Source organism: Moschus berezovskii, chromosome 6 (genome assembly GCF_049115385.1).
Source record: "Moschus berezovskii isolate FMDL1 chromosome 6, NW_MosBer_1.0, whole genome shotgun sequence".
In the NCBI taxonomy this organism is placed as follows: Eukaryota; Metazoa; Chordata; class Mammalia; order Artiodactyla; family Moschidae; genus Moschus; species Moschus berezovskii.
In genome coordinates, this window is record NC_142465.1 from 47775680 (window position 1) to 48064037 (window position 288358).

At 37.5% G+C, this 288358-nt stretch overlaps 2 protein-coding genes and 2 pseudogenes across 17 annotated transcripts; 1 reads left to right on the top strand and 3 right to left on the bottom strand.

The window, feature by feature from the left end:
* Window positions 1–8771: 8771 nt before the first annotated feature.
* On the bottom strand, window positions 8772–130406 carry CNOT2 (CCR4-NOT transcription complex subunit 2). Of its 9 annotated transcripts, none has more exons than XM_055396231.2 (16): window positions 130265–130406; window positions 86206–86348; window positions 50815–50937; window positions 40345–40411; window positions 30188–30335; window positions 29254–29436; window positions 26942–27021; window positions 24250–24375; window positions 22348–22472; window positions 21266–21386; window positions 21013–21169; window positions 20043–20104; window positions 19905–19954; window positions 17996–18096; window positions 16130–16274; window positions 8772–9921 (listed from the first exon to the last, which is right to left on the bottom strand). In XM_055396231.2, the coding sequence occupies exons 2-16, from the start codon at window positions 86251–86253 to the stop codon at window positions 9835–9837; spliced, it is 1623 nt and encodes a 540-aa protein (XP_055252206.1). In that variant the 5' UTR covers window positions 86254–86348; window positions 130265–130406; the 3' UTR covers window positions 8772–9834. The 9 variants fall into 9 exon arrangements, with proteins under 9 accessions (XP_055252206.1, XP_055252205.1, XP_055252208.1 ...); XM_055396230.2 differs by having other exon boundaries at window positions 86206–86278; window positions 130265–130341; XM_055396233.2 differs by lacking the exon at window positions 130265–130406 and adding an exon at window positions 112348–112468.
* On the top strand, window positions 130267–232253 carry LOC129536989 (uncharacterized). Of its 8 annotated transcripts, none has more exons than XM_088836990.1 (3): window positions 130267–130574; window positions 130737–130910; window positions 232156–232253. In XM_088836990.1, the coding sequence occupies exons 1-2, from the start codon at window positions 130296–130298 to the stop codon at window positions 130905–130907; spliced, it is 450 nt and encodes a 149-aa protein (XP_088693116.1). In that variant the 5' UTR covers window positions 130267–130295; the 3' UTR covers window positions 130908–130910; window positions 232156–232253. The 8 variants fall into 8 exon arrangements, 7 of the variants coding, with proteins under 7 accessions (XP_088693116.1, XP_088693117.1, XP_088693114.1 ...); XM_088836991.1 differs by having other exon boundaries at window positions 130826–130910; XM_088836988.1 differs by lacking the exon at window positions 232156–232253 and adding an exon at window positions 131725–146059 and having other exon boundaries at window positions 130737–130937.
* Window positions 199491–199794, bottom strand: LOC129536913 (large ribosomal subunit protein eL36 pseudogene; annotated as a pseudogene).
* A 28368-nt stretch (window positions 232254–260621) lies between the features above and the next one.
* Window positions 260622–261177, bottom strand: LOC129536384 (protein S100-A10 pseudogene; annotated as a pseudogene).
* Window positions 261178–288358: the final 27181 nt, after the last annotated feature.

Sequence of the window (288358 nt, forward strand, 5' to 3'; positions counted from 1 at the left end):
CTTCTAGGACACAGAACATTGCTGTTCACTAATGAACAATATCACTACAAAAAGATTTTGGCTCCATTCATTAGACAGAATTAGGATTCCAAAAAGTGATATGCAAGTCAACCCATTTAACATTCAAATATTAAATCATTTAGAGTGAGCTGAAAAAAATTATTTTTAAAAACAGGTATAATTTTCCACTCAATAAAAGGACATAACTTGTTTTATATTTGAAGACTATTAACCATTTGAAGATTATAACCTAAAACATTAAAAATAAAAATGTCTGACTCCCAAGAGGAAAAATATTTAACAGCTCAAATTTTCTCTTAAAACAGACCATTTTTTCATACAACTGTTACATATGGTAATTACATCTTAAAATAAATGTTCAGTATGTAACAGATTTAAAGGTAGCTTGAAAACATTCTGGCTGCCCTAAATCTTTATTTTTATACAAAGGATGAAACTATTTATATCATTCCTGCATGTAATTTTTTCTCATTGAGCTGTATATTTTTTAATAATCATCAATTTCGAAGTTCAATTTAAAAGTCTTTTCATTATAAATGAGTAACCATAGAGCTGGTCCTAAAAATAATCCCGTACACCCGGCCGTTTGTTGACATCATAACACTCTTTGAAATTTGATGCATTTCTTCCAAAATGTTTAAAGAACTCTCAAGTGTTAACCCTAAAATTATTTTCAGTATATACTAGAGAATAGATTGGTCTGGAAGAAAAAACATCACCTGTTAAAAGTTTTAAAAATTAAATTATGTGGTCAAAATGTTACTTAGGCTAAATACAAAAGCATGTTAGCAGAACATTATGTTTCAGGGTATGCTTATGAAAATTCAGAGACTAGCTCTGATGCATAGTAAAAATTTGTTTTGCTTCAGCTAGCATCCTCAGTTGTTGCTTAAAGGAACTACCATGTGGGGCACAGGCTATTTTATCTCACCTTCTTTAACAAAAATGTCAAAATATATTTGTGGTGTGGTAGATGCCTTCTCCGGAGAAGGCAATGGCAAGCCACTCCAGTACTCTTGCCTAGAAAATCCCATGGATGGAGGAGCCTGGTAGGCTGCAGTCCGTGGGGTCGCTATGGGTCGGACATGACTGAGCGACTTCACTTTCACTTTCACACATTGGAGAAGGAAATGGCAACCCACTCCAGTGTTCTTGCCTGGAGAATCCCAGGGATGGGGGAGCCTGGTGGGCTTCCGTCTATGGGGTCACACAGAGTCGGACACGACTGAAGTGACTTAGCAGCAGCAGCAGCAGATGCCTTCTCAGGCCTTAGAAATGAAAACTTAGTTTCACTATAGAGAAGATAAGTAGTTTATTAACTAAAGTACTAAATATTTTGGCAAATGCCAAGTGGTGGCCATAAGCTGTTAAGACTATGCAATAATCTGGGTTTTCGACAGATAGGAAATTATGACAGTGAAAACTACCATTGACTTCTTGGCATTTTCAATAAGTTATTTAAATAACTGGATTAAAAAAAAAAAACTTTTCAGTTGATGGACATAGTTGACAGTGCACCGAACTGTCCTTAGCAGTTTTTACACATAAGTGGCAATCTAATGTCTAGCAAAAATATCCCCAGGAAATAGCTAAGGTTAAAAAAAAAAAAAGAGAAAAAGCATCTTTGCTGTGTTGTACTTGGAAATGGATTTAACTCCCCTCGTATTCTGTTCTAATAAATACTATTGTTAACAATGCAGTGTCTGTAGTAGAACACTGGTTGATGCCTCTGATACACAGTAAGGCATTATCCCGAGATCAACTTGGTTTGAGTTTCACCAGGATCTGAGGATTTTATTCTAGTTAAAACTTATACAGTAGGCACAGAATAGTATGAGTGGTAGTTCACTAACTTCAGAAATGACTTGTGGTACTTAGCTAAATTTTGTATTCTTGGCCTCTCCGTAGATATTCAGAGTATGTAAACATGAGACCTAAAATATATTTTTAATATGTTCCCCAGTTGATTCCTGTGCACATCCAGTTTGAGAATTACCTAACCAGAGGATAACCGGTGAGTTACTGCAGCTGTCTCAATCCAAATTAAGCTTTCTATAATCAAATTTAATGATTAGTTTTCTTTATGAATAAAAAATAGGATTATTGCTTAATCAAGTTTTTGTGATCACCAATGGGACAAACAGGAGATTGTACACTAATACAATGTATGATTACAGGCTGAAATTCACCTCAAAATTTTAACTCTTTTCTCCTTTGAATGCAGAACACAAGCATAAACAAATCTGGGGAATATACATATACACATGATTTACTAGTTCTTGTGCCTGTTTCATGTTCCTGCTCCAAAATTTAAAAAGTTGTCTTTTTTGATTAAATCTTTCCAAAGATATTGCAGTAATTTAAAGTAAACCTTACCTATGACTAAGAGCACGTTTCAGACTAGATCAGTGTTTTCAGTATGTAATTTTTAGCCCTGATGACATCATGTTCTTTGACTTCAGATCAAGAAGAGTATCAACATGAAAAGAGCTGAAGATATCAAGTCCAATGTTTTACTCAGAAAGATATTTGCTTCAACAGCAATTCTGACAGTCATCTAGTTTCTGCTTCAATGTTTCTGTTGATGGAAACCTCACTTCATGAAGCATTTAACACTGTGGGATAGCACCTTAATACAGAGAACAAAAATCTGTCTCAACTTCCACCTGCTGGCTTGAGACTTGCCCTCTTCATTTAACTCCTTATATTTGAAGACAGCGATCATGTCTCCCCATAGTTGTCTGCTGTCTCTCCTCCAAGTGCTGCATCTGATCAACTCAGTTCTTCCCATACATGACATCTTTGAAACTGCTAGGCATTTTGAAATTTGTGATTTCTCTAATTGAACTACTTTTGTTCCTTTGTGAATACAAAATAATAGTACCTTAAAATTGTTGGCAACTAGGTTTGTTGAAATACAGTAATTATCCCACTTAAACACGTTTTCAATAACAGAAACTCAGTCATCCAGTTCAATTCCTTACCTTATACACAGAACACTGTCCAGCCAGTCTCTCCTTGGTTACATCATGTGAAGTTGAATTTAATGCCTTACAAATCAACTCTTTTCAAAATCTCATCTCAGTTACATTTTAATATTGTGCTGAAATCTTTCTTATTGGTTGTAGTTCTGCCCTTCAGTTACACAAATGAAATTTGTCTTTCACTGACAGCTCAAGTTTGATACCTGAAGACAGATTATTGGTTCCAAAGTTTATTCTCTAATGCTAAACATTCCTTCTTCCTGGTGAATTTTTTTTTAATGATATTTTAATATACAATGAGGATACTCAAAAACCTTACCTCTGATGCTATGCTTAGAACAGAACATATTAATCCATGTAAAACCCTTAGTGTGTTGCTTGGTAGCTAGAATGCACGTCACATTTTCTCCTGCCTTCCCTAGTCATGGTAGCTCTTAAAATACACCAAACTTTCCTATCTTGTTCTGAGTGTTGTACTTGTGTTAACGTAGCTGAAGATTAGATTAGTATTTTTGGCAATAAAATAACGATTTACATATGAACAACTTTTAAGCCATGGTACATCCCACTAGCCTTTATTCTTTTAATAGCAACCAAAGTGCAAAACTAATTTTTCTGATGCAATGCACCCTATTTGATGTAATTTTAATATTACTGGGTTAGATTGAGATTCAAATTTTGACTTTTAATGTGTTTATTTGCTTCATCTCCTAGATTTGTCATTTATTCATGGTATGATCTAATTCATTAGTGATACTGTAACACTAGCAGCAAAGAGAGAAACTTGATATGCCATTATCATCTACGTTTTAAAGACATTGACATATGTCTGGCTTATGTCCTTTTCCAGAGACTGTTTTAGAACCAGTTACCAGGTATTCCTGTTATCTTCTTCATTAACTCACAGACAAACCATGGTTAAGAGAACGTTAAAGACGGACATCCCCTTTTTTACACATATACACATTTAGTTTTTCAACAGTTTTTTTTGCAAGATTGATGCTATTAAGCAAATTTAAGTTAAAATAAGTGAGTCCTCCTTTGCAGCCATGCTCAGATGCAAAAGAATGGAAGATCTATGGTTTTGGAATGAAGGAAGGATTATAATAAGGATTAGCTAGAGTGGGAAAAATTTGAAAGTTTTGAGAATTAATTGAAAATGCCTAAAAAGATTCTTTTAAAAATGGAACTACAGCAGAAAAGTTATTTCAAAGCCCACTGTTTAATTTTCAAATTGGAATTATCGATTTATACCAATGAACATGTATTTATCAAGCACCTACTGTGTCCCAAGTTCAGTGGCAAGAAGGAAAAGACCAGACAAATGGAAACTGGAAAAATTTTTATACTGTGAGAATTTAAAATTTCATTTCTTAATTAAAATGTTGTCAGTTCAGTTCAGTTCAGTTCAGTCGCTCAGTCGTGTCCGACTCTCCGCGACCCCATGAATCACAGCACGCCAGGCCTCCCTGTCCATCACCAACTCCCGGAGTTCACTCAAACTCATGTCCACAGAGTCGGTGATGCCATCCAGCCATCTCATTCTCCGTCGTCCCCTTCTCCTCCCGCCCCCAACCTTTCCCAGCATCACAGTCTTTTCCAGTGAGTCAACTCGTCGCATGAGGTGGCCAAAGTATTGCAGTTTCAGCTTTAGCATCAGTCCCTCCAGTGAACATCCAGGATTGATCTCCTCTAGAATGGACTGGTTGGATCTCCTTGCAGTATAAGGGACTCTCAAGAGTCTTCTCCAACACCACAGTTCAAAAGCATCGATTCTTCGGCGGTCAGCCTTCTTCACAGTCCAACTCTCACATCCATACATGACCACGGGAAAAACCATTGCCTTGACTAGACGGACCTTGGTTGGCAAAGTAATGTCTCTGCTTTTTAATATATTATCAAGGTTGGTCATAACTTTCCTTCCAAGGAGCAAGCGTCTTTTAATTTCATGGCTGCAATCAGCATCTGCAGTGATTTTGGAGCCCAAAAAAACAAAGTCTGACACTGTTTCCACTGTTTTTCCATCTATTTCCCATGAAGTGATGGGACCAGATGCCATGATCTTTGTTTTCTGAATGTTGAGCTTCAAGCCAACCTTTTCACTCTCCTCTTTCACTTTCATCAAGAGGCTTTTGAGTTCCTCTTCACTTTCTGCCATAAGGGTAGTGTCATCTGCATATCTGAGGTTATTGATATTTCTCCCGGCAATCTTGATTCCAGCTTGTGCTTCTTCCAGCCCAGCCTTCCTCATGATGTACTCTGCATATAAGTTAAATAAGCAAGGTGACAATATACAACCTTGACGTACACCTTTTCCTATTTGGAACCAGTCTGTTGTTCCATGTCCAGTTCTAACAGTTGCTTCCTGACCTGCATACAGGTTTCTCAAGAGGCAGGTCAGGTGGTCTGGGATTCCCATCTCTTTCAGAATGTTCCACAGTTTATTGTGATCGACACAGTCAAAGGCTTTGGCATAGTCAATAAAGCAGAAATAGATGTTTTTCTGAAACTCTCTTGCTTTCTCCATGATCCAGCGGATGTTGGCAATTTGATCTCTGGTGCCTCTGCCTTTTCTAAAACCTGCTTGAACATCTGGGAGTTCACGGTTTACATACTGCTGAAGCCTGGCTTGGAGAATTTTGAGCATGACTTTACTAGCGTGTGAGATGAGTGCAATTGTGCGGTAGTTTGAGCATTCTTTGGCATTGCCTTTCTTTGGGATTGGAATGAAGACTGACCTCTTCCAGTCCTGTGGCCACTGCTGAGTTTTCCAAATCTGCTGGCATATTGAGTGCAGCACTTTCACAGCATCATCTTTCAAGACTTGAAATAGCTCAACTGGAATTCCATCACCTCCACTAGCTTTGTTCGTAGTGATGCTTTCTAAGGCCCACTTGACTTCACATTCCAAGATGTCTGGCTCTAGGTCAGTGATCACGTTATCATGACTATCTTGGTCGTGAAGATCTTTTTTGTACAGTTCTTCTGTGTATTCCTGCCACCTCTTCTTAATATCTTCTGCTTCTGTTAGGTCCATCCCATTTCTGTCCTTTATCGAGCCCATCTTTGCATGAAATGTTCCCTTGGAATCTCTAATTTTCTTGAAGAGCTCTCTTGTTTTTCCTATTCTGTTGTTTTCCTCTATTTCTTTACATTTATCACTGAGGAAGTCTTTCTTATCTCTCCTTGCTATTCTTTGGAACTCTGCATTCAGATGCTTATATCTTTCCTTTTCTCCTTTGCTTTTTGCCTCTCTTCTTTTCACAGCTATTTGTAAGGCCTCCTCAGCCAGCCATTTCGCTCTTTTGCATTTCTTTTCCATGGGGATGGTCTTGGTCCCTGTCTCCTGTACAGTCACGAACCTCCGTCCAGAGTTCATCAGGCACTGTATCAATCAGATCTAGTCCCTTAAATCTATCTCTCACTTCCACTGTATAATCATAAGGGATTTGATTGAGGTCATATCTGAATGGTCTAGTGGTTTTCCCTACTTTCTTCAATTTCAGTCTGAACTTCGCAATAAGGAGTTCATGATCTGAGCCACAGTCAGCTCCTGGTCTTGTTTTCGCTAACTGTATACAGCTTCTCCATCTTTGGTTGCAAAGAATATAATCAATCTGATTTCGGTGTTGACCATCTGGTGATGTCCATGTGTAGAGTCTTCTCTTGTGCTGTTGGAAGAGGGTGTTTGCTATGACCAGTGCATTCTCTTGACAAAACTCTATTAGCCTTTGCCCTGCTTCATTCCGTGCTCCAAGGCCAAATTTGCCAGTTACTCCAGGTGTTTCTTGACTTCCTACTTTTGCATTCCAGTCCCCTAGAATGAAAAGGACATCTTTTTTGGGTGTTAGTTCTAAAATGTTAGGTCCATGAATCAAGGCAAATTGGAAGTGGTCAAACAGGAGATGGCAAGAGTGAACGTTGACATTCTAGGAATCAGTGAATTAAAATGGACTAGAATGGGTGAATTTAACTCAGACGACCATTATATCTACTACTGTGGGCAGGAATCCCTTAGAAGAAATGGAGTAGCCATCATGGTCAACAAAAGAGTCCGAAATGCAGTACTTGGATGCAATCTTAAAAATGACAGGATGATTTCTGTTCGTTTCCAAGGCAAACCATTCAATATTACAGTAATCCAGGCCTATGCCCCAACGAGTAATGCTGAAGAAGCCGAAGTTAATCGGTTCTATGAAGACCTACAAGACCTTTTAGGACTAAAATGTTGTACCCAGTGAAAATTATCTGTGCAGTGAAAAATCCCTAAAGGTGAAATTTATCATATTACAGTATCACCACAAGCAGCACAGTTGAAAGGACTTTCTTTCGCAACTAAGTAGCTTTTGTTTCAGAAAGCCAATTACAGTATAATCACAAAACTTATTTAACAAATGTACGTGTCACTAGTTATAGAGGCTAAACTTTGGGCAACTGGAAATATTAGGTCAACTTCTGTCCATATGTAACCACAAATTATAAAACCAAGGAATGTAACAGTGTGTCACATTAAAGAGTTTAATATAGTATTTTTAAGATTTCAGACAATTTTAAAATTTGGATTTGAAGTCAATAACATGGTAATTTCTGCTATCAACAAGTTATAAGAAGTTTGTTTACATGGAAGAATTTTTCTCATTTTGATGATTCAAAATAAAAGGAACTCAGAAAACTGGAAAAAATATGCAGTTAAAACTTTGCATATGGCAGTTAAACAAGTGGAGAGCCAACAAACCACTTGAACTATCTTGTTTTTGTGTTTTTCACACAGTCCCAATCGTGATAGTGTTAACACTTGTTATGTTTATACTTGTAAGAATAAAGATCCCATTTTCCTCTACCTGTTTCTTTTGATTATGTAGGAAAAGTTACATTTTACATAGTATATTATTACGAGAAAATGTAATCTGCTTTTAAGAAATTGATTTCTGGATTTAATTCTTATTTATGTCAAGTTAGATATGTGTTCTGTGAATTTTTTTTTTTTTTTGCACACAAGTTAAATTACATAAGTACTATTTTCCTACAGAAGAGATGCTTTGGTTTAAATCTAAAGATTATAAAATCTTGATATTTTGATGTCAGTTTCTCGTATCTCAAAATACAGAAAAAAGTAAATCTTGAGTCATTTTATATTCCTGATATACAAATAAGTTTATATGTTTCATTTTCAAACATGATTTAGTAAATGTCAATAAACTTTCATTCTTCATAGAAAAAAAGCTTAAAAATGAAAATTTTAAAGAATAAAGACTCATTGCTTAAAAAAATTTCCATCTCTAGTTCTGCTTTCATAACTTCAATATTTATCTTTAAATGGAAAAGAATCCATCAACGTGTATGTGAAATAACCAGGCAAGCAAACTGAAGGGAAAGATAATTCCACTCCTCTTTGGCTTAATTTGTACATAATTTCTTCAAGATATAGCTCAAAGTTCTATTAAATTTCTTACACACTTCTCACAAAAGCTGAGTGTTTTGATTGGGTGTCTGGAGTGTTCAGAAGTTTTATTTCTAATGCTGTTATTATTCACTTAAAAAATAGTTTTGTTTAGACTTGGTTAACACTAAGAATGTCCACATTTTTAACCTGCAAATGAAATGGTATATGGTTCCATTAAATGAGCTGTCAAAAGCAAAAAAAAAAAAAAAAAGACTGCATTTTAAATTGTTCAGTCATACCATTCAGTTGTAAAACTTTTTCTTCTCTGTTTTTTCATGTTGAAGAAATAAGTTCACAATTTCAAATCAAAGTCAACACTGCAGTGAGGAGAGCTTTTCTACTTTATTACAAAGAGAAGAAGCCTTTATGTGGTCAGAAAATACAAGATTGATCTTTTTTTTCTCTTCCTATGAAACGCTGCTGTTCAAACAGCCAGAGTGAATTGTCTCAGTTCACTTCTTTAAGTCCCATCACATTCACTTGGGTATGGATGTCCTTGGCTGCTGAAAATCTGGCCCTTTAGTGCACAGGGCGACAAAGTCCCCTGACCAGCAGTTCCAGAATGTCCCATTTTCATATATTGCATCCATGCACACCTCCTAAAAATGAGGTACAGCAGGGCAAACATTTTCCAAAATAGATGTCATATATATAATATATACACATTCGTACATACATACCTTTATTCATGTGATGTCCAAAAATTTAAAAAAAATGTACACATTTATTACAAAATCGTAACAAAGACTGGACAGTGTTTTGCTCATTCTGGAAAGATGAAGCTCAGTAATAACACAACCCTGGAAACCATCCAGAGATTGTGGCAATATCTTTCTTCTAAACAGTCAGATATTCTTGCATTAAGCTTGGCGAAACTGCCTTTCAAAAACAGAAGGGGAAGTAAAATGAAGGAAGCAGACCTTGCTCATCTTTCCAAATGAAATACGAGAAGGATCTTCACATAAAAATGCACAAACATTTGTTATTTTATTACCAATAGTGCTACAATGAACAATGCAAATTTTGTGGTCTAATTCTGTTGAGTCTCTTGTGGGTTTTCTTTTTTACATTTTAGAAACTAAATGGTAAACTTCTGTCAGTGTACTTGCTTGTCTTTACAGACCCAAGTCTGTCTGCTGGCAAAAAAAAAGAAAATAAATGAAAAAAAATTCAGACCCTGCTCGAACTAGAGAAAAACAAATTACAAATTTAGTTGTTGGGCAGCACATAATTAGTAAGGCAGGACCTCAAATGGTGACCCTTTGCGTAAGCCAATTGCCAGATCCTCAAGGAATTAAAACCAGGGTGCCTGAGCCACATCAGTTCTGCAGTTATGTTGAGTATTGTGCTGAGACAGCCATACCCCAAGAAAAGGGAAGTCTTTTTTTAGAAGGCTTGCTGAGCAGGGTTGTAGTTGAAGGTGGATGGCAGGTGAGGCCGTTCTTCTAATTTGTCATATTCCAGATGGAACTCCTATAAAACCAAATTTAAAAATTTAGATGATTTCCTCTTCCTTTGATCTCAGATTTTTGTCAAATATATTTTATTTACTATATGAACAAATAAAATACCTACAAGGTATGCGAATGAAGAGATACACCAACTCTTTTTTTTCCCCAGTAAGTAAAATATAGCTTGAAGAAAAATAATGTGAGTAGTTTTTATCTGATAAATACAAAAATGTAGACTTTCTGTATAAAAATCAGAGACTAGTCATGAGCATCTATTTTATGGCACAGAAATTTTATGCATTTTTTTTGCTCAAAAATAAGTTTGAAGGGAGCAATTACTGTATTGCTACTAAAAAGTATTAAAAATTATAATTTAAAGCTACCTTCAATGAAGTATAAAACTTAAAAATCTTTTTTTTTCATAAAAAAATTTTAGAAATAAAGGATTTCTCAATTTGTCTTATCAAAATTTTTTAAAAAAACAAACATTAAAGTTATTTTAAGCTCATTATCTGGGGAACTCACACCTCGCCAGACTTTTCATTACACAATCCTCAAATCCTGAAAAGATGTAACTGCCACCCCAAAACTGACAGTGCTTTTGCTACAGGCACATCTGAAGATGAACTATATATAGCTCATTTTAATTAAACTTTCAAAACACTACATGAGCTTTAAAATTTAAGAATGATAAAGCAAATTCTTCATACTTCGCGAAGATCAAGAAGAGAGATGAAGACTATAACTTTGTATATTAAAAAACAAAACAAAACACCTTTTTAAACCAAAAGGCCAGACGTTTTAAAATTATTAATTCTACAATCTGAATTCAGGTAGCACAAACCATCTCAGTTAATCCCATTTAAAACATTATGAATCATTACATGTACTACACACTAAAGTCAAGTAATGTCAGTACCATGGCTTAATATATTTTACCTGTTTTATTTCAAATTAATTCCACGAGAGATATTTCCATTATTAAGTGAAAATTTCATTATTACAATGAAAACCTAGGTCATGAGTTATAAAACCAAAGATTTAAAATTTTAGGATATTACAATAAGAATGATAGAAATAGCAGGTATCAGAAGCCTAGTATGTGTGAAAACTAGAGACAGAACTAATTTTGTTCTCATCTTCATAACTGAAAAGTAGACATCACTATCTTCATATTTGTATTGGAGGAAAATGAAGCTCACAAGTAACCTGCCCAAGTCATACAATAACTGGTAGATCAAGGATTAGGATCTAGACCTGAAGGACACCGAAGCCCATGATTTTTCCAGTATAACACATTATTTTTAGCCCAAGATCCAAAACTACTTAATTATACTCCTATCCAGAAATAATGTTGAAAAATTTCAGTCCAGTGACTGTAAGGAAGGCACACTGTGATGACTTTTAAAAAGTTCACTTTAGCGTTAACTAAGGCACAGAGCTTATTCGATTATCAGTAAAACTTTAGCAAACACCAGAATCATCAGCACACTCAACAAACCCTCCCTAACGCTTTGTGTAGGCACCTCTCCCTCTCTCGATACCTTGTCTAGGTTTTAAAAGAATTTATTGCCTGGCTGAGAAGACTCTTGAGAGTCCCTTGGACTGCAAGGATATACAACCAGTCCATTCTAAAGGAGATCAATTCTGGGTGTTCATTGGAAGGACTGATGCTAAAGCTGAAACTGCAATACTCTGGCCACCTCATGCGACGAGTTGACTCACTGGAAAAGACTCTGATGCTGGGAAAGGTTGGGGGCAGGAGGAGAAGGGGACGACAGAGAATGAGATGGCTGGATGGCATCACCGACTCTGTGGACATGAGTTTGAGTGAACTCCGGGAGTTGGTGATGGACAGGGAGGCCTGGCGTGCTGTGATTCATGGGGTCGCGGAGAGTCAGACACAACTGAGCGACTGAACTGAACTGAAAGATAAGTATCTAAATTAGTGGAGAAAGTATCTTCCTGTTGTATCATTCTTTAGAAATTAAAATAGGCTAAATTTAGCTCCAAAATATGTGTAGTTATTGGGTATAAAGTTATTTGTAGCTGACAAATCATATACTCCACTATCTAAGATATAGCAATTAAAATTTTGTTCCATTGTTCTGTCCTCATCATTGTAAACTGGTGAATTACACTGTATTATCAGAATTTAAACTAGAGTAACTTCATCATATTAGAAGATCAGTCTAAACCTAGGGAGTAAATATGATAATTAAAATCTCAAAGACTTTATATATCAGAGATTCAGAAATTAAAGAGATCAAATTTGGTCTCATTTTTTAAATCTTTTTGTCTTCTATGTCTTTTTATTTTTCTTAAAAGACATAAAGACTTAAAAGACTTTTTCTTTGTTCCCTAACTTTACCAATCATATCTTTTTTACATGTTTATCTTACATGTACACACCACACACACACTTTTGTATAATCTGTAGGGGCAACGTGTGTGTCTATTTTGTGTATCACTATCTACTGCCCAGAATACTGAGAATACTAGTGAGTTGCCAGGCTCCCATCAGGGGTATAATTAATGGCTAATGAATAAACGAACATAAATTTTCATTTGTTTTAGGAACAGAACACTTAAAATTTTTAAATATTCAAAGATTAGTTATTCGAAGGTCTATGCATATAATTGCTTTAATGGAAAAAAAGATTTGTAGAAGACAGTTAAATGGTTTAAAGACTAGAAAAAGTTCCAGGCACTAAAAATCACATTTATAGTAGGTTATGATATGATAAAGGATCCTAAACATTAAAAATCCTACTCAGTGTTGGACCCATAAGGTAAAGTCAGCCTGAAAGAATTCTGACACTTTAAGTCTTTATAGTTTGAGAAAGCTATTTTCACCTAAAAATTTTCCATGGATAAAATTATTTTAAAAATCTTACTCATTGAGACTATAACAAATTTTTAAATTAATAGGATAATTAATAATTCCAACTTAATTACATAGGATAGATCACACAGTGTGTCAACAAAATAGATTATCTAAAAAAGAATAAGCAAATATGGTGTCAAATTTTTTTTTGCATGTGTTCTTTTTTTTGGTTACAGTGTCAAAATTTTTATAAAAATACATTATTGACATATAAGAAATTCTTTATATAAATAATGGGGCTGTGTCCTAGAACTCACAGAAAATTTTAGGGGAGAAAGTATACTTCTGATTTAAATAATCTAATTCCTTACTTGAAGTTATAGTTCTTCAGTTCTCTGAAAATATTAAGTGATTTGCAGAAGTGAAAGAGAGAAAGAACCTCATACAAGTACGACTGAAAACCTGATTAGGGTCTCGATCAGGTCAATAATTTTCAATAATACCATGATAACATCAAGCTATTAAATTATAATACTAATTCATATAGAAGGCTTCTTTTCAGTTGATGCTATTAAATTCATGTTCTTTACCTGTGAATAAAACCACAACTTTACAGATGGGGACTTTGACTTGGGACATGGCACATCAATGGATTTTCTGTAGTTTGATGAAGTCTGTTAATAAATATACTATGGGATTCTTAATTCCTAATCCAATTTCTAGAAAAACAGTGAAAACATCCTTAAAAAAAAAAAAACCCAGAAGCCTTTGTGAAAAGTTTATTCTGTGAATATAACATAAAAGTTTTAAGTCCATGAACTTTTTAAATAGAATCAAAAGAAGAGAACTGCATATTAATACTTGATAGAAACCAGTATTTCTGCTTATTTTCATCACTATGAAAATAATTTTGTTGAAGAATATCAGTGCAAGCGGCCAACAAATTACTTTAAGAAAGATTTCTCAAAAATAGTTTAATAATGATATTTCTCAAATTTTATTTTTCAACTTCACAGCTAAAAATTTTAAAGGTAAAAGTTAAGGCAAATGTCCAACTTACATAGATCAGACAAAACTAGGTAAAATTATTACTTTACATATAGACACATACATATATAATTTTCTTTAAAATGGCATTTACCTGAGAAATTGCTTTTGTGGGATTCGGGGACTTATTAATGTTCAAGGTGTTTCTGAATATTTCTCTTTCTGGAAAACTGATTTTTTTTTCATGTAAGTTGATTTCCTCACAGATTTTAAACTAAAATTCAACTAAAATTACACATCTACTGATGTAAGTATCTATTTCTTTTTGCATATGTTTGGAATAATTTATGATCTTGAGCAAAAAGATTCAAATGAATAGAACAAATCTCAGTTATTTACTATTAGAATTTTTCCCTTCCAAAGATACTCCTCCCATAGAACCAGGTTCTCTAACTATGGTGTCAAGGACCAGCACTATCACTGGCATCACTTGGGGATTTGTTAGCAAACCAACTTCTCATGTCCCACCCACAGACCTACTTGAACCAGAAACAAAGCAGGTTGGCCCAGCAACCTGCCAGATGATAAAACAAGGCCTCCAGATATTTCTGAAGCAAGCTAGAACCGCTGACCTAACAACAATCAGAATTTCTCCATTTTTGGATTACAGTAATAATCTATAATAATAACACTGATTAAAAAAACAACTACCACAACTACTCTCCTATATCAAATACCTAATGCATGCCAAGCAGTGCCCTCAGTGTATATGTCTGCCTGTGTAATCTCAATTAATCTACATGATAATCAGAGGCAAAAATCATTTTGATTTAAAAGATAAGGAAGAGAGAGAGAGAGAGAGAGAGAGAGAATTCGCTCAGTCATGTCTGACTCTGTGACCCCCATGGACTGTAGCCTACCAAGCTCCTCCGTCCATGGGATTTTTCAGGCAAGAGTACTGAAGTGGGTTGCCATTTCCTTCTCCAGGGGATCTTCCCGACCCAGGCATCGAACCCAGGTCTCCCACATTGCAGGCAGACGCTTTACCGTCTGAGCCACCAGGGAAAGGAAGCAGGTATGGAAAGGAAACTAGTACAAGGTCAAAGTATAAACAACAGAAACAGGAGTTAAACTCAAATCCTGATACAAGAGTTATGGTTTTCTACTTCACGATATTCATTAAAGAACAGGTAACATACACAATGTCCTGTATACTATTTGTAATTAATTATTTGTATTTAACTAAAAGGTCATGAATCTACCTTTTAAAGTCAAGAGGTGCATATTAGAATTGCTAAAATAACTCAAGTACAGTGTAGAGTGGTATCTAGACTTGGACCGAGAAGCAATGACATTTACCATTAGAGAAATACCCAAAAATAAGAAGAGGAAGAAAAGGTTTAACCTTTTGTATGTGTCATTGTCTTTTTTTTGAGCTCACCTTTTCCATTTTTTTTTTCATGTTTTATATGAAGTCTTTTAGGAATGTAAAATTTTGTAATAATTACCTGGTAGGCATCTTATACTACCTTTTAAAAATGTTTTACTCTTCAGTTTAGTAAAGCTGATAAAAAAAACACTAAAAAATTATCCAATGAACAGTCAAGAAATAGTTTTTTCTGTTTAAATTTAATAAAACCAACAAAACTAACTCTTTAGTTTTTAATCCTTAGATTCTTCAGTGGAAAGAACATTCAGAGAAATCCTGAAGTTATGAAATCAGACACCGTGAACTGTATTTTCTACTAGGTAGGTAGAATAAGTACACACATAAGGAACTAAACACAGATGTGTAATATGCTATAGCACTGATGAAAACTGCATGCAGGACAGAAAGGTGTTTTTGTGAGGAAAAGTTGCAAACCAAAACAACGTTTTCCATTGGCCTCTTCCCCCCAGTTATTTCACATACTAGTCAAAGGAACAATCATGATTAATGCTTGCAATTTTCTTTCTTTATATTTACTTGCAAATAAAAACTCAACCATATCTCCTGCAATGAGTGCAAGTGTTTAAAAAGTCTACGTCTATTTATATACAGGTTTTTGGAAAAAATCTCATATTTGCTTAAAGTAATAATAATATAAGAATACATGACCGGGATTGAAAGAGGGTATCTTTATTTTACAACTGAGCAGACACAAAAATATTTCAAATGTCACCAAGGCTTGTGAAAAAAATCACAAAATTTCTTACCAAGTTCAATCATTTTCCTAAACTACAGGTAAAATGAACTACTTCCAGATACTCTCCCAGAATTTAAAACAAGCCAAGGAGGTGGAGACAATGGACTCAGCAAATATCTGGCACATTATTAGAACGGATGTACTGGTACATATAAACAGATAAAAGAGGACACTTCTTATTAAAATTTAGGTTTATATATTTACACATTTGCACACGGAAAAAAATATACCTTAGCTACTTTCCTCCAGTTAAGACAGTCAAAGAAGTAATATGTTCCCCTCTCATATGTATTGGTTTTCATTGTTGGTTCCATGCCTGGTGCCCTTGTAATCCATACTCGTTCTTCTTTGTGGTATCTCCAATCACGGTTAAAACTTCAATTTTTAAGAGAAAAAGACAATTAATGTTTTCCTGTGGCTCACATCAAACATTTTTTACACCTTTTAAAACACTTTCCAGAAAATAATCAACACTATATGAATACTGATGCTTCTTCACCCTGATTTTATTATTAAATACAAACCTAGTAAAATAAATATAGGAAAAGACTTTTTAAATTTGTCTCAAACCACATTCTTTAATTAATACACACATCTTTATTTAGCTGAAGAAATTTTTTATGCAAACAAAAGATCTTAAAAGCTCTAAGAGCAATGTGATAAAAACTTTGGCAGACCAAATAAAGATCCAGTGTTCCAGAAACTTCACTCCTTTTTCATTTTTAATATTCAATAGAAATTGAGAAATCTATTCAAACAAACAAAAATCTCAACTATTTGTGCTATTTTGTAAGAAACTAAATGCAAAGCCTATTTGAATTAACTAAATTCACATAAAATTTGTAACTAATTTCAAATTTAAAAATATTTAGAAAATTCTTAATGACTGTATTACTTTTATTTTTTATTCAGATCTCATTGATCCTAAATTCTCAATAGCCCAAAGGATATCCATTAATATTCACATAAGAATCAATGACAGTTTACACCACCTGTAAACCAGAGAAGTAACATCCAAAGGAGGTAAATGTACCACAAAAAAATGTCTCTGGTAGAACAAACCTCCATGCAAACAAATTCCTTACTATCAATACAATGAGGAGTTATTTTAGACATATATTTTATATATGTTTATATATTTTTAGACATAAATAAGATATGAGACAGAACTGCCAGTGATGGATGAATGAATGACTGATGAATTTATTTACGTATGGAGTAAATCAAAAGGAACAAGTAACAAATGTTATCTTACAAAAAATGAGGGAAAACATGGAAAAAACCAAATTCTCAACTGAGAAATTAAAAACAATTTATTACCAACACAGTGAATTTTACATTTTAAAAGTATCTGATCCAATGCCATTTATAGAAATGTTAATAATGTTAAATAATATGTTAAATAAAACGTTAATAATATAAAATACCTAACTCTATAAAAAGGTCTCCCAATCATTACGTCATAAGTTTTTGGTAACAATTCACTTTACAGTAAACACAATTAATAGAATAGTCTACTGCTAACAAAATGTTACCAACTGGACATATAAAAAAATGACACAAAATTTTTATTCTTAGAGCATCAGGTAAAAACAGAAATGCTCAGAAAAACAGTATATTCAATGGACCAATTTCTTAATACGAGTTTAAGTTGGCCAATAGGCTTCTGATTATAACTATGGAGTTCATTTTATCAATACTTCAAAATACACAAGAAATATGCACAGTGCCTTGCCCTTGTAATGCTCAATATATATAATAAAGTATGAAATTCACTGTCATTAGCATTAAATGGTTCCACAAGAAGAAAGATGACCCACAGTTATGAACCATATCTTATACTTCATTTATTTATAAAAATCAGATTTACCAAATGCACAAATCAAGCTGATCCTGACTTCTTACAAATTTAGGGTTATTTAAGTTTGAAAATGCTTTTTATGTATACAGCTAAAAGCAAAACAAATTTCTTGATGAATATTTCCATTCTAAAAACAAAGACAAAAACTACAGCCACTGTCATTAAAAAAAAAAATCTTTTAGAATAAACAAGATCTACCATAATACAAAAGTTTTTAAAAATACTTTGAACATACAGCTCTACTGCAGCTAAAAGTTGTAATACGTCTCCTCCGTTCATGTAATAGAGATAGAAAAGAAGGTCTTCTCCGTATCGGCCAAGTTTTATTGCAGCCAGCTGGAAAAGATAAATTATTCTGAAATGTAAAATGAGTTTGAAAATCCTAACATATAACTTATTACACTAAAGTAAAAATGTAAAGATAAAACAGAAACTCCTCTCTGCAGCAGATAACTGCCATTACTTGATTACAGAGGTAAGTTATATAATTTTAAAGGGGAGTTTCATCATTTGAATGACTAAAGTCGTTGAACAATTATTTCTGATAAATCTATTTTATGTATTAACAGGAGGAAAAAGCTAAATAAAACTTCTGAGTAAGCTCTAATGCTGTCTTACTTGAGGGTCTATTAATAATCAATGTGGCAATAATAGTGGAACACTGTGTTCAGAAAAAAAGAAGTTACATTCAAGTCCTAGTTTCATTACTTACTAATATGACCATATCCAAGTTCTGTAATGTCTCTGACCTTTCAATTATAAAACGTAGTCAACGATACCAACAAGGATTACTAAAAATGTAACTGAAATTAAGTGATAATGCGAATGCACTTTGTAGAGTTTGACACATACAAGCCTTAAAATTTAACTGAATTTACAACTGACAGTGATTCACAGAATGGTTATGTACTTTTAGCAAAACACAGATAGATAAGTATAAATATCATAACGGGGTACGTTCTTTATTTTGTTTAAATGGATGACTAAAAGATGGCTACTCTACATGTCACTCCACAGAGGAGAAACAACTGCCTAACAAACTATCAAACACAAGTTCAATAGTCTCAAATTCTCACATTAAAAATAAATATTTTTTTACCTCTTTATCTACACTTGTATTTAAATGTTTAATTAGTTATTGTTACACATTCTTTCAATGTCATTTTTCTCCCCTTTCATATTATCCCCATTCAAGCAACAGTCTTCAATGTGACAAATTATCCTAAAGCATTATTTCTTAAATTGTTACAAGAAAAGGTTCTGGAATGCTCAGGTAATTGGAGCAATAAATGAGTGCTATCATGGAAGTGGCAGCAAATCACATAATCCATAAATAGAAAAAACTAGCTCTATCTCATACTTCTTGTCTTCCATGTACTCAAGTATTAAAAAGACATATTGACAAATACATGTTCCTCTTTACTTGCCTATCTGCAACGTCAACATCCATTTGACTACACAACTGCATGGTACAGATGCAGGACACTTTTTATATATTTATATTATACATATTTATACACATTAACACAAATATATAATTTTTAACAAACTATATGTATCCTTTCATATGACCAAAATCTAGTCACCTAAAGCAGAAGTGTTTTCTTTCTTAGAATAATAATAAAAGATTAAAGCTGTAAACTCTTAATAGTTATCTATAACTAGAAATTTAGGTAATTAAAAATAGAAAATGAACCAAAAAAGTCAAAGATAATAGCTTTAAAATGTATTTTTTTCATTAAAAACATTGTACCTGTAGTATTCATAAAGAAAAATCTTTCTTATTGATACATACATAAAATGAAAATATCAGGAGGAAATTTATCAAATTTTCCATGTTACTTTGTTCCCATCAACTGTGGTTATGGTTACCACCTGTTATTAACAAACAATTATAAAAAAGATTTTATTGGTCCTAACATTGTTTTTAAAATATTTAAAAAATATAACCCAGACCTCATCAAAACACAAGATTATAAACCAAAACAGAAATTAAATTGTTACATATAACAAAGTGGACATACAAAAACATACCCCTGAGACCACTGCTAATTATTTAAAAAATTATGCTGTCAGAATTGAAAAACAGTACCTAAAAACAGATAAATTCATGCTGACTGAGTAGAATAATAAACTACACTCACCTTATCCCTAATGTGAATGTTCGTTAAGTACTCAGATGGAACATGGAAGTCTGGATAATAAAATGAAAAAAGCCTTATTAACTGATTCTCAGTTACAAATACATTTTTAAAGGTCTAAACAAAAATAGATTATCCTACCTATGTCTTGAGGTCGACAAGGTGAAGATGCCCAGGGTGATGCAAATTTGGGGTAGAGATTTCTGAATAGGGAAAAAAAAACATTCTGAAGTCCAAAGTAGAAAAAAAAGATTTCTAATTTTATTTTAGGAATCAGGAAAAACAATGACTTAATACATTAAGATGTGTATCCTCAAACTTTCAATTTCTTTTCTTGATTTTACTATGACTTACACAGCAGGAAACTGAAACAAGGTTAAAAAATATACATCCATATATGCACATCTGTATATATAAATTACTACTTCAACCAGAATGCTTTAAATTCATTAATACTATGTCTTCAAGTAAAATTAGTTTCCCATTTTTATAGCCAGGAAAAAAAGTAAAACATAAGTTCAAAATCAGCAAACATTTACAGAGTATCTATTGTTATATACCTGGCACTAGGTGCTTATATATTAGCAAGTATAACAAAGATCATCAACAACATGAAACTTACTTTCTGATTGAGGATGGTGGATTGGGAGGGAGACAGACAAAAAAACTGAGAAATGAAAAACATGAAGTGGCATGGCAGCACAGACAATCTTACAGACAAACTGAGGTTACCAAAAATGACAAAGTCAAAGGGAAGACTAGAGGTAAGCAGCTGAGGTATCAAGAAGAGTAAAATTTCTGGAGGAGAGAAATTCAAGAAGCTGGGATTTCAGGGTTTAGGAAAGACTATATATGTGTATATCAGTTCAGTTCAGTCGCGTCCGACTCTCCGCGACCCCATGAATCACAGCACGCCAGAGAAACTGACAAATTATAAGAGGAATATTACTACAAAGTGAGAGTGATCCAGCAACTAACATAAGAGGGGATGACCCAGAGTCAGCAGAAACCAGCAACTATGAGTGGCAGATTATGATACAATTTGAACACATACATTAAAAACTGTAGGAAGGTATTATATACAAACATAGAAGAAAAGAAAAAAACTTACTCGGGAGAGTTCAGATTGAGGCCTAATGTTGTTAAGTCACTTCCTAATGCAAGATGTACCATTCCTGGGTCTGTCTCTGCTGCCCTGATAAATGTTAACAGGCCAATCATTCCAAATTGGTCCGTCACCATCCCTTGGGGAATGTTAGTAACCCGACCTGGATAAGAAAAACATAGTCGTTTCTATCTTTTAGGAAAAAGGAAATAAATAAATAAATTCTATAATATCTTTGATATATTCTATAGAGTCTCACCATCAGGTAACACCTGGATCCCTTTTTTCTGCTGGTTATTATTTTGTGTCGTTGTACTTTTATCTCCAGGGAATTTGGGTCCATCTGTACTTGAAGTTGTCTTGCCAGATGTATTCAAATTCTAACATGAAAAAAAAAAATTTAAATGTGACATTAAAATCTGTTAAGTGTAAAAATTTCAAGTTCATACAGTAATACTTTTTTACTCATTTTTTACTATATTTAAGTTGGCAGTAATTACCTGTTTTTCAAGTTCTACATGAAATTTTTTGTCTCCACAACTGTCCCATAGTATACAAATAAACCCTGCATTATACACCTTTGAGTATTTAAAGGACAAGAAATATACGGAAAATATTCATGTTTATCTCAGATCTTTAGTCACAGACCAAAAAATCCATCTATCTTAGAATTGTTTGTTACAGGATACACTTGAAGTTATATTTCTCAATACCTTCATTTAGAGGACAAACTAAACATAGTATATTACCTAAAATAGCACCAAAAAAACCTCCAAGGTAAATCAGAATATATGAATCTTTAAAATTCATGTCTATTTTAATTCTTACCTAATAATCTTTATCAATTATTTTTAACAATATACACTTTCCATCACACACACACACAAAAGCACTATTTTCATTGAAATGTGGAAGAAATAAACACAATTGTTAAGTCAGAAACAGGAAGCTGAGTTGGTTGAATCAACACAGGAATAAAAATGTGTATAAAGATTCTTCAAGGAGAAAACTTACTCAAGAAAAACACAGCTCCTTAGAAGGCTATAATATCAAACTTCATGGGATCCAGCTGACAGGGACTACAATAAAAGTCTACATTAACTCTGAGAAGTTCAACAGAAATTTGCAAACCTATATGAAATAGGAGAAAAATAGGCTATCTTCTAAGTTACAAAGGTTTTCCACAGTTTTCAGAAGTTAGATTACTACAGATATTCAAAATAAATAATTTTCTATTAGTATTTAATATGTCCTTAATATAGACTATAAAACTATTAATATAAGAGAAATCTGAAGGGAAAAAAACTATGTAACTCACATAGATAATTCTCAGTTACTTACAGATTTACTGTCATCGTTACTTGATGTTGGATCTTTATAACTGGAACCAGGTAATGCTGGAAAATCTTCATTGTGTATTGAGAAGTCCTGCGATTGCTCATTTGCTGGTTTTGTTACCATTCCAACTATATAATGAAAATAATCCAGAGAACTGAAATTGATATTTATGAAATTTTGCTACAAATTATAAAAAGTTAACTTTCCTCATGATAATATACCAAAAGGAATTTTTTTTATTATGCTATGAAAACACACTTCAAAAAATTAGTATTCTGGACAACAATGAATAAGTAAATTCTTATATAATTAATAACTAAAATATACAAAATAATACAAGGGAAATAAGTGCTAATCCCATAATTCTAATCTAATGTCACACACAGATGCTGAAGAAACACAATCTGATATTGGTAACAATTATTAAAATTTTTTGTTTAAAAGCTTGCTTTAAATATTTGACTAGTTACTATAAATACCAGTTAATTGTCAAATAGCAAATGAACAGAATAGATTTTAAAGAAAATGTCAGTATTCTACTTGAAAGTGACTTACAGAGTGAGCAAATTGCAATCAATTATAAAACAACTCCATATTATTTCAGATTTTCTTGGACTCCATGTAATAGATGTAAAACATGCAAGAACTGGGAAGTAATCCTCCCACTATACTTGGCATTAGTCAGGCCCTTATTGGAGAACAATATCCAGTTTGGGGCTCCACAAGTCAAGAACGATATGGAGAAACTAGAGATGGTCCAAGGAGAGCAACGGGAATGATTAAAGGGATGAAAAAATGGACCTATGAGGAAAGGTTAAAAACATTAGAGTCTGAACTGAGAATCAAGTAGCTAGGTACTCAACTTCCAGGGCAGATCATTTTTGCTTTTTTGGTAGGGAGGAAGGCTAATTAGGAAACATTTGAAAATGAATAATAAAGTTTTCCCTTCTTCACATATTATTATTTGTATTCATATTTTGAAAGTAACATAAACCCATGTTGGTTGAAAATGGGAAAAACAGGTATCTTAGAACTGATGAAATGATCCCTTTAAGTTCATTATTTTTGCTATTAGTCTTTATCACATTCTACCAAAAGGAAACAATTATGTGCAAAGGATACAAAAAAATATGGTTACATTGCTGTTATATAAGTTCCATGTCTAGTCAACTTAGCCTCTGTTAGCCAAATCTCTCATTTATTAAAGATAGTGAAAAAGGGTATTAGTGGTGACCAAGACTCTACATAAACTATATATACATGACCCATAAGCAGTTTTCAACAGGAGGCGATTTTTTGTTCCCATGAGACATGTGTCAACATCTGTGGTTGTCACAATGGCCGGGGGGTGGGGAGGGAGGCATGCAGAAAGGGTGGGAGTAGGGGTGGGGGTGCTACTGGGCATTGAGTAGGCAAAGGGCAAGAAGGCTAATAAACATTCTGTAACGCACAGGACAGCCTCTCATTTACAAGAAACTATCTATTCATATGTCAGTAGTGTGGAGGTTGAGAAACTGGCTTAGAAAAAGTCATCAGTCATTATTAATTACTAGGAATGTGAGAATGTATTCTTTTAAAAAAAAGTGTGATGAACTGAACAAAGGCAAACCATAGATTATTAAGGTGTACTAAGGCAGAAATGCCAGAAGAAAATAACTTCTGAATACCAATGAAGACTTCCTTTTGGGGTTTCTATACAAATTAAGTTTTCCCATTTAACTCTGTTATCATGGTATTCTGGGAAGAAAAAGCACTTTGTATTTATTGACCCTGACAAAACTACATTACTCTGATTAGAAAATACATAAATACATGTGGTACGCACACATGCATGCAAAAGTGTATGTGTGAGTGTGTTTAACAGAAAATTTTCACTAGCCATCAATAAAATGCTTAATTAATTACCATAAGGAGCTCTTCCAGCCAAGGGGTTTATTAATGGAGTTGGGTTACCACTTCCTTCCCTTCTGTTTCGGTCTGCTAATGCTGGAAAATCTGAAAGGTCCAATCCTGTCACATTTTCACTTCCATCTAAATAAGAAGAAACAAACTAGTTACTGCTCTACAAACATTTTAAAGAGATTATTACTAACTATAATAAAATTTGAAATGACAGTATCTTCTTCCTAAACAATGTACAGCACTGTACTTGGTATACGTAAATGTATAATAAATATTTGTGGATTGATTTCGTGTGAAAGAATTTATGAACAACTCAGCAAAGCAGTATGTACCTACTACATAATAAAAATCCCAAATCCTAGAGACTTAAGATAGATAATAAGGAGTAAGGTGGTACATTATTTCCCCTGGGAAAGATGGTACTCAAGTTCTAGGTTGCTGATTAATAAGAGGGAGACTGTTGTGATAAAACTGCTTTTTTCACTATGTTCAAAAACAGAGGTTGTATCCGGAATGCTTGGAGCTTCATTTATAACACTGGTGTGATAATGACAGTGCCTCCTGCAAATGGTCTGAATCATATTTGAGGCACAAGAAATGAGAACAGAATCCCTAAGGATATTTTAGGTCTATTTGGCCTATTCCATACACAAATGTGTATACATGTGAGTATGTGAGTGTGTATTTTGCAGTTGAGAGTATAAGTAGGGTGGACAATACAGGATACATGTAGAGCTCCCATGTCTGGTGAGTGAATTGTATGAGAATATGACACAAAGCCCAGAAGTTTATATTACCTATTACACAGTAGGCGCTCAATAAATTGAATAAATAAAATATCTGCTCATTTTGAATTTTAAAATATCAGTTCCTTTCCTTTTAAAAACTAAAATTTAATCCAACATTTCTACTTTGCCTATTTTAATCATTACTCTGATCTCTTCTCAATGTGCTAATTATTCTAATATTCTAACAATCTTATATTCTTAATTTTTAAAGAATTTATTTTCTACCTTACTGTTAGTATGCACTATAGTTTTTCTTTGTCTCATCTAGTGTATTATAACCCTTTTCAATTTATTTGCCCCCTCTTTATTTTAATTTTTCTCTAATTTTCATAACTAGAAGGATCTCAGAAAGAAACAACTCAAGATTACTCTGTTCAGAAAAAACAGTTACATTTCAAGTCAGGTGACAATTTAAAATTATGAAGGGTAAAAGATAAAATAATTCAAACCCCTTGCTTTTAAAGAAACTGCAGCGTATGAATTCTGAATTCTAAACAGGCTTTACATAAAAAGGCAACAATACATATCAATAGCTTATATAGTACTTTAAAAAGTAATCTCTCTTCAATTACTTGATTATGAATTCTGACTATAAACTTACAGTAAGCGTTAACTTTTAATACACTTCTTCAGGTCCTCTAAGATGAAGTTTAAAATTGGTAATATATTATTTAAAAATACCTAAAAATAGTATTAACTCACAAATTTTTATTTTTAGGGTAAGACTTAGAAACAACTTTCCTAGTATAAAATATACTTAGTTAAAAATGACTTAAAAAATAATTAAAATTTACGGAAGTGTATAGACCATATTTCAGAATATAAGATGGCACTGTGAGACACATTGTCACTTTATGGTTCATTTAGGAGGGGAAAAAACCTCGCTAATTAAATTACAATATGGACCCTAATTTCAGAGATATTTAAATATGAAAAACGTGCATTTGAGAAACAATGGAATATGGTACTTCATATCAGAACACAAAACTTTAAATGCAAAAAACTGAAATTCTGAAGTGTTACTTGGTCAATCCAGGCTGCTACTAAACATACAATAACGTTGAAAAATTAAAAGCCGATAGCCAGAACTATCATTTCAATTGCTAATCTTCTCAAGCTTCTACATATACCCCGTTTCACTGATCATCCTTTCACCTTCCACTTCCTTTACTGTATTTCTCTCTCAACAATCATACTCATTTTTGCTCCTATGACTATAACAACATTCATTTGCTTTCTCAGGAAAGGCTCTGGAGGCAAGTGTGGAAGAAGGTAAAACCTGAAGCAGAATAGTAACAAAGCCTCCTGTTCTCTTCTGTCTGAAGCCAGCTGATAAAAGAAACCAATAGATTGCAAAAATTCGTTACTGTCAAAATCAGAATTGGCTTTCTATGTACTTAAATTTTGAATTTTACACATAAAACCAGATTAAAAATTTATGAGTTAAATGCAAAAATTAGTATTATTAAAACTATTAAGAAAAAACTGTAAGTGCTCCATATAGTTTTAAAGGTTTCTTCAATCTGGGTCTCTAAAGCCAGAATGCCACAACGCTCAACCTAGTTTAGACTACAGTGAAAGGACTGAGGATAAGAAAAGCTCTTGAAGCAAAAAGATTCTGAGGCACAAATACAGACTCAGTTAACGTTCATGCTTTCTCCAGGTGTTAAGGAAACAAATCTGAGGTTATAGCACTGCTATACCATGCCGAGTGAAAAAACATATTTAACTACCTTTTAACTACTGACTGAATTAAATCCTATTTCCTGTAAAATTATCCCCTAAATTAAGTTCTATCATTTAAACACAAAAATTCCTTTAATTATTTTAAGACTAGTATGTTGAACTGCTTTATATTTCAAGATCTATCATATTTTTATAGGGTACTAGCTCCAGAATAAGCTTACCTGTTCCATTAAAAATGTTACTTGATAAGGAGTTATTCATTCCAAATGCCTGATTCCTGTTCATTCCAAATCCAGACATACTGGGTACATAGAAAATAATTTTAGATATACAGTAAGAACACTAACTTTCAGATGAAGAAAAACAAGTGTTTACTTTTGATCTCCTCATATAAAACAACATGTCTAAAAACAAACACTAATTTTATTTTTGAGTTGAATATTTTTACTTAAAGGTTCCCTAAAATCCTCCCATGAACAACTGAGAACCAAAACGATCAGTTAAAAAACAAAAAGCAAAGAATTTATATAAGGCTTGAGGAAAACAGATTAAGGGTATCATTCTGTGTACTTGGAGAGTCAACTTACTGAATATACTGAAAGAAGTAAGTAACTAAACTCAAAAATAGGTGATTTAGTTTAAGACTATTCTTGAATATTTGTTTTTCTTTCACTACTGGTAAAATGTGCTATTATTACTTTTCATAAAAGATCTTCATTCATACGGTCTGTCTTTTCCCAACTAGAATGGACAGAGTTCATGTCAGACACATCTTTGCATCTCTTTGCCCTTAGCATTCAGGAGGATACAAAAGGCACTCAATAAATGTTTAGTTGACTTGAATTAAATGGTGCTTTTCTTTAACTGAATTCAGTGTTCTAAAACACATCATTCTTATCAAGTGTATCTTTTAGTTATTTCTTTAAAAGAATCTCTCCATAGTGCCCTTAATTCTAAATTAAGGTACTTGGTAAATAGTTATCAAAGCCTCCCTTTTCTACACAAGCCTAAAGATGGGAAAACAAACAAAAAATAAGGCTGAATTTAAAGTGAGGTCAGAACAATTAAACACATCAAAAAGAACTGTTAATGCAAGTTCTACAATGAAAGAATGCATTTTTAACATCAAATAGTCTGATAAAAGACAGTTGTATTAGTGTTATGAGTAAGGTTAAATTGAAGATGACAGGGTTTTTTTTGGCCTAGATTTGGAAAACTAACTATAGCCAAAGCCAAACGATATTTTCATATTATGCAGCTGGTGAAACAATACTCTAGAGAAGAGCAGAAAAGTCAACAGAAAGTTTTGTTTAATAGCATGTTAGAACTGCTGACGATAAAGGTACCCTCAAACATTGAATAAGCAGTAAGAGATGAAAACATTCCATAATACATACATCTTATCAACAGTACTAAGCAGGGCTTCAGAGACCCACACTTCATTGACAATTTATAAGAAAATTTACAAGCAAAGTATTTACAACTAGAATGTGAAAAACCATGGGAAAGCAAAAATTTAAATATACATTCAATGACATACTACAAGAATGCAGAAAGATGTATTAAAGCCCAAAAGTACTACATGATTAGGAAACTGTCAAGGAGATGAGTCGTGAGAACCCTTTACAGAAATAACTTTGGTAAAAATTAAAAGAGCAGCCAAAATTATAAAAGAAATGCTCATATAAGTCTTAAAGTAAGAACTGGAGGTTATGGGATGAACATTAAATTGGAAATGTGCTAATAACCTATTTTTATTCAGAATTTACAAGTACTAAATAAGAGAAAGCAAATTAAATGGGTATCATGATAGCACCTACATCCTTTACCCACTATGCTGCCCATTAAAAAAAAGATCAAACTAAAATATCACTTTCACAGTAAAGAAAGCCCCGTATACAGACATAACGCTCATAGAAATTATCTGAACAGCTTTAAAATCCTAACAAAATATGTAACTTTTTCATATTGTTAACTATTATTTGCATAGCAGTATAACAGTGCAAAAAAAGGAGTGAAAAGCACAAATTCTTCTTTTTGTTTTAAATCCCAGGACATGACACTATTTCAAATACTACAGAGGTAGTCTTCAAAGTCTTTGGTCAGTAAGTCTCCAAAGAACAAAACAAAAATTTGATTGAAAAGGAACTTAACCAAAGGATAAATGAAGCAAGACAATAATAATCATATTTCCAGTGCTATTCATAAATATGGAGCTCTTACCACACAGGTGACCAGCCTCATTTAATAGAGGAAGGACATTTCAACAAAAATTTTGCTGGTTGGCAACCTAACAACAATCCTTTTCTAACAACAGCAACAATAAGCAAACTGATTCTCGAAAGAGTATGTCTTTAAGTTTTGGAGTTTAAATTGCTATGTGTAACAAAAAGAGAAGCTTTGGTCAAAATATATGATGAAACACACTTATGAAACAGAAGCCAAGACTCAAGAACAGAACGTAGAATAGGAAAAGGCAAATTTGAAAATACCCAGAAAGAACAATTATACACAGTATCAATAAATATCTTACCTGTTCACAGTAAAAGGTTGTCGAGAAGGCTGCTGCTTTGGCATACATATTATGCTTGGTGAGCTTCTGTTGGGGCTACCTAACCCTGAACTGCTCATGCTATTTGTCCTGCTAGGAATTCCAATGCCCTGACCAACCTGGGAGTGGTTCATCATATTCCTAGGATTCATAGGCAAAATACCCCTGAAAAAGAAGTCCAGTATACTAAATAAGCTCTCTATAATCACTCATTAAAATTTTCTGTAAATAATCAATTGACCTAACCCTTTCAGATATACGTTCAAATTGCATTGTAAATTTTTATTCATTTAATTCTTTTGTCTGGTCATTTGAAAAAAAAAAAAAGCTTTTTGAAAAGGCAAAGTAAACAAACCAACAAGAAAGGGCAAATTATAGAAGAACATATGGTGATAGCAAAGATGAGAGAACTATTGGTGTGACTATCATAAAATACAAACATATTTCACATATATATTTTGAATAATTTCATTCCAAATGTATGTCATTCTATCTTCTTAATACTAATATGCATCATTTTTGTGATCTGCTTTATTTTATTCTCACTAGAACAATGGATGTGTGGTGAAGGAGCAATAAATAGAATCATCTGAGGAGTGTGATTTGAAATTGCACATTCTCCTTTGAGGAAGAAAGTTTGCTTTTTTGAAAAAAGCTCCCCAGGTGGTGATTAATCCTGGATACCCATCCCAGCTGATAACCAGTATGCTAGCTGCAAGATAAAAAAAGCATCTTACACTATACTTATCAATTTGCAATGAAATTAAATGAGCATAGGGTATCAACTTTCTCTTCCTCAGTGAAAGGCACTGAACCAGAAAATCAAATAAATAGTTACTTTATTAAAAAGTTCAAAAGCTTGCTTACTCTACAAAGATACATTTTGAGAAATATTCTGGTCCATCAATATAAATACCTGCTTGGAGATGGAGGCGTGTGAAGTGACATTGTTGGTACCCCTGTTGTTGGCGTGACGTGGCTCGGTAACTGAGTGCCTTGTGATAAGCTGCGATTTAACTGAGGGGTATTGTTGCTCATCCCCCTCATTGGAAGGCCTAGTGCACCTATTAAAAAAATTCAGAAGAAGGAAATTCATTGCCATCAGGAATGAAATTGCTATCCATCTTCTGGAGTTGGTAATTTAAAACATTTAAAAATGACCTAACGTAAAATAATATGCAAATTTTAAATGGAAATATTCAATTCACTCCAAATGGACTCTAATCTGATTTTAACAAAAATGTTTGTCTGAAATTTAATATTATGAATGTTCATATTGTTTCCATTTTTCTATTTTTCTTCATTGCTTTCATCTATCTTCTTTTCATATTTCTATTTTACAAAAAACTATGTCTGCCAATAACAAATTAGATGACTTGTTTCAATAAAAACATTTTGTACAAATAAGCCTTTAAGAAATTTGCAATCTTGTGTTTTTATGTTTTAAATCATAACTGAGTTACACAGACATTTAATCAACACTTTGCTAAAGTAGTTTAAATTTTTATTTGATCCTTTCTAAATGCATTTATGAAATAGTTTATTTACTACTATTTACACGTACATATTTCTCAACATTACAATTTTTATAAACACAATATGTCAGCAACTGTTAAAAACTCAACCTGATATAGCTATGAGACAAGAATGCATAATATTTCAAAAGACTTCAAAGTACAGTGACCTTCTATTTATCTACCATTTATGGGGCCAGATGTGAGGTTAAATGTGTTCAAACATGTGTACTTTTAAAAAACTATTGAGTTTACCACTCAGAAACAAAACATTAAAATAAAAATCAACCAATTGGGATAAATCGTTTCCTGCCTTGTGTTAATATAAAATGACATCAATTATTATTTTCTGAATAATTCAGAAAAATTATCATAGATATTTAATGTCCTAGATGCTTTCCTCCCCTTTTATCCCTCAAAAGTAAGGATGTTCAGCTATCACTTATGTTGTCATCACACCTGCCTATGAATGCCAATATGCCTCCTTTCCTCTATCCTCATATTTTTTGATGCCTTCTGTTTCTAGTCTGTTGTGGAATGGTGTATCAGTCAACCACACTTATTCTGAACTGGAGATTAAATAAAAATGGCAAGATAGAATGAAAGTTAATGAATTTTAGCACGAAGCATTAGACTCCCTCCCCCTCTTTCTGGTCTAACTTTCAGTTCAGTTCAGTTCAGTCGCTCAGTCGTGTCCGACTCTTTGCGACGTTGGGTTCAAGAATTTCAAAGACCTGAATATTTTGAAACTATAACTTCCAAAAAATTGGAATATACTGTATATGTTCTGAATATTTTCCTTCAAATATCTCTGCAAATTTATCTTCTGGCATAACAGTGTACCACTTTGTAATTTGGGATACCAGTGAATCCCAAAGATTTGGCTGGAATCTGTCAGCTTCAGTACTCAGCTTGTAGCTTAACTGCTTCACAGCTGAATGAAGCCAACAAATCCAATTTAATATAACTACTACATTCTATATATACTTATATTCCATGAAGACCTGAGCTTGATGCCTATTCTTTAAGTCACATACATAAAGGGAACTGAACTGGATTATATGTTGGTTTAGTCATATGTATGTCTGGTCACTACAAGTTTTGTGACCTTGAGAATACCACTAGCTACAGCCACTTCCTCTGAATTTAGGATAAAATAAGGAGGAACAAGGGCTTTCCTGGTAGCTCAGACGGTAAAGCGTCTGCCTACAATGCGGGAGACCCGGGTTTGATCCCTGGGTTGGAAAGATCCCCTGGAGAAGGAAATGGCAACCTACTCCAGTCTTCTCGCCTGGAAAATCCCATGGACCGAGGATCCTGGTAGGCTACAGTCCATGGGTTGCAGAGTCTGACACAACTAAGTGACTTCACTTTCACTTTCAAGGAGGAAAAAGAGATTGAAAACCAGCCTACACAAGATTTCTTCAGAAGTCATAAGTCTTTGCCTTTTCTCAAGCACACTAGCTTTCCTCTAGGCCCTCTATCTAGATGCTTCTCCCATAATGAACCACCAATGTGACACTTTTCACATCACTTTCTAAACAACCATCTATTGAGTGCCTAATGTGTCAAGCACTGTGTGAGCTGCTGGGGATATGGCAGTGAACAAGACAGAAAAAGCTCACATCCTTTTCCCTAAATATGCTGTCCTAAAGTTGGCTATAGCTGCAAATTTCCCACAGGAATGTGTTTCTCACAGTTACTGACCACCAAGAAACATACAATTTTAGAACCTGAAGGAACCTTAGAGGTCACCTAATCCAATGTTCACATTTTACAGATGAGAAACCTGAGCCTCCGATAAGTTAACTGACTTCTCCAAGGTGACTCAAAGACCCAAGATTAGAATTTAGATTTCTTAGCTCCTGGTGTTCTTAATTGGAACCCTATGGGAACCCAATTAAACAGTAAATGAGCACCCTTGTGAGTACTTACTGACTTGTAACACCCTTTATCTATTTTTCTCTTGCTTTCTTTTCCTGAACATGTTTACTTCTCTTCAAACTTTTTCTAAGTCAACGTATCTTCTCTCTCCCCTCCATTTGCTTTCTCATCTTCTCCATATCTGTTAAGTTTTCTTCTCCTCTAGATTTACTTTCCCTTCCTATTTCATTCTCTCTATACCTTCATCATTATAAACAAACATACATGTTCAAAAGAACTGCACCCTTTTGGCTCCTCAGTAAGCTCTTCTAAAGACTCAAGAGATTTGTTTACTTCAACCCTTCATATACTATGCAGTACTAAGAAAATATATAACTTGAGAAATATTGTAGAGACTGAAGATTATCTGACCATTATCAAAATAACTTCTGGAGAAGGAAACAAGAATGGGTAAGATAACTTATTTAATTAATTTTAGATAGGCACACTTAAATTAACCTATAGTGAGGAGAGCAGAGGAAGACAGCATGAAATAAAGAACTCAAAAATTAGCATTTATTTTTTCCTTTAACATTTTGATTTCATGAAAACAGCTAATAAATTCAAATGGTCTGAGCTGCATTTTATTGAGCCAGGTGGGTAGGGGAAGAAAATCAAAAGAAAAGCGAGGAATGCATCAATTTCAAACTGGATCAATAACCCCTGAATACTTAATAACCGAGTTACTTTAAATTCAACTCAATTCTTTAAAACACACAGAATTAATACCACTGACTAGAAACAGATATTTATTTTTAGGAACAAAACACACAGTCATTAAATTTGAGTTGCTTGAGTCAAACTATTAATATTACAATAGAGTAGGGTCAAGGGAGGGAAAATTTTACTTTTACTAGTAAAATTAGAAACATCACAAAAAATCATCTCTGTCCATGAATCTCCAGGCAAGAATATTGGGAGTGGGTAGCCAGTCCCTTCTCCAGGGGATCTTCCCCACCAGGGATCGAACCTGGGTCTCCCGCATTGCAGGCAGATTCTTTATGAACTGAGCCACCAAGGAAGCCCAAAATATTATACTGGAAGACATATAAGCTGAAAGGGGAATAAAATATCCAGCTCATCTAAAAAAAAAAATCTGACATGAAATAACTACAAGTAGAAAATGTTAAATATGTACACATAAGCTTGTGTACTGGAAGGACAGCAGAATTAAATAAAATATATCAAGCACTTAAGAACTATGTAAAGCACTATGCTACTTCATCTCCTTATAAAGTATTATAGAGAAGGTATTTATCCCTTTTTTACACACAAGAAATAAAAGAATGAACTCCTCCCCCCCCCAAAAAAATACCAGTTAAAAAGCAGTTTAAAAAATTATAGAACTGAAGCAAATTTTTCTTTAATCTGACAGAGATAATAAAGTATAACATTGTATTAGAAGAAATACATGAACATATTCTAAGTAGATTCCTATTATTTGGCCGGGTGCTAAACAAAAACCGAACTGAATTCTTTATTGATCATTTTTCAAAAGTTCAAAATATCACCCAAGAAGAAATGTTTCCATGAACTACTTCGATTGCACAAACTGGTTAACAGCATATTCCTTAAACAGTTATGGCATGATATGTCACACTTTATTCAATATTTTGCTAAAAATTAATAACATTAATTACATAAGTAGTAAGAAAAAAGGTAATAGCAACCAAATTCTTGAATACTCATACTTAAATAGAGTCTCCTGAAATCTTTAAAGAGAAGGGAGAAAACTTAATTGATTCAAGAGGTCTTCAAGTATCCCCTTTCCATTCCCAAAGCAACTGGCTCCCTTAACTCACTGTCCTGCCCACACATAAAGGGCAACCATCTTCTTACCTCCTACCTGTCCCCATATCCTCTTACCTCCAACTTGTCCTGCACTTATCCGGTTAATCTTCTCTGTATACTATTTCATTATGCCATTTCCTTCATTAAAATCAAAGAATTTTAGAAAGTCTCCAGAGAGCATCCAATTAAATTACAGATGAAGGTCATTCAACTTAATTTATAGATGAACTAACATTAGGCATTAAGTGACTTGCCCAAGATCACAAACAATGAAGAAAAATACACTGATTCAATTTCTTGTCTCTAATTTCAACTAATCACACTTTCTGTTTCCTTTAGTAGTTGCTAACCTTTGCAACTACTAACTTCTTGGGAAATAGATGGGGAAACAGTCGAAACAGTGTCAGACTTTATTTTTTGGGGGCTCCAAAATCACTGCGGATGCTGATTGCAGCCATGAAATTAAAAGATGCTTACTCCTTGGAAGGAAAGTTATGACCAGCCTAGACAGCATATTAAAAAGCAGAGACATTACTTTGCCAACCAAGGTCCGTCTAGTCAAGGCTATGGTTTTTCCCGTGGTCATGTATGGATGTGAGAGTTGGACTGTGAAGAAAGCTGATCGCCAAAGAATTGATGCTTTTGAACTGTGGTGCTGGAGAAGACTCTTGAGAGTCCCTTGGACTGCAAGGAGATCCAACCAGTCTATTCTATAGGAGATCAATCCTGGGTGTTCATTGGAAGGACTGATGCTAAAGCTGAAACTCCAATACTTTGGCCACCTCATGCGACGAGTTGACTCACTGGAAAAGACTCTGATGCTGGGAGTGATTGGGGGTAGGAGGAGACGGGGACGACAGAGAATGAGGTGGCTGGATGGCATCACCGACTCGATGGACATGAGTTTGAGTGAACTCTGGGAGTTGGTGATGGACAGGGAGGCCTGGTGTGCTGTGGTTCATGGGGTCGCTAAGAGTCGGACACGACTGAGCGACTGAACTGAACTGAACCTTTGCATCATATGGAAAACTTTAATATCTGGGTCCCTGCCCAGAAACTGTGACTTAGTCTGGGTCCAGCAATTCATAGGCGATGGGATTTTTTTAACTCTGTGGGTGTTTCTGGGGGGGGGAGCAGTAAGGGTTGAGAAACACTATTGTATAGTTAAATCCAAACACAGTGTGTTTACTCTTTAAAGTGCTCTGTCAAGACCAAAAACATCCTTCTAGTCTTTATTTTTCCCAGCTTTACTGAGATATAACTGACATAATACTTTTCCAATCAACTGAGTATTTTACTCACCCAATACAAACTCTAGTTTCTAGACACCATATACTTGACTTACACTCTTCTTTATAATTTCCCTAGTCTTCTTCCCAAAATATACCCCCATATTTTTACTCATATCCTTCTCCCCACCTAGAATTCTTTCCCTCCTATTATTCTACAGAGATAAAAGACTATTTATATAAAAAAACCAAAACCCAAACTGCTATGATCAAGGTGTTTACATGCAGTATACGTACAGTGTACTTGGGTGTATACGGAAGGTGCCTCTAACTCAAGACATGAAAGCAGAATGAATTTAGGATCAGAAAATGTTTGCTAGAGATTACTGTACATTAGCTGAATAAAGAAAGAGCCCTAGTCAGGCATTTGGTAGTGGTGCTAGGAGTTGGGGTGGGGTGGAGGGTGATGTAAAAATGTCACAGCAGTTCAATCTGAGAAAACTGCAAGATGTTTGAAAGTGAGGACAAAAGATATATGCCTGGTGGGAGAGTGGGCTTGCTTCTGAGCACTAAAGATACATGAGAGAAGCATGGATGAAGCTAACCTGGCTTCAACATCCTCACCTATGCGAAGCTGCTGTCAGAACCCAGCCACAATTCAGAACAATATTTATTCTGGATCTTCACTGCAGGTGGCACTCTATCTGTGGAATAAACTGTGTCAATTCCCTACAGATATCTTACACTCCTCCTCAACCCAAGTTTGCACAACAGATTAGTGACACGTTTTCACAAAGTAATGCAGGTCTTAAACCTTAGAGATCACCCTTGATCCTTCTCTTCTGTTCATATTCCACATCCCCAAATCGTATCAGCTGTATGTCCAAAATATCCCAAATCTAACCATCTCAGAACATCTCCATCACTAATCCAAGCCACCCTATTTTCTTGCCTGGACTGCTGCAGTAATTGCCCTTTCTTTTTTGCTTATCACTTGGCCCACTTCCACTCAGTCCATTTTCTACACAGCAAGGTGATCTTTTAAAAAGGAAACTGTATCTTAAATTCCCTCCCACTAAGAATAAAATCCAAATTCTTTATCAAACCTTCAAAAGACTCTATGATCTGACATCTGCTACCCATTAACCTTCCACTTTCTTTGTTCATTATACTGGCCCTCTCATTCATCCTTTAACACATGAGGTTCATTCTTACATTGTCATGAATTAAGATATGTTTGCATTCATTGTTATCTGTACCTGAAAAATCTCTTACCCAGATCTTTCCATGGACTTCCACTTCTCAACAGTCTGGTTTGCATTCAAGACTTGTAAACTGTTAATCCCATCCACTCATCCACTAATATGGTAATTTTTATAGTACTTATTACCAGAATATTATTTGTTTACTAAATGTCTGCATGCTTATTCTATGTCTTCCTTCTTTAAAACAAAAGCTCCGTGAAAGAAGGAACTTTGTTATTTGCCACACTCTTCAATCCTGGAATAATTCTTCACTCATGGTATAACACAATAATAAACAACTGCTATCAAAATTTTTTAGTCAGTGGACTCTTGGAGTCTGTGGATTTAACATTTATAGTTTCTACTATGTGTAAATTGCCCTCCAGGGTCATGACATTCAGTAAGTAATATGTGGCACCCAGGTTTCAAAGAAACTCATGTTTGAAAAGTTAAACTTATAAAGTAAGGCAATCCTGGTTCCACTACTATCTTAGGCAAGTCCCTTAACTTTTAATAGGGTTAGTGAATATCTTAAAATAGGGGAGTTAATTTCTGGTTCCTTGTTCATTCCAATCCAGTACACAGCTTCAGGGAGCCCAGGGGTCTTTAAACCCAGACAATGCACCTAAAATATCACACACTAGTATAGAACATCATGTAACTTTAATACAAGATTCCATTCACCAGCTTCTATAGTTACCACTTGATGCACAGCAGTCACACAAACCCTTGAAGGAAATGTTAATTACATATTTATATACAATTATACTATACTAGAACCCATGATCTCACTAGCCCCAAATCCAGCATTTTCTGGGTACTGTTATGTACTACACAATCACTTCCACCCAAATCTGGCAAAATGCACCTTTAAGCAGCTCTGTATCCATTCCAGGAGACACTCCTTCCCTTGTTTAAACTCAGCGAGTCTGAGGTTTGGACCTTCTCCACCTTTTCTACCTCTAATCTCTCTAATCACCAAGAACAAAAACAGACAATAGACCTTCATTTTAATGGCTCAAATTCCTACTGAACTTTGCCCATCTGAATAAACAGTTAATAGTGGTAGTCAGTCCACTTGGGAGGCAAAAGAACTTTGCTGTATCAAGTCCAATGCACAGTTAAAATTAACTGCCATAAGAATAGCATCATCAATCTATTCCTACCTACTTATTCTATCTCCCCATCCTTTATTAAGGTCAGCCCCTCAAGTTTTCTCTTTCTGACTTACTTGTACTACGGAAGCTGTGATCCTCAAGTCCTAAATGGTAGCTGGTGTTCTCTCTGACAAGGTGTATGTTCAAACTACTTTGGCCCTGCTAGGTCTATCTTAACAGAGCCCAGGAATTCAGGCTCTGTTTTATTTTACTTTACTAGTTGTAGCTTCCAGGCCTGTGCAATAGAAAGAAATAACTGTTCCCTGACTCGAGACATTTCAGTTCCAGGTGACCTATGGTTCACTTTTTTATGAGCTAATACCTACAATGTCAGTTAAAAGAATAAGTCATGCATTGAAAACTCTGGTTCTTCATTGCTACAGTAATATAGCCATTTATTATTTTAAACTCTAACAGGAAATATTTGTCATATATGACTTCTTTTTAAATTAATAAGTACCTTAAAATACTTTCCTAATGAAAATAACTTTCCACATTAATCTTTGTAAAACTTTAACTATCAGCACAATCATGTACACAAATTAAGAAGGCAATAAATGTTTATCTTACCAATGAAATAACTATATTCCAAACCTAGTCCAGGCTCTAACTTAGCTCAATTACAATTTCACATTTGCAGGTTAAAAAAATTAGGTCAGATTTTCAAAGTCCATACAGCTGATAATGCTGTAAAATAACTGACACTCTAGTTCATTAAATAATCTTGGCTTCTCAAATTTAACTTTTCCTTTCCATTATCTACTTTCTGCTGTGATAAACTGTGGGCTTTAAAAGGAAAACAACTTAAGTTCCTTGTAGTGATTCTATAGAAATAAAGGGCAACTTTAAAATAACTAGATATTTCCAATATAAGGGTTACCAGAAAAGTGAAAATAGTAGATTTCAAACAAAAACAGTCCAAACAGAACAAAACAGCTAGCTAATAATATTCCCTTAATAATGAGAATGAATATTTGCTGATAAAAAAGCAACATCTTTTTTGTGTAATAAAAGGCTTTGAAAATGTTTTCTACTTAACTAGAGGAAAACTGTTAATACCAGTAAGTGATTAATAATTTTCCTCACTAATTCTGTATTAACAAAAATATGGCTATGAGACAAAAGATGAAGAGAAAAAAATAAGATGGAAATTATATTTTTCTAACAAAATATGCTATTTCCCCCTACTGAATTTCAATATAAAATTGAAGGGTAAAGTGGTATGACAAACTACTCTGATATCTATCAAAATTTGCCTTTTATTGGGAAAGAGTTCAAAATGAAATATATGAGTTTTATTTGAAGTTGGTTAAATGACTTGGTCATCATATTATCTGCTTCAGTTACTCTTATTATTCTGTAATTTTTCATGGCAATTTATATCCCTTTTAACACTCCCCTCCCACTAAAGAGATGAGAAATCAGCAGTCTCTGACATTAGGAGAGATGATATACCTTATTAATATATAAGTTTGAAAAATTAATTTGAAAAATTGGTGAAAATTTTTAATTTAGTTTTAAAAAATTTTTATGACATAATAATAGTTAACATTTATTGAGCGCTTACTATGCGCTAGGCACCGTGCTAAGCACTATAAAAGTTATTACAACACAAAAGAAAATCTTGTATATGGTAAAAGCACTGAACTATGAGTCAAAAACAGAGATTGTATATACCCAGACTGAGCTACAGTAAAGAAGTATTTGCTAAACAAAGAGAGCATTTCACAAACTGCTAGGTATGGGCTTACATTAATAATAAGGCCAAAACACATAAGTAAAACAACCCACTTAACTGGCCAATCAAAAATCCTTTTACTTTCTCTAACTGAAAACAGAGGATGTCTACTTTTGTTTAGCAAATCTTCTCCAATAACTGGCCAGTCAAAAATCCTTTTACTTCCTTCTAATTGAAAACACAGAGGATATCTACTTTTAATTTGTTTAGCAAATCTTCTCCAAAACTACTGCAAAGGAACATACAGATATGAAAGATGCAGAAGTAAATTTTGATCTACCCTATATCCAAATAATTTTGAATTAGAAAGGTCTGAAATAATGAGATTTTGCTAACTAAGTAAAATAAGGAAAACTGAAAATTAAATACCCTTCCTTTTAAATCCAAGAATAAACCCACAAGGGCAGCATTATTCTTTATTTGATAGTTACTTTTTTCTTTAAATAAAGTATCCCAGAATAAATACAAAATTCTTACTTTGTTGCCCGTATAAACTTGCCCCAAACTGAGACAGCTGACCTGATGTAGATGGTGATGCCAGCATCTAGAAACAAATTAATTATATTAGAGCATAAAGAAAGTACACAGAACATTGCATTGACACTTTACATACAACATATCATAGTATGTGAGTCAAATCCACATTTCTTCTCAATCTTCAGAAAAACATAAACATTGCATAGTGAATTCCACGTTAATTAAGAGCATATCACACTGGATGACATCCAACTATGCAAATAAAATCAATTTTTGATCACTATAAAGTGTTTTTTCTCCAAATTACTCTAAATAAACTACGACAGCATCATTACTTTACTTAAAAACAAAAGCAAACTAGGCTAATAAATACATAAAGACAGTACCTCAAGTCAGTCTCTATAAATTTAACTAAAATTACTTGATTCTTAAATAATATATTAAGCTAAGTTCTAAAATCGCTAAGTTCTAAAATCAGTTTATTAAAGTTTATTATTTATTGAAAATGAAACTATCTAAATAGAAAAGCTTTATATTTTATAATAGCTACTGATTTTTATATAGAAATAATGATGTGCATTACGTGGGGAGAAGAATCTAACAGACATACACACACAACCATATACATGGAGACATGGTACAACATCAAAGGACAAACCAAAAATACTTACAAAAATATTTATACGTAGTATATAATGTACATTGTATGTACATGCATGGCATTTGTACACAATGCCCTTCAATCTACTGCATCATCTTTTCCCCCAGAATAAAATTCTTTGAAGACATGTTATTTTCATGGAACATGTCATATTCATTTTCTATTTCCTCATAGAGACTAGCACTGCATGTAGCAGGTGCTATAAAAAAGCCAGATGCTTAAACTAAGTAAATGAAAGTGTGGATGCGTAAGTGTATGTTTGTGTATTCCCTCTGATATTAAGCAACCATCAAAACACCTTAATTAAATAACGTATGAGTCATGTCATCAAAAGGGTTATCATCTAGTGGAAGAACAGAATGAATTAATACAACTGATTATGTTCCAAGGTACAGTGTGGTAAATGCTCTAAAGGAAGTACAAAGCATCACGGGAGGAAATTATTTCTAAAAAAGGGTCGAATACTTTGTAGAGTGTTAACATCTGATGTGGGTACAGATGAGGGGTCTTTCAGGGAAAGAATATGCAGCGAGTGTGATAAAAGCTAGTGACATGATTAGAAAACAAAATACAAGAAACAACAGTGACTGAACAATAGAGTAATTAGAGAAAGGAGATAAGGTCCACCCTATGCACACTGGGGCACAGAAGAATGGGAAATAAAAAGAGTATGATGGGGCCAGACATAAATGGTCTTCTTAAATGCTATGCAAAGATGGCTACTAACTATAGCAATAAAGAGAAAAAATAATTTTTAACACTTTCTTCAGGAGCCACACTGCATGGCATGTAGGATCCTACTTCCTCAAGCAAGGATCAAACACGGGCTCCCTGCTTTGTAAGCCCGGAGTCTTAACCTCTGGCCTGCCAGAGATATCCCAGAAAAAATAATTTAAAGCCAGGAAGTGACATGATCAAACTGTGTGCTTTGGGAAGATAATTCCAATAGCCTAACTGGATGGAATGGTAAGATACTAAGTTAGAACAGAAGTGGGACTAAAAAGGAGTCCGACTGAAATGGTTGAGGTAAAGGGGAAAGGAGGTGGATGGAGACCCATGAGACAGGGAACTATCAGAGGCCACTCTGGTTTTCAGTGAAGAACTGGGTCGACATTGACCACATTAAGAAAGCCAGGAGGAGAAATATTTTAATAGTAGAGGCTTATACAATATACATTTCCTGCTATCTTCATGCTGAAATTCTGAATTGTTTTAATTATTCTGAAATTCAGGGAAGTTTTTATACAACAGTAGTTTTAAACTAATGACACACAGCAGACTCTTCTGGGGTATAGCTAAGTTCACACTAAACACTATATTTAAATACAGCAACACATTTTCTAAAGAAGCATCAAACCTTATAAATATTCCTTCTGAAATCTGAAGGGTAAACAATAAAAACAATTAAACTAAAAGAATATGCATTTTATGCCTGACCAAGTTCTTTTGTTAGGTACAATTATTGTTACTATTACCATATAACCTTAAATATTTTAAGCACATTAAAAGTTTGTTTCCAACTTGCAAGAAAAAGATCAAAGAAAATGTATAATGAAGCTTTATTTGGTGACAGAAGGCCTTAATAATCATGATTTTCTGTTATCATTATAATCTATGTTTATAGATTATAGTAAATCTATGTTTATAGATTATAGTAAAAGAGAATAGTTTCTTCAGGCTCCATATATAAGATGCTGGCCAACATGAACCCATGACTTAGAACGATACATGATGTAAATATTCTAGAATGGACCACTGAAATTTCACTTTTCCCAGAAATGTATATGCTTACTGTGTACATAACTCCAAAGAACGGACATTTTATCTACTTTCTCACAAAGGTTATACATTCACAAGTGAGTCACAGGTATCACTCCTGTCAGCACTGAGAGATAATGTAGAGGAGGAGACACACCATGAAGGTAAAGGAAGAATGGATCCCTGGGCCAAAAATACTGGAGTCAAAGAGCAGCAGGGTGACCCAACTACCAGTGTGACACATTAAATATTATAATTTTCTCTATGTATGAGTACATGAGGAAGGTTAGTAAATGATGCTTTTCAGAAATATGAAAGCAGTTTAATAGTTTACAACCTTACAACCATCCAAGTAACATAAGCATTGATCAGCAGCTGCTGCTGCTGCTGCTGCTAAGTCACTTCAGTCGTGTCCGACTCTGTGTGACCCCATAGACGGAAGCCCACCAGGCTCTCCCGACCCTGGGATTCTCCAGGTAAGAACACTGGAGTGGGTTGCCATCTCCTTCTCCATTGATCAGCTAAACATATATTAAAATGACTTCAAAATGTGTCAAAAATGCAAAAATATAATTTCTTATGAAATCAATCCTATTGGTCCACGTTAGTCGCTTGGTTGTGTCCGACTCTGTGATCCCATGGGCTGTGGCCCACCAGGCTCCTCTGTCAATGGAATTCTCTAGGCAAGAATACCGGAATGGGCAGCCATTTCCTTCTCCAGGGGATCTTTCTGACCCAGGAATTGAACCTGTGCCTCCAGCATTAACAGGCAGATTTTTTGCCACTGAGCAATCACTAGTACCCTAGTTTTATATTCATTTTTGCCTAAGAAGAAAAGTTCATCAAACTAATTCTAGGTAAAATGTCACACAATCAACCAGTAGTTTACTGTGTTCCCAGTCTAAAACCATCATAACAATTATATTCTTCTTCATTTCTCAATCTACAACACACATTTCAGTCAAAAAACAACACTAAAAACCAAGAACAACTAAAGGAAATAGTAATGTAATTCAAGTCATTTCCCTCACTCAACAAAGAGCTCCTTTATCCTTTTGCTCAATATACAGAAAGCCAAGGAAATCAACAAGTTAGAAACTGTGTTCTTAAGTCATTTCCACTGTTACTATATATAATTCTGTAAATCATGACCAAAAAAGTCTAAAATTATTTTGTTTACAAAATGTGTATCTGAAAACTTTATAATAGGCAAATCTGGCTCCTTTGCCTAATGATAGGCAAAACTGCTCCAGCAATCCATAATAACAAAGAAGTGTTAATTATTCTGTCTCCCTCATGCTTCCCTACAGTCACCACCTCTCACAAATATTCCCTCCAATAAATGTACCTTCAGTCACAAAACCTATTTTAAGAAACATTAAAATCAATTTGGTAAAGAAATAATTTTCTCCATAACAAATGACTTCAAAATACAACAAAGTTTTATTAAGTAAAAACTCCATGACCACAAAAGCAATTTAAAAGTGAAATAAATTTTTAAGTGTTCCTTAAAAATCCATTGTACAATAAACTTAAAGGTGTGGTGACAATATAATTCCTAGCATTATCGTTTTTTTCTAGGATAAAAACAGCAAAGATATATGACTGACAATATAATATCTACAAACAGAAAAAGAAACAAAGGTAAAGAAAGTTTTAAATCTAGATAGAATCTTAAAAATATTTTAAAATTAAAAACAATATGGTTAAAAAAATAAGAAACCACTGAAGTCAGAATGAAATCTAGCAAACAAAAAGAAACTATGAGAAAATAATACATTAAAAAGACAGAAAGAATAGGACAAAGGAGGATGTAGGCAGAAAAACAAAACAGTCATTAAGTCATAGGGCCTTGGTAGTTTATGAATCACAAACCAATAACAAATTATGAGTTTACCAGGCATTTCAAGCAATTTTGATTAAAACATTAAGTTTTCAAGAATAACATTTTTTAAAAGTATAATATATGCTGAAATAGTCAATGTAACACATTCCAATCGAACATTTAACACTCAAAATCTTTACTAAAGTAAAAAGTATGGCAATGAACATCTTTATAGTGTGTAAATTTTAGGTCAGAGTCAAAGCACAAATTTATAGAAAGGCATGGTAAAGGCTCTTAATATGCACTGCTAAACTGTTTTCTAAAAAGTTTGTATTGATTATGCTTCCACAGTAAGTTACTTCAATGTTCTCTTTCAGACAATGACTACTCTTCCACTTAAAAGCAAACAAAGAAAAAAATCAAAAATCAACAAAAGACCCTCTCTACCACTATGACAGAATGAAATGGTATTTTCTGACTATGGATTTTTATGATTGTTATTAATGAATAAACATATTGCAATTATTTTTGTAGATATATATCAAAATTTGTTATACCATTTAAGTGTATCATTTTAACTCCCTTTTATAAATAGAACTTTATCTTTAAAATACAGTCTGAAGATTATTTAAATGTCAATGAAATTGAGATTTTAGAACATTCCCTTCAAATGATTTGCTATTAATTCTAATTTCTTTAGAGTCTGATTTATTTACATTTAACTCTATTAGGTTACTGCTGTCATATAAAATTTTGACATATTTACACACATCCAAATTTTCTACTAAAAGTTTTAAAGGTTATTTTGAAAGATTATTAGGTAAACAATCATATCATCTGCAAACAATGTTAACTTTGTTATTTTCAATATCACCTCATTTCCTTCCCTTTCTCTAACAAAGACTCAGTAAGAGCCTACCACCTCCTACACCTTATTGTAAGTTCTAAGAACACAGCAGTAAACTAGAGAGGCAAGGTCCTTGCCTTTGTTAAACGAATTCTACTTCAGGAGACAGGATAACAAATAATTAATAAATATATACATCAGGTAGAGATTGGTGTTATAACTGTTAAAATGCAAGAAAGAAGTTAGAAGGTACAGCAAGAGTAGTACTGATATTATATATAAGACTACTTAGGAAAAGAGTGATCAGAGAGGCTTCTCATGTGAAATATTTCAGCAGGTACATAGATGGAGTGAGAAAAAACTATGTGAAAACTGCAAGCTCCTACCACAGAAACAAATTCAAAGAGCTGGAGAGTCAGCCAGCATGACTCCATATGCAGTGAAATACTAATTATGAAGATGACAACAATAATGGTGATAGACGGTATCCTTATTTTAGACTAGATTTTAACAAACTATCAATTATTAATTGGCCCGAGAGAAATCCTAGTTGCCATAATTGCTATAGGTGAACACAAGTACGAAAGGTAGGAGTTCAAAAGGGTTGCTATTTGTCAAAAGGGGAAGTAGCTTACTCTAACAGGTTTTAAGAGTTACTTTTTTAAAAGTAAGGATGGATAGGTGCTACATTTTATATGTCTTTACAGCACATATTAAAAGAAGGAAAAGAGGGTTCCCACAAGTTTGTGCTTCCAAAATGCTTATGCTTAAGTAAGTTATCAAATGAGTACAACAAAGACTTAGATTAGAAAATGGGAGCAACTTATTACATTTACTACAGATATATTTTTAAAGAAAACCCTAAATTGCTTAGATTATATTGTCCCCAAAGAGTTGTCTATTATGTCTTATATGAATATTTTTTCATTTTCTGTAAGTTCCCCCCGTCAGAACTGCCCAAAGTCTCAGAGCAGCACTAAGATTCAAAAATGGGGTCGCAAAGAGTCGGACACGACTGAGTGATTGAACTGAACTGAAGATTCAAAAAAGGGAAAGGGAAAAATCAAGTTCACATCTGCCTATGATTTACTTAATCTTGTGAAAACATTTAAGTAATGTGTCTGCGATATTTATAAAATTACTTTTATACCTTAAAACCAGGAAACTGAGCATTCTATAAAAGGACACATAACACGTGTTACAGGCATCTCTTGAAATAAAAGATCTTGGAAAAGATGAAGTAGTTCTAAAGAAATATTTAGCAATTTAATCAGCACACAATCTTACAAAGAACAGTTTCCCAAATACTTCTACAATCATGCATATGATGAAGAAACAAGTTTCATGTTCTACAGTTAGGGCAGATAGGAGTCAGTTAGGTTTTGGGGGTCTTTTTGCTTCTGAGATTTTTTTGGATAGTTGGATTAAAGATTCACTCAACTACAGACCAGTTTTCCTTTATCATAAATTACAATTAAAAATTATTTTCTCACCAGGGAGAAAAAAAATTACAAAAATATCCCAGTTATTATGTTCAATTTTTTTCTCTTCAAAAGCCTTATAAAGCACAAAATAATAATTATCTGCAGATGATATATACTACTACTGAAAAAAATTGAAAAGAATTAAATGGGCTGTCATAATTATTCATATCAGCATCCACATTTAATATTTACAATTTGGTCTTCTTTAAGTTTTGCATATAGCTATTTATCCAGTCCTTAAAACCACCCATGAGTCATGTAGGAGTTTATAGATGAGAAAACTCAGACACACAGAGACTGAGTAACTTGCCTAAGGACACAGCTAATAAACCACGTGACGGAGATATAAATTCATAATAAAGCAGAATTTCCAGAGTCCGTAGTCTCAATAAAAAAATAATAAAAGAGTTTTTCCAGGTAGCTGGTTATAAAATAAATACATATACATGCCAACTATTCCATATATCAGTAAAAAGCAATTAGAAAAATGAAAACGGCTACCATAAAACCCTACTTACTAAAGGGCATAAAGAACAGAAATAAAAGAAACACATACTTCTGAAATAAGGTAAATACCAGTATAAATGTGTAACTGTCAAAAACATTTTTGTGAAGGATGTGAAAGATCTTACTTAAAGACGTGAAAATTGCCTATAAAGATACAGCAATTCAACTATGTTGCAGTTCTTCCACAGAATCATAATGATAAACAGAACAAGAGTTTAGGAACAGGCCAAACACATTAGATTTTAGTATATATTAAGGGCGAATTCCAATTAGCCTAAATGAATAGTCTAACTCAGGGGTGAGCAATTTACTGAATGCAGGCCAAATCCAGTATAGTGCTTATATTTGTAGGATGCATAAATTAAGAATGGTTTTCCATGTTTTAAATGGTTATATAAATACCTACATATTATCCTTTATTTAGCCTCTAGGAGAAGGAACTGGCAATCCACTCCAGTATTCTTGCCTGGAGAATCCCATGGACAGAGGAGCCTGGTGGGGTGCTGTTCACAAGGTCGCACAGAGTCGGGCACGACTGAAGCGACTTAGCATGCATGCACACATGCACTGGAGAAGGAAATGGCAACCCACTCCAGTATTCTTGCCTGGAGAATTTCAGGGACAGAGGAGTCTGGTGGGCTGCCATCTATGGGGTTGCACAAAGTTGGACATGACTGAAGCGACTTAGCAGCAGCAGCAGGCCCACAAAGCCTAAAATATTTACTATCTGGCTCTTTATGGAAAAGTCTTCTAACCTGGGACATAAACTATAAAAAAATGTTCTGGGGTAACTGAATACCAGATAGCCCTAGTGGGTATGGGCAGCAAGAAGGGTAATCTGGCACCACAAATTCACACCTCTATCCAAAATACATTTCTAAAGAAGTTATATATGAAGAATCAAGAAGGGTAATCTGGCACCACAAATTCACACCTCTATCCAAAATACATTTCTAAAGAAGTTATATATGAAGAATTAAGCACAAAAGTGCCAGAATAAAGTAGTTGGGAAAAGTCTTCCAGAGGTATGACCTCAAATACAGAAATCATTAAAACCATTAAGTCACATAAAATATATGAGTCAAATGCAATAAAAATGATAAATATTCTTAAATTAAAAAAAAAAACAAAGTGTGACAAATAACACAAGGTTATAATCTTCATATATCGGAAACACTAACAAATAAATAAGACCTATCATTTCAATAGAGAAATAGAAAATGGCATAAAAGCAGTAATCCACAAAGGAAGAAATGAAAATGGCCAATTACACTGAAAAAAAATATCACTGGTGTGTGTGTGTAAATTCAGCAATATTTTAATGCACATTACATTAAAAAAATAAGTTTCTTTTGTCTACTGGCAAAAATTTAAAGGTAATAGGTGGTATTCTTAAGGGTGCTGATGACAGTAAAAACTGGCACAAACTTTCTAGTGAAAAATGTCAATATGGCACAAAGATTCAACTAAATATATTTTTAAATAAAAATATTTGAAGTATAAAATCAAAAAGTTCAGCAGTAAATTACTCCCAACTGGCACCATTACAGGTAATTTTTCCTCTCCCTGGTCCATGCATATTTTATAAAATTTGTGCAGTATCTTTGTATTGTTTTATAATGAAAAGAGATTCAGCAATAGCAGAAATTCGTAAGTAGCCTACAGTATTATTATTTCCATTTTCAGATGAGAAAACTGAGGCTTGAAGAAGTTTTTGCTAATAGGCAAAGCCAAGATCCAAACCCATATCTGTACTGTGTTAGAGTCCAAATTCTTAATCCCTATGTCTTACTACCTTCTTAATTAATTTTTAAAAGTTTTCTTTGAAGCAAATTATTCTGTTATTTCCATGACAAACAACTAATTTGGAATAGTAACCAACACATGTATATGCATGTATATAATAATTCTGACTAAAAAATTTTGACATACAGTATTTCTGTTCCTTAGAAGACAGACATCTCTGTCATTCATTCTCTGCAAATGCTTTAAGAATTTCAGTTAGACAGCTTCTTATCTTCCTGATCAGAATGAATGCTTTTCACCAATAAGCAACAGTGCACCACCATTTTTGCATCAATCTTAACTTATACTGTACAATCACAGTAACACACCACACAAATCAGTTTCTGCAATGATGCTACCAGAAAGACATCCCAAATTATTAACTGTAATATCAAAACTTAACCTTAGAAATGTATGTAAAAAAAATTCAATTATAATTTATATCAAATAGCAAATAGCTAGAAAGGCAGTAAAATAACACAGAATTAATCAGATGACATTATTCTGTGAGCTACTCAATTGCACAAAGAAAACCACCAAACACTGAATTTGAGGAGTCCTAATAATGCATGTAATAGTAGTTGTCAAAATGACACAACTGTCAAATAAACAAAAAGGAATAACATCAAAACAGAAAAACAAAACCAAAGCCCATCAAAATTCTAGCTTAAACCTTGAATAAGCCTATTTGTAAAATTCTAAAAGATATAGGAAGTAATTTACTAATGATTAACTTTAATGAAAAAATGAGGGCATTTGTTATATATCTTAAAATTCTGAAAATGTTTTAAAACATCAGTAAGAATCTCATTAGGTTAATACCTAGAGTAAATTGCTATACAGATAGAGAAATTAGGAATAACAAGTTTATAAAAGTTTGAAAGGGGAGGAAAAAGTTTGGCAAGTTCAAAATACAAGAATGCAACTGGTTTGACTACAGTATACAGTGTATAAAGTAGCTTACCAGAATTTGAAAATAACAATGGAATTTACTTTAAAATACTTTAACTTGCTAATTATGGCTTGGCTGTGTTCTAAATCCTTTCATTTCAAATAAGATTACTGAACTAATAACCTTCCAAAGCATTTAATTCATACTTCTTTAATATACAATCTTCCATGTTGTGAATATATATTTCTACTGAAGCATCCCTACAGCTAACAGAGAAGAGATGTCTTCCTATCTGAGGTCTAGGATTATAACCAGAGTATTACAAAGCAAAGGAAGTTTCACTGAAGCCTGCCATTAAAGCTTTATATCTGTACAAATCGGCTTTCTGCTCTTTATAAAAGTACTGTTTTAATAGGAAAACTTCTTTCACAAATTTTAAAAATCAATGATCTAGAAGTAATATCATGTTTACCTCATGTCTTGAATACTTCCTAGCACAGTATTACCATATCCCAACTTGAGAATCATATGACATTTTGTCTCCAATTAGAATGTTTGAAAGGTCATCATTTTGGTATCCCAAGGGCCTACCACTGTGCCGAAAACAGTCACTCAACCAAAGATGGTACTCTGCTGTTCATATACGGCTTTCCAGGAATCAGAAAGAAACAGACATACACTATGTAAATACAGCTTAACCAGTTAACTTACATCTTTTTCTGACCGATGTGGAAACATAGAAGACTGGCTGTAGTACATGTTTTCGTCATGGTAGTCACTGTCGACCCCCTCTACAAACTTCTTTCTTGAAGCACCAAACATGCTGTTTGTCACCTAAACAAAAATATTACTTTTATCAAGAATAATATTTTGGAAAATGTCAAGCTTTACCTTACTCCTATGTAAAAAACATAAAATGAAGGGAGTATTGCTAAGATAAAGAAACAGGTCAACTAAGGATTAATGGGACAGGTGAGAAACTCGCAACAATGCAGTAGTAAATGTTTATTTGCAGGTCCTGAAAGTAAGAGGAGAAACTTAAAGCTCTGTTGTATGCAAAGACTCCAATTCCTTTAAAAGAAAAAACATCACTATTCTTGAAAAATGGCAACTCAAAATATTTTCCATACAAAGATTTTTTAAAACATGTTTGGGTTTAACTATTCAAAATCTTCACATGCATCTTCAATATTATTCAATATGAATAATTATTATTCAATATGAATAATTATTATTCAATATGAATAATCCTCAAGTATCTGAGGATTCTTATTCATATCTAGGAGTGTCTCTGACATCACTGTATCTACTTTCTAAACTAGTTGTTTTCCAAAGTATATCATCTACACTGACAAGCTAAGTTTATTGAGATAAAGCACTTTTTGAGCCCATGAATAGTATACTGGAAATTTTATCTCAAGTCACAAGCTCTCACTCATGTTAACAGTAGGACAAATTTTTCATTCATCATTCTGGTGTAAATTTATGATCTTCACTAAATAACCTGCTTACTCTTGTGTTTTAAGTCTTTATCACATCAACACTAGTAATTTTGAGCACTCATCACAGTAATTGTTAAATCTGTGCTAATTTTTCCCCCAACATGACCTCTATAAAACTTTCAAAACTGACAGGTTATTTACTTAAGGTCAATGTGTCTATCCCTAGTAGTACACTTTGTAATTCAAAGTCAACTGAAATGTCATGACAGGAGAGGTTTGTAAAGACTTGAGAACACACAGTAACTACATGCTTTCACAAAAAAAATTGGGGGGAAAAATTCATTAAATTTGACATTCATCTGGTACACTGTAAATAGGTGTATTTTTTGCCACTGTAAGTAAGAATAAACAATTTATTTTCTTTCAAAATAAAGACTGTAGTTACTACCATTTACCAGTAGATATGGTAAACTGATAGACTGCAGGCTTTAAAGGCCAAAGGTGATGTGCAAGTCTGTTGAAATCACCCAAATTATTTAATAATCACTTAATATCTCAAGTTCCTTGTTAAATTTGTAGGAAACTGAGATGCTACATATTTGTGTTTTCTCTCCTCTGGCAAACATCCAGGGAGTCTGGGCAAATTTGGTATTGATGGAAGAGAAACATTTTTGTCTTCCTCTGTCTAGGCATTTTACATGTTTAGTTTTGCTTTCAAAAAAGTAAAATCTCTTTGCACAAAATTCAGGTTAGGTTCAGTTCAGTCGCTCAGTCGTATCTGACTCTGCAACCCCATGGACTGCAGCATGCCATCACCAACTCCAGGGTCTTGCTCAAACTCGAGTCCTTCAACTCGGTGATGCCATCCAACCATCTCATCCTCTGTCGTCCCCTTCTCCTCCCGCCTTCAATCCTTCCCAGCATCTGGGTCTTTTCCAATGAGTCAGTTCTTCACATCAGGTGGCCAAAGTACTGGAGCTTCAGCTTCAGCATCAGTCCTTCCAATGAATATTCAGGACTGATTTCTCAAGTGTCTTTTCCAACACCACAGTTCAAAAGCATCAGTTCTTCAGCACTCAGCCATGTTTATGGTCCAACTCTCACATCCATACATAACTACTGGAAAAACCATAGCTTTGACTAGACAGACCTCTGTTGGCAAAGTAATGTCTCTGCTTTTTAATATGCTGTCTAGGTTGGTCAGAGCTTTTCTTCCAAGAAGTAAGCATCTTTTAATTTCTTGGCTGCAGTCACCGTCTGCAGTGATTTTGGAGCCAAATAAAATAAAGTCTTTCACTATTTCCATTGTTTTCCCATCTAGTTTCCATGAAGTGGTGGGACTTGATGCCATGATCTTTGTTTTTTGAATCTTGAGTTTTAAGCCAGCCTTTTCACTCTCCTCTTTTACTTTCATCAAGAGGCTCTTTAGTTCCTCTTCACTTTCTGCCATAAGGGTGGTGTCATCTGCTTATCTGAGGTTATTGATATTTCTCCCAGCAATCTTGATTCCAGCTTGTGCTTCATCCAGCCTGGCATTTCACATGATGTACCCTATATATAAATTAATTAAGCAGGGTGACAATATACACCCTTGACGTACTCCTTTTACAATTTGGAACCAGTCTATTATAGAATGCAGTTTTTTATTCTGTACAATTAATTTCGTAATTCTAAGAGTCTATTAGTTGGTTTTATGATAAATGTTTTATCAGAATTGTCAAAAGAGTTCACTTTGCTCCATTTGAGTTAACTTCTGTATGTAAAACTGATGAGAGATATCCTGGTACTCTCCTGAAACTTTTTTGAATTCTGTAATTCCATGCCATTTTCCTGTGTTTTTTCTTTTTTAGAATTAGAACTCAGTAGTAATTGTGATTTAAAGGGAATTAAATGTATCCTTAAGTTTTTTAAAACAAACCTTTTAAATCTCATGTGTAAAGAGTCTTAATTTGCAGACTATAAAGTGTTTTTTTCCACTGTCACTTTGCCGAAACAAAACTCATTTAAAAAAAAAAAATTCTTTTTCTTTTAGGCGGTTGGTGGATAGGTGGATAGGATTCTAGCCCCTAAAATTACATTCAGAGTTACAGAATAGCTTCATCAGGGAGTCTGCTGCCCAAAGATTAAGTATGTTCTAACAAATTAATAGTTCCTTTAAAAATATCTTTCTATACTTCACACCTAAAGAGATTTATAGCCTAAAAACATACAGCAAAGCAGAAGTAGTCTTCAGACTGTAGTTCATATTTAGCTGAGTAGGTTTTGCTCAGACTTTAAAAGGAAGGAGTAAGGTCAGCTAATTAAGCTATCAGGCCTGTACCCTGAAAATGTTGTTTCGTGTCCTTTCCAAACTAATAAACCCAATCATCTTTATTATTATTTTATCAACTATAATACTAGGAACTATCATTGTTATAATTAGCTCCCATTCACTACTCATCTAAATTGGATCTGAAACCCAGGTTCAGTCCCTTGTCCAGGAACTAAAATCCTGCAAGCCACACAGTATGGCTTTAAAAAAGAAGAAGAGGATTTGGGGGGCAGTTTAAGAGTGACATAATTTGGTATATTTTCTGGAAGTATACATTTAATATGACTGCAGCTAAGCTGTAAGGAATGGACAAGAGGGGACAAGAGTGGAAGCAGGGAAACAGGTTGGTGAGAGACAACAGTGGCTCAGAATACAGCGGTATGGTCGACGTGATGGAGAAGTGGTTAAAGGGTATATTTTGAGAGAGTTCTGACACTAATGAATATAAGAATGGATGGATATGAAAGGGTAAGATATTCACATTACCCCCTGGAAGAGAATAAGTAAAAATCAAAGGAACTTAGAAATCTACTTTTTATCAAGGGGGATATATCAACACTAGGCCAAAATATATTAAAATTACTGGTTATACCATATATATTGAGGTCAACTCAGTAAACAGAAATTTTAAAAACTAATTTAAAAACAAAATCATGCTTCACTCTACATAACATATAAAATTTGTTCACATATTTGGTACATATAATTTTCAGCTTTTTTCAAGCAAACATACAAAGGGTTTACATCCATTTTAAGTGATCACCTTCCTCCCCAACTCTCATACCAGATATTCTAACAAAGGAGAAGCAAAAGTTGAGATTTCACCAAGAAAAATACATGAAATACTATCTCCAAAAGCAATGTTTCTTAAGCTTTTTTGAACACAGATCTAAAACAGGTAACTAAGACATTTTTTATTTGCTTTGAGTCCATAAGCACTAATCAGAATATATATATATATATATGTATATATATATAGACACACATACATACATATATTACATAGGTTAGCATACACTAATTCTATCAGCCTGACACTCCTCCCACTGCAAAAAAAAAGAGAGTTGGCCTCAAAATGTAGTAGAGAGGAATTAAACTGAGAAGCAGAATAGAAGCACTAAGTTGGCTGGATCTTCCCAGTAAATATCTTTATTACTTAATTAGGACTAGCCATGAATTCTAAGGTCTAACATTCCTAACATCTAAATATAATATTTCAAAGCCAAACACAGTAAGTCAAAATAATCACAGAAGAATTCATAAAACCTCAAACTTGAGATAATCTTAACCAACTTCAAACAACATCTTCAAAGACTGGTAAAGTGGCCCCTGATCCAGGTGGGATGAATGGTAATTACAAAAGGGAAGGAATAAGAGAAAAGGCCTGGAGATTTTTAACAGGTCACAGAAACAACACTAGCACAATTTACAAGTGAAATTTTAAAAATAAAATTTAGATAGATAAGAAACAGTAAAAAACAGACCATATCCAAGGCAGGACAGATGATATTTAATCTTGGACAGTTTTCTTTCACCAAGACGTCTGGAAGGAACTTACTCTAAAATCATTTACTGTCTATAATGCTGGAAATGTTGGCTCAGGCATGGAATCCTATTCCCAGGGAATAGAAACACAATCCACGGCAGAGTGGTCCTTTTCCTGATAGCAAACAAATGTAGTTTGATTTTGAAATCTACCTTCCAAGGTTCCAGAAGCATATTTTAAAGTGCTGCTAAGACATTTCTATCTGAGGAGAAGCACATTTTAATCAACTTAATCAGTAATACTTAAAACTGACTTTTAAGTTGTTCTCTCCTTCTTTGTTCTGCATATCATCACGTTCTATCCATTCCTCACATGGTTTTCACATTTTTTGCCATTCTTCCTATCATCTTCTTAGTTTAAGCTCTGGACTAGTTTTTTTAAGGCCCCAGACTGATATCTCTTTACATTTCAATGAATATGCTAAGGGTTTACTCTATGAATTAAGCCAAAAATTGTGCTAATGAACACAAAAACTGAGTAACAGCTCCAAGTCTTGAACAAGCTTACAGTCTAGCTAGGAAAAACACCTGTAAACAAAAAATTGTTCTATGAAAACCTGTATAGGTGCTTTGCAAATAAGGAAATATCTAACTTTAACTGAGGGAAACAGACCGAAAGATCTTATTATAAGTAATATGTGAACATATATTTAAATTTGTTAATTTTTTTTAGTACAAAAAACACAAAGTTTTTTTGTGTGGGGTGGGTGATGCCACAAACTCTGGCATCAGAGACAGCATGGATAAGTGCTCGGAAATGAGAGAAAGCCCAAGAAACAAAAAACTTTTAATGTAGTCAACAAGGAGGATGCCTGGAAGGACAATGATAGGTGGTAAAGAAAAGCAGGTTAAATTCCATTGCTAGGTTAAGAGGGAAAGCATACAGACAGTAAAATCAGGTATAAAAATCTAGGTGAAGACTTCCCTCAACCAATATTTTACTGTGATGTCACATTCATAACCACTACACTGAATTTGTTACTTTCTTAGTCTCATATCTCTTTTTTATTTTTCCCTAAAGGATATAGACCAAAATTCCAGAGATCATGACCTTAACACATAATTTTACTGTAGTAATTATCTCAAAATTCAACACAAACCTTACGCCTCAGCTTAATTTGGTTCCTCTTTGCTTTCTGCCATTCGAGCGGCATCATCTGCATATCTGAGATTGTTGATGTTTCTCCCACCTATCTTGATTTCAGCTTGTAATTCATCCAGCCCAGCATTTCTCATGATGTGCTCAGCATATAGGTTAAACAGGGTGACAGCAGACAGCCCCATTGTATTCCTTTCTCAATCTTGAACCAGTCAGTTGTTACATACAGGGTTCTAACTGTTGCTTCTTGACCTGCACACAGGTTTCTCAGGAGATAGGTAAAATGGTCTAAAAATAGGTAAAATTCCCATCTCTCTAAGAGCTTCCCACTGTTTGTCAGGATCCACACAAAGGCTCTAGCATAATCGATGAAACAGAGATAGATGTTTTTCTGAAATTCCCTTGCTTTCTCTATAATCCAGTGAATGTTGGCAAATTGATCTCTGGTTCCTCTTCCTTTTCTAAACCCAGCTTGGACATCTGGAAGTTCTTGGTTTGCATAATGCTGAAGCCTAGCATGCAAGATTTTACGCATGGCTTTACTAGCATGAGAGATGAGTGCAACTGTCCAATGGTTAGCACATTCTTTGGTACCACTTTTCTAGGGGATTGGGATGAGGACTGACCTTTTCCAATCGTGTGGCCACTGCTGGGTCTTCTGGATTTGCTGACATAATGAAAGAAAAAACCTTGATGGAATCATCCTTTAGGGATCTGAATAGTTCTGCGGGAATTTCATCACACCCGTAGCAATGCTTCTTAAGGCCCTCCAGAATGTCTAACTCTGGGTGACAACCATTAAGATCTTTTTTATACAGGTCTTCTGTGTATTCTTTCCATCTCTTCTTGATCACTTCAGCGTCTATTCTCTACCATTTTTATCCTCTACTGTGCCCATCTTTGGGCGGAATGCTCTCTTGATGTTTCCAAGTTTCCTTAAGAGCTCTCTAGTCTTTCCCCTTTTGTTGTTTTCTTCTATTATTAAGCACTGCTCATTGACGAAGGCCTTTTTGTCTCTTCTGGCTATTTTTTGGAACTCTGTGTTTAATTGGATGTACCTTTCCCTCTCTCCCTTGCTTTTTGCTTCTCTTTGTTCTTCTGCTATTTGTAAAGCCTCCTCAAATAACCACTTTGCCTTCTTGCTTTTCTTTTTCTTTGGGATGGTTCCACCTCTGGACCTTTGCATAAAATGATAACTCTGCTTAGAATGCTCTTTCTCCCATTCTTTAAAACTCTCACACCAAATCAGGACCCTTGGTTTACACAGTCACTGAAAATACTTTATCATAACTATAATTACATAACTTTTATTGGCCACCTACTATATGTCAGGAAATACATTCTAAATGCTTTAAAATGTATTTATATAATCTTCATAGTTTACTTAGTAGTTACTATGTAACATGTATGTAATCCTCATGTATTCACTTATTTAGTCTTCATTTTTAGATGAGAAAATGGAGAACTGCATAAGTTGGGTAATTTGCCCAAGGTCATATATCTGATGTGTCCAAGGTTTTATATCTGATAAGTGCCAAAGAAGGGCCATGAACCCATACAATTTGCTAGAGTCCCTGATTTTAACCATGATAGTACACTGACTCTCAGACATACAACTAATAATTTAATGTGTGTATTCTCCCAAAACTATAAGTTTCAATATGGGAGAAGCAGTAAAGGGCAAAATAGGGTAAGGGACTTCCTTTGCAGTAAACAATGGTAAGTAGAGGGTGCCACATCAAATATGTGTGCAAGTCAAAAAGATCCCTTTAGCAGAAGAATGAGAATTAACTGACTAGAGGTATGAGAAACAAAAGCTAGTCTCCTGATCTTATCTCTTTTAGAGAAAGAGACAATTTTAGAATAAAATTATTCTTAAGAGAACATTACTACACCAATTAAAAAGTAATTACTGTTTCATATTCCAAATTAATATTTTTACTTACTTTCAAAATAAAATGAACATAACTGAATCATTCAAGGAATTAAAATGGTTATCATAAAACTTTATAATTTTATTATAAGCTACTAAAATAGTAGCATTAAACAAGTAGAATACATTTATCAACTAGGTTAAAATAAGAACAAATACCTAAGGTAACATTTTCTTGGGCATTCCATTTCTAAAGTAGCTAGGAGTTTTTACAGTTAACATGCTGATACCTGTGACCCATCACAAAATTAACTAACAATAATTAAAGTATGAAGACTTTTCTATAGCCAACAAATTTTCACCTTTAGCAACAGAGTCTGTACTCACCTTATATTACAAAGGATAAAGAGAGCCAAGTATAGGTAATGAGTGTGAGTAACAAGACTGTTTTTTATTCCTGCTTCCCTAATGGAGACTTTACTAATTCATTCTGATTGCTGAACACAGAATTTGACTTCTAGCCTATTTTGCCCTCCCAATTTCATATTCACTATCAGAAAACATTTCACACACATGCATATACACTGAAGTTCTTTGTTATCTATAAAGTAGGCAGAAAATTAATTTTAAAAAACAGTCAATTGCAATTAACATTTATCTGCCTTTACCAAGATGTAGTAAACCAAACTGAAACCAATCACAAGAAGCTAAGATATTTGAAATCTACTTATCTTCAATACTGGCCTTCAGGAAAAGTTGATAGGTCAAAAGACACTGCCCAAATTCTATGAAACCAGAATACTGTGCACCTATATCAAATATATACTACCACCGAGAAATATTTATAACCCACGGAATTTCTGTTCTAGTGGTATTTTTTGGTAATAGGATTCTGAGCTACCAACCCTACTTCACAACTGTAATAAATAATACTGATTTTCATGCCTAGAAAACACCAAAAAAAAAATTTGAAATGGGATTAAATAAAAGGAGAGAGAGGCACTAACATTGGGGAAAAAAATCTAGCTTCTCAAAGAACAAAGAATTTAATAACTGGAAGTCTTTAGGAAAAAAACAAATGATCTTTCCTTCTATTAAAAAAATAAACTACTCTCAAAGTCCTACTAGCTCTAGAACATTGTGGCTTAATACTATAATATAAATAAATGTATAATGAATAGTTTAATAATCTGCTTAGGATGGATCCAAGAAAAGTGAAGATTTAGATAAATTTTAAATTGATAATTTCTAAAATTATCAACTTAAATTGATAAGAAAATAAAAGCAATTTACTTCACAGTTTCAGTAAATGCAAAAGGCCTGATAAATGAGCGATAAAAGCCTTAATGAATTCTGAAAAGGCAGCACAAGAAACTCTGGATGGAAACGTGATTCAGCAGAAAACCAGAGAATATGAACATATCCACAATCATTATCTTGGAGAGTAGTTAAATATTCTGGCACAAGATTTTTTACAGGGGTTACAGGAATACTTTGTAAGAGGTGCCATCCCCCACAAAACAGGGTAGCTCACATTTCATAGAAAGACAGAGAAGGCATCAAGGGGAGATGAAAATATATCATTCTTCCTAATCCAACACCTGTTACTGAAATCTGGTATCTGAAGCTGCCTTACTGAGATGACATTCCCATGTCTGTTATGTACACCATACCTTAAGATGTGCCCCTCCTCCAAACCTACAAATTCTGTAAAGTATTACCAAAAAGTCTATAAATGCTCCTATCAGTCTGACTTTGATCTAGGGAGGATATGTTGTGCATGCTTCAACTTGAACAAAAATAGATTTTGTGGTTTTCCAAAATCTTAGTCGCTTGTATCAATATGCCTCATACAGATTCAAACTTTAACCATCAACATATAAGCTTTAAAAGATAACTATCATCCTAAAATCAAAACTCTTCAATTACTCAAAAAGTGCTAACAATCATATATTAACTAAAGATCCAACTATAACTGGTATGCCTTACCAGCAATAAGATTTGATAACTCACACAATATGGACTAAAATTAAAATAAGCATTATTTTATCTTTGAATACAACTGGAAGAACATATAACAGTAAGCCTGCTAAGTTCAGAATATAAAACAAATATGAAGGAAAATTTTCAAATGAGGGTGGATATCTTAAAGCAATGTTAAACATGGGGTTGGAGGTAGGGAGCACTAATAAAGGGGAGAGGAAGGGAATTCAAAAGATACTGGACATATGGTCTGCTTTGCTGGGAGATATGGATGTCTATAAGCCTCCTAGTAGATTTAAGAAACCCTGGAACTTGAGATAAACTGTTGAGGATTCTGTATTTCAAGACCCCGCTCTGAGATGCAAAATGCCGAATATCTGGTGCCCCAACCTTTTTAAACCTGACACACTTTCTTTGAAGAAATGTCAGCAATCACAGGCCAAATTAATTCTATTTTTCCAGGGTATAATTTTGCACATCTTAGTATGTGCAAAAGAATTTAGAAATCACGTGAATAAAAATCATGTGGTATAGATATGAGAGAACTAAAGAACAATTTTTGAAGGCTTTCTGAGAAGCAAAAGCCTAAAATGATAATAAAGTGCAGACCCAGGGCTATACTGCCACAGAACTGTTTCTAAAAAGTATGCATTAAGAAAAAAACCTGCATCGTTAGATCATGATTTTAGATACAAGAAAGACAAGTAGAAAATGTCAAAAGTGTTGGCATTTTATACACACACACACATACAAAATTTGGTGAACTTGCTCACCCGAGTGTTGGCTAAACTTTGTACTAAGTGTTGTGCTGTTTCTATATTTATTTTTATTAACTTCAAACCTAGAGATGGGTAGAAAAGTTTCAGTCTTCCTGTCTAGATTTCAAGGAAAAAGATGTTTCAAGTTTCTATTCTTGCAAATTTTTAAAATATATAACTACCTGACTAAAACTTTGGGAAAGGGAAGGACAGCATGTCTACAGCTACCAGAAGGAAAATACAGTGTGCCTTCTTCTGATACCAAGCTAAACATGGCAAAATTTTAACTCTATGGATTTATGCTTTCCTTGACTTCTCTTAGCTTCTTTTCTGAAAACCAGTTATTTTGGTCCTGCAATACTTTGTGGAGAATATGAAGTTTAAAACAATCTTACACCTTTCTTTTGCATTATAATATTTATAATTTATTCCGTTTAAGGTTTTCCCTCTTTCACATCCAATAAGAAAAAATTATTTCTTAGAACACATTAGGATTTTATTTAATAATTTATGAGGTAATTTTATGAAAAATAATTTACAAGAAGCATCATATTTTTAAACTATCAAAATGACTCACTGGTAAAATGGCCCGACATCCACCCTTAAAATACTGATGACAGTACCATTTTTCCCCCAGCCTTTCCCACCACATACTTACCTGTGCAACTTCTTTCAACATTTGCTACTCTGGGGATTGGAAAGCTCAGAGCTGGAGGCTGAAGTGAAGAAGGAAAGGTTGGAGGGTGAGCCATGGCACCAGCCCCACACTAGGAGCTCCCCTGAGATACTACAGCAGGGTTGACACCATAGCTCTGAAGTTCAAACTCCAGCAAACGATAAGAAAGGAGTCCAACCAGAACATGATAAACGATGGGATTCTTCTGCTCTTTGAAAAATAAGGAAATCATGCTATAAAGATCTGAATGTCCAGTTTCAACATTATGACTCCCTGTTTACATCTTCATTATTCCCCAACCCCAGATTCATCTCTCAGACTGATTCAAAGTGTTCATCAAAGCAGAGGGTGGGAGGTGAAGTTCTACAAACTCGTACACAGAAAATGAGGATAGGGCTTACCTGGCCAGCATAAAAAAGTCCAAGACAATATGTTAAAATACTCTGCCTACCTGCCCCTTGAATAGTTTCTTGCTCTCCTAAGCGTTCAACATTTAAGGCTCTCAAACACATTAATATTAACACCATCAACCAGCAAAATGACAGTCGGGCTACTTAGATGTATTTAAATTCCTAAAAGTAGACTAGTGATCTTTTTAAAACCCAGGGATAACTTTTGGTATAAGGATATTCCTTGGAGGAATTTCCTGGCAGTCCAGTGTTTAAGGAGTCTGACTTCCACTGCTGGGGCCCCAATTCTATTTCTAGTTGTAGAACTAAGATTTTACAAGTTGTGCAGAGTGGCAAAAAAAAAAAAACATTCCTGGGAGGAAACTAAGTTCTTAAAAGTGTTCCACTCTGATAAAAGCAAATAAGGACCCTCCTTAACTAATATAACTCTAATCAAACTAGATGATAAAAAATTAGACTTTTAGAGAAATAAATCTATAGGACTTAAATGTGACTTTTATGAGAATATGTATCCTCATAATATAGAAAGTAAACTATCAATTCAAAGGAAACTAGATTCTGATTATTATGACTAATAAAGCTAATAAAAGAGGATGTTCATTTCAATTATTTAAAGATAACATCTATTTAGTAACATAAATATTACTGAAGGTGGCAAATACTATAAAACCGTAAACTAGGGGAAGGAAATGGCAACATACTCCAGTATTTTTGCCTAGAGAACCCCATGGACAAAAGAGCCTGGGGGGTAAAAAAAAAAAACAAAAAAACAACCAAAATTGTAAGCTAAATTCACTGACGTATCAGAATCCCAAATTATTTTATATGAAGCAAATAAAAATGAAAAGTATTCCTTTAGCAAGGGAACACAGGACCTTTGAAATACTTCTAAACAGCTTGCCATATAAATTAATTCAGTAAACATGATTCCGTAAACATCTACTATGCTAAACATTTACATTTATACCCTTATATACTTTATCCATTAGATGCTCAGAACAGAGAACATCATAAATCAAAATGAGTAAAGAAGAAAACACACTTACAGTGCTTCGGTACTACTATAGCCTCCAGGCCTTAGTAAATTTACCCTTCATTACCTCTATCCTCCCACCATTCCTGCCACACTGCCCTAATCCCCTTGATATTCCTCAAACTCAAAGGGCATACTCCTGACTTCAGGTTTCTGTATTTGTATACTCCAGGAAAGCTTTCTTCTTAGTTAATACATGGCTTCGGCTCACTTTACTTCGGATACTGAGCCATCCTAGTGAGGACTTCACTGTCTATTCTATTTCAGATTATACTATCCCTTGCCCTAATCCCTTGGCACCCTCTACCCCTTTTCCTATATGTGTCAACATATAACATAGGATGCATTTTATCTATTTTGTTAAATGCCTTCCTATGCTCTAAAACATTAGTTCCCTGAGAACAGAATTTATTTTTGTCTCTCTGTTCACGTTTGTCTCCGCAGAATCTGGAACAGTGCCTGGCACTGAACAGGCCCACAACATGCACGTATCCTCCTCTTACTCCACACGTGCCGTTACCTGTGTTTTTTGACAGGAACCCATCAATGCGGTGCTTACAGCACATTTGAAAATTTTATGAGGACAACAATTATTTTAAAAAGTAATGGAATTATGTCAAAAATTAATTTTTATGTTTCTGAAACATATAAATAAAACTGTTTTATGCCTTTTTCCACTGAAATTGACAACCACTTCCAAAATACCTAATAGACACCTTCAGTGGTTAGAATGCCATACCATGAGAAGTAAATAAAAACTTCAGGATTTAAAATTATTTTTCTATTTCTTAAACTTTTTCTCAAGTTAGATTGTCTTCTTAAAAAAAGTTGCTTCATGAGTATTTCATATTTATCAGTTTAATACGATGAGACAATACACATCTCTTTTCTAGCAAAAAAAAAAAAAATCCCCCTAGAAGAATTATACTACTCAGAGCCACTGGGTTGCACTGTAGTCCATGGGAATACATACTCCTTAAAGTTAGCTGAACCATTTACTGCTAGAGCAAATCTAACACAGTGGGCCTGGTACAAATATGCGCTAACATGTACTGAGTGTTGCACTTAACACGTATCACCTCACTTAATCATAACAAAACCTCTATTTAAGATGTACTTTTACCTCAAATTGAGGCACAGAAGGGTAGAGTCTACATACTCTCATCAGACTGAAAATATTTCTCTATCACAGTTATTATGAATACCCAGTTCTCAGAATCCCAGTAAGATATGAAAGGCTTATTTTCCAGGAAAACCCAAGTGGACAGACTCCAAATTTTAGAAGTTGGCCAAAGTATAGGTAAGGGTGAGGCACTGGCTTGAAAATTGAGAGATGAAGACCCACATTCTGAACTGAAGGATCCTCAGCTTTCTTCCCTTAACTTCCTTTCAGAACACTGTCAGATGTAAGAATCACCCTGTCCACTGCATCTTGATACTACCTGTGGAAAAACTGAATTGCTACAGAGAAATAAATGTCACACACTAACAAAGTAAGGTCCTTCCCAATGAAAAGGTTAACTCAACTACATGTTAACACACTGTCCACAAACACCGTTATCACTTTACTTTTTTAGAAATAATTTTAGATTCACAAAAGAGCTGTAAAATTAGAACAGAATTCCCATATGCCCCATTTTCCTCCAGTGGTAACATCTTGTTAGGACAAGTATCAAAACTAAGAAATTAGCTGCTGAAACTGCAATACTTTGGCCACCTCATGCGACGAGTTGACTCACTGGAAAAGACTCTGATGCTGGGAAAGGTTGGGGGCAGGAGGAGAAGGGGACGACCGAGAATGAGATAGCTGGATGGCATCACCGACTCTGTGGACATGAGTTTGAGTGAACTCCGGGAGTTGGTGATGAACAGGGAGGCCTGGCGTGCTGTGATTCATGGGGTCGCGGAGAGTTGGACGCGACTGAACTGAACTGAAGTGAACTGAACAACTTCACACAGATTTCACCAGTTTCCCACTAACTTCCTTTTTCTGTACCAGGGCAGACATTATATTTAGTTTTACGCTTCCTTAGTCTTCTGCAACCGTGGACTTTACGTCAGTCTTTCACAACACTGATGTCTGCAGTCACACCAGTGTAGCTAACACTACAGAATGTCCTGCAACTTGGGTAGGTCTGCTGTTTTGTCATGACTAGATTGACGTCATACATTTTTAAAGTCATGTTACCACAAATGTGACATGTCCTCAAGTGCACCATATATGATGGATATATTCCAATAAATGCATGCATTATGATGATAAAATGTCTTATTACAAGTGATACTAACCTTGATCTTGGTTAAAATGGTGTATCTGCCAGTTTTCTCCATTGTAACTCACTATTTGCCTTTTTAAAACAGTAAATATTCTGAAAAAAGTACTTTTACAGCATCCAAATATCTGTCCTTAAATTTTTGGCTAATCTGAGCATTCATCCAAGGATACTGCCTACAGCACCTATTACTGTGATGGTTTAATGACGATTTTCTATTTTCTTCATTTCTTTTACACTGTATTTGTTCATCAAAATGTTTCTATGAGTAGACAAATCATGTTTTAAAGATTTCATTCTCAAGCACAATGAAGTAGCAAAGATGTAACCTAACTGACCCAAAGTGATATAGACAGAAAGTGAAAAATAATGTCTTAAATCCAAGAGTCTTTTAATCTATAAGAATACATTCTTTCAGTTTCATTACACTACTCTTATCCCAGTAGAAAAGAGCACTTTTAAAATGTCATATGCCCCAAGCAGTCTCTATCAGTACTTCCAGCCCTAAATAAGAAAGATCTTTTCTTTTTCCTAAGAAAAAAAAAAATTTCCTATTTTCATTACTATACATCATTATACACATTTCCTATAATACCTTTAATCTACCGAGGCAGGTTAAACAATGAAGAGATAATGAAATATTCTATGTGACAGAATAAGGAATACTAATTAGTAAAATTATTACCTCAGTTGAGGAGATAAATGGTCATTGTATTTACAAGTCTACTGGGCTTCTCTGGTGGCTCAGTGGTAAAGAATTCTCCTGCCAATGCAGGAGATGCAACAGACGTGAGTTTGACCACTGGGTCAGGAAGATCTCGTGGAGTACAAAATGGTAACCACTCCAGTATTCTTGACTGAAAAAATTCCATGGACAGAAGAGCCTGACGGGCTATATTCCATGGAATTGCAAACAGTCGAACAAGAGTGTTAGACTAAGCACAACAACAATATTTACAAGTCTACTAGATTCCAGGGAATCATAAGGGAGGGAACTGATGGGGAAATTGTTCAATTTTTAGATTTAAGTAAAACAGAATCACAGCTCTGATGACTCCACATATGAATTGGAAGTTATTTACTGACTTGTACTGTTTGATGTTTCTTCACAAATGACGCTGAGAACAAGTCTGATATTTCTTTGGATTGCATTTCACATAGTGTCTTACACAATAAAAAGTATTCAAGGCTTGTCTGAACACTAACTTAAAAGCTTATTTTCTTAGTCTCAAGAGTGATTTTTCATCCATCTTCTCAATAAAAATTTTTTAAAGATGAAACCTTTCAAGATTTAGTAGGACTTCTACTTCTAACCAAGATGGAGGAGTAGGGCTCCCCTTCCTCCCATGTCACCTGAAACAACTTTTAAAATGGATTTTAAAAAATGGGTAAAATATATTTACCAATGGTTTTCAGACATAGGACATAAAGTGGTATATAAAACAAGAACCCCTAAGAGAAGAGAAAGAACTGATATGAGCCCTACAACTGCCCCTGCTTACTGAATGGGAGAGTTTCCAAGTTATAATACCAAGTTGCAATACAAGGAGAGGGAGTTGTGGTGAAGGCCAGAAATTTCTGTGAACTAAGAAAGTGTAGATGAGAAGGCAGCTAGAGCACCAAGTAAGAGAGAGCTGCAAAGAGAAAGCATTAGAGAAATCTGGAAAGGGGTCCTCTTTGGTCATCTGCACATATGCATGTATGCAGAGGCTGGGAAAAGAGACAGCACAAATAATCTCTAGGCTCACACACAACTGTTCCCTAAGCCAAAATAGAAAAACATAATTCACAGGGTATCAGATAGAGTACTCAGAAGAATACAGTCTCGGTATGTGGGAACAATTAGCCTAGACTAAAAGGTTGGCTTGAAGCTCAACATTCAGTAAACAAAGATCATGGCATCTGGTCCCGTCACTTCATGGGAAATAGATGGAAAAACAGTGGAAACAGTGTCAGACTTTATTTTTTTGGGCTCCAAAATCACTGCAGATGCTGATTGCAGCCAGGAAATTAAAAGATGCTTACTCCTTGGAAGGAAAGTTATGACCAACCTTGATAATATATTAAAAAGCAGAGACATTACTTTGCCAGCCAAGGTCCATCTAGTCAAGGCTATGGTTTTTCCCGTGGTCATGTATGGATGTGAGAGTTGGACTGTGAAGAAAGCTCATCGCCGAAGAATTGATGCTTTTGAACTGTGGTATTGGAGAAGACTCTTGAGAGTCCCTTGTACCGCAAGGAGATCCAACCAGTCCATTCTAAGGGAGATCGATCCTGGGTGTTCATCGGAAAGACTGATGCTAAAGCTGAAACTCCAATACTTTGGCCACCTCATGCGACGAGTTGACTCACTGGAAAAGACTCTGATGCTGGGAAAGGTTGGGGGTGGGAGGAGAAGGGGACGACCGAGAATGAGATGGCTGGATGGCATCACCGACTCTGTGGACATGGGTTTGAGTGAACTCCGGGAGTTGGTGATGGACAGGGAGGCCTGGCGTGCTGTGATTCATGGGGTTGCGGAGAGTCGGACACGACTGAGCGACTGAACTGAACTGAACTGAAAAGCTGCTACGGTCCTTTGTAACAAAACTTACAATTAAAAGGGGGGGGGGGCGGAGGGGAGAGACAAAGAATGTCTCAAAAGGCTCAAAAAGCTTCTAAGTAACTAAGAAAGCTCAAGAACAGTAACAGAAATACAAGAAATAAAAATGTATAGCACTGAACCCATTAAAAGTTCTAAGAACTGGCATCCAAGCAGAAGTTCCTGGCCATGCAAAAAAATAATAAAATACACAATGGGGAACCAACAAGAGAACAGACCCAGAAATGGTACAGATGACAGAATTAACAATGACATTATAGAGCTGTTATGTTTTGTATGTACAGGGAAGAATAACTGGCATGATGAAGAAAAGACTGGTGAACTTTTAAAACACATAAAAAAACCATCCTAAATACATGGAGAAAAAAAATATTTTAAAAACTGAACAGAGCAACAGTAAGCTGTGGGACTTCAAGTGATTTAATATATGTATAATTGGAGTACCCAAGGTTGAATAGGAACAGAGTAAATATTTACAAAAATAGAATAAAAATCTCAACTGATTCACTTTGCTATACACCTGAAATTAACACAAACTGAAAGTAAATTATACTCCAATAAAAATTCTTAATAAAAATCCCAAATTTGATTCAAAGACTTATAATTCACAAATTTAAAAGGTTCAATGAATCTCAAGCATGAGACATGAAAACTATACCAAGATATATCATATTTAAATGTACAAAACCAAGGAAGAGGAACCAGAGATCAATTTGCCAACATCCACTGGATCATGGAAAAAGCAACAGAGTTCCAGGAAAACATCTATTTCTGCTTCATTGACTATGCCAAAGACTTTGACTGTGTGGATCACAATAAACTGTGGAACATTCTGAAAGAGATGGGAGTACCAGACCACCTGACCTGCCTCTTGAGAAACCTGTATGCAGGTCAGGAAGCAACAGTTAGAACTGGACATGGAACAACAGACTGGTTCCAAATGGGAAAAGGAGTACGTCAAGGCTGTATATTGTAACCCTGCTTATTTAACTTATATGCAGAATACATCATGAGGAACACTGGGTTGGAAGAAGCACAAGCTGGAATCAAGATTGCCGGGAGAAATATCAATAACCTCAGATATGCAGATGACACCACCCTTATGGCAGAAAGTGAAGAGGAATTAAAAAGCCTTTTGATGAAAGTGAAAGAGGAGAGTGAAAAAGTTGACTTGAAGCTCAACATTCAGAAAACGAAATCATGGCGTCTGGTCCCATCACTTCATGGGAAATAGATGGGGAAACAGTGGCAGACTTTATTTTCTTGGGCTCCAAATTCACTGGGGATGCTAATTGCAGCCATGAAATTAAAAGACGCTTCCTCCTTGGAAGGAAAGTTATGACCAACCTAGATAGCATATTAAAAAGCAGAGACATTACTTTGCCAACAAAGGTCCGTCTAGTCAAGGCTATGGTTTTTCTAGTGGTCAGGTATGGATGTGAGTTGCGGACTGTGAAGAAAGCTGATCGCCGAAGAATTGATGTTTTTGAACTGTGGTATTGGAGAAGACTCCTGAGAGTCCCTTGGACTGCAAGGAGATCTAACCAGTCCATTCTAAAGAAGATCAGTCCTGGGTGTTCACTAGAAGGACTCATGCTAAAGCTGAAACTCCAGTACTTTGGCCACCTCATGCGAAGAGTTGACTCATTGGAAAAGACCCTGATGCTGGGAGGGATTGGGGGCAGGAGGAAAAGGGGATGACAGAGGATGAGATGGCTCGATGGCATCACCGACTCGATGGATATGAGTTTGAGTGAACTCCGGGAGTCGGTGATGGACAGAGAAGCCTGGCGTGTGATTCGTGGGGTCGCAAAGAGTCGGACATGACTGAGCGACTGAACTGAACTGAACTGAATGACCAAAAAAATGTTAACAGTAACCAGAGAAAAAGTTACAGTATGCAAAGAGGGCCAAAGATAAAACAGCAGCAGGTTTATTGCAGAAATGGTCTGATTTAGAAAACAGTGGAGCAAAATCTTCAAAGCATTAAAACAAAAATCTGTCAACTTTGAATTCCACATCCATCAAAAACTTTATCAAAAATAATTGTGAAATAAAAATTTTTTTCAGATAAACGAAACCTAAAGGAATTCATCACTATCAGAAATGTATTACAAGGTCTATCCATCAGGATTGACTTTTTTAGGTCAAAGGCTATCCCAATGGAGCTTTTTCTACAGATTCCCATTGCTGGAAAATCCTCATGGTATAAATATGTAGTTTGTTTTACTGTTTGTAGGAAAGAATTATAAGACAAGATGCTACTAAAAGTACGAAGGATCTAGTAGTCAAATTTTTTTATCTTAAGTTATTGGAATATCCCAAAGGTCTACCCTATGATAGGATGTGATTAGAGTGAATACAACTTGATTTTATACTTAGAGGGCATGTGAAATTAAGAACCAGGTAGATCCATCGATTCTGACCCTAAAAGTTGCCCTAAAGTAAACTGCTTAAGAGTCCCTTGCACAGCAAGGAGATCAAATCAGTTAATCCTAAAGGAAATCAACCCTGAATATTCACTGGAAGGACTGATGCTGAAGCTCCAATACTTTGGCCACCTGATGCCAAGAGCTGGCTCACTGGAAAAGACCCTGATTTTGAGAAAGACTGAGGGCAGGAGGAGATGGGGGCAACAGAGGATGAGATGGCTGGATGGTCATCACTGACTCAATGGACATGAGTTTGAGCAAACTGCAGAAGACAGTGAAGGACAGGAAAGCCTGGCATGTTCATGTCACAAACAGCAGGACACAACTTAGCGACTAAACAATAACAAACTGTTTGAAGAAATTAGATCCTAAAAATTACAGGTAAGGAATTTTTGAAGTCATCAGTATGTTAATACTCAAGTGGAGATCAAAGAAGCTCAACTGAAAGAACTGTGAACTGACATGACAACTGTGGGTTAGGTCAGCGTTCTCTTAAAATGCAAACTTTCAAGGATCTAAGGTAAGGTGAAAGGCAGTAGAAGGAATCACAACGTGCAAAATTCTTAAAAACAAAAGTTTAATGACTTTAATTTTGCCTGTGTTACACATAACTTAAAAAGCTTAAAAATTTTTTTAAGTCCTTCAATTAGAAGGAAAATGATAATACTATAAAGAAGTGAAGGAAGGAGGCAAGCAAGGGAAGGAACTGGAAGGAAAAGCAGAGGGAAGTTAAAAACAAAAAGGAAGAGAAGGAACGGTAAGAGAAAGAATATGAAGAAAATGGATCACCAAACATTTTCAATTACTGGTAATAATAAAAAGCAGAAGTAATGCTAACCCCTCCCCACCAAATTACAGTAATTGAAACAACAATTGTTTCTCTTAAGAAGTGAAATTCCCACTGAGACCTAGAGAATGGTAAAGAAATATGCTTCTGGCACTCTAGCAGACTATTAAAAAAAAAAATGCTCCACTCAAAACCAACTAAAAATGCTCCACAAAATACTCAGCCAACAACAAATTATTAAGCATATACCAAGCATTACTCTCAGGTAGGGATACTGTGTGAAGAAAATATTAGTGACATCTAAAACAGAGATTACATTCTGATTTTTAAATGAACTTTGAATGTGGAAGATGGATAAAAGGGAAATTCAGCACCCCAAAACAAAATGCTTACATTTCCAAACAGGAATTTGCTCAAGGTAGAAAGCTATTAAAAGACTTCTCATAAAGCAGGTAACTTAAAACCACTTAGTGAAGAATGCATCAAAAATTCTTGATGGCCCTAAATGTGATGCTGGCAGAAGCAGGTAAAGGAATCTCTTCTAAGAATCTATAACCAAAGCAGCCCAAATTCACATTACCTGTATGGACTACAACTTCAAACCAACATTTTATTTTGAATTGGGCCTGGATTTGGTAGTGCCTTAGGCACTGGCAGAAGCATATCCAAATCTCCTTGGGAAATGTCTTTTCACCCATTCCTCAAAGAAATCCCACAGATTTTTAAGAAACATAAAATGGTAACTTACACAACAAATACAAAGAATCAAGGTACCATAAGTGAGAACCAGCAGAAACAAGAAACATTAAGAGTGCTCTGTATCAACTTTCAACTGCTGGAGTCAAAATCTAAACAAAAAAAATAAATAATGGTAAAAATGTGAATAATGATGATAAATATGCAGGTACAAAAGATATGGACAAGATTAACAAAGTTGGTCTCATGGAAACAGAGCAATATACCTGCCAACTGGTCAATATGCACTTTGTTCGAGTATATAAATAATTGATATCATACTGACCACATTCTCTAGCTACAGTGGAATACATGAGAAATCAGCAATAGGAAGATAATAAGAAAAACCTCGTAAGTTTGGAAAATTAACAACACTTAAGATTAAAGAACAGTAAAACAAGCCCTAAAAGAATAAAAAGAAATAACTTAGTAAAGAGCATAAACTGATGAATATAAAACAAAAAATAAGTAAATGAAGCTAGAAGTTGATTACAAAGTTACAAATCCCTAGTAAGGGTGACAAATTAAGAGGAAAAGGCACACATTAAAAAATCTTAAGAATAAAAAAGGTGTTAAGAGAAAAAATATAAATAAGAAGGTAGCATTATGAGTAATTTCTTAATCCTAATAAAGTGTATCTACAAAAAAAAATCCTGCACCAAATATCTTATTTACTGACAACTTAAAGCTTGGAGGACAAGTAACAAGAGAAAAGAGTTCTACTGTTAACACTTCTATTCAATATTGTATCAGAAATACAAGTGAGTTCTGAAAAGATATACAAGTCATAAAAAATATATACTATCAAAACTGTAACCTACAGATGATATATTTATTTACACAAAAGCTCCCCCCAAAGAAACTAGAGATAAATTATAAGAATAAAATTTCAGTAACATTAACTAATGGATACAATAATCAAGTTTAAAAGTCAAATGTATATCAATATAACAGTGACATCTATAAAACATAATTTTAAAAATATAATTTACCAAAAAAACAACAAAAAGTACTTAAGTATAACCCTGACTAAAGATTTATAAGTCCATTGCTTAAAAAAATTCTTTTGAGAGAAAATTTTTCCCCAAATAAAAATGAAGGTAATAAAATTCCACTTGTAAACACAATACTTTTCTTTTCAATTCTAAATCTATCACTGAAAAAAGGCCAAGAAAGTTAAGACAATAATAAAAACCAAAGCAGAGAGATAGACATGAAGATCTAATGCAAAGCTATAGTAAAAGAAAATGGAATACTGGTGCAGGCAAAGACAAACACATCAAAGGAACCCAATAAAGACATAAGAAACAGATCCATGAATATAATCAAACTGATTTATAGCAAAGTACTGCTGATTAGGAGGAAGGTAGAATAAGATCAATACATGATGTTAATATAACTATCTTTTTGCTAACAAAAGGAATTTGTTCTCTTCATACCATATTAAAAAAAATAAATCTCAGAAGAATATGGAAGACAAAACTAAAAATCTTTAAAAATATGACAATATCTTCATTTACTTAATTTCAATAAGGAAATATGTCTCCAACACAATCTCAATAAATTTGAAAAATTTAAAATTTGACATTATTAAATGTCAGATCAATATAAACACTGTTGATGGGACTCAAAGTTGGTGTAAGCACATCTAAACATATTCCTAGAAGATCTTTTGTGAATCTAATTTTAATAAAATTCAAGACTATGACATGGTTCAGAAAACTTCTCTAACGTCATAAAGCTCCTTCTATTTTTATGCAGTCTCTGAAAGTCCAATGGCACGTCTTGTAAGGTTTTCTTTTATCTCCCTCTCCCACTCTGTTCCTCTCTCCCACTTTTATCTCCTCATTTTCTTTCCTCTGTCTCTGTTCCCTTATGCTCCTCAATTTTGGTTCCACTCCCAGAAATTTCTCAATGGGTCCTAGAAGCGAGCATTAGCGGGTAAGTCTTGAGAGCTCAGAGCTGGGCTACTCAAGTCACTGCAGGCCTCAGTACAGGTCCTTTACACTGATCTAATCAAGCAGGCAAAAACTCCCGAATTTCCAAAGGCCTAATTATACCTACACTTTCAAACAGGTTGTTCACCACTTTGAGGTGCTTCTATGCTCAGGTCCAGATACCCCAATGCTTCTATTTTCTTATGGATAAAAACTGATAATTTAAGTCTTTTGTTAATCTTTCATCTGCTTGTATTTTGAGGTTCATGGAGATACTTCATCTCTAGCTTTTGTTATTCACGGGTTTTGATTTTCTAGCTAGTTGTTCTATTTTTATGTGGGAATTCAGAAAGATAAAAAGCAAAAAAGTAAGTTTCACCCTCAGTGCAATCATCCAGAACCTAAGTAATGTCTGAGACTATATTTTATTTATTATTTTAATTTGAGGCTAATTACTTTACAATATTGTGGTGGTTTTTGCCATACATTCACATGAATCAGCCATGGGTGTGCATGTGTTCCCCATCCTGACCCTCCCTCCCACCTCCCTCCGGGTCATCCCTGTGCACCAGCCCTGAGCACCCTGCCTCATGCACTGAACCTGGACTGGCAGTCTACTTCACTATGATAATATACATGTTTCAATGCTATTCTCTCAGATCATCCTACCCTCACCTTCTCCCACAGAGTCCAACAGTCTGTTCACATCTGTTTCTCTTTTGCTCTTGCATACAGGGTCATCGTTACCACCTTTCTAAACTCCATATATATGCGTTAATGTATTGGTGTTTTTCTTTTTGACTTACTTCACTCTGTATAATAGGCTCCAGTTTCATGCACCTCATTAGAACTGATTCAAATGCATTCTTTTTAATAGCTGAGCAAGATTCCATTGTGTGTATGTTCCACAGCGTTCTTATCCATTCGTCTGCAGATGGACATCTAGATTGCTTCCAAGTCCTGGCTATTGTAAACAGTGTTGTGATGATGTGGGGTACACGTGTCTCTTTCCATTCTGGTTTCCTAGGTGTGTATGCCCAGCAGTGGGATTGCTGGGTCATATGGCAGTTCTATTTCCAGTTTTTAAAGGAATCTCCACACTGTTCTCCATAGTGGCTGTACTAGTTTGCATTCCCACCAACAGTGTAAGAGGGTTCCCTTTTCTCCACACCCTCTCCAGCATTTATTGTTTGTAGACTTTTGGATAGCAGCCATTCTGACTGGCGTGAAATGGTACCTCATTGAGGTTTTGATTTGCATTTCTCTGATTATGAGGGATGTTGAGCATCTTTTGAGATGTGTTTGTTAGCCATCTGTATGTCTTCTTTGGAGAAACATCTGCTTAGTTCTATGGCCAATTTTTTGATTGGGTCATTTATTTTTCTGGAATTGAGCTGCAGGAGTTGCTTGTATATTTTTGAGATTAACTCTTTGACAGTTGCTTCATTTGCTATTATTTTCTCCCATTCTGAAGGCTGTCTTTCACCTTGCTTATAGTTTCCTTCGTTGTGCAAAAGCTTTTAAGTTTAATTAGGTCCCATTTGTTTATTTTTGCTTTTATTTCCATTACTCTGAGAGGTGGGTCCTAGAGAATCCTGCTATGATTTATGTCAGAGAGTGTTTTGCTTATGTTTTCCTCTAGGAGTTCTATAGTTTCTGGTCTTACATTTAGATCTTTAATCCATCTTGAGTTTATTTTTGTGTATGGTGTTAGAAAGTGATCTAGTTTCATTCTTTTACAAGTGGTTAACCAGTTTTCCCAGCACCACTTGTTAAAGAGATTGTCTTTTCTCCATTGAATATTCTTGCCTCCTTTGTCAAAGAGAAGGTGCCCATAGGTGTGTGGATTTATCTCTGGGCTTTCTACCGTGTTCCATTGATCTATGTTTCTGTCTTTGTGCCAGTACCAAACTGTCTTGATGACTGTAGCTTTGTAGCAGAGCCTGAAGTCAGGCAGGTTGATTCCTCCGGTTCCATTCTTCTTTCTCGAGACTGCTTTGGCTATTCGAGGTTTTTTGTAATTCCATACAAACTGTGAAATTATTTGTTCAAATTATCTGAAAAATACCATTGGCAGCTTGATAGGGATTGCATTAAATCCATAGATTGCTTTGGGTAGTATACATATTTTCACTATATTGATTCTTCCAATCCATGCACATGATATATTTCTCCATCTATTTGTGTCATCTTTGATTTCTTTCATCAGTGTTTTACAGTTTTCTATATATTGGTCTTTTGTTTCTTTAGGTAGATTTACTCCTAAGTATTTTATTCTTTTCATTGCAATGGTAAATGGAATTGTTTCCTTAATTTCTCTGTTTTCTCATGGTTAGTGTATAGGAATGCAAGGGATTTCTGTGTGTTAATTTTATATCCTGGAACTTTACTGTATTCATTGATTAGCTCCAGTACTTTTCTGGTGGGGTCTTTAGGGTTTTCTATGTAGAGGATCATGTCATCTGCAAACAGTAAGAGTTTTACTTCTTCTTTTCCAAAATGGATTCCTTTTCTTTTTTTTTGCTCTGATTGCTGTAGCCAAAACTTCTAAAACTATGCTGAACAGCAGGAGTGAGTGGGCATCCTTGTCTTGTTCCTGACTTTAGGGGAAATGCTTTCAGTTTTTTAACATTGAGGACAATGTTTGCTATGGGATTATCATATATGGCTTTTATTCTGTTGAGGTATGTTTCTCCTATGTCTGCTTTCTGGAGGGTTTTTTTTTTTATCATAAATAGATGTTGAATTGTGTCAAAGGCTTTCTCTGCATCTATTGAGATAATCATGTGGTTTTTATCTTTTAATTTGTTAATGTGATGTATCACATTGATTGATTTGCGAATATTGAAGAATCCTTGCATCCCTGGGATACAACCCACTTGGTCATGATGTATGATCTTTTATGTTGTTGGATTCTGTTTGCTAGAATTTTGTTAAGGATTCTATGTTCATCAGTGATACTGGCCTGTAGTTTTCTTTCTTTGTGGCATCTTTGTCTGGTTTTCGTATTAGGATGATAGTGGCCTCATAAAATGAGTTTGGAAGTTTACCTTCCTCTGCAATTTTCTTGAAGAGTTTGAGTAGGATAGGTGTTAGCTCTTCTCTAAATTTTTGGTAGAATTCAGCTGTGAAGCCATCGGGTCCTGAGCTTTTGTTTGTTGGAAGATTTTGGATTATGGTTTCGATTTCTTTGCTTGTGATGGGTCTGTTAAGATCTTCTATTTCTTTATGGTGCAGTTTTGGAAAGTTATACTTTTCTAAGAATTTGTCCATTTCTTCCAAGTTGGACAATATTTTATTGGCATATAGTTGCTGATAGTAGTCTCTTATGATCCTTTTTATTTCTTTGTTGTCTGCTGTGATCTCTTCCTTTTCATTTCTAATTTTATTGATTTGGTTTTTTTCTCCCTTTGTTTCTTGATGAGTCTCGCTAATGGTTTGTCTATTTTATTTATCTTCTTGAATAACCAGCTTTTAGCTTTATTGATTTTTGCTATGGTCTCTTTTGTTTCTTTTGCATTTATTTCTGCCCTAATTTTTGTGATTTCTTTCCTTCTACTCACCCTGGGGTTCTTCATTTCTTCCTTTTCTAGGTGCTTTACGTGTAGAGTTAGGTTAGTTATTTGATTTCTCTTGTGTTTCTTGAGATAGGCTTGTATTGCTATGAACCTTCCCCTTAGTAATGCTCCTTCTGAATCCCATAGTTTTGGGTTGTTGTGTTTTCATTCATTTCTATGCATATTTTGATTTCTTTTTTGATTTCTTCTGTGATTTGTTGGTTATTCAGAAGTGTGTTGTTCAGCCTCCATATGTTGGTAGTTTTAATATTTTTTTTCCTGCAGTTGACATCTACTCTTACCACATTGTGATCAGAAAAGATGTTTGAGATGATTTCAATTTTTTTGAATTTACCGAGGCTTGATTTATGGCCCAGGATGTGATCTATCCTGGAGAAGTTTCTGTGTGCACTTGAGAAAAAGGTGAAATTCACTGTTTTAGGATGAAATGTCCCAAAGACATCAATTAGGTCTAACTGGTCCATTGTATCATTTAAAGTTTGTGTTTCCTTGCTAATTTTCTGTTTAGCTGATCTATCCATAGGGGTGAGTGGGGTATTAAAGTCTCCCACTATTATTGTGTTGCTGTTAATTTCCCCTTTCATATTTCTTAGCATTTGCCTTACATATTGTGGTGCTCAGTCCTATGCTGGGTGCATATATATTTATAATTTCTATATCTTCTTCTTGGACTGATCCTTTGATCATTATGTAGTGTCCTTCTTTCTCTTTTCACGGCTTTTATTTCAAAGTCTATTTTACCTGATGTGAGTATTGCTACTCCTGTTTTCTTTTGGTCTCCATTTGTGTGAAGTATCTTTTTCCAGCCCTTCACTTTCAGTCTGTCTGTGTCCCTAGGTTTGAGGCGGGTGTCCTATAGACAGCATATATGGGGTCTTGTTTTTGTTTCCGTTTAGCCAGTCTTTGTCTTTTGGTTGGGGCATTTGACCCACATACATTTAAGGTAATTATTGATAAGTATGATGCCATTGCCATTTACTTTGTTGTTTTGGGTTCGAATTTATAAACCTTTTCTCTGTTTCCTGCCTAGAGAAGATCCTTTAGCATTTGTCGAAGAGCTGTAGTTTCTGAGGTTTTGCTTGTCTGTAAAGCTTTTGATTTCTCCTTCATATCTGAATGAGATCCTTGCTGGGTACAGTAATCTGGATTGTAGATTTTCTCTTTCATCACTTTAAGTATGTCCTGCCATTCCCTTCTGGACTGAAGAGTTTCTATTGAAAGATCAGCTGTTATCTTTATGGGGATCCCCTTGTGGGTTATTTGTTGTTTTTCCCTTGCTGCTTTTAATATTTGTTCTTTGTGTTTGATCTTCATTAATTTGCTTAATATGTATCTTGGGGTGTTTCACCTTGGGTTTATCCTGTTTGGTACTCTCTGGGTTTCTTGGACTTGGGTGCCTATTTCCTTCCCCATTTTAGGGAAGTTTTCAACTATTATCTCCTAAAGTATTTTCTCATGGCCTTTCTTTTTGTCTTCTTCTTCTGGGATGCCTAAGATTCGAATGTTAGGGCATATAACATTGTCCCAGAGGTCTCTGAGGTTGTCCTCATTTAATTTTTTTTTTTCTTATTTGCTCTCTGCTTCATTTCCACCATTCTATCTTGCACCTCACTTATCCTATCTTCTGCCTCAGTTATTCTACTGTTGGTTCCCTCCAGAGTGCCTTTGTTCTCAGTTATTGCATTATTCATTATTGATTGACTCTTTTATTTCTTCTAGGTCCTTGTTAAACATTTCTTGCATCTTCTCAATCCTTGCTGAGACTATATTTTAAAAAGTAACTTTGCACCAATGTTTTCTTAGGTCAGTCTCTCAAAGCAAAATGAGACCTAATTTCCAAAATATACAAACAGCTCATACAATTCAACAACAAAACAATCCAATCAAAAAATGGGCAAAAGAACTAGACAGATATTTCTCCAAAGAAGACATACAGATACAGATGGGCAATAGGCACATGAAAAGATGCTCAACATCACTAATTATCACAATAAGGTACTGTCTCACTGCAGTCAGAATGGCAAACATTAAAAAGCCTACAAATAAATGATATGGATTCCCTGATGGTTCAGTGGTAAAGAATCTGCCTGCCAATGCAGGAGACACAGGTTCAGTCCTTGATTTGAAAGATCCCATATGTGGCGGAACAACTAAGCCCATGAGCTACAACCATTGAGCTGACATGCTGCAACTGCTGAAGTCCACGGGCCTAGAACCTGTGCTCCACAATGAGAAGCCACCACAGTGAGAAGCCTGCCACTGCAACTGGAGGGCAGCCCCTGTTTGCTGCAGCCTCGCTGAAGACCTAAGAAAAACTGTGCAGCAACAAAGACCTAGCACACCCATAAATGAATAAAATTATGTGTGTGTGTGTGCATGTATTTATATACATATAAAAGAGTCTGCAAACTCTAAAAACAAAAATAATAAATGCTGAAGAGGGTGCAGAGAAAAGGTAACAAACCCTCTCACACTGCTGGTGAAAATATAAACTGGTATACTCACTATGGAAAACACTATAGAGGTTCCTCAAAAAACTAAAACTAGAGTTGCCATATGATCCAGGAATCCTACTCCGGGGCATATATCCAGACAAAACTGTAAAACAAAAAGATACTCGCAACCCCATATTCACAGCAGCACAATTTACAATAGCCAAGACATGGAAACATCTGTCCATCAACAGATAAATGGATAAAGATGGGGTACATACACATAAAGAAACACTAACCAGCCATAATAAAAAGAATGAAATAATACCATTTGTAGCAACACGGATGCAACTAGAGATTATCATACTAAATAAATCAGAAAGAGCAAGACAAACACTACAAGGTATTACTTATACACAGAATCTAAAATATGACACAAATGAACCTATCCATGAAACAGAATCACAGATACAGAGAACAGACTGGTGGTTGCCAAAGGGGAGGGGTTTAGGGGAGGGATGGAAGTTGAGGTTGGAATTGGTAGATGTAAGCTTTTATATACAGAATGGGTAAAGAATAAGATCCTACTGTATAGCACAGAGAACTATATTCAATATTCTATGATAAACCATAATTAAAAAGAATATTTTTAAAAAGAATGTATATATGTATAACTGAATCACTTTGTTGTTCAGCAATAATTAACACAACATTGTAAATCTACTATATTTATACTTCAGTTTAAAAAAAGGAAACTGCTTCTATATTTTCTCTCATTGACAGAAATATCTACATTAATGTTTTAATTTGCTATTTAATCAGGAACACATTCCATATTCATGATTGGGGCAAATCACTTCAATGTAAAATACATTTCTGAAACAGAACACAATTATTTCATATGCAAAAACCTAGAACTAAGTTCCCAAAGGAGCACCACAGTGAACACATGGGGATGCTCCAGGTATTTTAAATCTTCTTGGGAAACAAGGCAGTATCTGTCAGATATCATATGAACTATGTACATTCCTGTTGGCCAAGGGGCCCTGTGAAAAATTTACTAAGATACCACGGGTGCCATAAAACCACGTATCTTAATGAAACTTGCCTTTTGGAAACTAAATTTCACCTCATTTGATGATTTCATAAGATAAGTAAGAGTATCAGAATATACACATTCAAAGAGAACAACACTGTTAGCACTGTTAGCATCATGTAGTAAGCCAATGATGAACTTGGGAATTCATTTAATTTGATGTCTTTGGTTGGCCAGAGGAAGAAGGGGAGCCATAAATGACAAAAGAATGTCAAAAATTTATTTTAAACAAATATTTAGGTCATGGAGTCAAAATAACTTTTGTGGCTGTTAATATGATCATGAAATGAACAAAAGCATTGCATTTTAAATGCAACTTCGAAAGCAATCTCATTTTAGCAGGAATTATGTAACTGCAAATGAATAGAACATAAATAGTCATGCAATTTGAGAGTTTTTTACTCCCCTGCCTTCACCTGTGGCTACAGTTATTCGTTTCCAAGATTTTCAAGAGCAATGAACTGTGAACCAGTTCACTGGCTTCAGGTATTTTATTTATTTTTGAATGAATTCCTTCCTCAGCTCACTCTTGCTAACCTCAACCCAATGTCAAAGAGCAACAATGACTGAAACCTTCATCCTTCTGCTCTATCTTCTATCATCTATTCTAACAATTCTTTGCTGAGTGTATTCATTTTTCAAAAGTTCTTTTTAAGTGTTCTTTATTATATGTAGCTGTAACATTAACATATCAGATTCTAAAATGTTTTGATGCTAGTGCTGTTTTCAATCATATAAGAAGTTATCAAGAAAAGGTTATAAGCTACTAGATGGCTCTAAGACACCATCCACTGTAAGATGCATCCTGATAGCAGAAAGACAAAAATTTCCAATACTGTGTTATAATTTGCAATAAAAGAAATGGAGTACACCACTGCTTATTTACATTTTCACTGCAGTAAATAAAAAGAAAAAAATTAATTTGTATTCAGTATTGTACAATACTCTTGTGTACGGAATGGAAGCTCACCTACCAGATGCATTTGTATATGCACCATCAACTGTTAAATAATTAGGTAACTTGTGTTTTAAATGCTTTCCTTATGCAGAATTGTCAGATATTTGAAATGCTGATCTGAACTGTCAGATAGGTGTTGAGTGTTTTCATAATATCTGGGAAAAGGTGGGCTATAAATTTATTATTTTTTTTCTATTCAAAATAACAGAATATAGGGTACCACTTCCTAAAAAACTGACACACAATAAAGATGCACCTGTATACTGAACTATGTATGTAACAAAAATATAAAAACAAAAAGAATGAAACAAAATTCAAACTAGTAAGTACTTACGGGGAAGGAGGCAAGTTGAAGGATGGGGCATGGAAACATCTACATTAGGTACTATATGCAAGCTGCTGAAATATGTATATATGTTAAAAACAATAACAAATCATATTTGCACCTATATAATTACTAAAAAAATAGACACACTAAATTGTTAACAGTCAAATTACAAACTTTTATGTTCTATAGCTCTGTAATTAAAAAATAATAATAAAACAGAAATAAAATATTTAATGGAAGGGGGAGAGAGGAGGAAACAGTAATATAATCACTGCTATCGTTTGTTCTCTGACATGATATATTTCACAAAGTTAATGTGGTATTTTACATTAAGAGGTATTCTTAAGGGACATACAGACTGGGATGCATTAGATCTAGTTTGTAGATAATATACACTGAACTAGCCAACATATGACATGATCAATAAGCTCAAATTTAAAAAAAGTAATACCCTAAAAATACTGGATATATATATGTAGCATTTCCCTTAGCACACTGTGCAATTTCTGTAACTTCTTTAATTTTATTACAACAATATGCCATTGAACACCTATTACGTAACTGAAACCATTTGATACTGACAGTACCAAAATATCAATAAATATGGCTCCATTTTCAAGAAGCTTAACATACAGAAACACTGTCCAATACAACTTTCTACAATAATGGAAAAGTTCTATATCTGCACTGTTCAATATGGTGGACATTAACAGCATACAACTATTGAGCATTTGCAACATGGCTGACATGACTAAGAATTTAAATTATTTTATTTTATGTACATGAATTTAAATACCACTTATGGAGCTAGTACCTGTGGTATTGGGCAGCATGGGGCTACAGCAAGACAAGGAAAAAATAAACATAATTTCAGTTTGTCACGGTACACACTAAATTAGAAATAGATACAAAGGTTATGAAAGCAAGGGAAAGGAATGCTGAAGGCCATCACTTTGATTGGCTTCTGAAAGTACTGATGGAGGAACCCAAACAAGTAAAGGCATAAATGTAAAAGTGCATTGCAGGGAGATTTAAAAGTAGTTTTATATAACTCATGGAAAAACTCACTATAACAGAGAAGACAATGGAAATAAAGGCATGTGGGATCACAATGTACAAAGATTATATGTAAGGTTTAGGAGCTCATCTTTATTGTATTAGAAAGGGGAATAGGCACTGGTAAGTTAACCTGGTTAATTAGCATGATTAGATCTGTGTTCATAGTTGGAATAAATTAGTGTAAATTAGAGGAAGATAAGAAATTCTAGCTAAAAATTCGAGTTACATTTCCTTAGAAGAAGCTTGACAATTCTTCTAAAAATAAACTGTAAACCATTTATATAATTAAATTGTCCTGTCTGTATAGCAGTCTGTCCATCTAAATAAACTTCAAATACTCTATTCAAACTTTAATAAGAAATAAAATACAAAAAGTAGATAGCAGTAGAAAAATCAATACTTCAACCAACGCCCATTTGAAAGTCACTAAGTTTCAGCACAAAGCTGAGGAAATGCATCTTCCCAAATGAGTTCCTAAGTCTTTAATCAAGTTCACAATGAAATAAGAATTGGCAAAGTATTACCCTTTTTATTAAATTCTGGAACATTAGCTTATTATTATCAGAATGCTTAAATATCACTATAAGACATCAACTGTACTCCAAAAATAAAAGACCTCAAAGATAAATTAAAACAAGTAAGATAAATTAAAACAAGATAAATTAAAATAGGTATAAACATGAATATAAAGAAATCCTACTTTATCCATGAAAAACAACAAATAAAATTCCACAAACATGTAATTTTAAAAAATCCAAATTATTTCATCTCAGCATACATACACAGACTCTAAGTGCTACCAATACAGAAGTAATTGATCTACTATTCCTTTGGATTTCCCATATGTAATCAGTATATCATAATTATCAGACCAGAAATTATATTTCTATACATGTACTTTTCAGAAGAGGCTTTTAAAAATAAAATAATTTTACAATATAAATTTAAACAATTGTTTCCAAGAATATTCCAACATGCATTGACTGTCACTAAGTAAAAAGAAAAGGGAAAATACTTTCAGGCAGAAAAACCCTAACTAAAAATGAATTTTCTGGTAAGCTAAAAAGTCTGGATTATTTATAATAATGTGACTGAAACAGTGTGACTCAACAATTTTTTTTTAGAGCAGAATGAACAGAAACTAGGAAATCTCTTCATGTATAAAATATAATCTGATTTTATTCTTAAGTGTAAAATTTGGAATTCTCTATTAATATGATTTCATAAAGTAAATTAATCACACTGTGTGATGATACAAAACTTCTATACTTACATTTTACAAACTGGATTATACTGAAAAGCCATACAATCTAGAATTATGATATTCTTAAAAAAAAGAAAAACTTAGCATAATCTATCAAAATACAGAACAACCCAAGTAGTGTAACCAATGAAATCTTATATGAGTCAAGGTAGTTGGAAGTGGTTGTGAGGAAGGAGGAGTCACAGCTAGTGTAAGTAATGAATAAAGGCCATGCTGATCAAGTCTATGAGGGCAATTCAGAGCAGAAAAGGTTACAGGGAGAATTGCTTCTACATAGCCAACACTTACTCTGGCTTATTAAATTATAAAAATCTGGCAAGAAACTTCAGACATAAAATTGGGTCAAATTCTAGAAAGGTTAAATATGACTCTATTTTTCATTATGTATAGGACCTAAGTCTTGTGTTCAAAAGCTCTTTGTTATTTCACCATGAATTTTCTCCACTGTTCACTTTTCCAGTCTGAGGGAAGAAAAGACTAACCAGACTAACATTAATGATTAGAAGATAAACGGTTAGTTAACAAAGCTGCTACTATCACACTAGTTGCCTTCACAGCCTGCAGAAAATAACACCTGGTGGTAAGGGGCAGAGGGAGGTTGGACATGTATTTGTGAAAGAAGCCAAAAGCTTATTCCTGCTTGAGTTACAAACTATTGCTTATTCTGAATCACTCCATACTTTGACATTAAATTATTATCAAATTAATAAAACATTCTTTGAGGAAATTAAATTCAAATGTTATAGGTTTTTAAAAAAATCACTATTTAATAGTACTATCTTTAAAATTCACCTTCTTTTAAAAGCTCAGAAAGAAACAGGAATATTACACTATAACTATCCTTTCAGCATCCTTACATATTTAGTAGAGGATGGCTATTATTAACTACCGAAATAAATGAGAGAGCAAGAATCCAGTATTGTAAGGAAAGCAAACTAACGATAATAGATAAGCTACTTCAATACAATTTGAGTGTCTGAGTACCCTGATCTCTATTTCTTTTATACTCTAACCAATTGTGTCTACATCTCTGTGATGCTATAATACCCTGAATATAGTCCAAGACTTCAGGTTTAGTCTTACAGGAAGAATATGTGTAAAGGCAATCAACATTTTATGGAATACTAAGTCTGAATCAAGTCATGAAGTCATAAATTGTGTATTAGATAATCTAAGTTTTGACATATATATATATATATATACACAACAGGAAATTTATGCTCTGACACTAAAAGAACATATACATATTTATTATATAAATATATGTACATTATTTGTAATAATATACATTTATTATAAGCATGGTTTAGTCCGAAAAATGTTCCCAACTATTTCAACTGTCTATATCAACATGCATATTTTAAAAATTATAACCCCAATTTTTCAAACTCAGATGTAGCCAACCTGCTGATTCCAATTAAATACAACATATTAAGCAGTGCATGTAACTATATAACCAATAGAAAAAAAGAAAAAAAAAATTGATCTTACCTGGTAGTTTCTTTTCTCAGATAATGTATGTCCATCAGTCCTCACCATAGAGTCGTGTCCTTTCCTCACAGTACTGGAGGCAATCAAATAGAACTGTCACTCAAGGGTCGTGTCACAGGAAGGACCGCCCACCAGTTCTCCCTCTAGAGTGGAATTATCCAAAAGCCGTCATAATTACTAACATGTAAACATATGAACAGCAGCAAAAATATCCAATATGATACATAGAAAACAAAACCAAAAGTACTTTTAATATTCTAATTGATCTTCCTCTTAACCATCTAGGAAGGGCTGGACTGGCAGACATACTTTGAGATAGAAGTTATTAAATATGAAAACCTTTACCCTTGCAATTAAAACTGTCTGCCAGACCGCACACATAGGAAGAAAGTTATAATGAATAAAAATGGAGTGGACAAATAAATGCAGCCCTGAATTGACATATTTTTTCTTTTAAATAAACATTCCCCTGTTAGTCTCAGAAATGTTAATTCAGATCCAGTCATTTAATTTCAAATTCCTCTCCTACAAATGCTGATTTATATAGCTGCTATTTATTCAGTTTATGAGGTTTATTTCTATGCCATAGGATGTGAATACATCATATAATCTTGGAATTGTAAACAGATGTAATAGTCCATTAAAATTTACCCCAATGAAGAGTAGCAACAAATGTCAACTTTCTGGATGCCTTAGTCCTTCAGTCCTCCAATTTCATGCATGCTCTAACAATTTGCTGTTTTACATTAGGGCAAAAATTAACAGAGCTCATTTCTTAAGCTGGCTAGAGATAAACAAGTCCAAAAATGACTAAGCACTGTAAACCTCAGACACATTTAAAAAAAAATCACTGAGGCAGAGGTACTAATTGCCAGAGATGCTAACTCAAAAATGTAAACTGAATATGAAAGATCAAAAATTCAAAAGCGGTATCTACAAAGAATTTGTAAACAGCTGTTTTCAAAACACAAGTTTTACTTTTACCTAACTTTTAGTAAAATGTTTACTGCTTGCAATGTGGGGCACCTGGGATCGAGCCCTGGACTGGGAAGATCCCCTGGACAAGGAAATGGCAACCCTCTCCAGTACTCTTGCCTGGAAAATTCCATGGATGGAGGAGCCTTATAGGCTACCGTCCATGGGATCGCAAAGAGTAGGACACGACTGAGCGACTTCTTTCACTTTCACTTTACCCTAGGAAAGTAGTAAGTACCATACATACAAAAGTCACAACAGTTGCAAACCACTAAAAATTATAATCAAATTTAGAGCAATTATTTAACATCAGACAAAATTCACTTTGGAAGAGGATAATAAAAACATCTAATTTAAATTCACAAGAAGTATGAATCAATTTTATTAAAACCAATAAACATGCATATACACATACATACGGATTACCCCTAAAAAGCAATCTAGTAAGAAGAATAGAGTATTTTTCAAGGAAAACATTAAAATTAGTATTATTAGGTTTATGTTTTAAAAAGAATTCAAGTAGTAAAAACCTATACTACACCTCCCATTTTATGTTTGGTAACAAGTTAGTGGGTACTTAATTGTGACCATCTTACATTGTAAATGTTTCACTAAAATACTTCAAAGATGCCTGGCTCTATGGCAAAAATGTAACTGTGCATTACCAACTTTATATGTACTACTGGAATTAAACTTCTCTTTTAAAAGTAACAAAGGAGGAAAGTGCTTTAAAGAATAAGTATATTTATTGCTATAAATATAATCCTAGCAAGGAACTGGATTATTCGTAAAGAAAAATGATCTGGTAAATTGGGGGGTCAAGAACACTTTAAGTGACATACATTCAACTTCAATTTAAACATTCATGACAGTCACAAAATGAGAAGAAAAGTATTTATTATGCATCATACATCCCCAAAACAACATGAACCCTGTTTCAATGTATTTTATAATACTAATAGATTAAAATAACACTTGCCTCATTAACATATTCATGACAACTCTGAATTCAGTGAACAGTAAGTGTAAAATTTCAGTTTTTTCTTAGGAAATAAGCATGCTTTCTTTCTTAAATAAGTTTAAAAATAAGTTGATGCACTATATTCCATTTGTACTAGTTTAATAAAAGATACGTCCGAAATCTAAAGGCAGGCAAAACTATCCCATTTTCAACAGCATAACATTATACATATGAAAGATGATTAGGACTTTTTGTACTAAATAATATTATAATTAAAAATAAAAGTTAATATTTAATCTGTACATTCACCAGATAAAAGAAAAATACTAACTTTGGAGTACTATGCTGCTGCTAAGTCACTTCAGTCGTGTCTGACTCTGTGTGACCCCATAGATGGCAGCCCACCAGGCTCCGCTGTCCCTGGGATTCTCCAGGCAAGAATACTGGAGTGGGTTGCCATTTCCTTCTCCAATGTGTGAAAGTGAAAAGTGAAAGTGAAGTTGCTCAGTCATGTCTGACTCGGAGCAACCCCATGGACTGCAGTCTACCAGGCTCCTCTGTCCGCGGGATTTTCTAGGCAAGAGTACTGGAGTGGCTTGCCACTGCCTTCTCCGTTGGATTAGTACAAAAGTAAAACTTGTTTCTTTTGTTTCCCCAGTGTGGGTAATGTTAAGAATTTCATGGCTTAGCGTTTCAAACAACAGCCACTATGGGCACACCTCCAAGAACTGCAGGTTCGGTTCCAGATCACAGCAATAATAAAGCAAGTCATGCAAATTTTTCTGTTCCCCAATGCACATAAGTATTTGTTTACACTTTACTGCAGTCTATTAAGTGTACAACAGCACCATGTCTTAAAAAAAAAACAATGTACATCCCTTAACTTAAAAAAAAAAATTTACTGCTAAAAAATATTAACCATCTCTGCAGCCTCCAGTGAGTCACCATCTTTTTGAAATACTAACATCAAAGATCACTGATCACAGATCACCAAAACAAATATAAAAATAAGAAAGTCTGAAATAATCTGAGAATTCCAAAATGGGATAAAGACATAAAGTGAGTAAATATTGGAAAAACAGCACCAACACTTGTTTGATGCAGGATTACCACAAACCTTCAATTTGTAAAAACATAACAGAATTAAGCACAATAAAACGAAGTGCACTTGTTAGGGGAACCACTGACCGAAACTACTCACTCTGGCCAGACATACAAGTAACCACTTAACAACAACGAGGTTTTGGTAAGGAACACAGAACTAACAAGCTACCACCAACTGGAATGATTTGGGAAAGAGAAAACACCAGTCCACATGTCCCATAAACCTCTCAGAATCCTTCTCCCTGGCTGAGTGACACACGTGCCACCAGGAAGGACCCTGAGTCAGAATGATTGGCCAGAGATAACCCTGAAACTAATCCCATTTCCATAAAAGCCAAGACTGCAAGCCACGTGGCAGAGCAGTCCTCCTGGGTTCCCTAACTATGCAGCTCTTACCTGGACACCCCTTCCCAGTAAAGTCTCTTCCTTTGTCAGCACATGTGTCTCCTCGGACAATTCACTTCTGAATATTAGACAAGAGCCCACTCTTGGGCCCTGGAAGGGGTCCCCCCTCCTGCAACACAATGAGACAATAAGTGTGCCTGAATATGTCCTAACCAATATAGGAATCAATATTCTATACGGAACAATAACAAAGAATCATTATCTTCTTTTAGTAAACAAAGGAAAGAAATGAAGGTACTTCATTTTCTTCTAGGTAAACAGATAACGTCTGTCAAAATTATCTTATATTAAACTAACGTTTGTCACCACTATCTTATATTAAACAAAAATGCTCAATAATAGACTGTGTTGATGCTCATATTAGGAATGGAAGGACAGTGAATAGATAAAAGAAAGTGTGAATAGATATATGAGACAGAGAATATGTGAAAGGAAGTAAATATGAGAAAGAATTTGTACTGTGGGTGCCTAAATTTACTGAAGTTTATGCACTGTTTTCCCAGTAAATTTTAGAAAGTCAAAAAAGACAAATGTTTATAAAACTAAAATGAAGTTTTCTATAAGGCAGTGAGGCCAAGACAGAAAAACAGATTGTATTTACCTTTCTACCTGAAATAACTTAAAAAATTAGGAACAAATGTATCAAACAATGATTTTCAGACACTGAACATCATCTCAGGCCAGAGATCATCCAGAGAAAAAACCAAGTGAAGTAAGCTTTATTGCCTATAGAGTTATGAGGCTGAAACACAGGGAGGGGGTTAGGGGCTGGAACCCAATCTGAGTTCTAAGAGTCTCTACGAGTTAAGGGAAAAAAGAGTTGAGTTAGGGGAACCACCAAAACAGCTAGAATTTCCAGGGCAAATGGAGAGAAGGAAGCTGCAGACAAAGGGCTCCAAAGGTCTAGAGAGAGATTCTCCTCAATGTTTTCGTTAAATCTGTGCATGCATGTGAAAAAGGTTGTTGAGTCTGAAGAAAAAGTCTCTGAAAAGGAGTACAGTAGTCAGAATAAACCCCTCAAACGCATGTTCCCATCAGCCAGTTAAAGGCGTTCAGTTGTGTCCAACTTTTTGTAGCCCCATGGACTGAAGCCTGCCAGCCTCCTCTGTCCATGGAATTCTCCAGGTCAGAAGACTGGAGTGGGTAGCTTATCCCTTTTCCAGAGGATCTTTACACCCAGGGATCAAACCCTAGTCTCCCACATTGCAGGCCGATTCTGAGCTACCAGGGAAGCCCCTCCCACCAACCAGAGTAGACCTTTTAACACAGGGGGTACTGAATAAAGTTCAAAAAATAATGAAACTTCAGTAATGAAACCAAAAGAGCTTTAAACCAAAGAACGTTCTTGACCAGCACTAACACAGCTTAAAACCAAGCCTCAAAAAGATCAAAACAATTCTAAATAACATTATACTCCAAAATAAAGCCCAAAAATACTTAAAATAATATGATACCAGCATTAAATAATGTAAAATTAAATGTTTGGCATCCAGTCAGAAACACTAGCTATGCAAAGAAGCAGGAAATACAATCCACAACAAGGAGAAATATAAAAACGGAAAAAAAAAACCAGTGCTACGATAGACTCAGTGGACATGGCAGTTACCAGGTATTGTAGCTGCATTCTATACACGCAAGCAAATAAAGGAAACTATGAGCAGAACAGAAAGGCACAGCAGCGAACTGCACCATGCTCCTGGTGGCGGCAGTTCCGTGACGCTACACACGTGAAAACACCACAGAATGAGACAAACACGAAAAGGGGAACGCAGGAGGAAAACGCTGAGGTGAGTTACTCTGCATATCTAGTCAGTTATATCGACTCATGGTTTTGATAATTAATGCACTATAGTTATGTAAGATGATATCACTGGAAGAAGACAGGTAATGGGCATCTGTACTATTTTTGCATCTTATGAATTTATGATTATTTCAAAGTCCAAAGATTCTTTAAAGGCTCAAACTGATCATTTCAGAGATAAAAAGTTAGTATCTATAACTAAACATGCATTGGAATTCTTCTGGAGTAAAAAACATCTTAATGAACTTGAAAAGAAAGGCTTAATGAACTTGAAGACACAGCAACAGAAAAAAATCCAAAATTAAACACAGTGAGAAAAGAGGCTGGGGGGAGGGGAGGAACCATGGGACAATGAACTGTGAGTTAATATCAAGTGCGGCAGTGAACTGCTGAGCAATATCACAGAGTCCAAAATTAACGTAACAGTATCCCAGAAAGAGTACAAGAGCAAGAAAGACATTAAAAAAAATGCCAAATTCTTCCTAATTTCATGAGAACTATAAACTCATAGATCCAGTAACTTCAACAACCTCTAAAAGGAGAACCAGAAAACAAGATTATCATTTGAGAGTCAAACTACTGAAAAATAGTAATAAGGAAATCATAAAGCAGCCAGAAGGAGAAAAAAAGAATATACACAGAGAAACAGAGACATAAATGATGGCCAACGTGTCATCAGAAACAAGAGGAAAAAAATTAACTTTTTTTTTTTTTGGATGGGGTAGGGTGAGGCTTGTAAGATCTCAGTTCCCAGATCAGGAGGGACTGAACCCAAGCAATGGCAGTAAAAGCCCAGAATCCTAACCTCTAGGTCACCAGGGAATTCCTCTCAACATTTTTAAACTATACAAAGGAGGAGGAAAATAAAACATTCAACCAATAATTCTAAATCTGTCTAAAATATCTTTCAAAATTGAAAACAAATACAGTCACTATGGAAGCGTTTGGCAGTTTTTGGGTTTTTTTAAAATAAAGTTAAACATACACTTAACATATATATAGCCCAGCAATTGTGCCCCTGGGTATTTATCAAAGTGTACTGAAAATTAATGCTCATGCCAACTTACACATGACTGTTTATACCAAGAAAGGTGTCCTTCAATGTGTGTGTGCTCAGCTGCTCAGTCATGTCCGACTCTTTGCAATCCCATGAACTGCAGCCCGCCAGGCTCCTCTAACCATGGGGATTCTCCAGGCAAGAATACTGGAGTGGGTTGTCATGCCCTCCTCCAGGGGATCTCCCCAACCCAGGGATAGAACCGAGGTCTCCTGCATTGCAGGCAGATTCTTTACCATCTGAATCACAATGGAAGGGATAAATAAAATGGTATATCTATACAACAGAATTATATTTAACAATTTTTAAAAAGCTATTAATTCATGCAACATGGATGAATATTAAAAGCACTTCCTAAGGGAAAGAATTCAGACCAAAAAGGGCATATAGTGTTTCTATTCATATGACATTCTGGAAAGGCAAAACTGTAGAGACAGACAATAGATCAAAGGTTGCCAGGGAACTGGAGAAGGGTGGAGGAGTGACTATTACAGAGGAGACAAAGAGGGAACTTGCATGTCCTGAAATCCATAGAACTTAACAACATAAAGAGTAAAGCTGAATATATGCAAATTTAAAAAATCAACCAGGAGTCTAGAAATACAAAACTGGCAAAAGAGTAACTGTATTACAAATGTTTGGCATATCCACACTGAAGAGGGTATGGAAAATGGTGCTGACCTTAGTAACTTTGGTAGACAGTATTCTGACTGGTAACTGTAGCAGAAAAAAAAGAACTGTATATGAACACTGTGTTCTGGTTGGTAAAGTGATTCCTTACAAGGCTGCAGATTAGTAGTAATGCTGAAACAACTATACATGTCTACTGAAGACAAGCAGTCAGTAAAATCTGGTGGGAGCCAGATTTTCCACTTCAGGGAAGTTACAGGTAAGCAAGGAGGAACAGCTAGAACAAACTATGTAGTACTGGAATAGAGTCAGAGATACCTCTACTGGTACCAGTTTGTTCTCAACTATAAAACACTTTAAATAAGGTAATCATTCAATTATTAGAGATGGATCATTTTACTGGTATGTTGTATGTTGCTTGAAAATAAGTCTGTAAAATGCTACATATATCAAGCTTGATAAAGTAATATTTAAAAGATTTGTAAGCAATGTAAACAAAGATGATTTTCTATATTGTATTAAGTATTTCCAAATAACTAAGTTGAATAAGGATCTCCAATCATTTTAACAGACTGATAACAGATTTTTAAATTTCAAAAATGCAAAGCATGTAATACATATATCACTAGGGTCTACTCATGCAATAACTTCTATCATATTCAAGATACTTAATTCCAGAAAACTAAGTGACCCAATCAAAAAATGGGCCAAAGAACTAAACAGACATTTCTCCAAAGAAGACATAAAGATGGCTAATAAACACATGAAAAAATGCTCAACATCCCTCATCATCAGAGAAATGCAAATCAAAACCACAATGAGATACCATTTCACACCAGTCAGAACGGCTGCTATCCAAAAGTCTACATGCAATAAGTGCTGGAGAGGGTGTGGAGAGAAGGGAACCCTCTTACACTGTTGGTGGGAATGCAAACTAGTACAGCCACTATGGAGAACAGTGTGGAGATTCCTCAGAAAACTGGAAATAGAACTGCCATATGATCCAGCGATCGCACTCCTGGGCATACACACCGAGGAAACCAGAATTGAAAGAGACACATGTACTCCAATGTTCATTGCAGCACTGTTTATAATAGCCAGGACATGGAAGCAACCTAGATGTCCATCTGCAGATGAATGGATAAGAAAGCTTTGGTACATATACACAATGGAGTATTTCTCAGCCATCAAAAAGAATGCATTTGAATCAGTTTTAATGAGGTGGATGAAATTGGAGCCAATTATACAGAGTGAAGTAAGCCAGAAAGAAGAACATCAATACCGTATATTAACGCATATATATGGAATTTAGAAAAATGGTAACCTGAACCCTGTATAAGAGACTGCAAAAGAGACATAGGCATTTAGAACAGTCTTTGGGACTCTGTGGGAGAGGGTGAAGGTGGAATGATTGGAGAGAATGGAATTGTAGCATGTATATTATCATAAGTGACCAGTCCAGGTTCGACGCATAAATTTTCCTCTGTTCAAAAAAAAAAAAAAAAAGATACTTTTAGAATAAAGTTACTGAATATACCAGTAGAAATGATAAACATTCTATGCCTTAACTCAATTAAAAACCCTTAAAATAGATTTAGTCATGCTATCAGCTTAAATTTGACAAGAAGCCAGTAAAAGGGACTATAAACCAAATCTTACATAAGAAAAAAAAAAAGCAGGCTTATTCATCCTACACATTTCCCTAATATGAGGCTAACAAAAGTTAAGCACATAATATTCTCTAAGTAAACGCAAACTGAACCCTAATTTTTATTTCAAAAAAAGATTTCTCAAAACAAGAAATCAGTTAATCATGAGTAAAATTTCTGGAAGTTTCTATTAAGTTCTATATATCATTATCATACAAGAATACTATATCTTGAATAGAACAAGAACCAGACAATCTGAATTCTAGTTAGTATTAGCCTGACCAATCTCCTCTCTGTCTTCAGTTTCCTAGTCTGTAAAATAAAGTGATCAATTTACATTAATTTTTTTTAATGTGTGCAACTCCAATGGTCTGTGTCAAAGCAATCCATTTAAGAAAGTGGACAATTACAGTTGATTTTTTTCCCATATTTTTTTCCTCCCATTTTATTTCTCAGTAGTACGTTATAACACTGCCCAAACATTTTGGAGGTTGGGAATGATATCTAAAAGGTTTTAATTTGGTAGTTATTACCACACTCAACTAAGCTACAATGTGAATTTGGTCAGGTTAAAAGAGTTGAACTTGTTAGGTTTTATTTTCTGATACAGAGAATATTTATATTACAGATAAGCTATTAATTAGAACACATTACCAGATGTAACCAATTTCAATGAAGCTCAACAAAAGCTGAAGTAAATGCACACAGCTGTTATTTTTAAAATCTTAGGTTTCTCAAATTCGAGAATTGTTTCAAAGAAATGTTTCTTGTTAGTAGGTAGGCTGTAGTTACAAAGATTTTATAAACTATTTTCTGACCTAATTTTTGGTTCGATCACATAGATAAGTGTTTTCAAAATTCTGAATTGATGACTTATGTTATATACAAGAAATGTGGGCAGACAAAATAAAAATAAATAAAACTCAGGAATTTGTTTCATACCAAACTTAGTCTGGGAAAATGTCACATTAACTAAAAATAGTTTTTCTGAATGTTTCAATAATACAAGTTTCATGGGTCTATGATTATTTAACACGCAAAGTGAAAAGTCACCAAAGTCAACAACAAAGAAAAACAAAATAAATCATTATTAATAAATAATAATCATTCTTTTAAAATCCTCTTACTTCTGGTTGTCCTAATTTAATGCTTTATAACTTAATTTTGTGTGTCTTCTATTTTCTCCACTGGTACCATTCCTGACACACTATTTCTAACGTATCTGTGTAGTTATGCCACATATATTTCAAGGAGGTTTCTAGTTACCTGACACATGTGCTGTACAGTGCTTAGTCACTCAGTCATGTCCGACTCTTTTGCGACCCCATGGACTGTAGCCCGCCAGGTTCCTCTGTCCATGGGGATTCTCCAGGCAAGAATACTGGACTGGGTTGCCATACCCTCCTCCAGGGGATCTTCGCAAGCCAGGGATGGATAAGTTAAAAAATCAACAGTCTAAAGGCCCAGCATCTCAAGACAGAAAATATCTACTACCAAGTCTTAAAAGTTACAAATAAAATGAAATACAATACAGTCCTCCGTTCCGTTCCGTCGCTCAGTCGTGTCCGACTCTATGTGACCCCGTGGACTGTAGCCCACCAGGCTCCTCCGTCCATGGGATTCTCCAGGCAAGAATACTGGAGTGGGTTACCGTTTCCTTCTACTGAACGTAAATGACAAAAGTTCAATAATTTCTGAACCACAGGCTTTCAAATTAAACACTCCTCATTTGTTTTAGTCTTAAATGAAATTGGGGCCCCAAATTAAAACAATCAGGGGGTCTTCCTCTGCCTGAAACTTACATGTATGTTTAGATAAGTCGTTTAATCTGTGTGCTCAAACAGTGTGAAATAAATTTACAATACAAAAACCTCATTTCAGTAAATAGCTGTTTAATTAGATCAGACTACCAGATGCGTTTAACAATCTGAATGTGTAAATGGCCAAACTATTAGTACTTACTAACTAATTTTCTGTGAAGAACTGAAGCATTGGAAAAGACACTGATGCTGGGAAAGATTGAAGGCAGGAGAAGAAGGGGACGACAGAAGTTAAGGTGGTTGGATGGCATCACTGACTCAATGGACATGAGTTTGAGCAAACTCCGAGAAATAGTGAAGGACAGGGAAGCCAGGCCTGCTGCAGTCTATGGGGTCACAGAGTTGGACACAACTCAACAACTGAACAACAACAATTTTCTGCAAGTTTATAGCTAAAGAAAGTTATCAGAAGTAATGGAATATTTTTGTACCATTCATTGCAGTTAGTTACAAATCCACAAAAGTTTCCAAGGAGGAAGCAGCTACCACCGAAGCAGTCCCTCTAAAATAGGACCAAGTAATATTAGTCTCAGGACCTCTCTCTCTGGTGGTCCAGTAGTTAAGATTCCACACTTCCAATGCAGGGGGCACAGGCTCAATTCCTGGTGGGGGAACTAAAATCCACATGGTACATGCCACACGGTACAGCCAAAAAATTAGAAACAAACAACTTAGTTTCACAATTTACTAGAAAGGACTTACTGGTTTTATTGATTCAACAAGAAAATTTGTTTAAGTTATAATGTGAAAGTCAAACTCTTTAGAATAAATAAGAGCTCCTTTCTTAATACTCTCCCATGCAAAATGGCTGTACATTCAACAAATAATTTTATTTTATACCAGCAACTGAATATAGCAAATGGGACCAGAAATCTGAAAACTGCAACTTTAATACTATTCTCATAATTTTTATAAGGTGTTCATTCTGATAGGGTGATATTAAAAACTAACTAGTTCATATCAACTATTTAGACTTAATTACCAAATTCATAACAATTAAGCTCACCAAATTACCTCATTAAGATGCTGCTCTTAACATAAATCTAGAAAGCCAGTTATATCTGAAACCTCAAAACTAATTTTTTCCAGGTTTCATAAGAATATTAAAACAAAGCTTAAGTAGAAAGCAGAGAAGAATAATCACAGCTTTCCATTTAAATATAACATAGTGAACACTAATAGATATTCTGCCAACTACTCAAAGTTTATTTTTTGTAAAACACAAAGCAGCAGCTACTGGTACACTACTTTTTAATGAAATACAAGGGAATAGCCACAGATGCCCTTCAAGGCACTGGTACATGACTGTCTGGGGCACTAACACAGATAGGAAGAGACAACAGGCCTATTTATACAGGACAGAAACAGGCTGAAGGATTTATACCATTTTTAATCACAAAATGCACATCAGAATCACCGAGGGTTTTTTTGGGTTTTTCCGTTATTGTTGTTTTTTAAGAAATATTGATATACCCTTGCCCCTATCTTTGGAACCTGATCATCAGTTGTTTTTTTTAAGTGCTCCAGATGATTCTAATGTATAGCCAGGGTTAAGACTTTATAGCAGAGTGAAATTCAAAAATGTTTTCACCTCAGTGTAGGTACTAGGCAAAAAGAAACACTATATATATTGAGAGTAATGTATAAGAGCATTTTACATTTCCTATGCATGCCAATGCACCATTTCCTTGCCTCTTACTCTACCTCTGAGAAATAATGGTGGGCCTAAAAGATTAATTTTTAAACTGCTTTTTAAAAGCACAAGATTTCTTTTGTTAAAATACATACAATGCAAGTGCAGAAGCAAATAATCAGAAGTAGATGAAAAATTCCAGTAAAACTTCATTACAAGAAATTTCTAATAAAAAAGTTCTTCTAATATATTCAATCAGTTCAGTTCAGTTCAGCTGCTCAGTCGTGTCTGACTCTTTGCGACCCCATGAAACACAGTACGCCAGGCCTCCCTGTCCATCATCAACTCCAGGAGTTTACCCAAACTCATGTCCATTGAGTCGGTGATGCCATCCAACCATCTCATTCTCTGTCGTCCCCTTCTCCTCCTGCCCTCAATCTTTCCCAGGATCAGGGTCTTTTCAAATGAGTCAACTCTTCGCATCAGGTGGCCAAAGTATTGGAGTTTCAATACTTTAGGTTTAAAAATACATCCATTATCTTAACATTTCTTCCTACAAATGCAATATTAAGTATCATTTGCAAGGCATGAGGTACTGTGCACTTCACCCTCAAAATAATTATATAAGGTAGATATTACTGTCTACCATTTTTACAGATGAGAAAAAACCTCTGACAATAAGAAAATTACACAAGGTCAAGAGGTAGTTAAGTAAGCTGGATAACTGCCATAATTTGAGCTCATGCTCACTTGACGTGAATCCAGTCTTTACATATCTACATATACACACACGAAAATATAAGTGAAAGTGAAAGCTACTCAGTTGTGTCCAACTCTTTGCAATCCCATGGACTATACAGTGTGTGGAATTCTCCAGACCAGAATACTGGAATGTGTAAGCCTTTCCCTTTTCCAGGGGATCTTCCCAACGCAGGGTTCGAACCGAAGTTTCCTGCATTCCAGAGGGATTCTTTATCAGCTGAGCCATAAGGGAAGCCCCAAAGACATAAACGTACACGTATATATCACCTTTTCTTCATGAAACTGTAATTGGTATGATGGATATCTTAGAAATATCATAGATATAACATATATCTATCATACCAATTATGGTTTCAAGAAAAATGAAATCATTTTGGGAAATTCCAGCTGTCAAAAGTTCTACTCAAGTCTCACTATGATTCTAGAAGAAGGAAATCAGCAACAGGGTGACAAGTGACAGACATTAATCAGCTGGAGTTTCAAAGTTCTAGAATCAGGAAATAAAGTATCCACAATATCCTTTCAAACACAGCTTCAGACAACTAAGAGAAAAAACAGGCACTGTGTCACAAAGCACACTGCTAAATTGTTAAGTTTTAAAGCTAGATTACTATTGTCAATCTATGCTTCTGCGTCAACCTGTTTACACAGAAATTAGTAAATTCAATGTACCTTATCTTCATACATTTCTCTAAGGAAGCATCAAAATTCCTTAAGAAGTCCATTTTCTACGCCTTTCTGAATCTCTGCAAATGCTTTCTACCTTTTAAATTGTCTCTCTATAGCAGACACTCCTGGGTGTCTCATTAACAGTCCTCCCTCTGATTGCCATGGTTGTTAGTGTTTCAACCTTACCCACAGGACTTAAGGGGAAATTCTGATTGGTCTAAGCTAATATGATAATACAATGCCCCCTCCCAGGCCCATTCAGTAAATGATTTACGTAAGGGCATTAAAACCAACTCTGGCCAGTGAAATATAAGGAGAAATCTGATCGTAGGGTTTTAGGAAAGGAGAGGGGGACAGCCCCCTTTGTTCCCCTAAAAGTTATTATCAGGCTATCACATTTAGAACTACTTACCATAACCATCTATCAACCATAATGAGAGCTAGCTTGGGGAATTCTCTGGTAATCCAGTAGTTAGGACTCTGCCCTCACTGCCAAGGGACTGGGTTCAATCCCTGATCAGGGAACTAAGATCCCACAAGTTGTGGGTAGTGTGGTCAGAACCAACCAACCGACCCTACAGAGAGCTAGCTTCAAGAGAATCTCACATTTTAATAATGGCAGAACTGAAAGATGAAAAGAATTTTGCTCAGGCATTAGTTCCAACTTGCAAAAGGCCATTATTCCAGATATGGGAGAAAATACACTTTATGCAGTTGAACCAAAATCTTCCTAAAACTTGAGGCTTATCCACACTTAATCCTTTGGTAATTTTTAAATCATTTTATGTAAAGTCTTTCCAATGCATCCACCCTATTTTTCCAGAGCATATACACAAACAGTTTAAACAACAGTTCTTTCTACCTCATTATTTCATTAGCTTATATTATACTTAAGCTAAAAGTTGCATTAACATTAGCATAAAAAACAGCTGATTCTCAGCATATACCTAGCCCAGTAGGGCAAACGGTACATAAGTAAGCTAGAATGGTTCTTTAGCTTTAAGTGTCAGAACACTGTAAACTACAGGAATTGAAAGCAATGGTTTAAGAGCATGTCAGTTAAGTGGAATTTTGTTAAAGACAACTGTCACAAACACATTTCTATACATGACTGATTATGTATTTAACAAAAAATATACTCTTTTTCTATGTGAAGTGGGAGATGGGGGTGGGGAGGCAACTAAGAAATCCTACAAGAAAAATCAAACAAACCTTGGACAAATGTTTCCAGGAGAGAAAATGGAAGTAAACCTAGAGTCAAAGAAGTTTGAGTATGAGTCTCAACTCCAGCCAAGTAGCATTGCAGTATGAGAAGAGAAACTAAAAAAAACTTTTACAACCTTTAGTTGTTCTACTGCTAATGAATTAAAAATGACAAAATCCCACAATTCAAAAAGTTCAGGCAATACAGACAAAATGTATTATTTGCTTAATCTGCATAACAGCCAAATTCATTTTATCATATGTCATATCAAGGCTAACTATAGCAGTGTTCCACTGACAAAAAATATTTGTTTTCTCTTTTAAGAAATATTAGCTAGACAAATTATTTCAAAATTTATCAGAGATTCTGGAACAATTATTCAGTATTAAAACAGCCAAATACTCTTGATATTAATAATCACGTTATTTTCTACTTCCTAGCAAAAATATTTAACAAGCTTTACTAAATCCCAAGACTTCCCTGGTAGCTCAGCTGGTAAAGAATCCACCTGCAATGCAGGAGACCTGGGTTCAATCCCTGTGTTGGGAAGATCTCCTGGAGAAGGGAATGGGTACCCACTTCAGTATTCTGGTCTAGAGAATTCCATGGACAGAGGAGCCTGGCAGGCTACAGTTCAGGGGGTCTCAAAGTAAACGGAGGTTTCAATTAGAAATCCCCGTATGAAGGACTTCATTGTGGTCTAGTAGTTAAGAATCTGCCTGCCAAAGCAGGGGACACAAGTCCAATTCTTGGTTCGGGAGGATCCCACACACTGCAGGGCAACTAGGCCCACATGCTCTAGAGTCTGCACCTCTAAATAAATAAGTCTTTAAAAACAAAAAAGAAAGAAAAGAAGGACCCATAAAAAGCACAGAACTAGAGAATTTATTTCTGGAATAAAAACTCCAACTTGTACAGATCCTGGGGTCAGAAACTATGTTTACAAATCATTCTCCATAGAATTATAAAGCAAACAACAACACAAAGTTACAAATGGCAACAATATCCACATCTTTAACAGTAATATTCACTCATTAAGAAAAGCACTTAATATTTATTAAACACAATTTATGTTCACCTAACAGACTAAATTAAATGTCTTGGCAGACTAACAAGAGCAGGAGTTTTTAATCTGGATTTTAAAAACATTTAGTTTGTTGGAAATTCCCTGGCATTTCAATGGTTAGGACTCAGTGCTTTCACTGCTGAGGCCCAGGCTCCTGTAACTAAGAGCCTACAAGCTGTGCACTACAGCAAAAATAGTAATAATAATAATTAATTTTAAAAATTTTAATGCAGAGTTTGTTGATCAAACACAGTGGGTATGAAATTGGATGGGAAAAAGCTACATCTTTATTCTGCTAATCTCTAATTGATATTTAGCATATCTTTAATTAAAAACATAAGCAATAATCATCAAAAAGACCACAAATAACAAGTGTTGGCAAGAACGTGGAGAAAAGAGAATCCTTATACTCTGTTGGTGGGAATGTAAACTTGACAAGCCACTGTGAAAAACAGTATGGAATTTCCTCAAAAAAACTAAAAAGAGAACTACCAGTGATCCACCAATTTCATTCTTGGGTATTTATCTGAAGAAAATGAAATCACTAATTTGCATTGATACATGCACTTCCATGTTTACAGCAGCATTACTTACAAGAGCCAAAATAAGGAAGCAACAAAAGCATCCATCAACAGATGACTGGATAAAGATGAAGTGGTGTGTGTATATACAACAGAGTACTATTCAGCCATAAAAAAGGATGAAATTTTGCCACTGGCAATAACATGAATGATGAACCTGGAGGGTATTATGCTTACTTAAGTAAGTAAGAGGAAGACAAGTGCTGTATCTTATCACTTATTGTGGAACCTAAAAATAAAGGAATGAATACAGCAATACAGAAAAGGACACAGAGAAGAAACTAGTGGTTGCCATGCAACTCAATGGCAAGAGAGAAGGGAGGAAGAAGAAAGGACAGGGAATTAGAAGGTACAAACTACAAGGATATACTGTACAGCACAGAAAACATAACCATTATTTTAAATTTAAATGAAGTACAATCTATAAAAATTTAGAATCACTATGCTGTATAACTGAAACTATTATAAATCAATTACACCCCAATTTTTTAAAAATGTTAAAAAAAAAAAGGTAAGTAGCAAGCCATAGTGGGATTATCTACAGCTGTGATTTTGTTACCATTAGAAAATACAGATATTTTCAAAACACTTCAGCTGCTTCAAGTTTCAAATTCTCCTTTATGTGCATTACTAGCCTAAAAATTACTCTATACCACTGGACACTATTGATATGCACATCACTAAATTTACTTTTTAAAAGTAAATTTTAACAAAATTGTTTTAAAGTTTTACTTAAAAATCATATTCTAACTGGTGTCCTCATCTGCATGTATATTTAATTTTCACAATTAAAATATTACTTTAAGATTGAAAGGGTCCACATGTGTCAACAGAGAACCAGAGGCATTCATGGCCTAAAAAAGGATATGAACACCTGGGAGAGAATTTCAGAGCAAGAATAAGACTTTGCAGAGGATAACAAAGCAAAGCAATTTAAGAACAAGAAAAAGCCTCAGAGCATATTTAGTTGAAACTACTTGTTTTAGAGATAAAGAAACTGTGGTCTGGTGAAAGCATCCCTGTTCAAGGTCACACACACAAAATTACTGACAGAACCAGAGAAAACAGAATCTACTGTTTTCTGGCTCAGGACTCAAGGCTAAATTAACCTTGATGTGACTTGGCTATAACAAAGCAAGACAGGGCAAAGACAACTCTGCAAATACATGCCAAAAAGAGAAATTATACAGAAAGATGAGCTAGTTTGCAAAAGAAAAGGATGGGTTGTGATGTGAAAGCATATTGAAGATAAATTCTACTATAGGGCATGCCAACACAAACGTTGAAAAAGACAAGTAACAAAACAAAAAGGTAAATCCTCTTTGCACAGAATGCATAGGCATAGTTCAAATACATGAATATTCCAAACATTAAAATATATTGTCTCTCCTACTTTCCCTGAAACATATACTTCTTGGTCGTTTTTCCTACTTTATACAGTGACACAGGCAAAGTGAAATTTTTATTTTCCTCCTTATCTATGATAATAAGTACAACAACAGAAGCACAACAGCAAAAATCAAATAACAGTTAGTATTTGAAACCACAGAAACAACAGCAAGAAGGTAGTTGCTACTACTCAACTCTAGCTAAATGCTACCAAGAAAAGAACTGTCACCTTAGAATTATAGATGGAACACAAGTATCCCTCAAAAAATGAAGGTGAAATACATTTTCAGAGGAAAAAAAAGACAAGATCATGAGACAACTTGTTCTAAGAACAGGATGTTTCTTTGTGCAAAGGTAAATAATGAAGCTTAGAATTTCTTGAATGAAAAACAACAAAAAGAACAAATATATGGCAATGTATAATCGACCAGGAGATGGCAAATTTTTCTGTAAAGGGCCAGCCTGATGATAACAGCAGGTTAAGAAGCAACAGTTAGAACCTGACACGGAACAGCATGCTGGTTCAAAATTAGAAAAGAGTACATCAAGGCTGCATATAGTCAACCTGCTTACTTAACTTATATGCAGAGTACATCACGCAAAATGCTAGGCTGGATGAAGCACAAGCTGGAATCAAGACTGCCAGGAGAATTATCAATAAGGTCAGATATGCAGATTACACCACCCTTATGGCAGAAAGACTTCCCTGGTGGCGAAGATGGTAAAGCATCTGCCTACAATGAGGGAGACCCAGGTTCGATCCTGGGTTGGGAAGATCCCCTGAAGAAGGAAATGGCAACCCACTCCAGTACTCTTGCCTGGAACAATCCTATGGATGGAGGAGCATGTTAGGCTACAGTCCAGGCAGTCACAAAGAGTCAGACAGGACTAAGAGACTTCACTTTCTTTCTTTCACTTATGGCAGAAAGCAAAGAGAAACTAAAGGGCCTCTTGATGAAGGTGAAAGAGGAGTAAAAGCTGGCTTAAAACTCAACATTAAGAAAACAAAGATCATGGCATCCAGTCCCATCACTTCATAGCAAATAGATGGGGAAACAATGGAAACAGTGACAGACTTTATTTTCTTGGACTCCTAAATCACTGCAGATGGTGACTGCAGCCATGAAATTAGAAGGTGCTTGCTCCTTGGAAGAAAAGCTATGACAAACCTAGACAGCATATTTAAAAGCAGAGACACTACTTTGCCAACAAAAGTCCATCTAGTCAAAGCTATGGTTTTTCCAGTAGTCATGTACAGATGAGAGAGTTGGACCATAAACATGGCTGAGGGCTGAAGAATTGATGCTTTAACTGTAGGGTTGGAGAAGACTCTTGAGAGCTCCATGGACTGCAAGGAGATCAAACCAGTCAATCCTAAAGGAAATCAGTCCTGAATATTCACTGGAAGGACTGATGCTGATGCTGAAGCTCCAATACTTTGGCCCCCTAATGCAAAGAACTGACTCATTAGAAAAGACCGTGATGCTGGGAAAGATTGAAGGCAGGAGGAAAAGGGGATGACAGAGGACGAGATGGTTGGATGGCATCACCAACTCAATGGACATGAGTTTGACCAAACTCCAAGAGATGGTGAAGGACAGGGAAGCCTGGTGTGCTGCAGTCCATGGGGTCGCAAAGAGTTGGACAAACCTGAGTGACTGAACAACAGACCAGGAGACAGCAAACTCTTCTATAAAGGGCCACCCTGATGATAAATGTTTTAGGCTTTGCAGGCCAAAAAAATCTGTTGGAAATAACCAATTCTGCACTTGCAACACAAGAGAGCCAACAGACAATACATAAACTAACAGGTGTGGTTGTAACTCAGCAAAATTTTCTTTATAAAAGCAGGCGGCAGGTGTATTTGGCCTATAGTCATAGTCTAACAGGCTTTCCAGCTGGCCTAAGTGGGAAGGAACCTGCCTGCCAGTGCAGGAGACACGAGAGACAGGGTTCAATACCCTGGAGGAGGAAACGGCAACCCACTCCAGTATTCTTGGCTGGAGAATCCCATGGACAGAGGAGCCTTGAGGGCTACAATCCACAGGGTCACAGAGAGTCAGACACAGCTGAAGTGACTTAGCACACACAGTCTAACAATCCCTATTCTTTTCTTCTCAAATTCTTTAAAAAGTGTGATAATTTAAAGCAAAATTTGCATCACTGTCTGAAGGGGTATGTGAACCATGAAGATGGACAACTACAGCATAGATGAGTATAAGGAAAGGGAGCTACATGGTGACAAGATTATAAACTGTAATAAGTGCAATGGGTTGAGTTGTGTACCAATAAAGATATTTTCAGGTTCTAACCCGTGGTATCTCTGAATGTAATTATATTTGGAAATAAAGTCTTCACCAAGGCAGTCAAATTAAAAGAAGATAAGTCTCAGTTTGTGAGGGCCCCAAATCCGATGACTAGTATCTTTTTAAGAAAAAGGAGAGAGACATAGAGATATACAGAAAAGAAAGATAACGAAATGAAAATGAAGGTAAAAACATGAGTGACACAGCTGTAAGTCAAGGAACATCAAGGATTTCTGACAACAACCAGAAGGTAGAAAAGACAATAAAAGATTCTCTCCTAGAGCCTTGAGAAGAAGCATGGATCCACTGCTACCTTGACTTCAGACTTCTAATCTCTAAAACTAAGACACAACATGAAAAGTCTTAAATCTATTGAAAAAATTGAATTCACACTTAAATTCCTCCAGGTTCAGATAGTTTCACCAGTAAATCTTCCAAAGATTTCTAAAGAAAGAATGCCAATCTGATACAATGTCTTTCAGAATAATAGAACAAAACTGATAGGAAATAATACTTCCTATCATTTTTATGACACTACCATTACCTGGATACCAAAACCAAGACAATGGAAGGAAAAAAAAAAAAACCTGTTTAAGACTAATATCCCTCAAAAAAATAGAGTAAAAATTCTCAACAAAATATTAGCAAATCAAATTCAAGAAAATAAAGATAAATGACAAATAGGCCTTATTCTGGGACTATACTTGCTTACCCTTCTCTGTTTCTTGAATAAGATAAAAACACATGAAATAATAACATACTGTTGAGTTTGTAAAATATTTAGCTGTGATATGTATAACAGCACAAAAAGGAAGAAGAGACAGCTGTATAGGAATAAAACTTCTATATCTCACTAGAATTAAACTAGTGTGTCTGAAGTAAATTCTAGTAAGAATACAGTAAGCCTGAGTGCAACTCCTAAGAAAATAATACAAAAGAATATAGTGAAAATAACATTAGAGGATCTAAAATGTTATACTAGAAAAACACCATTTGATGTAAAATTAGAAAGCAGTAGAGGAACAAAACATCAGGCAAGACACGAAAACATACAGAAAACACAGGACAGGGAGGCCTGGCATGCTGTGATTCATGGGGTCGCGGAGAGTCGGACACGACTGAGCGACTGAACTGAACTGAACTGAACATCAGTAACAATATTAAATGTAAACAATTAAAGAATCCAGTCAAAAGGTAGTGTGAGACTGCAAAAATATAAATAACACAATCTAAATGTCCATCAACAGAAGAATAGATAAAGATGTGATGTATGTACTTATATATATATATGGAGTTTTTGTGTGTGTGTATGTATATATACATATACATATACCCTTCAAGATGTACAAGCTGGATTTAGAAAAGGCAGAAGAACCAGAGATCAAATTGCCAACCTTCACTGGATCAGAGAGAAAGCAAGGAATTCCAGAAAAATATCTACTTTTGCTTTATTGATTACTCTAAAGCTTTAGACTATGGGGATCACAACAAACTGTGGAAAATTCTTAAAGAGATGGGAATACCAGACCACCTTTTCTGCCTTCTGAGAAATCTGTATGCAGGTCAAGAAGCAACAGTTAGAACAGCTGGACATGAAACAGGGGACTGGTTCAAAATTGGGAAAGGAGTATGTCAAGGCTGTACACTGTCACCCTCTTATTTAACTTATATGCAGAGTCCGTTCGGTTCCGTTCAGTCGCTCAGTCGTGTCCGACTCTTTGCGACCCCGTGGACTGTAGCCTACCAGGCTTCTCCGTCCATGGGATTCTCCAGGCAAGAATACTGGAGTGGGTTACCATTTCCTTCTCCAGGGGATCTTCCCGACCCAGGGATCGAACCCGGGTCTCCCGCATTGGAGGCAGACGCTTTAACCTCTGAGCCACCAGGGAAGCCCATATGCAGAGTATTTCATGTGAAATGCTAGCTGAATGAAGCACAAGCTGGAATCAAGACTGCTGGGAGAAACAGCAACAGCCTCAGATATGCAGATGACACCACTCCAATGGGTGAAAGCGAACAGGAACTAATGAGCCTCCTGATGAAGGTGAAGGAGGAGAGTGAAAAAGCTGACTTAAAACTCAACACTCAAACACTAAGATCATGGCATCCAATTCCATCATTTCATGGCAAATAGATGGGGAAAAGTGGAAATGGTGGCAGATTTTATTTTCTTGGGCTCCAAAATTACTGTGGATGGTGACTGTGGCCACAAAATAAAAAGATGCTTGCTCCTTGCAAGAAAAGCCATGACAAACATAGATAGCATATTAAAAGGCAGAAATGTCACTTTGCCAACAAAAGCCCATCTGGTCAAAGCTAGACTACTGGTTTTTCCAGCAGTCATGTACAGATGTGAGAGATGAACCATAAAGAAGGCTGAACACGCAAGAATTGATGCCTTTGAATTGTGGTACTGGAGAACTGTTGAGAGTCCCTTGGACTGCAAGATCAAACTAGTCAATCCTAAAGGAAATCAACCCTGAATAGTTATTGGAAGGACTAACACTGAAGCTGAAGCTCCAATACTTTCGCCACCTGATGTGAGAGCTGACTCACTTGGAAACGACCCAAAGATCGTGATGCGGCGAAAGATGGAGGGCGAGAGAAGGGTGATAAAGGATGAGACGGTTGGATGGCATCACCGACTCAACAGAAATGCAGCTGTTGTTCAGTCACTCAGTCATATCCGACTCTTTGGGACCCCAGGGACTGCAGCACACCAGGCTTCCCTGTCCTTCACTATCTCCTGGAGTTTGCTCAAATTCATGTCCACTGAGTGCTCAAATTTGCTCAAATTCATGTACACACACACACACACACCTGAGTCACTTCATTGTACACCTGAAATTAATACAACATTGTAAATCAATTTGATTTCAATTGATACTTTATTGCTAAAAACTGCTAACCACCAGAGGCTTCAGTAAGTCATAATCTTTTGGCAATAGTATCATAAAAGATCATGGATAACAGATCCCATAACAAATACAATAACAATAAAAAAGTATAAAACATTGTAAGAATTATTGAAGTCTGACACAGAGACACAAAGTGAACAAATGTTGGAAAAATTGGCACCAACAGATTTACTTAACACAGAGTTGCAACAAACTTTCAATTTGTAAAACATAAAATATCTTCAAAGCACAATAAAAAAGGTATGTCTGTATTGGTTGTTTCCCCTCAAGATCAAGTGGCTGACGGGGAGCTGTGGGTTTGCTGTTGCTGCTGCCCAGCACCACTAGTTTCCTACTAAATATCGCTAGCCTGGGAAAAGATCAAAATTCAAAACTGTAAATACAGTTTCTACTTGATTGCTTTTGTACCATTGCAAAGTTGAAAACTCAAACTGAACAATCATAAGTTGGAGACTTTCTGTAATAGATTTTATAACAGTTTAGTAAATGAGTTCAGCAAGTTTACAGAGTACAAAATAAATATGCAAAACTCAACTGCATTTCTAATCTGAAAATGAAATTAAGAAAACAATTCCATTTATGAAGCATCAAAGAGAATTAATTACTTGGTAATGAGTTTAACAAAAGAATTACAAGACTTATCTCCTGAAAACTACAAAACACTGTCGAAAAACCTAAAGATCAACTATGTAAATGGAAACTACAGTACACAGATCAGAACAAGTAAGATGGCAATACTCCCCAAACTGATCTACTAACTCAAAACAATCTGGCTTCTTTGAAGAAAATGACAAACTACTTCAAAAATTCACATGGAAATTCAATGGACTCAGACTAATAAAAACTATCTTGAAAAAAGAACAAAGTTGAAGGATTCATTCTTTCAGACTTAAAAATTTCACAATGCAATAGACACACTGGCATAATGATGGATATACCAACAAAGAATAATTTAGTCTAGAAAAACACTCACATTTTACAGTCATTTTGTTTTAGATGGGATGCCAAGATAATTCAATGGGGAAAAGTATAGTCTTTTTCAACAAATAGTGCTGGGAAAACTTAATACTCACATGTAGAAGAATGAAGCTGGACCCATTTACCCAATTTCTTATATCATATACAAAATGTACTCATATGGCCCAGAAACATATGAGCTGAAACTCTGAGAAAACATAGGAATAATCTTCAAGACCTTAAGTTCTCGACATGAAAGAATGAACAAGATAATATGCTGTATTTCATCAAAATTTAAAACTTTTCTGACGAAAATTATACCATTTAACAAGCAAAAATAAAACCCAGAGAATGGGAGAAATATTAGAAAAATTACATACCTAGTAAGGAATCTGTACCTAAAATAAAGAACTGCTACAACTGGTTAAGACAAACTGGTTTAAAACTAATTTAAAAATAGACAAAGGATGTGGATCTGAATAGACATGTTTTCCAAAGAACATACACATATTTGTGGCCAAATATGTACACACACAAAAAAAATTTGATGTCATTAGCCATCAGGATAATTTTTAAGTGAATTATTTAGATCATACACAGGAGGATGAGAACAATAAAAACATAAACAATAACAAGCATTTGCCAGAATTTGTAGAAACTGAAACCCTCACATATTGCTGGTGGAAATATATAATGGTACAGCTGCTTTGGCTAACAGCCTGACAATTCAAGAAGTTAAACACAGAATCATCATTTCACCAAAAAATTCTACTATGTATGCAGCCAAGGGAAACATATATATGTACACAAAAACTTGCACATGTTGTTCACAGCATCATTATTCATAATAGTCAAAAAGCAGAAACAGTCAAAATGTCCATCAACTGATTAACACATAAATAAAAAGGGATATACCCATTCTGTGACATATTCTACAGAAATAAAAGGATTAAGATGCTAATCAATACTTCATCATGTATGATCTTTGAAAACATTATGCCAAGTGAAAGAAGCCAGTCACAAACGATCACGTATTCCATTTATGTGCAATGTATAGGAAAGGAAAATGTATAGAGACAGGAAGGAGATCTGTGGCTGCCTAAGTTGGTGGAGGTGGAGGCTGGAAAGAAACGGGGAGGGCCAGCTAAAGGTTATGAGCTCTTCTGAGGTGAGAAAAATGTTCTAAAATTAATTGTGGCAGTGGTTACAAAGCTATAAGAAAATACTAAAAACCACTGAACTGCACAATCTTAAATGGGTGAGTTAAAACATGGTAGGTGAATTATAACTCTATGAAACTATTTACACTTTAAGACTGCAAATCAGGCATGCATGTTCCAGGCAGTGCAATAATGCAAACAAAAAAAAAAAGAGAAAAGAAAAGAACAAACAAACAACACAGATGGGAAAAATAGAAAAAACAAATCTTCCCTGTCTGCAGAGGACATGGACTGCCTGAGCAAAATATGCTAAATCATCTATAAAAAAGAATTACTATCTAAGTTTTGCAAGGTCAAAAGCATGATCAAAGTATGAACAAAATCCTATTTCTATATAGAAGTGAAAGTGAAGTGAAAGTGTTAGTTGCCCAGTTGTGTCCAACTCTTTGGGACTGTAGCCCACCAGGCTCCTTTGTCCATGGGATTCTCCAGGCAAGAATACTGGAATGGGTAGCCATTTCCTTCTCCAGGGAGTATTCCCAGTAGATAGTATATTATAGCGCCAAATAGTTTCCCCCAAATTAGACATTCAGGTATAAATATAAAATACATAGTTATAAATTTAACAAAAGGTACAAATTCTATATGCTGAAAGCAACAAAACTTTTATGAGATAAATCAAAGACATACTATGTCTAAGGATTAGAAAGCAGTATAATTAAGATGTCAACTCTCTCCTAATTGATCAACAGGTCAATTAAATACAATGCCATCAAAATCCCCAAAGGATTTTTTTAATAAAAGAGAAATAGATTTCCATCAGTCATTAGGAAAATCCAAATAAGAACCACAATGAGTTCAAACACACAAGAAAGGCTATATTCACACAAATAGACAAGTACTGTCGAGGAAATGGAAAAACTGGATCCCTTACACATTGCTGGCAAAATGTAACACCGCTCCAGGTGCTAGAAATACAGTCAAGATACTAAGTAGAAATGAGGCAGGGAGATACCTGCTCTCATAGAATTTTCTTCTAGCTAACAAATAATGAACAGAAATGACTTTAATATTTATTAAATTATTTGGCTGCACCTGGTCTTATAGTTGAGGCATTGCAGGATCTTCAATCTTTGTTGCAGCATTCAGGTTCTTCACTTGCGACATGTGAACTCTTAGTTGCAGCATATGGGATCTAGTTACCGGATCAGGGATGGAACCCAGGCCCCTGGTATTGGGAGGGCAGAGTCTTAGCCACTGGACCATCAGAGAAGTCCCCAGAAATGATTTTTGATACTGACAAATGTTAAGTCAAACAGAGAATATTATAATATTGCAAAAGGTAAACTGGATAAAAGTAATCGGGAATTACCTTTTGAGATTACAACTGATAAGTCATTCAAAGGATGAGCGTGTATGTGTGTACGTATAAAAAAGCTCACCGATTCAATAAGGACTCAAGATTATTTTCTATTTATCATTCGATTAAATAAAATAGCTTTTCTCTCTTTAATAAATACATGTAACCAACCAAGGTATTTTAATCTACAGAAAATGATCACTGTTATCATAAACTGATTCGCTGTTTATGAGAACCCAAAAAGACTGATTTTAATTAGGCTTGATTTTTTTAAACAATGAAGTAAAAAACACACTCCTATCTTCATCGACCCCATGGCGTATAAAGCACTCTGCATTAAGAACCACAAGCCTAAATGAAAATGTTTCTAGTCTACCTGAATGCCTAAAAACCAATGCTAGCTTTTAAGGATCTTAACTCATTTTTGTTCTGTCTTCAAAGACACCATTTAGTATCTGTCCCCCTTTCATCATGTATGCTACTGCTACTGCTGCTAAGTCACTTCAGTTGTGTCCGACTCATAGATGGAAGCCCATCAGGCTCCCCTGTCCCTGGGATGCTCCAGGCAAGAACACTGGAGTGGGTTGCCATTTCCTTCTCCATTCATCATGTATATCCCCACTTAATTTCCACTTTGCACCTGTTCTATTAACTTTTCTTCTACATTACATGTTTTCAGAATGAACATCCTGCTTCATTTTCATCTAATATCTTTTCTCCTATTGATTGTACAAGTTAAAAAGCTATCAATATTTGGTTTAAACAATTACCAAAAAGACAATAAATCGACTAGACTTACTCTGTAAAAACTGCTTTTAAAAAATGTTGACACACTGGCAAACTAAAATTTTGTAGTGAAAGAAAAAAAAAAAACACCAAAGATATCCTTCAAAATTTGGCATCCTTATTCCAAAGTTTCTATATACTATATACAATCAGCACAATTTACTATTATTCCTCTACCATTTTTTCTTCCCAAAGATCAAGCCTAATTTGATACAAGCATAATCACTGTTTATGGTCAAAATATAAGTTTTATTAGCCTTTTAATTATTTTAATAAATTTAAAATTATCTTTGGCCACAAATACACACTACTGATTTAATTTGCTAAAAGCCATATAAATTCCTCAGTTTCAAGACCAAATAAAAATATTACTGCATTCAACAAACATACAGGGGAATTAAACATTAATAATCCACAAAGTGAATTATACCTTAGAAAAGTATCTGATACCTGCTGCTGCTGCTGCTAAGTCACTTCAGTCGTGTCCGACTCTGTGTGACCCCATAGATGGAAGCCCACCAGACTCCCCTGTCCCTGGGATTCTCCAGGCAAGAACACTGGAGTGGGTTGCCATTTCCTTCTCCCATGTGTGAAAGTGAAAAGTGAAAGTGAAGTCACTCAGTTGTGTCCGACCCTTAGCGACCCCACGGACTGCAGCCTACCAGGCTCCTCCATCCATGGGATTTTCTAGGCAATAGTACTGGAGTGGCTTGCCATTGCCTTCTCCAATCTGATACCTAGTAGGCATTAATTAATATTTGCTGAATGAATAAACCGTGTGTGAAAAGCACTTACTACAGAACATGACTAAAAAAATACTAGTTTCCTGACTTCTTATTTCCCAAGAGCATATTACTCTTTGAAAAAATTATCCACAATAAGGAAGAGTTGATCTTATTAGTTCTTCCCCCTTCCTTGTATTTTACTAAGCTTTCCAAGCTGTTAAAAAAAGTTTTACGAATTGTCATTTTTATTACAACTTTAATTTGAAGAAACCTACAATTTTGTAACCTAAAGTAAACTAATCAAGACTTTAATTACTTTCACTATATAAAACTTTTTGCAAGCATAAACATGTGCTTCTTCAAGTCACTAATGAAGACTAATAAAAAATACAAAACTGCAATTCTATGGGTTAGCACAATTGTTAGCAGATAAAAAGCAGGTGTTAGACATCACCACCCAAGAATCATCACTTGAGTCACACTACCATTTTACAAGAGTCTACATACAGTGTTTACATATATCACCCTAAATACTACAGCAATATTCAAGTATAATTACATCCACTTTAGGAAAAAAAGGAAACTGAACTTCAAAAAGGTTAAGTAACTTGCCTATACTTATAGGGTGGGAGAACATTGACAAGGTTCCATGTCAAAGTCATTTAGCTCTAAACCCTGTACGTTTTTCACTATTAAATCACACCTTCACATAATCTATACATAAATTTAAGTCTAGCAATACACACACATCTGGAAGAGATTTTAGCGTCCTCATGATACAAGATGGAGAAGGAAATGGCAACCCACTCCAGTATTCTTGCCTGGAGAATCCCAGGGACGGAGGAGCCTTGTGGGCTGCCGTCTATGGGGTCGCATGGAGTTGGACATGACTGAGCAACTTAGCAGCAGCAGCAACATCATGAAAGAAGAAATGCAGCAAAATTGTGGAGGAAGGGATACTCACTATATTAAATACCCATTCATTCAATCAATGAATTCAGTCAACGTTTTTAGGCCCAGTTAGCACAGCAGAAAACTATCCAAAAGAAATGAGTGATTGATACATGAAACAACACCGAAAAAATCAAAACGTTATGCTGAGCAAAAGATGTCAGACACGAAAAGAATGCATATTGTACAATTCCATTTGTTCAAATCTCTAAAAACAATTCTCATCTACAGGAACAAAAAGCAGATTAGTTGTTTGTGGCTACAAATAAGGACTGCCTGGAATAATGAACTCTGGGTATGATGGGCATGTTTGTATCTGGACTGTGATGATGGTTACACAGGTATATATATTTGTTAAAACTCACTGTGGAAAAAATAAACTTAAATGGATGTGCCCTGTATTACATGTAAACTTCTTTGACAAAGTTGATTTAAAAATACAAATGGCAAGAAAAAACCTGAAATTAAAAAATGTTAGTAGTTCCTACAGATATCAAAATGAATATCTTGCCCTGAGAAGGAGCAAAATCTTAATAGGAGATACATGTATATACATTTTAAATCTTTCTAAAATGTTCAGGCAGCGAATTAACACGCTTTAAAAAAATCTTAGTATAACAAACATTTGACAGAAATTAGTAGTAGAACTAGCATCATTAGCTGCCTGGTCATAACTGTCCTGTCCTCTTACTGCAAGATTTATTTTCAGCCAACTAAAGTTTCCTTACTAAGTTATAGTTTTTCTACAAGGAATTTAAATCACACATGAGCTTTCAAATGTTACATGTTTTTTCATACTCTACTAACTGCATTACATCTTGCTTCCCAATTTAAGAGCTAGTTCTATAGATACAAGGGCTTACTTCCCTGGTGGCTCAGACTTTTAAAGAATCTACCTGCAATACAAGTGACCTGGGTTTGATTCCTGGGTTGGGAAGATCTCCTGGAGAATCCAGTATTCCTGCCTGGAGAATCCCAAAGACAAATGAGCCTGATGGGCGACAGTCCATGGGGTCTCAAAGAGTTAGATACAACCGAGCAACTAATACTTTCACTTATTCACTTTCTATAGATATAACAAACGCTTCTTAAGTAGACATAGCAGCTACTCTTAGCATAATTCTAAGCCAGAGAAATATGAACTTTTGGCATTCCAAAAAGAGATGGTGCTATGACTTTAAACTATGTACTTCAACAATGGTCCATGAAATCAATTCAGTGAGTCAAAGCTAGCATGTTTAAAGACATGATATATAATAGAAAACATCTGAATGCACCTCGCAGTAAGGAAAAATTCTCTGAGATTTGTTGTTCTTTTTTTCTTTCAGTCACATACAGATGCATAAACACTCAACTTGAATCCACACTACGGATACTGGTTTGAGGTGGCAAAAAATGAATGTCTCTAGAAATATGGTAGAGCAAGAATAATAGTGTAATGAAAAAGTAGTAAGCTTTGAAGTAAAAAAACAAACAAAAAAACCCCAAAGTTTTTAATTTTAGTTCTGCTACTCATTAGCTATATGAACTTGGAAAAGTGAACCAGAGATCAAATTGCCAACATCCGCTGGATCATGGAGAAAGCAAGAGTTCCAGAAAAACATCTATTTCTGCTTTATTGACTATGCCAAAGCCTTTGACTGTGTCGATCACAATAAACTGTGGAACATTCTGCAAGAGATGGGAATCCCAGACCACCTGACCTGCCTCTTGAGAAACCTGTATGCAGGTCAGGAAGCAACAGTCAGAACTGGACATGGAACAACAGACTGATTCCAAACAGGAAAAGGAATACGTCAAGGCTGTACATTGTCACCTTGCTTATTTAACTTATATGCAGAGTACATCATGAGGAATGCTGGGCTGGAAGAAGCACAAGCTGGAATCAAGATTGCCGGGAGAAATATCAATAACCTCAGATATGCAGATAACACTACCCTTATGGTAGAAAGTAAAGAGGAACTCAAAAGCCTCTTGATGAAAGTGAAAGAGGAGAGTGAAAAGGTTGGCTTGAAGCTCAACATTCAGAAAACAAAGATCATGGCATCTGGTCCCATCACTTCATGGGAGATAGATGGAAAAACAGTGGAAACAGTGTCAGACTTTATTTTTTGGGCTCCAAAATCACTGCAGATGCTGACTGCAGCCATGAAATTAAAAGACGCTTGCTCCTTGGAAGGAAAGTTATGACCAACCTTGATAGTATATTAAAAAGCAGAGACATTACTTTGCCAACCAAGGTCCGTCTAGTCAAGGCAATGGTTTTTCCCGTGGTCATGTATGGATGTGAGAGTTGGACTGTGAAGAAAGCTGATCACCGAAGAATTGATGCTTTTGAACTGTGGTGCTGAAGAAGACTCTTGAGAGTACCTTGGACTGCAAGGAGATCCAACCAGTCCATTCTAAAGGAGATCAATCCTGGGTTTTCATTGGAAGGACTGATGCTAAAGCTGAAACTGCAATACTTTGGCCACCTCATGTGACGAGTTGACTCACTCCAAAGACTCTGATGCTGGGAAAGGTTGGGGGCGGGAGGAGAAGGGGACAACAGAGAATGAGATGGCTGGATGGCATCACCGACTCTGTGGACATGAGTTTGAGTGAACTCCGGGAGTTGGTGATAGATAGGGAGGCCTGGCGTGCTATGATTCATGGGGTCGTGGAGAGTCGGACACGACTGAGCGACTGAACTGACTGACTGATAGATCCTTTAATCAACTATAAAATGAGACGTATTCAACTAATTTTTTATATATAATAATTGTGAAGAGTACAGATAAGATCATTGTATGAAAAGTAAAAGAACTTTTGATGGCTTTACAAAATCTTCCCTGACTTACCTTTAAATAAGTCATCCATCTACCTTTTCTCCATCGGTCTACCTTTCTCCTTTCCCACCACACCCCAGTCACACACACCTCTTGAAATTCTTCAATTGTCAGACATCAAATCATAAAACATCCTCTCCCAGGGCATTTGCTCCTGTTTTTGTCCCTTCCTGGAACCCCTTTCTCTTGAACATGCACAAGATTGCTCCCCCACTCACATCACCTTCTAGGGGCGGACTTCCATGACCAGGCAATTTAAATATGGATCCCATACATATAGTCCAAATTCCGATACTTTGGCCACCTGATGAGAAGAGCTGACTCATCAGAAAAGACTCTGATGCTGGGAAAGATTGAGGGCAGGAGGAGAAGGAAACAACAGAAGATGAGATAGTTGGATGGCATCACTGACTCAATGGACATGACTCTGAGCAAACTCTGGAAGATGGTGAAGGACAGGGAAGCCTGCTGCAGTCCATGGGGTCACAAAGAGTCAGACAGGACAGAGCGACTGAACAACGTATGTTATAGGCTTTGATATCCATGGATGAATTTGAAAATAATAGGTGGTTTGCTAATGGACGATATGCAAAGTATCATTATATGTTTGCTAACTTTACTTCTGGAAGAAATATCAATAACTTTTATTTGCCATAAGAAATATCAATAACCTCAGATATGTAGATGACACTTTAAGGACAGAAAATGAAGAGCAACTAAAGAGCCTCTTGATGAAGGTGAAAGAGGAAAGTGAAAAAGCTGGCCTAAAACTCAACATTCAAAAAATTAAGATCATGGCATCCGATTTCATCACTTCACAGCAAATAGACAAGGAAAAAGTGGAAACAGTGGCAGATTTTATATTCTTAGGTTCCAAAATGGTGACTGCATCCACAAAGTTAAAAGACACTTGCTCCTTGGAAGGAAAGCTATGACAAACCTAGACAACATATTGAAAAGCAAAAGCATCACTTTGCCAACAAGTCTGTCTAGTCAAAGATATGGTTTTTCCAGTAGTCATGTACAGATGTGAGAGTTGGACCATAAAGAAGGCTGAGAGCCCAAGAACTGATGCTTTTGAACTGTGGTGCTGGAGAAGACTCTTGAGAGTCCCTTGGACTGCAAGGAGATCCAATCAGTCCATCCTAAAGGAACTAAACCCCAAGTATTCACAGGAAGGACTGATGAAGCTCAAATATTTTGGCCATCTGATGAGAAGAGGTGACTCACTGGAAAAGACCCTAATGCTGAGAAAGACTGAAGGCAGGAGAAGAAAAGGGTGACAGAGGATGAGATGGTTTGATAGCATCATCAACTCAATGGACATGAATTTGAGCAAACTCCAGGAGACATGACAGGGAAGCCTGGCATGCTGCAGTCTATGGGGCTGCAAAGAGTCAGAAAAAACACAGTGACTGAACACACAAGTTTGTTTCATATTTGTGCAATAATTATTTACTAAAAATATCTCTTAATCACATTTTGAACAAACATTAGTGGAAAATGTTTATTACATAAATTTTTTAAAAAGAAATCACAAATCAATAAGAATAGCCCAATTTCCCTGTAACAAAAATGGGGAGAGTGATTGTCTCTGGATGGTTTTTCTCTTTTTATATACTTCTCCAGATTTTCTAAAATTTTCACACTCACTTGTGTTACTTTAATAACAGAGAGTAAACACACACACAAAAAAAACTGGAGTGCTTTTTAACACACACACACACACAGTGAGTGGAAACAACAAATAATATTCCCCTTCAATACCTAATCATTTTCCAAATTCATTACTCTGTGATTCACTTTCCTTACTTTGCTACTGCAGCTACTTAGTACTATTCACTTTCCTTATATGGTAATTATTTTAATGCTTCCAAACGCTAAGTACCCAACAGATCTTTAAAATTACTCATACACATTATATAACGCAGAGAATATACAACAGTTTCAAACTACTGCACTGACTTCTTAATGCTCTTAGTTATAAATTACAAATGAATTTCATTTATAGGAAAAACAGCATGATATTCACAAAAATATGTTTGGTTAACAATGATAAGGAGAAAACACACAGGTTACAAAACCTAGGGGAAAAATATCCTAATTCAAAATCTTTCATCCTTAATAAAGACGGAATGATGAGAAAGGTAGACTTCCTGTCATATATACGTACACACAGAAAGTATTTGGAATTCAGCATGCAAAAAATATCCAAGTATTAACTGGCCTACTCTGAAACACAGCAGAATCATTTTTTTTCCCATTCTTCCAACTCTCCAGTCCAATAGTCAAATATTTAATTAAATAAAGGAAAAACCACATGAACACCGAAGTACCACAAGGTAAAAGAATGAATGAATAATTGAACCACACAACTTAAGAAACTAGTTTCATTACAACCACTATTAATCAGGACTTTATACTTTCACATGCTTTATAGTTAGCCAAACATTTTTGCTTTTAACATATCAGTTCTCATCAGCAACATTAGGAGGTAAGTGACTGAAAAGTTGAAGTTATTCAATACTAATCTGTGCAGGCACATAGCTAACAAATTCATGGAACCCAGCTAAAACCCATCTTCTGAATCCAAGTGTAGTCTATTGAAAATAACATTATCCCTCCATTAAAGATGAGCACATACTCAAACCCTTCTCAACTTCTAAAAAGTAAATGATAGCTGCTACGTTAAGTATTTCTTCTGAACTTCCTTCAGATTTCTGACATAGGAACCAACATTGCTAAGAACCTATTGTCAGGTGTTCTGCACTGTACTTAATCAACCTTCTGCTGCTTTTGCTGCTAAGTCGCTTCAGTTGTGTCCAACTCTGTGCGACCCCACAGACAGCAAGCCCACCAGGCTCCCCTGTCCCTGGGATTCTCCAGGCAAGAATACTGGAGTGGGTTGCCATTTCCTTCTCCAATGCATGCATGCTAAGTCACTTCAGTGGTGTCCGACTCTGTGCCCATCAGGTTCCTCTGTCCCTGGGATTCTCTTGGCAAGAATACTGGAGTGGTGTGCCATTTCCTTCTCCATTTAACCTTCTAAATAAGTCTAAAAGAAGATATTTTATTCATTTTAAGGAGATGAAAACTGAAGTACAGAGAAGAAACTTATTATAGATAACCTGACATAATTCAAGTTCTAAGTGATAGACACAGTATGAGTCCTAAGTCAGTGCTCTCCCTGTTAGACTTAGCCCATTTAGCAAAAGAAATTACTAAATACCTATTATGTGCCATACACTGTGCCAAATGCTTCAGACAAAGAAATGCTAAGATGGATCTATGTTACCAAAATATTACACATAACCCTTAACACAATGTCATCTAAACAAATTTACTGGTAGGAAAAACATGTAAGAACAAAACTGCACTCTTCTAGTTTACATTTATGAATTCAATACAAAAAGAGCATAGTGCACTCTATGAAATAAATTGTGACTAATTCTCATTTGCTTCAGAAGCTTATCTTTCACTTGCAACCTCACTTCAAAAAACAAACAAAAAACCCCACAAGAGCCTTTATTTATTATATCAACCTTATGAGGTAAATACAGTTTACCTATCCACATTTTCCCAATAAGAAACCTGAAGTTTAGAGAGGATAAGTCACACAGCTAATTAAAAACATAACTGGTGATTCCAATTCAGGCTGGAGAGTACCAGAGACTTCAACAAAATCACATAAAATTCCAGCACAATATAACTCTCTTTAACAGGAAATAGTTAAAATCAGTTCCATTTTATTCAGTCAAAAACTCAACAACAATTAGGCAACTTGGGCAGCTCCAGGTCATCATGTAGAATAACATACTTCTGCTATGGAAAAAAAAATAAAAAGGGACATAATGCATACTATCAAAGTAGTAATTTGCTCAAATTGCATTCTTAGGGAATCTTTTTTATTTAAAAACAGTTCATTTGGGCTCTTTTTTAAAATGTCAGAATTAATAATGCTAGCAACCTAAAATAAATTCATAATTTATGTACAGTATTTTGAAAAACACACACATCAGCATTGCAAAATAGGTACTGCTAGAAATACCATATAGGTATAAGTTCCTAAGAATGATTATATCACTAATTTAGACTTTTTTGGTATTCTAATTTACTGAAGTAATGTTAAATCTCATGCCTGCAAACAGATTCAAATAACATTCAAACTCTGTTTGCCCTAAAATTTACATAACAAATCCCATTCCATTCATTAACATAAAACTTTTCATTATGGACATTGGTTTATACATATATAACAATTTCTCCGGAAAATAACAAACTACAGAATTTCAAAGTTGTTAATAATTAAAAAAACCCTGCCAATATAAATACAGAATACGTTGTATTTAACAGAGAAAAAAAAATCCTTCAAAAACTTCAGAAATAAACTGAAACATCAAGTTTGTAATCTAATTATAAATCACCTGTGGATTTATAATTTCTAAACTAAAATTTCTCCCTGAAGTAAAAATCTGATTTTCACTCACATTGTTCAAAAAAAACTGGTTAATTATTTCTCATCATGTAAAAAAAAATTCTCTCACACTATGGCAAATTCATTCCTTCAGTCAACTTCTCATGAGATCCCAAGATTCAATCAAGTACTACAGATTACTTTGTCATTCTCTAAATTCAGTCTATCCTTCCAGACTTTTCATATTTGCAGTGCTGATTCCGTATCCCCCTCCCCCACGTAACTGAACCACCAAATCACTCTTCAGAACCCAGTTCAAAAATCACTGACCTAAAACCAACTCTTTCCTATTCTCAGACAAGGTTGTTCTACTCTAGCATGTATCCACAGCATTCATCACAAAACAACTTCAAGAATTAATTTATTGCACCTCTAACAGTTCATGGTACATGGTAATATTTATTGAACTGAACAAGGAAATCTAAGTAAACGTGAAAATCATTACTGATTAGTTTCTAAGAAAAGTCTATCAAAATACTGCAAAGTCAGAATCTCTTAAATGTTTTGATTATCCTACGCAAACACAAAGTTTTAAGTTTGTTATCCTTTATAATTTTCCACTAATACAGAGAGGTACCCCTCATTCCACCAGATCCAGAAAACATTATCATGATCTATTAAATGAAGAGTAATTCCTCCTCTCTATAGTTCTTCATAAAATATAAGCTACTGGGTTTATCAAAACATTTTCAGCAGTTGGAAGACAAAGATTTACGTCTGAATCATCTTTTTTTCCCTTTCAAGTTTGCCCCATTTATGCAGAAAGCACTAACTACTGATGAAATTCCTTGTTTTCATCAAACATGAAAAACTTGACTCCATTTTAGGGTCTTCTTTCTGCATGAAAAACCATTACCCAGATTTTCGCATGGCTGTCTCCTTTTTCACTTTCTGTTCAAAAGCTACCACCAGAGAGGTCTTCCCCTCATTACCCTACTTACTTAAAATAGTCTGCTCCTTCCATCCGTAACCAATTGCTGTAACTGTACCCCCCTTTATCTTCTTCATCATAACTGACATCCTCTGAAACTGTGTTTGTTTACTATGTCTCCCCACCTAAGATGTTAGTTCCATGAAGGCAGAGACTCGTCCTGTTCACCATCATATATACCCAGCACTTCCTGTAATACGTAGAAGAGAATAAACACTCAAATTATTAAAGGGTTTAGTTGAAAATGTCTACTCAAAAACAAATTCTATGAGAGAAGACAAAATCTTGATTTTTTAAAAATATATAATTGTAGGTTGGAAGTGACTCTGCATCAAGCTCAGCGGTTTTCAAACTATGTGTGAACCATCTTACTACAATCAGAGTTCAAATTTTCTGAAGCGTTGGACTATGTATAACTATTCTACACATATGTATCTATTTTAGGATGTGTGACTCATAAACATACAAAACATACAGAACACAAAAGTGCATCAAGTATCAAATTTAAAATCTGGTGACTGTAATCTGCTCTGTCAGGTTAAATAGTTTTGCTACAGACCTCAAAGTTTGGCCTGGCATGTCAATAAATATACGCACAATTGCTCTTAAATGTGCATAGATTAGAAAGGTTCTATGGCTCTGAAATTTTTCTAATGTAAAGCTAGAAATGCTCACTCATAAAATTATAAAAACAATACCCTTAAAGCACTATTTCGTGTACAACTAAATCAAGACAAAGTTCAACACATGATCTCCTCAAAAAATAATTGTGCAATAATAAGTAAACTTGTAAAATGTGGTGTCTGTAATACAGTATTATTACTTACTCTCACTATAACACAGGATTATTAAGTTTTGGTGCTTCTTGAATATGTTTATCATTTTTTAAAATGGGAGCAGCTACTGTGTTCTGCCAAAAAATCACTTGAAACACAAATTTCCTAATACTTCTCTTTCAAATTTCCATATTAAATGATCCTGAATCTTAAGGATGATCAGAAAAAAAACAAAAACAAACCTTCTACTTACACCTACTTGATTTGATAAATCAGGATTTTCCCTATAGAGCAGCATTAAATTAAGTGAGAGAGACATTAGATGCTAGGTTCAATCTAAGGATAAAATGGCCTTCAAAATTCCCAATTACTAATTTTCATGCTAATCAAAACAATCTGCCTGTTCTATCTTTAAGTTAACGTTAAAATTTAACCTTATTAAAAAGTTTAAACTTATTTTAACACTTAACATTAAAATGACACTATTATAGTGGTGTATTATGAAAGTGCTTTGCAGACTACCAAGTATTTTTTCTAACGTACACATTAAGTAGTAAAACAAAGTCAAAAGGAATGAGGTCCTTTGAACAGCATAGTAAACTTAGCGATCATTATTATTTTACCAACCTATCAAGGACTCTTACAAACAGAAAAGTACAAAATTTGTATGAATAGCATCATAATCTATATTGTAAAAAGTTATAAAAACACATTCTTGCCAGATATGACACAAACTAAATGTTCCTCTCCAAACACACTGTATTATTAATACTTGATCAGTCATTACATTTTGTCCAGATGTTGATACAAAATGGTTATGTTTCAACATCCAAAAATATAAATGGAAAATGATATATCAGTATGTTTGGAAATAGGCAAGTCTATTCACTGTTACCTAAACTGCCAGAATACAAATATTTCTATTATTTTATCATTTGTTGGCAAAGTAAATATGTACTGTGTGTGCATTCTCATCTACTTTCACATAAGGAAAGACATTTCAATTCAGTAAAAGCACAGAAAAAATTGGTGTCCCAAGTACTAGAACAAATTCTCTCTCTCTGTATCTTTCACAGCTTTTTGTCAATGAAAAATACATAGGAAAATGAGACATTTCTAAGATCTTAAGTCAAATGTTAACATCTCCAGTAAATGCAATTCTGGAAGTCATTTACTGTTTTGATTTCTATAGCTCAAAAAATGAACACAAAATTGGTGCACAATCTCTCTGAACTGAACTCTTATTCAAACCCTTAAAGGCCAGATATTTCTCAGAACTGGAATTTGTCAGATTTTAGAAAGATAGCATATATATCATATATGACCTAATACCTCACAGGGTGGCCTGGGCAGCACTTGCAATCAAATACATTAATATTTCTACATAAAAATGGAAAATCAGGTTAAGACAGATAGACTATGATTAGGCTACTAATTTCAGTTGGAATTTGCCATCATGTTTGCTTTTTTTAAAAAGTCCGTTTTTAGAGCTTTTTGAAATTTAGACAGCCAATAAAAATACATTAAATCATCTCACCCAGTTTTCATAAGGAGAACGGTATTCAAAAACTAGAGAACTCTTACTTTGTACTAGGCACTGGACCAGGCATTAGGAGTAAAACGGTGGAGAAAGGCGAGGACATAGAATCTAACTTCAAAAAGCCCATATCTAACAGTATCTCATGGTTAAGCAACTGTAAATATATATTATGGGGTAAATACAAAATATCTCCTTCAAGCACTGACCTTAATCATACAATACAGCAAGAAATGTAGACCTAGATACTGCCAGAAACATTTTGCTACTTTTTAAAGTCCTGTTCTTACTCCACACACATTTCTCTTAGAAGCTTGTTATCTAGTTTCCCATAGGTTATTACAAAGCAAAACGGTGAGAAACAATTCAAGGAAGTAAAGGAATACAGGATGCCCCTCTTCCCCATCCCCTTTTCCAATCTTCTTCCAACGTGTGGACTCGGAAAGGCACAATGACAGCACTAAGTGTCAAGTGACAATCTGGCACCAATTCAGTTTATTGCATATTTATTGATAACCAAGTATTACACACATAGAAGGTACTAGAAATGTAAATATAAAAAAGACAAAGCCCTACCTCTCAGATGCTTACAATCCAGTGGAGGTTATTATGGATGGTGGGGATGGACAGTAAATTACAATACAGCATGACACACTCAATAATAGAAATCTGAGGAATAAAAGCAGTACAGCAGAAGGATTTGGGAAATCAGGAAAGATTTCATTAAGAAAGTGACACTATAGGTTCATTAAGAAAGTGGCACTATGTAGTTTTGAAAAAAAAAGTTTATAAAACAACAGAGAAGTGATAGTAAAAACATCACCATTATCCCATTCAAGCCCCACATAAAAACATAAGCATGAAAGCAAAAAAAAAACAAGCATGGGGGAGTCTGTGGGGGGGGGCTGTGAGGGTAGGGGGGATACCTTCAGGGTAAGTGGCAAATATGTTCAAAATATCAAGCTGTATCTAAACAGACTTAGATTCCCCAGTCTAAATATATACAAACCACTAAAGTATATGCAGAAAAAATTGTTTTGTTTTCTTTATTTTGCATCTCATGATTATATAAGCTATGAGGTCTTACCAAAAAACAAAACACTATAAAACATTTTATTAATTCACAGTATAGCATACCCCCAAGAAACAATACCAAAAGATTATCATCTGTATTTCAGAGAACTATCAGAAATAATAAACCACTAGGAATTCTTTTTTCCAGGTCATTTCTAATAGTACAAAGTAAATAAATAAACAAGCCGTATCAGCACCAGCCGTATCAGACTTGTCACGAGAGGAGTTTTAAAAGAGTTTAAAAAAGGATGTCAAACAGAAACAATAAAGCAAAGAAGAAAAAAAAAATATATATATATATGTTAAAGAAAGAAAAGTTCAAAGAAAAAAACCAAGGTAAAAATTATATAACAATTTTATTATAATTATATAATAATTTTTACAACTCTGTTCTATTTGTTTTCAAAAGTAGACTTCCTAAGCAGACACCAATTTTAGTATAGATATTTCAAAAAAATCCAGTAAAATTCACAAGGAAATTCTACTCCTTTAAGCATTAGGGGTAGAAATCTTCCATAGTTAAGGAAGAACAATCACACCTATCATCAACCAGAATGATTCCTTTGTTATCAATATTATGATATCAGTAGAGTGTGTGATTCTATTCCAACATTACAGTGCAACTCAGTTTAACTCTGCCTCTAAAGCTGCCCTAGCTGGTACCTGGGTTTCTTTTGCTTCTTTGTGTCACAACATCTACTAGAAGTTTAAGTAACAAGTAAAATCTTAGTAGTATCTTTTCCTAAGATTGTTATCACTATTTGCATAAGTTGTTCTCAAATGCCTAATAAGCAAGTACATTGAAAGTTTGCTTTTAAATATGTAATTATAATAGAATGAACTTTCTACAGTTAAAAATGTTAAGACAATTAAAAAATACTATTTAACACAGCTTTTAAAGAGCAAAAAAAAAAAAGTTGACTTATTTTTACCAATCTAGTAACGTCTAGTATTATTTCATATGTAAACATGAAGCATACTATTTTCCCACATTATTAGAAAACCTTATGAAGCATATTTGTGAGTGAAAAGGTAAACCTATAATTTCCCAGAGGTTGCAAAAGATTCTGCAAAGGTCTTTCAAAATACAAATACTTTTAATACCAGTATCTACTGAAGAGATTAAAAACCAAAACAACTTGGTTAGAAGCACTTCTAATAAAATCTACTCATAAATCTAAGTATTTAATTACTTCTGAACAAAGAATTTTCAGGTTATAACTAACTGTGAAGTATCTCTCAGAAATCAAAGAGTAAAGTAAATATCTAAAGTTATTAAGTAAAAACATAAGTAACTAGCTCTCTTGGGGAGGAATTTCATTCTGAAGTTTATTTTATCTTGAAGATCAAGTAATTCGAAATGGAAGGGAACATAAATCACTCATGCATTATGCCCTCATTTTTCTGCCACATAAATTTACTTTAAAACTAAAAGTATTACAGAAACTAAAAATCTTTAAAAGGTTGTTATCTGTTGGTTGGTTAAATATATAAGCAATTCTAATTCCCCAAGAGTATCAGATTAGGTTACAGATATCTTTATACAGTAAACTTATAATAAAAGGGTTCTGCCAATAAACGAAATTCACATTATTTTTACTGATGCAGCATTAATCAATATGCCAAAATGTGAGTTTCTCAATTTCTATCTAAAATACAAAGTAATCACAGAAGTCACTGTTCTTCAAGCCCTAAAGCGGGGGAAAATGAGAGAAAAGAACCTTTTAAAAATTAAATGAGGATCTTACAAAGTCAAGAAACATGTGGAGCACAAGTTGTCTTCTTCTTACATGTATCTTGTATTTTTCCTTTAGATTTAATATTACACAAGAACTACAAACTGAAGAGATGTTCAACATGACAAAGTTAACTAAACATCTTGATCCACTAAGGAGTATTTCAGGAAAAGAGATCTGAATGTACACATCAAACTGTCTGAATGCAGCCATTTAGTCATTTCAGACCACTGCGATTCTTAACCAACTCCTTACATCTAGGATAGTTACCTTCCAAAGTTGCAAAAAAGACGTGTTCACTGGTAACACGTTTGAGAAATAACTTGTCAAATAAGTATTTCCAAACAACATAAACACAGTATGTAAACAAATATTTTCAAATTTCTATCCCCTGCCTCTATATTTATTACTTCCACTTAAGTTGTTTTAAGGGGCAAATAAAGCTGCACTTAAGATTCCAGAGGTCTAGAAATTCCTACTATCAAGCATGACAGAAAATTTGTTCAGCTTTGAACTCTAAACTCAAGCAAGGCCTCCCTCGTGACAGATTCTAACTAGGTACTTCCTACCATTTCACCAAGAATCTAAGGGTTGCGATCAATGTATTGAATTATTAGAAAACGACCAGAAGATTAAGAAAGGAGTAGGATTCTCTGACCAAGAGTTTTATGAAACAAAATGTATTGCATTCGGTCTTCTGGATGTTAAAAACTGAAGGCATCTGCTCCGATTCTAAGGGAGTTGATGCTTAGGTTCCTTTCAAGAGGGTGGCACCCGTATGTAAGACTTTTATGGTTGTAATATCGTATCCACAGGGCCGGGAATAAATGCAAATTCTAAGACCTTGGAAATGTTCTCATTAAAAACAGAAACAAAAAAACTCATATTCGCTAAGGAACACAGTTACCAAGAGTTAGAGGCTTTCTCTCCCAAACGGACCAGAGCCTGAACTAAGAACTAAGTTTTAACCCTACTCACTTCTTCCGTGAAACTTTTCAGTTAGACTCAAGACAGCAAAAGGTGGAGAGGCCCCGGCGGAAGTAGAAACCTAGGGCTAACAACTTCACAGACCGAGGCGTTTCGGGTTCCTCCGCCGCCCCAGGACTGTCCGGACTCAGTCACTACCAGACTACGGAAGCTTCACCCTCCGGGTGCGGAAGCAGAGGAAGCATCACAGTTGCACTCCTTCCACCATCCACAGCCTTCGGTACCCCAGGGCCTGGCAGCTCCTTAGACCCGTTAGCCAGTCCAGGGTCCCCCATCTTTCACATATACATACAAAGAAACACACGCAAGTTGCAGATGATGTACGTGTATTGAGAGAATGTGAGATGCCAAAGACCGGGGCAACTGCTGGGAAGGCGGCAGCGCTGTCTAAAGCGGGCCCGGGGTCCTTGGCCACCGCCGCTGTCGCCTTCTCTTCTTCCCCAAGCAGCAGCGCGGCGGAGGCTTCTCCGTGCTGGCGGGAGCCCGGGGGAGAGGAGTCTGGGGGAAGCCCCAGCGCCAGCCGAAGGGACCGGGCCTAGGATCCAGAACTGCCGCTGCAGCTACCCGACTACAGCGACGCTTTACGTCCCGTCCACCACCCTCCCCATACACACCCCCTCCCTCCCTCCACCGCCACCACCCCCCCTTCCCCGCCCGCTCCGCTCTCCCTCTCTCGATTGGAGCCGAGACAAAAGCAACGGGAAGCGGCGGGCCGGGACGCTGCCCGCGGACCCCGGGCGCGACCGGCCCGGCCCCGAGGCATTCCCCCGCCTTGCGAGGGCCCCGAATCCGCCGCTCCCGCCGCGCGCCCCGCTGCTAGACTTCCGAAAATTTGCCAAAAACTCACCGCATGAATTTTCTTGTCCCGCGGATCCAAGATGGCGACGTATCCACCGCGGAGGCTGCTGGGAGCAAGACCTTTACCCTCTGACCCCCGCCGTGACCCCCGCCGTTCCGACTTCCCTCCAGGCGGCGGCGGCGGAAGGTGGGAGCGGCGATTGCGGACCGGACAGAGTTGGGGGTGGGCAGACTACTCGCGCGTTGGAGAGGGGACTCGGAGGGGCGCTTCACCCCCTCGTTTTCCTCCTCACGGCCCCCACCTTCTCTCTCACCGACTCACCGGGAGGCTCGTAGCTACTCCGCAGCCGTTACAGCGAGTAGGAACTCTGCTGCCGCTAGGCTGCCCTGGGTCCAGGTTGCTTCGCGCGGGCCACGGGCCCTAGGTCCGGGGAGGACCGCGGGGTCCAGGGGCGGGGAATGGTGAGGTGGCGTCGGTCCGCCCTCCCGGGGACTCGGAACGTGTTTGTGTTTGTGTTCAGCGCTTCGCTCCCCCTCCCACCTCCGTCGTCTGCCTCGTACCGGCCCTCCCTCCCTCTGCTTCCCTGAAACGCATCGGATCGCTGTCCAGTTTTCTTCCTTCAGACCCCGAAACCTCCGGTGCTTGGGCACGCACTTCCAGGGACCAGCAGCACGTCACCATCACTTTTTGAGAAGTGAGTGATCGGCAGCCGAAACCGTTGGTATTTTAACTCATCACGCTTCCTATTTTATTATTTTTTTAACTTGTTGGGAGGGAGCATATTGGGGGAGGGGGCAGGTTTTTAAAGCTCTATGGAGTGAGCTTTCCTGAATCAGATTTATAGCATTTTCTTACTCTCAACTCCCCAATGCCCACGTAAGCTGGAGTGACTGCCGCCTGGGCTGTCAGCAAGACCATCTGAAATTACGGTGGCTTTTTGGGAAACTTCAGCAGAGTCTCTGCTTCCCAGAAAAATAATTGTTACTCAAAGTAAAATTAGTTTTATTTTCTTTGAAATAATAACTCTCTCTTCGTTTGTATATGCTCAACTCTTCCCTTTTGCTTGATATTTTTGGACCTGAAAAAGAGCATTTGCTTGTATATTATGAATCATATAGTTTCATAAAGTGAAAATTGTTGTTTACTTTCTAGTTGAGTAATAGAATTTACTAATGTAAAGTACCCTTCATTTGGGTAACTAAAGTCTCTACTTCCCTTGTTTTGTTTCGTTTATAAAATCATCTTTCCAAAAACTGACTGTAATCCAATTTAAAATTTATAACTGAAGGGAAAGGGACATTTGTCAGTCAAAAACAGCAGGAAAAATAAGAGTACTGTGAAATTATAGATGACTTCTATGTTCAAAAGGTAACAAGTATTTCGATGAATTAGTAGATACTGTGTGAATTTATTTAAACTCTTAGGTGATGCTGATGTAGCGAGTAGAAAATGTTTTGCCTGGTTGTTTTATTAAACATTCCGCTTCATTGTGTTTTTTTTTACTTCAGGAAAATTCAAGAAGGAGCAAATCTTCTAATGTCCTTCCATCCCTTTTTCCTCCCTTTCCCCCAACAGTTCCTTCCTGCCTCTTCAGCTTTCTCTTCAACTATGTAAGATGGTGTGTTAAAAGATTAAATACCTTTAAGTATATGTGATACACATTAATAGGTATATCTGTGTATTACTGAGCTTTTTAATTTAGCTATTAATAAATTGAAAATCTAACTGATATTTGGAATTGTAAGATAAAATGAGAAAAGTTGGGTGGATATGTGTATGGTAACATCAAGTATCAGTTTGATTTATATAGCAGATGTTGTTTAGTTACTAAGTTGTATCTGACTCTTTTGTGATCCCAGGGACTGTAGCCTGTCAGGCTCCTCTGTCCATGGGATTTCCCAGGCAGGAATACTGGAATGGGTTCCCATTTCCTTCTCCAGGGGATCTTCCTGACTCAGGGATGGAATCCGTATCTCCTGAATGGGCAGGCTGATTCTTTACCACTGAGCCACCAGGGAAGCCCAGTAAAGGGCATGTGTGTGCACATACACATGTGCATAGGACTTTGTTAAAGCCGAAAAATGACCCTTATTTGCATCATCTCGTATTTACTCAAAGCATAAGTTTTAAATTGTATAAACTTTGGGTGAAATTGAAGAAATCACTTACAAAAGGAGACAGGTCTAATTTGAGGTATTTATTACCTTGGATATTTTACTGGCGAAAGATAGAACAACAGACATTTTCATCTTAAATGTGTATGGTTGCAGTGTTAGGGGAAAATACCTTGATACTATTGTTTTCTTGAGAACATATTTGTTTATGATAAATCTGCTTTAAGCCTTGCTGAAGAACAAGTTTAAAATTGTTCTATTAGTGCTGTCCAATCCTTTATATGATAAATTTGTAAAATTTATGTAATACCTACCTTAGGGGTCAGTTCTAGATATTAAATAAGGCAACATTTGCCAAGGGCTTGTATTTATGGCTTTCTAATAAGCACTCTAAGTGGTACATTTTTAACATTGTCCTGTTGCTTTCAAAAGTTTGTCTTTAGTGCTAACGTTGATAAATTCTGCCCATTTGATAGGTTGTGAGGTGTTTGTTTTTTTAAACTATTCACTTTGATAGATTGTCTTTCTTGAAAAACAGCCTATACTGAGTGTGTGTTTTGTGTGTTTTTGAAATGTAAGATTCATCTTATAGAAAAATTTCCGTTTTGGATTGAGAAAAAAAATTCCTTAAGGGAAGAATGCATGTATGCATGCTAAGTTGCTTCAGTCGTGTCCAACTCTTTGATCCCATAGACTGTAGCCCGCCAGTCTCCTTTGTCCGTTGGATTCTCCAGGCAAGAATACTGGAGTGGGTTGCCATGCTCTCCTCTCAGAGATCTTCCCGACCCAGGAACTGAATCTTTGTCGCCCAGGAACTGAATCCATGTCTCCTGTCTTGCCTCCTGCATTGGTAGGTAGACTTTTTACCCCTTGTGCCATCTGGAAAACCCAAGGGAAGAATGACTTTATACATGACCATTAATAGTTGTCTCTCATAGCTCAGTTGGTAAAGAATCTGCTTACAATGCAGGAGATCCTGGTTTGATTCCTGCATTGGGAACATCCACTAGAGAAGGAATAGACTACCCACTCCAGTATTCTTGGGCTTACCTTGTGGTTCAGCTGATAAAGAATATGCCTGCAATGTGGGAGACCTGGGTTTGATCCCTGGGTTGGGAAGATCCCCTGGAGAAGGGAAAGGCTACCCACTTCAGTCTTCTGGCCTGGAGAATTCCATGAATTTTATAGTCCATGGGGTCGCAAAGAGTCGGACACAACTGAGCAACTTTCACTTTCACATTAATAGTTGTAGAAAAGGGAGACCTCACATTGTTTAAAAGGTATAGACATTACTGAAAATCTTACCATGGCAAAAAAATAAGAAAGGTATCTCAAAATTAACATGTGCTGAAACAAAACGTTTAAATCCAAACTTTTCCTGTAGTCTTTCTGATTTCCACAAACAGTACTCCCAACAGTTCACTCGCTTGCTCGGGCGAAAAGGTAGGAATCTTCTGTGATTCCTCTCACTCTACTTATCAGTCACTGTCATCAGCTCTTCCTTGTATTTATTGTGCCTTCAGCCACATCATATCTGATGCTGCCACCCTGTCCACGCCATCATCACTTAGACAACAATATCCAACTGTTTCTGATTCCGTTTTTCCTTGTACTTTTAAACCATTCTCTAGAAACCAGCCAGAGTGACCATTTTAAAAAACTTGACTCAATTACGTTACTCACTTGTTTAAAAGCCTCCAGTGATTTACCTGAAATAGAATAAAGTCCAGTTTCCTTACCATGGCCTTAAAAACTGCATAATCTAATTCTCCAAACTCATCTTATCCTCACCCTCTCATTGCCTCCTTTCTGTTTTTGTCACGTACCAAGCTTTTTCTAGTCTGTAGCAGACAAAGACTGTTGTCCCCTAAAATTTCTCTTTTTTTTAATAGTAATAGACATGGACATACGGGCGTCCAGAATAAAGACTATTTTCTAGCCTCGTGTAGCTGTGTAGTAGTTATGGCCAATAGAGTATAAGGTATATGTGACTCCGTCCAAAACTGTTCTTAAAAGATAGCTGCTGCACACCTTCAGTGCTTTTCTTTCTTTTTATATCCTGCATCCTGGAATATAGATATGACAGCCATTTGGCATATGCAAGCTCCCTTTTCCCGGAGGGATGGCAGGACCTCAGCTGGGTGAAAATGTGGGTCCTTGAGATCTTTGTAAGTAGTGTATCAGCCCTCACTCCTTATGTACAGGTACTAATGTGAGGAAAATGTAAACTTTTATCTTGCAAAAGCCACTATTTCAGTTCAGTCGCTCAGTTGTGTCCAACTCTTGCAACCCCATGGACTGTAGCACGCCAGGCTTCCCTATCCATCACCAGCTCCCCGAGCTTGCTCAGACTCACATCCACCGAGTCAGTGAGGCCAAGGCCATCCAACCATCTCATCTTCTGTTGTCCCCCTCTGACTTCAGTCTTTCCCAGCATTAGGGTCTTTTGTAAAGAGTTAGTTCTTCACATCAGGTGGCCAAAGTATTGGAGTTTCAGCTTCAGCATCAGTCCTTCCAATGAATATTCAGGACTGATTTCCTTTAGGATGGACTGGTTGGATCTCCTTGCAGTCCAAGGGACTCTAAACAGTCTTCTCCAACACCACAGTTCGGAAGCCACTATTGAGGGCATCTTATTCTCAGTTGAACTGATACTCCATCTCAAAACCTGTGCACTTCCAATTTTTTTCTGCCTGAGGTGTGTTTTCTCTGTGTATGGCTAATTCATTCTCACCCATCAGCTTTTAATTCAGGTATCATTTCTGACCAGCATTCCCTAGCCTCTGTATCTAAAGTAGCTCCTTTTCCCATTTTTCTCACACATGGCCCTCTGTTTTCATAACAGCATTTGTAACTGTATCATTATCTTCTTTGTTACTGCTTATCTGTTTCCTTTCACCCTGTTAAAAATGTAAGTTCTGTGGGAGCAGAGACTATTTCTGAATACAGAAATCTCATTGCTTTATTCTCTAAACAGTATGCATTACATAAGTACTGCTGAAGGAATGAGACAGTGAATAAAGGAATCATTGAATGAATAAAACAGATCCTTATCCAAGATTAGGTAGACTTTTTAAAAATAGATGTCGTAAATTTTCCTTCAACAGGTAATGTATAAAATCCAAAGTAGGAAGCAGCTAGGAGAAATAGTCTAAATTAATGGTATAAGCCCTTAATAATAAAGATATATGCCTTTTTTCTGGTATCCATAATAAGGTTGGGCTTCCCAGGTGGCTCAGATGGAAAAGAGTGCCTGCAATGCAGGAGACCTGAGTTCAATCCCTGGGTGGGGAAGATCCCCTGGAGAAGGAAATGGCAACCTACTCCAGTGTTCTTGCCTGGAAAATCCTATGGACAGAGGAACCTGGCAGACTATATATAGTCCATGGGGTTGCAAACAGTCGGATACGACTGAGTGACTAACACTAATAAGGTTATTACAGAAAAAGCTTAGTTGGTGAACCAAACTGGCAAATCAAAAAGTGCTGCAAAATAATAATCTGGGGCAGAAGCTCCCACTACATAGTGGTCTGATTTACTCTGTAACTTACTGGACCTTAGATTCTTCATCTAAAATATATGGAAGAATCTTAAAGCTTTGAATGGTAATATTATAAAAGTTTAATTGTAAGTCCAACTTAGGAGTGACCTGACATGTTAAACATTAATTTGGTCTTCAGGTATTATTTTAACAGGTGATCATGTCTTGATAATATTGGCAAGGGATCAGAGAAGCAGGACTTGTTACACTGCTGAGAGTGTAAATTGTCATATCTCTAGTGTGCAGTTGGGTAATATGTATCAAACGCCTTGAAGGTCTAGTATGCAGTTTGGCAGTATGTATCAAAAGCCTTGAATATATGCATTTGATCCTGCAGTTCCTCTTCTAGAAATGTATCATAGAAAATAAAGATATATGTAATAATTGGATTGCAAGAATATTCATTATTGCATTGTTTATTAGGATATTAGTTAAATTAAGTTCCATGGATGCAACAGAGCAGTATTCAGTCATTGAAAATGATATGGAAGAAATTTTATTGACCTGATATATAAAGTATGAAGGGAAGGTTTTAAAATATCCAATTTTTAAAAAAAAAAAGTTTGTAAGTCTTGCAAAGGCCCAACAGGATATGTGCAAATTATTAATTCAGTCCTTTAGAAGTATCTGTTAATTATTTTTGTTTCATTATTTCTATTTCATAGTTTTTATTAACTTTCATAGAATATATTTTTATACTAATTAAAATTCTACCTTTATCTTTAAAGAAAAAAGTGGATGATTTGGGGAAATAGTATCATACATATACCTAATACACAAACCTGATATCTTATAACCTTTCTTCGTCCCATGCCCCACAACTAATTTCCATTTCTTGTATGGTTTACCTTCTAAATACTTCTAGGATCCTCCCTTAGCTCTCCATTTCTTTAGCCATTCTCTTAATCATTTCATCATCACCTCTCGTCTGAACTTTGAGAGATTTTGTTTAAATTGGTCTTCACTAAGTTTTACCCCTCCTCAGTCTTCCAGACTACCACCAGATTTTACAGTGCACATCTGAGACCCGGCTGCCTAAAATCTTTATAATGATATGCCTTATCCACCGCAAGTTAAAAGTGCAAACTCCTTTCCATGAGGCATAAAGCTCTTCATGTTGTTAACACCTTCCTATATTTGTAGCCTTAGTTATTACTTGTGGGTCTATCCTAATACATGATACTTCATGCTTCGAACCTTGCAGTTTTCCCTCTGCCTTGAGTGACCACTTCCTCCCCTCAAAATATGTTAAACCGGTATAGTCTTCTATGCTGGTTTTAAAAATATGTCCATAAGGGAATTCCCTGGCAATCCAATGGTTAGAACTCTGCACTTGAACTGCTGAGAGCATGAGTTCCATCCCTGATCAGGCAGGGTACTAAGATCCCCAAAGCTGTGTAACGTGACCAAAAAAAAAAATATGTCTGCAAAATATTTGATACTTTATTCTTCAGGATGTGGAACTACTTAATTCACGTCTTTCTAAATGTGAGCTGAATATTGTGAATTTCTTCTTGTAAATAGAATAAGATAGAAGAGACTGTGACTCTGAGACTAGGTCATAAAAGGCGTTGAGTTATTTCTCCTGCATATTCTCGAGTCACTCCAAGGGAAGCCCGCTGCCTTGTCATGGGACATTCAGACAGCCTCTGGAGAAGCCTGTGTGCCTAGAAATAAATTATCCCAGCCGAAAAGAAACCAAAGCCTGTGGACAACTGTGAGTGAACTCAAAAGCTAAGGTGGGCCCCTTTGAGATGACTCCAGCCCTAGTCAGCAGCTTAACTATTACTTCATAAGAGACCTGAACAAGAACCACCTAGCTAAGCCCCTCCTGAATCTGAGATAGTATTTGTTGTTTGAAGCTGCTATGATTTGGATTAATTTGTTATTCAGTAGTAGAACCCATAAAGCTTCCTTTGGGACTTATCTCGTGTGAAAATTTTCTGAACCCACTTTTTTTCTTTACTTCTTATAAAATTGGGTTTTGCCCAACTAGACGATGAACTGCTTACAGGCAAGAACTATATTTGCTTTATCCTTTTTTCCCTTTTTCTAGCACAGTATTGACAAATGTTAAGTCCTCAAAAATATCTCGCCAGAAGGAAGTGTAAAATTCTTTGACCATTTGTAAGGAACTTGAGGTAGAAACCCTGTATTTTTATCATTTTATCTTCCTTTACACAATATAGGAAAGCAGTTAAGCAGGTGCCCCAGAAAGATCTATGTGATAAATAAGGTTAGACCTAAGAATTTTATGCATCAGGTGTTTTTAGTATTAATATGCCCAGCATTGTACTAAAAAGAGTCTCATGAGTAACATGATTTGATTAGAGAAAAATATAACTAGGAGATAGTAATAGCAACAGATAAAGCAAATGCGTATACCACAGGCACTGTTTTAAGCATTTTTCCTGTATTAACTCATGAAATCCTTTATGATTTCTACTTTATGTGCTGCTGCTGCTGCTACTAAGTCTCTTCAGTCGTGTCCGACTCTGTGCAACCCCATAGACGGCAGCCCACCAGGCTCCCCCGTCCCTGGGCTTCTCCAGGCAAGAACACTGGAGTGGGTTACCATTTCCTTCTCCAATGCGTGAAAGTGAAAAGTAAAAGTGAAGTTGCTCAGTCGTGTCCAACTCTTAGCGACCCCATGGACTGCAGCCTACCAGGCTCCTCCGTCCATGGGATTTTCCAGGCAAGAGTACTGGAGTGGGTTGCCATTGCTTTCTCTGACTTGTGCTAGAAATTGCTAAAATCTGTGGTAGAGTATATATAAACTCTGCTAGATCAGTAAGGAGAAGTGAGAACAGACGGGCATGTGAGGGATAGCTTCACCATGTAGCTGCTTGTTTCATGTTCAGCGACATAGTTTGGATAGATGTGGATGAAAGGAAGAGACATTTTCAGTGAGAAAGAACATGACAAAAGGCAGATTGCCACTACAGAGTACCAGTGACTAGATGACTTGAACAAATTTATTTTCCCTGTGAGTCTGTCTCCAAATTTCCCTTTTTTATAAGAACACCAAGCATATTGGGTTAGTACATACCTATATGACCTCATTTAACCTTAATTACTTTTTAAAATAGCCTGTCTCCAAATACAGTGACATTCTGAACTAGCAGAGATAAGTACCTCATAAATATTGGAGGTGGGGACACAATTCAGGCCAACTCAGATGCTGAAATGAGCATGGACCAGAGGCAAGAATTGGCCTAAGATAAGCAGAGGGGTAGTGGAATTTATGTAAATTTGGGAGTATTTTAAATGCCAGGCGGAAGAGTTGATATGGATGGCTTTCAATAAGTCACCAATAGTCAATCCATTCCCAGGTTTTAGCACTAAAAAAAAGTTAAATAGAATCCTTTATAGTATTTGTTCATTTTATCTACTTTTATCACTGCTCTTATCTTACCAAGATGAGATCTTAATCTGTGAATCATCCCAAAACTAATGAGATGTAAGTTTTTACCTATTCAAATCAGTTCTAAAGTAAAAGCTGATTCTTTTGCATGATGTTTCCCTACACTTGCAAAAGAGTCAACAAAATACAGTTGACCCTTGAAATATAATTCAACCCTGAAAAGTTTAAATTTTCTAACATTACCTCTCATTACTTTACAGTGCTTGATAATGTGTAAGTCTGGCATAAACTATTACACATTTGTTCAGTGCATATTAGGAACAGCAGCTTTTGAAGAGTAAGCATTGGTTTCAAAAAGGAACCCTCTGTCCATTATCTGGTTAAACATGAGTAGTTAATTTAGTTCACAAAGACTGCATTGGTAATAATGTCTGAGAACACAATACCAGTTTCATTGAAACAAAATAGTTACAACAAATCTGTGCAGTAAGAGTGACAAATATTTCGGTAATACATGTACCAAAATTAAGTTACCAAGATTTAATAAAAGAAATACATTACTAATGTTCAACTCTGAAATCTTTAAAATATGAAAGGAATAAAGCCGTTAGCTTTCCTTCCCAGTCTGAAAAATTTAGTACAATAAAAATTGTTACTGGATCACAGGTTCAACTTTACATATTTTTAGAAACTACATAGAATCATAAATGCATAAGATCTAAAACAATTTGAAAAAACCCCAGCATACTATACATTAAATGAAGCAATCACCATTATAAAATGAGAGTCATTATGATAAATTTATCATAAGACTGCTGTCTTTCTGGGGAGGGGAACATCTTTTATTATACATATTCTTCTTAAGATCACTTTTTTATGAACTTCCACACAGATTAGGGTTACTGTTTACTTATGGAAGCATTTTTTAATGCTTGAGAATCTTTATTAGACTTCATTTTGTTTAATCTCCTAATGATGAAAACAGTAACTCTTATCAAACACATAACCAAAATATCTTCATCCTGTCACCTGTACATTTCATGAAATATTCACTGCTGGAAAATACTACAATGACAATGCAAATAAAGTAAGAAAGTTTGGACCGTTGCTTAGAGTTTGTCATATAAAGGATTTCTATCGTGATTTTCCAAAGCTTTGCATTATTTTCAGGGCATTTTTTCTGACTTCTGTAAATTTTCTGTATCCTCTGTGAGTTGTTTTCCAGATATGAGCATAAAAGTATGTTTTTAACCAGTTTTGAAAATAATAGAACAAATGCTTCATCTTAATAGGATGTTCTGTTCTGACTTGGTATTCATTTATCATTCATTATTCAAATGTGACTGAATCTCAGTTTTGTACCCCACATTGTTTTATTGTCATTTAGTTCTCAAGAAAGTACATGATGTAGGTATAATAGTATAATTTCTCCCATATTCCTGTATGCCATATGTATGTGGGAGACACCCAGTGTACACTTCCAAACCAATCTTATCTTCAGGTATCTTGTTCTTATATTGAATTTCTCTCTTTTATTATTCATCACGTTTGGAATTTATAGCAGCAATATTAAAGCCACTTAATATTCTCAGCTGAACGTTAAAGATGTTATTACTCTCAAGTGTTTTTATGGGTCGTGCTTGCATGCTCACCACTTCAGTTATTTCTGACTCTTTGTGACCCACTGGACTATAGCCTGCCAGGTTCCTCTGTCTATGGGATTCTCCAGGCATGAATACTGGAGTGGGTTGCTGTGCCCTCCTCCAGGGGATCTTCCCAACCTAGTGAGTGAACCCACGTCTCTTGCATCTCCTGCATTGCAGGAGATTCTTTACCACTGAGCCACTGGGGAAGCCCTCATGGGTCATTATCATCTAAAAAATAGGTGGCCTGAAAATAAAAGCCAAGCAACCAATGAGAAGAATATGAGATCCTTGGAAACCATATAGTGGCTATGACAAACCAATCAGCACAAAAAAGCCTCAAAAAAAAAAAAAAGTAATTAGAGATAAAATAGAAGGTCAGTATTGGCCTGATAATAATTACAGCTACAACTTGGCACCTACTAAATTGCAAGCACCGTAATTACATAATTTGACTCAATCTGCATAAACTGAGATAGCTTGTACTTTACAGATGGGAGATGGGGGCTTTAAGAGTCTTTAAAAGGGAGGCCTTAGATTACACAAATTGTTTCTAATTTAAGAGCCTGTCTCTTTTTTGTTGTTAATAAATGTGATTGTAATATTGTAGATAATATTTTTCTATATCTTTTTCTAGAGTAGGGGCTCAGATATCATAAGATTCTCTAAGGGGTCCTAATGAAAGAAGTCTAAGAACCACTAAAACTCACTGTGAGTTCAGTGCCGTTACTGTGAGGAAGAGAGTAATGCTGAGATAGTTTTGTCTGAGTCATTCAAACAAAGGTGGAGGAGCTAAGTAGATTGTGAAAATTCAGCTAACATTTATTGAATTGCCATTTGCATCAGCTATACAGATTGTATACTTTCTCAATCTTGAATATATAGAAACACCTTGTAAGAGTTGTGTATACCCAGTGAGTGAAATTTGGAGAAGGAAATGGCAATCCATTCCAGTATTCTTGCCAGGAGAATCCCATGGACAGAGGAGCCTGGCAGGCTACAGTCTTTGGGGTTGCAAAAGTCAGACATGACTGAGTGACCAAGCGCAATGTGAGAAATTATTTTTATTACACAGTAGAAAACCTGATTTAGGCCTGTGCTGATCAGTTCAGTTAAGTCGCTCAGTCATGTCCGACTTTTTGAGACCCCATGAACCGTGCACGCCAGGCCTCCCTGTCCATCACCAACTCCCAGAGTCCACCCAAACCATGTCCTTTGAGTCGGTGATGCCAGCCAACCATCTTATCCTTTGTCATCTCCTTCTCCTCCTGCCCTCAGTCTTACCCAGCATCAGGGTCTTTTCAAATCAGTCAGCTCTTCACATCAGGTGGCCAAAGTATTGGAGTTTCAGCTTCAACATCAGTCCTACCAATGAACACCCTGGGCTGATCTCCTTTAGGATGGACTGGTTGCATCTCCTTGTAGTCCAAGGGACTCTCCAACACCACAGTTCAAAAGCATCAGTTCTTTGGCGCTCAGCTTTCTTTATAGTCCAACTCTCACATCCATTCGTGACCACTGGAAAAACCATAGCCTTGACTAGACGGACCTTTGTGGACAAGGTAATGTCTCTGCTTTTTAATATGCTGTCTAGGTTGGTCATAACTTGCCTTCCAAGGAGTGTGCATATTTTAATTTGATGGCTGCATTCACCACCTGCAGTGATTTTGGAACCCAGGAAAATAAAGTCATCCACTGTTTCCACTGTTGCCCCATCTATTTGCCATGAAGTGATGGGAACGGATGCCATGATCTTAATTTTCTGAATGTTGAGCTTTAAGTCAACTTTTTCACTCTCCTCTTTCACTTTCATCAGGAGGCTCTTAAGTTCTTCACTTTCTGCCATAAGGGTGGTGTCATCTGCAAATCTGAGATTATTGACGTTTCTCCCGGCAATCTTGATACCAGCTTGTGCTTCCTCCAGCCCAGCGTTTCTCATGATGTACTCTGCGTATAAGTTAAATAAGCAGGGTGACAATATACAGCCTTGACGTACTCCTTTTCCTATTTGGAACCAGTCTGTTGTTCCATGTCCAGTTCTAACTGTTGCTTCCTGACCTGCATACAGGTTTCTCAAGAGGCAGGTAAGGTGGTCTGGGATTCCCATCTCTTTGAGAATTTTCCAGTTTATTGTGATCCACAGTCAAAGACTTTGGCATAGTCAATAAAGCAGAAGTAGCTGTTTTTCTGGAACTCTTGCTTTTCCGATGATCCAGCAGATATTGGCAATTTGATCTCTGGTTCCTCTGCCTTTTCTAAAACCAGCTTGAACATCTGGAAGTTCACAGTTCACATATTGCTGAAGCCTGGCTTGGAGAACTTTAAGCAGTACATTACTAGCATGTGAGATGAGTGCAACTGTGCGATAATTTGAGCATTCTTTGGCATTGCCTTTCTTTGGGATTGGAATGAAAATTTACCTTTTCCAGTCCTGTGGCCACTGCTGAGTTTTCCAAATTTGCTGGCATATTGAGTAGGGCACTTTCACAGCATCGTCTTTCAGGATTTGAAATAGCTCAACTGTGCTGATAGCTCTTTTTAACTATTTGGAAAAAAATGGAAATTAAGCTAAAATATTTTAAATTAATTGCATTGATTTTAATGTAACAGTATTGTTGAGCTTAAAATCATTGGAAATTCATACAGCACATATTTGGTTTTGGGGGTATACTGGTATTGCTACATGGTAACTCAATTTTCCCAGCCAGTTTTTAAGGCTTTGTTCCAGAAGCAAGCAGTCACAGCTTTTGACCTTTCCCTGGCACATATGCATCATTCATTTGTTCGTTTCTGTTTCTTACTGTATAGCTCAAGGCAATTTAAGTTTTATAACTTGGCTCCAACTTACAAACACAAATGAAAATATGGCATTCAAATCAGGCAAAAGTATTTTATAAATTAATCTTCCCTGTGATCCAAAGTATAGTTATTAATTTTTAAATCATTTTTGAAATTTCAAAACCAAGCATTTTTTATGAGAAATCAAAGATATTTAAGAATATATTAGTGAATTGCCAAGGATTTGAAAAGCAAAGGTTAAGAGCTTAGGGTTTTAGAATAGCTCAGAACTGGAATTATATCCAGCTAAGACACAGGCAAGCTAAGTGACCTTGGGCAAGGTGCTAACCTCATTAAGCCTCAGTTTTGTTATCTAAAAATTGCATTTAGAAATATGCCTTTTCAGAATTAAAACTTAAGAGATGATCTATGTAAATGCTTAGCATAATATATGGAATGAACCAAACATTAAAAAAATAGTAGTTGCTATAATGTGAAATAACCATATAACCTAAGGATGTCAAAGAAAAGCATGATAGTGTAACATCTGAAAGGAAAAATGAAAGAAAAGATTGTAAAAACAGACACATTTGCAGCAACATGGATGCAACTATAGATTCTCATGCTAAGTAAAGTAAGTCAGAAAGAGAAAGACAAATACCTTATGATATCACTTCTCTGTGGAATCTAAAATATGTCACAAGACTTCCCTAGCAGTGATTAAGATCCACATTCTGCTGCAGTCAGTCGCTGGCCAGGGAAGTAAAATCCCACATGCCTCACAGTGCGGCCAAATAAAATATGTCAGAAATGAACCTACCTACAAAACAGCAGTAGACTCACAGATGTAGAGATCAGACTCATGGTTGCTGAGGGGAAGTAGGGGAAGAGAGAGGGATGGACTGGGAGTTTGGAGTTGATAAATGCAAACTATGTCATTCAGAATGGGTAAATAGCAGGGTTCTACTGTATGGCACAGGAAACTGTATCCAATCTCCTGAGATAAACCATAATGGGAAAAAAAAATTTTTTTATGTATATATTGGGTTGGCCAAAAGGTTCATTCACTTTTTTCCATAAGAGAGCTTTAGTAGTGCTTAGGTGTCTTTCACTTCATTTGAAACAATTCTTATTGTGACAGTTGTCATAGCGTGCATTTTAAAAAAAAAACTTAATCAAAATTTTGATGTTTGTGTAGCCATTTTAATATGAAAGATGGAAGAAAAACTTTCTTCATATTATGCTTTATTATTTCAAGAAAGGTATAAACACAGCTGAAGCAGAAGATTTGTGCAGCGTTTGGAGAAGATGCTGTGACTGATCAAATGTCTCAAAAGTGGTTTGCAAAGTTTTGTGCTGGAGATTTCTTGTTAGAGGTTGCTCTGTAGTCAGGTAGAGCAGTTGAAGTTGATAGCATAATCAAATCAAGACATTAATTGAGAACAATCAACATACCACAAGGTTGATAGCTGACATCCTCAAAATATCCAAATCGAGTGCTGAAAATCATTTACACAAGCCTGCTATGTTCATTGCTTTGATGTTTAGGTTCCACATAAATTAAGTGAAAAAAAAATTTATATTTCCACGTGTGATTCTCTACTGAAACATAATGACAACATTCTGGTTTTAAAACGAAGTGGATGATGGAAAGTGGATATTGTACAGTAACGTGGCATGGAAGAGAGATCCTGGGGCAAGTGTAATGAACCACTGCCAACCACACCAAGGACTGGTCTTCACACAAAGAAGGTGATGTTGTGTATGTGGTAGGATTGGAAGGAAGTCCTGTATTATGAGCTCCTTACTTCCCTTTTGGCTCATGGTAAAGCATCTGCCTACAATGCGGGATACCCGAGTTCGATCCCTGGGTTGGGAAGATCTCTTGGAGAAGGCAATGGCAATCCACTCCAGTACTCTTGCCTGGAAAATCCCATGGACGGAGGATCCTGGTAGGCCCCAGTTCATGGGGTTGCAGAGTCAGACACGACTGAATGACTGCACTTTCACTTTCTGGAAAAACAAACAGTTCCAACAAGTACTGTTCCCAATTTGGCCAACCGAAAGTGGCACTTGAAAATTCCAGAATTAGTCAAGAGAAAAAACATAATCTTCCGTCAGGATAACACAAGACCACATGTTTCTTTGATGACCAGGCAAAAACTATTACAGCTTGACTAGAAAGTGTTGATTCATCTGCTGTGTTAACCAGACCTTTGGATTTCCATTTGTTTCAATCTTTACCAAATTCTCTTAATGGAAAAAAAATTTCAATTCCCTGGATAAGAAGCACTATTCTTTGCTTGAAAAGTTTGGAAATTATGAAATTACCTGAAAAATGGCAGAAGGTAGTGGAACAAAGCAGTTAATACAGTGTTCAATAAAGTTCGTGAAAATGAAAAATTTGTCTTTTATGTTTACTTAAAAAATTGAAGGAACTTTTTGGCCCACCTGGTATGTGTATAACTGAGTCACTATGCTGTGCAGCAGAGGTTGGCACAACATTTGTCAATCAAATACTATACTTCAATTTTTTAAAAAAAGGCCACTTGAAAAAAACAGAAACATAAATGTGCTAGCTGGCTGACAAATACTTTCTATTAAGAAATAAAACTCAGGTAAAGTAAGAAAGTGAAACATTCTTAAATGATTGTATTTCATAGTAGCAACTTAGTTACTATGTTTTGTTTTCGTAAGAATATTTTTTAATAGTGGGTTTTTAAAAATAAACCATTAGCTAATCTTTTTCATTTCTTGTGATATTGAATTTATATTCCTCCCCCAGTTACTAACAGAATTTTAAAAGAACCATCACTTTTAAAAAGCATTGTTTACGAGCTCTCTGGTGGCTCTGGTAAAGAATTTTGCCAGTTTAGGAGACATGGGTTCAATTCCTGGTCCAGAAAAATCCTACATGCCATGGAGTAGCTATGCGCTTGGGCCATAACTACTGAGCCTGTGCTTTGGAACCCATGCCTCACAAGAGAAGCTACAGCAATGAAAAACCCTTCCACTGCAATGAAGACTAGTCCCTGCTCTTTGTAACGAGAAAAGCCTGCACAGCAACAAAGACCCAGCACAGCCATAAATAAATAATTTTTTTAAAAAGACATTGTTTACAAGGTAATTACAATTCTCAAATAATTTTACCTTTTTAATGTGGTTTTCAATTGTAAATGAAGTAGAACTTTTAGTCATAGTTCAGGTATTAAGCACGGTATTTCATAAAACACTTGTATTTTGATACGAGTGAAATTAGTTCGTTTTGGCTTCTAGATTTTAAAAGTTGCTACATTTGCTCTAGTTTTGACTGGTGAAGGTGGTCCTGAAGGTATATTATCCTCAGACCGTCTCATCCTTTTAATGACGCAGCCTATATAATTAGGAATGAACTTTTCATAAACATATGTAAGTGGGCACAGGACAGTTAAATGGCGGAACCCAGAAAAACAGTCAATTGATCACTTACAAATTCAGAAGCTACCCCAAGGAGATATTTTATAATGTAGTGCAAAAATAAATCATAAGGTATAACACTTCTAATAATAAGACCTTTTCTGTTAGCCTCATCCCTAAAGCTGGTTTTTCCTGCTAAAAGCCAAGAAAGCTTATTTTAAAAAACAAAATATAAACCTCTTAACTATAGCAGCAGAAGGAAGAGAAAAACTCTATTGTGAATGAAATGATACCAAATATATTACTGTACTTCTTTAAGCTGAAGAACTTGGTTGTATCTCTGTTGTTACTTGTGGAAACAAAAATTACAAAAAGGGAAAGAGGAGGGAGAAGGGATCCAAACCAGGTTCCTCAGACCAGTTCTGTGAGATATTGGTAACTATTCTGTGGGAAAAGATTGCATTGTAAAGTAGACGTAGGAGTTAGTTAAACCAAGTAAAAGAAGTTTTATGACTGCAGTGTTTGTTGAGATTTTTAATATGCAAATTGCTAAGTGCTAAGTCACTTCAGTCGTGTCCGACTCTCTGCGACCCCATAGACGGAAGCCCACCAGGCTCCCCCTTCCCTGGGATTCTCCAGACAAGAACACTGGAGTGGGTTGCCACTTCCTTCTCCAATGTGTGAAAGTGAAAAGTGAAAGTTAAGTCGCTCAGTCGTGTCCGACCCTTAGCGACCCCATGGACTGCAGCCTACCAAGCTGCTCCATCCATGGGATTTTCTAGGCAAGAGTACTGGAGTGGCTTGCCATTGCCTTCTCCGTAATATGCAAATATGTGTTCCTAAATGCTTTGGTCCTTTTTTATTGACAACTTCAGTTAATACCTCACAAAACCATGAACTATCTACATTTAAGGAAATACTGTGCTTGGAAGGTTGAATTTTGAGTTCCTGTAAACAGACTGAGGATTCTCTACTGTCAACTTTGTTGGGATTTGAATGGGCTGTTATAGATGTTTGAACCGAACGTCTATAAGAGGTATTTCTTGTATCCACTTAGACTAAATTTTACCAGTACTTTAAGCAAGGACTGGCAACATTTAAAACCAATGCTGTAGTTAGAGCTGAATATTTTTGTAGACACATAGCATATTGAATGGGAGTTTTCCTATAATTGTCCTATAATTATGCCTCAAAACTGAAGATGAAATGCATGAATTCATCACTTTGTAAGTTAACCTCCCAGTATTAAATGAGTAGGGTCACAAGCAGTCCTGTCACCACCGCCACAGCCACTCCTGTCCACTCTTGGTCAAAAAGAAAAAAAAAAAAAATAGAGGAGACCTGTTAAGAGAAAGCAGTGTTTTTAGATAAGGTATTTCAAATATATAATTGGGGCGGAGGGTGCTCAAAGAGATTCATTTCTGAAGATTGGATTTATAAAAGAAGTGGAGACATTTTCCTCGTTGGATGTTTGCTTGGCCATAGAACTTGCTGATCTCCTGAAGCTGAGGAAAGAGAATTTGAAGGATGATAGACTGAGAGAGGCCAGTACCAGGGGAATAGCCTCCATGGCCACCATTTAGTGTGGCAAGAATAATAGGGTCTCCAGGGATGGTGTGAATACTGGAGAAGGTAAGTGGGCTTGAGCCATTTTGTCAGTATGAGAGCTGACAACAACAAGGAAGCACCGAAGGTAGAGGAATGAAACATCTGGTAAACTGGAACCCCGATTACCACCATCAGGAAAGGAGGTAGTGGTAAACCCCTGAAGACTTACTGAAGATCTAGCTTTTGGATACTGTCAGAGAGAGGTCTCAAAAATCAGTCATTGGAGACTGTGTCCTCAACCAGTCAGGTAAGGAAGCATCTGTCCTTTTCTTTTTCACGTAAGGAAGCATTTACCCTTTTTTCACTCCATTCCCTCTGCCACAGACCACGAGCACTAAGCATGGAAGCGAAGCGGGAGGAAAAGGAGTTGTCTGAGAGCCAGATTGTCCCCCATCTCCAAGTACTAGAGCTTTACCTATCTGGGGATGGCTAGATGGGAGGAGCAGATGGAAAGAGTTTTGAACTGAGTAGAAATCAAAGCTTTCAAGTTGGTGGTTCCTTTTTTTTTTTTAATTTAAGACTGATTCTTTAATTTTAGGTTGTAACTGTTCTAATAAAGTGACTAGAAATCATAACCATTAAAGGAGCCACCATTCTGAGAAATGGAAAGTTCTGCCTTATATTATGGAGGATAGTTATTGAAAGAAAATAAGGATGTTTCTTGACTCTCAACAGTCTGAAACATTCTAGTAAATGAATAAAACATTTTTATGCTTAAATTATCTAGTTTTTTTTTTTTTTTTTGATCAAGCAGCGTGACTTGAGGAATCTTGGTTCCTTGACCAGGAATTGACCGCAGCCACGGCAGTGAAAGTACTGAATCCTGACCACTAGACCACCAGGAAACTCCCTATCTAGTTCCTTTCAAAGTATGGTTTCCATAATTCATCCATTTCTTTTGTGAACTTTATAAAGTTTTGAAATGTAAAACATCTTTGCAAGTATCTTAAGTTTTGCTGAAGATTCTGGGGCCCAGGTGAATTAAGCAACACCCTTTACAGGATAGTGTTTTTACAACTCCTTTTTACATTTGCTAAATCAGAAGAATTGGACATGACTTAGTGACTAAACAATGACAACCCATCACAATGATGAGCAGCTATGCCATTCAATCCTGATAGCCACTCAGTCTAGATTTTAAACAGAAAAGCAGAATTTAAAAGCAAAGCAATATGAACTACTTTCACTTTCACGTTGGCCTTGCTCATGTTCTTAAATGAATTCCACAGAATTTCAGATGTGTCTTTACTTCTAATTTTATCAAATTACAGTTCCACCCAGAAAAGGGCAGAGTAAATCTAAAACTTTAATATGATTTAAGATTTAATCTTCCAGATCAATATTAAATTTCATTGATATTTGGTGGAAAAATATCCAGAATATATCTACTCAAACCTTTTAACCATCTTCCTTATGGTTTAAAGCATGAAGAACAATTGCTATTTGGTTATTTGTATATTAGTGAGAAACTAATACAATACAAATGATTGCTGCACAACTTTGAATCTGGAGACAAACAATTGGATCATTCTCATATGAAGAACAATATGAACGCATGCAAATTCCCAGTGCATTCAACACTGACAAGTATTTACTGTGTGCCAGGCACTGATCCAAACACAGGGAAATAGAGCAGTAAGGAAAGTGTGTAATTCCCTGTTTTCCTGGAAAATATAGATGATAAATGAATATTCAACATAATATTATGCAATTATAAGAATTATGAAGGAAATGAGTCAACATACGGGCTAGATGCTGATTGCAGCCAGGAAATTAAAAGACGCTTACTCCTTGGAAGGAAAGTTATGACCAACCTAGATAGTATATTAAAAAGCAGAGACATTACTTGGCCAACCAAGGTCCGTCTAGTCAAGGCTATGGTTTTTCCAGTGGTCATGTATGGATGTGAGAGTTGGATTGTGAAGAAAGCTGATCGCCGAAGAATTGATGCTTTTGAACTGTGGTGCTGGAGAAGACTCTTGAGAGTCCCTTGGACTGCAAGGAGATCCAGTCCATTCTAAAGGAGATCAATCCTGGCTGTTCATTGGAAGGACTGATGCTAAAGCTGAAACTCCAATACTTTTGGCCACCTCATGCGACGAGTTGACTCACTGGAAAAGAGTCTGATGCTAGGAGGGATTGGGGGTGGGAGGAGACAGGGACGACAGAGAATGAGATGGCTGGTGGCATCACTGACTCGATGGACATGAGTTTGAGTGAACTCCGGGAGTTGGTGATGGACAGGGAGGCCTGGCGTGCTGTGATTCATGGGGTCGCAAGTAGTCAGACATGACTGAGCGACTGAACTGAACTGAACTGAAGGGCTAGAGAATGATGAGGAGATGGGATGCTCTTTTAGATAAGATGGTCAGTTGACTAAGGAGGTAACAGAGCAAGATATCTGCAGGAAATGAAGTTGCATCAAGTTTACTCAATAGACATATGATTTAGATGTCAGGCTATGAGTTTAGTATCCCTTGCGTGTTCACTCAGATCCAACTCTTTGTGACCCCATGGGCTGTAGCCAACCAGGCTCCTCTGTCCATGGGATTTCCCAGGCAAGAATATTGGAGTGGATTGCCATGTCCTACTCCAGGGGATCTTCCCAACCCAGGGATCAAACCCAAGTCTCACATCTGCAATTGTCAGATGGATTCTTTACCACTGTGCCACCTGGGAAGCATGTAGTATTCCTTAGAGACATATGTGTGTGTGTGTATATATATATATATCTTTTTTTTTTTTTAACCAACAACCCTATCCAATAAACACAACTTTTTACAATGAACAGCATTAGGGATTTTCCTGACAGTCCAGTGGTTAAGACTCCCAGCTTCCACTGCAAGGGGCATCGGTTTGATCCTTCCTCAGGGAGTTAAGATCCCACATGCCACACAGTTCAGTTCAGTCGCTCAGTTGTCACCAACTCTTTGAGACCCCATTAGCTGCAGCACACCAGGCCTCCCTGTCCAACACCAACTCTTGGAGCCCACCCAAACTCATGTCCATTGAGTTGGTGATGCCATACAACCATCTCATCCTCTGTCATCCCCTTCTCCTCCTGCCCTCAATCTTACCCAGCATCAGGGTCTTTTCAAATGAGTCAGCTCTTCGCATCAGGTGGCCAAAGTATTGGAGTTTCAGCTTCAACATCAGACCTTCCAGCGAACACCCAGGACTGATCTCGTTTAGGATGGACTGGGTGGATCTTGCAGTCCAAGGGACTCTCAAGAGTCTTCTCCAACACCACAGTTCAAAAGCATCAATTCTTTGGCGCTCAGCTTTCTTTATAGTCCAACTCTCACATCCATAAATGACCACTGGAAAAACCATAGCCTTGACTAGACAGACTTTTTTCGGCAAAGGAATGTCTCTGCTTTTTAATATGCTGTCTAGGTTGGTCATAACTTTCCTTCCAAAGAGTAAGCATCTTTTAATTTCATGGCTGCATTCACCATCTGCAGTGATTTTGGAGCCCCCAAAAATAAAGTCTGACACTGTTTCCATTGTTTCTCCATCTACATGCCACACAGTGAGGCCAAAACAAAAAATACAAAAGGTAGCATATTGCTTTGTACAGTTATATCTTCATAGAAACTAATTTTTGTTTTCGATTCTGTTGCTTCTGGTCTCATTTTGTTATTAATTATTTGAAATTTATTTTTGGCTGCACTGGATCTTCGTTGCTGCACGTAGGCTTTCTCTAGTTGTGGCAAGCTGGCTTCTCATTGCAATGGCTTCTCTTGTTGCAGAGCATGGGCTCTAAAGCTCGTGGGCTTCAGTAGTTGTGGCACACAGGCTAAGTTACCCTGCAGCATGTTGAATCTTCCTGGATCCGGAATCAAACCGGTGTGCCCTGCATTGGCAGACAGACTCTTAACCACTGGACCACCAGGGAAGTCCGTTTCATTTCACTTTAATTCAGCAGATCTTTTTTGCCTGGTTGCTATATTCCAGGCTTTATTCTAGGCTCTTACAGTATGCCAAGTGAGTAAAACACAAAGAGATTCCTGACTATATTGATATTACATTCTAGCAAGGAAAGGCAGACAATAAATATGTAATAATAATATATAAATATAATAAATACTGTGATAGAAGGTGATTTGTAATATAGGAGAAAAGTAGACCAGAGACAGAGAGATACATAAATACTGAGAGGAAGATAGGTTTCATTAGTAAATGGGTCTTGAGCTTAGACCAGATCAAACATCTGAAGAGTTGAGGGAGTTAGCTACGTGCCTGTCAGGGGGAACAGCTCTCATTGACACATATATACATAACATACACACATGACACATACATATGCTTTTGCCTTCAAGGAAGTTACTATCTTCAACATGTAATTTTTAGCTTATAGAGTAGCTATATACAACTACTTAAAAGTGTGCATGTTATCTTTTATTTACTTAAAAGATAGCCACTTTTATAGATATGTTGATTTTTTTGTGATCAGCCACTACCATTTGAAAAAGCACTGAAAAATAGCATGATTAAAAATGTACATAATTTGGGACTTCTCTGGCGATCCAGTAGTTAAGACTCCTTGTTTCCAATGCAGATGATGCAGATTCAATCCCTGGTCAGGGAACTAAGATCCCACATGCTGAGTGGCATGGCAAAAAAAATATGTATATATTTTTATGTACTGGCATGTGTCGGTCACACAGCAATTATATGTTTTTTTTAATTGAAGTATCAACTGTAAGTGTTAGTTGCTCAGTCATGTCTGACTCTTTGCAACCCCATGGAGTATAGCCTGCCAGGCTCCCCTTTCCATGGAATTCTCCAGTCAAGAATAGTGGAGTGGGTTGCCATTCCCTTCCCCAGGGGATCTTCCTGACCCAGGGATCAAACCCAGGTCTCCTGCATTGCAGGCAGATTCTTTACCATCTGAGCCACCAGGGAAGTCTAGCTGATGTACAATATTATGTATGTTTTGGGTATACAACATAATAATTCAATTTTTAAATACATTACAAAATGGTCAATAAGGTTAGTAATCATCTGTCTTCATATAAAGTTATTACAATACTCTTGACCATATTTCCTATGTTATATAGTATATCCCTGTGACTTACTTATGTTATGACTAAGTTTGTACTTCTTAATGCCCTTTGCATATTTTATCCAACCTCCCATCTTCCTTTGCTCTGGCAACTACCTCTGTTCTCTATATCTATCAGTCTGTTTTCATTTTTTAGTTTCTCTATTCATCTGTTTTCTTTTCTAGATTTCACATATAACTGAGATGACATATAACCCAGTATCTGTCTGTCAGACTTGGCTTAATACTGTCTAGATCCATCTGTGTTGTCACTAATGGCAAGATTTCACTCTTTTTTGCGGCTAATATTCCATTGTGTATACATACCAAATATATCCACCTATATATGTACATGTGTGTACATATATACATATACATAAATATATATGGCTTCCCCAGTGGCTCAGTGGTAGAGAATCCACCTGAAATGCAAGAGACACAAGTTCAATCCCCTGGGTCAGAAAGATCCCCTGAAGGCAGGCATTGCAACCCACTCCAGTATTTTTGCCTAGAGAATCCCATGGACAGAGGAGCCTGGTGGGCTGCAGTCCATGGAGTCACAAAGAGTCGGACACGACTGAAGCAACTGAACATGCACACACACGTGAATATGCATGCCACATCATCTTTAGCCATTTATCTCTCAGTGGACACTAAGATTGCTTCTGTATCTTGGCTATAATAAATAACACTGTAATGAACATAGGGGTGCAAATATCTTTTCAAATTACTGTTTTTGTTTTCTTTGTGTAAATACCTAGAAGTCGAATTTCTGGATGGTGTGGTAGTTTTGTTTTTAATTTTTTGAAGAATTTCCATGCTGTTTTCACTAGTGGCTACACTACTGTATTCTTTTTTGTTTAAAGGTAATGATATTCTCAAAGATGTATTAGAAATTCAAAATAATTTAAAATAAATTGGAAAACGTGGTAGATTAATTACTTCATGCTATAAATTGAGTACTTGTAAATTACCAAGCAAAATGATTTGTCAATATGAGTAGTTAGAAAAATGTACCTTTATGAATTCTTTCAATAAAATTAGAACAATTTATAGTCTTTTATTTTGCTTCATTCCGTTTTCCAGTTATCACTTTATTATAAATCTGTTTAAAGTCAACCCTCATCAATTTGCCTCTAATATCTGTTGTTCTGCAGAATTAAACAAAATCTTCTAATCTTTGTGTTTTTAACGCATAACTTTTTAAAAAAGTAACTAGACAATTACAACTAGCCATAGAGAAATAGTAACTAGATTTCTTTTTTATTTTAAAGTTGCTTTCTGTTTTAATTCTGTAAAAACAAAATTACATTTTACCTCCTTGGTTTGTACTTTTGAATCAGTATTGAATAACAGATGATTTTTAAATTTTTATTATTTATTTATTTTTGCCAAACTATGAAGGTTGTGGGAACTTAGTTCCCTGATCAGGGATGGAATGCACACCCTTGTCAGTGTAAGTGCAGAGCCCTAACCACTGGACCGTCAAGGAATTCCCAGCAGTCAATTTTTTATAACTTTTGGTACAGTGTCTTATTGAAAAGGGCACAAATGTTTTATGAACTTAAACATTTTGTACACTTCTTTTACTAATATGAAATAATATGTTTGATTTGCTAAAATTTTTTTAAACTATTTTTCATAAAGTCCTTCCTTTCCAGTCCAGTCTACAGTGTTCCTCTCGCTCTTCGGAACAGATTTTTCTGTACCACTTATTTCACACTTTATACAAGCTGTCTTGTGTCTGTTTTAGCTTCTAGAAATAGACTGTATATTTTCCAAGGACAAAGATTCAGGTCTTATCAGTTAGCATAATGATTTTTCAAAGAGTAACTGTTCCAACTAAAACTTTTTGTTCAATACAAGTATAACTTACGTAACTCAGTTACTATTGTGATATTGTGATTTTTAATCAGAAATATAATTTGGTTTTCATCCTCATTTTGGCATAGATTTTGTGAAACCCATGGACTTTCTTAAGTGATGAGAGAGAAAAAGGTACAATTCATAACAAGATCTAGTCAACCACACCTGAGCTGATGTTAACACTATGACTTTTAGACAGCCTCAAAGAATGGAGGCTTGTTACGAAGGGTATCACCCACATTACTAAAGCACTGAAGTTTTCAGCTCACCACTCAACCTCTAGGGAGAGGAGAGGGGCTGGATGTTGAACCAATCACCAGTGACCAATGATTCAATCAATCAGTAGTTCAGTCGCTCAGTCGTGTCCTACTCTTTGCGACCCCGTGAATCACAGCACGCCAGGCCTCCCTGTCCATCACCAACTCCCGGAGTTCACTCAAACTCATGTCCATCGAGTCGGTGATGCCATCCAGCCATCTCATTCTCTGTCGTCCCCATCTCCTCCCACCCCCCAATCCCTCCTAGCATCAGACTCTTTTTCCAGTGAGTCAACTCATCGCATGAGGTGGCCAAAGTAGTGCCTGTTATAATGAAACTTCCATAAAACTTAAAAGACAGGATTTGAAGAGCTTTCTGGTTGGTAAACATATAGAAGTACTGGGAGGGTGGTACACCAGGAGGGCATGGAAGCCCCATGCTTCTTCCCCCCGTACCTTCCCTGAGTCATATATTATTTTATGACAAACCAGTAATCTATTAAATAAACTTTTTCTGAGTACTGTGAATAATTTTAGCAAATTAATCATGAGGAAGGCTTCTGGGAACCCCTAATTTATAGCCAGTAGGTAACAAACTGGACTTCTGATTGGCCTCTGAAGTAAGGACAGTCTTCTGGGTCTGAGCCCTTACCCTGTGGGATCTGATGTGTCCAGGTAGATAGTGGCGGAATTGAATTGAATTGCAGGATACCCAGCTTGTGTTTGCAGAGAATTGGAGAATTGCTTGGTGTGGGACAAAATTCCACACATTTGGTGAGTAGAATTGTCAGAAATGACATGCGAGTGAAAAATATATGACATACTGTAGTATACAAAGTTATACTCAAATTGGAGACTCTGTGAGTTTCAAAGTATTTTTGTAGTATGCCTCCCTAAGCTAAGGAAGGAGTCGAGTTTTCCACTATTCCTCATTTCTCTGTGGCAGTTGGAATTCTATTATCAAAAATAAATGTGTACCCAAATCTGTAGTTGCCAGCTTTTAGATGTAAAAAGTTGGTCATGAGCAGTGTTAGGGAGAAATAGTTTAGCCCTCAAATGTTTTTGTTTTATATTGACACCAAAATGTTTTTCTTTTATAGCAACACAGCCTGAAGATATAAAAGTTAAGGAAATGGGAGGTCAGAGTTCCATGTTTTCCACCTCTAACCTTCACAGATGTTAAATATAGCAGTGGAAACATTCTTGCCATTAAAATATGAGTAGTATATTTTAAAACAAGCCATGAGAGTCCTGCCATCTGATAGACTTAATCTTTGAATAACTAAGGTGGCATGGTCCCTGGTTCTACCCAGATACACATGTCCTCAACTACTGATGCTAAACTGGATCAAGTATAAGAATCAGTTTTGTCTAAGATGTCCTTGTGGTGGTGGTTCAGTTGGTAAAGAATCAGCCTGGAATGCAGAAGACTGCCTACAATGCAGGAGACCCTGGTTCGATCCCTGAGTTAGAAAGATCACCTAAGAGAGGAGAAGGAAAGGCCAACCCGCCCCAGTATCTTGCCTGGGAGATTCCATGGACAGAGGAGTCTGGCAGGCTTCTGTCTATGCAGTCGCAGAGTCAGACATGACTGAGCGCACACAGAGCAGCAGCAAGATGTCCTTAGGAAAACAAGTTAATCTTTGATGCCTACCCCTACTCACTTTAGATCCTCATCCCTGATGAGTACCTTTTTCCCGAAAGGAGTACTCCAATTCCAGAGTAGATTGGGGAAAGGGAAAGATAGACTCCAATCTTAGAAAAATCGGGTACTGCACAAATTATCAAGGCCTAGGAACCCAACCACTTTTACTCGAAAGTTGGAGAAAGATCAGCCTAATGAAGAGAAAGTGAGGTATGGACATTATGCTTCCTAAGTTTTTCTTGACAAAGGACAACATTGACCTATTAGCTCTGGGCAAAGCTGAAGCTTCACATGAACTTCTAAGTTCACATCTGTAGGTTTAGTGAAGAGATTGAACAATCCACACTGACTTCCAGTTTCCCAGAATTTTTTGATTGCCTATTTCTCCTCACCTTACCTTCCCTCTACCTGTACACATTCTGCATGGAAATTTACTTGTTCTGTATATGATCTTCTCATACACAAAAAGTAGAGTCAAGGGATCTCTATTTTTAAGGGCTATCAAGTAGTTAATCTGATAGAAGAGCCAAGCACAGAACCCTATGGCCCTGCACAGAATGCATGCCCATGAAGCTGGCCCTCTATATCAGTGTGAGTCATACAGTGAAAATCTTTGAAGTCTTCTGTGACAACTGCTGATCCTGTCTTCTGCAAGAGTCCTTAAGAGTACCTGTGCTTGGGACTTCCCTGGCAGTCCAGTGGTTAGATCTCCACACTTCCACTGCAGGAGTTTCAATCCCTGGTCAGGGAACTGAGATCACACATGCCTGGTGGCATGGCAAAAAAAATAAAATAAGTACTTGTGCTTTTTAAGATTTTATTTGGAAAATTATTCGATATCATAATTGTAAAGAGTTGTCGTTAGCATATTTTCTCATATTCCAAATTAAAATGTTTAGTTATGTTAAAAATTCAGAAATCAGTTTGATTAAACCATAGTTTTTTGTTATTTTTCTCAATGGTTATAAATTCGGATTTTCTAAGGAGAAAAGTTATTTTTCAGTTTTGATAAAAATGTGAAAAATTTTTAATAAGCAGTTTTAGGTCTTATTTTCTGTAAGTTGATAGCATCAGCTTAAATTACCATAGTTTCAGTAGAATATTTTTTGGCCTCATTAATCAAAAGTTATACTTTAGTGAAGGAACCCTAGTATTATGCCAAATAACTGCTTCATTAGCTTGATCATCAATAATCACTAGAAAAATAGCTAGGGGGTGGAAAAACACATTTGTCAGACAAGCTTATGACTTTAGAACTTAAAAAGTTCGGCAATTAAATTGCAATGTGCTTAATCAAACTTGCTTAGTTTACATATTCCTATAATGTGGAAAGTGGAATTTGACCAAGAACCTGTCAACCTATTCTATTACAACAGATGTAATACCCTTTCTTTCCTTAAAAAACTATAACAGTTAAGAAAGTCAAATTGACTTGATTTTTTTTAAATTTTGGCTTGAAGTTTTAGGATGGCTACCTGATTAGTGTATGAAATTGATAAATAGGCATTATTAATTCTCACTATGACAGTTCTTTGTAAAAGAAAGTAGTGGCTATATAAATACAGAACTTACATTTCAACCCATCTAACTTGCTGTGTTGAATTTTACAACATACCCTTGGCTTTTAGACATTGCATCAGTGAAGGAAACCTCTTCTTACACTACCCTCTCTAGCAATCTTTGTGCCAGATGGAGATAAAGCAGACCAAAATCCCTGCCTCGTGGAACTGAAACAGTAGAAAGGGTGAGGCAGGCAATAGATGAAAATAACATCAATAATATTTGGCATGTTAGACGTGGTTAAGTACTGCTGCTGCTGCTACTAAGTCGCATCAGTCATGTCCGACTCTGTGCAACCCCATAGACGGCAGCCCAACAGGCTCCCCTGTCCCTGGGATTCTCCAGGCAAGAACACTGGAGTGGGTTGCCATTTCCTTCTCCAATGCACGAAAGTGAAAAGAAAGTGACGGCTCTCAGTCGTGTCCGACTCTTCGCGACCCCATGGACTGCAGCCTACCAGGCTCCTCCGTCCATGGGATTTTCCAGGCAAGAGTACTGGAGTGGGCTGCCATTGCCTTCTCCGGGTTAAGTACTAGGGAGAAAGAAAAAGCCAAGAAGGAATATAGGAAGTAAACAGTAGAGTTAGGGGTAGGAAAGGATTGTAATGCTAAACAGTTTGAAAGGAAGTCCTCTCTGAAAAGGTGACTACAGAGAAACCTAGAGAAAGAATGAATATGAGCCTTTGAATTTTGAATACTGTGGCAAGAGCATCACAGGCAAGTGCATGGGTACTCATCACATCCAGCTCTTTGTGACCCATGGACTGTAGCCTGCCAGGCCCTTCTGTTCATGGAATTTTCCAGGCAAGAATACTGGAGTTGGCATTTTCTACTCCAGAGGATCTTCCTGACCCAAGGATCGAACCCACCCCTATCTCTTGCATCTCCTGTAGCTCCTGCATTGGTAGGCAAATTCGTTACGACTGCGCCACCTGGGAAGCCCCAGAAGGGAACTGCAAATGCAAAGTCCTGATGTGCTCAAGGTTCAGCAAGAAAAACTATAAGACTAGAGAGGAGTGAGCAGGTGGGAGTACAATAGGAGACAAGGTAAGAGAATGAGGTGAGGGCGGACAGAGTCCTTGGCGAAGGGTACATATTTCAATCACTTAGGTCACTGTAAGCTCTTTTGGCAACTTTTACTCTAAGTGAGCTAACAATCCACTAGAGCAGAGGTGTGACACGATCTCTTTTTATTAAGATGTGACAGAAGTGGGACAGGAAGCAGAAGAAAGAAGACCAGTTAGATGTGATAGCAATAGTCCAGATGAAAGAAGATGATGGGTTCGATAAGACTCTGAATACAGAATAAAGAGGTCCCAAATATATTTAGTTTGTCATTGATTGAAGTATGTTTTATAATCATTTGTGTTATACATTTCCGTGGTAAAATACTGTGATCATTTCCCATTTCTTTAAATATTCTCCTACCACATAATACTAGTGGCTTCATGGTATACTTTGGAGATACCATAATTTAGCCATTGTGTAGGTTCGGTTCCGTCGCTCAGTCGTGTCCGACTCTTTGCGACCCCGTGGACTGTAGCCTACCAGGCTTCTCCGTCCATGGGATTCTCCAGGCAAGAATACTGGAGTGGGTTACTGTTTCCTTCTCCAGGGGATCTTCCCGACCCAGGGATCGAACCCAGGTCTCCCGCATTGGAGACAGACGCTTTAACCTCTGAGCCACCATTGTGTAGGTAGAATAATGTATTTAATTCTCTGCTTAAGCACTTTCCAATATTTCTCTATTATAAATACCACTAAAAGGAACATCTACATCATTGTATCTTACTGCATAATTTAGGACTCTCTACTGATTTTAGGAATGACTGCTTAAATTGTGCTAGAAAGACAGAAACTGGAAAAATAGACATATTACTATAAACCAGCAACCTAGATTGGTGTTTTTTCAGACATAACCTTAGAAAGATTGTCTCTATCAGATGCAATTGATCTTAATGTTGATAGAGTTTAAAGGACACCAAAAATATTTGAATATGAAATATTTATAAATTCTTACTCAAGATTGAATAAACAGTTTTGTATTTTAGAATTTGTTTTCTATTTCTGATAACCTTTATTATAACTAGGAAGAGATGACCAATTACAAGAACTGTCGCCATTTTAACATTCTACATGAACTGTGGCCACAAGGATTTCTTGCACCCAAGTATTCACATTCATCTGTTTTTAGGGCACTCTGCCCATTCATGAGATTTATGCCAGTTTCCAAAAGTCAGGTGTGAATCAAGATAGGCAATGTGTATTTTTAAGATATAAATCATCTATTATTTAATCTCTTTGAATTATGTTTTTAGAAGAAACTTTAGCTACTTACTGATTTGAGATAACTTTCAATTAGGCATGTATAAAAGCAAAATATAAGTAAAAATTTAACTTTAATAAGTAATAAATAGAATACTAGACTTCTTTAGCATGGAAAAGTTGAAATTAGAAAAGTTGTTATAACAAATCTGTGAAAAGAGTTTTATGAATATGTTAATATTTGAGGCAAAGAAACTTTATATTTATTTGGTCATGCTGTGTGCAAGGTGCTTTTGCATAATTTGTTTATATAACTCATAATAATCCTGTGAAATAAGAATCATTATCCCTGTTTTGCAGATAAGAAACTGAAAGAAATGACTTAGCTAAGATCACACATAGGAAATACCAAGATCATTTCAAGCCAGTTCTATCTCACTCCTAAACTCATGTTTTCTCAGCTCTGTGTTTTCTACCACACTATGTAAATGGTTGGAATCCAAATAGTAGGGCAAATTTACAAATCTGTGATGCTGAAGATGGTTTTTAGACGTTAAAAAGCAAACAAACAAATTATTGCTTTACTGTTAAAACTCAACTAAATATTCTAAAGTAAGTAATATAAATTAGCTCTCATTATCAGGAGGGCAAAACCAAAGAGCAATTATTTTTTACTGTAAGAGAATACTTACTTAGATACAATATTTAAGAAAAAAAAATCTAATGATATGTTTGCTCAACTGTAGGTCAGTGATTTTCAAACTTACAAAAAAAATGTATAAACTATTTCTTTTCCCCAAACAAAACTATATAAAACAAATGAAAAGGGTTGAAGCAAGGGTGCAAGTGGCAGGTGGTAGCTGCTTGCTCCCTGCCCAGTTTCCACCCCCCATTTCCTCTTGTAACCGCTGATGGAATACTTATAAATCCGAGGATGTCATTTAAAGCCCGTGTTTGGCTGGAACACTTGGTTAATTGGCTTACTTTCCCAATATTTAGCTGATTTATTTTGGTTATCCACTGATAACAATAAAAATCCAGCCATCTCATTCTCTGTTGTCCCCTTCTCCTCCCGTCCCCAACCTTTCCCAACACTGAACTGGACTGAACAATAAAAATGTAACTCAAAAGTGATGGGAAATTTCCTGCAGCAGTGGCTAAAAACATTTTATTTTAAACAGAGTTTCCTTTCTTTCAGTCAGAATCAAATAATTCATCTTTCAAATGTGTTTTGAACACCGACTGAGTGCTTGACACTAAAGCTGGTTTTTACCTTCTGGAAGCTTAGATTCTAGTTGAGAGAGACAGATAACAAAGAAGTTAAAAAAAAATTAATTTGTGCTGCAAAGGACATGTGTATTTTTAATAAAGAATTGTTATGGTCTATTAAACTACTTTATTTTTGTCTTATTGGTAAGAGTTATTTGTACTGGCTTGAATGTGTTCCCCAAAAGTTCATGTGCACCCAGAACCTCAGATTGTGACTTTCGTGGAAATAGAGTCTTTGAAGATATAATTAGTTAAGATGAAATCATATTGGTTTAGAGTGAACCTAATTAGCGTCTTTCTATGAAAAGAGAAAGTGGAGGAGACACAGATACACAGGAAATTCATATGAAGGAGGCAAAATTGAAGTGTTTTATCTATAAGCCAAAACCAACATTTGCCAGCAATCACCGGAAGCTAGAAAAAGCAAGGAAAGATTCTTCCTTAGAATCTTGGGAGAGAGCAAGGCCCTGCCAATACCTTGATTTTGGATTTCTAGATTCCAGAACTATGAGAAAGTAAATTTCTGTTGTCTTAAGAAGCCCAGTATATGTTAGTTTGTTATGGTGGCCCTAGGAAACTAAAATACTATTTTAGATAGAGCAGGTAGGAAGGCTTCTGTTAGTAGCTGTAAAACATTCGTTATTTTCTCCTTCACTCCAAATGTGTTTCCTTTGCAAAAAAAAAAAAAAAATGGTATGAAATAGATGGTATTATCCCTACTTTTCACATACTGCCTAAGGAACCTGGCAGGGTCACACACATGAGTGGTAGGTAGCATCTAGATTCAAACTCAGGTGATCCAACTTCAAGAGCCTAAACTTACCAGATCATACTGGCACTAACTTTCAAGTTTCAAGCACCATGCTTTCACTCTGTCCACAGGCTTCGGAGTTGCCATTTTGTGATACTCCACTTTAATCAACTCTTTTATGTGGAATGTAGCTTCTCTCTTTTGTCTCATACTTTTCATCTTACTCTTTAAAATAACAGTAATAGTGATGACAATCATGATTGCTAACTTCATTGAGCACTAAGTATGCCAGCTCACTTAATCCAAGCTACAACCCCATGAGGTAGATACTATTTTCACAATTTTTTAAAAATATTTGTAAACCAAGATATAACATATATAGTAAAATGCATAGTGCTTAAATAGAGAGTTCCATGAATTTCCTGGTGTCTTGTTTCTTTCTGGAGTCTTCAATTATAGTGACCAGGTCCAACAAAATTGCCAGGTTCTCTGTCTTACTTCCCTGGGCTTTTATTAAATAATTAATATTGATGATTTAATAAACTATTTTTTCTGAAATATTAGTGAGTGAATGTGGTTTGTTAGTTTTTTCCAGATAACTTATTAGTATTATAACTGGCCTTAAACCTAGAAGAATAACTATTATGTACATTCTAAGCAGTCAGGGAGACTTTTTGGAAGGAGAATAGAGAGAAGATTTTGTTTTTTTCTTCAATCAGAATACATAATTTTTTAATGAGTACACTAATTGTGTACCTGTTAGTCTTTCTTCTAAAATGTAAATGCTGCATCTATGATTGGAGTTGAAATACTACAGAAGAAATCTTAGATGCATAAAAAGAAAAGTTAATATGATATAGAAAAATAAGCATTGAAGTCAAAAATTTGAGATTCTATTCTCTGTTCTGCAATTTACTAGCTCACTTAAATCACTGAGTTTTTCTGACTCATCATAAAAACATTTGCCATGCCTGACAGGATTGGTGTGAAGATCAAATATGAAATAAGCTAATGCATATTAAAGTACTTTATAAAATCTCATATATGATAGTTACCATATATATAAGAAAACTTTACAATCACATTTCCATAAAGCATAATGGTTATATATAAAATTGAATATTTGGACCATCTGGTATGTAAGAGGTGATAGGGAAATTGTTTTAGAAGAACTTTTAATTTAATAACCCAAACTGCCAATTGCTTGCTTCAAGTTTGTCAGATCTCTAAATGAATTGATTTTGGAAAACACAGTGATGTATGGGGGCTTCCCAGGTGGCACTGGTGGTAAAGAACCCACCTGCCAATGCAGGAGACGTAAGAGATGCAGGTTCGATCCTTGGGTTGGGAAGATCCCCTAGAGGAGGACATGGCAATCCACTTCAGTATTCTTGCCTGGAGAATCCCATGGAGAGGGGTGCCTGGCAGGCTACATTCCATAAGGTCACAAAGAGTCAGACATGACTGAAGCGACTCACCACGCAGTCACACATGGATGTGAGAGTTGCACCATAAAGAAGGCTGAGCACCAAAGAATTGATGCTTTCAGATTGTAGTGCTAGAGAAGACTCTTGAGAGTCCCTTGGACTGCAAGGAGATTCAACCAGTCAATCCTAAAGGAAATCAGTCCTGAATATTCATTGAAAGGACTGATGCTGAAGCTGAAGCTCCAGTACTTTGACTACCTGATGCGAAGAGTCAACTCTTTGGAAAAGACCCTGATGCTGGGAAAGACTGAAGGCAAAAGGAGAAGGGAGCAGCAGAGAATGAGATGGTTGGATAGCAACACTAACTCAATGGACATGAATTTCCGGGAGATAATGAAAGACAGGGAAGCCTGGCATGCTGTAGTTCACGTGGTTGCATGGAATCGGAATTGACTTGGTAACTGAACAACAACAACAACTATTTGCTTTTTTATTTTCTTAGATCTTGTTTTTATATTTTACCTCTCCCTGGTTCTAAATTTCATTGAATAGCGACACTTTTTTACTTTTAACTCTCCTTAGAATTTCTTGCACGTTACACAGATTTGTCTAGGGATTCTCCTTTAGCAAGAATTATCTAAGTGCCATGTTAAAGTGTGAAGAATTTATTAGAAAAATGTGGACTTTTCTCACTGAAAACCACTTACCAAGTATTCTATAACCAATGAAAGCAAGTTGTGGGGAGGGAGTTGAATAAGAGAGGGTGGGTAGTAATAGCCTGTTTAGCTTTATTTTGGAGTGCCACCTGCTGGTAAATGAAGTCCAGTAGAGTCTGACAAACAAAAATGAGAACTATATTGGAAAATTAGAACAATCAAATTGTTTTAAATAAAGTATATCTACTTATCTGAATCACTGTGGAAAATGCTGATTTGATTTAGTAACTGAATAATTCAATTATTAAAGAGATTTTTCTCAAAGCTTTTTGTGGGGTAATTTCTTTATTTTAAATTCTGAACTCTAATCAGAAAACTGAAAATATATTTTGAAGGTCCATTATGTTAGCTATTAATATTCATTAAATATTTAAGTGTTTAAGTGTCCTGTTTTGCTAGACATGAGCTGTGGTGGTGAAAGGAGCAGATAGAATCTCCCTGCCTTCATGGGACTTAGAGTTCAGAGTAAAGAGAAGTAAAATGACAGATTGCTAAAAGAGGATATGAATAAAACAAATAAAGAGCAGAATGAGAAAGAGAGAGAGAGAATAGTGAGTGGCTAAGGGAAACAACTTAGGATGTGACTTTGAAAGGTGTTTCTGATAAGACCTTTAAGCACTTGTTCTTTGTTATATTCACAGCACTGAACACAATACCTTGTACATAGTCAATGTTCCGTGAACATTTGTTGAATGAAAGGGTAGATGACTCTAGATGATAACCTTGAACAGATTTGAAACATCATTAGCTTTTCTTTTTGTTCTGGTCATATATTCATGGATCAGGTTGGTCTAATAATATAAAAATGTGGTAGAAAGAGAGTGGAGGAATACTGCTGAAAATGTATGTAGCATCCTCTTTTCCCCTTTGAGCTGGGCCAGTTGATAAAATCCAATCCAGGTTCAAAGACTGATGAGAATGATAACTCAGTTCAAGGCTACTTTCACTTTAGTTTACTGCTGAACTACCAAACAAGCAGTGCTAGGGATACAAGAAGTATTATGTGATATTTTTAGAAATTCTTTAAAAAAGGAGTATGTGTGTGTATTCTTTCCCTTCTTCCATCTTGCTTGGAATACAGTTGTGGTGACTGGTGCTCCAAAATTAATAATGGGTCAAGAGTTCAAAGGCTACAGAAATAAACCCGTGCACCTATGGTCAATTAATCTATGACAAAGGAGGCAAGATTACACAATGTAGGAAAGACAGCCTTTTCAACAAATGGTGCTTGGAAAACTGGACAGCTACATGTAAAAAATGAAACTAGATCACTCTTTAACACCATACTCAAAAATAAGCTCAAAATGTTTTAAAGACCTAAATGTGAGACCGGACACTATAAAACTCCTAGAGGAAAACATGTTGAACACTCTCTGATGTAAATCGTAGCAATATCTTTTTTGACCTATTTTCCAGAAAAATGGAAATAAAAACAAAAATAAACAAATGGGATCTACTTAAACTCAAATGCTTTTGCACAGCAAAGGAAACAAGCAAAATGAAAAGACAACCACAGATTCAGTTCAGTTCAGTCGCTCAGTCGTGTCCGACTCTTTGCGACAGATTAGGAGAAAATAATTGCAAATAACTTGACCAAAAAGGGATTAGTCTCCAAAATCTACAAACAGCTCATGAAGTACGACATAATCAAAACAGTCCAATCAAAATATGGGCAGAAGACCTAAATAGACATTTCTCCAAAGAAGACATACAGATGGCCAAGGGGCATGTGAAAAGATGTTCAACATCACTGATTATTAGAGAAATGCAAATCAAAACTACAATAAAATGTCACTTCATATCAGTCAGAATGGCTATCATCAAAAAATCCACAAACAAATTTCTGGAGAGGGCATTTATTTATTTTCTTGGGCTCCAAAATCACTACAGATGGTGACTGAAGCCATGAAATTAGAAGGCACTTGCTGCTTGGAAGGAAAGCTATGACAAACCTCAGTTCAGTTCAGTTCAGTCGCTCAGTCGTGTCCGACTCTTTGCGACCCCATGAATCACAGCACGCCAGGCCTCCCTGTCCATCACTAACTCCCGGAGTTCACTCAAACTCATGTCCATCGAGTCGGTGATGCCATCCAGCCATCTCATTCTCTGTCGTCCCCTTCTCCTCCTGCCCACAATCCTTCCCAGCGTCAGAGTCTTTTCCAATGAGTCAACTCTTCACATGAGGTGGCCAAAGTATTGAAGCTTCAGCTTCAACATCAGTCCTTCCAATGAACACCCAGGACTGATCTCCTTTAGGATGGACTGGTTGGATCTCCTTGCAGTCCAAGGGACTCTCAAGAATCTTCTCCAACACCACAGTTCAAAAGCATCTATTCTTCGGTACCCAGCTTTCTTTATAGTCCAACTCTCACTTCCATACATGACTACTGGAAAAACCATAGCCTTAACTAGATGGACCTTTGTTGGCAAAGTAATAATGTCTATGCTTTTTAATATGCTGTCTAGGTTGGTCATAACTTTTCTTCCAAGGAGTAAGCATCTTTTAATTTCAGGGCTGCAGTCACCATCTGCAGTGATTTTGGAGCCCTCCAAAAATAAAGTCTGTCACTTTCCACTGTTTCCCCATCTATTTCCCATGAAGTGATGGGCCCAGATGCCATGATATTAGTTTTCTGAATGTTGAGCTTTAAGCCAACTTTTTCACTTTCCTCTTTCACTTTCATCAAGAGGCTCTTTAGTTCTTCTAATGACAAACCTAGACAGCTATTAAAAAGCAGAGACATTATTACTTTGCCAACAAAGGTCCATCTAGTCAAGGCTATGTTTTTCCCAGTAGTCATGTGTGGATGTGAGAGATGGACCATAAAGAAAGCTGAGTGCCGAAGAATTGATGCTCTCGAATTGTGGTGCTGGAGAAGACTGGGAGTCCCTTGGACTGCAAGGAGATCAAACCAGTCAGTCCTAAAGGGAATCCTGAATATTCACTAGAAGGACTTATGCTGAAACTCAAATACTTTGGCCACCTAATGCAAAGAGCTAACTCTTTGGAAAAGACCCTGATGCTGGATCATGCAAAATGCTGGGCTGGATGAAGCACAAGCTGGAATCAAGATTGCTGGGAGACAGACAGAGATGCCACAAAAATAGAAAACTACAGGCCAATATCACTGGTGAACATAGACGCAAAAATCCTTAACAAAATTCTAACAAACGGAATCCAACAACATATTAAAAAGATCATGACCAAGTGGGCTTTATCCCAGGGATGCAAGGATTCTTCAATATCCGCAAATCAATGTGATACACCACATTAAAAAATTAAAAGATAAAATACATATGATTATATCAATAGATGCAGAGAAAGCCTTTGACAAAATACAACATCTATTTATGATAAAAACCCTCCAGAAAGCAGGCATAGAAGGAACATACCTCAACATAATAAAAGCCATATATGTTAAACCCACAGCAAACATTATCCTCAATGGTGAAAAACTGAAAGCATTTCCCCTAAAGTCAGGAACAAGACAAGGATGCCCACTCTCATCACTACTATTCAACATAGTTTTGAAGTTTTGCCACAGCAATCAGAGCAGAAAAAGAAATAAAAGGAATCCAGATTGGAAAAGAAGAAGTAAAACTCTCTCTGTTTGCAGATGACATGATCCTCTACATCAGTTCAGTTCAGTTCAGTTCAGTCGCTCAGTCGTGTCCGACTCTCCGCGACCCCATGAATCACAGCACGCCAGGCCTCCCTGTCCATCACCAACCCCCGGAGTACACTCAAATTCATGTCCACAGAGTCGGTGATGCCATCCAGCCATCTCATTCTCCGTCGTCCCCTTCTCCTCCCGCCCCCAACCTTTCCCAGCATCACAGTCTTTTCCAGTGAGTCAACTCGTCGCATGAGGTGGCCAAAGTATTGCAGTTTCAGCTTTAGCATCAGTCCCTCCAATGAACATCCAGGATTGATCTCCTTTAGAATGGACTGGTTGGATCTCCTTGCAGTATAAGGGACTCTCAAGAGTCTTCTCCAACACCACAGTTCAAAAGCATCGATTCTTCGGCGATCAGCCTTCTTCACAGTCCAACTCTCACATCCATACATGACCACGGGAAAAACCATTGCCTTGACTAGACGGACCTTGGTTGGCAAAGTAATGTCTCTGCTTTTTAATATACTATCAAGGTTGGTCATAACTTTCCTTCCAAGGAGCAAGCGTCTTTTAATTTCATGGCTGCAATCAGCATCTGCAGTGATTTTGGAGCCCAAAAAATAAAGTCTGACACTGTTTCCACTGTTTTTCCATCTATCTCCCATGAAGTGATGGGACCAGATGCCATGATCTTTGTTTTCTGAATGTTGAGCTTCAAGCCAACCTTTTCACTCTCCTCTTTCACTTTCATCAAGAGGCTTCTGAGTTCCTCTTCACTTTCTGCCATAAGGGTAGTGTCATCTGCATATCTGAGGTTATTGATATTTCTCCCAGCAATCTTGATTCCAGCTTGTGCTTCTTCCAGCCCAGCATTCCTCATGATGTACTCTGCATATAAGTTAAATAAGCAAGGTGACAATATACAACCTTGACGTACACCTTTTCCTATTTGGAACCAGTCTGTTGTTCCATGTCCAGTTCTAACAGTTGCTTCCTGACCTGCATACAGGTTTCTCAAGAGGCAGGTGAGGTGGTCTGGGATTCCCATCTCTTTCAGAATGTTCCACAGTTTATTGTGATCGACACAGTCAAAGGCTTTGGCATAGTCAATGAAGCAGAAATAGATGTTTTTCTGAAACTCTCTTGCTTTCTCCATGATCCAGCGGATGTTGGCAATTTGATCTCTGGTGCCTCTGCCTTTTCTAAAACCTGCTTGAACATCTGGGAGTTCACGGTTTACATACTGCTGAAGCCTGGCTTGGAGAATTTTGAGCATGACTTTACTAGCGTGTGAAATGAGTGCAATTGTGCGGTAGTTTGAGCATTCTTTGGCATTGCCTTTCTTTGGGATTGGAATGAAGACTGACCTCTTCCAGTCCTGTGGCCACTGCTGAGTTTTCCAAATCTGCTGGCATATTGAGTGCAGCACTTTCACAGCATCATCTTTCAAGACTTGAAATAGCTCAACTGGAATTCCATCACCTCCACTAGCTTTGTTAGTAGTGATGCTCTCTAAGGCCCACTTGACTTCACATTCCAAGATGTCTGGCTCTAGGTCAGTGATCACGTTATCGTGACTATCTTGGTCATGAAGATCTTTTTTGTACAGTTCTTCTGTGTATTCCTGCCACCTCTTCTTAATATCTTCTGCTTCTGTTAGGTCCATACCATTTCTGTCCTTTATCGAGCCCATCCTCTACATAGAAAACCCTAAAGACTCCAGCAGAAAATTGCTAGAGCTAATCAATAAATACAGTAAAGTTCCAGGATATAAAATTAACACACAGAAATCCCTTGCATTCCTATACACTAACAATGAGAAGATAGAAAGAGAAATTAAGGAACAATTCCATTCACCAATACAGTATATTAATGCATATATATGAAATTTAGAAAGATGGTAACAATGACCCTATATGTGAGACAGCAAAAGAGACACAGATGTAAAGAACAGACTGTTGGACTCTGTGGGAGAAGGCGAGGGTGGGATGATCTGAGAGAATAGCATTGAAATATGTATACTATCATATATGAAATAGATCACCAGTCCAGGTTTGATGCATGAGGCAGGGTGCTCAGGGCTGGTGCACTGCGGTAACCCTGAGGGATGGGATGGGGAGGGAGGTGGGAGGGAAAGTAAGGATGGGGAACACATGTACACCCATGGCTGATTCATGTGAATATATATGGCAAAACCCACCATAATATTGTAAACAAATTAGCCTCCAATTAAAATTTAAAAAATAAATAAATATAAAAGAATGAATATCCCACACACCACCATCCTACAGCATGTCAGCTCATAACTAATAATGGATGCTTTTGAACTGTGGTTCTGGAGAAGACTCTTAAGAGTCCCTTGGACTGCAAGGAGACCCATCCAGTCCATCCTAAAGGAAATAAACCCTGAATATTCATTGGAAGGGCTGATGATGAAGCTCCAATCCTTTGGCCACTTGATGCAAAGAGCTGACTCATTGGAAAAGACCCTGATGCTGGGGAAGACTTAAGGCAGGAGGAGAAGGGGGCAACAGAGGATGGGATGGTTGGATGGCATCACCGACTCAATGGACATGAGTCTGAGTAAACTCCAGGAGATGGTGAAGGACAGGGAAGCCTGGCGTGCTGCTGTTCGTGAGGTCACAAAGAGTCAGACACGACCAAGCGACTGAACAGCAGCAACAATGATGGACGGATGTGTGAGGGTAAACGCCTCTGCTCCCTCTTCCCTTGGCCAGGACAGCTCAATGGCGTGGCCAACACTTCCTGAACTCTTCTGTGGAGCTGAGCCACAGTTACTCTATGACTGCCTAACATCACACCCTGGCACACTCCCCTCATCATGTCCCAAACCCCTACTCTCCTACAAGTCTCCTTCTGGGAACATTTCCTAATAAAACTGGAATTTTTATCTCAAAAAAAAAAAGATTGCCAGGAGAACTATCAATAACCTCAGATATGCAGATAACGCCACTCTTATGACAGAAATCGAAGAAGAACTAAAGAGCCTCTTGATGAAAGTGAAAGAGGAGAGTGAAAAAGTTGGCTTAAAACTCAGCATTCAGAAAACTAAGATCTTGGCATGTGGTCCCATCACTTCATGACAAATAGATGGGAAAACAATGGAAACAGTGACAGACTTTATTTTTGGGGGCTCCAAAATCCCTGCAGATGCTGATTGCAGCCATGAAATTAAAAGGCACTTGCTCCTTGGAAGAAAAGCTCTGACCAATCTAGACAGCATATTAAAAAGCAGAGACATTACTTTTCCAACAAAGGTCCATCTAGTCAAAGCTATGGTTTTTCCAGTAGTGATGTATGGATGTGAGAGTTGGACTATAAAGAAAGCTGAGCGCCAAAGAATTGATGCTTTTCAACTGTGGTATTGGAGAAGACTCTTGAGAGTCCCATGGACTGCAAGGAGATCCAACCAACCAGTCCATTCTAAAGGAGATCAGTCCTGGGTGTTCATTGGAAGGACTGAAGCTGAAAATCCAATCCTTTGGCCACCTGATGCGAAGAACTGACTCATTGGAAAAGACCCTGATGCTGGGAAAGATTGAAGGTGGGAGGAGAAGGGGATGACAGAGGATGAGATGGTTGGATGGCATCACCGACTTAAGGGACATGAGTTTGAGTAAACTCTGGAAGTTGGTGATGGACAGGGAAGCCTGGCATGCTGCAGTCTGTGGGGTCACAAAGAGTCAGACATGACTGAGAGACTGAATTGAACTGAATTGAACTGATGTTGGGAAAGATTGAACGTAAAAGGAGAAGGGAGTGGCAGAGAGTGAGATGGTTCGATACCATCACCGACTCAATGGACGTGAATTTGAGCAAACTCCGGGAGTTAGTGGAGGACAAAGGAGCTTGGCTCGTTGCAGTCCATTGTGTCACAGAGTCGTACACGACTTAGCGACTGAATAATAAGGGAGAGATAAAGGAGAGAGAATGTAAAATGTTGATAAAAGAATTGTTCAAAATATATTTATTAAATGGGCTTGTGTTTGGTTATTAAGCTTGAACTTTCTTTTAAGTGGCATTTATCAGGGACTCTTTACTCCCATGGTTCTGTCCTGCTTGCTTCTTCATTGAGAGAGACATCAAAATCCTTTGTAAAATGTACAGTCCTTCACTAGGCAACATATGTATGTTATTTTGCCTTCAAATTCCCAAGCATTGCCTCAGTAATTAAAGAAATTAATACCCACCCAATAAAAGGACACAGTGAATGAACCAAACCCACAAAAATTATATATACTAGTTAACCAGGGCCTTTTGGAAATTGCACCTTTTCTTCCTTGACTGTCACACATGCTAACAACTATTTATGATGGAATCTAAAGCCAGATTGTTGTGGATGTTTATGCTAGATGGACCTTTCAGGGACCTTTAAGTCTAGTTGTATTGGAAGCCTCTGTTCAGTCTTGGGACCAGTCCAAAGGAAGGAAGACTTAAACACACACACACACAAAGTCAGAGATTCAGAATATGTAGAGATGTGATAAATTTAATTCTCTCATTGTACAGCTTAAAAAACTCAAGTCTTGACAACTTGATTTTCTTACCCTTTATTATCACTAATTAATAGCAGAGCCAGGATTAGAACCCAGGTCTCTTAGCTGTAAAACTAGTGGACTTCCCACAATATCTAGTTGCCTCATATCTAGGTGTTAGATACGCACTTTCAGAACCCACAAAAAAAAAAACACCAAACAAAGCAAGGCAGAATGCCAAAAACAAGATCCTGCAAGCCTGAACTCAAACACTGGGAGGAAGGTATAAGTATTAGGTGGAATAGAATCTCAAGCCATTTTGCCTTTTGTAGAAAGTAGATTGCACCAACTGTACTAAAAGATTTTTTTCCTACTAAAACTGCTAAACAAAAGAACAGAATGTGGCTTGCTACTTATTTGGGACTCAAAACATTTTTTTTAATATAATATGATGTGTATCATTTGAAATTTGGCTTCAATAATTTGTGCAATAGTTATTAGCCATAGACAAAGAGTAAGAATGAGCTATTGTGTGAAGATGCCTGACTGAGTGCAAAAGGAGTCAGAATAAGGTCATATTTATTCTACTGGACATTTTACTCCTTATCTAGACACTAGGAAGGCACAAAGCATGATAATAAGGCATAATTGGTGACCTGATTTGGGAGACATTGTCAATGTGAATGAGGAAAGAAAAGTAAAATACATATACACAAGTTTAGACGTATATGCCAGGGAAGATATAAGCAGGACTTCATTTCAAAGGAAACCTGACAACAGCTTGGAATGGAATTGTGTTCTAGAAACTCTAACGATAGGAAAGACATAGAAGATGATAATGACTAAAAAAGAAACAGGGAATTTTAACAGTTTGCAAGATGATAGAACATTATAATACAGAAGAGAGAAAAATATACCCTAAACAAAGAAGTGCAACTATGAATTTATACACATTTACATACATTTTTCATCTCAAAACCTATGATTAAAAATATTTCTGTTATATTGGAGATAAAAACATTCTTGGTGTGGAAATGGACATGGTATCAAAATAACCAAGTAAAGGGATGAGTTGCACAGAAAAGGGACTGTGAATACAATGTGAAGGTGTTGGTAACATCCTCATGATCCCATTTAAATTAAAGACAAGAGTAGAGAGCAAAAAGGAAGCTGCTGTGTCTACCTTACAATGTGAATTATGCTTTTTTTCCCTCTGTTGCTTCAAGGAGAAAAAATTAAAAATTTTCTCTTGTCCTTGTCAATTTCTAGCTCTAGAAAAGAGTAGCCAGACGGCTGTTATAACACATGGCAAGGTGGTGAAGCTGATGATCCTGCTTTAACCTAGGAGCACTCTTGATATCTCAGCAGACTAGAGCCAGTATTGCTCAGTATTCATCATTCTCCCACATTTTTGAAATTTACAGGGTTAGGATCCTTTCAAAGTTCTTAACAGAGCATACAACAGTCTGTTCCCCACTATATCAAAGTGCTAGACGTGTCCAACTCTTTGCAATCCGTTGGACTGTAGCCCTCCAGGCTCCTCTGTCCATGGGATTTCCCAGGCAAGAATACTGGAGTGGGTAGCCATTCTTTCTCCAGGGGATCTTCCCGACACAGTGCTTAAGTAATGTTATAATGAAAGTCAGCACATGTGATTACTATGTAGTGAGATTCTTTCAAAAATCGTGTGCCATTGGACCAGAAATGGATCCTCCCTACTCAGCTGGATGAAGTACTGGGGAGCCCTTTTGGCAGATGCCTCTATTTCATGATAGAAGGAATCCATGAAAGACTGTGAGAGATTTAAACTGAAGGCTGACTTACCCAGAAATACTAAATGATCCAAATACACAAATTCTCACCAATTTACAGGTATGCAGGGGTTTAAGTCTTCTGCAAAAGTATAAAAGAAATGATAGATGACATATGATAAGTAAAACAGCAACAGACTTATAAGAAAGAAAAGATACTTTAGCATGAATTTTAGTAAACATCCATCTAGCCTTCAGTTCTAAGAGGACAATCTGCCCGACAATGAAATAGTAATTATTTACCAGTCAGGACTGCTGGGAGCCTAAAAACAACTTCAAATCATTTCCCAGAAGAGCTTTAGGAATGATCTGGATACCAGATTTTCCCTTTCTCTATTCTGAAAGTCTGCCTGTTTAAAAATTTCAAACATAGCACAGCCATCAGAGATGCTCTACTCTTCCTCAGCCAGCACATAAGCTGCTTGGGGTTGTTTTCTTAGACCAGCACACTATTTTGACAAAGGGCCCTGTGTCAGCATTACTTTACCTCACTATATCCTTTCATGAATCAACCCAGGGACTCCTAAATGACATCCTCTTTCTTATTGCCTACTCAGTTCTGTGTATCTGAAAGGTTTAGCTTTTAAAAAAACAAACTAAAAGAAAGGCCGCAACTCTTCAGATTTCTGGAACAATATCGTATGTGCTGTCAGAGCAGTAAAAGAGGCTGCTCTGACCTCTTTTTGTGCTCATCACCCATGTCTGTGATGGCACAGTGATGATTATAAAGAATTTATTGAATGCATCAGATAAAAGTCATCATTGACAGAACTGATTTATGTTCAAGGACCTTAAAATAAGTGCTTCATGGCTGAGGAAAACGTTTCTGATACAACTAATATTTACGAGATGTATTAATGAGCACCTGCTATATGGGTCAGGCACTATTTACTTCATTTCAATCTTACTACATGAAAAAGAAAAAAAAATCTCACTGAATGCCAACTATTGTGTTTATGCTAGGAACACAGAGATTAATGAAACATAATCATTGTTTTCAAGAGGCTCACAGTCTGGTAGGGAGAGACATTCCAAATAAATATTAAATTAAATAGTCACATTCAGTAATGATACAGTAAGTGTAAGGAAAGAAGCAAGCATGGAGGGCTGCAGGAGCAAGTAGGAGGCCTTAAGCAAGTTTTTCTGCAGAAGTGACTTGTGAAAAGTCTTGAAGAAGACTAGAAAGAAGCAGCAGCTTGAACTAGGGCCAAGGGAACCAATGCTTGAGTGGTACTAGAGTAGGATATGAGGGATTGAGGGGCAAATGATGGCCAAAGAGTCAGGCAGAGCCCATATCATTCAAGGCCTCATGTGATATGTTAAGGAGTTTTCCTAGCAGATACTGGATGGAATAATTTATTCCTAGAAGGAGAATTCTATGAGGGGAAAAAAAGAAACTTTGGAAAACATTGGATCACAGAGAATTCTTTAGAGTCTCAACTTAAATATGTTAATGTGTATCATGACTCTCCGAAACAAGGGTATACTATACAGCTTTTTAAAATGAAACACTTATAAAAGATCATTACTGGGGACTAGAGTTCTGAAAAGCACACTTTGGGAAGAAATGTACAAATCTTTGGGGGAACCATTAAGAATTTTAAACAGATTGATGTTATGGATAGGTTTGCATTGTGGAACTCACTGGCAGCACTTTAGACCTCTCCAACAGTAGTGTTGTCAACAATTGTAAGGGGGCAAAATTGATGGCAGAGAGAGAATTTAGGAGAACATCATTCCAGGGGAGCAAAAACGAGGGTCTGCAGTTAGGCAGTTGAAGGAAGATAAGGATTTTTTAGGTGTTCAGGAGGTTGGAGTGATGAACTTGATCACGGATTGAATCAAAGACAGTGAGGGATAGGAAATACTCAAAATTTCTAATATGGGTGAATGAGTCAATGGGATGCCAAGAATTAAGTATTTATAGGAGGGGGAGTTGGGCTTGAAAAGATATCATGAGTTTAGTTTTGGGCAAATTGACATTGAGGAAGTCTATGTCATATCTGATGGCATTTTTAGGAGATAAATGGATATGAATATGAAGCTTCTGTTAAATATACAGATTTGGTAGTCAACAGTATATAGGTGCAGTTAAAATTATGACAATATTAAAAATCAAGTAGAATTAGGGGAAATATGGACTAAGGTTGGGAGCCAGGGAGAATTCTAACAACAGTGTTCGCATACATAACAATTTCAAAACTTTTAGTCAACTCAAACCATAAACTCACATTGCTATATAAACACCAACACCACACATTAGGTCTATTTCCATGACGACTTTGTTGTTGTTGTTGTTTAGTTACTCAGATATGTCTGACTCTTTATGATGCCATGGATAGCAGCAGGCCAGGTTTCCCTGTCCGTCACCAACTCCCGAAGCCTACCCAAACTCATGTTTAGTCAGTGATGCCATCCAACCATCTTATCCTCTGTCATCCCCTTCTCCTCCGCCTTCAATCTTTCCCAGCATCAGGGAGGTTTGGAATTTCAGCTTCAACATCAGTGCTTCCAATGAACACCCAGGACTGATCTCCTTTAGGATGGACTGGTTGGATCTCCTTGCAGTCCAAGGGACTCTCAAGAGTCTTCTCCAGCACCACAGTTCAAAAGCATCAATTCCTCAGTACTCAGCTTTCTTTATAGTCCAACTCTCACATCCACATGACTACTGGAAAAACCATAGCTTTGACTAGATGGATCTTTGTTGGCAAAAATGTTTCTGGTTTTTAATATGCTGTCGATCAGAGCTTTTCTTCCAAGTCACAAGCGCCTTTTAATTCATGGCTGCAGTCACCATCTGCAGTGATTTTGGAGCCCCCCAAAATAAAGTCTGTCACTGTTTCCATTGTTTTCCCATCTATTTGCCATGAAGTGATGAGACTGGATGCCATGATCTTCGTTTTCTGAATGTTGAATTTTAAGCCAACTTTTTCACTCTCCTCTTTCACTTTCATAAAGAGGCTCTTTAGTTCTTCGCTTTCTGCCATAAAAAAGGTGGTGTCATCTGCATATCTGAGGTTATTGATATTTCTCCCTGTAGTCTTGATTCTGGGCTTCCCTGGTTGGCTCCATGGTAGAGAATCTGTCTGCAATGCAGGAGCCACAAGAGATGTGGGTTCAATCCCTGGGTCAGGAAGATGCCCTAGAGGCGGGCATGGCAACCCACTCCAGTATTCTTGTCTGGAGAATTCCATAGACAGAGGAGCTTGATGGGCTACGGTTCAAGGCTCATAAAGAGTCAGACATGACTGAAGCAACAGCACGCTTGAAATCTTGATTCCAGCTTATGCTTTAACCAGCCCAGCATTTCGCATGATGTATTCTGCATATAAGTTAAATAAGCAGGGTGACAATACACAACCTTGACGTACTTCTTTCCCAATTTTGAACAAGTCCGTTGTTCCAATGATGATTTTGGATCCACGTTAAGTTTGTGTCTTTTCTTACTTAGACTTTATTTATTTCAAATATTTTTCACAGCATTCTCCATTCCCACTCCAATTAAATTGCCAGAGTTTTATTTTATTTTTTAACTCAGAAGTGCTTTGTCTCTTTTAGTCACTCTTTGAAAATAAGTTCGGTAGCAAATAGAGATTTAAACTGAAGCTGTCCAAAGAAGACATATAGACGGCCAACAGGCACACGACCATGTTTTATTTGGGTACAGCCAAATAAAATTTCTTAAAAAATACAGTCATCCATTGCAAAACATAGTTTTGTTTTATTCTCTTGTTGATTCTCAGTTTTTATAATGTAGATACTAAAATTTTTACACAACCATGTAAATATTTTGTAGAAAAAGTCAGAGTACAAATAAAAGTAAATACTGATGTGGAGTAATAAAATACATTATGTATCTCATTCATTCATGTTGCAAATTACATACTTTGGTATTTGAATTGCAAGTTTATGTGATATGAATATGAAGGAATATTAAGGAAAATGGAACAAGCAAAACAATGACATATTCTGTGCATATATCAATAAACAGTAATTCAGCAGATTATAGGGCTTCCCAGGTAGCTTTGCAAAAGGCAGTTTTGCCTGAAATCCTTGCACTGGGTACAATTAAGTTGAAGCTTAATCAAGTCAAGGTGGTTTTCAACTCCCAGGTTCATGCTCAAAACAATGTTCATTGTGAGGTTCTCAGAAAGATTAATGCATGGCCCATACATTAGCCCAAGAGATGATGTTTAGTTAAAGGAATAAAACAATACCAGCAATTACTATTTCCAAAGACTGGTTTCTTTCAAAGAATGCCAAAGAAAGTACATTTTGTATCAATAGAATCTTTGTAAATTTAGAGCAGAGATAGTAAATTGAATCTCATATGAGGTCAAAGCCGGTTCTTAAAAAAAAAAGTTATTTAGGAAGAAGAAAGACATGTAATAAGATTCCGTTTTGGAAAGATATTTCATATTTTATTCTTTGTCATAAGAGATTAGAGTTTAGGGGTTTTCCTGTTGGCTCAGTGGTAAAGAATCTCCCTGCAATGCAGGAGGCACAGTTCGATCCCTGGTCCGGGAAGATTCCCACATGTTATGGAGCAGCTAAGCCCATGTGCTGAAGCCTATGTGCCTTAGAGCCTGTGCTCTGCAAAAAGAGAAAACACCATAATGGGAAGCCTGTGCAGGGCAACTAGAGAATAGCCCCTGCTCTCAGCAACTAGAGAAAAGCCTGTGCAGCAATGTGGACCCCCACAGTCAAAAATAAATAAAAATTTTAAAAAAGATTAGAGATTAGGCATTAAAGCTGAAATTTTACTTAATAAGATAGATGATTATATTGACTGATATTTCTTAGGAAACTTAGCTAGTATTTCTTGGGAAATTCTTATAAAACCTGCTGTTACTGATAAATAATAAAATTATGAGAACATATCTCCCTTCCAGAGAGATGTCAAGCCCCTCTTTGGTCTGAGTTTTCTGGCTTCAAATTGCCAAGGAACCTCACAAGGTGTGAATCTGGAGTTTAAGGATGACTAAAAGGGAAAATTCTGAGTAGAAAGGCTGAAAAGAATTTCATGATCTTGAGATATTTCCCTACCTCATTTCCAGAATATAAACAATCCCCAAAAGACCAAGGAAAATATAATCGAGAGTCAAAGAATAGCAAAATAATGTCAGAAGGGGAAAAAACGAAATATTTTTCAATCAGATATATGTAATGATTTTCTTGAGCCTTTATTTATCATATATACAGGTTTTATTTTTGTCACCTTATGAAAACAAGACCACATAAATGATGAAGAAATTCAGGCAGATTTTTAATTTTTGGGAGGTTTTTTTTTTTCCCCATAACTCTGCTTGTGAGATCTTAGTTCTCCCACCAGGGATTGAACCCGGGCCACAACAGAGAAAGCTCCAAGTCCTACCCACTGGACCACCAGGAAATTTCCCCAGGCAGATGTTTGTGAAACAGCCTTGATAGAGTTTCTGAGTTTAAATACGTGTTTTCACTTAATCCACATTTTAGTAATATAGAGGAAATCTATATTAAATCATAGATTTGGTATTGGTAGATTTCAGAAGTGACATTTATATATCTGTGTTATTTCTAGCCATATTTTCAACTTCAAGTAATGGCAGTTTGTGGTCATAATGTGGTTTACTTTCTGTTTCCCACATTCTCAGTTCAGTTCAGTTCAGTCGCTCAGTCATGTCTGACTCTTTGCAACCCCATGAACTGCAGCACTCCAGGCTTCCTTGTCCATCACCAACTTCTGGAGTTTACTCAAACTAATGTCCATTGAGTCGGTGATGCCATCCAAGCATCTCATCCTCTGTCATCCCCTTCTCCTCCCGCCTTCAATCTTTCCCAGCATCAGAGTCTTTTTCCAACGAGTCAGTTCTTCACATCAGGTGGCCAAAGTACTGGATTTTCAGCTTCAATATCAGTCCTTCTAATGAATATTTAAGACTGATTTCCTTTAGGATAGACTAGTTGGATCTCCTTGCAGTCAAAGGGACCCAAGAGTCTTCTCCAGCACCACAGTTCAAAAGCATCAATTCTTCGGTGATCAGCTTTCTTCACAGTCCAACTCTCACATCCATACATGACTACTGGAAAAACCATAGCTTTGACTAGATGGACCATTGCTGGCAAAGTAATATCTCTGCTTTTTAATATTCTTTCTAGGTTGGTCATAGCTTTTCTTTCAAGGAGCAAGAGACTTTTAATTTCATGGCTGTAGTCACCATCTGCAGTGACTTTGGAGCCCCCAAAAATAAAGTCTGTCACTGTTTCCATTGTTTCCCCATCTATTTGCCATGAAGTGAAGGGATCAGATGCCATGATCTTAATTTTCTGAACGTTGAGTTTTAAGCCAGCTTTTTCATTCTTTACTTTCATTTTCCTCAAGAGGCTCTTTAGTTCTTCTTTGCTTTCTTACATAATGTGGTGTCATCTTCATATCTGAGGTTATTGATATTTCTCCCAGCAATCTTGATTCCAGCTTGTGCTTCATCCAGCCTGGAATTTTGCATGATGTACTCTGCATATAAGTTAAATAAGCAGGATGACAATATACAGCCTTGACGTACTCCTTTCCCGATTTGGAACCAGTCTGTTGTTCCATGTCTATTTCTAACTGTTGCTTTTTGACCTGCATACAGATTTCTCAGGAGGCAGGTCAGGTGGTCTGGTATTCCCACTTCTTGAAGAATTTTCCACAGTTTGTTGTGATCCACACAGTCAAAGGCTTTGGCATAGTCAATAAAACAGAAGTAGATATTTTTCTGCAACTCTCTTTCTTTTTTTTTGATCCAATGGATGTTGGCAATTTGATCTCTGATTCCTCTGCCTTTTCTAAATCCAGCTTGACCATCTGGAAGCTCATGGTTCAAGTACTGTTGAAGCCTGGCTTGGAATTTTGAGCATTACTTTGCTGGCGTGTGAGATGAGTGCCGTTGTGCAGTAATTTGAATATTCTTTGGCATTGCGTTTCATGGGATTGGGATGAAAACTGACCTTTTCCAGTCCTGTGGCCACTGCTGAGTTTTCCGAATTTGCTGGCATATTGAGTGCAGCACTTTCACAGCATCATCATTTAGGATCTGAAATAGCTCAACTGGAATTCCATCACCTCCACTAGCTTTGTTTGTAGTGATGCTTCCTAAGGCCCACTTGACTTCACATTCCAGGATGTCTGGCTCTAGGTGAATGATCACACCATCATGGTTATCTGGTTCATGAAGTGTTATTTTTTTGTATAGTTCTTCTGTGTATTCTTGCCACCTCTTCTTAATATCTTCTGCTTCTGTTAGGTCCATACCATTTGTCCTTTATCGAGCCCATCTTTGCATGAAATGTTCCCTTGGTGTCTCTAATTTTCTTGAAGAGACCTCTAGTCTTTCCCATTCTATTGTTTTCCTCTATTTCTTTGCACTGATTGCTGAGGAAGGCTTTCTTATCTATCCTTGCTGTTCTTTGGAACTCTGCCATTCAATGGGTATATCTTTCTTTTTCTTCTTTTGCTTCTCTTCTGTTCTCAGCTATTTGTAAGGCCTCCTCAGACAACCACTTTGCCTTTTTGCATTTCTTTTTCTTGGGGTTGATCTTGCTCCCTGTCTCCTGTACAATGTTACGAACCTCTGTCCATAGTTCTTCGGGCACTCTATCAGATCTAATCCCTTGAATCTGTCACTTTCACCATATAATCATAAGGGATTTGACTTAAGTCATACCTTAATGGTCTAGTGGTTTTTTCTACTTTCTTCAATTTAAGGCTTTCCAGGTGGCTTAGTGGTAAAGAATCCGCCTACCAGTGCAGGAGACACAAGAGATGTGGGTTTGATCCCTGGATAAGGAAAATCCATTGAAAGAGAAAATGGCAACTCATTCCAGTATCCTTGCCTGGAGAATCTCATGGACAGAGGAGCCTAGAGGGATACAGTCCATAAGGTCACAAAGAGTTGGACACGACTGTGCAACTGAACCTATATTATGTAAGCGATGTTGAGAGTCCCTTGGACTGCAAGGAGATTGAACCAGTCAAAAATCAACCCTGAATATTCATTGGAAGGACTGAGGCTGAAGCTCCAATACCTTGGCCACCAGATGTGATGAGCTGACTCATTGGAAAAGACCCTGATGCTGGAAAAGACCCTGACACTGGGAAGGATAGAAGGTAAAAGGAGAAGGGGGCGTCAGAGAACAAGATGATTAGATAGCCTCATCGACTCAATGGACATGAGTTTCAGCAAACTACAGAAGACAGCGAAGGACAGAGAAGGCACGTTGTGGTCCATGGGGTTGCAAAGATTCGGACGCAACTTAGTGACTGAACAACAGCAAAGCAATAATAAAGCTTTATTTTTGTTTAAACAAAACAACAGTAAAGCAATGCTTATATTCGTAATTACTATTTGTTCTTATTATAAAAAGGACTCTAAGCTGTTAATTTTTAAATCTTAATTAGGCTGATATTTCTTACTACCAGCAAATATTCTTATCTGCTCCAACTCTCTCTGTAGCCATCTCTTCCAACTGCTATTCTCATTCTATGTGTCCCTGGTCCTACTGAATCCTGTCAGAATGACTTTGCCTGAGAAAGCATTAGTTCAAACACATATGTATCCAGATTTTACAAAAACTGTGAATAATATTTTCATTTAAGAAGTCAAATGCTTTCTAGAGAATCTAATTTAGGGCAGCATTTTCTAGAACAGACATTTGGCACATAGGATTTGTGCAAGATGATCCATAGAGTATGTGATAAAACTCTGGATGCTTCTGTTGCTATTTATGCTTTTTTTTTTGTTTGGTTTGGTTTCTTTTTGACTGCACTGTACAGCATGTGAGATCTTTGTTCCCAACCAGGATGGAACCTATGCCATCTGCAAGGTAAGATACGATCTTTCTTCCCAGGGAAATTCCAGTCTGGTAAGAGAGATATGCAAAGTAAGCATGTAAAATATGAAAAAAGTTGTGAGATGGTAGAAAGAAGACTAGCAGAATTGTATCTCAGGTGTGAAGAATTGTATTTTCTCTTCAGTTCAGTTCAGTCGCTCAGTCGTGTCCGACTCTTTGCGACCCCATGAATCACAGCATGCCAGGCCTCCCTGTCCATCTGGTTTAGACTAAACTGGCACCCAGCTAAACTTGAATTTTAAGTAAATAAGGAATAATTATTCATTTAGAATATACCCCATTACATGGAACATAGTTACTTTTTAAATTTTACTTTTTAATTTTACTATGAATTCAAATTTAACAGGGCATCCTGTGTTATTACTCCCTAAGTTTGGCAACCCTATTTTAGGCAAGCATGTTGGTTATTTATAGTCTGCCAGATTCATCCACCCTCTTCTGCCCTACTCTGTATCCCTCCTGGAGACTGACTCCTGAGATCTCTGTTTCCTGTGTTTCCTTGCCAGTTGGCTTCTTGTTGAATTCAGCCCGTGGGAGGGGCTGGGAGCAGAGTAGACAGCAGGAACAGGGAGAGGTCAGGTCTTCTTCCTTGCCTCTTCCATGCCTCAGTGAAGCTTCTCCGGTGGTGTCAATATTCCTGCACAGCCACAACTCTTGCATGACGGTTCCGCCTACATGCCTTTAGCTCTCCTGCATCACTGGTCACAGTTTTTTCCTCCCATGGATCTTTCAGGTTTGGAAGTAGCAACAATTTCTCTTTGTTGCTAAGATCTGGATGCCTCAGCATTCTTTTTGGTTTCCCTAACTTTGAGTATATCTTTGTAGGTAGTCTATTATAATATTCTATTGAACTGAGTTTCCTTCCTGGTCCCTGGTTGGTAAAGCCAGTCTTTTTTTCTTTGAGTCACATCTCTTTATTTATGAGATAAGGAAAATAATACCTCTTTTATAAATATATATATGTATTTTGTAAGAAGATTATATACATGGATATCATGGAGTGGGGGAGGGATCTCACATTTGAATTCATACTTAGCACACATTTTACAGCTGGTATAGCTGAATGTTGTTGTTCAGTCGCTAAGTCATGTCTGACTTTTTGTGACCCCATGGGCTACAGCATGCCAGACTTCCCTTTCCTTCACCATCTCCCAGAGTTTGCTCAAACTCATGTCCATTGAGTCAGTGATGCCATCCAACCATCTCATCCTCTGTCACCCCCTTCTGTTCCTGCCCTCAAAGTTCCCAACATCAGGGTCTTTTCCAATGAGTTGGCTCCTTGCATCAGGTGGCCAAAGTATTGGAGCTTCAGCTTCAGCATCAGTCCTTCTAATGATTATTCAGGGTTGATTTCCTTTAGGGTTGACTCATTTGATCTCCTTGCAGTTCAAGGGACTCTGGAGAGTCTTCTCCAGCGCCACAATTCAAAAGCATCAATTCTTTGGGACTCAGCCTTCTTTATGGTCCAATTCTCACATCCATACAGGACTACTGGGAAAACCATAGCTTTGACTATATGTTCTTTTGTCAGCAAAGTGACATCTCTGCTTTTTAATACACTGTCTAGGTTTGTCACAGCTTTTCTTCCAAGGAGCAAGTGTCTTTTAATTTCGTGGCTGCAGTCATCATCCAAAGTGATTTTGGAAACTAAGAAAATAAAATCCGCCACTGTTTCCACTTTTACCCCATCTACTTGCCATGAAATGATGGGACAGGATGCCATGATCTTAGTTTTTTGAATGTTGTGTTTCAAGCCAGCTTTTTTACTCCTCTTTCACCTTCATCAAGGGGCTCTTCAGTTCCTTTTCACTTAGTACCATTAAAAATGGAGTTGTTATTATAGTCACTTGAATGCAAACCCTTTCACCTCCCTCTCTTCCCACCATGAGCTAATTATATACCATTGCTGGTATTCCATTTAATCTCTTTGAGTCTCAATTTCTTCATGTGTTAAATTGAGATTTTACTTATTTCACCTGCCTCACAAGATTTTTATGTTAAGATCATTTTTGTTGAAGCACTTGTAAAACACTACAAATATTAATTAGTAGTATTGTTTATTTTGCAGGTTACTTTCTTATGTTATTTATAATTCTGTCTCAAATGACTTAGAATAACACTCAATATTTTTCTGTAAGAAAACAGAGATGAAACTTTCACTCACATGTAAACTACTTTCTAAAAGTAGGTGTGCATTTTCTAGACATTATTCATAGATTCTGTGATTGCAGGTATGGTGTAAGGTCCCACTAGGCCACTGATCTTTCTTCTCCTCTGTGCTGAGCTGCTCTTCTACTTTAACTGAAGTTTCTCAATACGGGTTTCTAGTAGGATAGACAAGAGGGTTCTAACTTCAGAAAACGTGTTCCTATTTTACCTGGACAGGTAAGGCTAATTTAAGGGTTGAGAGAGGAGATTATCTTCTGAACTTCACTTAGCACAAATCAATTGATTAGATTAACCCAGAGTTAGCTAAAAATATCCAGATACTAAGATGGGCACATTTCAGTGGAGGAGCAACACATGATCACAAACATCTAAGAATAAATAGCTCAACAAGCTTTCACTCTATTTATACCCAACAGAAGGTGGCTGCTTCCCTAAGATGCCTCCCACCAGATGGTGACTTCTCAGTTCATTTTTTTAACTACCTGTAAAATCATAACACATGGCTCTGACTTCTTTTCATTTTACACTTCACCTTTCAGCACTAGATTACTATAGCTTCAGATTTCCATCTGGGCAAAAAAATTCCTTAAAAGGCAGGAGGTCAAAGTCACAGGCAAACATACATGCACACAAATATATTTAGTTTTATAAATAGAATCTTCATTCCACATCTGTAATTATGGACAACTGATTTGTTGTTTCAGACCATGTTATCTTCTTTACCTACCTAATAGCAGTTACCTCTGTTGACTCGAGAAATGAAAGCTGATTTTAAATTATCCTAGAGAAAAAGTAATTACAAAGGATATTGAAAGTTTTCCATATATAGTGCATTCTAAACTCAATATAAAATTCCTTGAGTTATCCATATCAATCTTCATTCCCAAAATCTCCTTTTGTTAGTATTTATGATTGAGAACTGACAGCAGTTATACTAAGCCTCTGGGATAATTAGGGTAAGACTTTCCAGTAATGAGGTGTCACTAGAGCTTAGCTACTACTCTAATCAATTACTTTGTTTTGTCTGAATTTATGACCACATATTGCTCTCTTAAATTTAGCTAAGAGCAGACAAATAGGTACTGCTGGTAGAAAGAGGTATGGAGCCAGTAGAAGGATTAGGATCTGCTCATCATCACTACTGGGAAAATAATTCACAATAACTTAAGGTTGGGCTAGTTTATCATTCTCTTACATGCAATTTAGCAAACGTTGCTTTGGAGAAATGAAATGATGTCCTGTTCTGCCATCAAGTATAAATTCATCTCAGCTGTTTTGATCTTTATTTCCAGGGTGAGCTGATTATTGTACTGGGTACAATAAATGTGCTGTGTGCTTAGTTGCTCAGTCATGTCCAACTCTTCATGACCCCATGGACAGTAGCCCACCAGGCTCCTCTGTCCATGGGGATTCTTCAGGCAAAAATACTGGAGTGGGTTGCTATGTGCTCCTCCAGGGGATCTTCCCAACCCAGGGATTGAACCCAGGTCTCCTGCATCGCAGGCAGATTCTTTACCATCTGAGCCACCAGGGAAGCCCAGATATAATGAATAGGTTATGGGAAAAAGTCATATGTGTGTATGAAAAATAATATTCATTTAAAAGACACAATGAAATTTAAATAATTTTTAAGAACAGTTAAATATTCACAGCAAATTTGAGGAGAAGGTACAGAGAATTCCTATATATCCCCAACACTGACACATGCATAACCTTCTTATTATCACCATCCCCCTTCAGAGTGGTACATTTGTTACAACTGATGAACCTACATTGATATCATTACCACCTAAAGTCCAGAGTTTACATTATGGTTCACTCTCAGTGTTATACATTCTTTGTCTATGTCTGGGCAAATACATAATGACATGTATCCATCATTGTGGTATCAAAAAGAAACACAGTAAAAATATTTATAGTCACTAAATAAACAATGATAATAATCACTCTCAGCGTCACATAGAGAACTTTCTGTTGTTGCATACGTTTTAAAATTTTAGATTTTATAGCATAGGATATTATAGCTATTACCCCCAAAAAAACCATGAAGTTAGAACATTTGAGAATGACTAGTCCAGCATCCTATTTTTACATAGAAAACTAAAGCCCATATAGATTAGGTGACTTTCCCAAAGACACAAAGCTGGCTCATGGCAGAAGATTGTACCAGACATGACCCCACATCTTCTGACTTTTAATTTTGCCTTCTTCCCACTTCTTTGCACACAGATATTTACTTCTGTGTTTAAAATTAAATTTATGCTTATAGTTAATAATCTTATTTTAAAAAGTGGTCCTCATCTTAGACACGATAAAATCACCTGGACTGATGTTTAAACTACCAATGCCAGACTACACCCCAGATCAATTCCATTACAACATGTATTTATGTGTGTGTGTGTGTGTGTGTGTGCGCGCTCAGTCACTCAGTTGTGCCCATCTTATGTGTTTACAGTTAAGTGTAACTAAAGAAAGAAACTATGTGCTGTTTGGGAAATTTTTTTTTTTCCTATGTGTGTGGGTGGAATGGGTGGGGTGGACAAATTATGGGTGTGAGAATTTCATGTATCTTCTCAATGCTTTGTAATGGCTCAAGTTATGGGAAATAAAAAATTAAACATTTATACAGTGAATACTTACTATGCATTGTGAGGATATAGAAATAGAATATGTGAATTTCCTGTCCTTTGAAAATTCACAAATTTCTATAGGAGATAAAACATGTACACACATTACTCTGAAAGGAAAACCCAAGTTCGATTATATGTAGAAACTAGTATTATAAGCCAGAGAAGGCAATGGCAAGCCACTCCAGTACTCTTGGCTGGAAAATCCCATGGATGGAGGAGCCTGGTAGGCTGCAGTCCGTGGGGTCGCTAAGGGTCGGACACGACTGAGCGACTTCACTTTCACTTTTCACTTTCATGCATTCTAGAAGGAAATGGCAACCCACTCCAGTGTTCTTGCTTGGAGAATCCCAGGGACGGGAGAGCCTGGTGGGCTGTCGTCAGTGGGGTCGCACAGAGTCGGACACGACTGAAGTGACTTAGCAGCAGTAGCAGTATTATAAGCACCTTAGAAATTCAGAGAGAAGGGGAGAGAATGCACCATTCTTTAATCAGAAAGACTCTATAGAGAAGTCAGGATCTGAGTTAGGATTTAGAATATGGGTGATGTTTTCTTGTATGAAGACTAGATGGAGAATTTTTAGATTGAGGTAAGAGAACAGCAAAGTATGGAAGCAGAGACGTATAAAGCCAATTTAAAGAGAATACGGACTAGGATAATTTGATATACCAAAATTGTGTCACAGAGTAGCAGAAAGTAATGTGAAAAGGTAGCTGGATTTTAACTGATTGGATCAGTTGCCTTTTCTTATTGATTCAGTTGACTCTTTGTATAGTATGAGCAATAATAATAGCTCTCAGCTGAATTTGAGTGAACTCCGGGAGTTGGTGATGGACAGGGAAGCCTGGCATGCTGTGATTCATGGGGTCGCGGAGAGTCGGACACGATTGAGCGACTGAACTGAACTGAACTGAACCCTATTATTATCTCCATTTTATAGATGAATAAATTTGAGGCTCAAAGGAGCTAAGTAACTTGCCTAAGATCAAAAGACTAGAATAAGGTGCAGCTAGTATCTGTAATGGCAACCCACTCCAGTGTTCTTGCCTGGAGAATCCCAGGGACGGGGGAGCCTGGTGGGCTGCCGTCTATGGGGTCGCACAGAGTCGGACACGACTGAAGCGACTTAGCAGCAGCAGCAGTATCTGTATATCGGAGAAGGCAATGCAAGCCACTCCAGTACTCTTGCCTAGAAAATCCCATGGATGGAGGAGCCTGATGGCTGCAGGGGTCGCTAGGTGTCAGACACAACTGAGCGACTTCATTTTCAATTTTCACTTTCACACACTGGAGAAGGAAATTTCAACCCACTCCAGTGTTCTTGCCTGGAGAATCCCAGGGATGGGGGAGCCTGGTGGGCTGCCGTCTATGGGGTCACACAGAGTCGGACACGACTGAAGTGACTTAGCAGCAGCAGTATCTGTATATATATAGTATATATGTATACATATATAGTATTATATATATATAGTGTATATATATATAGTATATATAGTATCTCTATCAGTTCAGTTCAGTCGCTCAGTCGTGTCCGACTCTCCGCGACCCCATGAATCACAGCACGCCAGGCCTCCCTGTCCATCACCAACTCCCGGAGTACACTCAAACTCATGTCCACAGAGTCAGTGATGCCATCCAGCCATCTCATTCTCCGTCGTCCCCTTCTCCTCCCGCCCCCAACCTTTCCCAGCATCAGAGTCTTTTCCAGTGAGTCAACTCGTCGCATGAGGTAGCCAAAGTATTGCAGTTTCAGCTTTAGCATCAGTCCCTCCAGTGAACATCCAGGATTGATCTCCTTTAGAATGGACTGGTTGGATCTCCTTGCAGTATAAGGGACTCTCAAGAGTCTTCTCCAACACCACAGTTCAAAAGCATCAATTCTTCGGCGATCAGCTTTCTTCACAGTCCAACTCTCACATCCATACATGACCACGGGAAAAACCATTGCCTTGACTAGACGGACCTTGATTGGCAAAGTAATGTCTCTGCTTTTTAATATACTATCAAGGTTGGTCATAACTTTCCTTCCAAGGAGCAAGCGTCTTTTAATTTCATGGCTGCAATCAGCATCTGCAGTGATTTTGGAGCCCAAAAAACAAAGTCTGACACTGTTTCCACTGTTTTTCCATCTATTTCCCATGAAGTGATGGGACCAGATGCCATGATCTTTGTTTTCTGAATGTTGAGCTTCAAGCCAACCTTTTCACTCTCCTCTTTCACTTTCATCAAGAGGCTTTTGAGTTCCTCTTCACTTTCTGCCATAAGGGTGGTGTCATCTGCATATCTGAGGTTATTGATATTTCTCCCGGCAATCTTGATTCCAGCTTGTGCTTCTTCCAGCCCAGCGTTCCTCATGATGTACTCTGCATATAAGTTAAATAAGCAAGGTGACAATATACAACCTTGACGTACACCTTTTCCTATAGGGCAGTCTCATTCCTGAGCCTGTGCTCTTAAACATCACCTACACTGGTTCTATCATATGTATTGCAAATATTTTCTCCATTTTCATTTATCATCTTAACTTTTTGTATGATGTCTTTCACTGTTTAGACATTTAAATTTTTATATAGTCAAATATTTAATATTTTAAAAAATATACTCAGTTTTGTTTTATATTAAGACTTAATGTGAAAAATAATTAAAAATTTTACTGTATTTTAGTCTGAAGTTTTATGATTTTTGCTTTCAACTTCATGATAATTAATCTTGACTCTCTTACTATGTGTGTCTATCATCTGAGGTAGGGGTCTAATTTCACTTTCCCCTAGACGGCTATCCATTTATCTCCAAAATATATCTTTTCTCTAATGAGTTGATATCCCACCTTGATACAGTAGATATTCAGAAATTTGCTAAATTACTGGACATTCTATCAATTAGTGTTTCATTCTGGTTAAAAAGAATTGTTGTAAAAATTCAACCTTGGAAGGGTTACTAATTAGAAATACTACAGTGCAAGTTAGATAATATTGGGTTCTTAATACACAGCTGAGATACATATAGCAAAGAACAGTAATTTTGGCTCTGGAGGTCAAATCATGAAGAAGAAAGATGATGAAAGAAAACATTTTAATTTTAATTTAGGTTATGGTGAAAGAAACTATTGCCTTCTTCACAATTTTGCCTTTTCTAGGCAAAATTCTCACATTTTTTGATGACAATAATTTAAGGACACCTGGCAACAACTGAAGTAATGAGGACTTGTAACCTGACTTTTTTAGTAAGCAGGTATCTCCAAAGTGTTCTATTATCACCCAGCTTTCTACCAATGCAAAAGCCATCAAAGAAGATGACCATAATGATAAATAATCTAGTGAAGACCCTTTCTCTGGACATGTGAAACTAAGATGTGCTTTGGGGGGAAATGCCAAAACTTTTAATTTCTTCCAGGAAAACATCATACATGTGTGTCAGTGATTCTTCTCTGTAGAGTACTGGGAAATTCACATGCAATATATGGAATAGTTTCCCCCCATTTCACTATGTGCATGCTCTGAACAATTAATGCTCCTACTTGCCTTCACAATGGTTCAGAGTGATCTAACACAGATTCAACCATCTGTCCATATTTTGTTCCATTTGCAAGATTTGTTCTTCCTGCTGATCTGATTGCTTCTTTTCTCTGCTTCCTGATTCAGATAGAGCAAGCTGTTCCAGAAATGTGTTTGTTAGCCAAAAACAAGTCCCTTTGACTATAGAAATATATAATTCACCCCAGCTAGTAATGTTTAAGAAAAGCATTGAGTTTTTCTTTTTCCTTTTTAAAAAATATATTGCTTAGAAAGCATTCAAGGTCTTAATGACAGAGGCTTTAGAATCTGTTGTTAAGATCAAATATAGGTAAATCTAAAACAATGGCTGGAAGAAATAACCAGTGTTTTCTTTATATGTGGCCCTGAAAATCACTGGTGTCCTGTTTCAGTAAAGTTTCGACTTTCCTGCTTGATAGGTGCGTCTCAGAACACCTTACTGGAATCACTTACCTTCTTATTGAAGTATATTCTTGAGTTGTTCCCTCAGTGAGAAACATTTAGTGGTAAATCCTCTTGGTTTTATTTATTTATTTATTTTGAATAGTGTATTTCATTTTCAGAAGGTCATTCTGGTTGTATATTATTCCACTGTCTTCTGGCTCCCATTATTACTATTAAGGCATTAGCTGCCAGTTTAACTATGTCTCCCTTGTTGGTAATCTATCTTTTCTTTCTAGTTGCTTTTAAGACCTTCTTCCTGTCTTTGCTGTTCTGCAGCTTTATTCTGTATGTAGGTACGGATTTCTTTTTATTTATACAGTTTGGCATTTGTGGACTTCCTGAATGTGGTTATGTCTTCAATTGATTTTAGAAAATTCTTAGCCATTATTATTTTTCTTTCTTTCTTTCTTTTTGGCTGTGCCACACAGCTTGTGGGATCTTAGTTCCACAACCAGGGATTGAATCCAGGACCCTGGCAGTGGAAGCACAGAGTCCTAACCAATGGACCACCAGGGAATTCCCTTAGTCATTATTTCTTCTCATACTGTCTTTCCTTATCTCAGTTGCCTTTTGAGGAATTCTAATTAGGCCTTCTCACTCAGTACTTTATGTCTCCAAAACTCACTTTGGTGTTTTACATCAATTTGTCCCCTCAATCTGCAATCTGAAATTTTTTTCAGTTCTATAACTCATTCATTCTAGTCAGCTGTATCTAATCTGCTTTCTAATTCTTTGGTTGAGTTTTACATTTATTACATTTTCATTTTTATGAGTTCAATGTACTAGCTTTCAAATCTTCCTGATCAGTTCCTATTACCTTTTTCTCATTCTCAGATATTTCAATCTCTGTTATATTCCTGGAAATAGAGTAATTTTGTATGTTTATCTGATAATTTCAGTATCTGTAGTCTGTTAAGGTCTGTTTCTCTAGTATATTATTTATTCTATTTCTGATTTTTTTCCTTTTGTGTTTGTAATTTTTTAATTATTATTAAATAATTGGATTATTTAATTGTGTATTATTAAATAATTGGAACTCTATCTGTAGACATTAAGGCTAACATAAGAGTACACTCTTCCAAGGAGGGTTTATTTTCTTCTTCCAGGGGCCTTCCAGGAAACACAACATACCAATGCCACTTAAATCTCAACCCTCAATTACAGAAGATTTAGACTTCAAACCCTTGTGAAGATAGCATAATGGCCAACATTTTGTGGAGAGACTTCTTTTTTAACTTCTGCCCAGAGCCAATTCTGAGACTGTGCGTCTACTTTACTATTAACACGGTCAAGTTTTTTTGGGGGGGAGTTCCAAAATCACTGCAGATGGTGATTGCAGTCATGAAATTAAAAGACGCTTACTCCTTGGAAGGAAAGGTATGAGCAACCTAGATAGCATATTAAAAAGCAGAGACATTACTTTGCCAACAAAGGTCTGTCTAGTCAAGGCTATGGTTTTTCCAGTGGTCATGTATGGATGTGAGAGTTGGACTGTGAAGAAAGCTGACTGCCGAAGAATTGATGCTTTTGAACTGTGGTGTTGGAGAAGACTCTTGAGAGTCACTTGGACTGCAAGGCGATCCAACCAGTCCGTTCTGAAGGAGATCAATCCTGGGTGTTCATTGGAAGGACTAATGCTAAAGCTGAAACTCCAATACTTTAGCCACCTCATGTGAAGAGTTGGCTCATTGGAAAAGACTCTGATGCTGGGAGGGATTGGGGGCAGGAGGAGAAGGGGACAACAGAGGATGAGATGGCTGGATGGCATCACCGACTCGATGGACATGAGGTTGGGTGAATTCTGGGAGTTGGTGATGGACAGGGAAGCCTGGCGTGCTGCGATTCATGGGGTCGCAAAGAGTTGGACATGACTGAGCGACTGAACTGAACTGATAGGTTTTAAAGCATTTCACTTTCATAAAATATGATTTCTGATTTACTTAAGTAAAAAAGTGTTTTTCAGAAGGATATTGAGAATCAAAGCAGCTCTGGACATCAATTAACAAGAATGATAGGAGAAGTTATATTAGCACTATTTTAGTTAGGACACCTGCACTGAGATGAATGTATTTCAACTATTTTCAGTACCTTTACTAAGTCTGCTCAAGATTCAAATTTTTCAGGAGTTCTGGGAAGAAGGTGGCAGAGTGGCAGCAGAATTTTCTTGAATCTTTACATGAGAGTAAAGTGAGAAACTAGATAACGAAACCATCTGGAGAGCATTTATAATAGAATTAAATGAATAAGATGTCCCTCCCAGCCCCAAAACACTGGTATCCTCAGGCTTGTGTGTTATCACTGTCTTGGTGGAAGAAACCTGGAGGAAGCACTAAGGCATCTGACAGGCCTAAGAACAAAATGATACCCAGAAATTTCCACTGGGATTAAAAAAATAGTTTTCATTTTTCTACTGACATTTCTCTACTGGTATCTATCCTTTAGTTAATCCATTATGACAAAATTTCTATAGCTGTTTTAAAATTCTTGTCTGCTAATTCCAACATTTAGGCCATTCAGGATTGCTTTCTCTTGTTTTTTCTCTTGTCCATGGGTCATATTTTTCTGTTTCTTTGCAAATTAATTATTTTTATTGTATGCATGTCTGACTCCTTGCGACCCCACGGACTACAGCCCACCAAGCTTCTTTGTCCATGGGATTTTTCAAGCAAGAATACTGGAGTGGGTTGTTATTTCCTATTCCACGGGATGTTCCTGACCCAGGGATGATACTCACATCTCCTACGTCTCCTGCATCAGCAGGTGAATTCTTTACCACTGCACCACGTTTTTGTAGTATACTGGACATTATAGGGACACTGGATTTTGCTATTTCCCTCATAACAATGTTAGTGGTTTTTTCAGCAGTAGTTAACTTGACTGGATACAAACTCAATTCAGTCTCCCCTGTGATAGACAGTAATTGAAATGTGCTAAATTCCTTCCCTCTTTCCACTGTTGTTTTCTACGGGGTTCCATAGAGTTTCCCTACAAAGTTATAGTTCTGTGATCAGCCAAAGACTCGGATGGAATTTTTATGCAGATTTTCAGACTTCTTTATTCTCAGGGCTCCCCATTCCAGGTGTTCCAGCAGCTCTACACTCAGTCTTATGCCACTAAGATCTCAGTTTTCTACTTGAGTTCTAGCTACCATATGTCTCACAGACAAGGGATTTCCCTCAAGAGAAAAGCCTTCGGAACACAAATATCACAGTACATCCCTTATTTCAAGAGTCAACATTCCTTTAGTTTTTGCCTGTCTTTTTTATTCTCCAGAGCTGGTTGGCTTAAACAAAAAAAAAACAACTGGTTGGCTTAAACAAAAAATTTTTTAAACAAATGTTGTCCAGATTTTAATGTATCATGTGCAGGAGAGTTAGCCTGATACATGCTACTCTATTGTTACTGGAAGCAGAACTCATTCTAGTAATCTTTGATTTCTCCTGAGTGGGTCTAAAAGCAATGAATGCTAGTAGAAGTGAGCATATCTGAGCCTAAGTATAATTGTAAATACCATTCTTTACATTTCTACCACTTTTGTGGTAATTCTGCCAAAAATGCATAACCTGAATCTAATCATAAGAAAAGATCAGACACATAAATTGATGAAAGTCTCTGAGTTGACCTGGATTAATCAATCGACATAATTCCAGGAGTGCAGTTGAGTGAAATAGTATAAACTGTGTGAATGCTTCAGATTTCCCCAACTCTGTCTCTTTGTTATGCTGTGGTTCTCACTGAATTATGACCATTAACATCTAATCACTGAAAAGATGACGTTTCCCCCTCGAGGAGTAGCTCAAAACAAAAACATATGCTGCTGCTGCTAAGTCACTTCAGTCGTGTCCGACTCTGTGTGACCCCACAGACAGAAGCCCACCAGGCTCCCCCATCCCTGGGATTCTCCAGGCAAGAACACTGGAGTGGGTTGCCATTTCCTTCTCCAATGTGTGAAAGTGAAAAGTGAAAGTGAAGTCGCTCAGTCGTGTCCGACCCTTAGCGACCCCACGGACTGCAGCCTACCAGGCTCCTCCATCCATGGGATTTTCTAGGCAATAGTACCGGAGTGGCTTGCCGTAAAATATACAACTTACATGCTGAAAATAAAATATCTTCTTTCTAGAAAAAAAAATTTGTGCCAATAGAATACAGGAATCAACTGGAGTAAGCTTCTATTGCTCAAACATGACATAATTTGAGCCTCAGTGAGGATAAGAGGGCTTCCCAGAATATGCCAATGCAGGAGACCTAAGAGACTCAAGTTCGATCCCTGGGTCAGGAAGATCCTCTGTAGGAGGGCACAGCAACTCACTCCAATATTCTTACCTGGAGAATCCCACAGGCAAAGGAGCCTGGCAGGCTACAGTCCATAAGGTCAAAGAGCTGGACACTACTGAAACGACTTAGCACAAGGATAAGAATTACAATGGATCAAAGTTCATTAGATAAGTTTAAATGTGTGATGATGAATTATCATAATGACATTGGGGAGAAAAACAATTGGTTACCTTTTGAGGGTAGTCAGTGCAGTTGCTCAGTTGTGTCTGACTCTGTGACCCCATGGACTGCAGCATGCCACCCCTCCCTGTCCATCACAACTCCCGGAGTTTACTCAAACTCGTCTATTGAGTCTGTGATGCCATCCAACCGTCTCATCCTCTGTCGTCTCCTTCTCCTCCTGCCCTTAATCTTTCCCAGCACCAGGGTCTTTTCAAATGAGTCAGTTCTTCGTATCAGATGGCCAAAATATTGGAGTTTCAGCTTCAGCATCAGTCCTTCCAATGAATATTCAGGACTGATCTCCTTTAGGATGGACTGGTTGGATCTCCTTGCAGTCCAAGTGACTCTCAAGAGTCTTCTCCAACACCACAGTTGAAAAGCATCAATTCTTTGGCGCTCAGCTTTCTTTATAGTCCAACTCTCACATCCATACATGACTACTGGAAAAACCATAACTTTGACTAGATGGAACTTTGTTGGCAAACTAATGTCTCTGTTTTTTAATATGCTGTCTAGATTGGTCAGAGCTTTTCTTCCAAGGAGCAAGAGTCTTTTAGTTTCATGGTTGCAGTCACCATTTGCAGTGATTTTGGAGTGATTTTTAAGGGTAACAGGGAACCAATTCATTTTCTTGAAAAGTATAGAAAGAAAAGAATCGTATATTTAACCTGCCTTTCCTATATAAACTGTGGTAGCCAAGTAACATAAAATTATATCAGCAAATAAATGAAAATAAAATGATTAAATTAAAATGTAAGCATTTTTGCAATCTTCAGTGAATTAATGGAGCTAAGCATTGAGCATCAATGACTGCTAGTGTCAAAAAAGTGAGAAAACTGGACGCTATGTGCTTCCTAACACATTTGATTAGTTGGCTGGATTTCAACTGCTACTTCATAAGAAATAGGAAAGAGGAGAATTTTACCTGCACCATGAGTGTGTAATCAGCAAAATCCAAACTTTGGAATACTCTATAGATCAAATGGTTTTAGATTCTTCAAAAAATGTATTTTAAGAAAGAGAAATAATGGAGAGTCTGCAGGTTAAAAGATTCTTAAAAGACATATTAGGTTTGTTTTTTTTTAATTCTTTATTGAATTTGCTGCAATATTGCTTCTGTGTTCTATTTTGGTTTTTGGCCATGAGGCATGTGGGATCTTAGGTCCCCGACCAAGTATTGAACCACACCCTCTGCATTGGAAGGTGAAGTCTTAACCACTAGACCACCAGGGTAGTCCCCATATACTATTTAAAAATGGGGCAAGACTAAACTGCAATGCCTAGAGACACTTACATGATTAAATCACAAAGAAATGTAAAAAGAAATCATTGTAAAAGTCATGATGGTGATTATTTTGCACAAAAGGAATAGCCTTTGGGATGGGCAACATGAAGGGACTTCTGGAGCAGTTGCAAAGTTTCTTTTTCATAATGTGGGTGGTGGTTAAAGGGGTGTTGGCTTTTAATAATTCACTTTTATATATTTATTTTGTGTCACTTTCTGTATCTGTGCTTTATTTAATAATAAAAAGGTTAAATTTAAAAAAAATTCTAGAAAAGAAGTTTCTAACTGGCCTAGTATGGTGAACAAGGATATCTGTTCGTTAGGGAAATTATAGTCCCACCACATTGTATTTATAGGATTAAAAGCTATTCCCTAAAAGATAATGGAGTTGCTGCAAGGATTGGGCAAAAGCAGCTAGGCAGCCTAAGCCCACCACCTTTTATTACAGTACAGTCACCTCAAAAATAATTCCGTATTGCTTATTAGCATTTGAACAGGGAAATCAAGATAGATTAGAGTCAAGATAACTCCTGGCTCCTGGTCCCCCAAATGGTGAAAGCCAGCCATCCCCTCTGAAAACTGATTTTCTTATAGCTCCTTGACTTTTTCTTCTCTCTTTCTTTCTTTATTCCCCTCCCCCAGGGAAGGTTTTATTATGCACAGAGGGAAAAGGCTCAGTCCTTTTTCGCTACCACTTTCCTCATGGTGGCCAGGACATTGCTCAGCTGCTCATTCTTCCTCTTGGCAGAAACGTGTGTCCCACCCTTTTCTTGATGAAGTTGAGGGCCAACTTGTCCCTGGAAATCTTGAACAGCTCCATGGGCTGCCACTCCTCAGGGGCGAAGCCGCGCATGTCCTGCACAAACTTGGTGTGTTTGTTGAAGCAGTGGCATCTGTGTCTCAGTTTGCTCATGTTCTTGTTCTTGGTCACCTGTGGCCCTTGTTGAGGCCTATGGCCACGGGACAGCACAGAGCCATGGCTGATGCTCTTCAGTGGCTGCCATTGAAGAAGCCACTTTTTCTTTTTTTATATTTGCTTAAAAGAATTTGAACTCAGAATGAGGAGCACTAATTGTCTTTGATAAAATCAAAATCGGAAGTCAATACTGAACAAAACAAACCAGGTTTAGACATCAGCTACGTTGACTAAGTAAGGCAGTTGGATACGCAATCATTCGTTCATAAGGTACTCCCAACTTCTGCTGATCATTCATTGCTATCAGACAGTGACTATCTGAATAACTATGATGGTTTCCCTGAGAGCCTGCCTCAGAGTCTCTGACTGAACACATTCATTCATAAAATATTTATGGACAATAAATGACCAATCAGGACATGAGAAGATGCTCAACATCATTAACTGTTAGATAAATGCAAATGAAAACCACAATTAGATACCATTTCACACCTACTAGGATGGTTTAAAAAACACAGATAATAACAACTGTCAGTGAGGATGTGAAGAAATTGGAACCCTCATTAATTGTTGGTGAAACTGTAAAATCGTCCAGCCATTTCACAAAAACAGTGTGGCAGTCCCTCAGAATGTTCAACATAGAATTGTCACGTGACCCAGAAGTTCTCCCCCTTGACATATCCCCAAAAGAATGTATTGATATGTGTCCACATTAAATCTTATATGTGACTGTTCATAGCAGCCTTTTCATAATAGCTCAAAAAATGGAAAGAACCCAAATGTGCATCACCTGATGAATGGATAAACAGAATGTGATATAGTGATACAATGGAATGCTTTTCAGCCACAGTAAAAGAACCAGACAAGAAAAGACCACACATTATATGATTCCATTTATATAAGATGTCCAGAACAGGCAAATCCAGAGAAAAATAAATTAGTGGCTTCCAGGGGTTGGGGGCGGAGGAAAGAGGATGAAAAGTGTTAATGAGTGAAGGATTTCTTTTTGAGATGATAAAAATGTTATAAAAATTATGAACTGGCGTGACTATACTAAAAGTGAATTGTGCACTTTGAAACAGTGAATTTTATCGCACATCAATTCTTTCCCAATAAAACTGTTACAAAAAAATATTTATTGACTGCTCATTCTGTGGTGGGAAACTCTTCTAAGTTCTGGAAATAATGTAGTGAAGACATCAAAGACCCTGCTCTCAAAAAGCTTTGAATAAAGAGATGGATCTGCTGAGTCCAAACTTGTGTTCCTGATAGACTGCACATAGATTAGGGTCCTATCACTTTTTGCCAAGGGAATAATTTGTCAGGGTAGTTGACCTCAATAGTAATCTTCACTCTACCCTTTTCTGAAGCTTTTTCCACTAAGAATATATACAGAAGAAATTGTCAAAGAAGTAAAAAAGAAGAATAAACCATCACAGATTACCAGAATTTCAAGAAGGTGAGAGTGAAAGAAATTATCTAATGCTGCAGAAAGGTCAAGAAATATAAGGATCAAAAAATAGACTTTGATTTGACAATTAGGATTTCACATGGTAATCTCTTAGTACAGTTTCAGTGGAGTGGTAGAGGCAGAGCAATTTTGTAATGGTTGAACATAGCCCAGTGCTGGATATATAGTAGTTGCTAAAGAAATATTTGTTGGATTGAGAATAAGTAAGTAGTGAGTTAAGTAAAAAAAATAAAGACAATGCTTATGACAAGTTTGTGTGAGAAGGGAAAATAGGTAATGAGTGGTGTTTGGGAGAATATGAGTTAAAGGAGTTTATTTTTTAGTATAAGAGAAATTGATTGTAGTCTGAGAATGTGTTGCTAATAGGGAAGAAAAATTTGAAAGTAATGGAAAGAGAGAAGGTAGCAAGGTCTGGAAGAGGTGGGAGAGTCCCTCTGAGATTAAATTATTCCTATAGATGCAAGAATATTTTCAGAGATGGGAAAGAAGTTTAGGAAAATATTATTTGATGACTTCAAGATTATTAAGCAGAATGCTAAATCATCTTCAAAAAGTGAGGTTAGGTAGGAAAGGACAAAGACCCTTCTTGAAGATAGCTGTAAAGATGTGGAGAGAACTACAAAAAGTGGAATTTAAATTTGTCAAGAATAGGAGAAAAGATTGCCAATGCATGCTGATGTTTCACATGTAACTAATAAAAATATTCATAAATGTGCCCAAATGCTTGATAGTTTGAAGTTTTCTTGGGCATATCTTCTTTAAATGTTTTTTAGCAGTTATTTAACTTCAGAGATAAAAAGATAAAGAAGGCAAGTTAGTGCTATGCTTATGGATATTATTATTTTCAGAACTCAATTTAAGATTTCAATATTTCAGATCATATATAATGCTTAATATTTTTTTCTTTATAAAATGGTCAAACATAACATGTATAATTCAGAGGTCATCTTGGCTCTCTGGGGCCACCAAAGACATGGATGAGGTTGATTCAACCCATCACTATTCTATGGATTGTATATGTCCATTTACCTAGAGTTTTATATGTGTCCCTTGAGGTCTTGAGACCTCATAATAATTTCTGGCTCTGAGTTCCTGCATACATCTACTTAGTCTAGTTTACAAATTATGCATCATCCTGTTCATGTTACCTGTTTTGTAACATATTAACCCAGCTGTGGACTTTGGTCTTTTCCCCAATAGCCATTTAAAACATTCAAAGACTTTTATATGTAGAGATGACTTTAATGAAGGTGGTAATGTGCAGGGATGCTCATCATTTCACAGTAACAGAAAACAGTCCAACTTGATGTCAGCTTCCAGAATTTTTCTTACCCTTGTGACTTTTCTTGTTCTCTCCTTTAAGGAACACAACTCCAATTTCTCCAACTCTATAGTGATAGAGTAACTTAGGTCTCCATGTCCCCTACTCCCAAACTCAGTTTTATACATCTTGGCCTATCCAAGGATGTCAAATGCTCACAGAATAAATGGGCCTTCTTTAGAGGTCTTTTTTTGCATCCTTCACATTAGTATTTAACCAGTTTCATTGGATTCCCTTTTGCATAACTGTCATTGTCTATAAAACATCTCAGGCTTTCAAAGCAGACCATATTTTTCACGAAGGCACCAAAGTCACACATAGCTTCTTCAGTGTTTTAATTTAAGCTGTGATATCATTGAGTTTTGTTTAGCTGCTCAGTCGTGTCTGACTATTTTGTGACCCCTATGGATTGTAGCCCACCAGGCTGCTGTGTCTGTGGGATTTTCCAGGCCAGAATACTCGAGTGGGCTGCCATTTCCTATTCCAGGGGACCTTTACTACCCAGGGATCAAACCTGCACCTCCTGCTTTGCAGGCAGGTTCTTTATAGCCTGAGCCACCAAGGAAACAGGAGTGTCTAATTGACTATCATGGCACACCATCATTACATATTCTTTAAAGTCCCTATGCCAGATTTACTAATCCTCTTTACCAAGAGAGAGAAAAAAACAAAATTTGCTTTGGTAACAGCTCCGATCCCATTACTTCATGGCAAATAGATGGGGAAACAGTGGAAACAGTGTCAGACTTTATTTTTTTGGGCTCCAAAATCACTGTAGATGCTACTTACAGCCATGAAATTAAAAGACGCTTACTCCTTGGAAGGAAAGTTATGACCAACCTAGCCAGCATATTAAAAAGCAGAGACATTACTTTGCCAACAAAGGTCCATCTAGTCAAGGCTGTGGTTTTTCCAGTGGTTATATATGGACGTGAGAGTTGGACTATAAAGAAAGCTTAGTGCTGAAGAATTGATGCTTTTGAACTGTGGTGTTGGAGAAGACTCCTGAGAGTCCCTTGGACTGCAAGGAGATCCAACCAGTCCGTCCTAAAGGAGATCAGTCCTGGGTGTTCATTGGAAGGACTGATGTTGAAGCTGAAACTCCAATACTTTGGCCACCTGATGCGAAGAGCTGACTCATTGCAAAAGACCCTGATGCTGGGAAAGATTGAAGGCAGGAAGAGAAGGGGATGACAGAGGATGAGATGGTTGGATGGCATCACCAACTCGATGGACATGGATTTGAGTGAACTCTGGGAGTTGGTGATGGACAGGGAGGCCTGGCGTGCTGTGGTTCATGGGGTTGCAAAGAGTCGGACATGACTGAGCAACCGAACTGAACTGATATACCAGTTTTCTTAGATTAATACAGCTTTCCTCTGATACGGCTAACAAGGTCCTATCTCTTTTCCTGAGGGAGGGTAGTTTTGAGCTGTGTGGGAAATCGAGAATGCTGGGCTTTTGTCATTAAACCAACCACTACCTGTTCATGTCAGCTAAGTGACATAACTGAATCTAATTGTTTGTTTATTGCCCCCTCACAGGGATGAATAAAGAAGAAAAGGGTACTATTTGAGAACAATTGAGAAATGTAAAGTAAAATCTTTCTTATATGAAAGCAATGAAGCGGCCCAGTGAGTTCAAGGTGGTACTCTCGGGATCCAGAAGGAAGGAAGGTGACAAGTACATAATTACATGCTGTCCTCCCCAGTGGATTGGTATCTAACAAACCAACAAGAGTAAACAGGAAGTAGTTAAAAAGGGATGAGAAGAAACCCATAATTTGAGCAAGCTGATGTTCTTATTTCAGAGGAAAACACCCTCTTAAGACTTTTCAGATTCAGGGGTTTTTCAGATTCAGGGTGGTTCAGCTGTTACATTAATGCAGTTTTAGCTTAATAAAAAATATTTCACTCTATGATTACAGAATGTGACTAGAAATTGTTACCATAACATTAATGAAAGTAAGACAATAAAATGTCTGAGGCATGAATAGTCTTTAAAAAGCCATTACTATGAGCAGTTATCCACTGCTGTCATATGGAGTTGTAAGGACTAGAGAAAGTGGAGCGATCACCACCTGGATGAGCAGCTTAAGCTCAAGTGAAAGAGTCCCTGAGTTTTGTGAAGAAGGGGAAAGGGCCAGCTAGAACATCAGAAGATTAAGAAACCTGGGGAGGCTGCTCAGCAGGCAATAATACCAATGGCCACATAGGCAAGAACATCTTAACTGATACTCCATTTGTCATTTTGACTCTGTAAATGCCAGTAGCATTGCATTTCTGTTGTGGACACTATAAATTGTAAACATCAATGATCAGACTTTTTTTAGAACCTTCTGAGGAGTAAGAGGGGCTTCCCTGGTGGCTCAGATGTTAAAGCGTCTGCCTCCAATGCAGGAGACCAGGGTTCGATCCCTGGGTCAGGAAGATCCCCTGGAGAAGGAAATGGTAACCCACTCCAGTATTCTTGCCTGAAGAATCCCATGGACGGAGAAGCCTGGTAGGCTACAGTCCACGGGGTCACAAAGAGTCGGACATGACTGAGCGACTGAACGGAACGGAACGGAGGAGTAAGAGAGCACTTCAGAAACAGAAGGCTGGAATTGATAATTGGAAACAAAAAACAAATGAAATAGTGATTGAGCTTGAGATATGTGGAAGTCCAGTTAGTCACAAGTGAATTCTGGATAATAATGATAGTAACTACAATTTATTATCTACGTTATACCAGGTATTGCACTATACATTTTATAAATGGAAACTCATTTAATTTACATAATAAATGAGGTATTTTCTCATGTTTACAAATGAACAAAATTGAGGTTAAACAGATGTGTTTCGAAGACTAGAATCTGTAACATAAATGGAAAGTTCCAAGAAGACATGTTTGTACAGGAAAAGCTTAATAAGTTCTAAGCCCAGGGATGGATTAGATGGCGTTATCAACTTTGTGCTTTGTAGCAGAGATTGACTTGAACCAAATTTGGGATATTAGTGGATAAGTCATTAGTAAAATCCCTTCCTTGCCTTGCTACCTTTTCAAGCACTCATCACTCACTGATATTACTATGCTAAACAAATGAATAGAATCTCAGATCCCATGGAAGTATGTTCTAGTGAAAGAAGTAGATCATAAACAAGTAAACAAATATTAAAGTAATGTCAGATTACGGTATTGTATAAAGAAAATGTGACGGTGAAATGGGGATGGTTAACTTTAATTAGGGTAGTCCCTGAGGAGGCAAAATTTGAGTTTATCCTCAAATAATTGAAGAGGTTGTCTATCTGAAGATCTGGCAGGAAAGGATTTCAGATGAAGTAAATGTCTGGGAAATTGCAAACTGTTTCACTATTTTGGTGAATAAAAAGTGCTTCGTGTTTCCGCTAAATCTTTTAGTATTCAAGCACTTGGTGGTCTAGTTTGTGTCTAAGATCCCACTATAAATACATTTGGTGGCCTCCTAATGGAGGCCTCTTATGACCTTCTCAGCTTATGTCTCAGCTCCTAGAGAAGAAAGGCTTTTAAATAATACATAGCTGAGGTAATTGTTTATAAAGACAACTGCACTGATTCCTTCCATCTGTGTACAAGTGTTTCTTTGCCAACTATGACCTTGATACTTCTCTTATCAAGAGGTGAAACTGTTTCTCCAGATCCTTGAATCTGGGTTGACCTTACCTTCTTTACTTACAGTGGAACTGAACACTTTGGTACTTCTGAGTGTAGGCTTCAAGAGGGCCTTGAAGCTTCTATTCTTGTCTTCTTGGAACACTGACACGATCATACAAAAAAGTTTCAGTCTCCTTGAGAATGAAAGATCACATGGAGACAGAGAGACCTAATCAAAGCCATCACTGACCACCAGACTTCTCAATTAAAAATAGTTTGGACCATGCATACCTAATGGCCTCTAGACGATAATTTCTACAAGTGACCCTCAGCAGAATGAATGCAATTAGCAGAGGAACCACCCTGCTCAAATTTCTGACCCATAGAATTATAAGCAAACTGAAATGATTATCATTGTTTGTTATGCAGCAATAAATCATTACAAAACTAGCTAGACTCAGGCTTTGCTACAAGGGCAGAGTGGACAGACTAAGACCCTGAGCTCACCTCCTCTCATGGGCACACCAAAATTCCAACTATTTACAGAGCAACTGTGGATGAGAAAGACAGGGATCTACCAGAAAAGATCTTCTACAACTAAAGATATAAAGAAGGAGCCACAATGTCAGGGGTAGAAGGAGTATAGTCACATTATAGTTAAGATCTACACCCCCCAGGTAGGCAGCTCACAAACAGGAGAATAATTACAATCACAAATGCTCTCCCCAAAGAATAAGGCAGCTGAAGTTCACATCAGGTTCTCCAGCTCAGGTGTCCTGCATCAGGAAGATGGACCCCCAGAATATTTGACTTTGAAGGCCAGTGGGGCTTACTTTGAGGAGACCCAGAGGGCTGTATGAAATAGAGACTCCACTCTTAAGGGTGCACACAAACTCTCACATACTCCAGGACCCAGAACAGAAGCAGTAATTTGAAAGGAGCCTGGGTCATACCTACCTATTGAGAGTCTCCCAGAGAGGCAGAAGGCAACTGGATCTCACACTAGGGATGCAGACAATGGTGGGAGCCATGTTTGGAAGCTCATTCTACTGCATGGATTCTGATGCTATAAAGCACCATTTTGAATTCTCCCTCTAAATTATTAGCTTTGGGACTTAACCCTGACCCTGACCACCAGCCTGTAGGTACCAGTACTGTGATACCTCAGGTTAAGCAACTAGCCAGGTGGTTACATAGTTCTCACCACCAGAAGGCAGGTTGCCTTAAGACCCCCTGAGCCCACAGCCACTCCTGGACATGGCCCTGCCCAACAGATGGATACCAGCTACAGGACAACCATAGCCCCATAGCCTGCCATGGCAGAACCCATCCAAGCACTAGCAGACCAGCACTAGCATGTCAGCACCAGCCCTGGGACATGCTGGGCCCCAACCCCAGTCCAAACAATCTTAAGAGTAAAGAACAGAGAAGGAGGTGTCATACTCCCTGACTGCAGGTTATACTACAAAGCTACAGTCATCAAAACAGTATGGTACGGGTACAAAAACAGATGCATAGGTCTGTGAACAGAATAGAGATCCCAGAAATAAACCCATGCACTTATGGTCAATTAATCTATGTCAAAGGAAGCAATAATATCAAATGGGAAAAGGCATCCTCTTCAATAGATGATTCTGAGAAATGTAAAAGCTACATGTAAAATAATGAAATTAGAAATTCTGTAACACCATATACAAAAATAAACTCAAAATGAATTGAAGACCTAAATGTAAGACTGGAAACCATAAAACCCCTAGAGGGAAAAAGGCAGAACACTCTTTGACATAAATCAAAGCAGTGTTTTTTTGGATCTGTCTCCTAAAGCAAAGGAAATAAAAGCAAAAATAAACAAATAGGACCTAATTAAACAGAAAACTTTTTCACAGTGAACTATTGACAAAATGAATAGACAATCTACTGAATGGGAGAAAATATTTGCAAATGATATGATCAATAAAGGGCTAATATCCAAACATGAAAACAGCTCATACAACTCCATATCAAGAAAACAAACAACCAGATTTGGAAATGGACAGAAGACTTGAATATATACTTTTTTAAAAAGAACGCATGTACACCCATGACTGATTCATGTCAATGTATGGCAAAAACCACTACAATATTGTAAAGTAATTAGCCTCCAATTAAAATAAATAAATTAATTTTAAAAAAAAGAACACCAAAAAAAGAAGATATGAAGATAGCCAACAGGCACATGAAAAGATGCTCAGCATCATTAATCATCAGAGAAATGCAAATCAAAACCAAAATAAGATATCACCTCACACCCATCAGAATGGACTATTATCAAAAAGACAAAAAATAACAAGTGTTAGTGAGGATGTGGCAAAAAACCTTCATGCACTATTGGTGGGGATGCAAATTGGTGCAGCCACTATGAAGAGCAGTATGGAGATTCCTCAAAAAACTAAAAATAGAACTACCATATGATCCAACAATTCCACTCCTGGGAATATATCTGAAAAAAAAATGAAAACATTAATTTGAGTAGATATATATACCCCCATGTTTATAGGATCATTACTTACGATAGCCAAGATAAGGAAGCAACCAAAGTGTCCATCAAGAGAAGAGTGAATAAAGAAGAAGTGATATATTCATATTGTTGTTGTTGTTTAGTTACTTAGTTGTGTCTGACTCTTTTGGAACCCCATGGGCTGTAGCCTGCCAGGCTCCTCTGTTCAGGGGATTTCCCAGGCAAGACTCCTGGAGTGGATTGCCATTTCCTACTTCAGGGATCTTCCCAATCCAGGGATATAACCCATGTCTCCTGCATTGGCAAGTGACTTCTTTACCACTGAGCCAACAGAAGAAAAGCTATGACAAACCTAGGCAGCATATTAAAAAGCAGAGACAATCACTTTGCCAACAAAGGTCTGTATAGTCAAAGCTATGGTTTTTCCATTAGTCACGTACAGATGTGAAAGTTGGACCATAAAGAAAGCTGAGCACCAAAGAACTGATGATTTCAGATTGTGGTGTTGGAAAAGACTCTTGAGAATCCCTTGGACTGCAAGAAGATCAAACCAGTCAATCCTAAAGGAAACCAACCCTGAATATTCACTGGAAGGACTGATGCTGAAGTTCCAATACTTTGGCCACCTGATGTGAAGAGCCAACTCATTGAAAAAGACCCTGATGCTGGGAAAAATTGAAGGCAGGAGGAGAAGGGGACAACAGAGCTGGGTAGCTCAACTGGTAAAGAATATGCCTGCAATGCAGGAGACCCCAGTTCAATTCCTGGGTCGTGAATTTCCCCTGGAGATGGGATAGGCTACCTACTTCAGTATTCTTGGGCTTCCCTGGTAGCTCAGTCAGTAAAGAATCCACCTGCAATGCGGGAGACCTGGGTTCAATCCCTGGATTGGGAAAATCCCCTGGAGGAGGCAACCCACTTCAGTATTCTTGCCTGGAGAATCCCTATGGAGAGAGGAGCCTGGTGGGCTATAGTTCATGGGGTTGCAAAGAGCTGGACGTGACTGAGTGACTAAGCACAGCACAGCAGCATATATATATGTATGCATATGCGCACATGCACGCGCGTACACACACACACACACACAGAGCAATGGAATACTATTAAGTCATTAAAAGGATGAAAATTCTGCAATTTGCAACAACATGTATCGACCTGGAAGGTTTTATACTTAGTGAAATAAGGTATTACACTTAGTGAAATAAGTCAGACAGAGAAAGACAAATACTGTATGTTATCATCTATGTGTGGAATCTAAAAGATAAACAAATGAATGTAACAAAATAGAAACAGACACACACACATATGGGTATCTAGTGGTTACCTGTGGGAGAGAGAAGAGGTGAGGAACACAACAGGGGTAGGCAATTAAGAGATTCCACCTACTATATATAAAATAAATAAACTTATAATGATATACTGTACTACACAGGAAACATAGCCAATATTTTATAATAACTTTAAGTGGAGCGTAATCTTTAAAAATTCTGAATCACTATGTTGTATGCCTGAAACTTGTATAATATTGTACATCAGCTATGCCTCAATTAAAAAAAAATCACCCTTAGGTTTTATAGGTCTTCTAGTTTACAGATGAACCTTGTAGGTACAGGTCTTTGCTACTGAGAATAAATCACCAAGATTCTGTATCCCATCCACATTTTGGAAGATGAAAAGCAGTGAATTATTAGTCTTGAGAACTTATTCACTTTGCACCTTTAGTTTCTCATTGGAAACTTGAGAAAATGTGGATGTCTTTACATATGTTGGGGCCTTTCCTTAAAGAGGAGGTAACTAGGAAAAAAAACTTAAATTGGGCCAAAGGGGAGGAACAAAACCCCACCTAGTTAGACTCCAGAGCTCTCTTTACAGGTTTATATCATCTTGCTTTGACCTTGAAGTAGCTGACCGAAAGCTTCTTAAAGAGGTCTCTTGAAAGGTACCAGAATGTTAAGCTTTCTCTATTTTTCAAATTACTTCATTTATAAGTATATATCAACAGATTTGAAAGATTATTTTTACTTTCAGTTAGAGCAAGGATTCTTTGCTTATTATTCTGAACATATGACAGACATATGACACTCCTAAACCTGAACAGACGGATTGAGTCCCTTTCTCACTGTTCCAAACTTCTGCTTTCTTTTAGCACATGCTCTAAATTCCTAGTTTAAGAACATTTTATATATCATGCTATTCACCAAGAATAAGCATCAAGTGTCGTAAGCACTAGATCTTGACTACTGTCTGCTTTTTGTTTCCAGGTGTTTCAAGCTCCTACCATTAGTGATCAAAAGGGCAATTTTGATTTCGGGTGCTATAAAGATACAACTGAGAATAATGGAGCCCATATTAATAAAGGAACATATGTGTTTCTGATCTTAATAAAGGAATTAATATGGAGCCCATATTAATAAAGGAACATATGTAGCTCTGATCTTAATTACTGCTTCATCCCCACTAAGATGGGGACGAAGATTGGTAACCATGTCTTTCTGGTTTTTCCATTGTTCTGGCTGTGTTTATTCTTTTTTGCTTCTGAACAGATCCAAGCTGAATAATTCTTTAATCATAGTAGGATGCCTGCTACAGTTTCAACTAACTTCTATTTATTTATTTATTCTATTATGGTAGTTTTTAAGGATCCATGGTGTTTGATGAACAGTCAGGTCCTGACATGAGTGTTCGCTGAAAACTCTTCCTGTTACTTATAATCCCACTACTTTATGGTTATTTTGTGTATAATTTAATCAATACCTCTTTTCCATTTTTCCATTAGCATCAGCTGTGGTGAAAGTTATCCATTTATTGACCACTGGGGTTTATGTGGTTTACCCATGCAGTGGCACTTACATGTAGATTATACTTGTCTCTCAAATGACATTCTCTATTGCCTGTGAAATACCTTGACCAGTTTCATTTTTAACTCTTAACTTTTCTTCATGGTGTCATATTCCTCTTAGTCCATGCTTTTTCTGTTTCCAGGTTTATGTTCCCTTCCTACTTCCTGTTGGAAGAATAGTTTTCCGTTTACAGTAGAAATAAATGGGATTTCCTGAGCTCAATCAGTTATTGGGACTACCCTCCTATCAGTTCCTGGATTACGTATCCAGCTCTGCACATTGCACATGCCCATGTTCTTTCTGGAGTTTAACACAAGTTTTTAAGAGATAATGTTTCTAAATGTCCTTTAGTTATAGCATTATAGTGCTTAAGACTTCAAATACTTTAAGATGAAAGATAGATAAATCCCATTAATGCTCTTTGTTTGAGGGAATAGCAGGTTTATAAATTGCAGCTTTTTGTAAACTTAAAAATTGACAAAATTCCACATCAGGAATCTTTTCCTATGATTCTACTTTATCAGTTTCTAAATGTGAAAGGCCAAGAGCAGAATGAGTTGGAAATATTTGTTGAACTCTGGGCCTAAGCTTTGAGAGATTTAAAAGAATATGAAGCATGAAGTATTTATTAAATACAAAGTTCTTTTAGAAAAAGCTTCCCAGATGGCTTAGTGGTAAAGAATCTACCTGCTGATACAGGAGACATGGTTTTGATCACAGGGTTGGGAAGATCCCCTGGAGAAGGAAATGGCAACCCACTCCAATATTCTTTCCTGGGAAATCCCATGGACCGATGAGCCTGGTGGGTTCCAGTCCATGGGGTTGCAAAGGGTTGAACATGACTGAGTGACTGAGCATACATTTGCACACTCTTATAAAGACAAAACCTAAAATCCTAAAACAATATTCCAGATTCACAGGTGTCATTTGGCCAGGGTGAAAATTTTTAATTATATTTTTGAATGACACAAGTCCTACACAAATATATCATTATTGTGAAAAATTAATATTATACAGAAGCTTATGGAGTAAAAACTTAAGTATCTCTTATCTTAGTTTGATGTTCCAAAAGCAGTTTCTGAGAAAATGACTTGAGTATAGGTACATCAAGGCTGCGTATTATCACCCTGCTTATTTAACTTATATGCAGAGTACATCATGTGAAATGCCAGACTAGATGAAGCACAAGCTGGAATCAAGATTGCCAGGAAAAATATCGAAAACCTCAGATATGCAGATAACATCACCCTTATGGCAGAAAGCGAAGAAGAACTAAACAGCCTCTTGAAAGTGAAATAAGAGTGAAAAAACTGGCTTAAAACTCAACATTCAGAAAACTAATATCATAGCATCCGGTCCCATCACTTCATGGCAAATAGATGGGGAAACACTGGAAGACTTTATTTTTGGGGGCTCCAACGTCACTGCAGATGCTGATTGCAGCCATGAAGTTAAAAAGTACTTGCTCCTTGGCAGACAAGTTATGACCAACCTAGATAGCATATTAAAAAGCAGAGTCATTACTTTTCCAATAAAAGTCCATCTAGTCAAAGCTATGGTTTTTCCAGTGGTCATGTATGGATGTGAGAGTTGGACTATAAAGAAAGCTGAGCACCGAAGAATTGATACTTTTGAACTGTGGTGTTGGAGAAGACTCTTGAGAGTCCCTTGGACTGCAAGGAGATCCAACTAGTCCATCCTAAAGGAAATCAGTCCTGAATATTCATTGGAAGGACTGATGTTGAAGCCGAAACTGCAATCCTTTGGCCAACTGATGCAAAGAACTGACTACATTGGAAAAAACCCTGATGCTGGGAAAGATTGAAGGTGGGAGGAGAAGCGGATGACAGAGGATGAGATGGTTGGATGGCATCACCGACTCGATGGACACGAGTTTGAGTAAGCTCTGGGAGTTGGTGATGGACAGGGAAGCCTGGGGTGCTGCAGTCCATGGGGTCGTAAAGAGTCAGACAGGACTGAGAGACTGAACTGAACTGATAGGTATTATGGGAAGCTCCTTGTTTTCATCTGCTTTACCACTCATTGAATACTTCTGTACTCCAATGTGTGTGGGTTTTCCCAGACTAAGCAATTCTCCAATTCTCTGCAGATAACAGATGTTTTATAATTCAACTCAATTCTGGTATTATCTGCCTGGAGGTTCAGTTCAGTTCAGTCGCTCAGTCGTGTCTGACTCTTTGCAACCCCATGAATCACAGCACGCCAGGCCTCCCTGTCCATCACCAACTCCCGGAGTTCACTCAAACTCATGTCCATCGAGTCAGTGATGCCATCCAGCCATCTCATTCTCTGTCATCTCCTTCTCCTCCTGCCCCCAATCCTTCCCAGCAACAGACTCTTTTCCAGTGAGTCAACTCGTCGCATGAGGTGGCCAAAGTATTAAGAGTTTCAGCTTTAGCATCAGTCCTTCCAATGAACACCCAGGACTGATCTCCTTTAGAATGGACTGGTTGGATCTCCTTGCAGGCCAAGGGACTCTCAAGAGTCTTCTCCAGCACCACAGTTCAAAAGCATCCATTCTTCGGCAATCATCTTTCTTCACAGTCCAACTCTTACATCCATACATGACCACAGGAAAAACCATAGCCTTGACTAGATGGACCTTGGTTGGCAAAGTAATATCTCTGCTTTTTAATATGCTGTCTAGGTTGGTCATAACTTTCCTTCCAAGGAGTAAGCGTCTTTTAATTTCATGGCTTCAATAAGCATCCGCAGTGATTTTGGAGCCCCCCAAAATAAAGTCTGACACTGTGTCCACTGTTTTTCCATCTATTTCCCATGAAGTGATGGGACCAGATGCCATGATCTTCGTTTTCTGAATGTTGAGCTTCAAGCCAACCTTTTCACTCTCCTCTTTCACTTTCATCAAGAGGCTTTTGAGTAAGTAACATCAAATCGCGCAAATTAAGGACTCAGTTTCACAAGACTGCTATCCCACTGCACATGCCAGTTGCCAAGTCCAGGTTGCTACCTGGGCTTCTGACTGGTTGTAAAGCAGAGGTTCCCACAACCCACTCCTCAGGTTTGATAATTTGCTAGAATGGCTCGCAGAACTTAGGAAAAAAAGGAGTTTGTGTGCTAGATTACTAGTTTATTACAAAGGACACAACTCATGAAGAGCCAGATGGAAGAGAAGCAGAGGGTAATATAAGTAGGAAGGAGTGTGGAGCTTTCATGCCCTTTCAAGGCATGCCACTCTGTCAGCACCTCCATGTATTCAACAACACAGAAGCTCTCTGCATCCTGTCCTTTTGAGTTTTCAACTTTGACCCTCTACCTTCCCCAGGTTATTTCTGTTTTTTTTTAAATGGTTGAGTAATTCATTACTCAACCATTATATATATTTACACACACACACACACACACACACACACATATATATACACAAACAGAGCACATCTTCTTTATCTATTCATCTATCAGTGTACATTTAGGTTGCTTCCATATCTTGGCTCTGTTGGGGTGCATGTTTCATTTTGAATTATTGATTTCGCTGAATATATGCCCAGGAGTGAAATTGTTGGACCATATGGTAACTCTATTTTTAGTTTCTTAAGGAGCCTCCATACTGTTCTCCATAGTGGTTGCACCAATTTACATTTCCACCAACAGTGTAGGAAGGATCCATTTCCCCACACACTCTCCAACATTTATTTATAGACTTTCAGATGATGGCCATTCTGACTGGTATCAGGTAATTGTAACTCTGATTTATATTTCTCTAACTTCCAGATGTTCAAGCAGGTTTTAGAAAAGGCAGAGGCACCAGAGATCAAATTGCCAACATCCGCTGGATCATGGAGAAAGTAAGAGAGTTCCAGAAAAACATCTATTTCTGCTTCATTGACTATGCCAAAGCCTTTGACTGTGTGGATCACAATAGACTGTGGAACATTCTGAAAGAGATGGGAATACCAGACCACCTGACCTGCCTCTTGAGAAACCTGTATGCAAGTCAGGAAGCAACGGTTAGAACTGGACACGGAACAACAGACTGGTTCCAAATAGAAAAAGGAGTATGTCAAGGTTGTATATTGTCACCTTGCTTATTTAACTTATATGCAGAGTACATCATGAGGAACGCTGGGCTGGAAGAAGCACAAGCTGGAATCAAGATTGCTGGGAGAAATATCAATAACCTCAGATATGCAGATGACACAACCCTTATGGAAGAAAGTGAAGAGGAACTCAAAAGCCTCTTGATGAAAGTGAAAGAGGAGAGTGAAAAGTTTGGCTTGAAGCTCAACATTCAGAAAATGAAGATCATGGCATCTGGTCCCATCACTTCATGGAAAATAGATGGGGAAATAGTGGAAAGAGTGTCAGACTTTATTTTTTTGGGCTCCAAAATCACTGCAGATGGTGACTGCAGCCAGGAAATTAAAAGATGTTTACTCCTTGGAAGGAAAGTTATGACCAACCTTGATAATATATTAAAAAGCAGAGACATTACTTTGCCAGCCAATGTCCGTCTAGTCAAGGCAATGGTTTTTCCCGTGGTCATGTATGGATGTGAGAGTTGGACTGTGAAGAAAGATGATCACCGAAGAATTGATGCTTTTGAACTGTGGTGCTGGAGAAGACTCTTGAGAGTCCCTTGTACTGCAAGGAGATCCAACCAGTCCATTCGAAAGGAGATCGATCCTGGGTGTTCATTGGAAGGACTTATGCTAAAGCTGAAACTCCAATACTTTGGCCACCTCATGCGAAGAGTTGACTCACTGGAAAAGAGTCTGTTGCTGGGAAGGATTGGGGGCGGGAGGAGAAGGGGACGACAGAGAATCAGATGGCTGGATGGCCTCACCGACTCGATGGACATGAGTTTGAGTGAACTCCGGGAGTTGGTGATGGACAGGGAGGCCTGGCGTGCTGTGATTCATGGGGTCGCAAAGAGTCGGACACGACTGAGCGACTGAACCGAACTGAACTGAACTGAACTGAAAGTATGTACTGTCTAACAGGATCAGCAAAACAATAACATGGTAGCAAAACAACAATGTAACTTCTACAATAGCAGCATGAGTTACTGGATTTTATTCATTTCTGTGTATCAGAAGCTGAACTGAATTAACAAACTGATTAAAGAAACCTGTAGATTAGGAATTACTATAAAGGCTTAATAATCTGTGAAATAATGAACTAATTTTAGCACCCAAAAACTTCCCTTCAAACAGTATTTATTGAAATCTTACTCTGTGTCATTTCCCACACTTGGCACTGGTGATATAAGGTTGACTCAAACAACTGTGCCCCCCTCCTTCCAACAAGAAACTTAAAATATAGTGAACTGATAAAATATTGCACATCTAAAACACACAGATCTTGCATGATAGTTGGATATTTTGTTAGATTTAAATAGACTGCCTTGCTGTATGCTTTCAGTATTCTATGATAAGAAAATTCTCTTCCAGTTTTCAACTCCTGCACTGAAGGTTTATTGTGTGTTTAGGTTTAAAGGATAGGACAATGACATAATGGAAAAAACACACATGTTGTGTTTAAACAGATATGTATTTAAATTCCAGAGCAGGACTCATTCTTCAATTTAAACTTTTGCAAGTTACAGAGTAACTTTGAATCTTTGTCTCTTTCTCTCTCAAGAAAATGGCAATAAAATACTCATTGTGCAGGGTTAATGTGTGGTCTTTAAACAGTGTCAGTTCTTTCCTCCTTCCAGAAACTGTATGTTGAATATAAATTTCAAAATAGAGGAAAGTGAAATAGACAGACTGCTCCCAATTACTATAGGATTACCTAACAATGGAAAACTGAATCTGTACAGTTTCTATCCTGGATCTTAGCACTGCTACAGATTTTTGGCATGTGCAAAGTTTTGGAAAGCAAGCCCTGTTTTTGGTAAATTGAAAAATATCAATCAACTTTTACTTTTCCTATTCAAGAGCTATCTGAAGGAAAGGGGCTTCCCAGGTGGCTCAGTGGTAAAGAATCCACCTTCCAAGCCAGAGACACAGGTTCAATTCCTGGGTCAGGAAGATCCCCTAGAGGAGGGAATCACAATCCACTCCAGTATTCTTGCTTGGGAAATCCCATGGATGGAAAAACCTGGTGGGCTACAGTCCACGGGGTCGCAAAGAGTCAGACAACTGAGTACATCTGAGGGAAAAGAAAGTCACTGATAAAGATTTTTTTTTCTGTAACTTTCTATGATCATTATGAAGAGAGAAAAATTGGCTCACCTGACTAAGGGCCCTGTAGAAAAGAACTGATCTTCAACTGCTTAGTAAATTCTTACAAATTAGAAGATTTAGGCAAAAGGCAATAGGACAAAAATGAAAAGTGTTATAAGCCCTATAGTTGGGTCAAGACTAGACAAAAATATGAAGAGGACAGTGTTTGACTTTGGTGTTCCTGATCTCTCTTCACCCCTCCATCTTTAGTACACAGGGCTCTCCAGTGCTTTCCCCTTTCTCCTTTTATTGGAGGTTCTGTTGAATTAACTCTAATTTGTAAATGTATTACCTCCCTGAGGGGTATTTTTCTAGTCAACAGGAAGTAGGACAAAGTCAGAGGAATATATGAGAAATATATGAATCTGTAAGCAGTATAAGGAATATGTTTAATGAACTCAAGGATTTCTACACCTAAATGAGACAGCTGGATGTGGTAAAATGAGCCCTGGACAAGCATACTGGGCATAGGAGGTTTTTTTTTCATCCATTCTCCCTTTTTGGGCAATAGCATAAGGAAATGGCAACCCACTCCAGTGTTCTTGCCTGGAGAATCCCAGGGATGGGAGAGCCTGGTGGGCTGCCATCTATGGGGTCGCACAGAGTCGGACACAATTGAAGCGACTTAGCAGCAACAGCAGCATAATAGTATTACACTTTCCTTTTGTGGAATTACCTCTCCCCTATTAAATAAAAACTTCCTGATACCATAAATCAAGGTACATGTCTCACTGAGGAATGGATAGGCGACCCAAGAGCCAATCTGACTTTTTCTTACTAGTCCTTGGGCTCATTAATGGATTGATCCAGAATTAGGACGACTTATTGGTTCCTCATGTTCTATGATTGCTTTCTGTGAAAACATTGAATACTTTCTGTGACCACTGTAGCTACCTGGTTTTGTACTTTCTGATCTTGGCACCTGAGACTTTGCCTTATCTGTGAGATCTCCACTATCTCCCAGCTAGTCCTTTGTTCTTGGGATAGCCAGGGAGGCTTCTGTTTCTTACAACCAAAGACTGACAACCAACTTAAGGTGTTAGGAGACATGATGGCTCTGTGTGAAATACTAAGCATCTCTGGTTTTATTTTTCTCCTGTGTGAAAAGGAAGTGGTTGAACTACATGATTTCTAATTTCTTCTCTAACTCTGAAAAGAAATAAATATATAAGGCCAGCCCTCCTTAGAAGTATTTAATAATTCTGAGCATATGCTTATTCCAAGATGAATAGATTGAGGGATAATGCACTTTCCCATTAACTGTGACTTCTCATTTGGTCTCTTAGCATGCCTTTAGCCTCTAGGCCCTGGAGTCCATTTAAGGTCATTTAAGCAGAGGCCACATCTGTGGTATCTGAATTATCTGGCTAAGCATCCTGAACTTGTTGGATATTTGCCAACCATATGCTAGATCAGGGCCTGTCAGAATGGCCTCATTTTGAAGGGCTATTTAAATGGCAAGAGAAATTACATCTGAGAGAAAGAAAAGCATGGGTAAACAGTACAAGGAATTGGCACAGCTGGGTATCATTAGCAATAATCAAACCTTATCCAAGATAAAAAGCAACAGGAAGTAAGATGGGGACAATGTGTATGTGTATGAATATTTATGTATGTATTTATGTATATGTTTGTATATATGTATGTCTGTGTAAGAAAGTAAATGTGCAAACATTTTTAAAAAATTTTATTTCTTCTGCCTGCTTTGCCCCCTCATTCCTGACTTGACTCTTTCTACTGTGTTTCTGTGAGAGTGTTTGAGGTATGAAATCATCTCAGAATTTCACAGCCTTTGAGGCAGTGACTTTGATGCTACAGACTCAGAGGAGGATTAAATAATTATATCATTAACAAGAAAAAAAGTGCAAATATTAAACAGCTTCAAGAGAATTGAAGCAATGTGAAAAACATATCCATGAAAGATCTGTATCCTTTTTCCTCTGATTATTGCATATATTATAGTGATTAATTTTCTGATTGTGAAATAAATTAAAACCTTTATTATAGAACACAATAACTTGGAAAATAAATGAAATATATATAAAGGAGCAAACAAATATTACCTATACTTTTATCATCCAGATATATCCACTAATAATATAGTGGTATATTTCCTTTCATTTCCAGAACATGTTTTTAATGAAATAATCCAAATTTCAACCTTACTGAGTCATAATTTGGGAATCTTCTAATTCTGAACTTTCATTTAGTTAGCAATTTGCTAAACAGAGACAAGAGTTCCCTTAGCAGCTCTAAATTTAGCTTTAAAAATTTCTTTTAAAATGATTATTCTGCAGATTTTATTTTTGAAACTTAAATTTGACATTTAACAATTGCCCCTCCCCCAATCTCACTCCCTTTCAGTCTATTATACTAATCCTTGCTCACCTTCAAGTGTAAGCCAAAACCCCTGCCCCACATTCACACAAATCCATAGGACATGTCAAAATGGGAAGAGAGAGTCAACAAAAATCACTGAACACATGTCAGGTCCCTTACCAATGATTTTTGAGGGTCATCTCATTTAATCTTCCAAAGCCTATGATAAAGGTAGTATTAACATGCTTATTTTATTGATGAGGAAACTAAATCTCAGGGAAATTAAATGACTTGCTCAAGATGGTCATAAACTAGTTAGTGGCAAAGTTAACATTTCTGTTCAGGTCAACTTGAACTCAAAGCCGTTATGCTACTGTGGCATGTAAGGGCAAAGAAAACCCACACCTAGACAAAACTGTGAAGACAGAAGTCTACGATTAGTGCCCTTAATTCCCATCCAGTAGGATCCCTTTTTAAAAAGTAGTCTTCGATGGGAAGATGGGTATTCATTAAGGGTTTTCTGTATTAAGGCAGGTGAGATACTTTGAACATTATCATGATCACAGGGAACACTGACCTCTAGACTATTAGAGCTGGCATCTAGAGCTCTACTAAGTATATCTAGCTGTACTAAGTATGTGTGCATGCATGCTAAGTCGCTTCAGTGTCCAACTCTTCATGACCCCATGGACTGTAACCCACCAGACTCCTCTGTCCATGGGATTCTCCAGGCAAGGATAGGAATGGGTTGCCAGACCTTTCTCCATGGGATCTTCCCAACCCAGGGGTTGAACCCATACCTCTTCCATCTCTTTGCCACTAGTGGGTGGGTTCTTTACCACTAGTATCACCTGGGAAGCCCATGAATTAATTTCATTCCTTCAATTTACAGATAAAAAACAGAGGTCTGGAGAGGTGGGACTATAATTTCTTGGAAATAATAGGGTTTGGCCTAGAATCCATGTCTCTTAATTCTTTCAATCTAAAACTTTCTGGTCACACCAAGCCTTCTTTCTTTCACAATGTAGATGAATCTGATGAAACAAAATGATTTTTGAATGGACTTTGAAGAGTATTGTTTTTCCACCTGCTAGATGATTTTCTCTAGGTTCAAATTTCTAAGGCCAAGGCCACATAGTGGCTAATATTTACTTTTAAGACTCTGTGTCTTTCTGATTTTATCAACAGAATCACATGAGATTCAACCATATTCCTAAGTTTTAAAATGCCCATGTGAAACTTCTGTACCATCTGTCCTATGTGTTGTTTTAATTTATATGGAACCACATAAGGCAGTAGTTATGTCTGAAATGGTTTCATGTCGTAATGTGTGTTCTTTGTCTCTTTTTGGCTCTTTGTTGTAATTTTTTAAATGGAAAAACATGTTAAACACAAAAAGTAACCAAATGAAACAAAAGTATAAAACACAGTTCCTTCGTGTAGTTTAACAAAAATAGCTTAGAAAATAAAAGGATAAATTAATGCATATAGAATAATTTCTATTTGAATTCTTATGATTGGTCTCAAGTCTACTAGCCTTGGAAGAGTCCATTCTGAATTTTTGCATTTTGAAATTCAGTGCTCTTCTTCAATCCAGAACTCAAGGCCATTATTGAAGCCCCTTTACCTTCAGTTTGGAAGACAGTTTCTTTCCCATTGGTTTTGAACTTAAGCTTGATCTTGAGCCTCTGAGTTTGACTATTTAAAATAATTAGATTGCAGAAATAACAAGAATATTTCTTATTAGATAGAAATGATGAAAACAGAAGGTCTGCTTAGTTTTATTTTGATAAAACCTGAGCTGAAATTCCAAGAAGCCTGAATAAGAGTAAATAGTGAGGGCAGATGTTTAGATTTGTAGACTTGTGAAGCAATTCTGTGAAATGTCATTTGAATAAGTAAATGTTTTTCAAAACTAAGCTCCATCAGCACCACACCCAGGACGTTTACTACAGTATGTGTTTCAAATAAGCACATATGGATTTTCTATATTGATGCTTTTTCTTTGAGTTTGCTAAAGGCTTGAGTTATGTAAAATGAAACAGAGAAGCAGAGGAGGATATCTAAATGCTGGGTGACAAGTGGGGATGATGGATGCCTATAATTTATACATCTAGAGATCTAATCTGTCATTACTTTGGGAAGAAAAGCATTTTATATGGTTAAGGACTGGTTACCTTTACAAATCTCTTTCATTTCAGAATTCCCATAAGTTAAAGTTCCATTTGTATTTAGATATGTAATACAAAATGAACATTTGTACATTTTTAAATAGAAAAATATTTGGCATATAACATTGTTTAAATTTAAAGGATACAACATGCTAATCTTAATACATTTATATATTGTAGTATGATTGTTATTTTATCGATAATTAGCACCTCTATCACTCTAACTATCATTTCTTATGGATGGCTAGACAAATTAAATTCTAGTCTTTTAGCAAGTTTGATGATTATAATACAATATTTTTGTCTATATTCACCATAATGAGAGTTATTAGATCTCTAAAACTACTCACTGCAAGTTTGTACCTTTAAACAAAATATATCTGATTCCATTCCTTCCCTAACATCCCTGGTAACCACCATTTTACTCTGTTCCTATGAGTTTGATTTTTTAGATTCTACATAAAGAGTGAATCATATAGTACTTATCTTTCTGTATGATTTACCTCACTTAGCATAATGTCCTCAAGGTTCACCCAGGTTTTCACAAATGACAGCATATCCTTCTTTGTCATGACTGAACAATATTTGATTGTGTCTATACACCACAACTTCTTAATCAGTCATCTGTTGGTGGGCACTTAGGTTGTTTCCATATCCTGGCTATTGTGATTAATGCTGCAATAAACATGGGAATGCATATATTACTTCAATATCTTGTTTTCATTTCCTTTAGATATCTACCCAGAAGTAGCATTGATGGGTCAAATGGTAGATCTGCTTTTAATATTTTAAGGAATTTCCATATTGTTTTCCATAGTGACTGGACCAATTTACATTTCCACTAACAGTGTATATGCTTTCCCTTTTCTCCATATCCTTGCTGACAGTTGTTATCAATTGTCTTCTTGATGATAATTATTTAATATGTATGAGGTGGTATCTTATTGTGGTTTTTCTAATTTTAATTTTTTGACTGTTATAGCATTTTGTTTATTTTTAGATCTCATTAGAACATCAAACACCTATACTTTCACTGTGATTTAATTTATATTTCCCTGGTGATTAGTGATATTGAGCATCTTTTCATGTACCTGCTGGTCATTTGGATGTCTTTGGGAAAATGTTTATTTATTTCTTCTACTTATTTTTAATTAATTTTTGTTGTTATTGTTGTATGAATCTGTGCCTTTTAATGTTCACAATTATACAGTATTTTAAAATATCCCATATCCTTATATGGAGAAGGCAATGGCAACCCACTCTAGTACTCTTGCCTGGAGAATCCCATGGATGGAGGAGCCTGGTGGGCTGCCGTCTATGGGGTCACACAGAGTTGGGCACGACTGACATGACTTAGCCTCAGCAGCAGCATACCCTTATATACTGTACCTTTGGCACGTGACTAAAAGAAAATTTATGCATCCAGAAATCACTGGATTCTGGATAAAATCTCAATTCCCTGACAGTTGCAAGGACTGAAGGAAAAAATACAGATTTCTACATTTTTTATGATAAGCCCAATGTTGGGTAATGCTGCCCTATATGGGGCTTAGATTAATATATTATTAAGTATTTTCTAAATGTTTACTCTATGCAGGCACTGGGCTACATTCTGGATACATAGTGGTGAATGAGATACACATTACCCCTGCTTCCTGAAACTTTCAATCCTGAGGTCAAGATAGAAAAGATAAATAAATAGCTGCTGCTGCTGCTGCTGCTAAGTTACTTCAGTCGTGTCCGACTCTGTGTGACCCCACAGACGGAAGCCCACCAGGCTCCCCCATCCCTGGGATTCTCCAGGCAAGAACACTGGAGTGGGTTGCCATTTCCTTCTCCAATGTGTGAAAAGTGAAAGTGAAGTTGCTCAGTCGTGTCCGACCCTTAGCGACCCCACGGACTGCAGCCTACCAGGCTCCTCCATCCATGGGATTTTCTAGGCAAGAGTACTGGAGTGGCTTGCCATTGCCTTCTCCGAAATAAATAGCTACAAACTGTAAAAAGAAAAAAGACTATAAAAGAAACAAACAAAGGACTCTGGTAGGGAATACCTGGGATGAAGGAGATGGGCGAGGAAGACCACTATGAAGAAATGACCTTTAAGTAGAATGCATGAGGAAGTGGGGTAGCGGTGAGGTGTTCTTTTCATCACTACCACTTTTTTGAGCTGTAAATCTGAGCTAATTTTTTAAATGTATTATCTCTCACCTCTATAATATGATGCCCACATTAAAGATGAGCAAACTTAGGCCTTAGTTACCAAGGTCACAGGCCAGTAGGAAGTGGAAAGGTCAGTCGGTTCAGTTCAGTAGCTCAATTGTGTCTGACTGTTTGCGACCCCAAGGACAGCAGCAGCACGCCAGGCCTCCCTGTCCATCACCAACTCCCAGAGTTTACCCAAACTCATGTCCATTGAGTCAGTGATGCCATCCAACCATCTCATCCTCTGTCGTCTCTTTCTCCTCCTGCCCTCAATCTTTCCCAGCATCAGGGTCTTTTCCAATGAGTCAGTTCTTCACATCAGGTGGCCAAAGGATTGGAGTTTCAGCTTCAATATCAGTCCTTCCAATGAACACCCAGGACTGATTTCCTTTAGGATGGACTGGTTGGATCTCCTTACAGTCCAAGGGATTCTCAAGAGTCTTCTCCAACATCACAGTTCAAAAGCATCAGTTCTTCAGTGCTTAGCTTTCTTTATTTGAGTCCAACTCTCATATCCATACATGACTACTGGAAAAACCATAGCCTTGACTAGATGGACCTTTGTTGGAAAAGTAATGTCTCTGCTTTTTAATACACTATCTAGGTTGGTCATAACTTTTCTTCCAAAGAGCAAGCATCTTTTAATTTCATGGCTGCAGTCACCATCTGCAGGGATTTGGGAGCTCCCCCAAAATAAAGTCTGTCACTGTTTTCGCTGTTTCCCCACCTATTTGCCATGAAGTGATGGAACCCGATGCCATGATCTTAGTTTTCTGAATGTTGAGCTTTAAGCCAACTTTTTCACTCTCCTCTTTCCCTTTCAACAAGAGGCGCTTTAGTTCTTCTTTACTTTCTGCAGTAAGGGTGGTATCATCTGCATATCTAAGGTTATTGATATTCTTCCTGGCAAACTTGATTCCAGATTGTGTTTCATCCAGCCCAGTGTTTCTCATGATATACTCTGCAAATAAGTTAAATAAGCAGGGTGACAACACACAGCCTTGACATAGCCCTTTCCCTATTTGGAACCAGTCTGTTGTTCCATGTCCAGTTTTAACTGTTGTTTCCTGACTGACTAAATGTGGTCCACTGGAGAAGGTAATGGCAAACCACTTCAGTATTCTTGCCTTGAGAACCCCATGAACAGTATGAAAAGGCGAAAAGATAGGACACTGAAAGATGAACTCCCCAGGTCGGTAGGTGCCCAATATGCTACTGGAGATCAGTGGAGAAATAACTCCAGAAAGAAAGAAGAGATGGAGCCAAAGAAAAAACAATACCCAGTCATGGATGCAACTGGTGATGGAAGTAAAGTCCGATGCTATAGAGAACAATATTGCATAGGAACCTGGAATGTTAAGTCCATGAATCAAGGCAAATTGGAAGTAGTCAAACAGGAGATGGCAAGAGTGAACATAAACATTTTAGGAACCAGAGAACTAAAAAGGACTGGAATGGGTGAATTTAATTCAGATGACCATTATATCTACTACTGTGGGCAAAAATCCCTTAGAAGAAATGGAGTAGCCACCATAGTTAACAGAAGAGTCCGAAATACAGTATTTGGATGCAATCTCAAAAATGACAGAATGATCTCTGTTGATTTCCAAGGCAAACCATTCATTATCACAGTAATCCAAGTCTATGCCCTGACCAGTAATGTTGAAGAAGCTGAAGTTGAATGGTTCTCAGAAGACCTACAAGACCTTCTAGAACTAACACCCCAAAAAAAGATGTCCTTTTCATTATAGGGGACCAGAATGCAAGAGTAAGAAGTCAAGAAACACCTTGAGTAACAGGCAAATTTGGCTTTGGAGTACAGAATGAAGCAGGGCAAAGGCTAATAGAGTTTTGCCAAGAGAAGGCACTGGTCGGAGCAAACACCCTCTTCCAATAACACAAGAGAAGACTCTACACATGGACATCACCGGATGGTCAGTACTGAAATCATGTTGATTTTATTCTTTGCAGTCAAAGATGGAGAAGTTCTATACAGTCAGCAAAAACAAGTCCGGGAGCTGATTGTGGCTCAGATCATGAACTCCTTATTGCCAAATTCAGACTTAAATTGAAGAAAGTAGGGAAAACCACTAGACTATTCAGATATGACCTAAATAAAATCCCTTATGATTATACAGTAGAAGTGACAAATAGATTCAAGTGATTAGGCATGATAGACAGTGCCTGAAGAACTATGATCGGAGGTTCATGACATTGTACAGGAGTCCAGGCTCAAGACCATCCACAAGAAAAAGAAATCCAAAAAGGTAAGATGGTTGTCTGAGGAGGCCTTCTAAATAGCTAAGAAAAGAAGAGGAGCTAAAGGCAAAGAAGAAAAGGAAAGATATACTCATTTGAATACAGAGTTCCAAAGAAGAGCAAGGAGATATAAGAAAGCCTTCCTCAGTGATCAATGCAAAGAAATAGAGGAAAACAATAGAATGGGAAAGTCTAGAGATCTCTTCAAGAAAATTAGAGATACCAAGGGAATATTTCATGCAAAGATGGTCACAATAAAGGACAGAAATTGTATGGATCTAACAAAAGCAGAAGATATTAAGAAAGACAGCAAGAATACACAGAAGAACTACATAAAAAAGATCTTCACGACCCAGATAATCATGATGGTGTGATCACCAACCTAGAACCAGACATCCTGGAATGTGAAGTCAAGTGGGCCTTAGGAAGAATCACCTTGGACAAAGCTAGTGGAGGTGATGGAATTCCAGTTGAACTATTTCAAATCCTAAAAGATGATGCTGTGAAAGTGCTGTAATCAACATGCCAGCAAATTTGGAAAACTCAGCAGTGGCCACAGGACTGGAAAAGGTCAGTCTTCATTCCAATCCCAAAGAAAGGCAATGCCAAAGAATGTTCAAACTGCCACACAATTGTATGCATCTCACATGCTAGCAAAGTAATGCTCAAAATTTTCCAAGCCAGGCTTCAACAGTACATGAACTATGAACTTCCAGATGTTCAAGCTGGATTTAGAAAAGGCAGAGGAATCAGAGATCAAATTGCCAACATCCACTGGATCATCCAAAAGCAAGAGAGTTCCAGAAAAACATCTACTTCTGCTTTATTGACAATGCCAGAGCCTTTTACTGTGTGGATCACCACAAAGTCTGGATAAAAAGTGGAAGGGTAGAGGGAACAAAATCCTAGGTCTGACTCCAGAGTTTGTAACCTTTGAAACTCTAATTCCATTTCCAGAAAAACTATGACAAAGGAATAACCAGAGATTCAAATACAAATTTATGTAAAAGGATGATTCTCTCAACTCATTGTTTTTCAAATTCCCACTAGTCTTTGATTTGGAGGATGAGAAGGGATTTCAGATGAAGTTATAATATCATTTAATCACACTCATTATCTTTCATTTTAAAATGATTTATATATTATAGGCTATCAAAAACGTAACGATCAAAATTCTAGAAAAGTTGTCAGATGTTATCAGGTTGTACTTGGAAAAAAGCAAAGAAATAGAGAGGGAAGCACAAATATAAAGTGAAAAGGCAAGGAATAACCACAAGAGGAGTTGGGTTTTCAGTAAATCTTTCATTTAGAGGTTAGCTCAAAAGACACTGTTTTTGTCCCACTATCTGAAGCTAATGAGAGCTCTAGGGTTACCCTAAATATAATTATAGAAGTCACTCTCAGACACTTTTCAGGAAGTTTTAACAGAGAATATTCACATATGACATGCACATCTCCATTACTCCCTTAATTCCATAGATTTGTACAAAATTAAATAGAAACAGAAAACCTAGGGCAATAGAAAATATATTTATGGAATTTATATAGTTGGGTTTGAAAGTTATTGCACTTTTGATAACTGAGTACTAAATAAAGCAAACATAGAACAAGAATCAACAACTCTCTTGGTCAATTAGAATTTTCATCCTGATCCTTGAACTGTTTTGGACTCACCTAGATTATTGTTCTAGAGAAGTAAGTAATAACATGACATGCTAGAAAATTTACCCAAAACTTGGAAATAAGGCCAGACAAAAAAAAAGGTAGACACTCTTCCACCTTTTATAAAGCAGGGGCCAATGCCACGCAAGGATTGTGTAGGGAAGGTACTTAGCTCATAGCAATATTTAGTACTGATTAAAGGCCCAGACTGCAGTGACATGGCTTACTAACTCAGAGACTTTGTCAAGTAGGAATAGTGATGGAGTCTGCTAGAAAAGATAACCCCAGAGATTTATGGCCTATTGGTCATTACCAGCTTACATCTTAACCCAGGAATCTCATTCTATATGTCTTTGTTAAATTTCCCATAGATAACTCAGGTCTTAAATTCTTTTTGAACTTATCTTACTGACTTTCTTGTTAGTTAAAGAGTTAAAGAAAATCTTTTACATGTGTTAATTTTATATTTGCGTGAGTCATGATTTTACTTTTTGAAAATTATACTTTAACATGAAGGATAAAGAATCTCTATTTATAACTTGGTTTTATTGTGTTTTACTGATGCTTGTGAAATGGGATTATTTTTAATTTGCTATGAATATTTATTCTTATTACTTAATTTATAATTCACTGGGCTTTCCTGGTGGCTCAGATGGTAAAGAATCTGCTTGCAATGTGGGAGACCCGGGTTTGATCCCTGGGTCAGGAAAATCCCCTGGAGAAGGGAATGGCAACCCACTCCAGTATTCTTGCCTGGAGAATTCAACAGACAGAAACTACAATCCATGGGATGGCAAAGAGTTGGACACGATTGAGCGACTGAATGTTCGTGTGTATATTTATGCCTGAAACCTCCATAGAGGAGATTTTATTCTTTTAAATTAGTGCTTTTGCAAGCAGATCCTCAAAAATTTTCAATTAGATGAAATATCTAAACGTAGTGGACCCAGTTAGCATTTGCAGTAGGAGCCTGATGCCCAGAATAGATGAAGTAAGCTGAGGCCAATCTGATGCTACAGCTAAAATGGAGATGACATCATCATAGGTCCTTCTGTACCTGATTTCCTCCTTTGCCTCATTTTCCATTTATCCTCTTGTACATACTTTGCAGGATATGTTGAGACAGGTATTTTAGAGAGCAATTAAGTGGGCCAGTATTTCTTATCTATTTGCCTGCCTTTGTTATTTGCCATTCAGTAAGGTGAATGGATGCTTTTGAACTGTGGTGTTGGAGAAGACTCTTGAGAGTCACTTGGACTGCAAGGAGATCCAACCAGTCCATTTTAAAGGAGATCAGTCCTGGGTGTTCATTGGAAGGACTGATGCTAAGGCTGAAACTCCAATACTTTGGCCACCTCATGCGACGAGTTGACTCACTGGAAAAGACTCTGACGCTGGGAGGGATTGGGGGCAGGAGAAGGGGACGACAGAGAATGAGATGGCTGGATGGCATCACCAACTCGATGGAGGTGAGTTTGAGTGAACTCCGGGAGTTGGTGATAGACAGGGAGGCCTGGCGTGCTGTGATTCATGGGGTCGCAAAGAGTCAGACAGGACTGAGCGACTGAACTGAACTGAACTCGACTGAACTGAACTGAACTGAACTGAACTGAAGGTGAATGGATACCCAGTTGCTAAGACCATTGTTTATGTTTGGGTTCTATGCCTACAGTGTTCCACCGATTTAAAAGAATATAGATTCCAATTTGACAAGCAGTGCTCATTAATGGATTTCTTCATTTCTTTCATTGGAAGTTACTGACAGACAGTTAACATTGCTTTGAATTAGGAGGAAGCTCTCTGATACAAATAAAATGGACTGATAACGAAGCACTCACTTTACTGACCACATCTCATTTATCTGCTGCTGCTGCTGCTAAGTCACTTCAGTCGTGTCCGACTCTGTGTGACCCCACAGACGGCAGCCCACCAGGCTCCCCCGTCCCTGGGATTCTCCAGGCAAGAACACTGGAGTGGGTTGCCATTTCCTTCTCCAATGTGTGAAAGTGGAAAGTGAAAAGTGAAAGTGAAGTCGCTCAGTCGTGTCCGACCCTTAGCGACCCCACGGACTGCAGCCTACCAGGCTCCTCCATCCATGGGATTTTCTAGGCAATAATACTGGAGTGGCTTGCCATTGCCTTCTCCGTCTCATTTATCTACATTCCATTGATTCTATATAACTCCATGCTCATTGACTTAAGGTGTTTTGTTTCTGTTATGCTGATATGTTGTAGAAATAACACCTTTTAAAATTTCCAGCTCAAAGTATCCTACATAACAGTTGAAAGTGATAACATGAGTTTTGAGGGAGAGGGATGCTGTATCACTCCACGGGTACTTTTCAGTTTTGTAGAAAACAACGACGACAAACCAGTTGAAATGTAAATGATCCAACTCTGCCTGATTATTATGTCAGGTGATTTCCATTACTGATAACTGTTATATGTAAACCAATTAGTCATCTCTGCACAATTGTAGACCAGGGAATTGCCACATTATTGAAAAAGAAACTAGAAGCTTCCTGTGTATTTTATGTTCACTTGCTGTAGACAAGTAAAACTGTTATTAGGTCCTGGATGTTAAAGTTTCAAATAAGTCTCATCGTGTCCTGAACCTTTAAACTTTTCTAAAACAATCATCTCGCTTTGACACTAACTGGTGAAGTGATGCTTAGCAAGGCAGTTAACCTCTCTTTTCTAGGTTTCCTTATCATGAAGAGGTGGCTATTGAAGCAGGTGACTGGAAAGATTTCTAAGTGTTTTTGAGTCTTTAATTTGGGCTTTAATTTAACGAAACTCAGGCATGTATAGGCTATTACTAACTGGTGAATTTTCTTTTAAAATGACACTCCACATTAGTGTTTATAGCTTATATACGAGTCCCAGAAATAGGTTTGTCTCCTCAAAACTAACAGCTTGTTGTGAGTAGTAAGTGCTTAGTAAATATATTTTTTTGTGAATTAGTACATTCTACTACAAATGTTTAAACCTTCCTAGTGAAGGTTTGTGTTTTGTTTTTGTTTTTCAAGTATTACAATAATAACAGGGCTTCCCTAGTGGATCACACAGTAAAGGATCTGCTTGCAATGCAGAAGACCTGGGTTCAGTCCCTGGGTTGGGAAGATCACCTGGTGAAGGAAATGACAATTCACTCCAATATTCTTGCCTGGGAAATCCCATGGACAGAGAAGCCTGGCGGACTACAGTGCCTGGAGTAGGAAATCCCCTGGAGTAGGAAATGGCAACCCACTCCAGTATTCTTGCCTAGAAAATTCCATGGAGAGAGAAGACTGGCGGGCTCCAGTCCATGGAGTCGCAGAGTCGGACATGATTGAGGGACTGAATTGATTATAGTAGAAGGTAAATATTTTCTTAAGTGATTTGCAATAGTCAAAATGTGGAAAGAGCACTGGATTTGTAGATAGAAGAACTTGTTTCTAGTCTGGCTCTGCAACTCAGTTGGACAATTCATATCTCTTATCTGTAAAGTGGGAATAATATCTCACAGTGTTGAGATATATAGTACTTCATCTGTGAAGTGCTTTGCAAATCTGAGATAGACTCATTTTTGGATTAATTTATACAACTCTACATAGTAGATTGCGTGCATGCTTATTTGCTCAGTTCTGTCTGACTCTTTGAGATCTTATGGACTGTAGCCCGCCAGGTTTCTCTGTCCATGGAGTTTTCCAGGCAATAATATCAGAGCAAGTTGCCATTTCCTACTCCAGGGGATCTTCCCCACTTAGAGATCGACCCCTGTCTCTGGACTGTTCTGCATTTGCAGGTGGATTCTTTACCACTCCCCCATCTGGGAAGCTCCACATACTAGATTAAGACCTCTTGATTTTTTTTCCCCAGGGTTGAAATGGAAAACTGGGAAGGTTGATGAATTTATGCTCACAAAATCAAGTTGAAAAGCCAGGGAAGCTATGACAAGGTTGAAGTTTATCCATCAGAAGTGAATGAAACAGAAGGGAAAGCTTCTTAATCATTTGATCACCAGAATAATGATGACTGACCAATTAAATTAGTCATTATATCCAACATAAAAATGGCCATAACAGATGTGATCATCCACACTGTGATTTAATGGAAAACAACAATGATTAATAACACAAGACTGGAGGTAAGGAAAACTGGATTTAGACTCCCACCAATAATAAAGAATATGATCTGACCACTCAATCTTTCTGAGCCCTAGTTTCCACTTCTGTGACACTGTGCTTGGCAGTAAATGACTTTCATGTTTCCTATTTGGCATCATTGCTGATTCCTGTTCCAGCCATGCCTTCCAGTGATAGAGTTGAGGTAGGTATTTTCTTTTTGCTACATTTCTATATCTTCTCAAATTTATCTGGAATGTCATGTTAAACTATTCTTTATTTTGTGCCTACTGATCATTGCATTTAGATTAGTCAAAACATCTGTCTTGACTTTTACGATTTGAAGTTTGGAAAGGATATTTCCAAAGGAAAGTTTAAAAGGTTGATAATTAAATTTATCTGTTCACAATTCAGAGAATAAATTAGGCAGGCTTTTTTAATACCAACAATTATTTTCTCAACACAGTCCAAATTAATAAAATGATTGCAGTCTAAGATTATGTATACCTAAATCATAAAATAGAGCTTCTAATTTTTAAAAAATCAGATCAAATAAGATTTTTCTTCAATAGCACATTATCATTCAAGCTTAAAAATATTTTGAAGGTAGGTAGAGCAATATTCTAAGCTCATATTTACAAAGAGAAATTTTTCTCAGGAGAACTAAACAAGTACATTCATTGCATCATGACATTGAGGCTGATAAGGCTGGTAGTCAGTCAATTCTAAAGGAAAATCAACCCTGAATATTCATTGGAAGGACTGATGCTGAAGCTGAAGCTCCAGTACTTTGACCATCTGATGGGGAAAAGCCGACTCACTAGAAAAGACCCTGATGCTGGGAAAGATTGAGGGCAGCAAAAGGAAAAGAGGGAGACAGAGGATGAGATGGTTGGATGGCATCACTGACTCAGTGGACATGAACTTGGGCAAACTCCAGAAGATAGTAAGGGACAGGGAGGCCTGTTGTGCTGCAGTCCGTGCTGTGCTCAGCAGACAGAGAACTGTACATGACTTAGCAACTGAGCAACGCAGGCCGGTAACCTGTCTTCCACGGAAACTAGAGAAAGTAGTCTCCCTCGAGACATGTAAATGTGAATCAACCTGTGAGGCAATCCATGAATCAACTTAAATAACTAAAATGAAACAAAGCCTCTTTATGATACCATATACCTTGTCAATATTTGTTCATTTGCCTGTCAACCTTATTTGGCTCTTATAAAGGCCAATTAAATAGGAAGTGAAAACTTAGAGAAATGACTGAGAACTGTAAGATTTTCTTGAGGTAGGATCAAGCAGGATGGGGTCTAAGCCCTGGGTCTCTGTAGCTGGCAAGTCTTTACCTCTTTGTTAGGGCCTGCTACATTGGGGACATTGTTGCTATTACAAAATCAGGGTTTTGTGCATGAAGGGGAGGAAACAGCTGTCTTCCATGCGTATTGTCCAGTATACTCATATCTGATTGACTTCCTGTAAGTGAGTACCCATTCAGTCAGGATTTCCAACTTTCACTCCCTTTCTTTTAAGCTATGGAGCTGCTAGAAAAGAAAAAAAGAAATCCATGCGAAATAGAAAAACAAAACTAATGACTTTTTCTGCATAAGCATTGCTGAGGTAATTGCCATGGAACCACAGAACTCTAAAGGACAGTTTGTAAACCACTGTATGAGTTTGTCAGTTTTTTAAAAGTTGTGACATCCAAAAGTGAAGACATAATTCAGGGCATGCACAAAGTTTGGCTTGCATGAAATTGATCTGTCAACTCACTTGCTTAAATCTGGTAGATTTTCTTAAACCCATTTTCTGTTTACCTATATGTCAGATTAACCAAGTATTTCTGTTCTGTCAGTAAAACTTACCCACTGAAGCCTACAGTGCTGAAGACTCAGGCTAGGGAAGCTATTCTCTAGTATACGCTATGTGTCCTCTCTCCCAGTTGAGTGGTACGCTTACCAAGACTCAGTTGAGCTTTTCTAAGTTGTTCATATAGTTGTACTTGTTACTGAAATGATGTAATTTGAATATTATATAACCAAAGAAATATGAATGCAAAAATAAAAGTGCTATCTTCTGTTTACAATAGCCAAGACATGGAAACAACTTAATGTCCAACAACAGAAGAATGGATAAAGAAGATGCAGTAGATATATACAATGGAATATTACTCAGCCACAAAAAAAGAACAAAATAATGCCATTTGCAGCAATATGGATGGGCCTGGAGATTGTCATACTGAGTGACTTAAATCAGACAGAAAAGAAGAAATATCATATGACATCCTTTACATGTGGGATCTAAAAAGAAATGATACAAATGAACTTACTCACAAAACAGAAAGAGATTCACAGACTTAGAGAATGAGCCTATGGTTGCCAGAGGGAAGGATGCAGGGAGGGGATAGTTAAGGAGTTTGGGATGGGCATGTACACACCGCTGTATTTAAAATGGATGACCAACAAGAACCTACTGTATAGCACATGGAACTCTTCTCAATGTTATGCGGCAGTCTGGATGGGAGGGGAGTTTGGGGGAGAATGGATACGTGTGTGTGTATGGCTGAGTCCTTTTGCTGTTCACCTGAAACTATCACAACATTATTTATTAATCAGCTATACCCCAATACAAAATAAAAAAAAATTTTTTTAAAGTGCTACCTTGTGAAAATTAGATTGACAAAAATTAACTCAAAGAAGAAAACATGGGAGACAACCTTTGAAACCTTGACTTAAGCCGAGCCAAAATTCTTAGATGGAACACAAAAAACACAGACTATGAAATAAAAAAATTAATAAATCAGACTTCACTGAAATGAAAACATTTTGATCTTTGAAAGAAAATGAGAAGAAAAGCTTGAACTGGGAGAAAACATTTGCAACACATATACTTGATAAAAGACATATTCACAATAATAAGGGATAAGTAAAGAACTCTTACAATTCAATAAGATTATACACACACATGTGTACATATATATACATAATACATATATATGTACATATATATACATAATACATATATATATGTATATATTAAAAAAACCCAATTTAAAAATGATCCAAAGAGTTGAACAAATAAGTAATGCGTGGTGGATGAGAAGAGCCAGGTTTCTCCCTGTTGGAGAGGGATATCCCCGTGATACTGGATTAGAGCCTGAGACATCTTTTGAATTCACTAAGTAATCTTCCCAGGTGGGTCAGTGGTAAAGAATCGCAGAGTTTGATCCCTGGGTCGGGAAGATTCCTGGAGGAGGACGTGGTACCCCACTCCAGTATTCCTGCCTGGGAAATCCCATGGACAGAGGACCCTGGCAGGCTACAGTCTTTGGGTCACAAGGAGTCAAACACAGCTTAGCAACTAAACAACAACAACAATGTAGCTAGCACATGCAAGAACCTAAAAGAGGGCATAGGGATTTCAAGTATAGCTGGGCCTTATGAGAACAGGAAAGAGGTCTCTATAACGCAGGCTCCTGAGGGCTCATCAGACATATTCTCTCTGATGCTCTCTGTGGTCACAAGGTGTCTTGGTTATCTCACCTAAAGCTTCTACATTCTCCTATTCTTCTTATAACTGGCCTTTTCCACCTATGAAGCTGCATGCACACGGTTGCAACTTGCCACCAGCTTTAAGTCTACATAACTAAGCTCAGTGCTCACCACCATTGAACTAAGTTAATCTCTGTCTTTTAGATTTAGTTCTTCAGAGAGGATATCATTGGGCCAGCTTGGGTCACCTGTGTCTGGGGAGCAGGGTTACTTGTGTAAACATGGCTGCTGGGCAAGAAACTTCATTGGTGTGCAACCTGTGCAATCACATGGGGTCCTGGGCTCCGAAGGACTTTCCACACTCATTTTAAGGTTCCACTGTCACTATCATAAAATTCTTTATATATGTATACATATATATATATATAATTTTATTTATTTATGACTGAGCTATATCTTCGTTGCTGCTTGAGCTTTCCTCTAGCTGCGGTACACAGGCTTTTCATTACAGTGGCTTCTCTTGTTGTGGGGCATGGACTCGAAGGTGCATGGGCTTTAGTAGTTGCAGCACATGAGCTTAGTAGTTGTGGTTCCCAGGCTCCAGAGCACAGTCTCAACCTTTGTGGTGCACGGGCTTAGCTGCTCTCAGGCATGTGGGATCTTCCTGGACCAGGGATCGAATCCATGTCTCCCGCTTAGGCAGGCAGATTCTTAACCACTAAGCCACCAGGGAAGCCCTATCATGAAATTCTTCATTTTCAAATGAGGGCCCCGTAAATGATTTTGCCATTTTTGTTGCTGGGCTCAGCCATGGGACAAGATTTGGTGGTGTCGATAGAATCTCTTATAAGCAGATACTGGCAGAGAGGAAATATTTGGCGTATTTAGAGTCTTGATTTTCAAAACTAGGCTTCTTCCTTCTTTGTAGTCACATCCCTGCTTAGTGTCTCATTCATCTCATCAGAAAATTGTTGTTGTGTCCCTAAGTCATGTCTGATGTTTTTGCAATCCCATGGGCTGTCCATGGGACTTTTTCCAGGCAAGAATACTGGAGTGGGTTGCCATTTCCTTCCCCATGGAATCTTTTCGACCCAGGAATTGAACCCATGGCTCCTGCTGCATCTCCTGCATTGCACTGTGTTCTTTATCCCTGAGCCACTGGGGAAGCCCATATATACTGGCTCCTAATGTGCTATGTACTATGTACTCCTAATGTACTATGCTATGTACTGAAAACACGCCGTGAACAAGATAGATTTAGTTCTTTGTCACGGAACTTAGTGTCAAGCCAAGTTGACCCCAGTCCTAGAGTTACTGCCTTGTTCAGTTCTTCCTCAAGGAACTGGGATTCTGGTGGTAAGTAACCTCTGAACTTTTCATCCGGAAGCTTCCTGTCTGCTCTTGTCCTAACTTGGACAAGTATTATTGAAAGGTACGTAGGGACTTTAGTGGCAGAGCCTGGTAGGGAAAAGAAGCCAGTAGTAAGATTTTTAAATTTGCTGAAGTTTCCTTTATTGCCCCACTTCAAGCACACTGAGTCCCAAGAGACTGATAGTCAGCAGCCTAATATGGCAAGTCCAAAGGGCACACTAAGTTTGCCCCCATCTGCCATTAATATAAAGGTTAGTCTTACAGGAAATGGGAGTGCAAGGCATCAGGGAGTTGTAAAACTCAGATGGGTAGCAACATTGTGGTTTTAAGTCCTGGATTTATTTTATAGAAAGATAGTTAGCTAGCAGCTTGGAACATAAGGAAACACAGCCTTTCTAGTGGAAAGTGCTGGAAGAAGTAGGGAGGAGGTATGACATGTTAAGTACATAGATGCTCAGATATTAATAATGATCAACTAAGGAAGCCAATGCAGAATACACCATAGAAAGTCTTAAGAGGAGGCTGAGATCCCTGGACTCCTTGCAAATCATGGTCAGCACACCAGCACAACCATTTTCAGATCCAACCAACTGCTGACTCTTCCTTGTACTGTGGAGAAGTGACTCAGGAACCAAGTGTGGCTGACTCTGTGGGTTGAAGATATCCAGATTTACAACTGATCAGATTTGCTTAAATGCGTCAATTTGTGAATATTGTTAACTCTGCAGTTACTTTATGCTGAAGATAGCCCAGAGGTAAGAATCCGCCTGCCAGTGCAGGAGATGTGGGTTGGATCCCTGGTAGAAAAGATCCCCTAGAGAGGAAAACGGAAACCCACTCCAGTATTCTTGTTGGGATAATCCCATGGACAGCTGCCGCAATCCCATGGCAGGCTGCAGTCTTTGGGGTTGCAAACAGTCAGACATGACTGAGTGACTGAGCCCACAAAAGCAAACCACATTTTGAGGTATTCATCTACTTTGTGGTATGCTTCTCTTATTCTGACAACTTCATTAGAGCACGCTTTATGATGTGTCCTGCAATACAGCCACTTTGCTATGGCAAAAATTGCTAACCCTTCTTCCTGTTAGTAAGAGAACACCTGAATTTGGCTGATCACATGTGACTGTGCAACTTTATTTCTCACCCTAGGAGCAAGATGTGGCTTATAGAAGACTAAGCTTTGCCTGTGTGATGTGACTGGAGATGATGCATGCAATTTCAGCATCATTTCCTCAAGAATAAAACTGCTCACTTGGAACTCCTACTTTCCCTTTTTCCGCTGGCTGGATTTCCAGGCTACAGCTGCAGCAGTGTCCTTGACCTGAAGTGTGGCAGAAATAGTAATCTGGGCATCAGGGTGACCCCACCAAATTAAGCACCCCCACCAACTTGGGACTGTTAAGTGATAGAAAAACAACTTTTTAACCCACTGTTATGGGAGTCTCTTTACTGCAGTTATTGTAGCCTATACTCTAATTTGGGCTTCCCCATGGCTCAGCAGTAAAGAATCTGCCTTTGATGCAAGAGCTGCAGGGGACTTGGGTTCGATCCCTGGGCCAGGAAGACCCCCTGGAGAAGGGCATGGCAACCCACTCCAGTATTCTTGCCCGGAGAATTCCATTGACAGAGGCAGCCTGGCAGGGTGGGGTCCATGGGGTCACAAGAGTCTGACACAACTGAAGCGACTTAGCACATACTCTGATTCACCCATTTATTGAGAACTCCTCTGTGACAGACACTGTGCTGTAAGCATTTGTATGAATTATCTCATTCAGTTCTCCCAATCATGCTGTCAAGGCAGTAGTGATATCCCTGTTTTATAGGTTATTGATTGAGGTTCAGAGGCGTTAAGCTACTTAAGATTTCTCAGCTACTAAATGGCATAGGATTCAATTCAGGGCTGTTTGACTACACAGTCCTTGTTGTATCTCCCATGTATCTCCTGTGATGCTACTGAGCCTTCCAGGAATTTTGTTTCCTCTTCTAATGTGACATTGTAGAAATGTTGCTGCAGGTAATAAAACATTCTCCTCTCCATATCCCACTTCATCCACACAAAAACGCAGAGTTTAATACACATTATTATTAAAGGCAATAAAAACAAGTGGGATGGGCCATTTCCAGTTATCTTGTTTGCCCCTTTGATTCTATCTTTATTTTCTTCTTGTAATATTATTAATGAGGTTATGACTCTATGTACCCCAGGAGTCATTTTCTGTAATAAGTTTCCTTTCCTGATATATAATTGAGGAGAAGCTCTGAGACTATTAGAAGAATTAACCTTTCAACTATATAAGAGTTTTATTGCTTGTATATATTTTTTAATTATGGGAGACTGTCATTAGGAGATAAAATATAGTCTCTACTTCCATGTGCAACATAGTGGTGGGTATATTGCTTTTTAAAAAATTTAATCTGGGGAAGCCTCAGTTGCAGGAAGGGTATGAGTTAGGTAGAACTGAACTCTAGCAACGTCTTACTTTAGGATTTAAAACCAGGAAATGCTGAGATTAAAAGCACACTGATATCTTCAGGAAACAGTTGTGAGTGTGTGGTATGGGAGAGAGGATGAGGTCTAAGTCATATAAATAACAAATATTTGAGTTCGCTAATTGTCAGGCACTACAGGCATACCTCGTTTTATTGCACTTCGCTTTATTATGCTTCACAGATACTGTGTTTTTTTACAAGTCAAAGATTTGTGGAAACCCTGTGTCAAGCAAACTTATCAGTGCCATTTTTCCAACAGCATTTGCTCACTTTGGGTGTTAGTTCTAAAAGGTCTTGTAGGTCTTCATAGAACTATTCAACTTTAGCTTCTTCAGCATTACTGGTTGGGGCATAGGCTTGGATTACTGTAATATTGAATGGTTGGAAACGAACAGAGATCATTCTGTCATTCTTGAGATTGCATCCAAGTACTGCATTTCGGACTCTTCTGTTGACCACGATGGCTACTCCATTTCTTCTAAGGGATTCTTGCCCACAGTAGTAGATATAATGGTCATCTGAGTTAAATTCACCCATTCCAGTCCACTTTAGTTCACTGATTCCTAGAATGTCTATGTTCACTCTTGCCGTCTCCTGTTTGACCACTTCCAATTTGCCTTGATTCATGGACCTAACATTCCAGGTTCCAACGCAATATTGCTGTTTACAGCACTGGACCTTGCTTCTATCACCAGTCACATCCAAAACTGGGTATTGTTTTTGCTTTGGCTCCATCCTTTCATTCTTTCTGGAGTTATTTCTCCACTGATCTCCAGTAGCATATTGGGCACCTACTGACCTGGGGAGTTCCTCTTTCAGTATCCTATCATTTTACCTTTTCACACTGTTCATGGGCTTCTCAAAGCAAGAATACTGAAGTGGTTTGCCATCCCTTCTCCAGTGGACCACTTTCTGTCAGATCTCTCCACCATGACCCGCCCATCTTGGGTGGCCCCACATGGCATGGCTTAATTTCATTGAGTTAGACAAGGCTGTGGTCCATGTGATTTGATTGGCTAGTTTTCTGTGATTATGGTTCCAGTGTGTCTGCCCTCTGATGCCCTCTCGCAACAACTACCGTCTTACTTGGGTTTCTCTTACCTTGATGTGGGGTATCTCTTCATGGCTGCTCCAGTAAAGAGCAGCCGCTGCTCCTTACCTTGGATGAAGGGTATCTACTCACGGCCGCCCCTCCTGACCTTGAATGTGGAGTAGCTCCTCTCAGCCCTCCTGCAGTCGCGCAGCCCAAAAAAGATGTCCTTTTCATTATAGGGGACTGGAATGCAAAAGTAGGAAGTCAAGAAACACCTGGGGTAACAGGCAAATTTGGCCTTGGAGCACGGAATGAAGCAGGGCAAAGGGTGATAAGAGTTTTGCCAGGAGAACGCACTAGTCATAGCAAACACCCTCTTCCAACAACGCAAGAGAAGACTCTACACATGGACATCACCAGATGGTCAACACCGAAATCAGATTGATTATATTCTTTGGAGCCAAAGATGGAGAAGCTCTATACAGTCAGCATAAACAAGACCAGGAGCTGACTGTGGCTCAGATCATGAACTCCTTATTGCCAAATTCAGACTTACATTGAAGAAAGTAGGGAAAACCACTAGACCATTCAGATATGACCTAAATCAAATCCCTTATGATTATACAGTGGAAGTGAGAAATAGATTTAAGGGACTAGATCTGATAGGGTGCCTGATGAAATATGGATGGAGGTTCGTGAGATTATACAGGAGACAGGGATCAAGACCATCCCCATGGAAAAGAAATGCAAAAATGCAAAATGGCTGTCTGAGGAGGCCTTACAAATAGCTGTGAAAAGAAGAGAAGCGAAAAGCAAAGAAGAAAAGGAAAGATATAAGCATCTGAATGCAGAGTTCCAAAGAATAGCAAGGAGAGATAAGAAAGCCTTCCTCAGCAATCAATGCAAAGAAATAGAGGAAAAAAAACCAGAATGGGAAGGACTAGAGATCTCTTCAAGAAAATTAGAGATACCAAGGGAAAATTTCATGCAAAGATGGGCTCGATAAAGGACAAAAATGGTATGGACCTAACAGAAGCAGAAGATGTTGAGAAGAGGTGGGAAGAATACACAGAACTATATAGAAAATATTTTCACGACCAAGATAATCGTGATGATGTGATCACTCACCTAGAGCCAGATATCTTGGAATGTGAAGTCAAGTGGGCCTTAGAAAGCATCACTACGAACAAAGCTAGTGGAGGTGATGGAATTCCAGTTGAGCTATTTCAAATCCTGAAAGATGATGCTGTGAAAGTGCTGCACTCAATATGCCAGCAAATTTGGAAAACTCAGCAGTGGCCACAGTCTGGAAAAGGTCAGTTTTCAATCCAATCCCAAAGAAAGGCAATGCCAAAGAATGCTCAAACTACTGCATAATTGCCCTCATCTCACACGCTCGTAAAGTCATGCTCAAAATTCTCCAAGCCAGGCTTCAGCAATATATGAACCATGAACTTCCAGATGTTCAAGCTGGTTTTAGAAATGGCAGAGGAACCAGAGGTCAAGTGCCAACATCCGCTGGATCATGGAAAAAGCAAGAGAGTTCCAGAAAAACATCTACTTCTGCTTTATTGACTATGCCAAAGCCTTTGAGTGTGTGGATCACAATAAACTGTGAAAAATTCTGAAAGAGATGGGAATACCAGATCACCTGACCTGCCACCTGAGAAACCTATATGCAGGTCAGGAAGCAACAGTTAGAACTGGACATGGAACAACAGACTGGTTCCAAATAGGAAAAGGAGTACATCAAGGCTGTATATTGTCACCCTGCTTATTTAACTTATATGCAGAGTCCATCATGAGGAACACTGGGCTGGAAGAAACACAAGCTGGTATCAAGATTGCCGGTAGAAATGTCAATAATCTCAGATATGCAGATGACACCACCCTTATGGCAGAAAGTGAAGAGGTACTAAAAAGTCTCTTGATGAAAGTGAAAGAGGAGTGTGAAAAAGTTGGCTTAAAGCTCAACATTCAGAAAACGAAGATCATGGCATCTGGTCCCATCACCTCATGGCAAATAGATGGGAAACAGTGGAAACAGTTTTGGGCTCCAAAATCACTGCAGATGGTGATTGCAGCCATGAAATTAAAAGATGCCTACTCCTTGGAAGGAAAATTATGACCAACCTATACAGCATATTAAAAAACAGAGACATTACTTTGCCAACAAAGGTCCGTCTGGTCAAGGCCATGGTTTTTCCAATGGTCATGTATGGATGTGAGAGTTGGACTGTTAAGAAAGCTGATCGCCGAAGAATTGATGCTTTTGAACTGTGGTGCTGGAGAAGACTCTTGAGGGTCCCTTGGACTGCAAGGAGATCCAACCAGTCCATGCTAAAGGAGATCAATCCTGGGTGTTCATTTGAAGGACTGATGCTAAAACTGAAACTGTGATACTTTGGCCACCTCATGCAACGAGTTGACTCACTGGAAAAGACTCTGATGCTGGGAGGGTTTGGGGCCAGGAGGAGAAGGGGATGACAGAGGATGAGATGGCTGGATGGCATCACTGACTTGATGCACATGAGTTTGAGTGAACTCCAGGAGTTGGTGATGGACAGGGAGGCCTGGCGTGCTGCGATTCATGGGGTCACAAAGAGTTGGACACGACTGAGTGACTGAACTGAACTTGCTCACTTTGTGTCCCTGTATCCCATTTTGGAAATTCTTATACAATTTCAGACTTTTTCATTACTATTGTATTTGTTATGGTGATCTGTGATCAGTTATCTTTGATGTTACCATTGTAATTGTTTTGGGGCACTATGAACCATGCCTATGTAAGACAGTGAACTTAATCCATAAATATATGTGTTCTGACTGCTCCATTGACTGACTGTTCCCTCAAGCTTCACTATCTGTGTGTGTGTTTGTTTCTGTCTGTCAGTCTATTTATCTCTCTCCTGGGGCCTCCCTATTCCCTGAGACACATCAGTATTGAAATTAAACCAGTTAATGAACTGAACTGAATGATCCTATAATATCCTATAAGTGTTCAAATGAAAGGAAGTGTTGTATGTCTCTCACTTTAAGTCAAAAGCTAGGAATGTTTAAGCTTAATGAGGAAGATATATTGAAAGCTGAGACAGTCCAAAATCTTAGTCTCTTGGGTCAAACAGTTAGCCAAGATGCAAATGCAAATGCTCATTGACAGTGTACCTGATCAGCCAAGAGCTTTGATGGAGATATGCAATGAGATTCATGTTGTTTTCAAGCCTGCTAACATAACATCTATCCAGCCACCCATGGATCAAGGAGTCATTTAGACTTTCAAGTCTTATGATTTAAGAAATACATTTTGTAAGGTCATAGCTGCCACAGATGGTGATTCCTCTGATGGATCCAGGCAAAGTAACTTGAAAACCTCTACAAAGCATTCATCATTTTAGATATAATTAAGAATATTCATAATTCACAGGAAGAGGTCAAGATATCAGCATGAACAGGAGTTTGGGAGAAGTGGATTTTAACCCTCATGGATGGCTCTGAAGGCTTCAAGACTTTGGGAAAGAAATAGCTATAGATGTGGTAGAAATAGCAAGTAAACTGGAAACAGAAGTGGAGTGTGAAGATGTGACTGAATTGCTGCACTCCCATTCTAAAACTTGAATAGATGAGGAGTTGCTTCTTAAGGATGAACAAAGAAAGTGATTTGAGATGGAATTTAATCCTGGTGAAGATGCTGTGAAGACTGTTGAAGTGACCATAAAGGATTTAGAATATTTCATCAATTTAGTTGATAAAGCAGCAGCAGGATTTGAGAAGACTGACTTCAGCTTTGAAAGAAGTTGTATTAAGGGTAAAATTTTATCAAACAGCATTGCATGCTACAGACACAGAAAGGAAGAATCAACCAACACAGCAGATGTCATTGTTTAAGAAATTGCCACAACCTCCCCAGTCTTCAGCAACCACCACCTTGATCCACCAGCAGCCATCAACACTGCGGAAAGACCTCCACCAGCAAAAAGATTAAGACTTGCTGAAGCCTCCAATGATGGTTAGCGTTTTTGGGCAATAAAGTATTTTTTATATGTGTCCATATTTTTATACATAGTGCTATTATTGGCTTCATAGATTACAATTTAGTGTAAGCATAACTTTTGTATGCACCGGAAAACCAAAAAATTAGTGACTTTCTTTATTGCAGTGTTCACTTTGTTGAGGTGGTCTGGAGCCAAACCTACAGTATTCCTGAACTATGCCTATATACTCTGCAACAGGGATACAAAGATAAATAAGACATGGGTTTCATATACATTGGATATTGCTTTTGCTTTTTAATTCATTTGAGTTATTATAAGTTTATTCCTTGGGTTTTCTGTATTGTACTCTATAGAAAATAAAATTTGCTTTTAAAAGACAGGATTTCAAGATATAATGATGTTCTGACCTAGAACCACTCATCCCTCATTAATATCACTATTCAAAACTACAATTTCTGCACGGATTATTCAGAAGACACAATAAAAAGAGTCATAGGACCAGGAGAAAGGGACAAATGGACCTCAAAGTGTTTGGGGGGACGAGATAGGATTTTGCTTCACAATGAAATAGAATCTGAAACAGATTTCCTGAGTCAGAAAATTTGGGCCAGAACCTTGCCCTTACTCTATAACTTCAGGCAAATTACTTCAATATTCAACACTTATATTGGAAACTTGTTGTTGTTTAATTGCTAAGTCATGTTCAACACTTTTGCGACCCAATAGAATATAGCCCACCAGTCTCCTCTGTCCATGGGATTTCCCAGGCAAATATGCTGGAGTGGGTTGCCACTTCCTTCTCCATGTTGAAAACTGACTATGGGTCAAACACTGAACTACGTGTATATTGTAGTGAACATCATAGACAAAGTTCCTATCTTTGTGTCAGTTTAGTGGTATGTATTTGACAAAATAGGACTTCCCTGTAGCTCAAATGGTAAAGAATCTGCCTTCAAGGCAGGAGACCAGGGTTTGATCCCTGGGTTGGGAAGTTCCTCTGGAGAAGGGAATGGCAATCCACTCCAGTATTCTTGCCTGGAGAATTCCATGGACAGAGAAGCCTGGCGGGCTACAGTCCATGGGGTGGCAGAGTTGGACACAACTGACACATTTGACAAAATAAAGTCCATAAAGGAATAGACAAGCACTATTTGAGAAAGGGTGATCGGCAAAGACCTCTCTAAGAGGGTGTCATTTGAGGTGAGGCTTAAATGAAGCAGAGATATTATCTCCTCTGAGCTTCAGCTTTCTCATCTATAAAATGAAAAATAATAAAGGTCTACCTTATGGGGCTGTTAAAAATAGGCTGAGACAGTATATGGGGTTAGGAAACCATAATCACTAATCCAGAGTGACGTATTCTTACTTTTACTGCTACTGTTGTGTTTCTCTTTGAAAACAGTGTTCTAGGCATTTACAGAGGTTGAGGAGAAAGGAGCAGATTATAGAAAATATAAAAGAGCATAAAAAGAAGTTTAAGGATTTTCTTGGTGATACGGTGGATAAGAATCCACCTGCCCAGGCAGGGGACATGAGTTCAATCCCTGGTCCAGGAAGATTCCACATGCCACAGGGCAACTAAGCCCATGAGACACAACTGCTGAAGCCTGCACACCTAGAGCCCATGCTCCGCAACAAGGAGTAGCCCCTACTTGCCATAACTAGAAAAAGCCCACGCACAGCAATGAAAGCCCAGTGTTACCAAAAAATAAATAAGGAAGTTTAACCTATTTAATAATTTAGATTAGAGCATCTGCGGTACTTTTCATCTTTTTTTATAATCCAGTCTTTAAAATCACAATTCTGTAAACAATTCATTTTTTGAAAGTAACATTTTTCCCCTAAATTTAAAAATAACCTTTACTGAAGTATACTTTGCATATAATAAAATGCACTTATTGTATACTTAGGGCTTCCCTGGTAGCTCAACTGGTAAAGAATCCACCTGCAATGCAGGAGATCCCGGTTTGATTCCTGGGTTGGGAGGATCTGCTGGAGAAGGGATAGGTTACTCACTCCAGAATTCTTGGGCTTCCCTCGTGGCTCAGCTGGTTGGGAAGATCCCCAGGAGAAGGGAATGACTACCCACTTCAGCATTATGGGCTTCCCCAGTGGCTCAGGTGGTAAAGAATCTTCCTACAATGCAGAAGATCCAGGTTCAATCTCTGGGTTGGGAAGTTCCCCTGGAGAAGAGAATGGCAACCCACTCCAGTATTCCTGCCTGGAGAATTCCACTGACAGAGGAGCCTGGTGGGTTACAGTCCATGGAATTGCAGAGTCAGACACGACTAGGTGACTAACACTTTTTCCCTATATTGTATACTTACAGTTCAATGCATTTTGAGAAATGAATGCAACTATGTAACCAGTACCACAAACGAGCTTTAGAGTGTTTCTGTCACTCTTTGTGTCCTTTCCAGTTTAATCCTCTCCACCCTTGATCCCAGGAAACTATTTATCTGCTTTCTGTCACTATTGATTAATTTGCCTGTTCTAAATTTTATGCAAATGAAAACATGCAGTATGAAATCTTTTGAGTCATTTTTGTTTTTATTCAATATGTTTTCAAGATTTACATGTATTGTTGCATGCATCTGAAATTTTTTTTGTTTTATTGCTGAGTAGTACTCCTTGCCATGGATTTAGAGCAATTTGTTTATCTAGTCACCTGTTGATGGACATTTAGGATGCTTCTGGTTGTGGGTTTTTATTAATAAAGCTGGTACAAATACTCATCTACAGACTTCGTATGGACATGTTTTCATTTCTCTTGAGTAAATATGTAAAAGTAGGATTCCTAGGTTGTATGTATTTAACTTTTTAGGAAACTTCCTAACTGTCTTCCAAAGTAGTTATGCTATTTAAAATTTCCACAGGTAATATATGAGTGCTCCAGTTGCTTTGTATTTTCACTAACAAGTTGTATTATCAGTCTTTCTAATTTTAGGCATTCTAGTAGGTTTGAAGTGGCATCTCATTGTGGTTCTGTTATTGTATATACCTATGATGACTAATGATATTGAACTTTATTCATGTTGTATATTAATACATTTTATTTTGTGAGTTATTTATTACACTAATACTTAAATCTTTTGCCAATTAAACATTTTCTTCTTATTTTTTGCTGTAAAAGTGCTTTGCATATTTTGGATATAAGTCTTTTTTCTGATGTATGTACAGTGAATATTTTTTACCCCATCCTTGGCCTGCTTGTTTTATTTTTAATTTTTCACTCTTTTGATTTTTTAAAAGAAGCTTTTTGAAGAGTAAGATTTTAATATTTATTAAGTCCAATTTATCAATTTTTTCCTTTGATGATTAGTTCTATTTTTTCCTACTTCTATGAAACATTTATGTAACCCAAGTTCATAAATACGCTCTTCTGTTTCCTTCTAGAAATATTTGTATATAATTAGAATTTTAGGAATCAGTGAACTAAATACATTTAAGGAGTCAGTGAACTAAAATGGACTGGAATGGGTGAATTTAATTCAGATGACCATTATATCTACTACTGTGGGCAAGAATCCCTTAGAAGAAATAGAGTAGCCATCATAATCAGCAAGAGTCCAAAATCCAGTACTTGGGTGCAATCTCAAAAACAATAGAATGATCTATGTTAGTTTCCAAGCAAACCATTCAGTATCACAGTAATCCAAGTCTATATCCCAACCACTAATGTCAAAAAAATGGAAGTTGAATGAAGACCTACCAGACCTTCTAGTACTAACACCCAAAAAAGATGTCCTTTTCATCACAGGGGACTGGAATGCAAAAGTAGGAAGTCAAGAAATACCTGGAGTAACGGGTAAGTTTGGACTTGCAGTACAAAATGAAGCAGGGCAAAGGCTAACAGAGTTTTGCCAAGAGAATGCACTGGTCACAGCAAACACCCTCTTCCAGCAACACCAGACACAACTACACATGGACATTGTCAGATGGTCAATCAGTTCAGTTCAGTTCAGTCGCTCAGTCGTGTCCAACTCTTTGAGACCCCGAGAATCACAGCACGCCAGGCCTCCCTGTCCATCACCAACTCCCGGAGTTCACTCAAACTCACCTCCATCGAGTCGGTGATGCCATCCAGCCATCTCATTCTCTGCCGTCCCCGTCTCCTCCTGCCCCCAATCCCTCCCAGCATCAGAGTCTTTTCCAGTGAGTCAACTCTTCGCATCAGGTGGCCAAAGTATTGGAGTTTCAGCTTTAGCATCAGTCCTTCCAATGAACACCCAGGATCGATCTCCTTTAGAATGGACTGGTTGGATCTCCTTGCAGTCCAAGGGACTCTCAAGAGTCTTCTCCAGCACCACAGTTCAAAAGCATCAATTCTTCGGCGATCAGCTTTCTTCACAGTCCAACTCTCACATCCATACATGACCACTGGAAAAACCATAGCCTTGACTAGACGGACCTTGGTTGGCAAAGTAATGTCTCTGTTTTTTAATATGCTATCTAGGTTGGTCATAACTTTTCTTCCAAAGAGTAAGCATCTTTTAATTTCATGGCTGCAGTCAGCATCCACAGTGATTTTAGAGCAGAAAAAAATAAAGTCTGACACTGTTTCCACTGTTTCCCCATTTATTTCCCATGAAGTGATGGGACCAGATGCCATGATCTTGAAACCATTCAATATTACAGTAATCCAAGCCTATGCCCCAACCAGTAATGCTGAAGAAGCCGAAGTTGAACGGTTCTATGAAGACCTACAAGACCTTTTAGAACTAACACCCAAAAAAGATGTCCTTTTCATTATAGGGGACTGGAATGCAAAAGTAGGAAGTCAAGAAACACCTGGAGTAATAGGCAAATTTGGCCTTGGAGCACGGAATGAAGCAGGGCAAAGGCTGATAAGAGTTTTGCCAAGAGAACGCACTGGTCATAGCAAACACCCTCTTCCAACAACGCAAGAGAAGACTCTACACATGGACATCACCAGATGGTCAACACCGAAATCAGATTGATTATATTCTTTGCAGCCAAAGATGGAGAAGCTCTATACAGTTAGCAAAAACAAGACCAGAAGCTGACTGTGGCTCAGATCATGAACTCCTTATTGCCAAATTCAGATTTGAAGAAAGTAGGGAAAAGCACTAGGCCATTCAGATATGACCTAAATCAAATCCCTTATGATTATACAGTGGAAGTGAGAAATAGATTTAAGGGACTAGATCTGATAGATAGAGTGCCTGATGAACTCTGGACGGAGGTTCGTGACATTGTACAGGAGACAGGGACCAAGACCATCCCCATGGAAAAGAAATTCAAAAAAGCAAAATGGCTGTTTGAGGAGGTCTTACAAATAGCTGTGAAAAGAACAGAAGCTAAAAACAAAGGAGAAAAGGAAAGATATAAGCATCTGAATGCAAATTTCCAAAGAATAGCAAGGAGAGATAAGAAAGCCTTCTTCAGCGATCAATGCAAAGAAATAGAGAAAAACAACAGAATAGAAAAGAGATCTCTTCAAGAAAATTAGAGATACCAAGGGAACATTTCATGCAAAGATGGGCTTGATAAAGGACAGAAATGGTATGGACCTAACAGAAGCAGAAGATATTAAGAACAGGTGGTCAATACCAATATCATATTGATTAAATTCTTTGCAACCAAAGATGGAGAAGTTCTAAACAGTCAGCAAAAACAAGACCAGGAGCTGATTGTGGCTCAGATTATGAACTCCTTATTGCAAAATTCAGACTTAAATTGAAGAAAGTAGGGAAGACCACTAGACCATTCAGGTATGACCCAAATCATATCCGTTATGTTTATACAGTGGAAGTGACAGATTCAAGGGATTAGACCTGATAGAGTGCCTGAAGAACTATGGATGGAGGTTCATGACATTGTACAGGAGGCAGTGATCAAGACCATCCCCAAGAAAAAGAAATGCAAAAAGGGAAAAGGGTTGTCTGAAGAGGCCTTACAAGTAGCTGTGAAAAAAAGAGAAGTGAAAAGAAAAGAAGAAAAGGAAAGATATACGCATTTGAATGCAGAGTTCCAAAGAATAGCAAGGAGAGATAAGAAAGCCTCCCTCAGCGATCAATGCAAAGAAATAGAGGAAAACAAGAGAAATGGAAAGTCTAGAGATCTCGTCAAGAAAATTAGAGGTACAAGGGAAACATTTCATGCAAAGATGGGCACAATAAAAGACAGAAATGGTACGGACCTAACAAAGCAGAAGATATTAAGAAGAGGTGGCAAGAATACACAGAGGAACTGAACAAAAAAGATCCTAATGACCCAGATAACCATGATGGTATGATCACTCTCCTAGAGCCAGACATCCTGGAATGTGAAGTCAGACGGGCCTTAGGAAGCATCACTACAAACAAAGCTAGTGGAAGTTATGGAATTCCAGTTGAGCTATTTCAAATCTTGAAAGATGATGCTGTGAAAGTGCTGCACTCAATATGCCAGCAAATTTGGAAAACTCAGCAGTGGCCACAGGACTGGAAAAGGTCAGTTTTCATTCCAATCCCAAAGAAAGGCCAATGCCAAAGAATGCTCAAACTACCACACAATTGCTCTCATCTCACATGCTAGCAAAGTAATGCTCAATATTCTCTAAGCCAGGCTTCAGTGGTATATGAACTGTAAACTTCCGTATGTTCAAGCTGGATTAAGAAAAGGCAGAGGCACCAGAGATCAAATTGCCAACATCTGTTAGATCATCGAAAAAGCAAGAGAGCTCCAGAAAAGCATCTACTTTTGCTTTATTGACTACGCCAAAGCCTTTGATTGTGTGGATCACAACAAACTGTGGAAAATTCTTAAAGCAATGGGAATACCAGACCATCTTACCTGCCTTCAGAAAAATCTGTGTGCAAGTCAAGAAGCAACAGTTAGAACTGGACATGAAACATAGACTGGTTCCAAATAGGGAAAGGAGTATGTCAAGGCTGTATATTGTCACCCTGCATCTTTAACTTATATGCAGAGTACATCATATGAAATGCCAGGCTGGATGAAGCCCAAGCTGGAATCAATATTGCCAGGAGACATATCAATAACCTCAGATGTGCAGATGATACCACCCTTAGGGCAAAAAGTGAAAAGTGAAAAAGTGATGATTTCATCATCATTTTGATGAAAGTGAAAGAGGAGAGTGAAAAAGTTGGCTAAAACTCAATATTCAAAAAACTAAGATCGTGGCATCTGGTCCCATCCCTTCATTGCAAATAGATGGGGAAACAATGGAAACAGTGACAGACTTTCTTTTCTTGAGCTTCAAAATCACTGTGGATGGTGACCACAGCCATGATATGAAAAGATGCTTGCTCCTTAGAAGAAAAACTATGACCAACTTATACAGCATATTAAAAAGCATAGACATTACTTTGCTGACAAGGTCCATCTAGTCAAAGCTATGGTTTTTCCAATAGTCATATATGAATGTGAGAGTTGGACCGTAAAGAAGGCTGAACGCCAAAGAATTGATGCTTTTGAACTGTGGTGATGGAGAAGACTCTTGAGAGTCCCTTGGACTGCAAGGAGATCCAACCAGTCCATCCTAAAGGAAATCAGTCCTGAACATTCATTAGAAGGACTGATGCTGAAGCTGAAACTCCAATACTGTGGCCACCTGATGCGAAGAATTGACTCCTTGGAAAAGACCTTGATGCTGGGAAAGATTGAAAGCAGGAGAAGAAGGAGATGACAGGGGATGAGATGTTTGGATGGTGTCACTGACTCGATGGACGTGAGTTTGAGTAAGGTCCAGGAGTTGGCAATGGACAGGGAGCCCTGGCGTGCTGCAATCCACAGGGTCTCATAGAGTCGAACATGACTGAGCAATTGAACTGAATTGAACTGATATGATTTGTTGATATTTACCTAGTATTCTGTGGCCTTGATGGGCTTCCCTGGTGACTCAGAGGTTAAAGCATCTGCCTGGAATGCGGGAGACCCAGGTTCGATCCCTGGCTTGGGAAGATCCCCTGGAGAAGGAAATGGCAACCCACCTCAGTACTCTTGCCTCGAGAATCCCATGGAGGGAGGAGCCTGCTAGGCTACAGTCCATGGGGCCGCACAGAGTCGGACACGACTGAGCGACTTCACTTTCACTGTGGCCTTGATAGACTCACATTTATTTTAATAGATTTTGGAGATTAGTTTAGATTTTCTGTGTTAGCAACCATATTAATAAAGGGAAAAAGTTTTATATTTCCAGTCTGTATGCTATTTATTTCTTTTTCTTGACTTATTTTACATTGGCTATATTGAATATAAGTTGTGTGAGTCAACACCCTTCCTTGTTCTCAATTACAAAGGGAAATGTTCAATCTTTCACCATTAAGTATGATGTTATCTTTAGGTTGTTCATATATATCATGGATGATTTTTTTTTATCATGACAGATCTTGAATTTTGTTCACAGCTTATTCAGCATCTATTATAATGGTTATGTGCTTCTGCTACTTTAGTTTGGTGAACTACATTGATTCATTTTTGAATATTAATCCATCTTTGCATTTGTAGGACAAATCTCATTGTCAAGATTTATTAAATTTTTTATATGTTGCTAGATTTGAGTTCATAATATGTTATGTAAAATTTTTAATTTTTGTCTTCCTGTATTACCTAGCTGATTTTAGTGTCAGAATAGTGTGGCCTCATAAAAATTTTGTGAAGCGTTCTCCTGTTTTTTATTTCCTGTATTGTGTGGGATTACCTCTTTTCCTTCCTTAAATGCATGATATTATTCATCAGAAGATTCTCACCTCTGATTTCACCTTTTGTATTATTGTCACAGTTACACTTCTAACTTGAATTATTTTGAGCATTAACTACTTAGCCAAAGAGTTCTGATAAACAGATGCTGCCTGGGACTGATAAGTTAAAAGCTAGTTATAACTAGATTAGAAAAATGAGAATTTAGCTCACTTACATTACCCCTGTCTTTTTTCCTCTCCTCCGTATGTTGATATGTGTATTATTTTTAGTTCTTCTACTGTATATCTTTATAGCTCTAATGTATATTCATAACCCTCTATTTCTTGTTCCATAAAGTTTCAACAATCTCTTTTAACTCCCATTTCTTTAAAGTTTATAGTATGAATGCATCTATTTTACTTTTTACTTTTCATCCTGTTTCCATATCCTACCTCCTATCAACTAAACTTTAAATTTTGGCTGTCAGGGACGTTGAGATTTGCATTTGGTCTTAGGAACACAACTAGGTCGTCTATATTTTGCCATGAGTTAACTCTTAAAGTTAAAAAGCAGTAGATGGTCTTTATTATCATGGTAAAATTTATTCAATGCCAGTTCAATTTACTGTGCTAAGACTGTATTTCTTTCTTTATAGATTCAAAGCAAAACTGGCCTTTTTGAAGAAAAATATTGCTTGTTTTTTAAAATTAATTATTTATGTCTGTGCTGGATCTTCATTGCTGTGCCTGGGCTTTTCTATAGTCACCATGAGCAGGGCATACTCTCTAGTTGCAGTGTGCAGGCTTCTCATTGCGGTGGCTTCTCTTGTCGCAGAGCTTGGGCTCTAGACACCTGGGTTTGGTAGTTGAAGCACACCAGCTCAGTTGCTCCAAAGCATGTGGGATTGTCCCAGACCAGGGATTAAACCCATGTCCCCTGCATTGGCAGGCAGATTTTTAACCACTGGACCCCCAGGGAAGTCCCAAAATATTACATTTTAAGATCTTTGTTAAGCTTTTATTAACTGGTAGCTTCATTTTAATTTTTTTTCTTAGTTAGACCACGTGTTTCATGTGTTTTATTTTGCTTTTCCTGGGTTTCTGTTCTTTTTCTGCTTGCATTATCATGTATTGGTTTTCTATGGCTGCTTATAACATATTACCATAAACTTGGTGCCCTATAATAATACACATTTATTATATTACAGTTCACTAGGTAAGAAGTTTAAAATGGACTAGTAGGGTGCATTTCTTCTGGGTATTCTAGGAGAGAATTTGTCTGCTTGCCTTTTCCAGTTTCTAGACACTACACCCACGTTCCTATGCCCCTGACCCTGCACTACTCCAGCTTCTGTTTCTATCATAACACCCCCTTCTCTCACTCTGATTCCCCTGCCTTACCCCTCTTCTAAGAACTTTTGTAATTACAATGGATCTACCTGGCTAATCCAGTATAATATTCTCATTTCAAGATCCTTAATTTAATCACATCCGCAGAGCCTCTATTGCCAAGTAAAATAACACATTCACAGGTTCTAGGGACAAAGATGTGGATGTCCTTGGGGAGCCATATTCATATGAACACTATTTTATAACTTATCAATCATATTTTACTCTAGCAAAATATTAACATGTAAGAGTACCCTGGGAATCAAGTTTTCTCTGGAATTAATTTCCAGTTAGTTCTTTCCTCTATGATTTTCCTGGTCCTAACCTTGTATAGAGTAGGAATTTGTATTTTTCAATCAGATTACTAGGCTGTCATCCATCGTGGTTATTAGATAGGAAAAACCTTTTGAACAAAAATATATGTGCTTCTTTCCCCATTTCTAATTCAACTGAAAGTTGTCCCTTTTTTGGAGAAAACTGCCTGAGGCCTCAAAGAAAAGTCAACACATTATAACATCCAGGTTTGTCCTTCCAAGGCTCTGAATGCTGCATTTTTATTAAGTACACTGTCTGCATCACAAGATTCAACAGACAATTAACTAGCCGTGTGCTACAACATAATAAAGTAGCACTTGACTTTTTAGTTATAAGCAAAAGCCACCCAGTGTATATCACACCTAGTCACTGTGCTAATTCCGATGATGGATGTAATGATGAATATCATGGTTCCACGATGGTTTAATGAAATTCAATCTTAGGGTTTTATATGGACAACTGAAAATAGAATTTTTTTTCTTTAAAGTTTTTGTACTAGTAGAGATGTCCTTTGGAGCTGCTGGTAGCCTTCTTGGTATCATAAAGGGAGAGTCTATGTGAAAGAAAAAACAACAAAAGGAATAAGTAGAGCTGTGAGTTGGAAAGACAGATAGATGGTGAGTCCCAATGACAGTTGCTAAGCCCTTTGATCTGCTGCCGCTGCTGCTGCTAAGTCGCTTCAGTCGTGTCCAACTCTGTGCGACCCCATAGACGGCAGCCTACCAGCTCCCCCGTCCCTGGGATTCTCCAGGCAAGAACACTGGAGTGGGTTGCTATTTCCTCCTCCAATGCATGAAAGTGAAAAGTGAAACTGAAGTCGCTCAGTCGTATCCGACTCTTCCCGACCCCGTGGACTGAAGCCCACCAGGCTCCTCTGTCCATGGGATTTTCCAGGCAAGAGTACTGGAGTGGGGTGCCATTGCCTTCTCCAGCCCTTTGATCTAGTTACAGCTAAATCCAACTGTACATCTCCATTGTCTGAGATAAGGAATTCTCTTTTATTTTAAGCTAATAGGTCTTAGTTTTTTATATTTTTTTAAAAATTAAAATACAGTTGACATAAAATATTATGTTCGTTTCAGGCATACTACATAGTGATTTGATATGTGCATACATTATAAAATGGTAACCATGAAAAGTCTTGTAACCATATGTCCCCATATAAGTTATTACAATGTTATTGACCATATTTTTATGCTGTGTATTACATCCACATAGCTTATTTATTTTGCAACTGGAGGTTTGTAACTCTCAATCCCCTCCTCCTATTTTGCCCCCCAGGTTCCTCCCTTCTGGCAACCACCTGCTTACTCTCTGTGGCTATGAAACTATTTTCATGTTGCTTTGTTTGTCAATTCATTTTGTTTTTCACACTCGTGAGATTTTGTGTGTGCCCTTTAGGAGCAGAGCTGTGGTTTCCTGTAGCTCTCCACCTCTCCACCTCTCCCGAACATAAGCCCTGCTGGTTTTTAAAGCCAGATGTTCTGGGGGGTTCCTTTCCATGTTAAGACCTCTGGTTGAGAAGCCCGATGTGGGTTTCAGATGCCTCACTCTCTGGGGAGGACCTCTACAGTTGTCATATTCCTCTCATTTGTGGGTCACTAACCCAGGGATGCGGATCCTGACTGTACTGCTTCTCTACCCTTCCTATCAATTATTTGTGATTCCTTCTTTATGTCTTTAGTTGTGGGAAATCTTTTCTACTAGTCTTCAGGTCATTCTCACAGATAGTTACCTTGTAAGTAGTTAGAATTTTCATCTGTGGAAGGAGGTGAGTTCAGAGTGTTTCTATTAATACTCCTCCATCTTGGCCCTTGCTAATAGTCTTCATTTTCTTCATAACTTAAAAATAGCTATTTAGGTAAGAAATTTGTGAGGACAGAAATATGGGTCAATAATTTACTCATTTGAAAATTTCCTTGAGACAGCGTGAAACTCTGATCTGAAGCTTTTGTATTTGCAGTCTATATTCTCTTTTCTCAAAAGGAGCAGTAGAAAACACAGAATATTGCTCCCTAATGGTAATTTCTGTTACATGTTTATTTACTCACTTCTCAGAATAAAACTTTGTAGTGGGAATTGAGTGGCTATGACTTTCTAATAGAGGAAAACAGAGTCATTTAAGCTCTCTGAAATTCCCAATTACAGGGCTTCCCCAGTGGCTCAGTGGTAAAGAATCTGCCTGCAGTGCAGGAGCCCCAGGAGATGGGGGTTTGATCCCTGGGGCAGGAAGATTCCCTGGAGCAGGGCATGGCAACTCACTCCAGTATTCTTGCCTGGAGAATTCCATAGACACAGGAGCCTGGAGGGCTACAGTCCGTAGGTTTGCAAAAAGTTGGATGCAACTTAGCATGCACATTAGCTTTTGGGCTTCCCAGGTGGTGCTAGTTGTAAAGAACCCCCCTGTCAGTGCAGGAGACATAAGAGATCCCTGGGTTGGGAAGACCCATGGAGGAGGCCAGGGCACCCCACTCCAATATTCTTGCCTGAAGAATCCCATGGACAGAGGAGTCTGGCGGATTATAGTCCACAGCGCCCAAAAAGTTGGACACAACTGAAGCGACAGCATGTGCACTCACGTTAGTTTTTATCTCTTGCACATAGAGACAGACAGACAGACAAACACACACAAACACCCCAGAAAGAAACTAAAATACTCCACAGAATGTTTTAACAGTAAGGTTAAATCTATGTCCTTTTACTGATCAATCCTCTTTCATGTACATAATTACTTACAAGGACAAAAAAAATTTCATCCCAAACATCTGTATATTTAACACATAATCCCTCTGCTGGATTTACTTTGGATTTCGTTCTCAAAGATAGACTCTAATGTCTTTAACTGAAGCTTTAAAAAATAGATTTTAGGTACCCAGGCTCTAATCTGAATTCTAGGGAGAAGCCTCCTCAGTGAGTATCAGATTTTAACAAGAACTGTCTCTTCTTCCAATATTCACTTTAAAAAATATTTTCTATGCTCTTACTGTTATCTGATTACAAGATATTGGACTGATTTGTCTAATGTTATTTGCAAAGGAGTGACTTTTGTGTTGCCCTCCCCCAAATCCCAGGATAATCCTCTCTGAAGGTCTGATAGACTTTATAGAATTAATATGACATTCAGAGTGCTCTCAAGGCTCTGAGCCACACAAAGTATTTTTCCAATATTGTAATTTATCTGTGATTTTTTTACTGCCGCGTCCTCTAAAATACTCAGGAAGACAAAGTCAACATTGCTTATTCTCTAGTACTTTTTGTTTTGTTATAGGAAGACAATTTTTGAATGTGAGAGGTAGATAATATTCATAGTTTCCTCTTTGGAAGTGAAAAGTATCATTGTTTTTTCACCAATGGGTTTAATGGCTTTGGATACACATAGCTTAGCTGGATCCTTTTGTCACTCTCACAGTAACATGTACCCATTTCCCAGGATTGGGGGGATATTTGGGGTATCCAGGTGTATAAGCAAAATAACCTTCACACTAGGTTTGATAAATGACTCTTAGCTCTGAGTTTTGTTCTGAAATTGCTTCATAACCCTGCAGTGTCTCAGGTTCCTGAATTGCCTACTTCTCTGGTTACAAGGGATTAGGAGAGAGGAGAAAGGCTTGGAATTCAGATAAGTTTGTTTGTCTCAGTTTTGCCAAATGGTGGCTCTGTTTCAAAGCTCAACTCCAAGGGTTGGGGGGAACAAAAATTTTGAGTTTATTCTCCTCCCTACTTTGATGGTTGTTTTAAATTTTTTTCCTTTGTGGTCACATCTGAGTTTTCCTGACTTCTACACTCACAGAAACAATTTCATGCTGAGAATTGTTGCCAAGCAGATCAGTGAATAAAAAAATAAGCCAAATGTTCGCATCTAAGGTCAAAACATTTATACTGCTCTGATATAGACACCCAGTAATTTTCTCATTATTTAAATGGAACTTATGTCTATAAGACATTCCAAGAAACAATCTTCCGTGTAGCTACAGATAAAGGATTTCTTTGACCACAAGCTCTCTACAAAACCGCTATTAACAGAGCACAAAGTAATTATATTGTCTGGTTGTTTGGCAATATTTGGAAAAAGTAATTGTTTAAAAAAGGAGAATATGCAGACAGACTGATTTAATAATTTATATATCAATTTTGCCCTTTGGGTGGTTCTTATTAACATATAAATTAACTTATAAAGCATATTCTGAACAGTGCATAAATTCTGGAACAATTAGATAAAATAAAACCAGGCTCATAAAGTTTCCCTCTACACTCTAGAATTTCTCATAGTTCAAAATGGAAAAATAACTCAAAATTCTGAAAACATGTGAGACTGCCTCACTGTGCTGTAGAATTTTGAATTGCTTCCAACAAAAGGCTTCCTTTAATATTTGGGCATAGATCTCTTACCAAACAGGGCAGCAAAAGGTAGAAAATGCAAGCATTGGAAGCTCTTCCTATATGTCCCATTCAGTTATTGAATATTAATATCCCACTTGTATGTTCAAAAAAGGTACAAGGGTTCAGGGTGCAGATTCTGCCAAAAGTTCACTTGTGAATAGACATTTTTTAAAAAACTAATTAAATTTTTTGACAGATAATTGCTTTATAGAATTTTGTTGTTTTCTGTCAAACCTCAGCATGAATCAGCCATAAGTATACATATATCCCCTCCCTTTTGAAATTCCCTCCCATCTCCCTCTCCATCCTACCCCTCTAGGTTGATACAGAGCCCCAAATAGACTTTTAAAATCTACTCTAGTAAAGCCCAGAAATCATTGCAGCCATTTATGCCATCTAGTCTTAAATACTTTTGAAGCCCAGGAAATGGATCATGCCTTAAAGGCCCAGGATAGGGTATTTAAGGATATTGTAGTATTTTTAAAAATATTATAAATGGCCATGTGTACTAGATGGTAATTGATTCAGCAATCATTGAAGATTATCTTTATAATTATTGTCTCCTAAGATCCTTTTTTCTGATCAATGAGATCCCTTTCTGAATTCATTTATATTTGGGAAGAAATCTCAACATATAGAAAATGTGGTTCTCAACAAAAGATCTTCATGACCAGATAACCACGATGGTGTGATCACCCTCCTAGAGCCAGACATCCTGGAATGCAAAGTCAGGCAGGCTTTAGGAAGCATCACTGTGAACAAAGCTAGAGGAGGTGATGAAATTCTAGTTGACCTATTTCAAATCCTCAAAGATGAAGCTGTGAAAGTGCTGCACTCAACACGCTAGCAAATCTGGAAAACTCAGCAGTGACCACAGGACTGGAAAAGGTCAGTTTTCATTCCATTTTCAAAGAAAGGCAATGCCAAAGAATGTTCAAACTACCGCACAATTGCACTCATCTCATAGGCTAGCAAAGTAATGCTCAAGATTCTCCAAGCCAGGCTTCAACAGTAGGTGAACTATAAACTTCCAGATGTTCAAACTGGTTTTAGTTTTTTATTTTTTCAGAACTAAGAAAGGAATTTGTTTATTGAGAGCAAGAGGATGCAAGCAATATAAAAATCAAAAGCTTATCTGGCTTTAATTGACTTTTCTTTCTCTGCCTCTCAAAATGGAGTTGGATTTTATTTGTACATTTTCTATGGGTCCCATCTGCTCAGAAATCCTTATACAGGGGAAGCTGTGGGGCAGATTCCTTAAGTGACCCTTTATGAGAATTCTTATCAGGGCGGGAGTAATTGCTCAGTGCTTCCTACTTCTTCCCCTTCTGCTTCATGTGTACTACAAAATAGTCATTGCATGCGATGGTGAGCCCAGCGATTAGCGAAAAGAAGCTCTGGAAGCCCACTTTGCCATCTCGACACTGGTCCAGGTCCTTCATTATTTTGTCCACGGCCAGAGGATCTTTTTGATTTTCCAAAAATCCAGGGAACTCCTTTTCCATGAGTACTCTCAGGTCTTCCTTTGTTAAGTAACCTTTATCACCAGCAAATTTGTGAAATGTGAACATCATGGTTTCCATGACGTGTTCCATTTGAGACGGCATTTTGGTGAAGTCTGTTGAAACCTCGGCGGGAGGCGCGGCGGGGACGCTCGCTGGCGGGGGCGGTTGCTGGCGGGGACGCGCGGGCAGTCCAAACTGGTTTTAGAAAAGGCAGAGGAATCAGAGATCAAATTGCCAACATCCTTTGGATCATCGAAAAAGCAAGAGAGCTTCAGAAAAGCATCTACTTTTGCTTTATTGACTGCACCAAAACCTTTGATTGTCTGGATCACAACAAACTATGGAAAATTCTGAAAGAGGTGGGAATACCAGACCACTTTACCTGCCATTGGGCTTCCCTTGTGGCTCAGCTGGTAAAGAATTCACGTGCAATGCAGGAGACCTGGGTTCGATCCCTGGGTTGGGAAGATTCACTGGAGAAGGGAAAGTCTGCCCACTCCAGTATTCTGATCTTGAGAATTGCATGGACTGTATAGTCCATGGGGTCACAAAGAGTTGGACACGACTGAGCAACTTTCACTTTGACATTTTACCTGCGTCGTGAGAAATCTGTATGCAGGTCAAGAAGCAACAGTTAGAACCAGACATGGAACAACAGATTGGTTCCAAATAGGAAAAGGAGTACGTCAAGGCTGTATATTGTCACCCTGCTTATTTAACTTATATGCAGAATACATCATGTGAAATGCTAGGCTGGATGAAGCACAACCTGGAATCAAGATTGTTGGGGAAATATCAATAACCTCAGATACGCAGATGATACCACCCTTATGGCAGAAAGCAAAGAAAAACTAAAGAGCCTCTTTATGAAAGTGAAAAAGTTGGCTTAAAACTCAACATTCAAAACACCAAGATCATGGCATCTGGTCCCATCATTTCATGTCAAATAGATGAGGAAACATTGGAAACAGTGACAAACTTTCTTTTCTTGGGCTCCACAATCACTGCGGATGGTGACTACAGCCATGAAATTAAAAGATGCTCCTTGAAAGAAAAGCTATGACCAACCTAGATAGCACATTAAAAAGCAGAGACATTACTTTGCCAACAAAGGTCTGTCAAGTGAAAGCTTTGGTTTTTCCAATAGTCATGTATGGATGTGAGAGTTGGACTATAAAGAAAGTTAAACGCCAAAGAATCGATGCTTTTGAACTGTGGTGTTGGAGAAGACTCTTGAGAGTCCCTTGGACTGCAAGGTAATCCAACCAGTCCACCCTAAAGGAAATTAGTCCTGAAAATTCATTGGAAGGACTGATGCTGAAGCTAAAACTCCAATACTGTGACCACCTGATGCGAAGAACTGACTCCTTGGGAAAGACCCTGATGCTGGGAAAGATTGAAGGCATGAGGAGAAGGGGACAACAGAGGATGAGATGGTTGGATGGTATCACTGACTTGATGGACATGAGTTTGAGCAAGCTTCAGGAGTTGGTGATGGACAGAGAAGTCTGGCGTGCTGCAGTCCATGGGGTCACAAGTATTTAGGCACGACTGAGCGACTGAACTGAATGAACATCTGTGATATTCACCTTCAAAATAAAGTATTAACTTTCATTCCCTTCAGTTGTTTTTTTCTTTTTTAAATAAAGCATTAAAATCTCTCTGTTTTCTTTGTCCTGGCCCATTCTCTTTTCTTTCCAAAGGTCAGTGTCATTTGTGTATGTATCCCAATTGTATTTTTGTACCATATTAATGTTACGTTCTTTAACATAGTTTTTGTGATATTCTCCATAAATGTCTTAATTTAAAAAATTTGAATTGTATTTCCTATTTTTTATTGCTAGTGTTTAAATTGTTATTGCTTTTTGTCTGTCAATCTCAAGTCAAATAATCTGAATTCTCTTAATTTTACAAGTTATCTGAAGGTTTTTTTGAATATTTTAGGAAGGTAATTATATGGTTTACCAGTTAAAATTTTGCATCTTCTTTTCTAACTCTGATACCTCTTTTCTTTTATTCCTTTGATTAGGAATTCCAGTTTGATTTTGCAGACATCCTCATCTCATGTTACCATATCTGCTTCTAAAGTTTTACCATTTAAACTAATGCTTATTGTTAGTGCTTGATAGATTTCCTTGATTAGGTAGGAGAAGTTATCTTCCCGCACAGGCTGTGTGACCTTGGACAAGTTGCTTAATCTCTCTTCACCACAATTTTCTCACCTATAAAATGAGAATAATTATGATTGTATCTACTTCATGGGATCGTTGTAAGGCAGTTTATTATTGTCAATAATTGTCAATTTTGATTACAGTTAGAATGATTATTACCATGTCTTTGTGCAGGTATACTAAGTGCTCCCATGCTTCCTCAAGTTGCCCAGCTTCCCAGGTGGTAGTATCATTGCTTAGGAATGGTGGAGCTATGCTTGAATCCTCTGACTCTAACGCCCATATTCTTAATCACCACCTTCCTGTGACTGGAGGTTTATGAGAGGATAAATCCAAGAAAGAGTTCATAAATTCTGGCATCGTTCTACAATATCAGGTATCTGAGAGAGAAAAGCAAGAGGACTTGGGATGCCTTGTGACAATTCTCGTGTTGTCACCAGTGTTGCTGCTATTGAGACCACTCAATCCTAACTGCAGTCTACAAGACATCCCACAAACTTCACTGAAAACACTTCAAGAATGCCATGCCTATTTTCTTTACCATGAAAAGACCAACATAACTTAAATAGTTTTTGGAAAAAGGATGTTTTTTTGGCACTGAACCATTTAGCATGAGGCTATTTTATGGAACATCAAACATTTGATGATAGCTAACAATGCTGGTTTTGCTTAAATGAAAGCCAGCATGAAGCAACCAAATTGTTGCATCTAGCCAAGAGCCACAAGACTCATTAAGCCATGGGGGCATCTGTATCAAAGGGAAAGATTTTCCAGCTACTACTTAACCAGAATGTTAATCTCTTTCTGGAAAAAAAGCAATGTAGAGGGACAATGAGAAAAAAGAAAGAGAAAAGGAAGTTCTAGTTATTGGGAACTAGCAAAGCAAAGTACTCCAAGCACCTTCATTTCATGAATAACAAGTTAGAAGCAGCACTGCTTAGAGGTATAAAATAGCATTGGTAACGATTCTGTAATTAAAGTTTGAATTCTGAGTAATTACATTAACATAAGTAATAATGTGTAAACCATTCTCCAGTAGAGAATGGGAAGCTCCAAAGAGGGCCACCAAGCAAAGAAGAATAAAATAAATAAAGAAGAACATCTAGACAGGAGAGCTCAAGGACTCCCACTGTGATCGTCTCATTCAGGATTTACCTATCCTTTTTATTTTTTAAAAACTTTTATTTTGTATTGGAGTATAGCTGAATAACAAACAATGCTGTGATAGTTTTAGGTGAACAGCAAAGGGACCCAGCCATACATACACAAGTATCCATTCTCCCCCAAACTCCCCTCCCATCCAGGCTGCCACACAACATGGAGCAGAGTTCCATGTGCTACAGTAATTACCTCTCTCTTTGCAAGAAAGGATTAGAGCGAATACCAGAAGCATCCTCTATATGATTTGTAGTCTGTGATGTTATGAATGGTCGCTTAGATTGAGAGTGGAGTAGCGATATACAATATAGCATTTATCCTTTTACATCAACATAAAGTCCTGAATAAAATACCTCCATCTCAGGCATTGTTTACGGAACTATGGAGGATTCAGCTGATAATAGCGAGGGAGAAAGGAAAAAACAGAGAAAAACAGAGTGAGAAAAAGAGAGAGATGAGAAATTAGCGCTAATGCCCTTCGGCATCCATTGTATGTAATGAATAACTTCCTTCCTTTGCATCTAGAATGTTACCAGCTATTCCATGCCACCATCCTTGGAAGAAATGAGAATATAATATTCAAATCACTTTTTGATAGAATCTAATTTTCTTGCGGAAGCTGCATTGAAAGAGGCTGCTAGAAAATATTTTCAGAGGAGGCCTTGGCCCATCTGGATGCGTCAGAGGTTTCACTGATGTGTTGAGAGATGTTGAACTATTATTTCTTGTTACTGACACTTCACCCAATGGCATTAAAATAGCCTTTAAGTACTGACTTTAGAGTCTAGCAGGCATGGATTCAAATTCTAGGTCTTGCATCTCTAGGCTGTCTGATTTCAGGAAATTTATTTATCTACACCTGTGACACGTATGATACATAACATAACAACAGTGTCTACCTTACAGGTTGTTGTGATTTCAGGAGACAATGCACGTAAAACAGGCTTCAGCACGCTGTGAACACTCACCAGTGCTACTGTTAATCACTGGATGTGACAATCCTGAGTACCCCCCACTGCACTGCTCTCCTCTGGGGGAGATGGAGAGCAACACAGAACCATTAGACCTGTCTCCTGCTGAGCCATCTGGCATCGATTTTTCAGCTGCACATCCTGGGGACAAGCTGCATCTCACTAGGGCCATAAAATCAAGGAAGCAGTAATTTTCCTCTGACCACTCAACTGCTAAAATGAAGGGACCTGGAATTTTACACCCTCTAGTTTAACACAGAGAAAGCCTTGTAATAGGTTACCCTGCTGCTGGTTTCAAGAATGTTACCTAAGGGGGAATGGATATTTTATATGTAGAAGGCCTTCCATTATCCATTAGAATTGTGGTCTCTTTGAGTTCTTGTCATAACCTTCAGTGATAGTTTATGAAAGAATTAACCCCAAGTATCTTTGGAACCAATAAAATTATATTCTGTAGAAGGCTTATTCATCTTCTGCCTATATTTTGCTGCTATGTAAAACATAGGGAGTGAGAAAATGGCAGAATAAATGTATGAGGAGAGGCAGAGAGATGAGCAAAGAGAAAAGGAAGACGCATGTATTGATCCTATTCTTTTTCACTTTGACTAAATATGTATTTTCTTTTTTAAATTGGAGTATAGTTGCTTTACACTGCTATATCAGTTTCTGCCATACAGCAAAGTGAATCAGCCATACATATACATATATTTCCTCTTTTTTTTTTTTATTTCCTTCCCATTTGGATCACCACAGAACTCCAAGTAGAGTTCCTGGTGCTATACAGTAAGTTCTCTTTATTTATCTATTTTATACTTAGAAGTGTGTATATGTATATATGTCAGACAAGGGATTAATCTCCAAAATATACAAACAGCTCATGCAAATCAATGTCAAAAAAACACAAACAGCCTAATCAAAAAATGGGCAGAAGACCTAAATAGATATTTCCCCAAAGAAGACAACAAACACTTGAAAAGATGCTAATAAAAACATCACTAATTATTAGGGGAATGCAAATGTATATAGTGGATATATGTCATGTCCTCCTCCCTTCCCACCTTGGTATCCATACATTTGTTCTCTATGTCTGTGTTTCTATTTCTGTTTTGCAAATAATATCATCTATACCATTTCCCCCCTAGATTCCACATGTATGTGTCAATATATGATATTTGTTTTTCTCTTTCTGACTTACTTCACTTTCTTTGACAGTCTCTAGGTCCATCCATGTGTCTGCAAATGACATTATTTCACTCCTTCTTATGGTCGAGTAACTTCCTTGGTGGCTCAGACTGTAAAGCATTTGCCTACAATGTGGGCTATCTGGGTTTGATCCCTGGGTCGGGAAGATCCCCTAGAGAAGAAAATGGCAGCCCACTCCAGTATTCTTGCCTGGAAAATCCCATAGATGGAAGAGCCTGGTGGGCTACAGACCATGGGGTTGCAAAGAGTTGGACACGACTGAGCGATTTTACTTTCACTTTATGGTTGAGTAATATTCCATTGTATATCCCTACTAAAACCAACAACAAACAAATGGGACCTAATTAAACTTAAGACTTTGCATAATGAAGGAAACCATAAACAAGGTGAAAAGAAAACCCTCAGAATGGGAGAAAATATTTGTTAATGAAACAAATGACAAGGGATTAATCTCCAAAATATATAAACAGCTCATGCAACTCAATGTCAAAAAAACACAAACAGCCTACTAAAAAAATGGGTAGAAGACCTAAATAGATATTTCCCCAAAGAAGGCAAACACACACATGAAAACATGCTAATAAAAACATCACTAATAATTAGGGAAATGCAAATCAAAACTACAATGGGGTATCACTTCACACTCATCAGAATGGCTATCAAAAAAATCTTCAAACAATAAATGCTGGAGAGGGTGTGGAGAAAAGGGAACCCTTTTATACTGTTGACTTCCCTGGTAGCTCAGCAGTGAAGAATCCCCTGCAATGTAGGAAACTTGCAGGAGATGTGGGTTCTATCCCTGGGTTGAGAAGATTCCCTGGAAAAGGAAGTGGCAATTCACTCCAGTATTTTTGCCTAGGAAATCCCATGGACAGAGGATCCTGGTGGGCTACAGCCCATGGGGTCTCAGAAGAGTCGGACACTACTGAGCGACTAAACAACAGCAATAAAAGCTTACCCTGTTGGTGGGAATGTAATTAAATATATATTTTCTAAGTCTTTTTTTCAGACTACAAAGTAAAAAGCAGAATCAAGTTTTATTTTTTTTTTTAATTAAAAACCATGTTCTGCTTTTCTTTCTGGTTATAAATATTTATTGGGCTTCCCAGGTAGTGCTAGTAGTAAAGAACCCACCTGCCAATGCAGGAGACAAGAGACCCAGTTTTGATCCCTGGGTCGGGAAGATCCTCTGGAGAAGGGAATGGAAACCCACTGCAGCATTCTTGCCTGGAGAATCCCATGGAGAGAGGAGATTGGCAGGCTATAGTCTATAGGGTCGCAAGTAGTCAAACACGGCTGAAGCGACTTAGCACACACGCATGAATATTCATTATCAGTCAATAGAAAATATAAAAAGGATATTGAAAATAATATTTTAAATTTCCCATAATGCTATTAACCAGATGTAAACATTTATTACATTTTGGTGTATTTCCTTTCTAGTATATTTTCTATGTATATTTGTGAAGGTCATATTAAACATATAATTTTTATCTTTCCTTTTTTATCCTAAAGGAAATCAGTCCCGAATATTCATTGAAACGACTGATGCTGAAGCTCCAATTCTTTGGCCACTTGATGAGTAGAGCTGACTCATTGGAAAAGACCCCGATGCTGGGAAACATGGAAAGCAAAAGAAGAGGGCAGCAGAAGATGAGATAGACAGCATCACTGACTCAATGGACGGGAATTTGAGCAAGCTCTGGGAAACAGTGACAGACAGGGAAGCCTGCTGTGCTGCAGTCCATGGAGTCACAAAGAGTCAGACACGACTCTTAGTGACGGAACAATGGTAACAAATAAATCCTTAGAAGCTGAATTACTGAGATAACAAATGCAGCACTTTTAAAACACTTTTAGTGTAGGATTACACTTTAAAAACATTTGATGACATATACTGTCAAAAAGCTTTGGGTCAGCTTCTATACATTTACTCAGTTATTCACTTATTTAACCCATGTATTCATACCAATTTACACTATTTTGCATGCTCACATCCCTCCTCAACACTGAAAATAAATTTTCTTAATATTTCTAAATTATAGGAATTTTATTACATTTTTGTTACTATATTTAGAAAAAGCATTTTAATATGCTTACTAGCCATTTATTTGTTCTTCTAGGAATTTTCTATGTTTTCTGCTTATTTTTAAGGATGTCGTGGGTTATTAATTGATAAGTATAATTCCTTTATGTAGAAGATAACACTTGGCTGCATTTATTGCAAAGGAGGATGAATCCCTTAGCTGCTTGACTTTTAACTACACAGCCCTGGCCCTAATGTTCAGAGGAAGACTTAGCAGGAAACACTGAAAGTGCTGCTGCTAAGTCGCTTCAGTTGTGTCCGACTCTGTGCGACTCCATAGACGGCAGCCCACCAGGCTCTCCCGTCCCTGGGATTCTCCAGGCAAGAACAGTGGAGTGGGTTGCCATTTCCTTCTCCAAAGCGTGAAAGTGAAAAGTGAAAGTGAAGTCGCTCAGTCGTGTCTGACTCTTCGAAACCCCATGGACTGCAGCCTACCAGGCTCCTCCATCCATGGGATTTTCCAGGCAAGAGTACTGGAGCGGGTTACCATTGCCTTCTCCGCTGAAGGTGCTGCTGCTGCTAAGTCGCTTCAGTCATGTCCGTCTCTGTGCGACCCCATAGACGGCAACCTACCAGGCTCCTCCATCCCTCGGATTCTCCAGGCAAGAACCCTGGAGCAGGTTGCCATTTCCTTCTCCAATGCATGAAAATGAAAAGTGAAAGTGAAGTCACTAGTAGGCTGCAAAAGTCCTGGTAAGTGGGGCTAGCTGAATGAAGAATTAGATTATAGAGAAAAAAAAAAAAAAGAATATTTAAACAAACATGAGGATAAGGGAAAACCTTCCCAGGGAGCTACAGTTCACAGGCCTAGTTAACTTCATGGCAAGAGGCAGTGGGAACAGCCCCTGGCATACTGGGCTGAAAGTGCTCCCTCCCTAAAGACAGTGCAAGGCCTGTCTAGGTGGGACCTACTCTCCTTGTGGTATCTGGTTACCAGATGTGTGAGCATTGAGAGGCTTTGAATAGGCAAAATGGCAAATTTTATCAGTTACGAAGGTAAGAACACAGCATTACCTCAAATGCCATTCTCTGAGATAGGAGACAGTTTGCATAGGTAAGTTTCACCATTCACCTGCATCTCTAATTCCAGCAGATGTGCTATTTATTTGCACAGGTAATAGATAACCAAATCTGACTGGCATTCTGGTGAGACTGAGATCAAGTTTGCTTCTAATGCTTGCTCTATCTTAGACGATATTGCTGCAAGTCTGCTATGATTTTTGTCAATATCAAATTTTGAGATCTTGGGATTTTTCTTTTTTCTGGAATAATGACTTTGTGTACTAGGTGGTTACTTTTTTATTTCTTCAGCGTGGGTTTGGGGAGATCCTGTGTCAATCTAGTATATTCTGTTAACTCTTCAGGAGGCTCATGATAAAGTGGATCCCACAAGAGGCTTCTTTAGCTTCTGAGGTCCTGAAAGAAACATTCCCATCCCAGGAAAGACAGCCGAGGCTGCAGCAAACCAGTGAGCATTGATTCTTTCTTGGCATTGCAAATGGTAGGCTGAGCAGAATACAAAATTAGAGCATAATTTAATTTTTTTTGAACTTTAACTCATAAGAACAGGAGAATCTGATTCCAGACTTAAAGTCCTTTGGATATTTATATCTTTGGATTCTAATATGCAAAGAATTTTAACCTTTAGACTTAAATTTCTCCCCAGGAATTTGCAATGGAATGTTAGTTTATATAGCAATGTTGGGCATCTCTATACTGGTATTTTATTCTTGGAGTACTTCAGTTGGCTAATCTCTTTGCAAAGCCTCTGCTGGGCTGTGATGAGCAATGTGGCTGGATCTAATTTGGAATAGGAAATAGAACGAGAATTTTCTTCTTCTATGAGGTTCATGAAAAATAACAATGCCCAGAATGACTGTTACAGGGCTCTTCCCATCTCTGCCTTCACCTGCTTCACAGTCTAGGCTAGGTTATACTGCAGTAAAGATCAGCCACAAAACCTCAGTGGTTTAATAAAAGAAAACTTTTTTCTCCTAACTCATCCTGTACATCTAGTACAGGTCAGTGAGCACTGCTTATCATAAAACTTACTCAGGAACCCAAGCTGATGGGCGCTCCTTCTTGACCTGAGCTTCTTTCAGCATCATGGCAGAGGGAAGAGAACATGGTGAACCATAAACAGGCTTTTTAGCTCCTGCCCAAAGTAATACACATCACCTCAGCTTACATCTCATCAACCAAGACAGCTGCACTCCAAAGAGGGTGAGATAATGCGATCCTCAGTTCAGTTCAGTTCAGTCGCTCAGTCATGTCCGACTCTCCGCGACCCCATGAATCACAGCACGCCAGGCCTCCCTATCCATCACCAATTCCCGGAGTTCACTCAAACTCATGTCCACAGAGTTGGTGATGCCATCCAGCCATCTCATTCTTGGTCGTCCCCTTCTCCTCCCGCCCCCAACCTTTCCCAGCATCAGAGTCTTTTCCAGTGAGTCAACTCGTCGCATGAGATGGCCAAAGTATTGCAGTTTCAGCTTTAGCATCAGTCCTTCCAGTGAACACCCAGGATGGATCTCCCTTAGAATGGACTGGTTGGATCTCCTTGCGGTACAAGGGACTCTCAAGAGTCTTCTCAAACACCACAGTTCAAAAGCATCAATTCTTCGGCGATCAGCTTTCTTCACAGTCCAACTCTCACATCCATACATGACCATGGGAAAAACCATAGCCTTGACTAGATGGACCTTTGTTGGCAAAGTAATGTCTCTGCTTTTTAATATATTATCAAGGTTGGTCTGTGCCTAAGAGAAGAGAACTAAAATAGCTGTCAACAGCTCTTCCACAAACACTTTATAAAAATCCCACCTCCAAGTGTGTATTAATACACCACTGATTCATGGGGTCACAAAGAGTCAGACATGACTGAGAGACCGAACTGAACTGAACTGATTGATTCCTCTCACTTAATACATTCAAGAAATTGAGTTTCTAAATAAATGTGTAAAATTAAACATCAGTTTGCTTGAGTGAATGGTGCATAATGATCTGGACGTGTTAAAAACCATAGCCTGTGGCCATACATTTTACTTATGGGTAAAGACCCTGAGTAGAATAGCCCAGAGACAGTCATGGGCGAGGAGTGGGAGGGGGAAATGAAGTGTCTTCTCACTTCTGTTCAGGCCAACAGTTTCCTCTGTGTCAGAAAGGAATGTATTTATAGACCATTGAAAATAGATTCTCAGTCTAGTTCCATCAACTTGTGGATTGTGTCTATACTTGATTTTGGCAAACACTGACTGCCAGTCTTAGATTTTAGTATTATTGTTATTGTCATATTTTTTTCTGTATTGTTTCTAATTGTTTTAATGGGGAACTGGTAAAAGTTGCATGGGAAGCCATATAAAAATGTTAACTATTGAATTTTTATAGTGTTGTTCTATGAAGTCTCATAAAGGATTTATTTTCATTTATATTGTTGATTTTAAGTAATGTCTATGGATAAGCTGTTGACTTCCCTTGATTTTGATTGAAGAATTTAATTTTTAAATAAGTGAAAGTTTAGTAAGTATAAAATCTAAAGCCTCCAAACTAGAAGACTTAGAGAATGAACTTATGGTTGCTGGGGTAGGGGGAAGAATGGGGGAAGGGATAGTTAGGAAGTTTGAAATGGACATGTACACACTACTACATTTAATATGGATAACCAATAAGGTCCTACTGTATAGCACAGGGAACTCTCCTCAATGTTATGTGGCAGCCTGGATAGGAGGGGAGTTTGGGGGAGAATGGATACAAGTATATGTATAGCTGAGTTCCTTTGCTGTTCATTTGAAACTATTACAACAGTGCTAATTGGCTATACCCCAAAACAAAATAAAAAGTTAATAAATAAGTAAAACAAATCCCCCAACTAAACATTTCAGAGAAAGATTTAGTCCTCATTATTTTCTATATTAGTTTTCTGGGATTACAGTTATCAAAATGCCAAAAAACTAGATGGTTTAAAGAACAGAAACTTGCGTGTCATAGTCCTGGAAGCTAGAAATCCCCAGTCAAGGTGTTAGTAGGGTTTATTGTTTCTAGGGGCTGTTAGAAAGACTCTGTTCTAAGTTTCTGCCTAGCCTCTGGTGGTTTGCTGGCAATCTTTGGCATTCCTTGGCTTGTAGAAGCGTCACCCCAATCTCTGGATTAATTTTCACATGGTGTTCTCCTTGTGAGCATGTCTGTGTCCAGATTTTTCCTTTTTATAAGGACACTTGTCATACTGGATTAGAGGCCCACCCCACCCCAGTATGAATTTTATTAACTACAATAGTGCACCTTATCTTATTGGACGAGGCAATCCAAGACTGCCAGTGAATGCCTGAAAATGCACAGAGCACTGAACGCTATATATACCGTGTTTTTTCTTATGCATACATACCTAAGATAAAGTTTACAAATTAGGCACAGCAGAAGATGAACAGCAATAGCAAATAATAGCTACTTCTCTTGTTCTCTCTCTCAAAATATCTTACACAGATTTAGTGTCTTTTCCATTTTAACTAATCACTTATGGCATGATGGCCATAACTTTTGCAGTCTGAGGGATAACAACAAAACTGTATGATTTTCTTTTTCCTTCTTCATGATTTGTTCTTACAATAGACCTTAGCAACCTCAGCATATGAAGTTTTTCTTATAAAGTCAAGAACTTTCTCCTTTTCACTTAAAGGAAGCACTTTATGGCTTCTCTTTGCTCATGTTCGAATTGCCAGTAGCACTTCACCTGTGCTTTGGAGCCAGCATTAAGTAAAATAAGGACTGAACACAAGCACCGCAATACCATGACAGTCAGTCTTGTAACCCAGACAGCTGTTAAGTGACTACTGGGCACGATGTGGTGGACAAAAGGGTGATTTATGTCCAGGGCAGGACTGAGTAACATGGTGTGTGAGTTCATCATTCTATTCAGAACAATATGCAATTTGAAACTTGTGAATTATTTCTGAAATTTTCTATTTAATAATTTTGGACCATGGTTTACCATGGAAAGCTGAAACTGTGGCAAGTGAAACTATGGATAATGGGGGAGGGGGACTGTTGAAGGACATTTTCAATAACTCTTTCCAAATAAGTTCACATTCTGAGGGGCTTCCCGCATAGCTCAGTTGGTAAAGCATCTGCCTACAGTGTGGGAGACTTGGGTTTAGTTCCTAGTTCGGGAAGTTCCCCTGGAGAAGGAAATGGCAACCCACTCTAGTATTCTTGCCTAGAGAATCCCATGGACAGAGGAGCCTGGCAGGCTACAGTTCATGGGATCACAAGAGCTGGACACAACTTGGCACTATCTTTTTTTTTCCCACATTCTGAGGTATGGAACATCAACATAGAAATCTGGTTAACTCATAATATATAGGAATATGAAAACATAATTTAACCCATAATATTTCAGTTCAGTTCAGTCGCTCAGTCGTGTCCGACTCTTAGCGACCCCATGAACCACAGCACGCCAGGCCTCCCTGTCCATCACCAACTCCCAGAGTTCACTCAAACTCATGTCCATCGAGTCGGTGATGCCATAATATTTACTACATAATAAAGATCTACAAAAATAAAAATGTCCCCCACAAATTCATTTGGCCACCTTCGTAAGGAAAACGTAATTGTAAGGGACAAATAGAAAGCAGGGGTAAGAACGTGAAATAACTTTCACTGAACTCTTATGTGTCTGTAAATATTTTGGCATTTGAAGCATATATCATTTAATCTGATATCAATTGTATTAGGGAGATAAGCATAAATGACAAAAACCAAGTTTCAGTAATTAAATTACTTTCCTAGGATAAATTAGAAACTGGATTCACACTGGGATGTGTCTGACTGCAAAGCCCAGACCTCTACCTTTTCCTTGGCTTTCTGCAAAACCAAACTGTCAATAATAATGATACAGTAATAATAATAACAACCTCAACACATGGGAAAGTTTCACTAAAGCAATCATTTCTTAAAATGTCTAAAACAACAGTGTTATATCTGACAGGGTGATAACATTCAAAGCTTCAATTCTCCCTAAACATTCACAGCAGAATTTTCCTTCCTACAGCTGAATAGAGGCTAATTTCTAAGGAAAAAGAGGGACAAAGAACAACAGAACACAATTGAAATATTAATGAATGCCAGAAATTAAAAACACCTTTTTCACATCTGATTTTTAAATCTTCAGGCTAGTCATAAAGCCAATATTATCCTGAGAATTTCATGACAGCAATAGCTGGCTGTTATAAGTTTCCTAGGTACCAAGCACATTTGCTTGTCACGTATTAACTCATTTAAACCTCACAATGATCTTGTGGGTTAGGGATAAGATCATCTCCATTTTACAGAGGATGGAGCAGAGGAACACAGCCCAAATTCAAAGCCTGGTTCTCAAACACTATGCCCAGCTCTTTCTCACTATAGAAATGTTAAACCATAAATGAGAGCTCTGTGTGATCAAAATTCTGCTTTGTAGCCAAATCTTTCCTAATGGAGGATTTACAGTGGTTAGAGCAAGAGGTTTGGAATCAGTCAGACCTGAATTCGAATTCTGGTTCACCTTTTATTAGTTACCTGACCTTAGGCAAGTAGATTAGCCCTCCAGGGCCTCATTTATCACTTTCAAAATTAGGATAATAACACTTTTGCCACAGGTTATTATAAAACTTAAATGAGGTAATGTATGCAGAGCACAATCACTGGATCTTAGGTAGTAACTATCAAATTTATTATTATTATACATACGCTTTTGAATTATATTCAGATACATTTTCATGTCTTATAAATCTTGTCAACTGGCAACTTATCACCATTTAAAAAAGGGAGTTCAAGTGCTTCAGGATGAGGATAGACACCTGTTAAATAAAGGAGATTATAGCTAACGTATTTGCTTGAGATCAAAGCAAAGCAATAGTTTTAAAAGCCTCATTTTGCCAAGGAAGAAATGATTTAAAATTTTCTTTTACCTTTATTAGCATACTGAAAATTGAGCCTGAATTGCTAAAATGTAACTGGAGAAGGGAATGGCAAACCACTTCAGTATACTTGCCTTGAGAACCCCATGAACAGTATCAAAGGGCAAAATGATAGGATACTGAATGAGGAATTCCCCAGGTCGGTAGGTGCCCAGTATGCTACTGGAGATCAGTGGAGAGATAACTCTAGAAGGAATGAAGGGATGGAGCCAAAGCAAAACCAATACCCAGTTGTGGATGTGACCGGTGATAGAAGTAAGGTCCGGTGCTGTAAAGAGCAATATTGCATAGGAACCTGGAATGTTAGGTCCATGAATCGAGGCAAATTGGAAGTGGTCAAACAGGAGATGGCAAGAGTGAACGTCGACATTCTAGGAATCAGTGAATTAAAATGGACTGGAATGGGTGAATTTAACTCGGATGACCATTATATCTACTACTGTGGGCAGGAATCCCTTAGAAGAGATGGAGTAGCTATCATGGTCAACAAAAGAGTCTGAAATATAGTACTTGGATGCAATCTTTAAAATGACAGAATGATTTCTGTTCGTTTCCAAGGCAAACCATTCAATATTACAGTAATCCAGGCCTATGCCCCAACCAGTAAAGCTGAAGAAGCCGAAATTGAACGGTTCTATGAAGACCTACAAGACCTTTTAGAACTAACACCCAAAAAAGATGTCCTTTTCATTACAGGGGACTGGAATGCAAAAGTAGGAAGTCAAGAAACACCTGGAGTAACTGGCAAATTTGGCCTTGGAGCACGGAATGAACCAGGGAAAAGGCTAACAGAGTTTTGCCAAGAGAACGCACTGGTCATAGCAAACACCCTCTTCCAACAACACAAGAGAAGACTCTACACATGGACATCACCAGATGGTCAACACCAAAATCAGATTGATTATATTCTTTGCAGCCAAAGATAGAGAAGCTGTATACAGTTAGCAAAAAGAAGACCGGGAGCTGACTGTGGCTCAGATCATGAACTCCTTATTGCCAAATTCAGACTGAAATTGAAGAAAGTAGGGAAAGCCACTAGACCATTCAGATATGACCCAAATCAAATCCCTTATGATTATACAGTGGAAGTGAGAAATAGATTTAAGGGACTAGATCTGATAGAGTGCCTGATGAACTCTGGATGGAGGTTCGTGACATTGTACAGGAGACAGGGACCAAGACCATCCCCATGGAAAAGAAATGCAAAAAAGCAAAATGGCTGTCTGAGGAGGTCTTACAAATAGCTGTGAAAAGAAGAGAAGCGAAAAGCGAAGGAGAAAAGGAAAGATATAAGCATCTGAATGCAGAGTTCCAAAGAATAGCAAGGAGAGATAAGAAAGCCTTCCTCAGCGATCAATGCAAAGAAATAGAGGAAAACAACAGAATAGGAAAAACAAGAGATCTCTTCAAGAAAACTAGAGATTCCAAGGGAACATTTCATGCAAAGATGGGCTTGATAAAGGATAGAAATGGTATGGACCTATCAGAAGCAGAAAATATTAAGAAGAGGTGGCAAGAATACACAGAAGAACTGTACAAAAAAGATCTTCATGACCAAGATAGTCACGATAATGTGATCACTGACCTAGAGCCAGACATCTTGGAATGTGAAGCCAAGTGGGCCTTAGAAAGCATCACTAGGAACAAAGCTAGTGGAGGTGATGGAATTCCAGTTGAGCTATTTCAAATCTTGAAAGATGATGCTGTGAAAGTGCTGCACTCAATATGCCAGCAAATTTGGAAAACTCAGCAGTGGCCACAGGACTGGAAAAGGTCAGTCTTCATTCCAATTCCAAAGAAAGGCAATGCCAAAGAATGCTCAAACTACCGCACAATTGCACTCATCTCACATGCTAGTAAAGTCATGCTCAAAATTCTCTAAGCCAGGCTTCAGCAGTATGTGAACCGTGAACTCCCAGATTTTCAAGCAGGTTTTAGAAAAGACAGAGGAACCAGAGATCAAATTGCCAACATCCGCTGGATCATGGAGAAAGCAAGAGAGTTCCAGAAAAACATCTATTTCTGCTTCATTGACTATGCCAAAACCTTTGACTGTGTGGATCACAATAAACTGTGGAAAATTCTGAAAGAGATGGGAATCCAAGACCACCTGACCTGCCTCTTGAGAAACCTGTATGCAGGTCAGGAAGCAACAGTCAGAACTATACATGGAACAACAGACTGGTTCCAAATAGGAAAAGGAGTGCGTCAAGGTTGTATTTTGTCACCTTGCTTATTTAACTTCTATGCAGAGTACATCATGAGGAACGCTGGGCTGGAAGAAGCACAAGCTGGAATCAAGATTGCTGGGAGAAATATCAATAACCTCAGATATGCAGATGACACTACCCTTATGGCAGAAAGTGAAGAGGAACTCAAAAGTCTTGATGAAAGTGAAAGAGGAGAGTGAAAAGGTTGGCTTGAAGCTCAACATTCAGAAAACTAAGATCATGGCATCTGGTCCCATCACTTCATGGGAAATAGATGGGGAAACAGTGGAAACAGTGTCAGACTTTATTTTTCTGGGCTCCAAAATCACTGCAGATGCTGATTGCAGCCATGAAATTAAAAGACGCTTACTCCTTGGAAGGGAAGTTATGACCAACCTTGATAGTATATTAAAAAGCAGAGACATTACTTTGCCAACAAAGGTCCATCTAGTCAAGGCTATGGTTTTTCCCGTGGTCATGTATGGATGTGAGAGTTGGACTGTGAAGAAAGCTGAGCACCAAAGAACTGATGCTTTTGAACTGTGGTGCTGGAGAAGACTCTTGAGAGTCCCTTGTACTGCAAGGAGATCCAACCAGTCCATTCGAAAGGAGATCAATCCTGGGTGTTCATTGGAAGGACTGATGCTAAAGCTGAAACTGCAGTACTTTGGCCACCTCATGCGACGAGTTGACTCACTGGAAGACTGATGCTGGGAAAGGTTGGGGGTGGGAGGAGAAGGGAACGACCGAGAATGAGATGGCTGGATGGCGTCACTGACTCTGTGGACATGAGTTTGAGTGAACTCTGGGAGTTGGTGATGGACAGGGAGGCCTGGCGTGCTGTGATTCATGGGGTCGCAGAGAGTCGGACACGACAGAGCGACTGAACTGAACTGAACTGAACTTAAATGTATTTCCTTGAGTAGGGTAAAGACTTCTAAAATCTCTCTTAGCTGGCTTTCTGTCTAGACTGTAATGAGAACGGAGCATAGAGGAAGTAGGAATTACAGTCAGAGCATTGCACAAGTAGATTAAGCATTGCACAACTGGCAGAGTCCTTCTAGTAGCCCTTTCTGCTTAGGACTGGGAGCACCAGAAGGCACCTCAAGAAAGTTAGTAGAAGGAAGCATTTGCAGAAACACCCAGAGAATTTAAGAAGCATCCGGAAACATCAAGGTTTATGGCCAGCTTTTCTGGTCTGGGTGTAATGTGGGAAGGCTGCAGGCATCGGGAGAAGCCTAGCTTAGGACTAGGTGTCACATCCACATGGTGTGGGAGCAAGACCATGGAGGTGGTGGTAAGAGAACATCAGGTCGATGGGGCTCAGCTGCACTCCTGGTTCCCTGGAGCTCACAGGTGGCAAATGCATGCAGGAGATAAGCAGGAGCACTAAAGAGGCCACAGATCAGCAGAAGCCTAGGTTAGAGTGAAGAGCAGTAAGTCCCCTTCTAGGAACTGGTAACAAAATAAGGATTCCAGTAGTGGGTGCTGGTATGTACATGCTTACTTAGTCGCTTTAGTCATGTCCCACTCTTTGAGACCCCATGGACTATAGCCTTCCAGGCTCCTCTGTCCATTGGATTCTCCAGATAAGAATACTAGAGTGGGTAGCCAATTCTCTTCTCCAGGGGATCTTCCCAACCCAGGAACCAAACCTGTGTCTCCTGCATTGGCAGGCAGATTGTTTACCCCAGAGCACCTGGGTGGGTGCTGGTATGCCTTCTTACAAACTGTGAAAGTTCCCGCTACACCTCAGTGACCACCAGGCCAAGGAGCGATCTGAATCAGAAACTGCCCAACAGTGACTGGCCAGGGCTTTCCAACTATCTTTCCTCATAGCTAAATGTTATCCTGTAGACCTTTTTCTCTTAGTACCAGCTTGGAAAGAGCAGAAGAAAAAAGCAAAACTCTGAATGACTGGAAAATTTCCTGAGGCATCCAAGCAGAGATTATAGAAAATAAACCATAGGTCACACACTATCACTGGATTGTTCTAAAATGTGGTATATTTTCTTCTACTGCCTGGTGGGTTGGGTCTCCTGGGTTAGAAGGGATAAGGCATAGGAGACAGGAAGTTCAGTTCCTTTGCACATCTTTCCTCATGTAAGAGCCCGTGAGGATACTTAAAAATCAGTGTATAGCTGTTTTCACACTAAGAATTGATTATAACCCCTACTAAAATTAGAATGCTATGGTTTTTCCTGTAGTCATGTACGGATCTGAGAGTTGGACCATAAAGAAGGTTGAGTGCCAAAGAACTGATGCTTTTGAATTGTGGTGCTGGAGAAGACTCTTGAGAGTCCCTTGGACAGCAAGGAGATCAAATTCGTCAATCCTAAAGGAAATCAACCCTGAATATTCATTTGAGGTACTGATGCTCAAGCTGAAGCTTCAGATACCTGATGCAAAAAGTGAACTCATTGGAAAAGACCCTGATGCTGGGAAAGATACCTGAGGGCAGGAGAACAAGGGGGCGACAGACGATGAGACGGTTGGCTGGCATCATCAACTCAAGGGACATGAGTCTGAGCAAACTCCAGGAGATGGTGAAGGACAGGGAAGCCTGGAGTACTGCAGTCCACGGGGTCACAAAGAGTCAGACACAACATAGTAACTGAACAACAAGATTAGAATGAAAAGTTTTCTTAAGGATCAGGCCATGAACCTACGAGAAAAACATGGGAGGAATTCAGACTGTCATATAGATATGCAGAGAGAAAGAAAGACCTAGTATATCATTTCTGGTGTTCAAAATAGGCTTTTTGGATATGTAGATGATACTGAATTTGAAAATCAGTCTTTTAAAGAAAGCCTTTGGAAACAGCCTACACAAGCTAGTTTCTATGTTGGAAAAAAATGGCATTGAAGGTAGTGACAGATGACAAATGAAAGGATGAGTTTTGTAAGTTGGCTTCTCTGGAAATAGATGCTGAGACAGAGTTTGGAGGGCAAGTTGTTTTTAGGGATCAGTACTTGTGAGAAAGGGAGAAGCAGAATTGAGCATAAAGAGAAATTGATGAGGTTGTGATGAGACTCAACAAAGCCTCAGCTAACCCAAAGGGAAACTCTAGAGTGAGAATTGCCCATTAGCATTGTTTTGCAATCCGCTGAATTGATCAGGTCTTTACACCCCACCTCACTTAGGGTTGCCCTGGGAAGGGCATGACCTTGGCTGAGATGCCTTTTTATAGCTGAAGGAGATCCTGAAGGAGTTGTAAGCCCAGACACTATCTGCTGACCACTCTCTCAGCTGCCAAGGCAGCAAATCTTTTCTTGAAGGGGAATCTGAGCAGTGAGCCTTAGGTCTACCATCTGGGGTTGGAGACAGAGTTCCCAATATCTCTTTCATGAAGGACCCTGAAATATCTGTTAGTCCCAAAGGGGCACGCTCTTAGTACTAGAGGAGGAAGTGAAGTCACTCAGTTGTGGCCAACTCTTTGCGACCCCATGGACTGTAGCCCACAAGGCTCCTCTGTCCATGGGATTCTCCAGGCAAGAATACTGGAGTGGGTTGCCATTTCCTTCTCCAAGGGATCTTCCCGACCGAGGGATCAAACCCAGGTCTCCTACATTGCAGGCAGACACTTTAACCTCTGAGCCACCAGGGAAGCACTGGAGGAGGGGACAATCCAATAAAGTCCTGATGGACTTTATGATGGAGAGGCTGCTGGGAAGACTTGCAGAAAAATAAGGCCAGCAGCCCCTTGATGAGTGCCACATGAAGGGGCATCTCTTTCCAGCCCCTGTACATCTAACACCAGGAAGATTCTGAGACCACAATAGAGCTGAGGACCCCTGTCTTACCAGCTGAACTACACCTATATTATTCTGTACAGGCAGACACCACCTTGGAGTGGAACTAAAGGAGCAATAAAGCATTTAGTATTTATTGGGGTTAACTGACCAGAAATTGAATTCCCTAAAGATGATGCTGTGAAAGTGCTGCACTCAATATGCCAGCAAATTTGGAAAACTCAGCAGTGGCCACAGGACTGGAAAAGGTCAGTCTTCATTCCAATCCCAAAGAAAGGCAATGCCAAAGAATGCTCAAACTATTGCACAATTGTACTCATCTCACACGCTAGTAAAGTCATGCTCAAAATTCTCCAAGCCAGGCTTCAGCAATATGTGAACCGTGAACTCCCAGATGTTCAAGCAGGTTTTAGAAAAGGCAGAAGCACCAGAGATCAAATTGCCAACATCCACCGGATCATGGAAAAAGCAAGAGAGTTCCAGAAAAACATCTATTTCTGCTTCATTGACTATGCCAAAACCTTTGACTGTGTGGATCACAATAAACTGTGGAAAATTCTGAAAGAGATGGGAATCCAAGACCACCTGACTTGCCTCTTGAGAAACCTGTATGCAGGTCAGGAAGCAACAGTCAGAACTATACATGGAACAACAGACTGGTTCCAAATAGGAAAAGGAGTACGTCAAGGCTGTATATTGTCACCTTGCTTATTTAACTTATATGCAGAGTACATCATGAGGAACGCTGGGCTGGAAGAAGCACAAGCTGGAATCAAGATTGCTGGGAGAAATATTAATAACCTCAGATATGCAGATGACACTACCCTTATGGCAGAAAGTGAAGAGGAACTCAAAAGCCTCTTGATGAAAGTGAAAGAGGAGAGTGAAAAGGTTGGCTTGAAGTTCAACATTCAGAAAACAAAGATCATGGCATCAGGTCCCATCACTTCATGGGAAATAGATGGAAAAACAGTGGAAACAGTGTCAGACTTTATTTTTCTGGGCTCCAAAATCACTGCGAATGCTGATTGCAGCCATGAAATTAAAAGACGCTTACTCCTTGGAAGGAAAGTTATGACCAGCCTAGATAGCATATTAAAAAGCAGAGACATTACTTTGCCAACAAAGGTCCATCTAGTCAAGGCTATGGTTTTTCCCATGGTCATGTATGGATGTGAGAGTTGGACTGTGAAGAAAGCTGATTGCCAAAGAATTGATGCTTTTGAACTGTGGTGCTGGAGAAGACTCTTGAGAGTCCCTTGGACTGCAAGGAGATCCAACCAGTTCATTCTAAAGGAGATCAGTCCTGGGTGTTCATTGGAAGGACTGATGCTAAAGCTGAAACTGCAATACTTTGGCCACCTTATGCGACAAGTTGACTCACTGGAAAAGACTCTGATGCTAGGAAAGGTTGGGGGCAGGAGGAGAAGGGGATGACAGAGAATGAGATGGCTGGATGGCATCACCGATTCTGTGGACATGAGTTTGGGTGAACTCCGGGAGTTGGTGATGGACAGGGAGGCCTGGCGTGCTGTGATTCATGGGGTCGCGGAGAGTAGGACACGACTGAGCGACTGAACTGAACTGAACTGAAAGAGATTTCAAATGAGTGGACCAGACTAAGGTTCCATATTTAGACCAAAATTTAGCTTTTAATTTTCCATTATCTACAAGGCTGAGAGACCATCAGAGAGAGAACATCAGTTAAGAAGTGCTCAGGGCTTCCCTGGTGGCTCAGTGGTAAAGACTCTGCCCGCAATGCAGGAGACGCGGGTTCAATCCCTGGGTCAGGAAGATCCCCTGGAATAGGAAATGGCAGCCCAATCCACTATTCTTGCCTGGAAAATCCCATGGACAGTGGAGCCTGGTGGGCTACAGTCCGTTGGGTTGCAAAGAGTCGGACACAACAGTGACTAAGCACGCACGCACATAAGGAAACCACATCTGCTCTGCACATTTGGGTGTAGTGTGAGCGACACTTTATATTTGCTGCTTTACCAAAGGAAAACAAGCACCAAAAGTTCATTCCAGACTTGGAGGGCAAAAATGACACTGGAAGAGGGATAAGGATTATGTTTTCTGAGAAAGTACATTATGCAATTGCTAGGTTTGGTGGGTGGACAGTGTAATTTTTCGTTCTGGCTTACTTCCTATATGAAGTTCTGAAATATTAGGACCTTACTCATTCTCATTGGCCATAAAAGTTATATGTTAAACAAAGCCCAAGATTTAGTAACCTACAAATCACTTCTGAATTCCTGCTACTGTGAAAATCTACACCCAGCAAAAAAAAAAAAAAAAGATTGTCATTGATCTAGTTGCCTATGAACATTATAAACACCAAAGTCAGCAGCCAGAGACTAAAGAAAATTAAATTCACATAAATCTCTTCATCAGCAAGTAAAACCCCAAAACAACACAACTAAAACTCTGGAATCAAAGGATGGCAAGATGTGAGAAGCAAGAGGTATACTATCAGAAACCCAAGGCATGGCACAAAATTAATGAAGAGAGCTTCAGATGAGAGAAGCCTGGCCCTCCCTTGGCTGTGCCAGCCCCTTGAACGGTAAGCCACAGATGAAAACATCAAACAAAGCCTGGAACAACTGGAGTCTTAATTCAGTCTAAATTTACTAATCCCTTGAAAATGCTCAAATGCTCAAAATGATCACTTTTATTACAGCCACAAAAGTCTAACTCTGGAAGGAGTTTTAGCCCCATTTCTTAACCTTCTTTTTTTTTTTTTTTGGACAATGGAATAGAACCTTGAGGCTTTATTGTGTAATATCATTCTGTGTACTCAGAGGTATGCCAACATATCTTTCCAACCTTGCTAAAAGATCTGTAAATGAACCTCCTTTCCTTTTTCCATCTCCCCTAGAGCTCCATCATGTTGCAAATAGGACTGATTTTTATAACAATAACAACAACTGACATTTATTGAGCATTCACTATAGTCCAGGCACTATACTCAGTGATACAATTTTAAAATTTTAGTTACAATCATTTAAAAATTTTAAATCCTCCAACTCTTCACGAGATAACCATTATTATTATCTCCATATTACCTTGAAGAATAGGAGGCTCAGAGAAATTAAGTAATTTTTTCAGTCTCACATTTAGGATACAACTGAGTGAAAAGCCAGAAAAGTGTCCCTAGGTGAGAGAAACCAAAACTGGTGGTGAAATCGGCATAGTTTTGTCCATGGATCCCGTGTCTCAGCCTGTGTTACCCAGATAGCAGAGCTGGAGGCAAGGAGCTTAGAATACTTGTACTGGATTAGGGAGTGCATTTCCAGCTTGGGGGACAAGAGGCATGGAGCAGAAAAGGAGGAGCCAATATAAGACCACATCACCAAACTGGCAGCTGTCAAGTGAGACTGACTGTTCAGAGCCACAGGATCATCCTTCAGGAAGTCTCATAAACAGCATCTCAAGTGGGACCACCCAGAGGGAGAAAGAGGGATGAGACTATTTATTAGCTGTCTCCTTCTGCAAAAGTTTGCCTCGTGGGCACCCACTCCCTGCACTTCGGGGCTTCCCGAGCAGAATCCTGTAGCGCTCTTAATCTTGGCATTAACACCTCGCTGGGGCTGGAGATGAGAGGCACCCGGTACAGCCTAGCGTGAGACATGGTCAGCAGGACCCCACATGGAACTGCTGGCATTAAAACAAGAGACAGGCAGGTCTGAGAGGCTCTGGCATCTCTGAGGTGTCTGAGACATGTGTGTCCTTCTTTTTTGCAGGATAGAACTCACTTCTAGAATGTTACAAGTGGTTGGGATGCTTAATAATGACTGAAATATAGGAAGTCAGTTTGTAATCTCAGGTAGACACTGAAGCGATTTCTTATGGTCTAGTCCAGAAAGCAGAGTCTCGAGGCATCTGGACAAACAGCAGTTACAAAGCACAAAAGGGGTCAAGGGTGGAGAAGAGGAATATAAGAAAAGGCAACTAGTTGAGTTGCCTAACTAACCAGTGGGGTCCAAATACATACGTGGAGGATCTCAAGAAGTGCACCCTCTTTCCTGGAGAAACAACCAACTGTGGTGTGATTCCATCTGGGCTGGACCATCTGGGTAGAGACTGTTGGAGTGCTTAGAATACCATTGCACAGTTCCCTGGCCTAGAGTCAGCATTTTGCTCTTCGGCAATGACTTCAGAAAACAAAATCCCCTTTGTTTTGGACTCAACAAGATAATAGCCATAAGCCCACCTGGAGTCTGTGATAGTTAAAATTTGTTTTAGTTAAAATTAAAATTTAGGTCTTTAGCTATAATTAATGGTAAAAGCCCTTCGTGGATAACTCTCTACGTGCCAGAAGGGAATCCTCACAGTTCTAAGCAAAGTGGACCATGACGAGGAAGGTACTTCTGATTGCTGGAGCCTCGGCCACCTGACTGTACTAAGCAACAAGGGCAACAGGGAAGGCATGTTATTTCAACTAATATAGTGGGTGGCAAACTTTGCCTCACAAATTATAAAAATTACCCAAACACAGAAAGGAGGTTCAGGGCTCCCCAGGTGGTGCTAGTAGTAAAGAACCTGCTTGCCAATGCAGGAGACACAAGAGGGGTGGGTTCATCTCTGGGTCAGGAAGATCCCCTGGAGTAGGAAATGGCAACCCACTCCAGTGTTCTTGCCTGGAAAATTCCATGGACAGAGGAGCCTGTCAGGCTACAATCCAAGGGACTGCAAAGAGTTGGACATATCTGAGCAACTGAGCACACAGGAAGGAGATTTAGATTCTAGGTAACCAAAAAGAACATTAGATGTCTATTTTTGTCCCCATTCCCTTTTCTGTTAACAGATTCTTTGGCCGATACCAATGTTCTCCTTGTAGCTAGGTCCCTGATATTTTCTGCTGGACTTCCTTGACAGCCAGTAAAGTCAAAAGAACAAAATTATGGCAGACATAACTCTGCAGGTCTGCTCAACACTCCCTGACTAGCCTTCCTCGGTTTTCCTGGTCCAACAGCTGGCCAAACCCAGAATATAATGCTCTCATTACAAATCTGTCAGAAAACCCTGCCACATGGAATCTGAATATCGGAACCACTAGTGGAAACAACCATGTTACACAATGTAATCCAACTCCCCAGTAGAATTAAGGCTGATGTATTGTGATATAAGAGACCTGGATGTCAGCCCTTGTCTCACATTAACCAACTATGTGACCCGAAAGAAGTGACTCAAATACCTTGGTTTCGTAATCTGTTACAACTTTTTGTTTTGCTTTTGTTTGTTGTTCTGCTGCCTCACCACATGGCCTGTGGGAATTTAGTTTCCCAACCAGGGATTGAACCTGGGGCCCAAGGCAATGGACCACCAGGGCACTCCCCCTAATCTATTTTTTTTTGTTTGTTTGTTTTATTCAAAGGTTTTCAATTTTATTTTTTTTTAACAAACATACATGGGATTCAGTAAAGGAGATCTAACGCACAGATTCTCTGTGGCTTTGACACAACTTCTACATGATCAGCTAGTTAGTTAGGACTGTACACTTGGTACTTTTTCTTATTGTTCATTCATTTAACCATGTCCAACTCTTTGCCACCCCATGGACTGTAGCCCACAAGGCTCCTCTGTCCATGGGGTTTTCTAGGCAAGAATACTAGAGTGGGTTGCCACTTTCTTCTCCGATGCTAATCTGTTTTTTAAAAAGTATTTTTTAAAGAAATACAGAAAAAGCCATTGGACTTGGGATAGGGAAAAGAAAACCAATAAATTGGAGTACTGATAATGTACAAGGAGTTTTATTTTTAGTCTTTAGAGTAAGTTTCTGTGGACGAGCAGCCTTCTTCCCTGCTTATGTCACCATATATAACCACTCTTACCATTTCAGTGTACCTCCTGCCAGAGTTTTTCTATGCATTTAAAAACTACGCATTAACCTTAGAAATCATATAATAGTGTTTATATACATATATATGTTCATGTGTATACCTTTCTACAAAAAATGATGGCATCTTTGTGCAGCTTGTTTTTCCTTTAGCAATAGGTCTTGGAGAGCTTTGGGTTTCCCAATGGCTCAGCAGTAAAAAATCTGCCTGCAATGCAGGAGATGCAGGTTGGATCCCCGGGTCAGGAAGATGACTTGGAGGAGGAAATGGTAACCTGCACCAGTATTCTTGCCTGGAAAATCCCAAGGACAGGGAAGCCTGGTGGACCACAGTCCAAAGGGTCGCAAAGAGTTGGACGTGACTGAGACACACACACACACACTTGGGAGACCTAGGTATATGAGTACCTAGAGAGCTATCTTGTTCCTGTTCACTCCTGCATAGTATTTCATAGTATGGAGATAATTGGTTTATTTATACATTTCCCTGCTGGTGGATATTTCATTTGTTTGCTGTTAGCCCATGTTTCTACCCATCTTCTATAGATGAGTTCCCTCATGGCTCAAATGGTAAAGAATCTGCCTGCAATGCAGGAGACTAGGGTTTGATTGCTGGGTCAGGATTCCCCTGGAGAAGGGAATGGCTACCCACTCCGGTAGTCTTGCCTGGAGAATCCTATGGACAGAGGATCATGATGGGCTACAGTCCATGGGGTCACAAGGAGTCAGACACAACTTAGTAATTCTTCCTTTCACTCACAGACTATTCTAACTCAAAAATTTTGTGCCACAAAGGAAATAAAATGTCTCAGTCAGTTCAGTCGCTCAGTCGTGTCTGATTCTTTGCGACCCCATGAATCACAGCACGCCAGGCCTCCCTGTCCAGCACCAACTCCCGAAGTTCACTCAAACTCATGTCCATAGAGTCGGTGATGCCATCCAGCCATCTCATTCTCTGTCATCCCCTTCTCCTCCCACCCCCAAACCCTCCCAGCATCAG

Bases quoted from the DNA above. Each gene is read 5' to 3' on its own strand.
- CNOT2 (XM_055396230.2), bottom strand. The intron at 30,336-40,344 runs GTAAGAATTTTG...TTTTTTTAATAG, and splicing joins AAGTTTATACGGGCAACAAA to GTGCACTAGGCCTTCCAATG. The intron at 18,097-19,904 runs GTGAGTGTAGTT...TATCTTTTCCAG, and splicing joins ACATTCACATTAGGGATAAG to CTGGCTGCAATAAAACTTGG.
- LOC129536989 (XM_088836990.1), top strand. From the start codon at position 130,296: ATGGCGACGTATCCACCGCGGAGGCTGCTGGGAGCAAGACCTTTACCC. The intron at 130,575-130,736 runs GTAGGAACTCTG...GTTTGTGTTCAG, and splicing joins CTCCGCAGCCGTTACAGCGA to CGCTTCGCTCCCCCTCCCAC.